Below are 261,386 nucleotides of genomic sequence, written 5' to 3' on the forward strand. Positions count from 1 at the left end.
GCTGAGGGGCTGTGCCTGCCGCCGCGCGTGAAATCCCTTTGCTTCACAGCCCTGGCAACGTGTCAGCAGCGCACTGAGAGAAACGCTTAAAAGATTAGTATTTCAGTCGCCCTTGCCCTTACCGAGATACGCCTGCAATTTCATGTCCAAGCTGCCTGTATGGAAAGAGCTCAGGTTCTTTAGAGATGCGAGCAGCTCGGGGACGATCCCCTATAGCCTGTGCTCCGACGTCCCCGCTTCCCGCCCCCGCCCCGCACGCCGCTCCCCCCGCAGCCCGCTCGCCGCGGGTGCTGCAGCCGGGCGCTCCCCGGCAACGCAGCGGCGGCTGAGGCGCGGGGCGGCTGCCGGCAGCGGCCCCTTCCCGCCGCCCCGGCCGCCCGGGGCCGGGGTGCCCCCTCCTCCGCCCCCGAACGGCGGGGGCTGCTGGCGGGGGCGGCGCCCCCCCCCCCCCGCCCGCCTTATTGCCGAGCGGGCGCCGTCGGCGGCGCGGTTTCTCAACGGAGAGGCGTCCTCCTGCGGCAGCCTCCCTGCGCAGCGCGGGCAGCCGGGAAGGCAGAACGAGTCCCCGCCGGGGGCGGGGGGCAGGCACGGAGCCCTGCCGCCACGGCGGCCCGGGGCCGGTGGCAGCGGGGGAGCTGCTGCCCAGCTCGCAACAGCGCAGGCACCGAGAGTGGGAGGCGAAATCCTTTGTTTGCCGCTTCCTAAGCAGTCTCCGGGCTGCGGGAGCCACAGCACCTGCACGGAGCCCCTCGTCACCCGGGACTGCTGCGGGAGACGCGGCGGCCCTTCGGTCACACACACGTAGCCCGCCCTCCGTCCCTCCTCCCCCCCGGCGGACACCCGCGCACCCGCCTGCACTATCGACACGCGTCCCCAAATCGCTCCCTCTCCGGCAGGCTGTGCCCGGACCCCCGCGCCGGGGGGGCTGCTGCAGGGACAGGGTCCCCGGCAGGTGGGGATCTCCTTTGGTTGAAGATTCGCCCGTGTGTTTCCCCAGCTACCCAAACTCCCATTCATGAATTTCTGAAGCCGCCTTCATTCAGTCTTTGGTGAGCGCATGAAAGACATTTTTCACGTGTTAAGATCCATGCCTCCGGTTTTTCAATCGCTTGTGCGTAGGCATCGATTTAGCAATGAAACGTGCTCCACGTGCGCATAAAAATAACCCCGGCCCGGCTGCCTCGGTGGATGCGGCCGCTTTCCTCTGCCAGCCGGCGCCGCAGCAGCGGGCACCGGGGCGCGCCGTGGGGCACCCCACGGGCGCCCGGCCCCGAGGGAGGGCGGCTTGCGGGCGGCTTGGCGGCGGGCGGCAGCCCGCTCTCTGCCCCTCTTGGGCAGCCCCGGGCGCGAAACGCCGCGCCAGCGTTGCGCGCCGGGCAGAGCCAGCTCCCCGCCCGGGAGAGGCTGCAGGCGTCTCAACTCGGGGACTGAAGAAACGCAATTCACTCGGTCTTTCTGAAAGGGCTCCGTTTTTCCGCCTGTCTTCTGAAGTACTGAAGTAGCGCAAATAACGCTGTAAATTGAACATCTTGAACGGGAGCGCTTGCGTTACCCCCCCCCCCCCCCCCCGCCTCCCCTTGCAGACCGCGGGCGGGAGCCGCGGCCGGGCTCGCCCCTTCCCCGCACAGGCACCGCAGACAAAAGGACCCTCCCTCTCCCCCGCTGCTCCCGAACGAGGCGCCCGCCAGCGCGGAGCTCCCCAGCGCGGCTCCCCGCTGCCGGGGGTCCTCCCGCCGGGCGACCCTGCGCGCCTCGCCCCGCACGCCCGCCCTCCGCCCCGCGGAGGCCGCCGAGGCGGCTGCCGCCGGGCGGGCGGCGGGGCCTCCCCCCGCGGCGGGGCTGGCCGGCCCTCCCCCCGCCCCGCCTGCCCCCCGCTCGGCTCACGCGTCCTCCCCCCGCCCTCCCCTCCCTCCTCAGTGGTCCGCCGCCTGGGTTACGCAGCAGCCGCCGCCGGCGCCGACAGCACTTGGCAGGAGGGGTTTGCCCGAGCGCTCCCGGAGCATCTCCAGAGGCGCGGCGGCAGCGCCTGCCCGCCTCACCGGGGGAGCCGGCCCGCAGCCGGGGCGCCGGGGCCAGAACCAGGAAGGGCCGAGAGCCGGGGAGCAGAAAAATACCTAGAATAATACGAATAATAATATTACTACTACTAATAATAAAGAGTGGTGGGCAGGAAAAGGAGGTCGCGGGGGGGAAGCAGGGGGCGAGGAGAAGGCGCGCCCCCGCGGAGGGGCCCGGCCAGGGGCGGGAGCAGCCCCTCTCCGGGGGTGCCGGCAGCCCCCCGCGCCCCGGGGCGGCCGTCGGGGCGGCGGCAGCACGTGGCGGCGCGGCGGGGCATGGCCGCCGCGGGGGCTCCCGCGGCCTGAGCCGCCCCCGCCGCCAGCACCATGGCCGCCGGCGCCGACGCCGGCCTCGACGTGGCGGCGGTGGAAAGTTTCCTAGAGAGGCACCCGGAGCTGGTGGAGAAGTGGCTGAAGAGGAAGAGCTCGCTGCCTAAAGCGCCCGCCGCCCCCGCCGCCGGCCCGTCGGAGGAGCGCCGGAGCAGCGGCGGCCCCGGCGGCGGCTGGGGCAGCGCGGGCGGCCCCGGCGGCCCCGGCGGCGGGGGGCTGCAGCGGCGAGCCTCCCAGAAGGAGCTGCGGAAGAGCTTCGCCCGCTCCAAGGCCATCCACGTCAACCTCACCTACGACGAGCATGTGCACGCCCGGGCGCAGGAGCCGCTGAGCAGCGTGCGGCGGCGGGCCCTGCTGCGGAAGGCCAGCTCCTTGCCCCCCACCACGGCCCACATCCTCAGCGCCCTGCTGGAGTCCCGCGTCAGCCTGCCCCAGTACCCCCCCACTGCCCTGGACTACAAGCGCTACCTCAAGGAGCACAACGAGCGCCAGTTCTTCCTGGAGCTGGTCAAGGACATCTCCAACGACCTGGACCTCACCAGCCTCAGCTACAAGATCCTCATCTTCGTCTGCCTCATGGTGGACGCCGACCGGGGCTCCCTCTTCCTCGTGGAGGGGGCCGCCGCCGGCAAGAAGAGCCTGGTCTCCAAGTTCTTCGACGTGCATGCCGGCACGCCGCTGCTGCCCTGCGGCTCCACCGAGAACAGCAACGAGGTGCAGGTGCCCTGGGGCAAGGGCATCATCGGCTACGTGGCGGAGCACGGAGAGACGGTCAACATCCCCGACGCCTACCAGGTAGGAGCCGGGCGGGCTCCCGGCACCCCGCTGCCCCCGGCTCCCCCTCTCCCCGGACCGCGGCGGCGGAGGCGCCTGCCGAGAAGCCCCCCCGCCGCCCGGCCCTGCCTCCCCCCGGGGCGTCCCTCCCCACCGCCCTGCCTCCCCCCGGGGCGTCCCTGCCGGGGCGGCGGCGCTGCCACCGTCGGGGCGCCGGGGGTTGCCCGTAGCGGCCGCGGGTGCGCCCGGGGCAACTGTTGACGGGGCGGGCGGGGACTCCGGTGAAGGCGGGCGGGAAAGCCTCTCCTGGGTGGCCGACGGGGCTAAAGTGGCCGTAAAATCGGTGCAGCAGTGCTTCTGGATGTCGCAGGAGCGGTGGGCGGCTTCGTGCCTTTTCAAAACGTATTTTGGAATCGGCTGGAGAAAAGTTTAAAAAAATGCTCGTGGCAGTCCCGGTGATAATATTCTGAAATCCCTGTCTCACTTAATGTTCCCTGTCTGCCCGCCGCTGAAATAATCTCATTGCTTTCAAAAGAGCATATATTTTCACCTTTGCATATGCCCACTCAGCCCACATAGCATGTGTTTTCAAACCTATTCCTAGGGGTGATATAACCAGTCCTGTTATTCTCCTACAAGGACTTTCCCCACCTTTTTTATAGAGGCTTCAGTGTGAATTGTGAAAATGTAGTCCTGGCTTCAAGGCAAAAATTCCCTTTGACTTCAGCAGGGACAGACGTGCCTTCGCCTGCGTGTGTTCATGCAAAACAGTGCGTTCAGTTTACCGGCTTGAAATTTACCGCGCTCTCTCTAGTCCCAGGGGCTGTTTCTAGTGTTTATTAGTGTGAGAGATGATCAGCACTTTGAGGTTCTTGAAAAAAGAACCACAGAGCGACAGGCTTTCTAAATTAGGACCTTGGAAAGCTTTAGAAAGGTGGGAGATGTATGTCTTTAGAATTTTAGTAATAACCATTGCCCAATGTTTAATTTTGCTCTACAATAATAACAAAAATAATAAACATTAAAAAACTGATGATGCTTTATAGCAAACCATGCAAGGAAGAAACGTGAAAAATAAGATTGGGTTATTTTTGTTTGAAATACAGAAGAGCCAAGGTAAATGTATTTTGGGTTGAATATTTACTTATTTGTCAAGCAGTGAAAAAATACTAGGGACTTCACAGATCCAGACTGACAGAGGTTCCCAACCCACAGAGTTCAAAGGCAAAGAACAGAACTTGCTAAAAATGCTGTAATAGTCAGATTAAAATGACTGACTGTTGGATCACCTTTGAAAAAATCTAAGCTTGCTTTCTTCCTTTATTTTTCCTTTTCTCCATTATATGCTTTCTCTTACCATCTGATTTTTTTTATTACTTCTAAAACTGTGCTCTTCCCAAAATATCTGCTGTTGGGGGTCAAGCAGAAGATGTTCTCAATAGTGTCAAGTGGCTAAACAGATAAAGGATATCTGAGTTTGGCTGGGAAAGAGCTCGATCTCTCCTTTTAACTCTGGGTAGCTCCAGCCACCTTTTTCTGGAGGGGAGAATGCCACTGGAAAGGCAGAGTGTTTTCTAGTTCTAGGGGGCTGTATTATTTTTTCTCCAGTGTTTGTTCACTTTGTGTTTACTCCCTTGTGAAAAAGCCCAGCTACTTTAAACAGTTTATTGTCTGTTTCATTTGCAGAGAAAAGTGAAAAACAATCCATCCAGTTGCTATTCCCGGTGCTATTTATATTCTACTTTTGTCCGACTCCTATTAAAAATCGATTAAAATATTATAAATAATACAATTCCTTGTATATTTAAGCCGTAAGTACATTAGTTGCAGTAGAAGGGAAAGTTCTAAGCAAAGTTCATCCTGTAATTATATCGATTGCAACTTCCCTGCTTTCAGTGGAGTTACTTCTGATTAACTCTAGTGCAAAAGAAACTTTAGACCTTGCAACTTTAATGAAAGTTTTGCTTGATAATAAAATGGGAGATCTGCTTTCTGTTATGTTGCTGAGTTAGCACAGTTTATTTTCTCTTATCTGGCACGTATATATCCATTGTACATCATGAAAAGGAGACCTTTCTAATTTAATAGCGTAAAGAGCCCTATGGAAGCCCAGGTACGTGTGCATGAAGAAGCGACAGCTGTTCCATTTCAGATCATTGTAGTGCTCACAATACAGCACTTTAAAAATTAATAAATATAATGATATAATTTTTGTCAGCATTGCCACTGATGATGGAAGTGTTTAATCAACCGCCAGGTAAAAAAAAGCACCACCAGGAAACTTTGTCAGGATGACAGATGGAGTTGGAGAAAAAAGGGTGACAGCACAGCACCATTTTGTCCATTGAAGAGAGTGTCTACACTGATGCTACCCATTTGGTAAGAAAAGGCCTTATATTAGGTCAGAGGAACACCTCTAGATGAATTTAAAGGTTTTTTGCTTGTTTTTTAAATTAACAAACCTGTTTAAAAAGAGGTGAAGATACTTCCATATCATCAGTTAGCTAGTTTACAGTATTGGGAAATTTGTTTTATCATTCAACCATCTATATTTTCTCAGAGCCTGATCAAATACCAGTTGGAATTCTGCCATCAAGTACAAATTGGGTTGCCTGCTTGTATCATCAGCTACTACTGACATTAATCGGACTTCAGTGCCATCAACACTACATTTAAATCCTGTCATGTCCTTCATGTGGGCAGTCCCTGTGCCCCTACACAGACTGATTCGTTTAGGAAATATTGGTAAATGACTTGCAGTGTCATTTGCAGATATTGTGTAAGATTTCAATTACACATTTCTTTTTCTAAAGAGAAAAAATACAAATAATAGGCTGGGGCTTTTCCGTGATCCAGGTTATTATTACTGTTGTTGAGTCTGACTTTCTGTTGTGGTTTAACCCCAGCCAGCAACTAAGCCCCACACAGCCGCTCGCTCACTCTCCCCTCAGTGGGATGGAGGAGAGAATCAGAAGAGTAAAAGTGAGAAAACTCATGGGTTGAGATAAAGACAGTTTAATAGGGAGAGCAAAAGCCGCGCACGCAAGCAAAGCAAAGGAAGGAATTCATTCACTGCTTCCCATCGGCAGGCAGGTGCTCAGCCATCCCCAGGAAAGCAGGGCTCCATCGTGCGTAATGGTTACTTGGGAAGACAAATGCCGTCACTGGGAACGTCCCCTCCTTCCTTCTTCTTCCCCCAGCTTTACATGCTAAGCACGATGTCCTATGGTATGGGATATCCCTTTGGTCAGCTGGGGTCAGCTGTCCCAGCTGCGTCCCCTCCCAGCTTCTTGGGCACCCCCAGCCTCCTCGCTGGTGGGGAGGTGTGAGAAGCAGAAAAGGCCTTGACTCTGTGTAAGCACTACTCAGCAGTAACTGAAACATCCCTGTATTATCAACACTGTTTCCAGCACAAATCCAAAACATAGCCCCATACTAGCTAGTCTGAAGAAAATTAACTCTACCCCAGCCAAAGCCAGCACATTCTCCACCCCTTATTCCATACCATTTACGTCATGCTCAGGCCTCACGCTATCCAATACATTCTCATTACCCACCACCCCCCTTCCCATTCTTTGATACAATACAGAGATATCATTCCCTTAGTCTATGGACCACCCCTATAAAATGTCTTTAAAATGTCCACAAATGGACCTGCTCATGTAAACAACCTTCCTTAATTCAATAAGCATACAAGGTTTGTAATAAATATGTATTGAGGACTGTATAATAATAATTTCTTTTAATAGTAAACAATAACTATATAACATCTCATGGTAATTTGATTTATGAAGTTCAGCAGTGACCGAACAAACTTTTTGGAGGTTCACAGCATCGGAGAATTTGCCAAATACTTCGTTTACGGAAAGGTTTAAGTGAATGCTGTATGACTGATTCAAAATTTGCATCATTTCATTCATGATATTAAAAGTTTTATTTATTACATTGCCAAGTCACATAATGAAAGTGAGTTTATAAGAGTTTGTAAAATATATGATCCAATCTGTAAGAATTATCAGTACAGAAGATTTGAGAACAGAAAAGCAGATAGAGACTTTTGTGACATTTCGGAGCCAGTCTAAAACTGTTTCTCCTGGAAGTAATCCAGTTGACTTGTAAATTGAACTCTTATTCAGTTTAAGTTTTAAAATAAGGCCTTGGGTCTTCCCCTATGTTAATTTTGGGAAGCATTTCTGACTCCTTATTCTTATGTGAATAATGTACTATGTCTTCAGCACACGTTGGAAGAATCCAGTCATACTGGCAAGGAAATTTGGGACCTAAATGTCCATTGAGCCTCCTTTTAACAGAGCATAGATGTAGCTTTTGCAGTCATATATGAGGACTATTAAGCATATTGTAAGTACACAGGCAGAGAGTCCATTAAAGCTTTATCTGCAGTTCTTATGAGTTGTTTAAAAATTTAAGTATTTTTCCTATTTAAAGCTATGGATTTTTTCATGTCATCCCTTCTTCTCACAGGTCTTCTATGTTTAGCTGAAATTACTGATCATTTCAATTTTGTTACATCTTTTAGAGCAGTATTTAAATAATAAAAATTTTAAATCACAAATAATGTTTGGTTATTGTTATACCTTTAGCTGTGCAAAAGTTGGGAGATAATTTAGTAGCATGCCAAATCCTTGTAACTAGTGAAAAAAAATCTTGCTCTTTAGAATAGTAAGCATACATCAGAAAGTGGTGAAAAACACATTCTGCCATTTGTCAGTGTCAGATGAATAAAGTTTCTGTACATCGTATGTTAAATTTCAAATGTAAAAAGTAGCTTTAAAAGACAGAAGAAAAAATGGCTTACCAGATGGATGTTTTAATGAAGTATGTAGCAAAGAGAGGAGAAATATTAAATGGAGTCATGCTAAGACATGCGTTTTTTTGTAAGTTGGAGAAAGTGCCATAAAAGATGATCAGAAATTCTTTTTCAGTACAGCTCAAATCTTGAAAAAGAAAATTTAACCACATTACTGGAACTAAAATCAAGCAAAACAGGAGACAAATTGAGCCCTCTTTGTCCCAGACTCTCCTGTTACCTCTTTCAAGCTTAGGCCAAGTGTAATGCAGCTAATGCACACACAACCCCTCGCAGTAAATTTTAAACATCCTTGAACACCTAGGTACAGGCATCGATTTTGTCTTTGTCAGGCCCTCCGGGTGAGCTGGGAGCATTCGTTGTCTCCTGCTGTGCCAGGACGGCATTACAAAGCTCTTGCTCGTGGGTGCACACCTTTCAGCCTGGGAGCGCCTGTGTGGGACCGGCTGTTGGTGTAGAAGGTCACGAACAGGCCACATTTCATTACACAAGGTAGCTGTTTGTTATCATCAATATTAACAGTGCGTCTCTTTCAATTTTAAAGAGCAGTTAAAGCATTAAAACCCTGGGTCCTGGGAGGTTCAGTTCTGCAAATGAGAAGCACTTAGGCACTGCTTCATTCAGCAGCACTTGAGCAGCAGACACCAACAGCCATATTCATTTCAGTGCTGGCTCTTAACAAGGACAGAGGTTGCTCTTCAGAGAGCAGAGAGCATGAAACCTGGCAAGCAGAATAAACAATAATTTTTTAAAATTCCATATAATACAGAAGAAATGAATTAAAACAATTCTTGCTGTGCATTAAACATGATTAGGAAGTACCACGGGGAATGCAGAAGATAATTGCAACAGTAAAGAACTAAACTGCTCTAACAGACTTTCCACAAAAGGATGCTCCAGCCCATCATGCAAAATTTAGGAAAACTTGACATTGTAAGTATAAGTCAGTAAATTGGCGAAGGGGTGTTGTAATTATCCCCAAATCTGCTGCCCAGCAGAGGCAAACACGTCCTTCGTATCACAGCGGTGCTGGCCTGGGAGAGAGGGATCTCCTGGCAGAAGGCAGCGCCCTCCTGCGTCTTCCACAGCGGAGAGCCCTCGGGGCAGCAGCTGAGGAGGTCTCCTCACCTCCTATCACCTCCCTCGCTCCGTAAGTCTTCTCAGGGAACAGTTTCTGACTGACACGTAAAACGTCCTAAGGCCTTCCTGGGTCATACCACCACCGCTCTCACCTTGGAGATGTCTACCAGGGGCAGGAACTCCTGGTAGATGCCAAGGCTGTGTAGAAGGGCATGTGTCCAAAGCCACCCAAGGGCTCAGACACCATTTTGTGTCTCCGTGCTACTGCTCAGGTGGATCACCAGGACAAACAGGGCTGCACAACACAACGTATGCTGCTGGTGACAGCCCACAGGTATCGTGAGGGAACACACCTTCCTCCCCACGCTTGTGTGGGGCGGATGAGGTTACCTCACCCAGCAGGCGGGCAGTGGCCTGTCCTCCAGGGTTGCCTGGCCGTTACCCCATAGATGCATAGCACCTGCTTGCTGCCCCAGGTGCGCCTGCTTCATCGGTTTGAAGCGAACAGCTGGTGGGCTGGGCGCAGGGTGCCCAGGTGGGGCTTGTTTGCTCCAAGTCCCTGCGCCGGGAGCAGGGGGGTGGCAAAGGGCTGGGGGGGGATGGAGTCTGCCCATACTCATGTGTAATGAGTTTTCTCTGCTTCCCAGGGGGGCTGTTGGGTAATTATCAGCCATTTTGTGGGGCTCGCATGCTTAAAATCAGTGCTGAAGGATATCATGCTGCCTTGTTTCAGTGCTAGTGTGAGGGGGTGCTCAGGGTGGGTGCAGGTTTCCAGGCAACCATAAGCATGGAGGACTTCAGGGCATTAACAGGTTAGTAACTTGGGGGGTTTTTTAATTAAAAAAAAAAAAAAATCTAGGAGGCTCACTTTCTCAGTTGTCTGACAGAGCAAGTACTGGGTGCCCTGGTGCCTTTGGCCTCTCAAAAGGAGTGGCTGTAAGGCCTGGCTCCCCGGCTGTTCTTCCTGCAGCAGGCCCCTGGGCTGCTGGTTGTGCAGAGCTCGAGCGGGAAAAGCCTTTTGGTGACCTGGGGTGGTTTTCCTGCCCCCTGTAAGACCATCTTTTGTTAAGCTGACAAACTTTAACTGGTTTATTGCTCAGCTAGTCCATCTGGTTGAAGAAGACAGGCTTTTTCAGGTTTTTCCCCTCAAACACCTGTTCCCTTGTGGAACAAGTGTGAAACTGGTGCCTCTGTGGCCTGTAACTTCCTTGTAAGAAAGAAATATGTGTATTTGGTTAAGGCAGGTCAGTGACTGTGACAAAAAATTGCAGGATTAGGCCCTTCAAATTTTAGCTGAAATCCTGTTACAAGCAAAAGACTAAATAAAGCTGTAGTTTTGCTTGGTAAAGGATTTTGCTGTTCTGCTTGATTGGTTTTCAATTTTTCAAAACAAATAGATGTTTCATTTTGGTTATTTACAGTTGTATGCTATTGTGTAGTTTTTCTATAGAATAACAAAGTTAATAAACAAGCATACATACATCATTATGCAAGTTAATTTGTTTTACTTTTCTAAAACAACCCTATTGACAAACTATGAAATATAAACAACTTGAGCTAATGGCTCAGTGGAGTTGTGTGTTAACAGGGTAACAGCAGCTGTATGAAGTCTGAGCTTAACGTCTCTACAGTACACACTTAAAAATGTGTGGCTTAGTTAATAACACTACTGCTTTGTTACAATAAGATATTTTGAATTTATTGCTCAAGAATCTTATTATACTGCTTCTGTAACACTTAAAGCTGTGTGTTGCTCACCTGAGTAATCACCTGCAGCTGCCAACCCATACACAGACTTCTGTTGAAACACACAGGAGTCTTGTTGGTTTCTTTGCTCAGAGGAGTATCAGGTTTTTAAAGCCACTCTGTGTATGTATGGTTTTTTTATATAAATAATCATTAATATTTAGGAGACCAGCACTAGGACCTGGCTCAAAGCGAGGCTGGAACGAGACGGGAACATGGATGTGGCTGGTTCTCAGCAGGGTGTCAGTCAGGTCCAGTAGAGAAGGGCACAGAGAGCCACTGTGATGGAGCAAACAGTACTGGGTGTGATCTCTAAATATTTAAAATTAGAGGGAAAAAATACTGTTTTGTAAACATTTTTTTTCTTTAATAATGATACAAGCAGAGCAGAAGTGCACAGAAGCTGCCCTGCCATACCTACATACTTGATTTACTGTTGTGCTGTTGGTGATCTAACAGGAGTTTGTTTCAAAAGAAGAAAACAAAAGCTTTATGTGGTGGATCTGGATAATGTCCTACAGAGGAATCTTTTCTGATCCCTGCTGTTGGTCAGTTCAAATTATGATGCGTGAAATGTAATTTTGCGTATTAGCTTGGCAGTTATGTCTGCAAACTTGCTGGTGCTTATGAAGTTATTTACTTCTGTCTAAGAAAGATTACCTATACTATTTTTTCCTATTAATTTTGTGCCAGTCATAAATAGACAACATGTATTGTTACTTATGTCCATTGTCTAACTAATAAATGAAACGGTGGTCAGAAAAGGACATAAATGGTATAACACACCCTACCAACCAAACTAAACAAAAAGCCCTGAACTACTGACATATTTACAAAAAAGCAAACAAACAAACAAAACCCAAACAACAAAAAACCTTCAGTATTGCATCATTGCAAATTGACACCTTTTTGGTTTTTTCAAAGGAAGCTATTTTTTTAGTTCAAACTGTATATGGACTTACTTCATTTTAAATCTGGAAACTAAGAATTTTTGAGGGTCATTGTTCCCTACTTTTTAAAAACTTGTTTTGGGAGTGAAGGAATAGAGTTGGCTGAACTGTTTTGCGCATTCTTATCTGTTTTATTCACTTTATCTTACAGGAAATATTGCTGTTGCTATATAAATAGTCACAATATAACTGGACTGTGTGCTTATTTACTTGGGAGAATTAGGTTTGAGATGCTGGTGAATGGCACTAGTTTGTTCTCCTGCTGCCTTTGCCTCTGGGGCTTTAGGGATTTTGGGGGAGATGATGGGAATAGCTGCAGCAGTGCTTATGTGGAAGCCTCTTCAGAGATTGCTTTATTGTGTTTTTTTGTGTGTGAGTTTCTTCTCTAAAAGGTTTTGCCCATATCTGCTGTAGTGGTTTATTACTTGGTTTCCGTTTCTTGTTTATGCACAATGTAATTTATACCATATGTGATTTTGAGAGAAGAGTATCTAGAACAGACTGGGTGCCTTCATTTTTTTTATTTGCTTTTTAAATGTTGTGCTTTGAATCTAGATAACTTGCTGTCTTTTGGATGGCTCTTTTTGTTTTCTATAGAAGTTTATATATTATATGCTTATAGGAAGCATGATTAAGAAATTGAATAGGTCTCTTCCAACTTCAATTTCTTTATTTCTGTAAATATAGAGACTCCTGCAGGATGACTTCCTATAAAGTCAATCAAAAGTACACTAAATCAAATTTGTCTATCCCATGCAGTTTGGTAGTACAATAATAACTAGGTTAATGATGCTGTCAAACATGTTACTCTTATTATCTGTTTTTGATACAACTTACCTAACTCCATCAGTAATTTAAATACAGCATATTAAAAGAAATTTTGCTGCAAGTCTCTTGTCTTTTTTTTCTTAAGCCCTTCCTAAGGAGGAAAAAAAAAAATGCTATGCAGTTAACTGTAAAATATAGTAGGCCAGGCCTGTTAATTGATCACCTCTTCTCTTCTGTGTGATTAAAAAGCAGTATTTTCAAATTAAAAAAAAAAAAATCAGAAGTGGTTTTTCCTTGTAGCTGTCAGCTTTGGCTAAGTCACTTAGTCCATTTCACTAGATTAAACGCTTTCTCTTTAGACTTTGGAGAAGGAAAACAGCATCTTTGTCATGAACACTTAATTCCTGGAAATGTATTCAGGCAGGTTTCATCCTCCATTATGTTATTTGACTCTTAGCTAACTTGGTTTAGGATTATACTTTTTCTGTTCTAAATCATGCTAATAATACTCACATAAATTGTATTAGCTTTGATAAGGATGTAAAAGGACATATTTTCTTTCCAATTTCAAGGAGCTATCCTATGTTTTAAAAAAAAAAAAAAAAAAAAAACTTAAACCAACAAAACCTGTACCTTTACTAACAATATGTGAACCACCTACTTAAACTGAAAATCAACACTGAAATGCAGTTGGTGAAACTTTGCTTGGAAATTAAAACTGTTTTCATTTTGAACATAACCTATTATATTACTTCAAATGTCTTGAGAAAGGAAGAAATGTAGATTTAAGTAAGATGAATCACGAACAAAATATTTGTATTGACTGTTTCATGGGAGTTTGAGACCTTCTACAGCCTTCTGTGGAATAGTGTGTGTCCTTAGATTTTTTTGAGAAGAGAGATTTTTTTTTTTTAGTTGGAAATTTGTAGATTCTTTTAGTAAATGATAGAAATAGTGACTTTTTAAGGAGATTTTACCTCTTCTTCCTGGTCAGCATGGGTTATTTTTTTGTAGGCCTCCTCTATGTGTAGCTGTTCAGGTTTAATCATGATCAGTGATTGTTATTTAGTGGCCTCAGATCCATGATCAAAGAAAAGAGGCTTGGGCCCTAATGGATTTTTCTCGTTTGCCACTTCTATCAATCATACAGCTGATTATGACTTTTTTCAGTCCTTGCCCACTATTTATATAGCTCTCTTAGATTTACAGACTAAATTTATGAACACAGAGGTCAATCTGGAGGACTTGACATACAGGACATAGGCATTGTTTGGTTAGGTCCTGATTCAAATTGCTTGAAGCTTCAGGCACATCAAGATAATGAGTATCTTATGGGATCAGAGCTTGTAACCATGGTTAGTATTTTGAATTTTCAGCTGATATGATGAAGGTAGGGGATCTAGAAAAATGAGTTTGGATATACCAGCTCACTGATAAGAATTTGTGCTGCTCACAACTGCTGCTCCGGGTTCTAGCATTTCTGATCCGTATGTTCTTGATTACTTTCAGATCATGCTTTTAATGTTATCCTTGCAGTTACAGGAACTAGAAACTTAATTTTTTTTTTTTTAAATGGAAGTTGAGATTCTGATAACATCATATGATTCCAGAACCCTAGGAAAAAACCTGTCTGTACCTTAATCTGGTCTTGTATGGAATAAAAGCATGAACATGTTTGTCTGCTCTCATTTATTGACAGTCTTTAAATATGTCCAAAAAGAACTGGGACTGCAGTGTCACTGTGCAGGCAGCTGAAATACCAGCACGTGGATTGATGAATCAAGCCTACTCTCTTCTGTGTCTTTACTTGACTGAGTATCACATTTTACAGGGTAATATTCCCCAAAGAAGAACTTACAATCAATAAATAACTTGAGACAAGGATAAGGTTTATCCTACAGAATAACTGCCTCAGTCTTCGCATTTTGAATGTCCCTGGCATCTAGAAATATCATTATAAAGAACCAAAGCATTAAAAAAACGGTTTGTTTTTAGTAATGTTTTAAACAGTCGGTAGAAGACTTTACTTGTAATTCTTAAGTGTTCTTGCATGAAAATATTGCCAGTACAACTACAATTCTGGTGAATTCTCTCTCTCAAAAGTATATCTTGTATCTGGTCTGTCCCTAATTTCTGAATGTAAGTCTTGATTGTAAAAGAAACTTAAAAGCAAATGCTGCATTGGTATCATCAACATTGACACTCATTACTCTCACATTGAGAGCCCAGTGCAGATGAGGACCCTGTTGTGCTGCAGGCTGTTTTAATGTGGGATAATACAGTTTGTATCACAAAATGTTTGCAGTCTGACAGAGGGCTTCTCTCTGATTTAGCAGCTTTGTTATCGGCTGCTAAACAGGCCTCCTTGCTCAAGGTTACTACCCTGTGAGGAGAGGTAGACATAAATTTTGTACAAGCTTCTTGGCCTTTACAGTTCACACTTGGGCACTGAGGTTTTTATTGATGCTGTTAAACCCAGTAAAACCTCTCAGCTAGATCCTGCCATGTACATCCTATTATGACAATAAGTGATGGAAGAAGGGGGGTGTGGGGATAAAAGGTTGGGGATGTAACGCAGGTCATCCAGTTATTTAGTTTTCTTATGTGCATATTGCATGATTCAACAATATTAATGTTGCTAGAAATAGTATTTTTTGTTCACTTATGTGTCTTTCCTCATTGCTTTCCCAAATGTCACCAAAATAAAATCCTTGCCTGCTTTTCCACAAAAGGTTAGGGATAGAGTTTCACTTCACATCTTGATTTTCAGTTTTTACCGAGTTCTTGTTGAAGTTCTCCTCAAAAATGTCTCATTTTTTTTTCCTAATTAAATGTATTAACTTCCCTATACTGTGCTTACTGTACCTTTAGTCTCTGCTCCAGAGATGTAAAAAGGTAAAAGGTAGTCCAGTTCTCTAGCTTATGTGGATAATCTGATATCAGATGGCAGGAAGACCATAATATGTTGTTGCATCTCTCTCTGTTGAATGGCATGCTTCTGGGACTCAGGCTGTCTGAATGCTCTAGGATCCCTGGACTTCCTTTCTCCTAGTGTAGAGGTGCAAGAGCGTAGGGTGTCTCCTAGTATAGAGTGCAAGAGATACAAACAGGAAACTTTCAAAATCTACTTGAAAGGAGAAGTAATACAGCAGAAATGAGTTGAACTTTAAAAAACACTTTCCAGATTGCTAATCCCTCCTGTGTCTCTGGTTCTCATAGTATCCATTAAGGAACGCGGGATTGATAGCTTATCCTTAAATCTGTTCCAAACATGGCAGCTGTACTGTATATGTTCAGTTCAGACAGGTTCACAAGCCCCTGTCCTGTGTGCCACCATCCACTGCAGGTCAAACAGCACTTTGTGTATTAATCTTGAGGCCTGTTGTAAAGGCAATGACTACATATGCCACAGGATTGGGAGTTACAATTGGATTAAAATACCCACTACAGTGAACCTTGTTACCTAAGCAAAAGAAACTCAGATAAACGTGAATGCATCTTCCTGATTTTTATTCCAGACCTCTGTTTTGTCTTACAGCAATGTGTCTCTTTTAATTGAGTATATTCAGATAAACAAATTGCAACTCACTTTTGGACTGTCCAACAGCTGTCCTTTTTCAATTAAACTCCCCCTTGAAGGTTTACTTTTTTTACAAGGCCCACAAGATGTAAATCAGTAACAATATTACTAGTCAAGGCGTGTTGTCATTTCAGTGTTTCCTCATGTACTCTGTTTTGCTTTGAACAAAATTAGTAGAGCAGAGACTCTCTTCAGTAACACAAAGCATGTTATCAATAGTTCAGCAACAATAGCTAATTCTAAATAGTAGTTCAGACACTATCAAGATGTAGTTGAAGAAATAATGTTTAATTTATTAATTGGTGAAGCCTGTGTGATTATTGCACTGCATTTCACTTCTGTTGTAGAAGAACCATCCCTTTCTAGGCAGGATTCTCTACAGTGCAGAAGAGTTCAGCTTCTATTGAAGTTGATATAAAAGTGTTCAGAAGCATGTGGAAAGATCACAAGATCAGGCAGGTCTGGGCCCTTGATGCCATTATTAAAAACCATTCATCATGGGGGTTCTGGTTCTCCTAAGGAAGTTGTTAGGCACAAATAATTCAAGGGAGCCTTATCAAAGACTGCATATTAGTAATCTAGTCTTTATGGAAGCAAAGACTGTTTAATACACTCCAGAGGCAGAAATAGGTCTGAGGAAGAACAACAACTCCTAATGAAGTTATCAAATTAAAACAGAATGAAAGGAAATAGTAGAATAAAAAGAGCTTGACATTCTGTGGCAGAAGAGCACTGTAAACTGTATATCAATACCATAGCTGATATTAATTCCTTATGGTTGAAAGGTACGTAAACTTGCAACAAGTAATAAAATAGCCAAATGTATATGTTAGTCTTTGATGAGTGAGTGTAGAGCGTTTCTAAATCATGTCTCTTTTTAGGTGACTAAAACAGTCTATTTCTATAGCATCTGCAATTCACAACAAGGAAATAAAAATAGAAATAAAATTGCCAGGAAAAAAATCTGTCAGTTTTTAGCATCAGTAAAGATTTAATGACTTATCTCTTCCTCATCACAATCAAATCTTATCTTAGATTAAGGACGGTATGGATTGTTTTCATCACCTGAGACAAATATGGACATTATTTCACAGCCCATATTGTCTAAACTTTTGAAAACAAAACTTATCCTTATTTTTGTATAACAGCTCAGTTCCCTCATGTTAGGGGAGTCAGAACTGGCTGTAACTATTGTCTGCAGCATAAATGCTAACTTCACCCTGGAGGAACGGGGCTGCTGCCAGTAAATAGCAGTAATTCCTTCCCTGGCTGATAGAAGAGCTGAAGAATAGTTGAAGACTATTCTCTACCAAGAAGAACAAAGATGCTGTTAGCACTACCTCTTCTGAACTTTGCAGTGTCCTTTGAGTCACTTTGTGATCTGCAGCATGAGTCGTTCTGTTGCAGAGAATGGATTTCTGCACGCTGCCGTGTAAACAAACAAGCCACGTTTAGTTCCGTTCTCTTTAGGTTTTGTCAATCTATATTGAAAGTCATTTTCTGCTAAATTTGAGTTTTGCTCTTAGCTGTTTGCTTACTACAAATGCTAATGTATTTCAGAAAAACTTCAGACTGTTTAACGATCAAAAGTACTAAAGCTCCTCTTACTATTCTGACAAGCATAGAAAGTCATATGAAAAGATACTTATTACATCTTTTAAACACTTCTGTTTGTATATATAGTAATCATTCTCCAGAGATAACTAGCTGCATGTATCCTGCAGAGGAAGGGTAAAGAAACTGCAAATCCAAACAATATATTCCTTGAGTCATGTCTCTAGCTAAGCTATATGCTGAGAATTATATTGGCATGTGGGGGAGCTTTTATTTAAATAGGGACACTCCTGTACTTGGTTTTCCAGAAAAAAGAGCTGAGGTTTTATTGTATTTCTTTGGAAAAAGTGGTTGTACCCCATTGGAATACTAGCCCACATAGCAAGTCTTATTTGATGTACTGAATTTAAAGTGCAACAGACAGAAGTGGGGCCAAAAAGCAACTCCATCTACTTGACAGAGAAATCGTGAGCATCTACAGACTATAGATGTGAAGTGGCCTAGCATAAGCGTGTATGTATGATCACGTCACCAGCACTAAATATCAGTTTTTTCTTGCTGTCATTCAGTCGAAGTGTTCTATAAAGTAATGGCATTGTTTTTTAAATGGTGATCAAATTTAATTTGATTTCAAGATGTAATATTGTCACCCTATGTGTATTTTCACTACTAATTATGTTTTTGAAGATGGTAGCTTATAATCTTTTACAATGTAGTACATTCTGAAATTCCTACAAGTATTAAAGCACCTGGGTTTTCACTAAGACATGAGACACTACTTCTAGTGCTTTAGTGTAAAATGTGTTATGTCAATTGCTTCTAAACCATGTTTCAAATCTGAAGTAAGAACTGTCTAAATACAACTTAAATAATTTTTTGATGCATTGGAATTAGCAGTACTACTACTAAGACTTCAATATCTGAAGAGCTTTGGAGATAGAAATATACTCTGTGTGTGGCACTGTGACCCTACATAGAATAGGAATGATGACAAGAAGTATGAAGCAATTGCAGTTTTAATAAAAGATTTGGATTTTGTCTTGAAAAGTGAAGTCCTCTTTGAATGTGATGCAAGCATTTATTTATGTACATCCCTCAATATGTGTAACCTTGGGCACGTTCATTGCCTAAAAAAATTTAAAATAACAAAATACTTGCTGCTGTTACTTCAAAGACCATCTTGTTATTAGTATCTTTACTCTTCAACATGATATGTTATAAACATTTTTAATATTTGGTTGTAAGAGATTGATTTCTGTCATTCTATTGTAAGAGAAGCCTTATGCTCACAGTATGTGTTCTGTATTTTTTTGAGAAAGTGCATGCTTTATGATCAATCGGATTACAGTGCATATTTATTCAATCATGATTTAGAGATTTTATATATGCATTAATCAAAACAGATAAGTCTTCATAGTTATTATGCATTAACATTGTTCAAAAAAACCTAACTGCAAGTGGATACAAAAGCATATGAAATAATCATGCTAAAAAAAAAATCTATGTACCAACAATTAAAAAAAACTTGTTGACGATGATATTAGATACAGTTCTTAGCCAGCAAAATTTGAAAATAAACAAAACCACAAGAAATTATACTTGCAAAATTCTTGGATAAATGATTGCTACTTGCCATGTAAAGCTTAAGGGTAAACTTTTATTGTGGAGATTCAGTTGCTCTGTTCTGTTAACACTAATGAGAGTTGTGTTGTTAAATTTGCCCCTTAGAGCACCACAGATTAATGAAAAAATACTCTGGTTGATGTATACTACATTTTAGGAACTCTCAGACTACGTGGATATTTGCCTATGCATTTTCAGCCTGCTGCACAATGATTTAGTTGGATATTAGTATTGTGAGGCAGTCTCCATGAAATCTTTCATTGTTTCATATTTTATGTAGTGTGAGTATAGCAACTTGACAAACAAATTTAAAGCATCACAACTTCATATAGCGTTTCTGTCAAACTCATTCTTCCTGGTATTTCTCATGTACTAGTTATAAGGTGGTATAACCTATAACTTACGATGCACAAGAAAATTCAGAAGCTCTCATTTGGTGCAGATATCAGGCACTGAAGAGTAAGTACAGATCAGTAGAGCAACTTGTATGTAAGCACACCTCAATCACTGATCAGATTGAACTGGCGTAAACTGAAAAACAGATAAAGACTTAGGATGAATATCTAGTGTCATGCTGGTATGCTCCCTATTTTACATTAAAGTCCTAATTCTGCAACTGTTCATGCTGTATACAGCTAATGGACACTTGCTCCACTCTGGGGTAAACATGGTGACTTTCCAGCTAGGAATAGTCTAGACATTAGTACATACCAGATCTGTGTGACTCCTTCTTCTTCTCTGCATTCTCAATTAAGGTGGCACAGCACTCCTTGCAGCTTGTTATCCTTTCATACAAACCCCAACATCTGCATGCTTCACACACACAGGCTATGGAAAGATATGTCTGGTGAACTGCAAACAGCCCTTTCGTTAGTGTGAGCATTGAAGGAGCTATGGTGCATGAACAGAGGAGCTCAGGGCCCTCACCAGTGCCTGCAAGGACCAAGTGGTTACCCACAGCTTCACTGGTAGGAACATATATCAGCAGCAACATAGAGGGATAGTGAAGCAAGCAGTATTGGTTAAGATTGAAGAAACTGAAAACTGCCTGTGAACATGTCAGCAGGAACCAGGCTACAGCCTTAGCCACTCATAGTTTCCTTACCTGTATTGAAACCTGTGAAAGCTATGGGCAAGGTGGATCTGACCATCTATGGCCAGTGCCAAGGCCTGCTGCTGTCACGGAGCTGTGGAGGACCCTCTGCTTACAGATGGCCCTGGAGCCGTCAAAGGCGGCACAGTCATGGTGCTGAGCTGTGGGTGTAAGGAGCTTGTGCTTTGTCAAGGCCCAAAGCGTGCTATGCAGTCTCCCTATCATGTTTTTTCTCTTCTCGTATTTATGTTCCCCATATGTTTAATTTGTCTTCATTTTCCATGTTCTCCTGGTAGCTGCTTTGGTAGTGATCCTTTAGATAGGTCATACTTTTTAACTGAGGTATAAATGTGGGACTTCAGTGAATAGAATTATGTAATGGTAAACCTTATACTGATCCTCCAAGAACTATTTTTCTTAGTATCTTAACTGAGGAAAAACAGCTAATAAAGAATGGGGTAATAACAGAGAAGCAACAATATAACACTACTGAAAATACTATACAAGACATTGAGAAAATAAAGTACTTTGCCTGAAGAAAGCTTAGATGTATGACATGCATGTTAATGCTTCCTTATTTTCTTTTGAAGGATCGCCGCTTTAATGATGAGATTGACAAACTGACTGGATACAAGACAAAGTCACTCATGTGCATGCCCATAAGAAACAGTGATGGAGAGATTATTGGTGTTGCCCAAGCAATAAATAAGACTCCTGGAGGTGCCCCTTTTTCTGATGATGATGAAAAAGTAAGATTACCTTTACTTTTGTATTTTTTTTAAATTTCTTTTGTAACTCAGTACACTCTTGTAAAGGTACTTAATCCAAATAAGTAAATGGCACCGCTCTTGTGTTAATGATGTTTTTTAGAAGTGCTTAACGTAAAATGTATATTTTTGTTGTTCCCAACATAAAACATGTATCTGTTCTGTAAATGTGGGAAATCTGGTGGCTGAAACTTCAACTTAATGGTCTCTAAATCTTATGTAGACTTTTTTCATGTAGTAGATCTTAACAGGAAGACTTTTTAGTTTTGAAAACTTATCTGTAAGAATAAGTTCATGGGGGAAAACTATCACAGAGACACTCCTAAGCTTGCTGACTTTAAAAATCACCACCTTCTCTTAATGCTTTCCGTGGGATAAATGCATATGCAAAAGAAACTTTCTATTAGAGAAGGTTATGCATATACAACTTTATGCTATTCTAAGTTATAGCAGACTTGCAAACACCCATGAAAGGAAAAGGAGGGCAGGAAGGGGACACTTCATGGGTATATAAAGTGAAATTTGGAGAGTAAAGTGAAGTCAAAAGGCAGGAGAGTAGAGGGAGCCACAATGAGGCAACTTGAATTAAAGAAAGTGGGGAAAATAGGAAATGGTGCTGTTGAAGGCAGATGCGTACAGTTGAGCGTGGAGGGAAAATGTGCATAAAGCCAAAAGATTACTTGGGGAAAAGAATGGTAGAAGGCAGGAAGCTGGGGAGGAACACAACAGCAACTCTCTCTGCCCAGGAGAGAGAAATGCAGTCTCCTTCAAGCATGTAATAGGCAAATACACTTCTGTGTATTAAAATAGTATTGAATCTCATTTTTGTGGAAGTGTAGAGGCAGACTTTGCCCCCAGAAGCTCTTTATGTTGATTCAAAAGCAGTTAATAGTTGATGCAGAGCCATTGTTGGTGTGTTACATACATGTTGATGTGTCTGTGCTATGACAAAAAGGTGTTAAGTAATGCCTGCTGGAAGGGGAAAATCCTGTCTTGTTGGTTCATCTAAATAGATGGAGATGATTTTTCCAATCAGGATATCTTGATATGAACGAAACACATTATAAAGCTAAACTAACAATGGTTTATAAAGGCTGGGAAATATTGGTTAAATCAAATTCATCTTCCATAGAAACCATAGTAATTGTATCTTTGAGTACTACTTGAAGTTGCTATTACATTATTATTTTTACTTGTTATATACTTACAGCAATACATTTAGAGCATTGTGTATAAACATTTCATAGTTTGAAACAATTGTTTGGTGAGAATATGAATCTTTATATGAATAATGTCTGTTAATAGCATCATACTCTCCTTTGCTGTGCAGTGGGAGTAATTCAAAATTGATTGCCTTTTTGAAATTTTAGTATGTGAAGGAACCTTTTGCAGTCCGGGTGGAAAAATCTTTGCCAAGTGAAATATTAATAAGTGGGTGCATTAAAGTTGAGAGAGAGTAAAAAGGAGTACTGATTATTTTTATACCCTGTATTAGTTATCAGATGTCTTCCAACAGAAACAGTTATGAGCAAATATTTCTTTAGAATTTTATTAGATTGTTTAGCATAGCACAACTTTGCTATTAAGTGGAGGTCTTCCAAGCAGTTATTCTTAGCAATACCTGCTTACACATGAAGAGCCAGCTTGCTTGCTGTGTGCCACCGTTTGCTTTTGGTGCTTTTACTAAATCTGTTTCAACATTATATTCTGACCTGGTGTGCTCTTGGGCTGCTTGTTAACTTGTTACGGTTCAAGCTTCAGATTCTCATTAAGACCTAGCCATTTGGATCCAAGTTGAAAGATTACACGTTTAGATTGTAATCTTCTTTAAAGTACATTCAACAAATAAAAGGAGTGGAGGATAAATTAGACTAACAGTAAGAAAGCTTATGGTTTGACAGAGTAACAATACAGACAGCTCAGTTGCCCAGTTATACATAATACCATAGAGAGAGCTTTTAAAATATTTTTATAAATGCCAACTAACTGTGGTTACTCTTCACATGATACTCATTGCAGTGTGTATGTATATCTGGCATCATCTCTTGGTTAGATGTTTACTTCTGAATGGTGTTGAGTAACAAGGAAGAGAGTGAGTCCTATCTTTGGCAGTATCCCCTATTCTAGCACTACATTAAAGACAACTTTTCTGTGAAAAGCTTATAAAAACTCTTTTCCATAAAAATAATTAGCTTTTAATTTCTGTTTCTGCAAGGTGTCTGTGTAACTGATTCTGCATAGTGATTTATTTGGAATTAAATAACTTTAAAAAGAACTCTCGATTTTCAGATGCTACTTTTTCAGACACCTGAAGTGACCCAGTACTACTTAAATTGTTTCTTTATAAGTTATCTAAATTTGTGTAACCATTAGTTTGCTTCTGAATTACTTTTGATTCTTGAAAATCTCAGATGTTGAATGTTGGTTTATTAGCATACAATACAAATCTGGCAGTGTATGCTACAATGAGTAGCCAAATGCAAATTAAACAAAATTAAACCTTCTCTGAATAGGCTTTTTTCTGCACTTCTTTTTGTTAGTACTCTATGTCCATGTAAAGGGGATTTTGTTTAAAATGCAGCCTTTATCATGGATACTACATCTAATTATCATACATTCAACTAGCAAAACAACCGTGTACATGTGAATTGTGTATTACATAAGCATATTAATGTAAATATTTGATGCCAGTACTGAGGCTGTGGTATTTTCTTCCATTCAGTGGCTGCTAAATATTATCTAAAATCAGCAAGTTGCCCATAATTTAATTGCCATCTTTAAATGACTAGTAAAAATAATCACTGTTTATAATTATAAGCCTGTATGTTAGAAGTCTTCAAGAATGTATTAAATAGGTTCTTACATGTAGAGTTTATGGAAAAATAAATGCGAACATAACCGTTATCATGCCCTGTAGTAGATCTTAGATTTAATGAGGCCTGGCAGTCTGTGTGCTGTTATTTCCAAATCTGTGCTTTTAAGTTTCTTCACTCACTGATAACCTAGAAAGCACGATATACTTCTGAGAAGCAAGAGAGATTGCACTTCCAGGGGAATGTCTTGCAAGATTAGAAAACAGTTTTTTTATTTGTAGTATCAGCAAAAGTGGTTGTGAGGAAAGGAGGCAAGAAAAAAACTGGGAAATCCTTTTCAAAATAAGAAAAGATCTACCTGGGTATTGAGGTGGTTTGTGCAGAAAAGCCTGATGAGCAGCTGGCAAAAACACACAAGTTCAACTTTATGTTGATGTTAAAATTTCCAACAATTAGCAGCTTCAGAATGGTTAGAAAATGAAAATGTAAATTACCTGTCCTTGTCTTCCCCCCAAGCCCTCTCAAAGAAATGTCAGTATCATTTAAGTCTGACTCTTGTTTGCAAGTGTCTATCCTCTCTTAGTATTGTGCGAAGCAATTAAAATAATCTGTTGGGTTTTTCTTACAAAGCTACATGACTATATTGTGTAATGAAATGTCACTTGGGGGCACTACTGTCCTGAGTCAATAGGAAACAAAGAATTATGTTTTCAATTAGAATTAAGTAGATGCTAGCATCATTTTTATGTACTCTTAGTTATTTTCAGGAAGTTAAGAGCAAATAAAATATTTAAGATTTGAGGAGTTTTTAATGCTCCCAAGCTGTAACCAAGTTTATATTTTGCAATATGTAAAATGGAGTATTGGATTTCAAAGTTTGTCTAATTTTTTTTTCAGGGCGGATTTTCAGGTAAAAGCCTTTTACATCTCTGACCATGGTGATAACACAGCACTAATAATGAGTCTAAGTGAATTTTCTACATGTAATGATTGTTTCCCACTGCCAAATTTCTTTACTCCTTTTGGTGAGGTGTTTCAGCCAATTCATTGTTTAAGTGCAGAGCTAGACTTGACAGCCACTGGCACAAGAGAAAATGTTCTGTCTCACAATGTTTTGTCTCCCAAACATCAGTAGCTCAGTTGAACAGACTGATTTCAGATACTTCCAGTTTGAGACAAACAATGGTAGAATACCTTATTACTTTTGTATAGCAGCCATCACTATTGCATTATGTCGTGTAATTGGTAACTTTTGGGAAAAATAGGCTGGTGGTATACTTTTACATGTATTTCACAAATGAAGACACCAGTTCATCTGCACAGACATAGAGTAGGAAGATTAAAAAAACAAACCCATGAAAAAAACTGAGCACCCTGCGTGCATTCCCAATACTGTCCTGAAGATTCATTTAAGTATTTGTGCTGTTTGCTGGTGAGTCATACTTGTTCCAGGACTGGTGAGAAACTCAGCCTAACAAGAGCTTGATGGTCTTTAGATTATTGTATGCCCTTTAGAGTCTTCTGAGATGCGGTGCCAAAACAAATCTAATCCTCCATCAGAGAGGCTCAACAAACAGCAGCAGCAGCTCCACTGTCACTTAAACTGGCATCCTGGTTCCCTCTGGCTCTGACGTCTTCCTAGTCTGAAAGAAGTGAATCGACTGCAGGGAGACTACCCAGGACAGCCAGCTTGAATTAAATCCTGCTTGACTTGCTGAAAAGCAGTGGATTGAATGCAGTGAGATCCCCCCTTGGGAGGGGGAAGGAAGAACTGCATTTGGTTGTCTGTGCTCTGTGGATAGTTTTATTAGGAAATATATATATATATCTCCAGATTCCAGGATTCAGCTGGTTTATGTTTGGTTTGTGGGGGCTTGAAGATACAGTTCTCTTGCTCCAACATTTCTATTTCTTACATTCCTAATAACAGCCCTGTGATTCTAAATGGCCCAATTTAATGTGCTCTTCTTTGTCCATATTAGTTAAGGCTTAAATATGTTCTATACTGTGTCTACTATAGTGGTGAATGATTTACATGGATTTTGCTATACCTGCTAATTTGTTTTCTGTGAGTTTTTGCGTGATGGGCTTAGAGTCGTGCTGGCAGGCAGAAATTTCAAAGTCAGTTAGGATGGTTTCTTTATCTTAGGGAAGTAATCAACTGTAAATAAAACTACTAGGGAAGGGAGCAATCCAGAACAGGCAAACATTTCTGACTGTTGTGAAAATGATGACCATACCTCTGTGAATGTGTGGAATTTACCAAAAAAGTCACCTGAAAATTGTTTTGATGTGTCCACTAGAAAGGAATATAAGAAACAGATTAAGTAAATAATTTTTTGTGTTTCATATATTGCAGTATGTGATGACCTTCTTCTAACATCTACCTTGGTTCTCTGAAAATCTGCATGGCAGTGAGACTCCAAAAGCTATTATTTAAAATTGGCATAATCCTCAAAGTTATCATGTGGCCCATATGTCACTTACATCCCAATGCAAGAGACAAATTTGCTGGAAGAAGGCAGAAAGTAACAAAGGCATTTGAAGGATGAAGTTGCTGAAGCGCTACAACTATCTGGGAAAACTCTAATGGTCTATTAGGCACAGTTCTCAAAGTACTTGCTACGCAAATCTAAATTAAAATAAATCACGGTAACTGAACTCTCTTGCTGGGGGAGTTTAAAACAATTTGTCACTAGAATATTGGCTTTATCAAGGCAGCTTCACACCACTGGTTTGCAACCAACAACACCAAATGACTGCAGTGACAAATATTTGCATGGACTTCTTTCTGTCTTGCATATTCAGCCATGCTTTCAAGTTAAGCTGAAAGTCTAGACTTTGTTTTTAATTACAGAACTCTAGAAATGTGCTTGAAACTAAACAAAAATATATCTGTATTAATATCTCTGTTTTGAGAATGGCAGTTAATATTTGAATTGGACATCTTCATCTCTGAGGTATGGAAACATGTCTAAGATGTGTCTTACAGTGATATTTTAGTGAACAATTTCTTTTTTCAAATATAAATGCGTATTTTCCTAGGCTCAGGGGCTACTTTGTTGCTGTGTGTTTATGGTTATGTATTACGCTAAATCCTTGGTACCTGTTTGAGGCCTCTAGGTGCTATAATAAAACAGATAAACACGTTGTCAGATTTGGCATTAGGAAGGGTTTCTCTATAGAACAGTTCAGTGAAGATTTTCATGTGTGGGTTTTTTGGTAGGGGTTTTTTTGTGGTTTTTTTGTTTTGGTTGGTGGGGTTGGTTTTTTTTTGTTTGTTTTTTTGTTTGTTTGTTTGTTTGTTTTTTGTGGGGACTGGGGTTTTGTTCTTGTCTCATACGATGGTGACAGTGGGGAAGGTATCTGGGTTCTTCCTGCAATTGCCAGCTGGAATCTGAACCTGTTGGCTCTTCCCATATTTCCTGTGCTTGTATCTTCTTAAATAATTAATGCAGAGAGACTTGAACAAGTAAGAGCTCTTGTCTGTAAACCTAGACTGTCATTTAGCTAATGTTTGTAGTATTTGACTCAAACCTTGATAAACTAAATGGAAGAATCTCTGCTGACTTCATGGACTTTTAAACATCAAACCTCTGTCCATTTCTAGCATAGGAGCACTTTGTTAAATGCAACCCCCCCCCCAAGTCTATTTTATGAAGCTTAAATTCATCTGGGTCCGAGCACTGAAGTAAATAATAATAATTATTATAATAATAATAAATAATTGAAGTAAAATAATAAATTAGAACAGTTAAATAGGCAAAGCAAAAACCGTGCACGCAAGCAAAACAAAACAAGGAATTCATTCACTACTTCCCATCGTCAGGCAGGTGTTCAGCCATCTCCAGGAAAGCAGGGCTTCATCACGCGTTAAGGATTGGTTTTGGCTTCTGTATCCTTCCACTGGATGCAACCAGGCTCCAATAGGCTGAACACAGATTGTGGTAGACGGCTGTTGATCAAACACCTGTCTAAGATATCTCGATTCACTAGACGTAAAGATGACTCCTTAATTCCTTTTGTGAACGTTCATGGAAAAGTCAAAAAACTGGAGTGGTTGTTATACCAAACCCTCCTCCCCCCACCCCCCAACACAACAAAGGCCAGAGTGTCCTTCAAGTGAAGTTTAATTTTTTTTTATTATTTTTCTAGGAGATTTATCTAGGAGATATTTTCTAGGAGATATTTTGTCAGCTGCCTAGAGCCTGAAGTTGCCTCTGAGCTTGAAAACGGTGATCAGATTTAGAAATGGTAGTCAGTCGTGGAAACTGAGCCATACAAAGAGCCATGAGACAGAAAAAACTTTCATAATAGTTATTGAATGCTTGTGGTCAAAACAATCTGGTTGGCGCATGGAAGAACCCTGTACATATTTCTTCCCATGTTGGGCCTCATGTCTATTCAGCTCTATGAGAACCGTGTTGAATCTAATCACGGTATGGGAGCTGCTGTTTTTATGTACCCAAAGCTATGCGCAGGTTATGTTAAATCCATCCAGTAGATACATTAGATGATCTTCGTGTCTCTTGGATCAACTATTTCAAGTGGATTAGAGAATCACCAAGGTAGCATTGTAGTGGTTATTGTAAGGCGGCCTCGGCAACTGTGTAATGACTTAAGATGTTTTCATTGCCTAAAATACAGACACACAGAGCCCTGAGCCTTGAACAGGCTGATGGTAATAAGCAGTGCTTTGCAGCCTGAGTTGTTAAGGGTTTTTTTACTGTTCTGTTTTGAAATTTGTGGAAGCGGCCTGATTGATTTCCTGGGAAATCGGAGCCCTTTTCTTCGGATGTGATGGCATTAAGTATTTGTATCTAACGCAGCATTTGAGAACACATATTGCTGCTTTCCTTCATGCTTAGTTCAGTCATGTTATCAAAAATTATACTTACAATTAATAAAAATCATTGTGTCCCTGTTTGACAAAACTCCAGAGGAGTTATGATGATAAGTGATCCATTAGAGATGTTAATTATGAAGCATTCAGTAGCACCTTGGGTCTAAGTCTTACTAAGAGACCTTTGGGTCTTCCTGCAAATTCTGAAGCATAAAAATAGCCCTGGAGCTTGTGCTCTGTTTTCCCCTTTCATTGGTATTCGCGAGGGGTTGCAGCAGGCCTGGAGCCAAGGAGTCCAGATCTCTACTGGTCAAACACATGAACAGACTTCACAGGAAGACTGGTAAGGCAACCAAATGCAGTGATCATGGGACTCCTTTGCCTTGCCTTTGTGCAGCCATACTACGTTCTTCAATGAGCAGAATAGTGTAAAGTTTCCAACAGTAAGCCCAGAAGCCAAGAATTTCTGCAGTTCTGATCATAATTTTCAGACACTTCAGTAACTGGAAACTGATGTTATATTACTTTTATCTTTTGTATTAATACTATATTAATAAATTTTCACTTAAATGCTTTCAATACCAAAACAACAATCATACAAGGGCTCAGGAGGATTAGAATTTTGTTTGGTTCATCTGTCAGCAGAATGAAAGCCTGCCACAAAATAGTCTGAGGGCTATGATGTGTATTTGTATTACAGTATAACTCTTAGGTACTGTCTAGATAAGGAATTGACCAGAAAAGCTTTTTTTTTTTTTCCCCCAGGAGAAAACTATGTTATTACATTACCTAAGGAGTAAATTTTTACCTTCAGCTGTCTTCCTTTTCTTGGCAATACTCCCTTAAACCAACTAAATTATTTTGATCAAATGGCTCATTAGAAAAATCTTGTTTGCTTCAAGTGAAACCTGCATTGGGGCCTCGTTATGGAAGCATGTAAAAGGAAACCTTTCTGGTGGGCAGCTGGTGAAGCCTTCATTTCTGACAGTTACTGGAGATGTGCCCTGTGGGCTGCATGGGAGGACTTTGTCCCTAGTGAAGTGTTTTCTGAACTTCTGTCAGTCTGTTCAGTTCTCCATAGCTGTTCTTCATAATAACTTCAAGGCTTGATATACTTCTAGAAAATAGCATTTCGCATCTCCTGCGAATTGCTTATATTTCCTGAAGCAGAATGAAATGTTCATATAGCAGTTCCTGCCATCAAAAGTATTTCCCACAGGAATACTGATGCTAAGCCTGTCTGTACCTATAGGTTACATGATGAGAAACTGCAAACTGCTTAGCAAATCACTTTGCTAAAAATTAAGTCAACCTCTGACCTTAAACATGTTATTATGGGCTTCATAAGAAACTGTAATTAAAACAGTATTCTGTCATTGTAGCACTGACTCACGGTATGCCCTTGGGCAAATCACTTTACAGTGGTCTCTCTTCTGAAACATAATTTTAAAAATGGCATTAGATGGTTCCATATGTACTATCAGACTTTCCATTTTAAGTATTCTTACTTTATAATAAGGAAATTATTTTCCCTCTTGAGCTCAGCCTGAGCTTTTGAAGCCTTGTTGAATGCTTTCTTTGCATGCAGCAGCTGTAATCTGGACAGATCTGGTTAGAAAACACCAAAGCAATTTCACAAAAATAATTTCAGCTGTTTGTTTAATAGTCCCAGCTTTACATATAATATCTCATCTCCATGAAAATTGTGCCACCCTGCTGTCCTTGATTGGTTTGCAAAAGTGTAACTGGTCTATAATTGGTGAACTCCTGATTGTACATTAGAAGGAACTCAGTCCTCCTCCGTGCTGTCTTTGCCATTGCCAGCCTGAGAGATTCACGGCTGCATCCCAGCAGTTGGAGTATGTAAGCAGCAATGTAGCTGTAATGCCTGCTAGGAGTGTATAGGAATGCATTTCCCCTATATCTGGGAAAATGACTGTTTAATTCAGTGGCCACAAATGAATAAAACTCTTGTCCTCTTCTTTCATAGGAACATAAGAAAAGATTGGCTACCTCAGATGAAAGGTCTGTCCAACCCAGTGACCTTTCTCTGTCAGCTGCTGAAAGCAAATGCCTGGGATGAGGCAGGCACAGGATGGTATTTCTCTCATGTGCTCCACCAGTTTCCCATGATTTGCGGCTCAGGGCCAGACATGGTATCTTTGTATTTAATACCACCCTGGAGATTTTCTACTTAGGAATTTATTCAGGCAATTCTCAAAGCAAGACAAGCTTCTAGATTTCACGACATCCTGCACATTGTGTGAAGAAATGCCACCTGTCTTTAATTAATTTCATGTTATTCCTCCTTGGTTTGCTTTTAGTGAACACAGTGAAGAGTCATTCGCAATTCATTTTTCATGGCAATTGTTTTGCCCTAAAAATCTTTAGCCTTTAAATTAAAAGCTGTGAAGTTCCCACCTGGAGCAGCAGTCTTCCCTGCAGTCAGCTGTTTGCTTTGGCAGAAGGGGTGCCTGTTCCCCAGAGCCCTGGGCAGCGCTTCTGGTCTGCTGTGGCAGTCAGTGCTTTCCATGTCTGGGGAAGTAGAAGTTACTTGAACCATTTTTCTGTACCTTCTAGCCTGAAAAAAAAAAAATGGGAACTGGACCTGGTGTTGCAAAACTAACTGTCAGGTATGCCCGGAACTGTTTTTGAAAGCCAGGGCAGACCTTCATTGCTTGTTGGCATCCTGATGCCACTGCATTACTGGAATATAAAAAAAAAAAAAGGGTTTTGTTCATCATCTAACCTAGTTAGTCTACTTTGCCAATTGTTAACTTTAGCAAAAATTGTTATTGTTCTTATGAAAGATTCCAGAGCTCCCTGAATAATTTTGGATGTTGCGAAGTGTTGTGTTTTTAATAAAAAAACCTTTACAACAAAGCATAAAAAACATGTCAGGTCACCAGTGAAAGTTAATCAACAAGATTAACTATCACTGTGCAGCAACATTACATGTTCAGAGTAGAGCTGACTAGAATTATGAAAGCTAAAGTAGTTTAACCAGCTAATGATAATGGGTTTGCATCTCTTGCCTAGCTGGCAAACACTAAACTAGAGTTAAAATGATCAATATTATGATGATTTTTTCAGTTGGAATGTTGGAGCTGTCAGAGATAATTGAGCCACGTTGTTCGTAATCATGAATGGTGGTCAGAGACTTCAGCAAGGAAATTATGCGGTACACTTCAGGTAACTCTTAACAGGGTAAGCAAACTGTGTTTAGAAAAATATTTCCCATGAACAGCATAGTGATACAGGCAGGGGCACCAGGAAGAACGCTTCATTTAACAGTGCTTTGTGAAAGCTGTAAGCAAGCACCTTAATTGTCAATTCAGTCTGTGGGGAACCCTTTTACTTAGAATATTTATCTGCGTATGTTTTTAGCAAAACAAATATTTATACTGGCAGCTATCAAGGCTACAGTCTTTGGATTGAACTTGACCTGAATGTAACCCGAGTATTAATTTGCTGGCAATTTGCTATCTATGTGGTAGAATGGATAAAAACAAATCTTGTTTTTTTTTCTTTTTTTTTTTCCTTTTTTTTTTTTTTTTTTTTAAAAGGCCTTTGCCGTATAAAAACAGACTGGAATTTTGTGATGCTGGTGTCATGGTTACAAGGCAAATTCAATGATAATAGCTCTCTGGCATGATAATAGCTCTCCAGTGTTGTGGCATGCTTTTAAACTGGGAGGTGAGCGGAAATGCCCTGGAGCTGTAGTGGACAGGGTCCAGTGTGTAGGGCTGTGTTGTGGGGTCCCAAGTATGGGGAGGCAAGTGCCGAGTGATGAAAGACTTGTGGAGGTCTGAGAGCTGAGAATGTCCTAGCTGCCATGTGGTGAGGTGTCAGTGGGATGTCTTGCACGATAGTGGAGCCACGTGTTGTGGTCTGAGCTGAAGCAGCCCTGCAGACTTGTCCTACAGAGCAGAATAGCTATGAATATGGTACTACTTCCTACTAAGGAGAGGAGGCTTTGAAAGAAGGAAGCTTGCCAAGACATGTTACCATAAACACAATCTGAATTTTCCTTTTCTGTCACACACAGTGGAAAACACGTTAAATGTTGTTAACAGGGGCTACATACTCACTTTTGTGCTTGAATCACAAAGGTTTATAATCTGCTTTAGCCTAGAGTTTCAGGGCTTCTCCTTCAACTCAAGGTGTAAAGTCATGAGCTTTTAATCCTGTATGTCCAGAAGTTTTGGTTCTCAGTGATGGCAAAGACTGTTGCTACCCTACTGGACGTGTGCAGCAGCTGAAATGTGGCCTCAATAATACTGCTGTTGCAAGGGCAAACTCCAATCTCTAGTCTCTTAAAGAATATAAAATAATTCTGAACTTCAAGAAGTTGGCAAAATTTGAAAGAGCAGTAGGGATGTGGATGATTTATAAAAGCTGAAGTCTGCCTGCAAAAATGTTAAACCAGCAGGTTGGTAAGAAGATTCTTACTAAAAAATTAGAGCAACAAAACACTGCATCTAATACAAGTTTTGGAAAAACATGCAATGTAGAGACTGTACTTTTCCTTATAAGTGGAGGGAATAATCTCTGGTTTTGTGTGATCTCACAAACATCTGACAAAATCTGACCACTGAGTGATAAACTCAATAGTTGCTGCCAGCCCAAGCAGTTCATACACAAATGAAAGTATTTTATTTTTCTGAAGTGGGTTTTGGGAAATCACCATATGCAAGAAGCAGAGGCCATTCCAGTGAGATGTGAGAAGGTGTAAGCTACCATAAGAGCCTGTAGGAATGAGCTTGAGCATTTCATGTGCTCAGCTATCAGTCTTATGAGGTTTGAGGGTGCTGCACTGATGTTTACATTTGGAAGAATAAAGATGGGTTTTTTCCTTTTTTTTTTTTCTCAACCTATTACAACTTTTCACATATTCTCTAAAAATTAGGTTCCATTTTCAGAGTAGAAATAGAGGAAAAGAATGGTGAGAAATTTATTTTATAAGCCTGTGATCTATGTATAAGGAGGATTTAATATATGTTAATCAATAAAATGAATTCTTCCACTAACTACTCAGTGATCATCTTCCTCACTGATGTAATACTAAACTAGTATGTCCTGAACATTAAAACAAAATACTTCAATTATTGTTTCATCATGTATTTAGACTTTTTCTTTTAATGAAAACGGAACTAGAGATGAATAACTTGGATTGATTCTAATTTAATTTATTCTAATTTGCATGGCCTTCTGTTTTGCTTCTGCTGTCATTTTGTGGATTTTATGAGAATAGATACGTCAAGTCAGATACTAAGATCTATTTTTGCTTATATAAAAAGATTAATTTAGATGTTAGATGCTTGTAGTAGAATGTGATGTTGAAGCTGGAAATATCTAACTGTTAAAAATATCCACAAGGTACTGTTTTAAACAGAACCTGCTTTTCTTGGATAGTTGCTGTAATTCTGATGTGAAGTTAATCAGGCAGTGTGTTTTTATGTGAGTATGATTACGAAAGTGACTACCAGGAACAATAACCAGAACATTGTGTATCCAGATGCATCTTCTACAAAGGCAGAGTTATAGCAGCAGAACTGTGTTGGTTTTCTTTTTTTAATGGAATTATTTTGCATTTACTTTCCTCTTAATATTTTAATTTTTTGAGTCAATCCTGTGTTCTGCTTTTCCTGGAGGACAGAGGTCTCTGCCTGACTGGCAGCAGCTGCTGCTGCTGGGAGTATCTGTTGCCATGCCTAATGGTATGGTTATCATATCCCTGCTAGTCTGGCATTGGGACTACTGAATTAATACTCAAATTTGTGGTCTTGTGATTGGTACTGTTGCGTTAATCAGAGCTGCATACTGATACCTTATCACTTTCATTTGCAGTTACTATCACACAAAAAACCCTGAGAATGGGCTGACTGTAAAATAGCATTCAGAAGCACATGTAGGAATGCAGAAGCTGTTGTCTCTGTAAGGCAGGTTTTTGCGGCAGGGAGAGGAGAAGCAGAGGCAGGAAAGGGCAGGGCTGGGGGAGTGAAAGGCTGGAGCAGAGCCAGGCTGAGGGCACAGCAACGAGTGATGGAGAAAGCATCCTGCACGCCTGCCTTTGAGTCCAGCGCTCATGTGCCACCAGGAAAGGGTCTCGCCCCCTCTAGTGGCTTGCATTCCTACTTGGTTGTGATGATGATATAAAATTAAATGAGCACGTATAACTAGAGTAGTGCCTCACAAAGGTAAGTTGTGACTCTCCTTTAGCGTAGTGTTTCTGGTATTTTTAGTACTTTTTTAGCACTAAAAGATGGCAGCATGTTTTGTTAAGTGTTAATTAAATCTAGTTACCCATCTTCATGCTTCTTCCACGTTTTCTGATAGACGTTTACTCCACATCAATGCAGCCCAACTTTAGACTAAGCATGCTACAAGCGTTTGCAGCTCTCCATGTCAAACCAGCGCTTTACAGTTCGAGGTGAGGATTGAAACCGTTCGGTGCTCGCCGTCAGATTGTGTTAAGTAGCAGCAGCCTGTTCACACTGCCATCAAGTGGATGCAAGGCGTTAGGCACCAGCGCAGTGTTTGAAGTTTCTCATCACCTTTGTATTACATCAAAATCTTAGACATGCAAGTAAGTCAAGTTAGTTTTATTGATTCTGGCAACACCTGCAGAGGCCTCTCCTTTCTGCCTGCAATACTGAAGAAGCAGCGTTAGTTCTCTAGAACCACGTGCTTACATAGGAAGATCAATCAAGATTTTTTGCTCCATAGTTTGTCTGCAACTGACTTACCATGCAAGGTTGATTTTAATATTGATGTCCTTATCACATGTGAATAATTGAGACTTCACTTAATGTAGACTGAAGTACTCAAACAGTAGTAACTGCCAGAATTGAAGATGTGTTCACAGCTGCATTCGGAGCTTTCCATGGGTCATGTTTGCTTTACGAGCAGTATTTTGCCATTTCTTCTCCTGTGACTTTGTTGTGTAGCCTCAGACCTTACTTGCCTTCCACCTTTCAATGTTTTCCTGAAGATAACAAGAGGAGATGACCAGATCCAAAAATGGACTCGGACATCTAAAGCAAGACTTCAAGTGTACTTCAGGCATCTTCACTCAAAAGTAGTTTTATGGTTACTGGATCCAAGAAATGCCTTGCACTCAATAGCTACCTCCCTGTTCATCCACAAAGTTATCTAGTGTGTCTGCATACATTGCTGCTTCAGTCTGGCAGCATCATCAATTATTAAAAATTGAACAACCTTTTCTTTTGTTGGATGTTGAAAGTAGCTGAACATTTTCCGACAAGATAATTTTTTGATTATTTATAGCTTTATCACATTTTTGATGTTTAAGGCGAATGTTTCCATGCTGACTTTTTTCCTTGAGCAGAAAGTCCTTTGTATTTTGCCTTTTTTCTTTTAATCTACTCAAAATATATTTTTTGCAAACTGTTTTTGAAAATATTTTCTTTGTCGAGCTCTTGCGCACCAAAGTTCTGGAAAAGAAGCCTTGACGTTTGGCTGTGAGCTGGGATACACGTAGCTGGATACACATCACAGGTGCTGTGAGGTCTTCAATGCTGTCCATGTGGTTTAAAAAAAAGTTTGCTTTTTTTTTTTTAAATTGCCTCCTCAGAACTTTGTCATTCTGCATTCTAGTTTATGGCTCATTTTACAGCTCACTCATTTTTCTCCTCCCACTTCAACAATTGTATCATCCTTTTTGCAACAGGCAGCGTACCCTGGTGCTGTACATGAAGCCTGTCTTCCCTCTGTGTTCCCTTTTTCTTACCCTGTTGATATCCTTTTGCTACTGTCTGTTGTCTCCCTATGCTTTGTGCAGATGAGTGCATTTCTGAAGGGGGTAAGAGTCTCAATAGATTTGCTGTTTGGTAGGACTCTGCATGTATCACTTCTCACTCAGACACTGAACATGGTGGTGGTAGAAAAGGTCATTCCACAAAATCTTTTGGTGTTATAAGAACTTCAGCATGTTCAAAGCACTACTAGATTTCAGACCAATGAAAGCTGCTACTGGAGGTTATCACAGTCTGGCACTGTCATAAAGTATTGTATGCCTCCACTTTCAGATATTACTAGAAATGAATACAAGGGTGTAGAATATCCTGTGTCCCCACTAAATTATTTGCAGAAAGGAACAACTAAGTTTACTAGATCTATATGCTGTACAATGCAGTATGTCCATTCTTTTTGAGCCTTTCTTATTTATTAAGCCTTTTTACCATATTATTTTAGTATTGTTTATAATTTTCCTTTGTTTTGCTATCCAATCTCTGTTTGAATTTAATTTTTATTAGTGGAATACTGTTTTATTTCTAACTTATTCTTCTGCAATACAAAGAGATTTTTCTCCTCCCTTTCTATTTTACTCATCCTTGTCATACAGGAACCTAAGGGAAGCAATGCAAGTGAAAGATACAGCATTAAAAAAGAAAAAAACACCACCACAACTGTAGGCACAATATCTAATAAAAAGTTAAAAAATAGAGTAAAATTGAGAGTATGTGGGAAGTATGGAAGTGGTGACTATTCCTTGCTAAGACAAAGTGGAGCACTTTCTAAGACAGATCAGCAGAAGGGCTGCTCATCTAATAAACAAAAGCAGAAACTAGAAAAGGGAAAGGATCCACCAGGTAGAAAAAGAAACAATTTTGGTCAGGATAGCAGTAGTGGAGAACATACATCACAGCATCTGTGGTGCAGATAGGTAACACAGGATGGCAGGTTGTCTTCTGCTTGCTAGTCTAAGTAATAGCATAGCTGAGGGGCTGGTTGTATACCTTAAATATGTAAAGAGGAATGTAATGTGGAAGAGAAAGGTGTGGGGGGGAACCCACAGAAAAACAAACCCAAAGAACCAACAAATCAGCCCTGATATAAATTGAGCTTTGTAGTTACCCTATAGGGTAACTATAGTTACCCTATAGGTAACCTATAGTTAACCTATAGTTATATATAGTATAGTTAACCTATAGTTACCCTATAGGGTAACTTTAATTGTTGAAAAATTGTTTTGAAATAATAGGCAAAGCCTCAGGAATTTTAGTAAGATAATGTTTGCTTTCACACCCCCCTTTTAAGAGGCAAAATTGGTGATAACTTCAATTCAGTGCAGTCTTCTTGGAAATTAAGTCAGGATACAAATGTATCTTAAATTTTCTTCTTGTCATGTTTTGGTCAGTACTAATACTTTCAGAAAGCATTTGTCAGGATGCTAAGTGCAAAAATATTTCAGGGTAGGTGGTTCTTTGAACTAGAGTTTTAACAAACTTACGTACTGTGGGTTTTGATCTCTCATCCCTCAGCCATAGTTCTCTGCAGCAGTGGTAACAAGCTTCGGACATGTGGTAAAAAGGTTTCATGCAAGCTTAGGGAATTCTGCAGGAAGTCACCTGTCTTCATTCTTGCTTTTCTTATGTAGCTGTCAGCTTTGATTACCAGAACATTAATGCCTTTTCCAAAGCCCCAAATTTTGTTGGGGTTTTTTGGGGTTTTTTTGTTGTTTTTTTCATTTTGTTATTTTGGGGGTTTCTTTTTTTTTTGGTTGTAAAAATGAGAAAATCTCCTGCCCTTGGTTAAATTGGGGGGTGAGGGGAAGTATATGAGAGGGACGGAGATTAAATAGCCAAAAAGAGGCCGTCCATAAAACAGAGGAATATTGGTCTATCTAACTGGGTTGTCTAAGTGCTCTGGGATATTATATCTGCTTAAAAGAGCAGAATAAAAGGTAATAGTTCCAATACAGAAGCTAATGTGTTTTTAAGACCCTTAAGTCTTTTTTGTTCAAACAATTTAAACTGTTTAGCAAATGCTACTGATACTGTACTTGGTTTTTCAGGTAGAAATGGAAATAATGCCATTTGTTTCTTGGGTAGAGCCCCCAGTTTATCCTGTGTTGTTTCTTAGCTCTCTGAACTATTGCTATTAGCCACCATCTCTTCTCCTGCAGAGGATTGCTGCAAGGAGATCCTGAAGTTAACTCTGTGCTTAGGTGTAATCACTATGTCTATGTGGGATTCTTAGCTGGCACTTGAATGCCAGAAAGTACTCCAGGTAAAATATACTCTAGATCAAACTCACCAGTCAACCAAAAATGTGGAATCCAGGGTTCGAGGCTTGGCGTTGGTTTAACCGTGGCAGCACTCAGATTAGAGTCTGGCATGGAGGGGCAAGGCTTCATTTCTGGGCAGTGTAGCTCCTACTCAGGTGCTCACTCACTGTGTGCAAGTTATAAGCCAAACCCATAAGTAAAGATAGTGTGTGTTTTGTGTCATCATTAATACATGCTGCTCTTGAGCAATCCTAAACTAAATTCTATAATATATTGTGATTTCTTTTTAGGAAATCCTATGTAATACATTGAATGACTTAGGTAATTATTTTTATTCTCTCAAGAGAATAACAGGAGTGGTAAATTTAAAGAGAAAATTTTCAGTACAAGTGTTATGGAGATGATGAATCCTCAGCTTTTTTAGGTACATCATAGGTTTATCTCTTTGGAAAGTGTGCCTTTATTTTATGTGTCCATACGTTATTTATTTTTTTGTTTGTTTATTTACCTAGAAGCCTCACTCATGGTCCCAAGACCCCAGTACAGTAGGTGCTGTACACGCAATGAGCAGGAGGCAAGCTTCTCCAAAGAGATGGTAGGAAGTATTACAAAAATGACAGATGGGATGTCATAAATACATGTCTGATGACCTTTTAGTAGGCTTCCATAGACCTTTTGGATGCTTTGAGGGAATTTAATTTTTGTGCTTTATAAATTTTTCAGCTGAAAGTAGGCCACAAAAAGGAATGTCAAGGGAAGAAGAAAAATCACATAATAGTAGTCATAGTTGAGAAACTGTAGAAGTGGCAAACTCTTCACTTCTAAGAACTGGACTGGGGTTGCAGATCAGGCTGGCTCAGGAAATCACAGGATGGTAGCATTAGGCCAAAAGTTGGATCTGGTCTTTCCAGGGACAGAATGATAAATAGATACCTCTGCCACATTTGCATCAATGCAGTTGTATGTTAGTGGTTACAATACAGTAGAAGGGTCCTGATGCAGTGTTCAAGATTCCTTTCTATCAAAAACATACTATGTGTTTTCCTTATGCATTATGGTTTAACACTTTAAAAAAAAAAAAAACAATCCTGTGTCGATGATTTTGCGGTATTAACATGGTTAATGTTTTCAGGAAGTAATCTTAAAGCCAGCTCTTTGAAATACTTTGGTTTTTCTGGAGCAGGTTCCATAAATGGTGTTTTGTTCCCAGTTCATATGTTTTGGATCATCATACTTTAATATACCATTCTTTCTTGTACTCTTTTTGACATACTATATAGTTATTCATCATTGGTACTATGTATCCCAGAGCACAGACACGTATTTATGCTAGGAAAGTTTTTCCTTCCTTTTCTGGAGGCATGTGGATTCTTTTGGGCAGGAAATTTTCCTTGACTCTGGACAAATACAATTGTATTCTTTCATAAAAGGAAAAAAAAGGCATTATTGATGAATTATGCCCTGTCAGCAGTATTACTAAAATGTAGTAACAAAATAATACTCAGTGCTGCACAGGCATAGCAATACAAACCCTACTGATGATAATAGGAACAGGGGGTTAAATCTATATACATTATTTCAAGAAGCTTTCACTATTATCTTCCACTGTCATTTGTTTTCCCTTACTGTGTGGTGTTTTGAAACAGATTTTTTGCATTTTTTACATTAGTGAAGGGAATAGGTATCCCTCTATTAGGTTGTTAGTAAAGCCGTAATAAATAACTAATATTTAAATTATGTTTACAGTGTCAGGCAGCTGAGAGATATACAACACACTAGACTTGTGGGGGACAAGGTGGTTGTAAGCCTTGATTATAAATGGCCTATTTACTTGAAACTTCTACTGAGTTGAGAGCATACCAAGCACAGAGTTTGGTTCAAATCTGCAGTCCTTAGCTGAGAGTCTGTTGTTGGCAGCAGCGTTAAAAGGAGAGCTCAGCCTGGAGGTAGAGGAATGGGGGGTTGTTTCAAATTTTCAAGATTATTTGGTACTCTGGAGGTCGCTGCAATATTTAGTAGACATTAGAACAGTTAAACTCAGTAAGTCTAATTTATTGAAGCTTCTCTGGGCTCTCTCTGCAGTCTGCAAGAGCTCCAAATGCTACCTTGTACTCTGTGCTACTGTCCGATCTGCTTATGCATACAGTTCTCACCTGTGTATGTCTGCTTTCCACCTATACGCATCTTCTCCTATGCCTTGGGGAGAAGAGGTGGCAGTGGTCTCCTCAGTTGGGACCGGGGAAGTAAAGGTCAGAATTTGTCCCCTTTAACTAAAAATCCATCTTTTAATTTGCAGGGAGCACTACATTACTCTCTGTTAGAAATGCAATTAGTTTTCCACATGAGGTTTTAATTCTCCCTGTGTCTTTTAATGCTATTGAATTAGGACCCCAATTGTATTTTGTATTATACAGGATAACACAAATAATTGGGTTCAATACCATTAGCCATTTGTATTAGCAACTGTATGAATGGGCAGCAGCTCACATCCAAAGAGCTCTCAGACACTCAGATTATAGACTTTGACGCAGCTGGAAGTAAATGAATGTGGTGTTCTGCAGTATAGTTGAAATCAAGGGACTTTTTATGCAAGGTGACTCACACTGTAAAACACAGGGAGACAATCACAATGCTATTTTTTTTAATGTCTAAAACAAGGAGAGTGCTTATCCTTTCATTGGTTAATGGAACAGTAAGTGCATTATAAATGTACATATTGGTATTGTCAAGTGTTGGGCTAAACCTTCTTAAAGTCAGTAGCTTTAATCACTGGGCTCTTCATTTGTTGATAGCCATGTGAAGCTATTAGGCTCCTTTATGGAACATAAGGCTTCGGTCAACAGATGTCCCCAAAGTGATGTGCACTTGTCACAGCCCAGAACAGAGGTGCTTACATGGTACATGCATGTGTAGGCAGAAATAACAGAGAGGTTTCTGGGCACATATTAGTGAGAAGTAGCAGAGGCCTGAGTAAGATGGGAAGAAAGTTTTTGTCTGAAGGCTAACTTAAAGAGAGTTAGCACTTAAAGCAAAAAAATCTTCTCCTGCTTATTTTCTGCTTGGTTCAATGGGATGAGACTTAATACACTCTTACATAAAATAACATCTCTTCAAAGAAATATTTACTTCCTTAATCTAGTTCTCCTTTTAATGAAACCAACTTGCAGTCACAGTTGGGCTAAATGGGCCTGAAAAGACTGTAAATCACACATCTGTGTATAAAATTCAGTACTTCTATCAAAATATAAATGTTAAATCTGTACCTGCAATCTGTGTTTAATATTTTTTGTGATCAGAAATTAACTCCTCCTCCTCAATGAAACAAGCCCTCTCTCAACTTATGTTTGAAGAGTTTGCCCAGACATTTCTAGAAATTGCAGAAGTGTTTGTGGTAGCTATTCATGACCTGACTTTTGCCTTCAGAAATCCAAAATGCATAAGATGACTGGTTGCTGCCCTTTCACATTTCTCTTGCACTTATGGGAACACACAAAATAAGCTGAAGTATCACTTTGCTACTGGTATTGTTAATGGAATACCATTCCCATTGTCTGCCTTCATACAGTGTGTGGGAAGGGAAAGATTTTTTTCATAAATAAGAATTACTTATAAATTCCAGTGCAGCTTGCTCTTTTTTTCAAGAATGTAAATGGATGCTGGGCGCATCAGCAGGAAATTGATTTTTATATTCAAAATGAAGCTTTATGGGTATTTATTTGTGTATTTATTGCAGATAGTCTCCTAGCTCTAGTGTAGCTGTTGGTAATAAGTCAAGCCTGTTTAGTTATGGTAGGAAGTGTAACATTTGTAATCACATAAATCACATGCTTGCAGGATAACTGTGAAAGTCTGTTTTCAGTATGCTTGTCCATACACTGGATGAAGTTCTGGCATGGAAGTCCATGGTTTGTTTACTTTGACTTTATGGCACTTAATTTACCAGCTGTTATCATCTGAACTTAGTATGTCTTTATGGAGACATCTCCTCCCAAGGAGACCTAAGAGCAGTGTTGCTGCTATTCAGAGTCCTAGAGAAGGGAAATGTTAATGCTCCTCAGCTGCAGAACAAGGAGAAGATCTGGCACTTCTGAAGCTAAAGGCTGTGATCCACAGTGGTAACTAATGCAGAAAACAAGCAATGCTTCTCCGGTGCCTTGGTTGTTCCTCAGTACAGAACAACTGTAGGAGAAAAGAAAGAGTTGCTTGGAGGAACACAAAAAAATGCATTGTTCTTACAGACAACTTTATCTCTGAAGAACTTAAACATTCATATTGATACGGAAGCAGAGGAAAAATCTGGTTTGTTGGGATTGTTTAGGAAATGAAAACGTTTTGTTCTCTGTACCCTTGTGGTACTTTCATAGTACCTTGAAATCTTCTAGTGATGTTTGCTTAGAAGCAATGGCTTGTAGTAACCCTCCAGGTCAGTGGTAGAGCTGAGAAAGTAATCACAGCTCTGTTTACTTCTTTGTGTCCTGGCTACTGGAACTAATCTTTTCCATTAATAAGAGAGAAAATAATTGTATGCTGATTATAGTCTGAGTGAGATGGTCACATTGAAGGCAGCATAAGTGCAGCTTGCATGAGGAAAAGTGAATTGTTGAATTCAGTTAAAGGAAATGCTCCATACTGATTTTGACTTCTTGAGGATCTGGCACAGAATCTTTATGAATTATGTTTGCCCTTATATATGGTTGTTTGGTTTTTTTTTAACAAAAATATATATGTATTAGCACAACTATGGTCTAGGTCAGCATTTCATCTTCTATGATTATGTACATATGAACAACCAGACTCTGAAATAAATATGTATCCAACCAGAGGTAGCACCTTCAAGAGCAGTGGTTTGATTAATCAATTCTTTGATCCTAGGAAGCTGAATGAGAATAACATTTGGAAAAATTAGTTAGCACCTGATGTGTTTGAGTTTGTTTTGCTTTAGAAGTCTTTTAGAATTTCACGAAATAAAGTGGAGGCACAGCGATCTGTAACTTCGTTTCAGAGAGCCAGAACACACATCAGACAGCATATCCCCTTTGATTCAGAACTCATTTTTCTTAGTAAGCTTTTTCAGTCTCTTGTTGCAATGAGACCTTGCTTCTGACAATAATTAGGTCTGACCTCGGGGAGCAAAGGAGTCAAGTTTGTCCTGAGCTTGGTAGTGATACTGTATTTCAACATTAATCAGGAAATGTGAAAAACACTATTTCTTTTTCTGTATTTTCTTCTTTTATCTGCCATATATTTCATTTCTATTTTATGTGCATGATGTACATATGGGTACCTGACTTGCTGTGATAAAGTTATCTTCTGTATCAATTTGTAAATACCATCTAAAGTTATGTTTGTAAAATAATCCTAACCATAATGTGTAGTGCTCGCCGTATTGCTCACTTACGGAAGGAGTAAGACTGAGCTTCTGTTCCTGTCTGCAGCCAAATGGTTTGGATGACTTAACACCAGAGTTAATGGTTTTATTTAGGTATTTTCTGGGAATACCATATAGCCAGGATAACAAATATTTTTGACCACAGCTTATGCAATGCTTTCTGCTGTTTAAGCATGGGTGCTAAAGGATTTAGGAAGATCCTCCAGTTCTGTGGGTTTCTTGATTTAACTTTCTGTTTGTGTATAGTGTAATATTTTATTTGATACTGTTGCCAGTCTCTACATTTTATTCTTCTTTCAGATAATCATTGTAAAATTAGTGTGACAACAGCTTACCCACATCTGAAACAGCACATGTGTAAACACAGCAGCTAGGCATTCTTTCCTACTCTATTGATGATTTTCTGGTAAACAGAGGAGTGCATTAAATGATGCACTTTTACTCTGTCCTCCTTGAGAAGCTACAAAATCTCATTCTTGGTTTGACCAGCATAGTTTTCTGAAACACAACAAGTTAGGGTTGCGGAATTTCTCTTGTATTCAGGTGTTCATAAAATTGATTTAGCAAAAGCCACTAGAAAGTAAAACCCCTTGTAAAATTAGGCAGACCTCAAGAACAATGTAGAGCAAAGATTCTTCAACAACAAAGGATGGGAAGTGGGACCGAGTCTGGGGTGACGTGGAATAACAAATGTTACATCTGTTCTCCTCATCTGTGAACTCCATAGGAAATATGCAGATAACCTGACATTGATCACTGTATAAATTACAAATTTTGATTTGGTTCCCTCCACCCCCCTTTTTTTTTACTGTTAGTGTAAAACTACTAAAATAATTGCTCTAACGTACTTTTGCTACATGATGTAGCTGTGAGCAACATAGTAATAGCATGGAAAAATGTATAATTTGCGCTCTTTATAATTATTTTGAGTTTAAACATGGTGCCCACTGTGTGCTAGGTTGAACACACAGCTTGTCTCTGACACAACTGCCCCACTACAGGTTTTGCAGAGGGAGCTGGATGTGAGGTAGTTTAGTCCCAGCAACTGTGTAAATTTCATTGCAAAGTCTTTTATTACTCATGAGCCAAAGTAGCATCTCAAGACCCCAAATTCATCCTGAGGTGCTATTTGTGAGATAAAAGACTCTCCGATTTAAATCTTGCATAAAACTTCAACTGGGGGTCCATTTTGAGAGGCTTTTAATGTAGAACTCAGTGTAATTGCACTTGCTTATTGGACAACTATCACAGTCGCATTTTGATGATTAGTGCATGTGCACACTGAGGAGACTACTGTGTAGTACATAGTTATATAATAAATATTATTACAATACATAATTATAATACAGTGCATAACATTTTATATGAATATGAAACTGTGAAATATAGTTTTGTTTTGGTGCTACTTTATATTCTCAAAGTACATATAGTGACCTGGTTTACTAGGGAGGCAGCTGAGTTAGCCTTGTTAGTATCAGCTTAATATACAGCTTGAAGTAAGCACCTATTTTAAATTATTTCAAACCAAAATGTAGCATCCGTATATTTGTGAATGCACTCAGCTAAGGTTCTCATTTATAGCACTTTTGAGAATAGGGGAGTTTAAATGATTATTTGAGTTCTTATAAAAATAAGTGCTTTTGCTTTAAAGGGGGTAGGCAGAATATATATAACTGAAACAGTAAAAATGAAAGCATGACTGCAGACTTTGGTGAAAGAACAAAATTTTGCATGCTTCATCCATGCAAGTCATACCATTGACTTATTGCAGGAATAAAATGAACAAATTTTAGAAGAGAGTTTTAAATAAATAAATGCAAAGAGAAAAACAATATTAAAGGCTATATTGTAATTGTTTTGCTTGTCTTGGAGGAGTTAAACTGTTCTTGTACTCGCATGGTCTGAGCAGAGCTGAGTCTGGTTTTTTCAGTAAGGTCTATTTTTTTCAGTATTTCTTTTTCTAAGCAAAGGTAAGGAAGGAGTAGAAAAGGACAGATTGCTCTGTTTTTCCACTTCTGTTCAGTAGACAGCTGGGTATTTGGCGTTAAGTAAGGCTGCTCTACACAGGTGACAAAGAACAGTTCCTTAGAGCAGTGAGGGATTGTGACCTGCCAGGTCAGTCTGTGGGGGTATAAAGGCATCCCCATGCATGCTCTCAAGGTGGGTTTGTTTGCAGGGCATGTTGCAGGCCAGCAGGAATGTGCCCTGTAGTGCATGTGGGGCCCTGCGTGCTGCCTGCACAACTGTGTCACTGCTCTGCTAACCAGTGAGGCCGTGCAAGACTGCTGGTGGTGCCGAGATTGCCTGCTAGCCACATGGATGAAAGCAGATAAAGTCAGAAATACTACCCCCATGCTCTGGAGCCTCCTTTCTCCTATCAGTATGGATGTAGTCCTTGACTTTCCATGAATCTGCACAGGGGTAAAGATGGATAGATGGGAAGGAAGGAGTGGCAATGCCAATGCAAAAAATTGCTAATTGTTTCCATGTTAGGCCAGCAGCAGTGAGAAATCAGAGATTGAAAAAGTGTGTGGGGTTCTGGGGAGGGGGGTGTTCCAGTGTATTTTTTTTCCCAGCATCTGAAATCAGATTTACAGTTGCTAATTAAAAATGAACTGTTTTCGGAATCAAGAATCTCTTTGCACAGAAAAAAGGAGCAGTAAGCTCTGTATTTAAATGCCTCAGGCAATTTGTATAAGGATATAGAGCTCTCTGGTACTTTGGATTTGATAGTACTGGCACCATCTATTGGTCTATTTTCAGTGAAATCAATTTATGCTTTGAGTTCAGTTTCTCAGAAATACCATAAAATTCATTGTAGGTACTGGTAAAAATTTTGTCATGAAAAAAGTACCAAGAATAAAGAGTACCAAGAATAAATCCTGTTTACCTGCTTATATAATATTTAAAGACAATTGACAGGCTAGCATGCAGAATTTATCCATTCTTTCTTGGGCTGTTCCAGTTCTGTGAATAAAAAGAATTATTCCTTTAAGGAGGTAGTGAATTTCTTACTATTAAAAAAATAATCACAACATCAAATTAATTAAAGCAAAGTAAGATAGAAGTTTCTTTGGAGAAGCAATAGCTAAATTAAAATTGGTCATTCTGTAAGCAGAGGTGGAGTTGGAAATAAGAATTTTGAGAAGAGAATAAACCAATATTAGAAAAAGGAAGCAGAAAAGATGGAAAAATGAGTGTGTGTAAGGACTGCAACAAGATTGAATGCCTATCAAAAGATAATTTAAGCTAAGACTGATGGTTTCTTAAGCAGATAAATTTAAGATAAAAATACTGGGCGTTTGGAAAATATTTAAACTCATGCACAAAAGGAATAAAAGCAGAAGGAGAGCAAATGTGGGCAGATGTGCAGTGAGCTGAATATGAATTTCTCTTTGCATCTCTTGTAGTTCTACTCAGCTGTAAGAAGCAAGGCTGCATGTCCCAGGGCACTTACCTGATCATTCAGCCTTGCCTTGGTTAGTATTCATTGCTTGTTTAATGACAACTTTTACAGTTCAAAATTATGGAGACAAAAAAAGAGCAAGCCTACTCAAATCCTAATCAAATCAAAGAATACTGTTCTTTTCCTGCATTTTTTAATAAAATATTTCTGAGGGGAGAATAGCCTGCATGATGACAGGACAGACCTTTGTATTACTATTTCTGTAGCTTAAAGACCAGATATTCTTACTCAGTTTGTAAAGTATTTTACTCCTTGGTACTTACAGAGTCAAGCTAAGGCTGAATGAACTATGATACTACTTAAAGGTTGTGACTGGAAGTGAAGCCTTGTTTTGCTGGGTGCTCTGTAAATGTTTAAAATAATTTGGCCCTAGATTGAACTGTTAATAATGTAGGCAGAGGGAAGCCCTTAACAGCAGTAAATTTCCACCAAAGAAGACAGTAGCATATTGATTTCTGAACACAGCTCAGCTACCTGAAATCAAATGCCCTCCAGTCTGCAGTTCAACATACAGATTAATATTAAATACCTTACTGTTTTTCTGAGGCACACAATGAAGTATACATAAGTATATGTTTGGAAGAACCTTGTGTTGCTGGAAGCAAAATGCACGTCTGTATAAATAACTGTTACGGACTTGCTTGTATACCTGATTTTCTATATAATGGCTTGGCTTTCTTCCATTTAAACAGAGCTTTGTTTATATACATAATGACTTTAATTCAAGATTCAAAACACTGTGTGATTTTCAGCATTAAGGGGCAGAATGCTGTGTGCTTACTAGGTGTAAGATTAACATCTGTGAAAATTCACACTGCGGTAGATCACTATTTCATATCTCTGAAGATGCAACTCGTATGGTTCATAATGCTGTTCTCACAGAGAGGTCATTTAGGCAGTTGTTCTGAACTGTTTTTTCTGTGCCCTTCACCAAATTACCCCAAAGAAAGAAAGGAAGACAAATGGCCTCATCTGAAGCTGTACTAAAAACACTTCATGGCCAGTTGCAGAGGAAGGAGGAAAAAGGTATGAAATTGCTACTAAATGCTGATGCTTCTGCAATCTTAACTAGCAAAAGACTCTGAGCACTGGGGAAGAGTGTCTGATAACGTGAAGGTTTGAATACTTCTCTGGACCAGTGAGTGAGACACTTCAGGCAAGGCTGTAATCATAAGATTGGGGCAACAGTATTTTTGCTTGAATAGAATATCTTTTTTTGTTTGCAGTGGCCTGTAACACGCAAGTCTTCAGGTATAAACAGCCTGCATGGCAAATAATTCCTGTCCCTGCTGTGAGAGAAGATAGGATGTTTTTCTGTGTCCAGGGGACCTCAGAGGTCGGTGATTGTGTTTATCTCACAGCCAGGTGAAAAGTAGTGCTTTACTACATCAAATCCATAGTAGTGGGCAAGATAAAATTGCAATGTGGGTTTTATTAGGGGACAAGATGAGTCCAGTTTTCATGGCACCTGAAAGGAGAGTGAATTCAGTGTCTGCAAATTGTCTGTGTTTCATAGACAAGTTCTTTAGGTAGATCATGATCTGTATAGTTATACCACCAGGATTTGGCCCTGCAGTTCCAGCTTATAAATAACTTTGCCTAGAAATCAGATAGCAGCATGTGCAGGTGTGAGTCATTAGTGCAGGAGACACAGTGATGTGTGGAAAAAGCATGGCTCACATCCAAACCAGCCCACACACTTTCATCAGCCCCTTGAAGTCTGCAGCACAGAAAAAATCAAATTTTTCAAGTCAGGCTGCTGTAGCTCACCCAGTCTCAAAACTCAAAGGTGCAGTAATACGGAACGCAGTGCTTCTCCTGGTGCTTTGTCGATCAGGTGTGCTCAAAAGGCAGTTTTGGAAGACACTAATTTACTGTCTGAGTTAATTACCACAGTTTCAACTGAATAGATTAACATCCCCCACATATACACACAAAAAAATGTGTGGCAAAGCTGCATTCTGTAAATCATTGTTTTAGAACATGTATTTGTAAGTTCTAAGGAATTGGGGAAATATCCAAATTATTAGTTGATTTTTATTTTTAAAATTTCATGAGCTGAAACTGGAAACAGTTAATACTGACCTCCCTGATTTCAGAGTTAATGGAGGCTGTAAGGAAGAAATCAACAAGTACCAAATGAGCACTTATGATAAGGTGCTGGTTTTGGAGAGAATTCCAGGGAAAGAAAAAAAGGAGCTTTTAGTTCAGTAATATGCCTGACTGACTTCTAACTGGTCTGGCAAAGTTTATCCTTCCAAGGCTTAACTTAAGCTGAGAGATACCTGACTCCTGAAGCTCATGGCTCTCATCCATACTCTGGTTCTTTCTTACTGATGTTTAGTGAAGGTTCTGGGCAAAACAATTGAATTCAAAAAGGCTTCAAGTTATTTTTTTTAAGCAAAGTTTAAAGACAGAAGTGGATTCTTTTTCATATGAAAACACATTTGCATTCTAGAACTGGTATATTTTCAATATTGCAGATTGTATCATTGTTTATCTTTGTAAGTGGCACATTTTACTATTTGCTGGACAATCTTTTTTCCCCATATGTGTTGTTTTCCTATTTTTGAGTGAAGATGGAAAATTAAAACACAAGTTTAGATTACTTTCTCTAAAATTGTGGCTTTAGATCTTACCAAAAGATACCATATGATTTTCTTACTTGCTGTCATTGAAATTATGGGTAGGATTCAAAGTTCTGTGCAGAGATGGTCACTTCCTTTCCTGTTTCTATTGGCATGTTCTTGTGCATGGATTAAACAGCAAAATGTGAGATTTGGACATCCTGGTAGACATAGAACAGAGATATAGAGAAAGCAGAGAATGTCAAACCAATCAGGCTGTATTACAAATTATGTGGTTCCAGAGAAATTCTCTGAATATTTATACTCAGCTTCTTCCGACTGGCATCCGCCTGGAAAGGGTAAAATAAACTTTAATGTCAGTCTGCCTTCTGTGAAATGATATGGGCAGACCTGATGAAAATGTCCTTGAGGCATCAAGCACCTTTCTACATTTTTAAAGACAACAAAATTCTGTAAATTACAACCATGTAAATCCAAGTTAAGATGTCAGAGGCATTACTGCAGGCTCACAGTGATGTAGATGAGAGCAATATTTGGTTCAGCTACCTTTTCTGCTGTTCTTTTAAACTGTGCTCATAATGAAGAAGCAGAGAGGTAATATAATTGCTCAACACACTTTTCTGTAAGTAGTTTATTGAGAAAACAGTTAAGGAATTTTTCTGTACTTTGTGATGGTCTTTCAAAAGCTCCTTTCATTTGAAACTAATAAAAATTAGCATTTTTGTTCTTGTGGTTAAGAAATTATTCTATTGCCTTGGTATTACATTAGTTTTCATCTGTCCCTAATTTAGTAGTTACTAACCTTAGACTGCTAAGAACACTGTCTAGATTTATAGATAAGTTTCCCTCCAGCAAATTATCTGTCACTTTGGATGGAAACTGTTCTAAAGATGACATTACTGCTATACACTTTTTTTCATATATAAGCTCAACATGATGGTTTGTGAGCCCTTTTCTTAAAGACAAAGGTTTGTAGGGTTTATTCACCTGCTTCCTCATGTGAAACATTAACACTCACAATATGACAGGTAGAAATTACACTATGTGTTGTAAATGTTAGAATTGCTTTTAATCAGGTCTGAAAATGCTATAATAGAAGCTAATTCAGATTACCTAATTGGTATAATCAGATTCAAATCAGTCTTGTCATGTGTGTCCAGTTGTATAATCAATTCTGCTAGAATAAGATTCTGCACTTTTGCAGAAACATTGCGTTTCAAAGGAAAAAAAAAAATGAGCAAAAATGATACACTGAGAATACACTGTATTCCTTACAATTATCTTTCATCTTAAAAAATGGAAAGGAGAATAAGAACAACTTTCTCAGGAGGAATGTATGAAAAGTAGGCAAGTGTCAGCAGCATAAAGTGTCATGACATTCAGTAACAATGATATTAGTCACTAAATATACATAAACTCAACATAGGCCAATGTAGAACACCACTGGCAAATTTCCCATTGTCAAGGAGAAACTCAATAGAATAACATAAGGATGTATGTCAAAAATATGATGTAGTTGTGTTGTGATGCTTCTATGTCTTATGGAAGAAAGGGTCAAGTTACAGGTGCATCCTGGTTGGAAAAGAGACATAAAATAATGTGGTGAAAGGAAGGGTCAGTTATACTATACGTTGTTCTTTGTGGGATATTTCCACTCCACTGAAGATTTTTTCCATTTGGAGGTAAAGTTTTTCTGTAGCCTAAGAAACACTAGAAATGCTTTGCTTGACAAGCAGTAATGTAAGGGAATACAGTTGGTGTCCTGAGTCCCTGGCTTTAAGCTGTCACCCAAATTCTGGATGTCACTTGCATAACAAAACTTCTTTTTTTTTTTTTTTTTCTTCCCTAGTTGAACAGAAGCAACCCTTTTTATCCCCTTTGGACTAATGCTGCAGAGTGAGCAGTCAGGGGAGCTAAACTTATTCGTACCAGCCACAATTTAACCTGGGAAATCTGGTTGGCTTATGTGCTAGAGTCAGGCTCTTGTATTCCAGTTGGGGTTTCCGTTAGAAGGAAGGACTTTTACTGGCATTGGCTTTAGTCAGGCAAGAACTCCCATCTTGCTGAAAGAGGAGCTCAACATGGCAAAGGATTGGGCCTCTGCAGTAAGCTCTTCCAGAAACATTCTCTCTCTGTTAAACAAAGTCCAATATGAAAAAAGGTTACTGTTCAAGTCATTTTTTTTTTTCTTCAAAAATCACAAAACACCTTTTGAAGTATAATGAGAGAAGAATCTTAACAGAAACTTAGTAATATCACTGTGATCTCAATGCAAACTGTTATATATAGATGATCTACATTCTTTTTTTGGTTAAACTGTACACAGTATTTATGTAACAGCAGGATTAAGTTTCACTCGTGACTCATAGTAACATGTCCAGTTCTGGGCTTCCCAGTACAAGAGAGACATGGACATACTGGACAGAGTCTAACAAAGTTACACAATGATTAAGGGACTGGAGCATCTCTCCTATGAGGAAAAGCTGAGGGAGCTGGGACTGTTTAGCAGAGAGAAGGCTCGTGGGGGGCGTCTCCTCAGTGTGTATAAATAGCTGATGGGAGGATGGAGCCAGGCTTTTTTCAGTGGTGCCCAGTGATGGGACAAGAGGCAATGGGCATAAACTTAAACACAGGAAACTGAACATCAGGAAACACTTTTTTACTGTGAGAGTGACTGAGCAGTAGCACAGATTGCGCAGAGAGGTTGTGGAGTCTTCATGCTTGGAGATATTCAAAGGCTGTCTAGACACAGTCCTGGGCAACCGATGGTGGTCCTGCTTGAGCAGGAGGTTGGACCAGATGACCTCCAGAAGTCCCTGCCAACCTCAACCGGTCTCTGATTCTGTGCCTGTACTCTGGCTCTAAAGACAAAATCTAATTTGTACATAAAATGAAAGAAGACATCTTCATTCAGTCTTGGCTAAGCCAAGGATTAGTAGAAATAGTTTTCAGTTTGTGTACTCTAATACTTAAAGACTGCAGGAAGAAGTAGTATATTACTAAATCTAGTTCTCATTGTTGACAAGAATTGGGAGTTGGCAACTGAGTTGCAAGTAGAATTGTGACTTGAACATGATATTCTCAATGTATGGATGCATATGGAATTTATTCTTGGTTGCAGTACTATTCAATTGCTATGGTCAGATATTATGGGTCGTATTTGTCAGAGATCAGACGTGTGGTGCAATCTGAAATGGTAAAACTGAAGTCTGCAATTGTGTTGGAGGAAAAATCAACTTTGAAGTGATACTTATTAATTCTCCCGTGCCAATTTAAAGCTCTGATCTGCAACTCTTTTTTTAGCATTGATGGTATCGGTCTCCACTGCTCTCACTGTGCAGAGCCAATACCAAGATCTTCCCGTCTCATGCAGTGATATTTCTAAAGCTTTTTATAATCACTGTCTTTGGGCAGGCTGGGTCCACCGATTCAGGCATAGTGGGAAACAGGAGCTTTTCCAAAATTTTGACAAAATCTTTTTTCGTGACCTTCTTTGTCCCATCAGATAAATCATTTAATCTTTCTTTGGCTCAGTTTTGCTGTCTCTAGAAAAAAATTACCACATGATATTGGTGCTGTAAAACTTCGCTCATGGACTGCCAAAGTGCTTTGATATAGTGAGATTTAAGGCACTGCAGAACTGCCTGCCTTGCGCAACAGCTGGGGGCTCCTGTGCCTGGGGACTGGCCTCTGGTGGCTCATCTTCAAACAGGAGAGAGCAGCCAGGCAGTAACAGCTCCTATTGATCTCTCTGACAAATGTTATGCAAGTAAAATGTTCTTCGTGAACCCTGTCAGCTTGACTTTTATTAAGGTGATGATATAATTTGGATGCATCAAAAATGACCAATGTTCAGCCTTTGAAGGAGAGAGAGTTAATTGGTGGGTAGGAGTTGTGGTTTTGAGGACATTCATGACCTTTCGTGATGCTGCTTATTCATGTTATTTCAGGTGAACTAGTAAAAGCTGCCTAGCACTTCTCTAAGACTGCTACAAAGGATGGTGCCCTGTCAACTTTCAAAACCAGTGGATGGAAACTAGACTTGATAAAGAAACATCACCTATAATTGTTGGCTTGATTTAATGGCCTTCTAACTGCAGGTGGTCACACAGACATGGTGCATACCTCCACCATCCAGATTTGAGAGTCCTCAGTAACCCTTGCAATGAGGATTCTCTGGGGCTTTCAACTTATAATATGGAAGTATGTTGGTTTACTGGTTTAATCATATTACTTTAACTTTGGAGCCCTCGCTCGGGCTGCCTGCAAGGTGACATGTCCTTGCTGTCAAGCTTGATGTGCATTTGCTGAACCCTCAGGACTAAGGGCTGAATGCCAGGCATTGGGCTTACAGGCGCTTACACTAGCGTGAGGCTCCTTGTGGCACTGCTTTTTTGTCTTTGACTGCTACCCCTCCTCTTCCTCAGTTCATACAGTTCTCATTTTAATTGAGCCACTGGTGTTCCTTGTGTAACTTTTCTCTTCCTTTTGGCCCTGCTTTTCCTGCTGAAAAGCCTGGCTTAGTATCACATGTTGAATAACTCAGTGGTAGCTTGAAGTGTTTGCTGGGACAGGGCTTATTACTGGGCATTGCTGATTCAGGTGTGTGTAAAATAAGGAGAAATTTCCAATGAAAATAGCTGGATTTTTGCATGTATGAGATCAGAAGATTGGATCCTAGAATAGTAACTATTTTACATATATTTATTTTTGGCTTTCTAGTCTTTAGCAGAAAAGTTTTCATATTTCAGATTTATTTGGAGCAACAGCATTTAAAATGAGGTGCTCTGTGGAAATTTACAGTACAATTTATTGTCCTTCCCACTTTATACTGAGTGCTGAATTCAATGCAATGTTAAAATGTTTAAATATGTCTTATAGAATATTGCTAAAAATGGGTTTAATAGCCACTGCCAATGTTTTTGTGTGTGTGACAGAATAATTCAGTGTGGCTTGTTTAGATTTTTTGGAGCTTCACCTCCTGCCTAGTGATGGCAGATATGAATAATGTTTAGCTGTAAAGTGACTGAGGCAAGAAACCTCCAAATATCTGCCAGAAAAATGAAATAGGATTAGTGTATAGTTCTGACTGTATAAACAGTTTTACAAGTGTATTATTCTAAATCAAATTCAATGTGTTCATTTGTTTTCCCAGTTTAAAGATGTTAGGAGCATAGCAGAAAAGGGAGAAGATGGGTTTTGTGCTGTAGCAACTGGAGGGCAGTGATGGGGACCTGGAAAAAGGTCAGAGGCTGAGGCTGTAGCAGTTTTAAGTTACACGCCTGCCCTTTCCTGCCCCTTGGTCCCGCATGTGATAGTCTCCCAGTGCCGTGGCTTGTGAGAACAGTGACCTACATAGGATTCAGGTTTTAAAACTGTAATAAGCCTGCTCTACAGGAGACCTGTGTTGTAATCTGTCTGGTGACGCAGTTATCTAGTTTGAATGTGTGCCAGTAATTATATGATGCAGTCAAGCACAGAGTCAGTGCTGAAGAAATGTTCCCGTGGTCCTTTTCAGGCTGTTTACAGCCACCAAAAGCTTCCATAGTTAGACAGTCAACTTTATAGGACAGAGATGCTGCTGTACGTTTGCAGGCATTAGGGCATTTTTATGGTACTGCATAAATAACCACATGCAAATGGAAATTAAAAAAAAAAGGGGGGGAATCAGAGGCAATAGAAAATTTCAGAACTGATGCTGGAAAAAAAAAAAAAAAAAAATTAAACAAGCACAGGTTGCAGCTTTCTTGTCCTAGCAGTTAATATTGCAGAATTTGGGAATGCTTTGTACTTCCAAATATCAAGCTACTGCTTCAGTTCTTATTGTGGATTTAAAGGTCTAACTTTGGATGAACGTTTGTGCTTAACCGTTTTGCAATTGATTTTGCTTTATTGTTTTCAGAATTCAGTAGAATATTTCATTCTCTGAACCTATTTTTAAGACTTTAGGAAGTGTTTCAAAGGGCAGCTGGCTTCCCTGACTTGATTTTAAGTATGTCCACAAAACATAACTTTAATGTATAGCAAAATATTTACTTTAAAAGGACATTTTTGTCTTTCTAGGAAGCCTGTACTACCTCCCTTCCCCCACAGGCTTGCCAAGCAAGCTGTAGAAAGAGAAGTGGCTCCTGTGGCTGCTAAAGAAAACAGTTGAACCAGACAAGCATTTGCTAAGAGTTTAACCTGGAGTTTGTGCCAGATTGAGTACACAAGCCTTACTGAGAGACTTCTTTCTTTCATCAGGCATCAAAATTGTTTTCTTTTGTGACCACAGGCAGAGGGATGCTTCGAGTATGTCAGAAGCCATGAGTTAGACTACATCTATCAGATAGTTATGGCAGCGGGTGCTCTCTGAGGGCGCTTAGTGCGGGTGAAACCGCATGCGGGGGAGGCAGGGTAAATGTCATTGCATTTAGCTGAAGCTGAACTCAGGGCTGCTTTCCAGCCAGCAAGCGTGAAGCTAGCATTTTACCTCTGCAGTGTGCTGCCATTGCAGCACTGGCTGTTTTTCACTATTAGCTAATAACTTTCTGCATTGCAGGTCTGCATGCATGCAGCTTTGTTGTCTATATCATTATCTGTCATTAAAAAAAAAAAAGGGCAAAAGATGTGTTGAGATCTGCAGATATGAACACCTATATTCCTAAATAGGGTAAGAAAAGTAATATTTCATACTGTTTTGTGGTTGATGTGGAGTTTTTGCTATTTGTGAGAGTAAAACAACACCAAGGACCATTGTCCTCAGGCCATGCGATGAAGGGAAAGGTGGTATCTCTTGAGGACAGGCGTTGTCGGAAAGAGCTTAGGCAGAGGTCTTCTGCCTCTTTCTGATGGTAAAAAAAAAAAAAAATCTATATCATGTATGCAGTTATTATGAAACCCAAGCCCACATCATGAGAAACCCTTAATTTATTTTCAGCAGTTCAGAAGAACGTTCATAAACATCTTTTTAGCTTATGTATTCTGACTATGTCTCAGCACCTGTGAAAAGCCAGATGAAAGGAAAATGAGTGTTGCATCTTAAGACATCGTGAAGCTGTAGTGTAGGTATCCAAATGCTGATGTGCCCAGACAACTATGGAACCAGCTATGGAACTTTTGGCCTATAAAACTGTGGTTATGAAGAGGAAACTTATGGAAGACTGTCCTCTGAAATTCTGAGGGAGAACTGGTGTGCTTCATCTGGATTTCAGAACTGATGCGGGAAAAAGAAAAAAAAATAAAAAATTAAACAAGCACAGGTTGCAGCTTTCTTGTCCTAGCAGTTAATATTGCAGAATTTGGGAATGCTTTGTACTTCCAAATATCAAGCTACTGCTTCAATTCTTACTGTGGATTTAAAGGTCTAACTTTGGATGTACAAGTGTGGAGGTGTGTGGAGATACTAAAGCAATGGGAATATATCCTTCTGTGGGAAGGAAAAAGTAACTATGGTCAGGGCAGTCATTTGATCTTACTGGGGTAGTTTTGCAGAAAAGATAAGTCATCTTCAGGACCTAGCTGAAAATGTAAGTGATTGCATAATTGAATATTAAAGCTTCTAGTACTTATCCTGTTCATTCTCTTGGTAGTTGTGTTTTAATACTTCTGACATAAAATAACGCCGCCCATAATGAAATAATAGAATTTAGAAATGAAGAGGATGAGGTATTGAACTGGTGCCCGTTACTTCATCATCTTTTCATAGAAGGGTTCCTGCCCTGATAAAATATTGAATAGTTTGTAAGTGAGCACGGCTTTTTAGCCTTTGTATGCCGCTGTGAATTTGTGAGGTGAGTGTAGTTGTTACCCAAGGATGCCGTGCTTGTTGGAGGCTTAGGTACGAGCAACTGGGTCAGGTTACTCGGACCCTGAATGCTCAAGTAATTCACAATATAATTGTGTTAACTTGCAGTTATTGTATCTGCATGCCTTATAGTTGGCACCAAAAAAAATGGTGGTCTCTTCCAACATCTCAGCAGGTTCATCATATTAACTTATTATTCAGACTGAACATAATTTTTATAATATATACTATTACATACTTACTGATTTGTTTTTTAATATGCCACAAAGTACTGTGATGAATCATTACAACTAATCTTACTTGCCAAAATTAATGAGGTATATCTGTTAAAGCTATACTTCTTGTTTTTATATACTATTTTCTTTCTTAGGAAATTGCTTTGTTTAATAAACCTGCAGGCTCTTTTCCTGTCATTAATTCAAAATAGATGTGGAAGGAAATTTTCTTTAGGATATAGTCCGTTCTGCTTCAAAATTATGTTCTTTAAATGGCCTTCAGTATAGCAAAGGGAAATTAATTTATATCCTTTAGAAAGGTATGTTAGGTGTTTTTCCATGAGTTTCACACCAATACTTTGTGCATTGGTGTAATGGAAACATGTTGCATCCTCAACCTTTGGACCAGGTGTCAGTGGTTCCTTCACAAGTGCCAGCATCAGGCTGGCTTTGCTGTGTAATACAACTGTTTGGTAAGACCTCTACAGATGTTGGCTGGTAGAGGCAAGCTGTCCCAGCCTGTGCAGTGCTGCAGGAAGAACAGAAGACGGGGAAAAAGAGAACAGCTCCTTCTTAACAAGATCTTGTATCACCAAGGCAAATTAAAATAACTGCATCATTTACCTGCGTCATTTCCTGTCGTGTGCTGCTTAACAGTCTATCTATGACCAACCTTTCAATACTCTGTCCTTTCAATACAATTTAGTCTTCTGCCCAATTTATTTGCTGTTACCAAAAGTCAGTATTATATTACTGAAGCATATCCATGCTGGAGAATTAAGATAGTAAAATATGGACTGTGCTTTATGCTTATTATAAGTTGCATCCTTCTATTTAAGGAGAAATAGTAATAATCGGCAGGAATGGAAATAGAATTACAGTGCATTATGGTTCAGTGATGCAATATGTTTTTACCTTGGAGCACCAGAGGATTACTAATTATATACCTGTCACTTAAAAGGAGGAAAAAAGGATGTGTCCAGCTTATGGTGGTATGTGCTGGTTCCTCAACTCTTTGTGTTCTCTTTGGAGGGAAAATCCCTGAAGTGAATCTGGCATAACAATACCAACTTCTTACAGTATGTGGCTCAGACAGGTAAGAGTTGAATATTATGTTACTCCATATTTATATGGAGTGTCAACAGTCATAGCATCAACATGTTGGAGGTGCTTGTAAAGCAGTCTTGAGTACTGCAGATTTAAATTTGTAATTCGAAGTCAGAATGTGATAATTGCTTTCTACGCCATTGTGCAATTTTGGTTAAAAAAAAAAAAATCTCATTTAAAATTCAGTTACCATTAGAAACGTCTTTGTTATTTGTTCTTTTTTTATTTGGTACTGTATTACAATTTGCCAAAAGTGGTTTAGGCAGCAGTCACCCTTACTGTTCAGAGAGTACAAAAGAGGAATGACAGTGGGCTTTTGTTTTGTCAATTGTTCTTTTGTAAACAGGGATAATTGATTTATCTGTTATCACAGGGTGGTTCCTCTCAACCTGATGGTTGGTTTGTTGGGTTGGGTTTTTTTCTTCATAGCTGTGGACATTTATTAATTTCTTCTACTGATTATCTTAAACAGCTTGGTGTCTCTTGGTTGCACAGCACCTTACACAATTAGTTTGAGTTGTGGAAAAAATGATGTAAGCAGCTTTCCAGACTCTTGACATTTCATAAACCAGTGTTTTATGGATGTTAATTTTTATATAGAGAATAGAATCTTGGAATTTGTGTTCTGGAGAGCAGTGTTTTTCAATATTGGAAAATCATATTTTCTTCTTGCTAAAAAAGACATCTTTCCTAGCTGTTTTTGTGATGCCTGAAGGTTCATACACTTCTTGTATGCTTTCCATTGCCGCGGGGTCACATTACTTTTGGGAGCAGAGGTTCCAATGTAGGGGCAATTAATACTAGTATTTACTTATTTTTATTAAGTAAAAACGTATCTAGTCTTTCTATGATATTCATAATTACACTAAAGGTCAGACTTTTTCTCAGGTTAAAGTTTTTCTGCTCTGCATCTCTTACTTGGCTGTGGCATTTAGTACTATTACAAGAAAATATAAATAAGTTTTTTTGTTTCATTTTGGAAATAAAATCTAAACTGAAATATGCAAAAGCCTCTCAGAGAAGTACTTATCATAAAAAATGAACCCCTCGTGGTGATTTGTTACAGTCTTACTTTATTTTACATTTCGTGTACTCTTTCCTGAAGATCTGGTGTGATAGTTGGCTAGTTGAATTACTGTCTGTCTGAAAAGATAAGTGCTTGTAGAGTCTAAGGTGTGCCATTTTCATTTAGAGGGGACCATGATGGGAAGAGGACAAAAGTAAATTGTTTGCAAATTAGCAGTATAGGTGTATTTGTGTGCACCCTTAAAATCTGCAGGTATTCTGACAGAATGGCAGGTACAAAAGGTACAAAATTCAGAGGATCTGAAGATCCTTCTAGAAGACTCATCATTACTCAAACACAAACTAAGTAGACATGTAGCCAATGGAGTGTTTAAGGAAGATAAAGTAGAACAGCAGTTGCTGCTGTTTTGTTTCTTCTGGATGCTTACAATTCTTGGGTTTTTTTCCCTCCAATAGTCTCAGTAGCCCACTTCCCTGGGTTAGCAGTAATTTTCTAATTAAATGGAATTTCAAAGACAAATGCCAGTTTCTCAGTGCCAAACCTTGTCACAGAAAGGATTGCTTACAGTGGATCTCCGAGTTGACAGACCAGGGAGAAGAAAGGTTAGCTGCTGCAGCATTCTTTTGGCTCTGTAAACAACAGAGTGCCCCAAATCTCACTGGCTTTGCAAATGTTAAAGCTATTCAGCACCTGTAAAATTTACTTAGTGTCTCAGGCCTAAGCTTGGGAACCACTCAGCAGTGGCAGTAAGTTGCAAGCTTGTTATCAGTATGTGGCTTAAAAATGCTAATATTATTGGACTTCAATCCATTGTCATCCTTGTGAAAGTGCCAGTCCTACAGGCATTCAAGTATTTGACTAGTCTAGTTTATTCATTTCACACAGAGCCAGCCTAAAGTATGCCTAAAGCCATAGCCAGCCTAAAGTCACCTTGTGCACCTCAAAATATTTTCCCAGTCCCTCTTGTCCAATCTTTCTTAATGTATGGTGATGCATGAAGACTCAGTTTCTCAAGCATGTTCTTTAACCTTTTTTTTTTTTTTCCTTCATTAAGAAGACAATCGGCTTTCTGACTAATAGTTTTGGATAAATGTGCTGTGTTCCACTGTGCTGGTATTCTCCAAAATCTACGTCCTCTAGAAATCAGCAGGAATGTGACTCAAGCTTGCTTCTTGAGCTTAGAACAAAAAAGCAGTCCAGAAAAATAAAGAATACTTTTTCTAGGGAAGCTGTAGTGTCTACAGTAATTTAATGTACTTTTCAGCAGACATGTGATAGACTTGAGAATCTGCGGTTTTCCAGACAAGTTATAGAGGGCCCTCACTGCTGGGACCTGTGAACTCAAATGCATTTGTCCTTTTCTACACATTCTATCTCTGTTCCTCCCATTTTGTTTGCCTTGCCCATCATGATTCTGTTTTGTGTTTAGTGTTCTGCTGACGAGTGAGTGAGCTGAGACCCTCCTGGGACACATCACCTAAGTTTAGGTCTCTTTGCTAGTAACATGAATGTCTAACTGCAGTTGTTTTTAATGACTGGGAGTTTCTTTTGATACTAGGTGATGCAGATGTATCTCCCATTCTGTGGGATTGCCATATCCAATGCCCAGCTATTTGCAGCTTCAAGGAAGGAATATGACAGAAGCAGGGTAAGTAAAAAATGTGTATTGCACCAATATCAAACCTTCATCTTTTGTTCCTTCAGATTCCAGCTATGCATACGTGTTTGCTAAGCAGACAGTTTTAACTATGTTTTATTTAAAAAAATGCATTTTCAACAGATCACTAGCTTGACTAAGGCAGCAAGCAGAGAGCGTGGGAGGGAAATACGCTCGTGGCAGTGGCTGTTGTTTCCTGATGTCAGTTCCATGTTTCGTAGTGCTGAAACAATTGCGTTTGTGACACAGACGGTGCAGGAGAAAGTGTTGCTTTGGCAGAGACTCAAACTCTCATAAAATTCCAGTAATATCAAACCTTTGCCATCCTGAATTTGTAATATTCAATTCATGTGCAAATAATGTGGATATATCTTTATAAAAGTAAGCAAGAAAAAAAACCTGTATGTGAAGGGTTTTGACAGCATGTGTCTGCATAGATATATTACTCACATTACTCATGATTGCTGATGCCATGCATGAGTTGGGACAGGAGTCTCTAAAGAAGTGAAAATAATGCTAGGCTCACATGCCATTTCCTTCTCAGAGGGGTCTTTATTTTTTTATGAAATAAAATGTTAATTTTGAGGGATTTTGATAATTGTTGGTTTGGGTTTTGTTTTTTGTTTTTGTTTTTTTAAATCACCTTTGCTGCAATGATGGGAAATGACACTTTTGTTATCACAGATCACAGCTCCAAAGCTTCAGTAGAAATACCACTGGTAGTGCTGAACCTACTCTTGCTTCACAAAGCAGGGGAAACTACAGTGGGGTGGGTCTGTGTAGTGAGCAGTGACATTTGTATATTCAGTATTTTGGTGCTTTCCCTGTATGGAAACTAATGCGTTCCACTACTTTGAAAACTAACAATAACCCTTTCTAATGGTGTGTATTTAAGGATCATGAAGCATCTGAACTTGTCTTCTGTCCAGGTCTGACTACAGACCACTATATTTTGGGGTGGAGATGTGGAGAAGACTTGGGGGGGGGGCGGGGGGAACAGAAACAAAAATGAAAAAAACCAACTTTCTGCCAAAGACTTTTTTTCTTTGTTTGATGCTCAAACAAAATAATTGTTTGACTACATAGAGACTTAAAATTTGCTGCAGATTCTCAGCCTGCAGGGAACAATGACAGACTTTTGAGGAGTTGGCGTTTAATCTTCTGAGGGAGGCATTCAGCCGAAAAGTATTAGGGACATTCTCATTCTTCATTAGAAAATGGTAAATTCTGGTGATTGGACACATCAGGAAATCGGATTAGAGATAGAGATTCATTGTTTCTTGTTGCCACTTCAGCCGTGTGAAACATAACAAATAACATTGGCATTTGACAGCTTCATGGTGGCCTGTACTTAATTGCATTCCTGACCTGTTGGTGGTCTTTAGCTTTGCCTAGTCTGTGGTTGAAATTAGTTGGCAAGTAACACATGATGGACAAGCCCATACCTTGCTTTCCCTATCAAACTGGACACCAATGGTGGCAACTTCCAGTGACTGTGACCAACATTTTGCTGATGACCACTGCGTAAGGAGACCAAAGACCACTAACATTTATATGCTTACCTATATGGATGTTCTTTAGTGTCAGTGCCCTAAACCAGAATAAAGGTTCTGGAAAAAGCACAGTTCTTTGGACCCGTGGTAAGAAAGAACATGGCCTATTATTTTTAAAGTTGTTGAAATGAGAGGGGAAGGCCTTAATTTTAAAACATTGAATTTTTACAGATGTGTTGTTAGTAGTAAACACTGGATCAGAGTGCTATTGGAATATGGAATTATTGATGTGTTTGTTCTTTCCAGCTTTGAACATGTAAAAGGGGTAATAAATGAATAAAGTGGAGTTGAAATGCACCAGCAAATTCAGTATAGCAAATCAAGTAACTCAATCCATACTGCGTACTTGGAGAGTTGCATTACAGCCATTGTTTCATTTTTGGACTACAGTGAAATTGAGATTCCCATTGTTTGCTAGGAGTTGGATTGTGCCCAGTTGTGAGCTAAGAAATACTTGACTTCTTTCTTTCTTTCTTCAGATACCCCCACCCCAGTTCTGTTGCTGTAATCATTAATAACTTTATTTGAATGAAGATTTCAATGGATCACTCATATTACAATCAATCCCAGAGATTATGTCTCCTTTGCAATGCTCGATGTATTTATTAATTCTACAACCAATGCAAGAGTTTCCTGTCCTTGTATGCAGGCTTTACTGGAAGTAGTGAATGACCTCTTTGAGGAACAGACTGACTTAGAGAAAATTGTCAAGAAAATTATGCATCGGGCCCAGACTCTGCTAAAGTGTGAACGGTGCTCAGTATTACTTCTAGAAGATATTGAATCACCAGTAAGTATGGCTGCACATTCTGTAGAAATGCTAATATTTGAGTGGTGGAGCTGCTGCTTTTATTGTGGTGAAGCTGTTTCACATCATATATACTGAACAGCAAGTATTCTTCCAGTACGTCATTCTTAAATGTATGTTAGGTACAGGTTGAATCTTTATTAACACCACTGTTGTGGTTTAACCCCAGTAGGCAGCTAAGGCCCACACAGCTGCTCACTCAGTTCCCTACCCAGTGTGATGGGTAAAGGAATTGGAAGGGTACAAGTGTGAAAACTCGTGGGTTGAGATAAAGACAGTTCAGTGGGTAAAGCAAAAGCTGTGTGCACAAGCAAAGCAAAATAAGGAATTCATATGCTACTTCCAATTGGCAGGTAGGTATTCTGTCATTTCTGGTAAATCAAGGCTTCATCACATGTAACAGTTACTTGGAAAGACAAAGCCATGACTCTGAAAGTGCCTCGCTTCCTCCTCCTTCCCCCAGCTTTATATGCTGAGCATGACGTCATATGGTATGGGATATCCCTTTGGTCAGTTGGGGTCAGCTGTCCCGGCTGTGTCCCCTCCCACTCTATTGTGCCCCCCTGATCTATTCACTGGGTGGCAGAGTGAAAAACAGAGAAAGCTTTGACACTGTCTAAGTACTCTTCAGCAATAATGAAAAACGTCCCTGTGTTATCAGTGCTGTTTTCATCACAAATCTAAACCATGTCACCATACAAGCTACTATGAAGAAAATTAATTCTATGCCAGCTAAAACCAGTATAACCACTTTTTCAAATGGAAACTGAAAGGTACACTTATGATTCCTTCTGGTCATTTGAAGGCATTTAATGGGATGTCCGTAAGTTGCTGATGGATCTAACTATCAGTGGTGTGATCCAGTTGATATGCTGTGATTCTCAGTTGTCTGTGTGATGGAATTAGTGCTTAATACAGAGTAGCTAGGACAGCTGAACTGAGAAGCAAGGTGTTCCTGTGGGCTGCTTAAAAAAGAAAAATGACATGCTTTGTTACCGAATATTTATTTGCTTAGTTCCTTCCTTTCATGGTATAGCCATGAGAAGGAAAGAAAAATCTTGTTTGTATCTTCATTTACATTTACCTGGAATTTATGACCTTGCTAACATTTTTAGGGTAATGATTTATCAAATGGGTGGTGCTTGAAAGTTTCAGAACCGGAAACAGTTGCATTATGTTGACAGCTGCCTGAACATGAGCCAGCAGTGTGCTCAGGTGGCCAAGAGGGCCAATGGCATCCTGGCTTGTATCAGGAATAGTGTGGCCAGCAGGACCAGGGAGGTGGTAGTGCCCCTGTACTTGGCACTGGTGAGGCCGCACCTCGAGCACTGTGTTCAGTTTTGGGCCCCTCACTACAAGAAAGACATTGAGGTGCTGGAGCGTGGCCAAAGAAGGGCAACAAAGTTGGTGAGGGGTCTAGATAACAAGTCTTACGAGGAGCGGCTGAGGGAGCTGGGGTTGTTTAGTCTGGAGGAGGCTGAGGGGAGACCTTATCGCTCTCTACAACTACCAGAAAGGAGGTTGTAGCAAGGTGGGGGTTGGCCTCTTTTCCCAAGTAACAAGTGATAGGACGAGAGGAAACAGCCTCAAGCTGCGCCAGGGGAAGTTTAGGTTGGATATTAGAAAAAACTTCTTCACTGAAAGGATAGTCAGGCATTGGAACAGGCTGCCCAGAGAAGTGGTTGAGTCCCCATCCCCAGAGGTATTTAAAAGAAGGGTAGACGTGGTGCTTAAGGACATGGTTTAGTGGTGGACTTGGCAGTGATAGGTTAACGGTTGGACTTGATGATCTTAAGGGTCTCTTCCAACCTAAACAATTCTATGATTCTATGATCAACCAAATCTTTAATGCTCATTTTTAGAACTAACCTTTTCTGCATACATTCCAATAAATAATTATTAGACATCTTTGCTGATATTTCTACAGCGTTCATACTTTTGCATCTGTTATTGTTGTTTAACTGTAGCAAACTGAAATAGTTATGTAGTTTCTATTCTAGTATGTAACATGTAATCAGACTGCTGGTGCCTCAGAAATAGCAGATAAAAATAAACTCATCAAGAGTTTGTTAACTGACCATCCTGTGTATTCAGCAACTCAGTGGGCTTTACAGCTATCTAATCAGTGTCTTCACAGTAGTCAGCTTCTGAACTTGTCTCATGAATGTTTTTTTGTGAAATCCAGTATTTGAATGTGGAAGAACAGCAAGACAGTAAGCGCTGAACCTGCAACACAGGGAGTTTTCTCAGCTACTTTTGGTGGCCACTACTCCATGGGATTTGTTCCTTCCTGAAAGTTTTCCACTCACTTTAGCTGTTGGCAGGTGTATGTTTGGGAGTAGTTATGTTTGCACGTTTTAACAAGTTTCTTTAATACTTTGCAAAATAAATAATGAGAACCAGTCTCAGTTCCCAAATGATGAAAATGCTGTGAAAAGATAAGTCCTTTTGTTATTTTGACCTAGTAATTTTTCCCTGAGGTAACAGAAAATCCATTGGAAAAGACGCATTTGCATACAAATGTCTAGATAGTCGTGTACTTGTTCTTGTGATAGGAAGAAGCTTTTGCATTGAGCAGGTGAAGTGAAAATATGACTTTCAGCATTACTGAAGTATGTTTGGTTTTTGCAATTGCTCTGTCCACTTGACCAAGGAATAATTATTTCATTGCAGAGCTCTGCTAAGTTGAACAAATGGACATAAGCTATATGAAAGTATTTGTCAGGAGCTGGATTTCATGCACAATTTTGACAGGGGCTTTCACTGGGACTTTGTGGTACTGCCATTCATAGGGTATGAGAGCCTCTTTAAAAATGTTTAACATTTTTATGACTATTGTTATTCGTAGTAAAATAAGTGACTGCCTTTATATTGGTAGCTCCCCTCAGTGCTTTCAGAATATTCAACACAAGCTCTCCTACTTTCTACTGATTTGAGAAGTAGTTGAAGGATAAAAATGTTGCTTGTGATCTCATTCTTTTTTTTTTTTTTTTTTTTTTAATCCAAGTATATTTGGATTCACTGACTCTGTAATTGATTATTTGTTGCTGGGCTGTGACAAGTCTAAATGATTATCAGAGACAGAATCATAAGTTCGTGTGTATGGCAGAAAAAAACATTATTTTCTTTCCTGGAGGAAAGATATGATTCTCATTTCATTTAAACTCATAGAAATTAAGTACTTTCAGTGGAGTATGCCCTAAATTACACTAGCTTTCATAAAAGCAAGATGGAGGTTTGTATTTTGTTTATATATTCTCTGTTATAGAATTTTTATGTTTCTAGTTTATTTTCTCTTTCTAGACCCCCCACACTGATTTTATAATTACAAGATACAGTTCTACTACATTCTTATGAAATGCCACTATGTTTGCAAGTATAATATGATTTTTAGTTTTCACAGAACAGTACATTATGTTAGTAGCAGGCTGTGGGTGGCATTGTTCACTTCATTTTTCTGCTCTTGGTACTATTTCTACCTTTGAGCATGGAGGGTTTTCTTCCAAACCATAGGCAATGAGTTCTCAATCCTCTAGACCGAATTCTGAAATGTGGACAGCCAAGGTATTCAGTTAAGCCTAAACTTTTTCTAAACAGTCATAAATCTTAGGTTAATTTGGATTAGGAGAATAGCATCTTGCCACCCACTTGGTCATTTTTACAAGTGGCAAAACAGTTATTTTCCTGATTTCCCCCTATTTTGGAGGGTTAACCTATATATCAAAATAGATTTCCATAGAGATCTTAATGTTAAACCATGTCTAGAATATCGTCATTTGTACATCACATGAAAAGCTTTTACAATACAGAACCAAAGGGGAAGATGGAGACTCATACTAGCATCCAAAAACATTACCTGTGTTTTATGTCACATTAGCCACTCTTAAAATGTTTTACTTATGTGCTGTTGGCACACATGTTCAAGGAAAATTGGTTGCAATTAGTAGCGCAAATGGGTCTTTGTGTTTATTTTCCTGTATTAAAAAAAAGTGAAGTTTGGGTAAAGCTCCATAATTCATGTTCCAAAGCCCTTTCCGGGGAAGCGTATACTGTTGCAGAAAATAGTTTCATGAAGGAATCTAAAGATATCCTTTGATTTGATATTGTTTGTTAGTGAACTGTGCACAGTGTGTATTTTGAACATGAATTCTCCATTGGGGGAGTACAGATTGGATTTTTATTTTAAGACCATTGGATAAAAATATGGTTTAAATATAGGAACTTTACATTACTGTTTTCTTACATATTTATTCATCTCAATAACAATTTTAAGTTACTTTTTTTTTGTGACAGGTGGTGAAATTTACAAAATCCTTTGAGTTGTTATCTCCAAAATGCAGTGCTGATACCGACAACAGGTTAGTGCTCATGTCTTCTGTGGTAATGGATTACTTTATTTTTCGCATAGTTTTAAATGTGCTTGATGATAGTTTTATTTTTTTATGGAGCTTTGGGTAGACTTGATTGAAGAGTGTGAGCCTACAGTTTTTACTCAGACAAGACTCCTGCTTGCTTCAAATGGAGACTTGCTTGAATAAATATACGTGCCTATATTTTTATGTATGTGTGTGTGTATATATGCACTAACATTGTATCAGTGTCTCGGAGAAGAAACCAGGAAATAACTGATGACTTTTTTTATGGTTGAACTCATGGAGAACACACAAATGTTGTTTTGCATAGTTAATACTGAAGTAAAAATTACAAAATTATTTTAGATTGATTGTTGATCTCTTACAAAACGCCTCCTTACAGTTGCGTTGAAAGGTTTCCAGTAAAATTGTGTTTCTGCTTTTGTCATCAAGTTGGAAAGCCTGAAAACCTCAGTGTTAAGGGAGCAGCAGCTGCCCAAGCATTCGCACACCATTCAGGGAGTCGCGCACACACCACCCGAGACTTGAACTGCTAGGACGGCAGTCCCTTCGCAGCAGGCAGCTCCACTGAGCTGACGGGCGCCCCTTTTCGACTCCTCGCTCACACACACACTCGCCCTCGGCCGCTTTCTCTCCCCTCAGACTTGACCCTAGGTTTCCCTGAGTCAGTCTCCAACATGACATACGCCAGGCGAATTTATTGAGCGGTACGGCGGTGAAGAGCAGCTTGAGCTGGGTGTCTCCAGGGAGGGACCCTGAACAAAGAAATCCCTGGGCAATTATACCCTTGCAGTTTAAGTTCCCCTCCCCTCATGCGACTGTTTGGTCCAATAGTAATATTTGGGTCTGGGGTCTTCTTGCTCCTTATTGGATCCTTTCCCTGTCTCCAGGCAGGACATTCCTTTTCTTATCTTAAATAGTTGCAGCTTCTGCCGATCATTTTTTGAGCTAAAAAGTGATTTCTACAACATTCAGAGAATATGTATTTCCTAGAAATTGTGTTCCTGTGACTAAATCTTGTTTGGGAGCCCAGTCAAAATAGAAGTATATGTTTTGCTTAGTAGGACCTGTATTTAAACATTGATATAGGGCTAATTGTAAGTAGTAATAGAAAGAGCTTTTTGTCCATTTGGGGTTACTGTATTAATTCCTACAAGATAACACAACTGGTAACAGTTCACATAAAATATCCTACATACCAAATGAGTGGAGGAAGATTCAGGGCTATTGCGAGAAGGTTTCTCCCATCTTTCAGTGCTCAAACTCAGTGATTATCATACACATTTTATGCAAATCAACTCATACTGGTTCTGAATTAGAATTTTCCATGTCAAATGGCTGCCATAATGATAAACCTAGCCTTCTGTCCAACTTGCTATACATAGCTTAGCAAATTTGAAGATTACTTTGTACTTTGCCATATTTAAGCCCTTTAAGCAGCTTTTAAAAATATGTTTGGGTAATTTGCCGTATTTTGTGCTTTATTTCTTCACCTCCAGTGTGGTAAGAAGCTACTATTTCATTAAGGTGAATGTGCACATTGTACTCCAGATTACGACAGGTCGTAATTCTTAATGCTTTTCATGGATTGATCTCACAGCATTACAAAAATGGGTAGTGTTATTTTTAAGATGTGCAAGCTGACAGCAGAGTCCAGGGCCACACAGAAAGATAGGTAGAAGCTAGATCTCTTCCATGCCCTATCCACTAATTGAGAGATGGGAATGGTGAGACAAATGGAAAAGGAAAACAAGTGATAAAAAATAGGAAGATTTAAATATGAATAAATAATCTGCTGATTCATCTGGGAATCACAAGTTACTGCTTTTGACAAAGAGCTTCGGAGTAGCAGTTGGTCTTTCCTAGGTCAATTAAATTGGTGAAAATACATTCCTTTTGTTCAGGGACAGGCATATGAATCAAGGGATGTGGTTGTTATTCCTGTTTTTCTCAAATTTGATCTGTAGCCAGATTAGTCAAAACAATGTAGAGTGGTGTCAAGATAACCAAGCTGGCTCATTTCTTGTTACCATAGTTATATTAGCATGTTACCAAAAAGCAATTTGTAGTAGCCTGCTCTGCATGTAGTCAAGTCAAGATTATTTTAACTTTAGTCTGAGACTTGAATAAACACATGCAACCTGGTAGCTAGTCTGTATAAGATTTATAAAGGTATGTTTCTGAGCATCTTAATATAAAGATTTATTGCTTTTTCTTTCATTTTTCATCCAGTAGAGAGTGAAGTTGGTTTTACAAAGACCAAGGTTAGACTGGCAGATATGATGTCACATTTGGATCTAGCACAGGCACAGCTTGAGTTATTGGCACTATAGAGGGAAAATAAAGGTCATTTAGGATACAGAACAATGCCGCGAGCCCTTGACATTTGAGCATTTTTCTAGTGAGTTTTGCCCTTTTCATTCTACATTCTGCAGCCCTAACTGATGTAAAGTCATGAGACATTTCATGTGGAAAAAAATGGCAAGATGAGTTTCTTCATCATCACACCAGTGAAGACAAATATTATTTCTTTGAAATTTTAGTGGAAATCCAAAGAGATTATAGGCTGAGAACAGTTCTAGTTATAAGTTTTATCTGAAAGAGGGAGAAGCTCCAAGGACAATATAACTTTTCATGTCCTAACATACTTTCTCACATAGTTTTAGAAGAAATTGGCTTTTCTTTTGCCCTTCTTACATCTGGCTAGTAGCAGTTCACCTGTTTAGTCTCTAAATATTATAATGAATACTCCTATCTTTTTTCTTTGCTGTTGGTTGTAAAGAAATACCTTGCAAGACCACACTTGCATTTATCTGTTCAGTTTGCAGTTTTCCAGCACACACCATGATCAAGTTTGTTTATTATCCATAATGGCACACTGATGCTCTCCTTCTTGCCGTTTTGTTCTTGAAGTAAAGGTTTGCCAAGTCTCCTAAATTTTCTTTCCCTTTGAAAAAAGATTACAAAAATCTCAGAAGCCTTGAGCGTTCAGTTCTGATGTATTCTGGATGAAGATGAGCCTGAGGGAAGGTGCTGTGGGCTATGTCTTTCCTGCACAGAAGAAGTCATCTTGGCAGATGATGTAGCTGAGATTACAGCTCTCTAACCTGAGTACCACTGGTAGCGGAAAGGTCAGCTGCCTGAGCCAGAGTGTGGGTTGTGTGGGAAAAAATATCTGTGCTCCCTCCCAGTTGGGCTGGCACAGAGAAAGTGCTTGAATGCCTGCTACTGCTGTTTCACCACCACTGTGCCTGGGATGATGTGCACTCAGGTATCACCCCATTCCCTGCAGTATTTTTATGCTGCTTAAGGCATCTTTCTGCTCCACTAGTCCTAGGAGCTGGAAGGGTTCATGTCACTGTTTAGAGAGGATTGAAGGTACCTGGGATTTTGGCTGTACCACTTCCCTACTGTACTTTCTGCCATCTTTGGGGAAGATAGCAAGGCAAGCAGCTGCATAAGGGGAGTCTGCAACACTGCTCGGTGCCCTTGAGCTGCATTTACTCTCCTGCCTGGCATGCAGAGCTCCTGCTTGTGCGTGGGCAAGACAGGGAGATGGTGGCATGCAGCTGCCTGCATCAGTCCAGCAGGACTCACTCACAGCTTTCCACAATTTGGAGAAAATTGTTGCTTGTGATTTTTAGAGTAGCTTCTTAGTGTTCTTTGCTGCTGAGGATGGAGAGAGAGCCAGCTGGTTGTGATTTGCATCAGAATTAAGCACTGATATTTCCTCCTAGTGAAAGTTGAGTGCCTCTGTTCCAGAGTGTAGTTGTAAAGCACTTGCTAGCAATGGAGACAACATAGTAGAACATACTTTTAAGACTTCTTCCTGAATTATATCTTGTTTCTTTTACTTGAATTCATTTGCTGCTTAAAATCCTTGACACCCATAATCCAGTCCCAATTTAAAGTGTCTTACATTAAAATGATAATATCATCCAGATTTTTAAGGTATGAACTGAGAACTATGCATTTGAAATTAGATTCTTATCCTTAAAGATTTTTTGGCTTCTCAAGTATTGATGTCCTGAAATAAATTTTTAATTATAAACATGAATTTTTTACTTGGCTCAAAACCCATTATATTTCTGTAAAGGTTGCTGTCAAAGTATACACATAACATTTATTACAGTCACCCAAAACTCTTATCCCAAATGAAAGTTGATACACTTAGATTTATTTGTGTAAATCATTATTATTATCTTTATTTATAGTCTTTTAAGAATATTGAGTTTTCTTTCAAATGAGTGACTTAGTTGAATTAGTCTTCAGAAAAATCAATGCAGCCAACAAAAATCAATCCTTTCACTTTGATTGAGTCTTCCTAGCGTTTTACTGTGCATCCTTCTTTCATTCATGTGCATTACTTTGAAGCTTCAAGCTACTGTAGTCTTCTCCATGGTTGCTCAGAGTCACTTTTTTCTAAGTGATGTTTCTCAGGTGTTGAAAATTGATCAGTTTTCTTCTCAAAACTAAGACAACATGCATTAGTTTATTCACACATGAATAGCTACTCCTTGCCAATGTCAAAAACCTGCCTGCAATAAGTCAATGAGAACTTTCCTGCTGATTAGATGAGGCATAAGGCGAGGACTCTAAGGTCCTCTTGAATTCTCTGGAGAAGCTGTGGTGGTGTGGTTAGTTGAGCCCATAATTCTCGTGTCTTATGCTTGTTTACTGACAGCTCTCTAGCCCCTCACTAGTTCTGGCAGAAGCTCAACCAGGAAAAAAAGAAAGGAAACATTCATGTGTTATATGTCTACTTGGATCTACCTGCTGCAACACACGTTATTGATTTTAAGAGTTATTTCATGATCCCTTCTTCAGCCACTCAGGTCTGGCACTTCAGACCGAAATTTAAAAAAATGGCATTTCCCTTGACAGAAAAATTATTGGAATTATGAATTTAAAATACCTCAAATTGTTATACTAATTTGAAAAATTAAAATCTTAAAATTATATACTTTCAGGTAGCTTTACAGAAAATATTATTTAGAATTCATTGCTTTTGATGAGCAGGCCTGTATCCCACAGAAACTTGGAACGTAATCCTACTCTTGACTCATATGTAAATGAATTTCATTATTAAATGCTGTATTTCTTCACTTGGGAGACCAATGCTATTTTCAATAGAAAGAATTGTGTAAAGGAGAGAATTTTTTATATACTATTTCAATAAATACAAAAATATTGTTCTGTAGATAACGCTTAGTAACGATTAATAACTGTGAATGGTTCTGCTGTTCCTATAAGTATGCCTGTAAGTCATGCTGGACTTTCAAGCAACATTGACTGTATTCTTCTCTTCCCTTGTTATGCCTTTTGATAGTTTCAAAGACAGCATGGAAAAGTCCCCGTCTTATTCCGACTGGCTAATAAATAATAGCATTGCTGAACTCGTAGCTTCCACGGGTCTCCCAGTGAACATCAGTGATGCCTATCAGGATCCTCGCTTTGATGCTGAAGTAAGAGATTTTTAGAAATGTAAATATACATCACATTTTTGGCATTGCAACTAATATAACACAATTTTATCATTATATCCAAGTGGCTGTAAAATGTGAATATTTACTTTGAATTATTTTTTCTATCTAGTATGTCGTCCTTCTGATCTGCTGGTGTTGACATGGCTTTATACACTAAACACAAGTCACTGAATTAGTGTATGATTTTAGGCAGTTACTTAGTCTGTCCATGATTCTTTTTTTTTTTTTTTCTATTTATAAGTGATACCTTCCTCTATCAAGTGCTTTGATACTTATGCAAACTGATTTTTACTGCTAAAAATTCCGCTGTTGGTGTTCAGTGTTAGCAGCACCATCATTGTTAGCTGTTGGGGTGACTGGGACTGTACACACACAGAGTATAAACAAATCCAGTATCTAGAGAGACAAATGTTGTTTGTGATCTAACTTAGCCAACTAACCTTTTAATTTGCACAAATAAAATATACACACTGGATTAGTTATTTCTCCAAGATACAAATCACACCTAATAAAAGTTGTTTGTGTATCCTAAGGTATTCATTCCAGCCTCAGTTAGGAACACGTAGATACAAATAAAAACGTATACATATACTTAACACCTAAGTAAATGTTAGAGGCATATGGAAGGACAAAATCTTCACTGAATTCTATCCAGTGAAACAGTATTACTATGGGGGACTTGGCCAGCAGTTCGGCATCACATTAATCAGCGGACAGTCTTGGTCAGCAAGCTTGCCAAACTATATCACTACACTAAGTGTGCTTGGAAGTGTTTCATGTTGTGAGTTTGCTTTGTTCCAGTTTTATTCCATGTGTCATTAAAGGGATAATATCTCAAACCAGCAGAATTTGTCAAAACAAGAAAAATAAAAGGGGTCTGCTGTAAAAGTGTACAGGAAAAATGTGTTGATGCTAATTTGTTCAGAATTTCAAAAAGTACAATTAATGCCTGCGGTCTATTTCTTGCCAAAGAGATATGCTAAAATAAAGCATGCCAATCTTTGATATGTTTGCAGTAGTACTTTTAATATATCATGTCCTGAATAATTCAGCTCTCTTATTTGTTTCACAGTTAGTCCTTTCCAAGTTAGAGGCCCTGCCCAATTTATATAGAGAAAAAGTAAACACTTAATACAAAGGGCAGTAATTATTTTCTGTTGGTGGGTTCCTATGAAAATTTAATTCTTAAATTCAGTTGTTACAATCAATTAGTTCTACAGACAGTCAAGTGTAGTAAGAGGAACATATCCCTTATGACTTAGATAGAATCAAACATACATTTGTAGTTACAAAACGGATATTCTGTTCTCTGCTTGTATTAAAAACACTCTCTTTTTTTTCTCCCAGGACACTAACTGTCATTTTCAAATGTTGATGCTCAATTTTCAACTCATTCACCGAGAATTTAATGCCAAAGTATTTTCACTGAGTTCATTTTAAGATATACATCTGAGGCAATTGTTCTTCCACTCCCATCCATTGTAGGTGGCACTCCACGCTGATTTCAGTGATGAGTTCTGAGTATGTACAAATAAGCAGTACTCTAGTAAAACCTGAGTTATATCTTTTGCTAGCTAGGAGATCGCAGTGATCCCATCCTGCTTCCAGTTTATGAATTATTGCTGGTCTTTTCTTCTGTTGCAGGTTGCCTGTAGCACTGGCAGTTTTAGTAAGAGAACATCTCCTGATCTCCTCTGAGTGGGTTCATCCCACTTTAATCTCTTTTGAAAGAATTACTTTCTTTTCATCAGATTTTTCAGCAATGACCCTAAAGAATAAAGCTTACTAACCATAGAAAAGAGACAATCAGTGACACTTAAAATAAATTGCAGATTTATACTATATTAGATAGAAAACAATAAATGAGGCAGAAAATTCTCTTCAGAAATACAGGACCAATTAAACCTACATAGAAAATCTCAGATCTTGGTTTTGACTTCATCCTTCCATTTCTTCCTGGCTTGCACTTCTGTACAATTCCCTACTTACACTTGCCTTTCTTCTGAAAGTGCGTATTTCCTGTAAGCCCCCTTTTTTAGCTGCATTGCTAAATCCAATTTCAGTTTGACAACTGGGAAGATTATTTCTAAGGCACACTTATTCAGTGGAGGTTGTCTCTACTAATCCACCAGTGTGTAAATAATCTAGGAATTGTCTGGACCTTGCCTCAATTGCAGTTTGTCTTTAATTCCAAATCAAATAGTGTAAGCTTTCTGTGGCAAAGATGGTGATGTTCGTATTTTCTTTGGCAATTTTTAGAATAATCCTTGTGACTTTTGGTTAATCTTACTGTGAATGAGGTTTCAGCAGAAATTTTTTCTGAGTGAGAGCTGATCCGTATGGAATGACATTTGTAAATGTAAACTTACTCCTTGACATTTCTATTACTAGAATGTAAAAGGCTGCAAATGGTACCTACCGCTAATAGAAGCTCTCATTTCTATGTTTTAGGCTGACCAGATTTCTGGCTTTCACATAAGGTCTGTTCTGTGTGTTCCTATATGGAATAGCAACCACCAAATAATTGGTAAGACCTTCCTTATAGCTGCGTCCTTTTTATGCTAACGTAAATTTAATTCTGTCTTTTTAATTCTGTTCCTTTTTCTTCTTTTTCCCAGCTGAATATTGTTAAGAAGTTACGGTACCTAGGATGCATGCTAAGTATCCAAGAAGGGATGTTTTGACTTGGATACTGTATGGACTTTTTCAGCTTTCCCATTGTGTCATTGTTAAGTTGTATATTGTATTGAAACTTGAAGACTAATGAGATGAAAAAAAAAATTCTAACAATATTAGTCAAAAATGTTTGATATGCTTTGATACTTTTCTTGGGTCTCCCTTTTTTGTACACAACTCAGGCAACTGTTTCTGCAGTCCAGCAAAAAGTGGTCATTTTCCTCTTTAATGATAAACTGCACAGTCAGGGAAGACTTAGGGGAGAGGCTGTGGCAGCTGCCAGAGTTGCCTGGGGTAGTGGTGTGCGCTGGATCGGGACGTGACTGGGTTTTGTTGCTTGTTTGATAGGATGCTTCTTAGCTATGATACACCTGCAATTGGCCCTGCATTATTACCTGCTTTTGGCACAAAAAGGAGCACCATTTGAAAATAACAGTGCCAGATTTCTCTAACTTTCCACAGAAGAATTCAAGTCAAAGCAATAGCAATTTAAGCCAGTAGGGCAAGACTTACATCCCTGTGTGTTGTGGCTGTCAGTGAGAGTTGTGATCAGTAGTGCATTGCTGAAGGCGCTCAGTGCCATGCAGGATCAGGATCTTTGAGTTTATTCAGCAGAGATGATGTGGGAATTGTCTTTTAAAAATATGTCTCATTGTTTGTTGTGAAGTGCATATTACCTTAAAGTAGTAGAAAGAAACGGAACTGTTGACTGCTGATAACTTACAATATTTTTCTAAGGGTATATTGTAGCTAAATGAAATGGTTTGTTGCAGTAGCACTCAGTATTAGTTCAGCTAGAGCCAAGAGCTTTGAATGCTTTTTCTTTTTCAAGTGGTTTGAGGAAATTACTTTTTTTTTTTTTCATTGGTTCAATAAATTTATGGACCAGTCATGAGAAAAAAAAAGGACTTATGTATCCAGGTGATGCTAAGCCAACTAAGATTTTTAGGAATGAAGGTACTGATTGAGCAAATTATATTAGTAACTCTGAATTGCTAGGACAACTTACATGATTGCTGTTAGCAAGGTGCTTCTTTCCCAAAGAGATCTTTAAGCTGTTATGAAAAGCATTGTGAGTAACTTTTAGATTTGCAATATTATACTTGGAGAGTAAAGAATAACAGTTGAAAGTAATAAACTGAGTCCTGGTATCACTACAATCAGACTTTCACATGTTTATGTCAGTTTAGTGATTTTCAGGATAAATATTTGCAGTTTTGCTTTTCAGTTTGAAAGATGTATTTTAAATGTTACCAATGAATAAAATATTCTGCATTGTGAATTAATGAATGAAGATTATAATTGATATTAACTCTTTCTAAAGGGGTAGCTCAAGTGTTGAACAGGCTTGATGGGAAACCCTTTGATGATGCTGACCAGCGACTGTTTGAAGTAAGAGGCATTCAATTTTGTAGCAATAACTTACTTCTTGAGCACGATTTGGTATTTCTGGCTAATGCTGCTTCAGCCTGCCCTAGGGAGGGGGGAAGAATATGTCTGTATTTGCGGTTTGACGTTAATTCTCGGAACTCCTCACTTAATAAGGTTGCATCCTAATTAAAACAAGTTTCTTGCATCTGGTCTTTCTCATCTTGATGAGGCCAGTGACTTACCTGCATTCTCAAGATTAACCTTTCTAAGCCTGATTATTCTTAGTAGCTTCCATGCAATTCCTTTTCATGATTAAGCCAACATTGATCTTTGTATTAATTGACTTTCTTCTCTTTTTTTCTCTTTTTAATTTTAGGCTTTTGTTATTTTTTGTGGCCTGGGCATCAACAACACAATTATGTATGACCAAGTGAAGAAATCCTGGGCAAAACAGTCTGTGGCTCTTGACGTATGTGTACATCTTCAATGAAACCTTTTCTTGCTCATAAGTGTTACATGTAAAGGAACCTACTGCTTCTGAATTTATTGTAGTTAGCATCATTTTCTATATCTACCTTTCTGCACCTTAGAGCGTTGTCTTATTAAGGTAATGCTGAAGGGAAACTTTCTCAGGGTATGCTTAGCTGTGGAGCTCATGCACAGCTTAAGTAATTTTGAACCTGGATATCTCATTTGATGCCTGTGTTTTTTACATTAGAAGGGGGAACAGTGATGATGGAGAATCTAATTTCTTACAGGTGTAAGTGTAGGAATTAATCTAGGTGTTATGTATTTTCTTGTCCATCAGTAACTGAAAATTCCTTAGCATTTGATATTTTAGATAGCTTGTTTTTTTTTCTAGTGTTGTAAAGTATAAGTAAAGCATACTGCAAACAGGACAAAATTTGAAAAAAGTGATCATCATCATAGGGTTTTTTAGTATCAAAAGCAACATCTGCTGAACCCTTATCAGATATGTCTTGCTAGAATAAAGTCAAAGCAGGATGGCTGGCAGCTCAGTAAGAGCTCTGCTGTGGGTCAAGGCCAATACATAATGCAAGGTCTTGGCATTCCAGCACATCACATCTTTATAAAATACATACAGAGTAGCTAAATGGATGGAAAGCTTTCTCTTTTGCCCATTGCCTTTGTAGGAATTTCTTTTTGTTTCCACCCTCCCCCTGCCCCAAGGAAGAATGAAATCTACTAGCTCCTGTAAAACTCTAAAATGCAGAACATTTTAAAAAATTATGATTATTTAAACTTCTATAAGCTGATTCAACAATAAAGCACTATTCTCTATTATATGCTGGAGATTTTAAACATTATCATATTAAGAATAATCTTGGTGAGAACAAAGCTTGGAGTTTTGAGGATAGCTTTACAAATTTACGTTTTTCCTACTAAAACAATAATTAAGAATGGTCTGAATGAAATTTAAGATATTTTAAAAGCATTATGCAAGACTGATTAAGCTTAAAACATTCCTCCGATGAAAGGGTAATGTGGCTAAGATTTCAGTATTGTTTTAAATTTCATATGTGATAAGAGAAGAAAATGATCTAGCTGTCCCTGATGTGTGCACCCTTTAACTGTGTAACTTGAGTTTATACAGTACCCACTATGACAATGAGAACTACAAAAATAGTGTTGGCCTGATTGAGATATGAATTTCTCTCTATTAAAACAAAAATCAAACCAAACTGGATTGCTATGAAGATGGCATAATTTTTTTTTCTTTGCTTTAGGGTTGGAGATATTTATCTGTGTATTGGTGGTCTATCCTGTAAAGCACGTAGGCATGTTAAGGCTTTTTAAAGTCAATAAGACTGTTTGTGTTAGAAAGCATTCTAAGCATAAGTGGCTTTTTTATTACTCCTGTATATGTATTCACTTAGGAGGAAAAGTTTAAAACTTTGCTTTTCAGGCCTCCTGCAAGATTCCTTATTCTTTACATATCCTAGTCATTAATTACTATAAGTCCTCATATGCCCCAGATATTTGTGCAATATTACACCTTAGAATGAATACTCCTCCTGGCAAGAAAAACAAGCAAAGCCAAATATCACACTCGGATACGTAGGGATGAAAGTTAACATAGAAGTTTTTTATTTAGTACTGAAATCAAGGAAATTTAGATTTCTTGGTTTAAAATAACAGCTTCTTTCTTTGACCTAAAAAAGACTAATAGCCATATAGCTTGAATGTAGATTATAAGTTTGATAAATGGCCACTATGCTTCAGTGAAGAGTAATTCTTTCTATAAATGAGCTACAACTCATGATAATATTTGTGTAAAGTGATTGAAGATACAGCAGGAAAGTACTGAACAAAAGAATGGTATATGCTGGAGGACTGTGAATCCATTTTTCAGTAATGGAATGCTTTATTAGTATTTATGTATTTAGCTAGGATGGCAATGAGTGGCATTTGAAAATAACATTGATATCAGATGTAAAATAAATTGATTTGGTATATATGGATACTGTTTTTCATATAGAATTCTCATAAGATTGACTAATAAACAGAAGACCAATATGCAAATAAATGATGGGGAAAGGTTGACAGTAGGATGTCATATGGTTCAAAACCAGGCTAAATACTATTTTATATATTAAGGATGCAAAATTTGCAAATGATTAAAAGATTAGAATAATCAATATTAAGGAAGACTGTAAAAATCTAGAGGAATATAATGAATGTAGATAAAGGAGAAGCTTGACAACAATTTTGCTATTAAGTGTAATCTGTCATAGCAGAAGACATAATTTTACTAATCTTACAGATTTCTGAGAGAAGCTACGATATGGTTGGACAGAAATATTTGAGAAAGGACATGATATATAGATATAGAAAGTAAAATGTGGGACAGAACAAATAAATTGGTATTTGTTATTTATTCTTTTATAGTGCAGGAATGATTTCTTATTACTGTAAAAGATGACACCTCTAAAATTGATATGAGTAAATACATCTTGGGTCTTATTGCCACAAGGTATTGCAAGCCAAGGGCATTTGAGATGGAGTTTAGGTATTTGTATGAGTAACAGAGACATTCATAGATGAAAACAATTTCAAAATGAGAAATATATATCAAAGCTTTAGCACATAAGCAGATTGTGCAGTAAGGAGGACCTGTCCTTGCTAGGAGCGCTCTGGCTCTGTGAGCTCCCTCATGGACCAGCACCTCGTCCCATGCACAGTCAGACCTTGGTGGGTCTGGTACACAGGGTGGCTCTTGCACCTTCTGGAGTGCTTGTTCAACATTAGTGTCACATATAATGTATTCCATGTAAATGTATGCATACTTACAGGTACTAAGAGGAGGTGTGCAGTACCTTGTGCATTGTATTTGATGCTTTCATCTCCAGAATGGTATTGAAGAGAATGTCAGGCATAGCATAGAGGTGCTAATTTGCATGCAATGATGTGCCACTAGCAAAGGCATTAAAGCTTTACAGTATAGTAAAAGGCATTATTTAAAGTCTGTAAATCTACTGTTATTTTTACATTAAATTCTTTCTCTTTTAATTGTAGAACTCCAGGAGAACAATGTAGGAATGCTTATAATATTAAATTACTTACTGTCCATGATTCCCTATAAAATTCCCCGCAACATAAATGCCAAATGTATATCTGATAACCTGCAATTAGTTATTATATGCTGACATTCAGAACTGAATTACCATGCATAAATATTAATTAAATTTGTTTTAAACATCATTGATTAGACTGCAGTACAAAGCCCTATTATTTCTACTTGTCAAGTCTACAAAAATGGTTTTTTATCTTTTGTTCTGGGGCAGGTGTTATCTTATCATGCAACATGTTCGAAGGCAGAAGTTGATAAATTTAAGGTAAGATTTAAGTTTTTAGTTATTTCTGAAAACATAACAGTAAATTAAAATGGATGTAGATTATCTGAGAGTTTTACATCAAAAGCAGAAATCATAATTAACAATGATTTACAAAGGATGTATTACATGTTAGGGAAGGCGGAAAAAAAATCTTTCAAAGGACAAAGAGCTGCAGTGATGAGTGCACAGCAGCAAAATTCTATTGTCCCAGCACCAGCTGCTGGAATTGCACATCATCGTGGGCTTGCTGGCCTCCTCAGCAAAAACCACCATAGTGAAGTCATACCACAGTGGGAGGTGAGGAAGAAACTAGAGAAAATGAGAACAACTTGAGACATTACATGCTTATAGTGTGGAAGCTGTCCTGTGTTTACTAAAAAAAGCAGAGCATTCAGTATCAAGATTGTGCATAGACTCAGAAGGCTGGATGTGAAGGTGAGAAATCATCTTCTAACTTCTGTAAGTGCTCTGGGCAGAACTGTAAAGTGATGTGTGCTGAACATAGCATTGCTAGGGACCAATCATTATGTATTCTCACCAAATCCTGCCCTTCCAAGGGGTAGAGAGTAGGGGGAACGGTGACCTCACTCTTTCATTGCTGCCAGCACTCCAGAGCTGCTTTTCTGATAGGCTTCGTTTGTCCTTTTCTGCTTGAGGAAACACTAGGGAAACTTGGTGGCACTTTCCTTGGCTATGAGGAGTCAGTGTTGTAGAGGGCTACTCAGAGCTGTTTGGGAGGCTCTCGTGGTGGGTATCAGTGTTCGTCTCCTGTACGCAAAGTGCATCGGAGACTGTGGTGAGGTCTGCGAAGATCTGGACTGCTGTGACCCTGTGCTGCTGGCTCTCCCTGCTGTGGCTCCCTGGCACCTATGTGGCTGAAAAATAGCTGTTTGATGGTTGTTTTGACCCTTGGCTGGCTGGCTGCAACCCAATCTCTGCACCATGGGGGATGGTCGTAGTATAAGGGGGAAGCCATAGGTGACTTAACAGAGCTGATACTGATGAGTTACCTGGGTTGAGGAAGGGCAGCTATTGCTAGTTAGTTAATTAGTTTGTAGATTATTGCCCAAATGATGGCCATGCCTTAGAACTCTGTATCAATACCTGGTGATAAGGGTGTAATATTCTTCCTCCATTGTAGTTATTGGTGCAGTTACCCACCCTTTTGTAAGCTGAAGTTGAGATTACTGAATTATTTCTGGAATCAAACATGCTTGAAGATCATTCCAACACTGCAGCCAGCAGAAAATACTTTTGTGTGCTTAATAAGTTGTATCTTATGTTTGGCAAAAAGAACACTGAAAGCTGGGTGAGAGAGAGAGGAAAGAAAGGGATAAAGGACCATACTTTTTTTTTTTAATTATTTTATTTTACCTTAGAATAAGCACCTCTAATACAGCTTCCATGTATCTTCTATATCTTTCTACATACCAGATGTCCATACTTCTTGGTTGCTGTCAGCCATTGAAAGACAATTCTCCATCATGGTCTGTGTAGTTGAAATAAAAACCTGCTATGTTACTCTTTGGACTTAGATACTAGTGTGATGAGGAGCTATTCTACTTCTTTTCCCAAGTGTCTTCATTAATAGATTTGTCAGTCTCCAAGTAAGGAATGTCTTGTTATTATCCACTTACCTTGAAGGCATGTTACTATCCATTTAATGGTTAATGATAAGTTAAAGGGAAATGAAAAGCATTTATTCATAAATAACCCCGATAAATACATTTTTATAGAGAACATAGATGAGAAAATGAGGAATATAACCAAGCTATGCTTAAACTAAGATGAGATATTTTTTCAGAAAAATATTCCCTTTCCTATATCCGGTTGTTTCACTTTCAATTCCTGACACACAGAGTGCCAGGTAGTCTTTGTTAATGCTTTACACCTGTAAACAAGACAAAACAACAAAAACCCAGAGAGGACCCGCATGTCTTGTGGGCCTTCAACAGAGAGCTCATCCCCAGAGAGGGGCCATTCATCCATGGGATGAAATTGCTCCTGTCTCCCCCCTTGCAGAGCCCTGGCAGCCGGTCTCCCTGTTGAGGTCTCCTGGGGCATCCTACCCTGAAATCACTACTTTTTTTCTCTGTTCATTATATTGTTATATTTTGTATAAGCCCTTTGTTATATTAGGGTCATCTTCTAGACTTGACTGGCTAATAAACAATTCCTCCCTCTGGGGGCGTTTGGGACTAAAACTGTCCCTTCTTCCTTTGGTGATTTATTGGCAGATGTCAGAGGAAATGTGTGTTACGATTTACCCAATGTTCTGGTTCAGTCAGAACAGGAACAAACACACGATAGCAACATCTAAATGAGAGTAATGCCAGTAGTCCACTACTGGCTCTTGACTGACATGGGACCTAACAGTAATTAATGACTTTGGAGTGACAATACATTTGAGTTGACAACTTTTCAACATATTACCCCAAACATACTGTAACTGGACCCCAGCAGCTTGGAAATAATTACATATTCTTCCTCCTTGTTCAAGTTGTTTATTTCCATCTTTGTCATCTTTATGTCTTTATAGTCTTAAAATGCTTTTCCATTAATTTTTATTTGCCTAAGATCTTGAGAATATTCTGATACAAAGTGAAAAATTGCAAGTGTACTTGAAGTTTATTTTTCCTCTGGCTTTTACCAGTGAATTAATTTTATTGCATTACAGAAAACCTAGCAAGACTAGTTAAAGTTGATTTTTTACTTGAAATTTTGTCAATAATTTCCTACTGTTATTGGATGAATTAAAAAATACACAAATTCACAAATATACCTGGTATCTTTTTAAGAATTAGTTGTAATCACTGTGAGCAGGTTCTGTAAAATAAATAACATTTATTTCTGTTGCTACTAATCCTGGCTAAGAATTAATGAAATGACAAAAAAAAAAAAAACACCACCTTAATAAGAAACCCTTAAGAAATGAAATACCTTTCTCCAGACGCTAGGATGGGAAAAAGTGCAGAGCACCATTGGTTGTGGAGCTGGAAAATACAGAGGAAAGTTCACAGTATGGAACATTGAAACATGAGTGTGTGATAATGGACCATGTCATGCAATTGGCCTATTCCATATCTGATGGCTACAATTGTCTAAAAACAAAGCAGCAACATAGATTCACATTGAACATTTTTTTGCTCATTTTTTAAGGGATTCCACTTCTGGTGTTACTAGAATATAGCTTTCACTAATAAAAATCTGAAAGCCAAGTTTAAAAATGCTTATACGATTAGAAATTGTTCTATTAATGAATGGATGTTTTCTTTTTCTCGGAAGGTAACCCAATTACGTGAATCATTACTGTAAAAACACATCTCACCAGTCCTTTTCATTATTTGCATTAAAGCTTTTGGGATTCATTAGCACTTAGGCTAGCAGGCACACGTTTCTCAGGAGGCCAGTGCAAGCAGGACCGGTGCAAGGCTCGGACGCAGCATAGGGCAGGCGCAGGTCTGCTGACCTGGATGGAGCCACCCAGTCAGCCTGCTGCCCACGCCCAGGGGAAGTGGGAATGGAAAATTCACACCCTTAACCCAGCGAGCTTGTTTTAGGGATAAGAGAGGAGGCTTAGCCCTCCAGGTAGACACAAGTGAAACTGCAGAGATCTGGATTCAGAGCCTGAGCAAACCCCTCAGTCTCTGTAGGTGATAATCTGGCCCTGGGGAAGGTTAATGGGATGTTTGCCATTGAGTTCAGCAGGATGTTGCTGTCTTTGGCTTTGTTTAGCATTTGTAAAATTGCATAGTAATGTTCCCTCTGTCATCTTCCATCTATTTATTCATGGCAGTCAGTATTTTGTATTGTGTTTTCTGATAGACCAAGATCTCTGAAACAAGTTAAAATTTAAGATCCAGTCCTCTTTTTATACCAGTTTAAAATGTACGTTAAGTGAAAACTTGAGTTGGCATGCAGTGTAAAATGCGTCCTTCTTCCTGAAAATGAGTAAGTTTTTAAAATGGGGAAAAACACATGGAAGCTTAATTGATAGAGTTTCAATAACAGGCAATTGAATCCGAATTAATTATTAATCAGACTTAATCATCGTGTATCTACCATTATTCCTGTATTTGGGATATGCACTGTAATTCCAGGTTCTAAGAAAGAGGATGTGGGTTTTGTGAATGATTTATAGGATTAAAACAAGAGCAAGGAAAACATACAATTTATAGTAAATATTGTACATAGACTCTTCATTGCCAGATTACCTTACATTTATTTACTAGTCAATATTTTTCAAATTTGATTTTTTAGATTTAAATTATGATGGCTTCAAAAAAAAATTAAATCAGATATACTGCTAGGTTCATATAAACTGCATAATATTTTTTAGGTTTTCTGATACATGCTGCATTACAGTCATAGGTAGATTTCTGATACCATTGCTCTAGATATAGGGAGAAAAATTAAACTTTACTTTTCATGGGCATTTGCAAGTAAAACAAAAAAATCCACCTTGAGAGCAAACATTTCTTGCATATCTGAGAATGTCTGTCTGAAGTCTTGAGCCTGACTTATCACAATGCTTCTCCTCACTTACATCTATGTAACTAGACTAAATTCAAACTGAATTTTGGCAGGATAAGCTAAAGTAATGCACAAATGAATCATACCCATATCAATATTAATTTTATTTTTTTAAGTTAGGAATAGGTATGACTTTAAAAACTGTGGCAACTCAGTTCTCTCTTGTATTTTAGACTTAAAAGACAATTCCATTATTTCCATTATGTACTAGCCCTAGTGTTTAGCTATAAGCATTTTTATTGTTGGAGTAGAAAAATGTAAGACTTGTAAAGTCTGATTAATCTAAGATTGATGCTATCCTATAGCATTGTCCTGTAGTGCCAGGTTTCTTCTCATTGAAATGCAGGCTCTCCAAGCCTAAAAATAGTTGGTTTTTAGACAAATATAGAAAGCCAAGATACATGAGTAAAGAATGTAGAATTGTGTCCAGGGCAGGATATTTATAGCAAGAGTTACTGACTTCTGAGGCAGTAATGAACAAGTCCCGTGACTTAGCAAGCAGTCCCACAAACACACATCACCTTTAAATTTAACTAATATCGTTTCCAAAGAGAATATGTAAACGCTGTCCTATTATGGGTAATGTACAAGAAGTTATTTTTAAAAAGCTAACCTAATTGTGCAGCTGTGAATGGTATAAGGCAGATCAATATTTAATGACTATGATGCATTATTTATAGCCCTGTGAGAGATTCCCTTTTTTAGGTCAAACAGCACACAGGAGAGCTACACAACGGAAAATAACGTATCACCTGCTTTACAGAATCTTCGATTCAAAATGTAGCATGAATAACAATTGCTGTATTTCTCAATTCTGTAGCCTGAGGTATGGCTAGTGAAGACCTACCTCCACATAGGGAGGCTTTTGTGTCTCTCTTAAAGCCATGGACATTTAACTAAATAATGATGAAAGCAGTTGAACCAAGAAAGGAAACAACTTTTAGGACTGCTACTGTATATGACAATGTAAACAGTTGAATCCATGAAAGATGATGGATTTAAGTGAATTTGATACTTGGAGTGCATTACATGTATGATATCAAAGGAATCTGTTATTCATGTCTTATGCTGTTACACTTTTATACCCACCCTTAAATGCGTAACAGCGGCAGCACAATGAAAAATTGAATTTTATGTATTAATTTTATCCCCGATCTCTGTAAGGATTGGGAAAGCATTCCTAGGCTATGTTATTCTCTGCTGTGATGTCATCTTTCAATTTAGAACTATTTTACTTACTTTTATGTTCTGTAATTAAATCATTTGTAGTGGTTTATAATAATTACATTATAGTCTTCCTCAGTAATTAAATTTCAGAAAGGCAAGCTGGCCTTTGTGTTTTGGACCACTTATGAAATATTGCTATTTAAATATGCATAGCTAGAAGATGAGGTTTTTACACATTGACGCTGCCGGTTCAATCTGTTTGGTAACATGGGTTTACCAAGGACCGAAGGCACTGCAAAGTCAGTATTGCAAGCCACGGTCCCAGCCATGCATGTGGTGAAACACGTACAGTCGCTTAAAGACCTACAATTCTATTTAAGTGCGTGAAGTTATTCACGTGCTTAAGTATTTTTCAGATTGTCCCCCAAGACTAGTCATACAGACTCTTGGACTCCTTTTTGGCTGTCACAGGAGGGTCTGTGCTGGCACCAAGCTTTTCCCCAATGCTATTCCAGCTGCTCAAGTTCCGCTGAGAGTAGCGACAATGGCAAAAAAAATGAGGAGAAACCTTGAGGGTAAGCAGGGCTTAAGTGTGAATATTGAGCTGTGTTCCCTTTTTCCCTTTTGAGAAATGCACGTGTTCACAAGATGTAAAACACAGTTTATTTTCTCTGCTTTTCCACATGCACTGCCCACATAAGACAAGACCTAAAGCACAGTGTTAAGAGTTTCATAATTCATGAAACTGAGGTCTTTATTGTATTACATTATTTCATACACTTTTACATGTGCCTATGTCTTCAGTTGTCATGGAAACAAGAAGTCAGGAACACATTGCATACACTGAAAATTATTAAAAATAATAAATAATGATTAAAAATAAAAAACTGGGGTTTTTATACTGGTTTCTGAAATGTGAGGCTGTTATCTGTTGACATCAGGCTAGTGCTCTGTAGTTCAAAGATTTTTTTTTTTTTTTTAATTTCAGTGAAGAGAGGGAATGGCATGGAGACAAGGAGCAGGGAAAGATTTTTTTCATGGTATTTTCTCATACAATGTTTAGGTTTAGGGGCATCAAATGAAATTATCAGGGCACAGATTTTAATCTGACTAAAGATTTCTCTTCAGCAAACATGTAGTTATACTATATGACCTATCAGCATAGATGTTAATGAGTTAAAAATGATGAATTAACAGAAGGAAAAGGCAAATGAGGACTGCTGTTCAATGACAGTCATCTCTGACTCGGGAAATCTCTGAAGTGCAGCTCGCCGAAGCTGAGAGGAGTGCACCAAGGAAGTGTGTTTTCTCAGTTCAAATAGTCTTCCCAGCTCTCGGTCACTCTCAAAGCTAAGGTACAGGACTTAGAAGGACCCTTGGTCTGACACAATACAACTATTCTTCTTATTAATCAGTGCCTTCCAACAGCAGTGCCTGGAAAAAAAATAGGAAACTACATTCTTTGCATCACTTTCTAGCACCCAGAAAAGAGACCATGCCTTCTATGTTTAAAATGAAGAGAAATGTGCTTTGACTTGATCATTATTGTCACAAATCTCAGGAATTGCAGATACCAGGGTTTGATGAAAACTCCCAAGTTTGCTGAATTGTTTATTTTAGCACGAGCTGTTTCTTTTCCTTTCTCAACCACCTGCCCCTGGAAGCATTTCTGGATTGTCCTGCTAAGCTGTTCTTCAGCTCCTTGTCTCAGTGCCGGGACCTGTGATTCTCAGGTGCACTTCTCCCAATACAACAGCCCTTCTCATACAGCTATAGTTACCATCATGAAACCTGTTCCAGTGTGATAGGTTTTATTGAGAATAAGGCATATAAAAGAGCAATGTGACAGTTTGTGGAAAAAAAAACCTGAGGTTTTTTGCTTTAATTTCTTCTATGAGGCATTTTATTAGAAGTAAAGAACGTGGGAGTACTTCAGTGTGTCAGAGGCATGAGAGGCACCTGTTTATGAATTACTTTTGGAGCTGTCCTACTAGACTAGCGTCATACTACAGTGTCTACCCTAATTCTAGGCATAGTTAATAGAAAAAGCTAATGGGAATTCTGAATTTGCTTTCAAAAACTTAGACATTCAGGTTTTCTGAAATTTTAGCATTTGAATTTACTGGCTTTGTAGTTGATTAAGATGAGATTAAATTGTTGTAAAAGGTCACTGAAAGGATTCCTCTTGTATTTCTAAAATGACCATGTTTATTATTTCCAGGTGAAAACATGGAAGCTCCCAGAGTAAAATGTTCCCTTCTCTCCAGGGCAGATGAAATATTAATTTTCCAGGATGTTATGCAGAGAGGGTTTACAAGGAGTAATTTAACCTGGTGAGGCTCAGGCACTGAGCTGCCCTCTGAAGGGGCCAGCCCTCTTCGTTGGCTATAGAGGGGTAAAGGGAGGTGTTAGCAGTCATGAGGAGCACATCCACCCTGTCTGCCCACCTCTGAGTATTTGTAGTCTAACTGGGCAGGTTTGTTGCCCTCGTGTTGTCATATCATCTGGGCAGGGCAGGGCACTTCATGTTTAGCTTCCCGTCTGCAAAGAGGGGACAGAAATATTAAAACATCTCTGTGAAAGATTTTAACGTTTCTGCCTTCTGACTGCAAAAGATTTGTATGCTGCAACTGTGTTGCATTTGTGTGATAAGCCCACACAAAACCAGTTTATTTTGTAGTGTAGGAGACAAGTAAATCCTGTTTTTTTAAAAAACAAAACAAAACAAAAAAAAAACCAAAACAAAAAAAACCCCACAACTTTCTCTTGAGGAAAAGCTGTATATGATTGGAGAGAGTTAAGGCTAAAGAAAGAAACTTGCGGCCTGGAAGCTGGATAAAGCCCACAATTTAATCATATATCCAGGCTCAGACATTTTTTTCTGTTCATTTATGAGTTTAGCATGGGTCATTAAATGAATTTTTAAAAGGGATAGGCTTCTTTCAGCAAGGAATAGATTCTGGTCTGCAGATTACATCAGTGCAAGGGCATAATGCAGATGTCAATAAGGAACTTCCTGTGGAATTTCTTTAATATGCAAAGGCAAAATGTATTTATTCTTAAGTGTTTATGCTATACAGTATAATTTCTGAATACATTTACACTGTAAGTTAAAAAGAAGGGAGCTTAAGGGTTAGGATTAAAAAAAATGTGAAAAATCAACATTGATATTCTGACTGCAGAGTAAAAACACACACTAACTGGAAATATTAAATAATAAAACTACTACTAAGTTCAGCTACTTCATAGCTAGACCAGAGGTTAAATCTCCTTGTTAAATACCTTAACAAGTAATAAACTTCAGTCACTGGAAATAACAGAAAATTAGAATTACATGCATGGTCAAAAACAGTCTTTGGTACTACTTTTTTTAAAAAGCCTCCTGTAAAGCTGAAATAGATTTCAACTGATTTAGATAATAATTCTAAGAATTTCTGCTATACTCTAATATTCTTTTACAGTACTAAAAAAAACCATTCTAAGTAGTTTAAAAATATTACTGCCTTATTGCCTTTAATAGTGGCTGTTTTTCAGTTTCTTAGTAATTATGCACGCTAATACAGTGGTACTTCAACAATAGAAATTTTCAGCAGAGGAGTAATAAAACACTTAGGGTTATTAATTTACCCATACTAAAAAAAGTGTGCTGCTACTTTGCTGCTCTTAAATACTGCATTTTGTTATTTACACAGAAAGTTTTGTATTTCTTGCATCTGTTTTTTATATCCAAACCCACAATTGGTCCAGGACTTGAGAATGCTTAGAAAAAGAAATTAGAAATAGCAATTGTTGGGGACATAGTATTGCTCAGAAGTGAAATGATTTATTATCCAACAGACCTGTTGTCTGTCCTTCAATCTGATCGGTCATCATACTGCACAAGAATCTCTTGTCAGCTGGAAAGCATCAAGGAATAAATAAAGTTCAACATTGCTACACCATTTAGTCAACGACCATGCAAAAAGTGATAAGGCATAGAATATGTTTAAAATGTCATGCAAGCCTGAGGAATATCTAATGAATGATAAAAAAAAAAAAATCAACACTTGTCAAATGATAAAGTAGTATGCTTCAGTCAGTAACAGACTTGGGAATTTATATTTGGAAAGGTCTTCAAACAGGAAGAAAAATCTGTCTAGCAAAGACCTGTGCACTTAAATTGGACCAGAATAATTTAAAAAAATTGGGGTACTTCAGCAAATGATGGTACTTGGAGTTCTTAACTGTGGGTTTATCATGGTTCTTTCACCATTAGTAAGGAGCAAATTACTCCCCATGCAGTTGACAGACATCCCTGGGGCTAGCCCTGTTATGTGACAGCTCGCTGTTCTGAGACCTGCATTCCCAGACTGGCCCAGTAAGACCATTGTACTGTTTGTTTTAACTCATGGAAGAAAGAATTCTTCAAAGAAATCCAGAAAAATGGCATAATATTTCACATTATAAATTATTCTTTATTTATCTGTGCTTGGATTCCTTTTGTAGCCTCAGCAGACTGACAGTTATAACTGGGAATTTTCAGGTTAAAAAATCAAGCTGCTTTTCACCAAACTTTAGTTGGATAGAAATTTTCTAATTGGCATTAATATTGTTAATGTTAATTTTAAAATTAAACAAGTTCCTTAGGAGTCATACTGATTTTAAAACCAGGATAAAAATCTTTTGTTTTCCTTAGCATATACCCTACAAAAGGAAAAATACTTTTCTTCGTTTATTTCTGCCTCTATACGGTGTTCTGGCTGCAAGCAGTTGTTTGTCATAAATGTTTACTGGTATTGATTTTAAATTATTAATGGCAATATTTCTACAGGCGGGTTTTTTTACAAAATATTTTACAAAAGGAAACATAAATATCCCTGTACGGAAGAAGGCAGTGTCCTTTAAAGGCTTGTGACGTTGCCAATGAGTTCATAGTAGAGCTAGAACCTTTTTATAGTTAAAACTGCCGAAAACAAAGCATGGGAAATAGAGAAATGTTTTTCTGAGATGAATCTGTTTGGCCACTGGGTGCCATCCTTGCTCCACTTTAAGGCTGATTGCCTAGCAGCATTTCTGTCAAGCTGTAAAATCCTGAAAAAGGTAATACCAGTGCAATTTCACGCCATCGTAATGTTTGTGTGTGTGCATGTAGTAGAATATGTTAGCAGCACAGGCAGCGTGTCCTTCTTGCGTGAGTCACCGGAGGCTTGGGAGAAATATCCTCATGGGTTCAGCCATGTTTCATCCACAGTCTCATATCCAGCAATTTTTTTTTTTTTTTTTTTTGCATTCCTCCATCAGCTGGTAAGAGTGAGGCTGTGCCGAAAGACCTGTTCCCACGCACGAGTGTGTGAGTGACCATTCTCCGGTGCAGTATTAACTTAGGCTCTGGGATTATTTGAAGGAAAAAATTATATGGATGCACACTTGTTTTCTAGATCAATTCATATTTGGGGTGTACAGGCCTGTGTCATCCAAGCAAAACTATATGTAGCATATATTATGTAAAAGAAGTTCGCGATTACAACCTTCTACAGGTTATTTATTACACTGTTTCACTGTCTGCCTGGCAGGAATTCCTCTATTGTTTTAGTCTCAAAAGTCTCTTGTTTTAGCCTGGGCAAAATCCCAGGCAGAGTAAATGTACTTTCTAACAGAGAAATTACATCAGTAGTTCTGCATTTTTAGTCTTTCAAATTTAAAATGTAAACACTTTAAATGTATGAGAAATAGACTCTAGCACTTCTCTTTCTTGCTGCAACTGTATGGAAAATGTGTAGATTGTACCCCAGGCAAAAACAGGAAACTGAATATTTTATGAGGCCATTTCTGTGAAGTGTTCTGTCATCTTGTGCTTTGCAACAAGCTACACCTATCTCCTAACACACAAAAAAGCTGAGAACATCAAATATCCGTGTTTTCCAGCACCTTTGTGATCCCCCTGTGCGTACAGCATCCTGTTCGGTGCACTGAAATGTAACTGGGCTAATCCTGCTTTCTGTGCTGCCATGCAGCGGTGTGTGTTTTGTCCCAGGCATACAACAAGCTTGTGGGCACACAAAAAACCCACCCCAAAACAATGAAAAAGATTTCTATTTGTTGCCTTCATAAACTCTGCTGTTAAAACTGGTTCTAGGTTATCCGTGTTAGTGATCAGTTATCTGCTAGTGTTATCTGTACTTTCCCTGAAGGAGCACAGTTGCTGTGGGTGGTGGTAAGGAAAGGTTGTAAGTGGTGTAATCACAACCCCACCGTGGCGAGCTGTGGCAAGACCTGCTCTGTGGGTAGTGCCTGCCCCAGGGTCCCGTGGCAGTGACCTGGGGAAGACCTTGGTGAGCTTGGGTGCTGTGTGGCACAGCAATGCAGCCCTGGTAGGGTCCCACATCCAGCTCCTTGCCTGGCTCATTTCTCACTTGTCTGCACGTTAAATGCCTCTCTGTTTGACTTAGTGGCGGCTGAGGTATTTGTGCACCCCACAGCTTTGTGCCAGGCATGGGCAATCCTCAGCATCCCTAAAATGGAGTCACATAGACAGACCTCTTCACTGAGATTCATACCTCCTTGGCTGATGCCTTGGACCCTCTGTAGCACCATCTAAGTATAGGGTAAAATGTTATATTCAGAACATTAATTTGGTAGATGCAAGGTGTCTAGGAGAAAAGGAACGGTTATATCAGTCAAATATCATAAGGGTATTTTCATAGGGGTCAGTTAACATGTATTATAAGATCTTCATTAAGAACCTCATGAATGACAAGAAACAAGTATTTATGGCTGTGTTGCAGCCTTTCACCTCAAAGTAGTGATAGATGAAAGCAGCTTTTGTTTAAAGAAAATTTATAAAGCTAGTAATATATATGTAGTAAGTAAAGAGCTAAATACAAGATTTAAGTGCCTGTTTGTTTTTGTTGAAAAAGCAGGATCTATAATTTTTTCTCAGAAAACGTGGTGATTAGGCTATGAGTTGTCTGTGAACTAGACCTCTGTGCTGCTGTGCGGGTTGGGTGCTCAGGCGTTCTCTGCTGGTGTGCTGTGTAGGGTGACGGGTGCTGCGGAGGATGGACGCTCTGCTGCGCGGGGAGGAGTTGGGCTCTGTCTTCAGAGTCTGGCCTGCAGAAGCCTCCCACAGGATAACGCTCCTGGCTTGTTAGACTGTAGCAAGATGAAGCTCTGTTTTTTTGGAGAATACTCTTTTGGGCAGTCCTGAGTGCTCCTAGGGGAGTGATTTATGGATTCAGAACAGGATGGGTGGATTTCTTTTAAGCCTGTAATCAGAACTTGACGAAAACGAAGGAGAAAAAGACAAAGATAAAACATATTTTAAGGATAATCACTGCAGTGTTCTCTGTAGCTTTTCTGTAAATGTATGTGGTAAGTTTGAAGATGTTTCCAGTATTATTTATTGTCTACCTGACAATATTCTGCTATAGCTGTCATTCTAGCAGATCTGAAATAGGACTTTCTCCCCAGTGGAGCAGTAGCCCATTCATGTATTTGCATAACTTTCAACGCCAGTCACAGTACTGCCAGCCTGATTTGTCGCAGGTGCTCAGAAAGAAAATTTCAGTGGCCAGCAGGAACATGGTCCAGTGCCATTGCCACGCACTCCTGCAGCACCGTCACGGCCCCACGGTGGCATGTGGCCAGTGGTCCTGCAGATTGGCTTGGGTGCAGAGTGCTGCTGGAGTACACTGGGACAGAAAATAGTGTAATACCAGTGTATACGCTGTTGTGGCACTGGTGGGGTTTTTGAGGTTTTATTGTTTCTTTTTTTATTTTTTTTTTATTTTTAGTGTCTAAGAACAGACAAGGCAATGCCTTCACTTCTTTCTCTCTCACACGCTCTCTGGCACCATGTGTCTAACTGTGAATTGCAGGGCACAATTTGGGCTGTTTGCCACCAAAAGAGCCAGTTCCTCCCTGTGCCTTCACATCCTGTCCTCTGTGAGGAGAATCCTGACTCTGTTCCTTCCACCCTTAATCAGGTTCTTCTTCTTCCGAGTCTTCAAGGAAGCAGCTAGAGCCATCCTTCCCCTTCCTAGGTAGTCTTGTGGAGGAGAAGTCTACCTTGTATCCCTCTTCCCTCACCGTTCCAAATTTATAGGTATGAGGGGGTCAGTCTGCATTACCTATTCTGCTCTTCATGGGAGCAACAAAGCTGACTCTCTGCCTACCAAAAGCAAGTAAGGCTGTTGTGGGAAATGGCAGCCTGCATGCCTGACGCTTTCGTATCACTGAGAAATACTTGCCCTAGGTTTGCTGCTTGTGTTTGTTTCAAATTCTGGGACGGAGACTGAATAGGCCCTTTTGTATGAGCTTCTCATCTGCACCAATGGTCATAAAAAGTCGACAGTTGCTAGCCTGTAGTATGTGACACACTGGTTATTTCCTAATCACCATAAGCCAAAAGGACGTGAACGCTCCCCTGTGCGCCTCAGGAGATCATTGTGTCAAATGTGCATGCCCTGTAAAACTCCGGTCCTAGGCTGCTGTGGTTATGGACTTTGGCCTTAAGAATAATAGATGCTCAGGCCATTAATTGCTTTTATTTTATGTCTCTGTTCTTCTAAAATAGAAATTTCTTGTTCTTTTTATAGGCTGCCATATATTTTGTTTCTGTGTACTAGGAAACAACTTTAATGTCAAGGATTGATTTTTAGCAACATAAATAATGTATTTTGTGTCTTTTCTATTATAGTTTGTAACAAAACTTTAATATTTTTATCTCTGAAATTTATTATTCCTTTTGATGGGTCCCAATTTTAGAAAGTGGCATGTTCAGACAGGATTGATTGACTGATCAGAAACATTCAAAATAGTTTAAGCTTTTTAGCTATAATTCTGGGCTTACCTTTGGAAATAGCATGTGTAATGCTGTAATGACATATCTTCCCTTGCCTGTTTAAAAATAAAATTATAAGAAGCCAAATCCTTTTCTCAGGCACATATAGCTTGATACTAAAAGCAGAAAGTAAATACCATATTTTTGTCCTAAGCCCACAGTGCATGATAATAAAAAAATTTCCGAAATGCTATATTTGATAGTGATATATTGCTTAATGGCTACTTTTCTTGTTCTAATAGAAGGAGCAGAATAAATAGCTTTCTTAACCCCATGAAGTTTCTCTTTTAATTAAAGCAAATACCAGTATTCATACTAAGCAGTAGTTATATTTGGTTTGACCATTTACTAAACATAACTTTTTGAAACAAGACTAAATGCAGCTTTCGTTGTGCCACATCTCATGTCTAAATTACATGTTATGCTGTTGATTTGCCAGTTGAGGATGAAGGAGTATGCACTACATATACGTGCTTCAGCTGCAGATTTTGAAGCTGGGTGCAAGAGCAGCATTATTCTTTGTTTACAGATGTGAAACTTTGACTGAAGCAATGAATGACCTTTTCCAGCACAGGGCTCAGACACCTACTGTGGGACTTTGGGTAGAGCTGGGCATTTGATTTCACAATTGCAACCCTCTGCTTATCTGCTGGGTTACTCTGAAGGGGTTTAAAATATATAAATCCTGTTCCAGGGACTGTTGACATCTTTTATATCTGAACAGTTGTTGGATAAAACATTCACAGAGTCTGGCACACAGAAAAGGAAGTCTGGTAGATCTGATGGTGGCAAAAGATGTTTATATGGTAGCGTGACGTCTCCTTATCTCATGGTTTCATCCAACTGCCTTCAGATGAGTCCAAAGCCCCACTCCTATCTCATTCCAGTCTCCAGTTGTGGTTATTTGAGTATGCCTTCCTCCAGTGACCTCATTCAGAGAATCGGAATTTGGTGAAAGTTGTTGAAGGGCAAATAAAGTTAGGGGTTTTTTGACCCTGCTTGAGCAGGGGTGTTGGACTGGCTGCTCTCAAGAGCTCCTTTCCAACCTAAATGATTCTGTGATTCTGGGCAATTTTACTCCCAAAGGGTGCAGTAATGCTACTGTGATAATCATGTTAAAAAATCATTACAATCAAAATCTAGAGGATAATACACATGCACACTTAAAGTCTCTTCCACACCCACTCCCCTTTACTGTAAATATTATAAAATTCCGTTTAAATGCCGCTGTCCTGCTTCTGCTGCGGTTGGTCATTGGAAAAGAGGTGCTAACTCAGCATTGTGAAGGGCAGAGAGATGGCATCCGCAGTCTGCAGTAACAGATGGAGGCATTTAAAAGCTGGGTTGCTCTGGGCATTAAAACATCCCTGAGCTGAAATATTTGATTCCTTCCCCTTTGGAGAGAGTAAGAAATGTGTCAGACTGGAACATAACAGGCTTTGGTCTTCCATGGCTATGAAGAACTGCAAAATTTGTCCACTACTGCTAATAACTGACTATAAAGATACATTTTAAAAGATGCCTGCAGCTATAAATATGAGCAAGTATTTTAGAGGCCTTTATACATGAAAAGAACCCTTTGCAAATAAAAATCTTTGCCATCAGAAAATACTGTCTCCAATATGGCTTGATAGAAGATTAAGTGAGAGATAAAGGTGGCATCACATTTAAATATTCTCTGCTTTGATGCTTTCTCTGCTGGTTTTGATGATCAGCCTTTAAGGTTTTTCAGTTCCTAATCTTCTGAGAGAGCTTCTGGGTGAAGAGATACTTGAAAGGGTAGTCTCATTTTTTTGGTGTATGTCACGTTGTCTGAAGCTCCAGTTTCACTATAGAGTATAAATGAGATCAGATCCTGACCCGCTATTGAAATCATAGTACATGGACTCCTGACTCAAACAGTGCCCCTGGGAGTTAAGAGGCATACCGTATTGGTTTGCCATTCTTTTGCTACATTGGGACATATATTTCATGGGATATCTTTATACACGTTCTATATATTTAAGTTTCTTGTTACTTTTTTCCTCACCAGTCTAGCAGTATTTTCTGATAAGAAAACCTTGCTAATCATTCCACATGTCATTGTCTATAGGGCTACATAAAAAGTGACTGTATTCAGTAGTGGAAGTTATTGTTACAGAATAGTTCTGATACCACACGGGAAAGAAGCTGAGCATACCAAATGGCAGAATGCACTATTTTTTAATAAAGCCATATTAATATACTTATCAGTAGGTTTCAAAATGCTTTCCTTGCATAAAAAGCACTGATGTCTTATCCACACAGGTAGTAAAACTGAAGTACAGAGAGTTTAACCTGACACAGCAAAGTAGGATTTTAGTCCAGTGTTTTCTGTGTTTAGCTGGACTGCTTCCATGGTAGTGAACGTTTTACAAGGAGAAAGAATGCTTTCCAATGAACTTCTCTATTTCCTTACACCTGATTTTATCACATTATCAAATATGGATATATAAGATCACAAAGAATATGCTATTAGAAGAGTTAGTGCAAAATCATTTAGTAAACCTTCCCTGTCAATCTGTGAAATGATAGTTTGTCCTGTGTTCTTAGTATCAAATGAGACCAAAACCTGTGTTTTCATGCAACGTGTAATGCTGAATCAAGTTAATACAATCAGACCCTTGAGCTGTAGGTATTTTCTGTTTAAGAAACTCCTTAAGCTGCCTATCAGTGTGTGCCAACTTGTAGGAAGTAAGGATGGAATAAGAGGATTATTGCAAGATGAGACAAAATGTAATCACCACCTTGAAATTGCCCTCTCTCTGCCACTGACCCAGGCTGTCTCATTAACCAAATTCTGCTATAGGAGGTTATTAAATATCCACATTGCTATTTCATATTTGTTCCTGCATGATACAGTTTTTCCCTACGTAAGGAGTTATCTCCCTCTGACCATTTTTTTTTTTTTAATGCTGGCAGCATGTGACCTGTCTGCTGGTCTCCACTTTAGCTTACTATAGCTTTCACATGCTGAAAACTAGACCTCCAGCTCACACGGGAAGTTTGGTCTGTAAAACTGTGTGGTTCATTAGGGAAATCCATAGAGTTTCTTCCCTGTTTGGAAAAACTGGTAATGTGTTTCCAGATCCTAAAATAGCAAGACACACCTATCATGAGCTTATAGCAGCAATCACACCTACGAGTTATTCAGGACAGGAAGGTTGCCCCCTTTCCTTTCACCCATCTCCAAGGGATCATTCTTGTACTATTTATAACTATAAACTGATTTAAAGTTGATTTGTAAGAGAGCATTTAATGGTACGCTTTGCATATGTTTTCTCAATAGCAGTATTGGTCATTATGAAGGTACTAGTGTGGTATATGACAGAAACTGAAAGCAGGACTAAAAGAAAAGCAATTTGCAGTAACATTAACCCAGCTGACTGTAAAACCTCTCTCTCATTCAGGAAATATGTTCAGTAAGAGCAGCCGAAGTCTCCCCTTTGGCTTGTGTTGATTGATTGCGATCACTTCATTCAGCCCTTACAGCGAGAACGTAAAATGCTCTGTGTATATGTATGTGCATATTATACAGTATTTTTCTGACATACATTTACGCATGAACACTTACTGCCTAGAATAAAAAACAAGTACAAATGCTTATCTTATTCTTATCTAGTTGCATGCTAACAATATGAAGAAACCATTTTATACAGCGTATGTTTTATACTTACTTCTAAAACTGAAATAGTTGTTTTCAGCAGCACTAAGGTGTAAGCATCAAATAGTAGCTTTTATTTCAAGTATTTAGTATTTAGTTTCCCTAAAACTTTGACTCTTCAGTTTCCTAAAGTTTTCCTTCTTAGGTTTTGTTCATCCACAGCAGCCCAAATGCTTATTGGTACTGAACCAGAAACAGTATTTTTCTGTTCCTATCGGCTGTCTTTTATAGTGGTCAGTATTGGGACTTTATTGTTGGTAGGAGCCACTTCGGTGTTCCATGTATTTGGAAGTATGATGGTCATTAATGACATATGGCCCTGTGGCGATGGCTGATGTAAGGTAAGGCTTAGCCAGTCACTCGTCTCCTAGCTGTTCACATATACCAAGCAGGCTGTGAAGCAATTTACATGATAGTAAAGAGCAATGAGGAAAGGAGAATCTGTCTCCAACCCTGAACTGAGTACAAAGATGGCTTTTCCTCTTTCCTGTATCCATCCCACCCCATCCCATGCACATCTGGATATGGGGCAGCCACAGACCTTGTCTTTATGCTCTCATTCGGGGGCATGACGTCCTCTTTTTCAAGCTGGCTACAAGCAGTGGTAGTTTCCCAGTCCGGTAACTGCTGAGTTTGTAGTTTATTAGGCAAGACCGGTTGCCTTCCATGTGTTAAGCCCAACTTGTGTTCGTGCTTCCTTTCAAGAGAAATTTCTGCTTCAGTACCAAGGGGTATGGAGATGTGATCAGAGGAGGCGTGTCCAGCTTTAATTTACCATAAGCTCACAGAAGAGTCACATGAATTTTTCTCAAGGATGAGAGCATTGAAATTGCTTGGTCTGCAGGGTAAAAAGACTTCAGAGTATAATGTTCTTAATTGTTTTTAGAAAGGGGAAATTGAACTTCAAAACATTCCAAAGGAAGCAAGCCTTTTAAGTGATTCTAAATCACTGGGGTGCTTTAAAAAATAATTTCACTGCAACCTGAATTTTAATTGCCTGTCCCTTTCTCTTATTGTCATGGTACTTTCATCCCCTCTGTTTTCCTGGAAGAGAGTGTTGTTATTGCTGTTTATTTTAAGAAATCCACTGGAATGTGTCCTGCAGTGCAGCAGAATTTCAGGGGTGGATATGTTTTAATATTCTGTATTATGAATATTTTTTATATATTTGTAATTAAAAAAAATTAAGTTTTAATGACTGCTCTCCTATAAACCCTGGACTGCTGGATTTCCAACATAGGAAGCTGAGGACAGACAATGCCAGGTGCAGCTGGAAAATTGCTGAAGCCCCACAACATGTAATTTTTTAACATTGTTCAAATTAGTCTCAACACTCATAATTCTGTTGTTTCCTTTATTGCTGTTGTAAAGCAAATGGTTCTTTTATACAAATGTTATCTTCTGGCTATTAATTCAGCAGTTATTTTGGATTATGGCACTCCTGTTAAATTTAGGAATGTAAAACCTCATAAATATTTAAAAGTTTCAGACTGACGTGGGAAGAAATTGTTTTTGACTTGCTTTGTTAATATCCTGTTGTTCAGTTTGCAATAGATTTGGAATATATTGTTATTTTTCCACTGTTTGACAAAGGGAAAAACAATTGTAGTTGAGCAACTGCTTCAAGTGTTCTCCCTTGAATTGTAACAGGCTGGTAAAAGTGTTTGTTTCCAGTAAAAAATAGCAAGAAAAATATCTGTTTTCTTTTAAGAGGACAAAAAATGTCAAAATTTTAATCAGAGCCTACTTCAAAGTTAATGAAAATGCAGTAGTAGGTTTGTAAAGATAGTTTCGATAAAACAATTTCAAGGAGGTCTACTTGCAATCAAGTGCTTCTGTTTCAGCATCTTTGTTATTTAAACTTCTTTCTAAGGAACAAATGAGTAAGATGGACAAATACGTTTCTTTTCTCAGTGATATTTTAGAGAGTGTATTTACTATGCAATGAGTGTATTCATAAAATAAATATTAGTATGCATCTTGAGTATCCCCCAAAGCTCTTGAAGAATAACTGAATGATAAAAAAGTCACAGTTTTTGTAAGACCACTGGGGGTCTGGACAGCACAATCTCTGGGCCAGCGCTCCTGTTTCACACTTAACCATATTTTCTTTCTTTCTTTACCTCAGAAATAAATACATAGCTTTTCAGCTAGATCTTAAAGAGTGTTAAGGTGTAACTCCTGTTGGGATCATCTAGAAGTATTTCAAATATTTCAGTAATTATTCAAAAAAAGATGCTAAATTGATTCAACCTGGATAAGTATGTTAGCAGACTAAATATGCAGTTAACAGAGCTTACATCTCTGCCTGCATGCTCCAGAGGTTCTTCAGCTGCCTCCTGGGATGACACCTGACTTGATGGTTTTGTTGCATTTCCAATGTCAGTTAACCTTACTGGTTGTAACGCCATGACTTTTTGTGGTCTTGGCATGCTTTACTGGGTACTGAACTGGAAAGACTTTTCTTCTAGCTAGCAAGTAAGTTAATGCTGCAATGTTAATGCTATTTTATGGTAGGTTTATGCTATCTTCTCTTATGTGGTATAGCTAAACCAGCTTAATGTCTGCATAAAGTAATTATTGAGGTGGCACTTTCCCTTTGGCTAGAGAAAGCTTTTTACATCTCAATAACTTGTTGTAGTTAGGGCGCAATATTTCAAAACACAAGTTTTCAAAAAGGAAACCATAAGGTGGTCACATAGAAGCTGTAACTGTGAAGGTGAACTTACAGTTGCGTGAACAAATTGTTATTTTATGCAAGTGAGTAGCTGGATGTGCCGCACCAGCTGAGTCCATGTGATTTTAACTAATTCAGCATGGTCCAGCTTGTGGCCTGTGGGCTGGATCCAGCCCCTTTGTGAGGTTTCTACCTGACCCATCACCTTCTCATTGCAGGAGGCAGGGAACAGATGCTCCTTTAGCAAACGCAGCCTCCTCCACCTGCCCTCTCTAGGGAGATGAGTGGCAAGTCCAAAGGGGCGTAAGGAAGGGCAGATAAGCCCGTGAGGGTTGTCAGCACCTCTGCCTGGCTCCTGCAGGTGCTGCCACTGGGCCAGCCACCACACATCTGTGTGCACAACTGTATGCATTAGCCAGCCCTGCACACTCATTCGTATGTTTTTGTGTGCACGAAAAGCTCATTCCTCTCTTACAAACAGAACAAAAGTCTGCTGTTACATGGACAAAGCAAAACATAAGGCTTTTGCTATTGTTTATTGACCTACTACGTAATCAGCATGTTGAAAATTATTTTTAGTTTACTTTGAAAAGTACTTCTGCTAGACCCTTCTTGTATGACTCTTTTTTTGGTTCTACGAATGTGTAGTAAACAGTGCAAAGCAAAGGGCGCTTGTATACTTACAAATGTAAAGACATTTTGGATGAAGAAATTCTGTAGAGCAGTATGTTTACTTTGCATTTCTGAATGGTAGCAATTAAAATTCACAGCTGCTGGCTGTCCAGATGTTTCTTGCATTACAGCATTGTAATTTGCATTAGAATATATTGTGTTACTGCAGTAGCTGTAAAGTGGTCAGCTCTCACAGTCTAAATGCTGTATACAGGCTCCAGTTGGGATGGTGAGCATATTTCCTGCTCATATCAGGTTCCTCTCCTTCCCACTGTTTCCCCGCTCTGTTAGCTTGACATGTTTGTATTTCTCAGATTAAGACTTTTATTGCTCGGCATTCAAATCAAGTAGGGGACGTATTGGCAGGTCAGAACTGATGTATGGATGGTTTCTTGGAAGAGTGACACAGAAAAAAAGACCCAAGTTTTGAATCAGAAGTTTCCCTTTGGCATTTTCAGGCAGCAAACATCCCTCTGGTGTCAGAGCTTGGCATTGATGATATCCATTTTGATGACTTCTCACTTGATGTGGATGCCATGATTACTGCAGCCCTGCGGATGTTCATGGAGCTTGGAATGGTGCAGAAATTTAAAATTGACTACGAGGTAACCATCTGCGCTGCAGAGATATCTGCTGCTTTTGTCTTGGCACTGCTCTGTCCATTTGTACACTTTTAGTAGCACTGATACAATTTGTACTTTTCAGACTCTGTGTAGGTGGCTTTTGACGGTTAGGAAGAATTATCGAATGGTTTTGTATCACAACTGGAGGCATGCTTTCAACGTCTGCCAGCTAATGTTTGCCATGTTAACTGTAAGTATCCAGCTACAGACACAATCCTGTAAGAGCTTTTATTGCCCCATTGCCTTACCTGTCTAAACATTTTCCAACGTTTGATTTCTTTTCTGGTTATGATGATACTCGTTCATTTCCAATGGCAATGCACACAGAATTAGGTTATTCAACTTAAGGCGGCACATATTTGGCAAAACCTCATAGTGTTTTAGCGACAGTGATATCACAGGCACATAAAAGTGACTGAAAACAGATGGCTGTCTTGGAGTGAGCTTGTTATTATAGATCTTGATCTTACAGAGATGTTTTTCTTTTGGAACTCTTTGATTTGACATTTATTTCAAACTCTTAAATTGGGAGGTACAAAACCAAGGAAGATTAGAATCCCAGAAGAAATATTTATTATGTTGATGTTTATTACCTTCTTATCCAGGTTCATCTAAATAGTTGTAGAAGGTATTGCCTTAAAACATTTTAAAATTATCTTCCAACATAGTGATCTAAGTGAATCTTGTGTCTACATTGGACACTGCAACACTTATTAACTATTAACTATTACATGTTCTATTAACATGTATCTCCATCAGTACCTGTAACTCCTCTCAGCATACAAGTAAATCCTGTTGAAAGTACCACTGCTCTTACTTGCTCTCTCTCCCTACCCTACAGCAACCTCACTGCACGGAATAATCCATGTTTGGCTAGTTAATTCTTGTAAATGTATCAACAAAAAGCTTTGTGGTCCTGGATGTTTAATATTCTGGTTAATATGGCAAAAGAGAAGCAACATGTCTGTGTGCACACAACACTTTCCGGTGTACTTTACATTTTGGGTTTGCCTTATCTCCAGATAAAAATAAGAGTTCAAGTTTTTACATTTTTTCATGTTCAGTTTTAATGGCTGGAGTAATCTATTGTGAACCTTAAAGCAGTCGTATTAATAGCGTTTGTGCAAGTATCTATTTATCTGGGTTATCGTGTGCTTGTTCCCTAATTTTTAATCCCTGAACGTTTATGTTCTCGTTGCTGGCCGGTCTCTGCGGCGTGGTTAGCATCCGGACCCTGTCCGTAGAGGTGGAGGCTCTGCAGCCTGCGCCGTTCGCAGCACAGGTCAGCGCTGTGTTAACAGGGACTTGGGACAGGCCGCGGCCTGTTACCTGCTCACAGGGCACAGCTGTCTTGCGCCTGGGTTCCCAGCTGTCCTACTTCGTTTGACGTTGTCTCTGTGGCACAACTGCGTGTGTCGGGCGAGAAAAAAACAGGGTATGACATCCCCTAGCAGGTAGATGTTGGTATAATGCTAGGTCTGTCCCAGCTACGTGGGTTTGCTTCTGTGAGCGTTTACGGAGGCGTAGCGAAGTTGCGCTGTACGCCGTGAGACAAAGGAAACGGAGACGTTCAACAAGAGAGAAAGGTCACCTCTTCTTCTGGGCGTGAGGCTGTTCAGCCAAGCAGAATTAACGGCGTTTCAGCGGGCACTTTCTGATGGTCGCTAATGAAATCTCATGGTTAGGCATGGACATCGGTCGTTTTTAAGGTTTTGTAAACGTGACATGCTTTTTTTTTTTTTTTTTTTAAGTTATAGAAAAATGGAAAGCGTTTTACTCTGAGCAGTGAGGGCAAAGTCAGGCCGCTGGGAATTCCGTTAATTTCTGCCGAAGGCTGCCGGGGGCGAGGCGCCCTCGCACCGCGCCGGTGACGGCCTCTAGGTGGCGCTCCGAGGCCGGGCTGTCGGCGCGCTGCCCTCCCGGTGGGAAGCGCGCTCCCGCGGGCGCCCCCGTCCCGGCCGGCGGTGACTCCCTCGGCAGCCAGCCGGCAGAAAGCCGACCCCTGCTGCTTCATCAGCCACCAGCAAGCCTGCGAGGCCTCAACCATAAACTGCTGTGACTGTGGTTCTCAAACCATAATTTCAAGATCCTTTAGTAGTCAGCACACGGATGCAACAAGGATTTTCAAGCCAAGCTCATTTCATCGCCCGCGCTCCCGGTAATAAACCGAATGAGCAATTCCACACGCAGGGCTGGATGCTTGTGCCCACAGCATTGGACTCGCCACGCATCCCACCCCGCTTCCCTGTGGCTCTCGCTGAGAACAGACTGAGTTCAGGTGTGTGATCCGCTTCGGCTCTCCCTTACAGAGACAGAAAGACTGATCTTGTGAAAAAAGACACAAAAGAGAGTCAAGAAACTAGTAACAGCACAAGCCTTGCTCTTACTGCATTTGTCTTGGGGGAACCATCCGAGTTAGTACGCGCCTTGTTTTTTCACCTGCAAAAAGGGGAAAATTCTTTCACCATCAGAGAGGGGCTCTGATGGTTAAGAAGGCACTGCTTTGTGCAGTTGTTGCACCTTAGTCCTGATTTCTCCATGACAGTCAGCAATATTGACTGCACCACAAATATAAATCGATAGGTCTCTTTTAGGGTATTTTCAGGTAGGGCTTACTATAGCATAGTAATGTCTAATCTGTAATGCAGTAACCTTTAATGGCCCAACCATGCTCCCACTGAACGCAGAAGGAAAATTCAGCTGGGTTGAACAAGCCAAACAACAGAAAACCAACAAAGGTTAAACCAGTTGTTTCACTCCTGGGTCAGCCTTCTGCACATCTAAGGTATGTTCTTGTATATCTAAGTATGTATTTTCTGTCTCTGGTTAGACACTGAACAATTATAAGCCCAGTCCTGCAAGCTATACTTCTGTATTTCAGACTTGCCCAAATATTCTGAAGACAAGCGCTGAAGCAAGACTGCTCCTACAAGTTAAGGACGTCACATGAGCATAAACCGCAGGATCAAGCCCAGGCTTCATTATCAATGCCTTTGCCTAAGACAGTTCACATTAATACTTATTTCAAAAAGTAAAAATGAACAAGGAAGCAATACAAAATTAAAATCTCATCTGGTGTGCTAATAACAAAACATACAAATGTGGGGCAAGGAATAATAAATGCAATTCATTTCCTCACATGAAAGAATGACCTCCATAACTCACTGGAGACGCTGCCACTCATGAGTTATGGGTCATTCCTTTTCTGGTGAAAATAAATTTTACTGCACCGTCATCTATAGCCATGTATTTTTTTTTCTCTGTGTAAATTAAAAAAATAGGGAAATGTAATCCTCTATTTTTTTGCATTATGTTCAAAGCAGATATCCCCTTACTGTAACATTGTTTTAAATTAAATGTTTTTTTTAAGTGAAATATGCTATATTTCTGTCATACATTTGATGACAAGACTTTTGATTAAATAAAATGTTGCATTTATTTTTGGGATATTGTTACTGTTAATAAATTCCTTAATTGGCTTTCCTGCATTTGCAATACAGGTTGAATCCTTGAGTTTAATCAAAGCTTGTGTTATGTTAAAGAATATTTCTTACAGCATCAATTTTATATTATAAAACTTCTATTTTAAGTTGTTTTAACTTAGCCATGAACGTTTTCTCTAGATTGAAACTTGACACGTGGCATGGTGTCAGTTACAAACCTATTTTTTAATCTCTTTTTAAAAAACAGACTGTGATTATTATTTGTTTTATAAGAGCAATGTTTAAAAAATAAAAAGAGAAAACACTATTTTTTAGATAATTTCCTCTTCCTGGGTAGCTGTTACTGAAACTAAAAAAAGCAATGCCACTAGAAACCAGGAGAATCTTTCATAATATTCGAGTTACTCTGTACGCCAGTGGATTCTACACAAAAGGAATCTATTCCTCATATTTGATCATCTTTTCTGATATGTAAACTTTGAGCACAATTATAAAGCTTTTGTAGCAAGTCCTGCACTCCCTCAGTCCCCACTGAAATGCATTCCTGAGCACCTGGGGGAGCTTGGCTCCCTGTCCTGCCTAAATATTAACTGCGGCCACATTTCAGCCTATGAAAACAGAGACCATTTGGATTTGAACGTGCATTTATTTAAGTAGAATTTGTGGTCTTCAGGGTGAATGGCAGAGTTTTCACATGGTATTGCAGCAATTCACTGGCATTTCTGAGTGGGTTGTAAGTTCCTGCCAGGTAAGGACATCAAATCCCACTGATAGTCACTGTCTTTGTATCACTTAACCCTCCTCTTGCCAGTGGGTGAAATTATGCCCCATTGAAAATCAATGGAATCCAGGATTTCCTACACACTGTTAGTGTTCAGCCTTGGTTTGGTCCTCCAATACTTTATATTCCTTTTATATAATTTCCTTTCATGCTAATTAGATTGTGTGGCTAATTGAGGAGTGTCATTGGAGACTGGCACTGTGGAAACACAAGTGTTATGGTTTTCCAGCTCAGCCAGTCATTTTTGCAGGCAATACGCCCTTATGCTTCTAAAGAGTTGAAGAACCAGGTTGTTTCTGCCATGGGTAAGATGCACGGCACCAGAGAGGTCGTGTCCCACGCAGGCTCCAGCACCTTCTCCAGACAGGATCTGTGCAGGATGCTTGAGGGTAGCAGTAACAGCAGTATTTCTTTTCTGACATGAGGCAGTCCAGGCAGGAAAACTGCTATGGCAAGTATCCACGAGAAGTACAGTGGCAAAGAAATGTTTCTAGGATCAGCTCCCCCATTCACATGGGTTTATCTGGTCTGAGCTGCTTATGGGGAATTTCAATACGTCAGTTTTCAAAATTCTCTCCTAAATTCAAGTGAGTATCTGCAGCAGAAACATGCCATTTGAGACTTTTCCTGTTTAAATCATGCCGCTTCATTTCATGTGTCCTAGATAACAAATCTCTTAATAGTTTGTAACACTTCCATAGAGTATATTTTAGCTGGCTTCTTTTATAGGTCTTTTGATTTAACATCTCAGCTATCTCTGACAGTAGGGATTGACTAAGATGGTCACCTTAGGATTGGAGAAATCTGTCTAAGTACTTCTCTGAACAATAATTTCAAAATGGAATTAATTTTGTTGTGTATTTCTCTGATATGAAATTTCAGTTTCTGTCTTAGTGTGTAGTTATTGGTGTTTGTTTTAAGCTCTTTTTGCCTTCAGTGCCTTCTGGGTAGTGGAGAAATGGCATGCTGGAAATGCAACAGAGAGATAATAACAGATCACTCCAAGGATGTTATCTATTCTGCTAACCATCTAACATACAGCAGGGAATATAATATGACAATAAAGCATTTATCTTCTCCTTACTGAAACATTCATGGTATCAAAACAAAGTTGACTGTTGCTCGATGGACTAACATTACTTATCCCTTCTGCTACTGATAGTTACAGCTGCTATTTTTTTTCTGCTCTCAGACTGCAGGATTTCAGGAGATTCTGACTGAAATTGAAATTTTAGCTTTGATTGTGGGATGCTTATGTCATGACCTTGACCACAGGGGAACCAACAATGCCTTCCAAGCCAAGTAAGTTTTCTAATTCTTATTACTTTAATTTGTTTTTCTTCCACAGAAGAGCAAAAGGTGACCAGGATAAAGAATGAAACATTAATTTCAGGCCTCCTAGGCCAAGGCCAAGTATTCTTATTCTTGTATGTAGTGAGGGACAATCCATCTTTATCGTTCTCTGTTCTTTTGGGTAATTGCTGGCTTGTCCTTTGTATCGGGCTGGTGATCGGGTTACCCCTTGTGAACTGACACCGCATATTGAAATGTGGTGCCAAAACTCGATGTTCTTTTCAGGCTGAGGTATTATTGATTCTGGTATTCAACCCAGGAAACCCTGAAACTGTCTATCCGGGTTGTTCTTGCTGGCTGGAATGCATGATGTTAAGCAAAACCTTGTTCAACTATTAAGAAGAAAAGAAAATATGTAAAACTGAAATCATGCTTTCACAAAAACTTTCACAAACGTATCAGCAAGTATACATAAAGTAATTCCTAGCTTACGAAGTATGAAACCGTTGCCATCATGCTGGAGCTCAGATGCATCTTGTCTGCAGCAGGTGGCTGGAGTAGCTGCCTCACCACATACCCATCAGCTGTGGAGCACGCAGGGTCCCTGGTCGGTAGAAATGGTTCCTCCCTGGCCTGCCCCACAGGCCAAAGCCCACAGAGCCTGTTCGGAGGCATGCTGCGGTGGGCAGGCGTGGGCTGGCCAGCCCCTGAAATGGCCAGTACCCACCAGAACGTGAAGCTGGATCTTGAAGGCAGATTCTTACATCGCCTGTGTGAAATCTTGGTCTGCAGACCATTTTCAATTCTAAAAATGAATTTTATTCTATCCAAAGTGCTTAGAACCTGATTCAGCAGCCCTGACTTGCATATTTTTACTGTCCAGGCTGCTGCCCTCAGACACATTAGTGAGGTAGAAGCAGGTTTGTGGAAGGTTTGACGGTACTACTTCTTACTGTGGTGGTAAGGGAACTCCCCTAACCAAGGTCAAATTGTTTCCAAAACCTGTGTTCCCTGACAACGGGGGGACAACAGGAAACGTCCCCTGACAACATCCTGGCCAAGCTGTGAAATAAAGCTGTCAGACACAGAGACTCCTCCAAATCCCGTGTTGTTTTCTCAACTTCCCGGGTCCTCTACAGTCAGAATATGAGACCTTGAGTCTCTCTTGTCCTGCAGATCCCCGCATGCATTTGCAACTTTGTTCTGCATTACTGCTAATCCTCCAGCGTGGCGGGGAAGTGGTCAGATGGTTGTCCAAAGATATTTGAAAGACAGGGTGATGTTGAATTAGCGTATTTTGTCTTACCTTTTGCAAAAATACTCTGCTGCAATCTGTGCATGCACGGGCTGCTGCATTTCTGGGGGTGAGTTGCCTCAGTGAACATCACTCAAACTGATGTTTCTGATATTCGCTAAGCTGCCATTTCCTGAGCTATTGGTGTTGCTGTACAGTCTCAATGAAACAACGACACTGTCTGGATCTTCAATCACCATAGCAAGGAAAATCAATTGCAGTGCTCAAAAGACAGAGCTCACGGTGCAAAGGTTACCAAGCACTGCTAGATGCCTTTTTGCAGCTGAATCTTGAAGAGAATCAAAAAAGACGAGACAAATGGGAAGGAATCTCAGCTGATTGATGTTTATGTTCCTAATTTACAAAAACGAGACCTACGATTTACATCCTGACCGTTTTAGGCTCTGATTAAGTTAACCACTTCTCCACTGTAACATTCCACAGCAATATCTCTTGCGCAGAGGGATGGCTGAGTTAAAGGTAGAGGTTTCAGCATTAGACTGCTATCGCTTATGCTTGTTGTTTGACAACAGAGTACAAAGAAGAGGCTACCATTTTATGACTCCATAAAGAAATTGCTGAAGACATTCAACAAAAGACAAACATTACCACGCATGTATAAAACACCCCTGAAAACAGCTGTAGTTTTCATAACAGTAGCTATGATTTATTCCTCTAACCTGACTTATAAATTTAAGCATCGCATTTTCCTATTTTATCTTCAGTGCTCAATGCCGCTGTTCTGTGTAATGAAAGTTCAAGAGGTCTATGATGGAGACAATATCACAGTTGTCTGAAATGGCTCCATTATATATGTCAACACTACGTCCTCTAGGGATGATGTTTCCTGGACATCCTTCTCTCTAATATAGCTGCTTCTGATAATTAAATATCAGTATGGTGCAATTTTATAGTATATGCTCCTAGGAGACTCTTTCTGTTTGTCTCTAGCATAATCTCTTATTTCTTTGGAAAGAAAACCCATCTTGTCGCTTTAGGCTGGGTCCCAGAAGTGAAGTAATGGTGATCAGTAACTATCCTGACAATCCAGTCCTGTTCTCTGCACCTCCCAACAGTTCACAATTTTATAATTGTGTTCTGTAGATTTTTGTTCTTTAAACTTAGAAAACCCACCTTCCCTGTGCATTTTGAAGCTAATTTTGTTTTAGACAATCAACGTGATGAGAAAATACATTCTGAAGAGATGCTAAACTTTACTTTTATATTCACTGCTCTCACTTGTGGTTTTTTTGTTTACCTTAGTATTTTTTTAAGTGCATGGTTTTACATACAGACAGAACCTCACTGCATTTGCAGTTGTTTTTTTGTTGTTGTGTTTTGGGGTTTTTTTTGAAGAGTTTGCAAATGCCTATTGTAAGCCATTCTGGTTATAGCTATTAAGAACGAAAAATAAAAACTAGTAGCAGAACAGCCCATCCTAGCTGAAGGACGTTACCGTTTGTCTTTACTGCACAGTGGTGCACCCGTGCTGTTGCATCGCTGAGGCACTTTGAAAGTTGCATTACAAAATTTCATGTAGTTCCAAGAAAGTCTTTAGTCAGCTGATTATGTTTAGCAAGGTCTGGAACATAAATGACTTGTATCTGGCGTTAAATTAGTATTTTGATCTTGTCAACTGTCTCTCAAGTGTGGTTGCTGAAATGGAGAGTGTGGCTACATGCTTTCCTTACTAAATTGTCTCTGAAACTTGCTTCGTAAGCAGACGAGCAGTATTTGTTGACTACCCGTGTTCTGTTTCAGGAGCGGATCAGCCTTAGCTCAGCTCTACGGCACCTCTGCTACCTTGGAGCACCACCATTTCAATCATGCTGTCATGATTCTCCAAAGTGAGGTACAAAAGCATTACTATTAATCTCACTGTAAGCTGTTGGGCAGTTTCAGCCAGAGAAAGGAAATACCACACACAGTACCTTTTCAATGCCCTCTCCTTGAGGAATTATTTATTGGTTACCACAAAGGTCACAACTAGCACAAAATTAAACAACTACAAATGCTGATCACAGAGCCCAGAGATTATATTTGTCTCAATCAGCTAGGGGCAAAGAGAACATATCCTAATCATATTGTCAGCTTTTCTCAGTCTTCTTACATATATCCTTCTTGGTGGTTTATAGGTAGGTGAAACAAGCTCTTACCTTTCCCCACAGGTGTTGTATTCAGAGTACCACAGTCATCCTTTACTGGACCAATTTAATTTCTTTTGACAGTCTTTCTATAATCAGTATTTTTATGATAGTTTTGCATAATTTTACTAAATGATTTTTTTAAAAAAATTAATATCAGTAATATCATGCTGTCCAAAGTACACTAGCTGCTTTGCAAATACATATAAAGACATAATTTTTGCCTAGAATATCTTATGCACAACAGTATGCAGCATGCACTACCCCAGAGATGCAGTAAGTGAGAAAAGCAGAAGGATGGACACGCAATCCTTACAAAACAATGGATGTATTTTGTTAATTTACACAGATAGGTTTTTACAAAATGCATTCAGTATATATAAAAACAAAAATGTTTTTCTTGTGGCACTATTGGAGACTATATGCTGATCTGCAGTAACTTTTGAAGAGCATCTGGGAATGTCCCGTGATCACAGACAAATGGGAACAGGGTGATGGCTTTACCTCTATGTACAGCGCCACAGAGATTAGTCATGGGACTGTGGCTTTAGTGTTCCGTTTCTTGACATATTAAAAAAAGTAGATATAAGAAAGGAGAGCACCAGCACGAGACTTAAGCAGCTCAATCTGTTTAGCTTAGTCTAGTTTAGCTAAAAGGTGTTACTAGGAATTGAATGGCTCCTTAGACTACCAGGGAAAGGCATAAGAAAAAACAGCATTTGAAAGTTCAAACAGACTGGCTCAGAATAGGAAAAAAGGAAGGGGGTTTTGTTCTTTGTTTTTCTCCCTAAACCAATGGGACTGTTCAGCCCCTGCAACAAGCTCTCCTGGGAAATAATCATTTCTCTAGTTCCTGAAATCTTCATCATGACTGAATGGCCCTCTGAAGACAGGCTCAAGACGTGGACAGCTCTGTGAAAGTTTATAGCTCATGTCAGTCTAGATACCTTTCTTTATCTTTTCCAGCTTAAAAATCAAGAAATTTATGAAAAAAATACTTTTTTCCTTGGAATCCACTCCAGCTTCTTTCAGAGATGTAAAATATTACTTAAAATGCAAGTCCTCCCCTTTGATCATTCAGGCAGCTGCTTCTCCAAGTCCTCATTTCTAGACCAGAAAATTAATCCTATAGGATTTTTAGCCAATAAATACTATTTGCTAATGGAACACAACACCCCTTAGTTTGGAATAGATGCAGATTTGGATCCTCCAGTCTACTTAAAGATACACCAACTTTCACCAGCTGAGCAGTTGGTCCTTTCTCTAAAATAAGCTGAAATTAGATTATATCCTGTCCACTAATGTTGATATTCTAGTCTGTCTTTGCTATCTAGAAGGAAGCATAGTATATCATATTATTTCTTTAAATTTTTATCATGTTGTACAAAGGAGCTATTTATCCTTTACTCTTGACATGCTAACCTTAGTATAAGTGATCTTGAGCTTTGTAGTGACGTGGTTTAATACACCATGAAACAGGTCAGAAAGTCAACAGATATTATAGAATAACAGACAACTTGGTAAATTACCCCTGTTGTAAGAGCTGCTATTTTCCTGATATATTTTGCTTTATTTCTTTCCGAGTACTTTGGTTTCAAAATTGTTTTTCATAAATAAGCTTTAGATTCTCGAATCCTTCTCAATATTTAGCTGAAAAGAAATAAGCATTTCATTGTCACAGAGAAGACCATCTTTTATGCACGGTAAATTATTTTTTTAGTCCAACAATTAAAAATACTATCTCTAAATAAAAAATACTATCTCTACATCCAGACCTTATCTTGTCTATGTCCTCAGACCATCATGGTTATAGTAATCCTGTTGCTGGAGAATTCTTGTTTTTAAGGGCATTTTAATCTTCCTAAGCAGTAGATGGCAGTGCATACTGAATGTGTGCATTACAGTGCTAAATACCACCAAAATAAGACTCTTTAGCAAGAACCTCATTATTTCTATAGGTGATTAGGAAAAAAAAGAACTTTAGTACTTTTATTTGTGTTAATTTAGTTATATGTTACTAATGTCACAAAGACTACTTTTTAAGCTTACATTTAGAATTTTTCATTAATTATGTTTGTTCCAGCTTATTTTCTCTAGGATTTCATAGAGAAATTATAGGATCTCTGTCCCTCTTAGTTTTCAGAAATTTAGTTACAAAAGGACCTTCCTGCTCTCAAATAGCAATATTAAATAATTTGTTTCCTTCCATTCTGGCCATGGAGCACCTTTCAAATTCTTAATCCATGATCCCTTAAAAAGTAGCTTATTGGGCCTACAAAGGGCATTTAAACTGCATAAAGTTGCAGTTCTTTAGCCTGCATAGGCAATGCTTCTCTACGCCGTAAGACAACGCAGTAATGGGCAGAGTGAGCAAATGGGCTGTTTTGGATGAAAAACTGATTTAGTGTCTTTGACTGCTCTAACAGCAGTTTGTGTGCTTGCAAGCAGCAGCACAGATAAATCTATTACAAGCACAACTCAAAAGCTGCAATACACAGCTCCCCAAAACGTTTAATAAGAGGAAAGATTGAGATGTATCCGTAGTTTTTCCCTATAAACTGAGTCTGTGCAGGGTCAGAGCAAAGAGTAAACCTTTTCTCAAGAGGTTATAATTTCAGCAGAGTTTAGAAAAACATCCCAGGTGTTTGATTACAATCGTCAACTCTTCCACCCCAATGTAATCTCAGCAGTATTAACATTATTATTTTGTCATAGTTTTGCTACGAATCAGAACAAGCCTCTGTTACACGGAAACAGTAGACTAAAGAGTTAGAAAACCTTTTAAAAACCTATATTGATTGCTAGCCCTTTACCTCTTTTATCTCTTTCATTATAGGGTCACAACATCTTTGCTAACTTGTCCTCTAAGGACTACAGTGACCTTATGCAGCTTCTAAAGCAATCGATATTGGCAACAGACCTCACTCTGTATTTTGAGTAAGTATTGGCATTCCTTGTATTTGACAAATGAAAATTCGAAGAACTTACTCTAATGACCTATTAAATACCAATAAGGATATATAATATGAGAAATTAGTGTTTAGCTGTGGTTGAAGAGATTTAGTCCAATACTTAGTATATCTTAGGCTAATAAAAATATCTCAAGTGTCCAAGTAAGTTTTGCTTTAATGTGTAACATGTCTGTATCAACAAAAAGCAAGTGAAATCCCAGGCTTATACTTCAAAGCAATCCCAGGAATCAGTTACAGCTCGGTCCTGTAATTCTTCTGTCCCTTCTGTGATTAGTTCTTCAGGCATGTAGAAAATCAATTTTAGAATTCTTTTCCACCATTTCAGAATTTCTAAACGTGTATGCTAAGGAATATTATATGTAGTTACAAACCCAGTTGCAGAGGTAATGAAAGCATACACATTGCTTCTTTGAAGACACATTATGCCAATTTGCATCACATGAGAACAGGTCTTAAAAAGCTTAACGCGAGAGAAGTGTAAGAGGATCTCTCTCATCCAGTTTTCTTCCTTTTCCTTGTTTGCAAATCAAATCTCTAAGCAGACTTCAAGTTGGTGCTATCTGGTGTTTTTCAAATACTGTTAATTATTACCAATGTCTTCCCAGTAAGAATGTGTGGGAGCATGCGTGTAGTCGGGGGAGTCATGGTGTCACCGTCACATTGCACTTTTGACATCCCCCTCTCTGGCACACGCCTGTGGCTGACTGACAGGGAGAAGCGCTGTCAGATGTGCAGTTTCAGCATACTACCTTCCCAGCCATGACAATAATTCATCTTTAGGAATGTTTGTTTGATGTCCGTTAGCATCCTATTGCAAAGCGTGCTGGGTAGCATTTAGTAAGGTTTTTCTCAACTTTTAGGGGGATATACGTGGATTCCCCCGCTTCTTTGTGCTGATGGTTGATACCAAACCAAGTTTCCAGAAAACTTCAGGCAAAGTCTTTGCCCTGAAATTGTTCAACTATCTACATCAACATTGTATCTTTAACTGTTAATTGCAAAAATACTAGCTGGGATGCTGCAAAGTTTGCTTTGTCTTTTTTTCTCAGTATTGGGCTACTGTGCCGAGGGCTGTTTCTAAACAGTACTGGCAGTAGACACCCTGATACTCTTTTGTTTCCTGCAAGTCTGTTCTCAGAGAAGTTGTATTAAGAAAGGGTTTTACTTAATAATTTTAATAGAAATAACTTCTAAATATTAGTCCATGAAGAAATTTCTGCTTGCCAACATGAAAATCCTGAGCAGGACAAATAAACGCTTTTAAGCATACTCTTTTTGAAGCTGTCTGTCAGGATCGCTTGTTATCTGGGGGGCTGGTATGACAGGGGAATTTGCTGACAGCTTTAAGTGAGATACAAGGACCACAGGGATGTGTCAGTACGGGTTGTCCTGTCTCACCACAAATAACAAGTGCTGCAGAAATGTTTTGTGTTGTCAAGGAAGAGATGAGTGGCAGGGGCTGAGAGGGCAGCTGCCCTGGCTGGGATCCTGCTGCAGCCCCTGCGAGGGCCAGAGGCTCTGCCCTGGAGAGGGCCCGCGGCAGTGCCTTGGGAGGGAACGCAGTCCAGACCCAGATGTGATGGAGCTCTCTTCCCTGCCTGCCTTAGGTTGAAAACTACATGGACAAGTTGTCTTTCTAGTTTTAATACAGAGAAATAATGTCCAAAAAGGGACAACAGCTGAATTTCAAGATTATTCTTCCTTGCTTGCATAATTGATTTTTATGTGCTACATGAATCAGAAAACTTTTAGCAAATGAGGCCTCTTTACTCAGAAGTCTGCAAATAAGTTATCATTTTCTCTTGTGTTATTATGATTCATTAATCAGGTAGTTGTTACGCTACTTTACTACCAAAAGTGCCTGAAAATCACTCCCTGGAAACGCTGATGATTCACACTTCTTAAAGCCACCCTATGTGAACAGATGTTTCCGCACAAGTACCTAACTTGTTTTTTCAGTTTGCTACATGTTCAATATTTTTGTAGAGAAGGAAATGCTCATATCAGTATTATTAGAATGCCTAAACCTAATGATCACAAAGTCCAGCTAGCAAAACAGCAACAAGACTCCAGGCAGAGCAAGGCTTTATGACCTTCTCAAGGCACTACTTTTCTACAAACAAAAAGATGACTTTCAACGAAAGATCAGATGGAAAATATGCTTGATTTTAAAGATAATTCTAAATAATGATGCTTGTAGAAAGTACAAGAAGCAAAAGCATGGAACCAAAATGAAGTTTATGGAAATTCACTCAAATGATGTCTTGAGCCACTGGCCTGTAGAGCAACTGGATTTGCAAGACAACTTTCCCTTCCAGGCAAAATACAACCAGAGTCAATGTTACTCAAAGACATTGCAGAATTGCTATCATTTTGTTTATTTCTGAAATCCTGGCATATTATGTTTGCTTAATAATAGCAAACTTCTTCATTTTGGATACCATGCGTAAGCAACCAGTAGGAAACACTAAATTGTTTCCTTATATGTGGCTGCTTTCCTCAGGTTGACTCTTTCCTACACTAGAAATTCTTTGTGGAGTTGGGCTACTACTTCTGCATCCATTTAAATGGATTTCAATGAAAATTCTTATTTTAAAGTTTTCAGCTTAACATAAGGCCCTCACACTCACATTTTCAGTTACTGTTTATGGATCTCTATATTTTAAATGTGAATGTTTGGGGTTTCTGCAATGTCATCTTCCTGAGCTTTCAGCTTTAAACATTCTTGCCTGTTTTTTGTCCAGTAACATATGAATTGCCCAGAATATCCAATACTTCAAAATGAAATCATTACCAAATTTTACATTGTTAGACTGGGCACTGAAATACAGGGTGCAAAAATCCTCGCTCTCTTAATAGAGTATGTAGTTGTTGAGGATCTGCTCAGGATTAGGCTGGTTTAAGGTTTATGTGCCAGCTACTCTTGGCCATTAAAATTTTCATCATTGCAATATTTATTTCCAGTGGGGCCATGATGCTATGACTTTGTGTGAGAGAACTGAATTTTGTTTTCTGCATGTGTGACTTTGCATTGTCCCAGCAAATTTTGCAACGTGAAACTCTTTTATATCTTATTTCACAAAACATAAGGGATTAGATATTATGATATAGTCCTTATATCTCCCTGTTTTAGTTGCTGTCATAAAATCTGTTATAGAAAGACCCTATAGTAGGAGTGACTGGTCATATAACACATGACAGTCAGGGACCAGAATAATGCAACATGCCCCACATAAAACTCTGTCCATTGGTCAAGGGCAGTGTTCCTGGAAGTGTGCATCTCTTCATGTCTAAAACCTGTACTGGCTGTTGTCAGACTGTGCTTTCAATACTGACTGTTCAAAATTTCAGTCTAGCTGAAGTAAACGTAGAAAATACAAGACTTCGCAAACTCTCTCCTATTGGGGAATCTAACTACATTTCCACTTCACAAAGAGATAGTCTTCTATGAGATGGGGCACTGGACTGTCACTCAGAACTTTAGGTATTTGCTTTCCAGCTTTGATGCTAATATGTTGTGTCACTCTGGGCAAGTTGCTCCATCTTTTTGTACCTCAGCTTCCAGGATCCGTTTCATATTGTAGTCGCACTGTGTGCAGTAAGAGCCGCTTGGAGTCTCTGTGCCATAAAAAATTGCAGACTATGATGAGTCAGAATTTTGGTACTTAAAGGCACCAAACAAGCATTAACATGTTCTGGCTCATGTGCTGTCCATCTTTGAGGACATAGGTAAGATATTCCAGAATACAAAGCATGGGACCAAGCAGGGAAACCTAGCTTCTAGAAGATAAGAACTACTAACTCAAGACATCTGCAGCTCTTGTATCTCACTGTTCTGTTCTGTGTGCTGGAAATAACAGAAATTGCATGTCTCTGAAAAACCCTTCAGGATCCAGAAATAAAAATCATTTTGCAAGGACGAGTAAAAAGAAGTGTGCGTATATATTTCAGAGGTGTTTCTATTGTCTGTCTGTCCGCTGCTGCAGTTGAACATTTCATGCTTCCATGGAAGACTGAACATTTTGGTACCATTTATTTCCTTATCTGCGGAGACCATAAATACAATATTGCTTTTACAAGGCAACTCTGACATTGATAACAGACATTTATAGAACATGTTTGGAAATTAGTATGTTTCGCTTAAATGGACTGTCAGTGTAACGACTTTAACAATAATACATGAGGTGCAATGATTTCGTATCATCCAGAGAACTGTGTTTCTACTGCAGTGCTGCCCTGGAAGTGTCTTGTTTCTTTCTCTGATAATCTGTTTTGTTGCAGGAGAAGGACCGAGTTTTTTGAACTTGTCAGTAAAGGTGGTTATGATTGGAATATAAAAAACCACCGAGAAATATTTCGGTGAGCGCTACTGTTCTTGCTTTCTGTTTATTTCAAAGTGTAGCCATATTTGTTTAAGGAATTTCATGTATCATGGAGTGAAGACTTAGAGTAACAAAAGAAGGAAACTTGTTTTAAAAATAGGATCCATGATATGAAATATATGGTATGATTTCTAAACATTACCAAATAGCAGGGATGTAATCAGTGTGACCTCACCTTCTCCATTCCTATTTCTGCCTTCACAGTCTGTCATGTTTTCTTCCCTTTCTCCCAGCCTCACCAGTTACTGCTCAGCCCTGCTGCTCTTTCCCCAGAAAGCAGCACTATTCGGCCTCAGGACACAAAGATCTTTCTTGTCTGTTTCCCCATTCCCTCCTCCTCGCAGCTGATTTCTTTCAGTGGCCATGCTTCTCTCTGCTTTTCTAGTCTGTACCTGGGAATTTGCAGACACACGGTACTCTTCTAGCCCTCACAAATGATCTGAGCTTGCATCCTATTGAAAACCTCAGACATTGTGGGCGATTTGAGTACACCATGCTTTTGAGACAATAAAATGTGTGCATTTGCATATGCATGCCTGATTATGTCTCATTTTATCTGAAATTTCATTAAAATTCTGTTTCCTTTTGGTCTTTTGACCAAAATATTGGCCATTTTCTATTTTCCATATCATTTCACCCATTCCTAATTTTAGATTCAGGCAATATATTTGATTCTTCATTTTCAGTGCCCTTGTTCTTCATTTAAACTTTCTTAGACTTTTATCTGCATCATGTACTGTACATAAACGCTTTCTACAGCTGAACAGTTTCTTTCTCCTAATGCATATAAAACATGGTTGTAGCTAGATATTAAACTACTGTGGAACAGTATAGCTCATAATAAATCTTAAATTTTTATTGTAGATGAGCAGTAGAAACTGCTTAAACAGTGTCTGGGATGCCTCCTGTGATTACAGGTTCTCTTGCTACAGCAGTCACTTACAAATAGGCATATAAATTAATCCAGTTTGCAGGTGTTATTATGTAATAATACCCTTACTTATATCATGTGAAGCACATGCTTTCTGATATATTATAGGTATTAATGTAAGTAGTGTTAGAAGTATTGCAAAATTAGCAGTTACTCCCTTGCAATATCATTTCTTTTCTAGTGTACAATGCACAATGCCAAAATTCATCGTGTGATGACCTGCAACACATTAGGCTTCTTAGGCACAATTGTGATGTAAAAGCCATGCTGATGGCTGAGATTTCAAACATGTCATTCTTTTCTGGAGGAAAAGGTGCCAGGGCTGACATTTTATATATGTATTATTTATTTATGCATCCAGAGCAGAGTTGTTTAGAAATCCAACAAAGGTTGATTCAGCTTGTATTGTTCATTTCTGTTTTTCAGATCAATGCTAATGACAGCCTGTGACCTTGGAGCTGTGACCAAACCGTGGGAGATTTCAAGACAGGCAAGTCATGATTAATAGCAGGGCTGGGAGGAGGCGGGACTGGCGGGACAATATTCCCAGGGCCCTGGCTTACAAGGGACCAAAACTGGAATCAATTTACAGCGGTATTAATGCTATAAAAAAATAGCAGGGGGTTTCTGCAAGAAATGGTTTATTGCATAATCTTTCCATGTACACATGCTGGTGAGCAGCATGTAGGTACTTGAAGAGATCTGGCTTTACAACCTCTGCTCTTATTAACCTTTTAAATCCATATCAAAAATGCATGGATTAAACAAAAAAAAGTGTTAGCCACACATAGCTGTGCTTACTTGTTTTGTCCCAAAGTTTTCCTTGGCAGTGGCCAAATCTTCCCTAAGTCAAAAATACCAGCAGATGATCTGCAAACTTTGATTAACATAAAATCTTCAATATATATGATAAGAGAAATGCGTTCATTTTCTCAACACTGATGGAAAAAACTGCAAGTGTAGTATAGAGCCTTTTTAGCATCCTGTACTTAGAAACAAGCAAATAAAAATTCAGGCTTCTGCTACTGAGTAGGCTCTTTAGAAATATACATAAAACTTGGGTCCAGCATTGGCGAACAATTACAATGGAAGAAAGCAACCTGCCCCAAAGTCTTGTCCTTTACCTCATGATTTTCCATTATTGCCTCTTCTAGGCATCTTTCCTTACTCAGCATCCATCCTTAATGTTTCCTGTATGCATGCTAATAATTCTCTGTCCTTTACTGAGGTCCAGAAGGAGCCAGTAGAAGGCAGGCTGTGTAGGGTTTTGGAGGAACGTACAGCATCTAGAAGCGAATAGGAAATATACCAGTGCAGCTGAGTGTGGCTAAGCACCTGGAAGGAGTTTGACTGGCTTAACAGCAAACTGATGGTTAAAAACATGGGGTGAATAAGAGAAGCTAGACCAGATAACTAGTGAGGCGCGAGCAGCCAGATTTCTTGGAGAAGGGCGAGGAAGTAACAGAAGCTGAAAGGGAGTTGCCCTCCTTTGTGGTAGTGTGAAAGTTACACGCACATTAACTCAGTAAAAAAGCATTTATGTGGTGAGGGCTTCAGCTCAGCTTGCAGTTTTGTCAGATGAGTCTTTTTTGCCTTTATAAGCAGACTATGATAATAGTCCTTCTAAGGCTGTTAGAATATGGTCACGTCTCATGGAAATCAGGGAATTTGCTCGTATCCTGCAGTGGGGAAACGAGTCACAAGATTTTTCAGTGCCACCTAGCCACAGCTACAGTGTGTGCAATCCCTCCTCATTTTTCCTCTTTAACCCAGTTAGCTTCTCCATTTTCTTTGACAGCCAAAGTGTCAGGCAGGGTCAGTTTTCCATGTTGTCAGTCTTTGTGCTATGGTGCTGAATTAGTGCTGAAGTCTCTGGCAAACTGTTTTTTTATCCTTACCGCGTTTGAGGTCTGCAGGTGAAAATTCCCCTGCAGCCTAGTGTACAGGTTTACTTTAGGTTGAAAAATCCAGTCTGGGATTGATTGAAACATTACCTGGTTGAGCAGAGAGACTAGTAAGTCCACAGAGGAAAAATAGGAAATAGTTGGACCTCAACTGTCCAAAAGGAAAAAAAAAACACGACAACTGAGGAAGAAAGAGATTAAACTCTATGAATCAAAGGGAACAAAAGCGATACGTAAGAAGGCAAAATTCAGGAAGAGAGGATAGAAACAGACAAAAGAAGAGGGAAAGGGACACAAGTAGAACAGGATCAGAATAGCAGTGAGACACAGGGGTGAGACTGTGTCTTGATTATTTTTATACAATATACTTGGCAAACCTTTAATTGCTGCTAAGTTGTTAAATTATTCCTCTATCTGGAGTATTGATCCAGAATTTTATTAGTGTGCTGGGATTACATACATTATAAAGTTCCAAACTGTGTGATAGCCTGGCTCAAGATTTAAGAGTAGTTTATAACATCACTTTACCTACTTCCAATTTATTTTGGTACTCCTTATTTCAACTGTAACAAGCTTAGGATTTGTGAATGTTAGCTACCATGCAGTTGCTAGACCAGGAAATTTTATTTTATGAAGTGCAGGTCCTCTTAGTTCACTCTCTTGTGCCTTGGCGTTATGAAATAATTTCCTAGCTTGAAAACAATAAGGAGGCATGCCAGGAGCTTTAGGAACTGAATGACATCTTCAGTAGATCAGTTTCCTTTTTTTGCATCTCAAATGTCAGACATGCCTACCTTCTAAGCCTCACAGGAGAAGAGTACAGCACGTAAAGGCTACTATATCAGGATTGCTCACTGTTTGACTTCCTAACATTCCTGTTGTTTCCATAACTAATTTTGGTTTTAGATCTTGTGTTCTTCTGCAAAGCACAAACTTCTGCTGAATAGAGCATCTTCATTCACAAAAATCAGAAAGATGTATTCCAACTTCCAACCCACCAGTTCTTGATTTTGATTCAATATGATAATCACAATCTGAGTTCATATTTAGATATTCAGATCCTATAGTGATGACATTCATGGGGAAAAAAGTAAAACCTAGTGGGGGAAAAAAACCTTTATGATTTCACATTAAAGTAAGACAACAGAGGTTATTGGTTAATTAAGTTTCTTTGACAAGTGAAGTTGTTTATATAGGGCAACAGCCTGTAAATACCCAGAGAGCTCTTGCACGTTTTACAAAGCATTTTTACAGACATAATGGTGCATGCCAACAAGAACCTATAATTTTCTATTCTGTTCTCAATACTTGAGTAAGTTGCATATAACTGCATTGAGTGCTACCTCGACATTGCAATGTAACTCCCCCAATCAATTCCCTATCAAAAAGGGATAACTGTCAGTGGTTATGGCCTATATATATATATATATCCCCTAAAGGGATAACCTATCAGTGGTTATGGCTATTTATACTCCCTGTATGCCTAGTGCTGAAAACTATACAAACATGTGCCCAACATCAGTCATGTAAGTGGGGCTATTCACTTCTTTACAGTTAAGCAAAGGCTGAAGTCATGGTTTCAACAAGAACTCATTACCCTAAAAATTATGTGGCAAGAACTCTAATCTTTATCATGATTTATGTTTTAGGCAGCTGAGCTGGTAACCAGTGAGTTCTTTGAACAAGGAGACAGAGAAAGATCTGAACTCAAACTCACCCCTTCAGTAAGTTTTTATCACTTCTGAAATAGTTACTAACTTGAATAGGGTAAGAAAATATCATTGGGTTCATTCAGGAAAACTGTATTTTGTATGTAAAGAAAAATCTTGGAATAAATAAGAGCTCTGTCCAATAAGGACATGCATTTAGAGCCCTATATAAAAGCTCTTCAGTCAACTCAGTCACTTTTGCACGGAGGCCTTCCCCCCATTTTCTGTACCTATTCCCAAGGTTATTCTGTCAGTTAATTTTCTAAGCAACAGGTATTGTTTTTAATACACAGTATTCAAATACAAAATCACCAGCTACTAATGGATATCAAAATTGTCAGATTTACTTTATGCTGCAGCTGTGTTATTTGATGTATCAAATGCTGAAAAGCATTTTGGTAGGTATGCAACTAAATATAACACTGTGATTGAAAGAATAAATTGGTATGGAGTGGAATATAGGCAGATGGGTATAAAGTGTCAAACAAGAACTAAGAAAAAAAAGTTTCATAAATATTTTCAGTGAACAATTTGAAGAGAAAGCCTTATCCAGGTTAAATACCTCAACATGTTGACAAGACATTATCTGGAGGCAACAGGAGAAGGATAAAAGAAAGTATTCTAAAGAATATAACTTACAAGCCAATCACAAATATGTTTATGCTTCCAAAAATAAAAAGACCACGCCAGTGGCTCAGACTTGTTCTCACTTTGATAATACTTGCACATGAGCCTGTAGTGATGTAATGAAGTTAATGAAGTTAAAAAGTTTGTAGTAAACAAGGCTCAGATACAAAACGGCTTTTCGGTTTGTATACTGTCAGAGGCTGGGACATTAATGGATTTCTTCCCTATAGTAGATCTGTGTGTACATCTCAGAAAAAAATGGTAGCTATAGTCCAGTAGAAGAGTAATCAGTCAGTCGCGGTATTCACAATTCTGAGACCAGTTCTAGGCCTGAATAGCTGCAAGTACCATTCCATATAATATGGATATATGTGCCTCTCCTGCCTTGTATATAAAATTTGCAAAATGTCTTTCTCATGCTAATGAAGCATAATAGGAAGTAATTTTATTTCAACACATACATTAATGCTACTGTCTTCAAGTAGCAATGAATTCCAGTGCAAATGGCCCAGGTCCAGCAACCTTATGAATTATTTTAAGGTGTGTTAGTTATGTCTACATTTTGGGAATGCTGTAGACTTGGTAGAAGTGCAGAGAAAGACAAAAGCCAGAGCTTTCTTCTGGACTCGTGTCTTCTGAAAATGGGCATCCAACAGCCTAGACAGGTGGGAAAGAGTGTATTGCTATAAGTACCTTCAGTATTTCCTTCATCATAGGAGCCCACTCACTCTTCCTTTGGACTCTGCAGTCTGCATCAAGGAATACAGTAATTTGTGGGCCACCTGTAGGATGCTTTGAAGCCATACAACGTGAAGGAAGGTTTTCCTTTCTGTTTGGCCCTTCACAATTTCAAAGAATCCAGTAAACTGATGTATTAAGTGTTTTATGTTGGGAAATAAGTCCAGTAAATAATCACAAAGTTCATCAGTTCTAACAGTTGATGGCTAAGACTCAAAATCATGTAGAGCTTTACCACATTAATGAGGAACTTTTAAACAAGATCAAATGCTGATGTATTTCATGACATATCACTATGACAAGCCACCTAGATACATAGGAGAGTTGTTAGTTAGCAAGATAATGTGATATTCTCTTATCTTACAACTCAAGAATTTTTTTTTCTTGCATTGTGCTTATAACAATCTGAAAATGACAGGATTTTTCAAAATTATTTGAATAGGAAATACAAAATTCTCCAAAATCAACCACAAGATTCTCATTTAAGATCAGAAAGTCCTTGAATATTATGTCCTGGTCTTATTTACATACACTGTGTGATACCTGTTTATGTCAGGAAGAGCAGGCTACAACTAGAAGAATTCAACCAGGCATTTAATGTAGTATAATATGTATAGTCTGGAGTTTCTAGAAGGTACAGAAGGAAAGTAAGTTTTCTCAGGAGACATCAACTCTGAGGAGATGGGCCCAGAACAAGAACAGACTTTCCACAGAAAAAGAGAAAGATTTAAAACTTGGCATATTCAGAGAGTAAAAAAAGGCATTTGGTAAATGGTATGGACGGGCCATTAGGAGGAGGATTAAAATCCTGTAGACAGAAAGTTGATGGACCTAAGTAATCTTGGGCAGGGTATGGGGGAAACTCAACTCATGTTCACACTCTTCAGAACTCAGTTTCTTCCATCTCCTTTCAGCCAGTAATTGAGCCTCTTAAACATCAGCTTCGCCCTCTACAATTTCCTCTCTGGGGGAGTGCCGCGAGCAGTGAATTAGGCTGTTTCCAGAGGAACAAATTGATAACTGCTCCCAAAACGGATCTGTTGATCCCCCACCCTTTGGATTCATAGACATGGCTGGTTCTGCAGAAAGGGTCTGTAACTGGGAGGGAGGGAGCCAGCCCAGGTCCATCACTGTTCATTTTGCTGAGCTGGAAAACCCTATGTGAGAAAAGGGAAATTTCTACTCAAAGGTATCTACTTTACATTTCTACAGGAGGTTTTTTACTAGCTCAGCTCCAACTGTGGAGCATTTATTTTACATCACAGAATTATAAAATTCAAATACATTCAGCCTACAAATTTCAAAACAGAATTGAAAATAAACAGTTTATTTTTCATGCCAGACAAAGCAGTAGGGAGACTGCTGCAAAGATTGATTACAGTTTACAAAGTGTTCTGGTTGTGAGAATTTGATCATAGCTCCAAACTGCTCGATGATGTGTCTGTAAAATACTCCAGTGTAATAAAGCATGACAGTTTTGTTCCCTTCTCAATTCAGGCCATTTTTGATCGGAACAGGAAAGATGAACTACCCAGGTTGCAGCTCGAGTGGATTGATAGCATCTGCATGCCATTATATGAGGTAATTTTTACTTACTGCTCCTGTAGAGTCCAGAGAAGATTGTTCTTGCCTCTCTAGGGAAAAAGACTTAGCTTACAGTGCAGCCGTGAAGGCTATTTGAACTCTTATCTTTCTTTGACTTTACCAAAAGTCTGAATTCCATGCAGAAATCTTCAGATTCCCTGAAGGTGGTAATATCTGTAAACATAACTCCTCTTTAAGTTATAAAAGCTGGTAGGGCAACTGTTTATTTTATTATATTTGAGACAAACTGATTCTCATCAGGGCAAGGCATGGTGTGCTCTGCAGAGAGGTGCCAGAGGAATGGCGTCATTAAGTGCTGCTGTCAGACCTGTCCAAATATGTGTGACCCAAAGGGAAGCTCACGGATGAGCCTTTGCGCTCCCTTCTGGCTCCTTTCCAAACTGTTAAGGGGCACTCTAGGCCAAGCCTTTGAGGTCAGTGACGAATGATTTGTGGTTTAACCTGTCTTCTGTTTAACTTGGAGTTTACTCTTTTAATCATCCTTCTACGCAGACTGCATGGGTGCTTGGTATAAGGTGTATAAGCTCTCAAGTATTACTTCATTAGGGCTATGGACGACCAGAATAATGCTCCTCTCTTTTTGGTTTAAACCAGCTTCAGAATTTGACTTGTGTAACATAAGCTTCACCATTTTAACTTTTTCTCTCTTCTATGCATAGAAAGCAGAGCTACACAAGCAGGATGATAAATGGAAAGTAACACTGTAGAAACTTAACCATCAATAACTGTGTCAGCCAGTCTTCCTCCTACTCACTGGAAGCACACAGACTGCCTTATGCCGCTAAAGGCTGCCAGTTTGGCCACTGATATCTGAGAAATCATGGGGATGTTCTCTCTAGGCATTTTTGGGGAACTGCAACACATGCTCCCTGTTACCACTGCACCCCAAACTGCCTCGCATCTCTGAGCAATGAATGAGTCGGTGATGACACAAAGCCAAGAGCTGGGAAGCTGCCGTGTTAACATTAAACTGTTGAACTTCTGCCTGAATGTAGCTCCCCTACACACACACAATAATGGATTAGCCGTTCCTTTTCATTTTACAGACCAGATGTGTCACCAATAGCAAACAAGGTAAGAAGGATGATGTGCTTCCCCTGCCCTCTATACCTTGTGGCATCTGAGGCTGCCACTATGGCAATAATGAAGTGACTGCCCAGCAGCAAAGGCACCTCCTGTTGTGCGACATGGACAACATGCGCTTGTGTAAACAGTGAGGTGGGCTACGGCTTTGCCAGTAGATCCTGTCCCTTTCTTAGCTCAGTCTTTGTCACGATGAAATAAATTAAATCTATGGCTTTCAAACAATTAAGGCAAATCAAGCACAGAAGAAGAAAATAAACCTATATTTTTTAAAATACCAAGATAATTTTGGACAATATGGAGCGGGGGGGAACTCGCCTCGGACAAAAACTCTTTGAAAATAATGTTCCTTTCAATGTAATAGTTCATATTACACTAGAATGCATATTATACCAGAATTCATGATTTGTAATAGCATCTGTAATCCAAAAATGTACAATAAAGCAGGAAGAGCTGATAATCATACCATCCTCTGCATGAGAAGGCTACATCTGAGCACTAAAGCTCTGGTTAGTTAGCTCCATCTTAGCAGGAGATCTCTGGGGAATATATTCACATCTGATTTCCCTGCTTTCTGCTGTCTTTGCATCATGCTGTGCAGCTATTAGCCTGCTGCTCAACAACTTAAAAAAGAGACACCATCAAACCTGGAAGTCATTGCAGCACCAGCCTTAGGGGTAAACAGAAAACTTGATGTCATAGTATCACACTGCGGGAGATTCTCTCTTCAATGTGAAGCCAAGTTTTAATTTTCATATCCAGCTTAATCAAACCTCAATACACATATCACATCAGCAGTGTATTCACGCATTGTAAATCCTCCATTTAGGGCTGGCTGAACACTGCAACTACGGCCGAGTCCTAGATTTCTTTCTTTTTTCTTTCCAAATACATTCTTTAAAATTCTAGCTGTTGTAATACGTTGTAGGGACTGCATGTGGGGATAGAATGGGTTACATCATTACAAATGCAGCATAAAGAGGCAGAGTGGCAGCTGACAAATTAGTAAAATCTTAGTGGTACTTATATAGCTCACTAGCATAGTGCTTATAAAAACCATATGTTTGACATAAACATTTGACACTCATTGTGATACCAAACTTACAACATTAAACCATAGAGAACAAAATCAAGGCTTTTGCATGTAATTTTTTCCATGATAGTGATTAGAAGTCCTGAATCCATGTGGGCAGATCCGAGCATCCAGAGCCCTGAAGGGAACTCTGTGGGGAATGCGTGCGACCATACCAATGCAGTTGCTACAGCAGGACCTAATGCTGTGCTCAGTTTTATTTGCCACCCACACAGCAGAGATGGTCCCAGCAACCAGTGAATGTCGGCAACTCCCGTTAAAGTCAGACAGGAGATCTGAAATTTTCTTTGCTTAAAGTAGTTCCCAAGAGTAGGCTATTCTTGGCAGCTGCGGATGTCTGAAGTATGCAATGCAGAAGGAGCTTCACAGCCCAAACTTCTAGGAGTGGTCTGACACCACCCCAGTGCCACTGGCAATACTATAACAAATGGTATCTTCTCCACAGTCAAAGCTTATGAGCTAGGCTACGTACCAGAGTAGCCACGAGGAATGTTTCATACTTAAAACTGCATGTAAACTTTGCAGAGCGTTTTAGAGAGTTATGGCCTTCCTAGCTTTATTTTTTTTCTCTGTTCTGAAACATTCTTTGGGACTTCATCAGTCTTCTGGGGAGATTTGGCTCTACCTCCTCCTTATGCATCTGCTCTGCTCTCTGCATTTCCTTAAGGTACCTCGAGACGACCCACTCTGAGGTGCAGTTCTTCTCCCAGGTAAAGGATAATGAAGTCTCCTTTATCAGGGGATGTGTATCACATCCCTCTGCTTACCTGGCTAGAACTGTTTTCTGAGTTTGGCCCCTTTTGGTGAGAAGGTTTACAAGTGACTAGCAAATCCTCAAGACTTGTGCACCTTCCATTAGTAATCCTGTTTGCCCCTTGGAGTGCCCATCCGACCCAGAAGAAAGGAGGTCAGAGATATACAAAACATGCTACATTATAAACTAGCATGGAGCTTGAAACTAAATATATATATATATATATATATAAAATGATAGCTGGGGATATAAAAAAAAAAAAAAATCAGGAATTATACACAGCTAGATTTCCCATATCCAAGTGTCTAAATCTAAAACCTTTTTGTGTTTGCTTTGTAAGCCTGGCTCTGCTCCCTTGCTCTCTTCCACATCTGCTGCTCAATGTGGGAATCAAGCCACCTCCAATTTCAAAATACCTTAGTAATCAAATCTGTTTCCTTCACACCGTGGATCAAAGGTTTGTGAAGATAAAACCTTCTCAATTTTTTGTTCATTGCTTTTTATTACACTTGGGACATTATAATTTTATTGAATTTACTTTTTTGTTACTGTAGTGATCACTGATCAGAGTATTTTTATGTGGCAGTGGAGTTTTTGCCTTGAGTAGCAGAACAGTCATCCATTTACTCTGAAGCTCTGATTTTAGGGGCTTTAGTTACGCTTTACTGCATCACATTCATTCTTCATTCAAAAATGCCAGCAAGAAAAGGTTTCATCAGTAGAGATGAGAAACAAGCTTATTAGAATAATCATTTATAAGGAAAAATGCATTTTTTAGAACTGTAGAGCATTTCAAATCTACTAATGTAGCTTCAGTATGAAGTAATCATCCTCTTTTTTGGTAGAATATTCTATAAAAGGGAAGCACATGCAACTAAAGCAGAAAATCTAAGACATGCCACTGAAAATAAAGCACTATGGCTACACTGAAAGCTGTGTTCACCACACAGAGAAAGTATTCTGTACCTATCTGGACATACATGTTCATGTAACAGGGAACAGAATTTTGATCGTTAAGACAAATTACCTCTCTGACCCTCCAGTAAAGAGATGCTAAGAGTTTCAACACTAACAGATTTCTCTCCTGGACCGTGTGGTTTCTGTGCACCTAAGGCAGGATCAGTCACAGATTTTTCCCAACTCAGATTAGATTTCTCTGTGGGGAGCAGACAGAGTGGGAGAGTGAAGATCTTATTCTTTTTAATCATTATTTTTCTCACAAACAACATCAAAGCTTCAGCGATTCACATCAAACAAAAGATGCTAACAGAAGCCCAGCTCTGTTCACAGCATTGTTAGGCAGAGACAGTAATGCTATGAATAGCAGGGCCAAAGGCCATGCACTCTGCTTCTGGGCAGATAAATACATAGTCAGGTAGTCAGTGACAATGACAGCAGCTATTTAAATTTAAGGGAGATGTCTTTGTGGAAGATAAAGAAGCTCACAGCTTTTACAACTTATGCGTGCCTGAGATTGCCCTGCTCACCTCTACCTTGGTGCTCCATTGACCTGCTCCATTTTAGTGCTATTTTTAGTGCTATTCAAGATTTTCTTGGGTATTGAGAGCTTTAAACATATAATAGTATCTACAGAAGTGAATTTGCATTACCCCATCCAAGATTCTAGGGAGAATCTGGAAAGAGTAAAAACATTTATGTTTACCCTAGCAAGTACTTTGTATGTTTTGAATGGAATGTGGAGGGACAGAGTCCTTCTTTATCACATTGTTTGACATAGAAAGAAATCTAATCACTCTGTCTACAACTGCAAGAGCTACAGATATTATCTTCCTACAGAAGATGATAATGTCTGGCCTTGTAATTAAATCTATCTTTAGAGTATGATGATGTAGCTGCAAAAGCATCTGTTCTGCTTGTAAGCATACATTAAATGCACAGGGTATCATAAATGGTAGAGCCTCTACCAAGCATAGAAAATACACACAGCAATCTCCAACAATCATGGCTACCTCTGTGCTTTAACTTCTCCGGTTCAAGAGTTGACTTTGACATCTGAATTGGAAGTGCTTATGCACACACAGTGATTTTTTTTTTTTCTTCCAAAAGTGTATACTCTAGTTACAGTTACAAGGCAGGAGATTAAGCTTTTGATATTCTGTTGCAGAGAAGGAGGAAAAGGTATTTTTAAAGAATCATGCTTACACCGCTATGTCCTGATGCAGCACTTCCTCATTCCTTCAATTACAATTTTGCGTAAGGAAATATTGATAAGAAATTCAGGGTTTGGACCACTCCTCTAGAAGTCCTGCTTGTCCAGAAAGGACTGTATGGGCTGGCTTAGGCCTTACTCAGGTAACAGTCACTGGATGCACCCAAAACAATGACTTTTTCCTTCAGATGTTTCTGTCCTCTCTATACAGTCAGAACTGAAAAACTTTTAAAATTATTTAATAAGCAAGAGTTTATCTGTATGAACATTTTGGAAATGGCTTGCTGTACCCACCATTCACCCGTAGCTGGGGTTGTTGGTACAAACGTCAGAGCACTGCTGTTTTAAGTTTGCAACTAGTCAGGGGGTAGGGAGAGCACTAGGTAGTGAGCTGTTCACCACGAGCAATATATAGACATTCCCTGAAATATGTTCACAAGTTGTTGAGAATTGTTTTAACAAAAAAAAAAAAGGGGGGGTATCAGGGCTAAGCTATTAAAAAAAATGTGTTCACAGGAAGCAGTTTGATCAGCTCTGTGTGATTCTCATTAAAATCAGCTTTTCCTATGTAGCGTGTTGAGGTAAGAGGAGGATAACTTTCAGTAGATCCTAAAGAATACCATAAAGATGCACACTTTTGGGAGGGCTTATTTCTGACATTTGATTTGGACACAGAGAGTGAGCGATAATGCATGTATGCTTCCTGGGACTGCCTTTCTGACAAGGATTAGTCAGCAGATAGGCTTAGGATGCAGTATGTGATACACCATGGACTGAGGCTGTACAGACTTTGGCAGATCAAATTAGTCTCACTTTGTGTTGAAATCCGGGGGGTAATATTATCCAAGGAAGAGCAGGTGCAACATACTCTGCTGTGTTTGTAAGAAATTTGCTTCAGAGGAAACTTAATCAGGCCAAATGCCAGTGCCGGGGGGAGTTGGTAGCTAAGGATTACGTTAGGAATAAGTGTTTGTCCCAGAGAAAGGAGATTTTGGCACTGCAGAAGGATCTTTCTGTAGCCTTGAAACAGGGACTCAACTAGGTTCAGCACTTTTGTTGCCTTGTTGCTTGTCTACTAATGATGAACCTAAACGAGGCCACCCAGAATGAATTCTCTTGAACTTTCAGAAAACTCAGATACTATGACTGTATTACAACTTCCAGTAATGGAATAAGTGTCAGCAAACTGTTTTTCTGACTTCCTGCCCTTAACCTAAGTGTCTGGCTTTTTCTGCTACTTTTGTACTAATAGAGAGAAAAAAAAAGAAGAGCTATATAGGAAAGAAAAACCAGGAAAAGAATGCTTTTATTTGTAATTCCCTTTTCAGTCAGTCAATATTTCACAGTGTAATATGGAAAGGCATAGTTTTGGTGGTTTCAGAGCAACAATTTTTGTGTCTATGAGTATCATGAACACCTTTTTACAATGGGCACAAAGATCCTGATCCTCTTTTTTTGTTTCCTGAGAGTAGGGAGGGATTCGTTTTGCTTTTGGAAATTAACAGAACATTATTTTTGCTAGGATTTTTGTAATTTGCTGAGATTATTGATGAAACATTGTATTACTATCAACAATTTTAGGAATTTACAAGTTTTCCGAAATTGGTTAGAAGAAGACACAGCAAAACCGAGTACTTTTTCCCTTCAAACAAGAGTTTTTCAACTTACTTCTCAGATAGATAGTCATCTTATGCCAAAAAGGTCTCAACTGAAAGGGCAGGTCATCAACAAAGATATTTGGGAGAAGATAGAAAAACCAACATTTGCCATCGACTTTAGTGAAGCTAAGCTAAGCTTCACTAAAGGCTTTCAGCCTGATCTGTGAGAAAAAGTGAATAATTCATAATACTACAATTTCTGTTGCTGTCTTATTTAGAATTATCTGCTCAATGTGTTGCGAAGGACATGCAGTCATGTATGGAAATGTATATAAAGATCTGAGGATGTAGACTGAAAAGTTGGCAGATAAGGTAGAAGAGACAGCCAATAGAGGGAACTCAAATTGTACAGCAAATCTGAAAGAAGATAAATGGATAATTTAACAGCCATTCAGTTTTCAAGAAAGACAAAGCACAAACTACATTGCATCAGAAAAGGACTAGAAATGATGATGGATGAAACGCTTCAAGTAAGTGTTTAACACAACAGAATCACAGTTGCCTGCAGAATTCCCAGCTGAGGGCAAATTCAAAGAACTAAATAAGGATATGAGACTGATACGGTTTGAAGAGTTTTTCAAAATCCATTTAATAGCAAGGCAGAAGACATTGATCAGCTGCTTGGTTAAAATGTTGAAAGGAAGAGAGTTAGAAACATTCTGTCTCTTGCATGCTTCAGACGCAGAATCAAAACCATAAACAGCAGAGCAAAATAAGAAGTTGTTTATGAAATAATAACTCTTCCTCTTCTGAGCAAACTCTTAGTTTCATGAAATTATTATGAACAGATGAATCATTTGCAACTATAGCAACACATCAGTTGAGCTACTTCAGTAGGTACTCTGTCCTTCAGTATTACTCTCTCTCTTTGATAGCATAGCATGCTTGATACTGGTCAGAACACATTTGGGTACCAGGAGATCTGTATATATTCTCCTCCCTGAAGTACCTGGCACATTTTACCAGTGGAGAATCTTACTTTATTCTCATCCCTCTATAGTATGCATGCTTACTTACAAAGGAAGGCAGCATTATTCTTGCTAGTGTACCATCACCAGAAACAAAATGCTAATTCATAGCAGAAGAGCTGAACACTTGTGCATGTATTATATCCCTTCCCAGTCACAATTAGATTCCTTCCACACTGCTAACAATTTCTATAGAGAAGAAAAAAAGAAGCCTCCGTCTTCTATCAGGGAAGTTTGTAGTATGTTCATTTCATCTAATTACATTTTTAGGTATCAGAAAAAAATTCCCTGGCAGAAATGCAAAAGTAATGCACTGATGCATTATGTACTTGACCATCTGGACCCCTCCTCAGTAAGCCCTAGAAGGAATAAATAAAGTCTCCTTCAACTATGAGGAGATTGCAGTAATTTTTTTTTTTTTCATGAACTCAGCCTCCTCCCAAATACAATATTTTTTTTCTGGAACATAATGATTAAATATGGCCCTGAATCAGTAGGGCAAATAATTAATTCATATACACACACAGTCAAAAGTTTATAGAAGTTAATCCCTATATCTTCTCTGTATTGCTTTATCTTCTGTATTCTACTTACAGAAGGTAGAATTTAGGAGTCTTTTTGGTTTTAGTACATGGGCATATATACAGAAATACTTTCGGTTTTTCAAAACAACTTCCATCAAGTATTTGTATTATGAAGATCAGATCTGTGGATGACTGCAGTACAGGTTCCCTTTTATCTGAACTAATCTGAAGTTCAAGGACTTTCAGATAGATAGCTCACCTTTGGCCTATGTATTCTCACGTGAAAGCCACTTCAGCAAAACTCAGGAGTCCAATTCAGCTGTGCTGTAACTGGTCACGACTCTCTTGACTTCAGCAATGCTTCATATGCTTACACCAGGTCTGAATTTATCCCTATGGCTTCTCGGTCACTAATCCTCCCTTCCAACTCAGAAACTGCCTACATAATAAAAGTGATTCATTAGAAACCACTGGGTTCCAAAGTAGAGTGAACACTGAGACCTATAACTTTTTGATATGTGCTCAGTCATAAAAATGAATTTATATGGTCTCATTCCATAAACTCACTTTACAAATATTAGACCCGCAACCACACTTCCGTGAGCTTGTCAAAGCTCATAAGTTAAGCAAGGTCACAATTGGTCAATATTTGGATAAGAATCTCGGGGGGGGGGAGAAAGAAAGGAAAAAAAAAAAAAAAAAAGATAAAAAAGAGAAGTATATACTCTGGAGGTCCTGCAGTGTTTTTAAGTTAGAGCATACTGTGCTCCTCTTTAAAAGGATTTGGTATTAGTCTTAGATTACAACAAAATGTTGTATTTGCTTTAGCAATAGTTTAGACTCTGGCTACACCTGTGCTGCATCTTGGCTGCTTCAGATAACATCCTTTCCCAGAGATGACAGTGATGTAGCAGATGAAGTCCTCTCCCCCACCACCACCCTTCAACCCAGGAGGTAGATCTACCAACAAATGCCTCCACTGCTACCCATCACCCTCTCCCCAAAGGGGTTTGTTGCTACTTCTTCTGTTTCTGCATTTTCTATCCTTATCCAGCAAAATACACCTAAGGAGAAATACATCTCTATACCCAAGAAAAAACACTCTCCCCTCCCTACCTTCTCCCATAAATAGCTTCCTCTGAATATCTCACACTCGCTCCCTTTTGACCTCTTCCCTCAGGCAGCTCTGCCCCTCTGCCTGGTGCACACAAGGTATTGCTGAAGTGCCTTTAACCTTTTCTTGTGCTGGAGGAGCTTATATGTAAGAGGAGGTATACCTTCTTAAAGTATGCTGTGGGCAGAGCAGTACATAGTCACAAAAGATGATACCTAAATTATTGAAGGTGGTAAGGAAAAGTCCGTGCTATACAGTAACTTTCTGAGAAACAGCTTAGTCACGCATCTGAGGTAATACGTGGATGCAGAAGGGAACTGCAAACCTATCTGGATTTCCTAACGCCGGAGCGCACAGCCGCCAGCATGACCGCTCCTCCAGCACGCTTTATCACTCTGCGATTAAGAACAGCTTTTACAGCAAAGGAGATAAAATGGGAAGGGTCACCAATCCTGTACTTACTGCTGTGTAGCAAGGCAGCTGCATTGCAGTGGCAGAACTGCGAGTGGGCATCGAGGTCCCAGGCGGAGAGACGGGACCCCCCCCCGGCAGGGGTTCCCTCAGCCCCCCGCCCCATCCCCAGCTGGCTGCCCGCTGGCTCACAGCCCGCCGGCTGCCCCAAGGAGGGACGAGGAAAAAGGGCCTTTCTGGAGCTAGGAGTTTCTGCGGTGGTGTCCCATGTCAGACAGCTGTTGAAGACCAAGCCTCTTCCTACTAAAGCAAATAATAAACCGAGTGTTAAGAAGCTGGATACCAAATTAGACAGATGACCAGCAAAGCTGTTCGTAAGAGGCATGCATCAAAAATAGTGGCATGGAGGAGCAGTACATCAAGGGGTTTTCATGCAATAAAACAGAAAGTAAAAAGTGCAGCCAGGAGGTAGAAAACCCTGACTAGGCTACAGCCAAATAACCTTAAATAGCTCTGGGAATAAATTGGTGGTTTAATCCGGATCAGGAACAGGTGCTATGAATGTAATTCAGTAAATGGTCGAGAGCCTGCCAGAAGGGCGAGAAATGTGTTGCTTTTGAGATAATTTCCCAGAAGCTTCATAAAAGAAAATAGATTACTGGAGTTTAATAATTAAAACAGGGCCAGATATATAGTAATCAAATGAGGTTTTAATTACATCTCAAGCAGAAATAAAATCCAATTTGTGTACTTTGTATCAGAAAAGTCCCACTGAAATGCCTTGGTAGCTGGAAAAAAATAAAATAAAAGCTAATTTCCATAGGAATTATAGTATTTGGTTTAATTAAAAGGCTAGATCAGAATGAGAGAGTCCCAAAGTGAAAGGACACTAAATACAGAAGCAGTGGTTTAAACATCAAATCAATGTCTGAATAAAGACGTTTTATAGACCAAGTGCAAAATCTGCACTGTCGAGTATCCCTAATCTAAATTAATGTGTAACAAAATAAAGTTTCTTAAAATTGCACTATATTTTTTGTAAGTATTCCATAGAATTAATTGCTTGTTCTATGGTAAAACTGAATATTAAAGACATGGTTTATTCTGTCTTAAATATTCCTTTTAATTTATTTCATCAAAGTTAATGTTATCAGTTAACCGTTCTTGTTATTTACTTGGTAACCTCTGTTGCACCTGGGTTATTGGACTCTGTAATATGCACTTAGGTATATATTTCTAAGAAATATATGTATTTACTCTTGGATTTAAAATGCGTTTACATCTCATAAGATACAGTGATTTCTGTAGAACTGTGGGGGTGCTTCTTGAATCCATTCCAAATCTACTTGGGCTTCTGGTCTATGCTGTAGTCGATGCAAAGCTAATTGAACTAAGCAGCTCGAGCACTCATAATCCTCCTGGCACTGTACGTGAGAGGGCTGTCTCCTACCATAAAAGCGTGGCATCTGCCTAGGCCTGGAGGGATGAGCACAGCAGTAGGTCATGCCCAGACCTCTGCATTTGCTCCCTGGCGCTAGGATTGAAAACATCATGGTCTTGTGGTCAGTCTTGGCAAAAAAAAAACAGTACAGAAAGGACACAGACACAGCCTAGAGCTGCATAGCCAAAGTCCACTGTCCCAATGAGCTCCTTCTCCTCTATGTTGCCTGTAGCAGGTATAGGTTGCTGGTACAGCATTTATGAGAGGAACAGACGGTACTGCATTTTGTGCTTACAGATACTGGCGCCAACCGGGTGTCAGCACAGAATGCCATCCTTGTGCTTAGAGATGTTTGAAACACACTGATTTTTAAAGACTGATTTAAACACTGATTATTTTTGGTTTTTTAAATCTAAATTGTATACTGGAAAAAATACTTCACGAAAACTTTTTCAAGATTTAAGAAACACCAGCAAGCTTAACTGCCAGTGGATGGATACTGGCTTTGCACAGAAAGGATCTGATAAGTTGCTGTCAAGAGTTGAATATCTAATGTGCTACCTCTAGACACTGAGTTGGCAGTGGTAATGCAGGTGCTGACAGTAACAGCAGTGCGCTTTTCAGGATTTTCAGGCGTTTATGATGTATTACTGCCCCTCTGTTTTGGACTCTGCCAAATCAGGTTTGAAGAACACACAATGGTCTGAAATAAAGAGCTAAAAATGGGGAGTTCTGAGGCACAGTGGTGAAAATGTTATAAATCCACGTCTGTTCTATCAAATGAATGACTGTCACCAGCGAGCAATACGTGGTAGAGACTGCAGTAAACTCTCCCTCTTACCCCAGGCCCAAGGTTGCAAAATTATCTGCCCCATCTGTGCCATATTCTAAGGAAATAACTTCAAGTGGATTTGCTTCAAGTTCCACACAAATCAGCTACTTACTTATGGTGTGATTTTTCAGAAGTGCTGAGCATTCATATTTCCTACTGAAGTCAACTAAAATTGCAAGTTTTCAGCACATCTTAAAATCAGGCCATTAACCCTTAATTATCATATAATAGCTCAATTAAAATCTACCAAGACTTACTTCAGTAGCTAACCAAGCTCCCATGGCTTGCAGACTAGCTATAAAAAAAATCCAGTTCTTTAGTGGAGTCTGGGCTCTGGGGACCATTTAAAGGGGTTGCTGTTAACCCTGCTATTTAAAGCAAATAATGAAAATGATCAAGTGCAAAGGCACCTGCTTCCCCTTTCTTTTCCTTAATAATTTTCTGCACTTTTAGAAAAACAACTTTTGCTGTCTTCTCTGTCATTATTTTTTTCCTTGCACCAACCCTTTATTTCCACTGACAAATACGTAGTTTCTATGCTATCAGAGAAAGCATGATAACCAGCTTGCAGCAAAAACCACTTCTTGCTAATAAAAAAAGCTGCAAAAGAATAATACTCCTTTGTCCTGAAAGAGCACATTACATGACTGCTTTGGAGGTAACTGGGTAACCCTTTCTTCATGTCTGGGTGCTGCTGTTAATGAGGTTCTGTCTCTCTTTAATGTAGGGACAAAACCAAGTGAAGCACTTGTCGTCTTTCCACATAAGTATTTAATACTAAAGGGGAAGGTAAAATAAACGTGTAGCAAAGGTGTGCAGGGATTATGTAATTTTGGGGCTGATTCAAAGCCAGCTGAAACTAGATAAAAGATTCTTCCTGGCTTCTGTGAGCTTTGGACTGGGTATGTAGAAAAGAGGTGATTTCAGTGCAATCTAAAAAGAAAACTTGGAGCATATAGAAATGGATTTTTTTGCCAGCTTTAGAAAGCACCGTACTGTTGTGGTTTATTCATCTATAGGAAATAAGAATCTAGCACTAGGGAGAATCTGAAAGTTATTTCAGCTCTGTCCAACTTGTCATCCAACCAGTGGACCTCCTGCTCATAGACATCAGCAGCCAGATAGCCTCAGGCACCTGGGGAATGCCTCAAGAGGACTATCTTTTAGGATTACAAAGCTAAACTAGTTGAGCAGCAATTCTGCCACCTTAAATGCTTTTTTGAGATTTTTGGTGGCCTACTTAAAGCCTCAGGTAAAACAAGTAAGATAAAGAGATCTCAATGGGAACAACAAGCTTTACCTACTGAGGAATTTACAGCTGGGGTGAAGAGGGTGGGCCATGGTGCATATTAAACTCTTTTTACCCTGCTACTCCCTGGACTGTCCATCAGAGGAGTCAGTATTTTTTCTCTCACCCTCTTTTTTTTTTAATCTTCTTCCAGTGTCTAGTGAAGCTGAATGCGAAACTGAAGCCTATGCTGGACTCCGTGGCAGTAAATAGAGGTAAATGGGAGGAGCTGCACCAGAAAAGACTTCCTTCTCAGGCAGCATCCTCGTCCTCCTTTTCCTCTAGCTTTACCATGTCTCTCAAAGACATAAATTAAGCCTGCAAATGTCAGTGTCGCTTTACGATAAGAGCTGTCTGAAAGGCTTTCATAAGCTTAGGCCCACCATTTTTTTAAGAAATGCTTTCACAGACATGCTTAATTGATTGGATATTATCTTGATGGCAGCATGGTTTGCTTTTACTGGGAGGCTTAGTGGGACTTAAAGGAAGGCCTGCGGTGAGATTGCGCTGGTATCTGGAGTGACACAGAAGACTTAGCACAAGAAGCATTCATTCAGCTCCACTACATTTCAACTGCTGCTGTAAAAATCTGTAAAGCTGACAACAGACTGAAATATAAGAACTTACAGCTTAATAAAATTAATAATACAGAGCAGAACTGGGATGCAAGCTGGTCAATTCATATGCAAGGAGCTGCAGGAAAACAGAATAGTATGTAATTTCATTGTTGTTTTGCATCTCTTCAGTACATGTTATGAATCAATTATGCCTGCTTTTGTGATGTTCCTCTCTCACTCTTCCCTCCTCTTTTATGCCTGAATGTTCTGAAAAGCCTGCTTTGTATTCTAAAGAAGTATTTTTTTACAACAAAGCTTCTTAGTGATTGATCAGGGCCTTTAGAATTGCCTACCTTTGCTACATTTAAAAACAAACTTTATTATCTTTAAAAACACCAACCTGTCCCTTCTTCCCTGAGAAATTCATATTAACAATGCAGTAAATTTCTCAGCAAGGGGAAGTTTGCATAAAGGCAAAATATTGCATGGTAATTTTAGAGGCGTTTTTTCTTTTCTTTTAAAAAATGCTCTTTTAACACATTCCCTTTTTTTTTAAATCCCCTAAGGAAAAGATTAATGGGCTTTAATGAAAATAGAGCACAAATAAAAAAGCAAATCTGTTGCCTTGTGCTTCAGGTTTATATTACACTGAAAAGTGGACCCTGGATAAGCCTTTCTAGTATAATTTCCAGTTGAAATTAATATTTTGAAATGGTGGAGAAGAAGAATATCATCATAGTGGACTGACTACCTCTTACTTCTCTTGCAGTTCGTTCAGTACAATTTGAGATGCTGTTATTACAGCTAGCACAGCACTAGTCAAGGCTCACATGTAGATGTCTATGGCAGAGGTGTTCATAAAAATCTAATCAAACATGACAGGTCACAAAACCAATCATGTCTAGTTCTGTGTGGTGACGCTAGTATTACCTGAAAGTTGGCCTCTTTCCATTAGTGCAAAGATCACTAGTGTAGCAAAACTGTGATCCATGATTTGAGGGTGCTTTCTCTGCTGCATGACCGGACACAAGAGGAGTCATGTTGCAGTGCTTATGAGTTCCCATTCATGTGGGGAAAAAACCTTTGTACTCCATGAAAAATGGGATTCTAAATATAGGATTGTCTGGCAGCAGAAAATACAGCTGAATTTTTAGTTTTACACCTGTGCCAAGCTCCATTTACTTCAGTGGAATTACTTTGAACTGGCACCAACTTCATGGAAATCAGAACCTGGACCAGCTGACCAGATGCTAAAAAGAGCTTTCCTCCTTTCTAAGGAAAGTGAGTCATTAGCGCCTTTGAAAAGCTCACTACATCTGTCTGACAATCAAACAGAAACAACAAATCTGCTGATCACTTCTTTAAAAAAAACACAAAACAAAAACCCTCTGTGCTACTAATCATGTGTATAGGAGAATAGGTGGAAATTTCAGTACTGTTGCAAGCCAATCTGTTAGCACGTGACTGAACCACATCACTTTCTCTAGCAGAAAGAAGCAGGGAAGGAGCAGAGATGTAGACTGCACAGCAGTGAATACATGCCCCAAGTGGAAACGTTTCTGCTATTATTTTACCACTTCTTTCTTCCCTGAATAAAGACAGACGCAGCATAGTAAGCAGCAAGCCATACAAAACTTACTTACAACGCGTACTTTATGGGAGAAACGGATAGTAGGAACTGACACAGTACTGCTGGCAGGTACACACACAGCTTTTCTGAATTTTGATATTGCGTATTGCTAAGTATAACATAATTTATAGCACATACCCTACAGCTCCCCCCAAGGTTGAGTCTCCCCTCATTTCCTCTCCTTTTTATTGGCTTCAGTGCGCTGTTGCCCATGGCAACACCCACCGGCAGGGATGGGGATTCGGCACCACCACAACCTGACATACAGCTGAAGTGCTAACAATGTCAACCATCAATCAAGTGACTGTTTGTAATTGCCTCCATCTATTTCTCCTGTCTTTTGCTATCTTTGCTATTGTGGGTCAAAATTCAGAAACTGCTGACTAATGTTATGGTTCTGTTCCTCCATCACAAGAAAGAAAATGAGAGAGCACAGCTAGATCTTTATCAAATTGTTCTCAGGCAAAACGAAACAACCCTACGGAAAGCAGGGGGGCACAGTAGTGCATCTCAGAACAGCATTTGGTCTCTGAAAGCGGTATAGCTCAATCTTAAAAAATAATTTAAAATCTTATAATTTTTTTTTAACACTCAGCTTAGAAACCCACCAAAGATTTGCATTTTTGAGAGAAAAAGAAGATTCTTTGTGGAAGCATACAGTACGGTAAAGAAACATTCCAAGTTTCTTGTGTTTTAAGATGGTGGAAAACACTTTTTAGCTAGTGCTGACAAGCTTGCTAAACAGAAATTGTATCTGCTTTTCATTGTTTCTGATAGGGAAACATTTTCCCAGTACTTCAGTCAGTTTTGCCAAAGTCTTCCGAGATGTGCACAGGAGAGATGACTGTGTAGGTTATTAAATCGGAATTCTCCATCTTTCCCTTGTTTCCCTGCCCACTGCACAAGCAGAGCTCAAAACCCATTGAAATCAGCTTAGTTCTGCGATTGCGTATAAAATGCAGGTCCACAAGAGGCGAGGACAAATTGGAGGGCATGTGGAGAAGAGGGCGGAGACCCCACCGTTACCCAGGACAGGGGTAGTAAAGCACTGCTTGGCCTTGCCGTGGAGATGCCCTGATGCGCACCGGTCTGTCTCAGCAGTAGGAGAGTCCTCGCTTATTTGCCCTGGCTGTTAGTGGAAACGTTGCCTTGAACGAGGGCTCTAGCATTTACAATTCCAGTGCTAAAATGTGGTGAGCACGTGGCCCACCCATAGGGTCAGAGGGGCTTCGTTCTCCCCCGAAGGTGCTTCGAGCTGGTTCAACTGCCATGCCTTTTTTCTGGGTGTCCTCCCAAATAATGCTAACCGCAGCCTGAATTCAGTCAGGTTTCCTGTCTCATGGGTTACAGGCCATGAGGTCTCACAGGGGCCAGCCAGCAGCCCTCACTTCATCAGCAGAAAAAGCTAAGGAGAAAACCTGGGTCTTCATGCCCATCCTCAAAGACAGTTCAGGCCACGCAGTAATTCCAGTCAGGATTCTCACCTGTGAGACCCCTTACCATAATTGCGTAGGGTAATCAGGAAGGAGCCTGGCATTCAACTCCTACTTGATTTGGAGCAGGCTTTCAAGCTGAGGGTGCACCTTCCCCACCAGCCTGTCGGGAATCACAAGGGTGGGCTCGTCTCCTGCCCTCCTGCCAAAGCCCTTTACATGTGCCCAGCAGGGGGAAGGGACGCCTGTGGGGTACAGCCCCAATTTCTGCTTCACGCCTAGGAGATGCACAGACCAGACAGGCTTCGGTGGAAGAGCTCAGGAGGGGTTCATATGTGCATCCTCCTAGATTAAAGTGCTCCCCTGCAACACAACACTGTGACCCCACCAGAAAACCAAACGCTGTTCAAGGCGAGGAGCACCCGGGGTAGAGGCTCTCCTGCGGCTCAGACAGAAGAAGGGTTTCCAGCCTCCTGAGAATGAGACATCCAAGAGGTGTCTTTGGGCATAGTTCGAGTAGGCAACTCAGACAATTTCCCCTAAAAGTGCCCCATCGGTTTGCATTTCTCCCAGCCTGGGACCCACAGGCAAAACAGAGCAGCTTCAACAGAACATGACTGGGATGTAGACATCTGCGTCTGTCAGGACACAGTTTTGCTCCTGCTCCAAAGCAGAATCACACTTACAGGGGTAGGCAGCAGTAGCTCACAGAAGTTTAAACCAGATGCCGCCTGTGGCAATGAGACACTGAACTCCCCCTGCAGCTCTGCCACAGCCAGCCCCTGCTATCTGCAGGGCCAGGGATCTTGCTGAGAAGGTCATGAGTATGTTTTGTGCCCTGCAAAAGAGAGCCGTGGAATAGACGAATATGGTTCATTTTAGCTCAGGTATTCCTTCAGATGGTGTCCTTGGTACAGCAGCTGCATTTTTCTGGACTAGTGACCTTGCTAATTGCTCCTTCCTAGACTGCACTGCAATCTCATGATGTGCCTGTAGTTATCAACAAAGCCAATACTAGTACTCACAAACTATTGTTGAAAACTGCAACCAGCAGTGCCTAACGTCATTTGTAATATTTAGCTGAATTTATCCTAGTGGAAAAATAGGAGTGTTTCAGTCTACAGGCCAAATATTTCTTTTCCCTTCATAAAACTAAAACGATTTTAGTTACTGATAGATCATTTATGCCTTGAGTGAAATTTTAGAACAGGTTTATTTCAAGGTTATGTAAAACATATTAACAGACACTTCCAATGCTTAGAGTGTTCTGGGCAAGAAAACGTAGAGCAAGAAGTTTTTTTACTGGCTTTGTCAAAGAAATGGAAGATTTTTAAGAGTAAAATCATGTGAATGGTTTCTAACATAACAATGAAGTGGGAGGTCTAAATCAGCTGAAATGAGAGAGAAAATCCAGAGATTTCCATCACTTGAATGTGCCAGGATTGGAATACATACTGCATATTGCTCATTACCTTTTCTGTCTTGGATTACTTTGTATTTAATTACCAATTTATAAGCATGTTGGCCACTGCATCTTACGGTTGTGTGGGTGATAGCATTATAAACTTTGAACCTTTGCCTATGGGAAACAACTAACACATGCACAGAAATACCGTGTGTATTTTCTAGTGCAGGCGAGTCCTACGTACATTCAAAATGTGTAACTTAAGACTTCTGCATCCTTTTCCTTTTTGCATTTTAAGACCATTATTGCCCTCCTTGTTTTGCTTTAGTAGATCAAATGATGCTGATTCAGCTTTTTAAAGCATGTTTTTGAAATTAACAACTTGATTTTATTGGTCTCTCTAAAAAAAATAATAAATCATTTTAATGGTTTGCTGTGATTTTTTTTTTATTTTTCTTTGAAAATACCTTGTCAGGATGAATCAGAGCTCTATCTATTGATTACTGAATCATGCAAGTTAGAAAAGCATGAAAACAGGTGCAACTGAGCAGCCCAGATATGATTTTTGAAACACGACCTTTCTTCCGTTCCTGGGAGCAAACCTAACTTCGCTGAAAAGACGAGAAACCAAATCTGGCTGGTGCCTTTAACAAAGCTATTCACATGTACAGAAACGACACAGATTATACAGTCTGCGATACTGGATGTATCGTTGTTCAGTAGAAATACTGTGGGGAGAAAAAAAAATATCCTGCTGATCTCCAAAGAACAATTACATTGTTGAAATAGTTACAGGCAAGTGGGATATAATTTCTTCTACTTTTTTAAAGCTGCAGGAAAGCTGGCAGATTGTGCTAAGGTACAAACATCCTCCCTTCCATCAGCCGTGGCAAGCTTTGGATCTTGACAGGCTGTGAAGGGGATGTTTCATGTTCAAAAAGCCCAAGACACCAGTAAAATACTGGCCTGTGTTCCAAGACTGTGTGTTTAGCTTAGGGCCTGTTTTTACACTACCACTTACTGCTTAAGAGAACTTAAAGTCTATTATGCAAGTTTTAGAAATAAAGAAGTTGAAAAATGAGCAAACTCATTTTGATTTTACTCTTTATTCTTTCCAGCTGCCCGAGTTTTTGAAACTGGGCAAACATTCAGGTCTAGGCACTTTTTAGGAGGAGATGCCTGTTTGAGCCAGTTTGGAATCACAGAATAGCTTAGGTTAAAAGGGACCTTAAAGATCATCTGGTTCCAACCCCCCTGCCATGGGCAGGGACACCTTCCGCTACACCCGATTGCTCAAAGCCCCATCCAGCCTGGCCTTGAACACCTCCAGGGCTGGGGCATCCACAAGTCCTCTGGGCAACCTGTTCCAGTGCCTCACCATCCTCGTGGTGAAGAATTTCTTCCTTGTATCTCATCGAGATCTACCCTCGTTCAGTTTAAAAATCGTTACCCCTTGTTCTATCACTACACTCCCTGATAAAGAGCCCTCCCCATCTTTCCTGCAGGCCCCCTTCGGGTCCTGGAAAGCTGTAATAAGGTCTCCCCGGAGCCACCTCTTATCCAGGGTGAACAACCCCAGCTCTCTCAGCCTGTCTTCACAGGAGAGGTGCTCCAGCCCTCTCATCATCTTCGTGGCCCTCCTCTGGACTCGCTCCTACAGGTCCATGTCCTTCTTATGTCAGGGGCCCCAGAGCTGGATGCAGTGCTCCAGGTGGGGTCTCACCAGAGCAGAGCAGAGCAGAGCAGAGCAGAGCAGAGCAGAGGGGCAGAACCACCTCCCTCGACCTGCCGGTCACGCTTCTTTGGATGCAGCCCTAGTGAATCGTCACTGAACAGCCCGTTTCACTGCTCGGGAGATAAAGGCACGAAAGGGAACAGAAGATGGCAGGCAAGCACAGAGGTCCCTTCTCAGGCACCAGCTGCCATTTGCACCACCGGCGGACGGAGAAAGCAGGACGCAGCGGCCGCCGCCATCCCCTCCCTCGGCACCCGCCCGGCTCTTCAGCGCCCGGCTGGCCGGCTGAGGGGCGGGCGGCGGGGGAGCTCAGCGCCGAGGCCGCTGCCGCCGGCCCTCGCACCGCCGCCCCAGCCCCGGCACGGCAGCCCCCGGCGTGCCCCGCGACCCGCCGCGTCCCGCCCCGCCGCTTCCGCTTCCGGGGGAGCGGCGCCCGCGGGGGGGGGCGAAGAGCGGGGGAGTACTTCCGCTCGGGCGGCGGGCGTTGCCATGGCAGCGAGGGGCCCGGCTTCCGCTTCCGCGGCGGCGGGGCCGTTGCCGTGGCAGCGGCGATGGAGGCCGCGCCGGTGCCCGACGGGCAGTACACGGCCGTCGTCTACGGGCTGATCGGCGGCGGGCGGTGCGGGGAGGCGGTGTCGCTGCTGAGCCGCGAGCTGCAGAAGAGCTGCCGCTCCCGGGGCGGCCTCTCCCTGCTGGGCTACTGCCACTACCAGCTGCAGGACTTCGCGGCGGCGGCCGAGTGCTACGAGCAGCTGGTGGCGCTGCACCCCGAGCTGGACGCCTACCGCCTCTACCAGGCGCAGGCCCTCTACAAGGCCGGGCTCTACGCCGAGGCCCTGCGGGCCGCCAGCCCGCTGCTGGACCTCCCCGCCTACCAGGGCCGGGCCCTGCGCCTGCAGGCGGCCATCCACTACGCCCAGGGCGACCTCCCGGCGGCCAAGAGCCTGGTGGAGGAGGCGCTCGCCGCCGCTGCGGACGGCGGGCCCGGAGCAGCCGAGGACCCCTCAGAGCGGGCTGACGCCGAGACGATCCTGGGCTGCCTGCTGTACCGGCAGGGGCGGCACGAAGAGGCCAGCGGCAAGTTTGCCGGCGCCATGCAAGTGCTGGGTTACTGCCCTGAGCTGTCCTACAACATGGCGCTGTGCTGCTACGCGGCCAAGCAGTATGCCCCTGCCCTCAAACACATCTCCGATATCATAGAGCGTGGCATCCACCAGCACCCAGAGCTCAGCGTGGGCATGACCACTGAGGGCATCGACGTCCGCAGCGTAGGCAACACCCTGCTCCTGCACCGCACGGCCCTGGTGGAGGCCTTCAACCTCAAGGCCGCCATCGAGTACCAGCTGCGCAACCTGAAAGCAGCCCAGGAGGCGCTCACAGATATGCCGCCGAGGGCTGAAGAGGAGTTGGATCCAGTCACGCTGCACAACCAAGCACTAATGAACATGGACAGCCAGCCCACTGAAGGGTTTGAGAAACTGCAGTTTCTTCTGCTGCAGAACCCCTGTCCGCCAGAAACTTTTGGAAACTTGCTACTCCTCTATTGCAAGCATCAGTACTACGACCTGGCAGCTGACGTGCTGGCAGAGAACGCCCATCTGACCTACAAACTGCTCACACCTTACTTGTACAACTTCTTGGATGCCATTATCACGTGTCAGACTGCCCCTGAGGAGGCTTTCCACAAGCTAGATGATTCAGCAGGGACACTGACTGAGCAGCTGAGAAAGCTCACGAAGCAGGTACAGGAAGCTAGGCAAAATTGGGATGATGAAGCTGTGAAAAAGGCAGTTAATGAGTATGATGAGACTCTGGATAAATATGTACCTGTCTTGATGGCCCAGGCAAAGATCTACTGGGACATGAAGAACTACACAATGGTAGAGAAGATTTTCCGCAAATCAGCGGAGTTCTGTAACGACCATGAGGTGTGGAAGCTCAATGTGGCTCATGTGCTCTTCATGCAAGAGAACAAGTATAAAGAGGCTATTAGCTTCTATGAGCCAATAGTTAAAAAGCACTACGACAACATTCTCCATGTCAGTGCCATTGTGTTAGCTAACCTCTGCGTTTCCTACATCCTGACAAGCCAGAACGAAGACGCAGAGGAACTGATGAGGAAGATCGAGAAGGGAGAAGAGCAGCTGTCCTATAACAATCCTGATCAAAATATCTACCATCTTTGCATTGTCAATCTAGTCATTGGTACCCTCTACTGTGTGAAGGGAAACTATGACTTTGGTATTTCAAGGGTCATTAAAAGCCTGGAGCCATACAACAAAAAACTGAGCACTGATACATGGTATTACGCCAAACGGTGTTTCCTGTCCTTGCTGGAGAACATGTCCAAGCACATGATCATGCTACGTGACAGTGTTATTCAAGAGTGCATTCAGTTTCTGAAGCAATGTGAGCTGTACGGAAGAAACATCCCAGCTGTCATTGAGCAACCCCTTGAAGAGAAGAGGATGCACAGTGGGAAAAATACAGTTACCTACGAAGCCAGGCTTTTGAGGGCACTGATGTATAAGATCATTGGGTGGACTGGGTAAATGGTGTTCTTGTACAGTGGAAATGAGAACTTCGTGTCTGTTCTTTTTTACCTGGTGGTCCATGGTGGTATGGGTTTTTCTAGATTGCTTACCTTTAAAGATTTTGTCCTGTATTTTAACAACATTCAGTGGAAAACAGAATATTTGCATGAAATTAACATGCACCAAATAACTAGGGGCATTCTCAGTAATCCGTCATGTTAAATACACCTTAAGATGTGTTGCCCAAGAACGTCATTAAAGAAATATCATAGAGTTTTTCACCTATAAAATATTTTATCCTTCTGAAATTTTGACCAAGTTTCTTTTCATTGGTTGACAGTTGAAAATAATTTGTTATCCATCTCTTCTAGCACAGAAATTGAAGAAACAGAGCTGTTTTAATTCTCTGATTTGTTCCTGTGTGTGAAATGTTTCTTTCTTCTGCTTTTTCCAAGGTATTTTTAATATGTTACAGACCATGTTGATAGTATATTTGAACACAAAAAATGGCTTTATAATAAAAAATCAGCCCTACAAACATTAACATTGCCTTTTGCTAGCTCAGGTATAACGCACGAGTATTCTGGCAAATTGTGTGCCTAATTCCCGGACCAGGAATATATGCCAAGAAGGATACATTAGGATGGCACCTCAGTTTAGGTCTACCCTTGCAGTAAAGCTCGTTACGACTGGACGTAGCTGGCTTCAGCGCCACTGCCCAGTGCTGCCCCTCGGCTTCTGCGACCCCCAGAGCCCCCGCGCCTGCGCCGTCCGAGCGGCAGCTGCTGCCCTGCAGACCTGTTTGGCAGCGAGTGCCTACTTAATAACGCAGTCCTCCATTTGCAGCCCGGCCTGTCCCTTTAATCCAAATACCATTCTTAGAATATACCAGTCTCTGGTGAGAGACTTTGTGAACGTGAAATTATACTATTTTCCATATTTCTCAAAAAGCACCTAACTTCCATTTCATGCAAAACTTCCAACTTCAACCCTTAAATGAAAGAAATCCGCTTCTCAATTTCCTCCTTGTGTTACTGTTCCTGCATTTCTTAGCACCTCTCTGAAACCCTGTTTATTTGCTTAATTCCTTTACTTAGCATCTCCCATCGCACTGGCATCAGACAGTGTATTTTCTCAATAGTCTTCCCATACCTTTTCAACCATATTACATGTTCCACAGTGAAGTGAGACCAAAATACCTTTCAGTGTTTTTACGCGGTCTGGTTCTGTGCCCCGTGGCTGCTCTCCTTTTTGTGTACTCTGCCTTCTGAAGCCATGTGTGACCTGAAGTTTTTTAAATAAGGATCAAAGGTCCGTGGCTTTAACTCATTTGCTTACCTTTGATACTGGCTCCCTGAAGAGCTGGCACAGGGGAATTTGGAATCAGGCTGCATGTCCCTCAAAATCCAGTTTCTATGCTGTGGTTTACCTGGAAAGAAAGAGGGCAGCATTTTTGAAAGTTGGTCTATTATAAAGCAATAGAATACTTAGTTCTTAATCCTTAATCCTTCCAGATTGCAACCATTTCAACATACAGAAAGTCAACTCTGCTTATCTGCTGGGCAAGAAACCTGTCAGGAGCGTATCCTCTGTAGCTAAAGGAAATGGCTGTGGGTTAAGTAATGTTACAGTTTACCCAAAACTTCCTACAACAGTAAAGTAAAATCAAGTTTAACAGTGTCAAGAATGGGAAAATGCTCTAGACAGGCTAGAGAGCAGGCAGGAGATGTGGCAAGGTGTCCTAGAAAGGCCTCCATAGCTCATTACTAGTCCATAAAGCCCCCGATTACGGTGTTATTAAATATTTCCCACAAGTGCTTCCCCGTGAGGAGGAGACCCGTGATTTCAAATCTTGTTCCTCTCCATGAAGCACAGCAGCAGGCTGTAAAGTATGTTTCTAATTTACAGTGGAATTGTATTATATATTATGCGGCATAAACAGCATGACCTTTAAAAAAAAAGTTTTTAAAAGTCACGCCACATAATGGCGTCTGAAGTGCAGTAATGGGCAATGACTTAGGGAACATCAGCCCTTTATTTAATATTCATTGTGCGGATTCTGTAAAAGTCAGTGGACATTTAAAAAAAAATCACTTTGCAAATTTGCGCCTGTGCAAACGTTGAATGACCTCTAATAAAGAGCAATTTAGAGACCTTTCCATGGCTGACCGTTCGGTGATGTTCACATGCTCTAGCGGTTTCCGTACAACCGGTGCGTGACTTCCATTAGGGCTGCAGCCAGGATTAGCCGCACTAAGCGCTTCACCTCTTTCTCGCCTTCCGTGGCCACACAGGGGTCCACCGCGAATAAGCGGAGGTGATGGGGTCGGCCAGCTCTGGCACATGCTCGCCGATCCTGCCAGCTCCCAAGGAAGGCACAGGGCCCTTGGCCGCAAGGTGGGAAGGGAGAACAGCCACGCTCCCCTCAAAAGAAAAATCCCCATAAATGGACATGGAGTTGTGCAAGATGTGGCTGGTTTAGAAAATATGCCTAGAGGGCAGTCAGCATGTCTGGAATTTGCTTCATCCTGTTGCAACAGATCAGACATACCAAAAAAAAACCACCAGAAAACCCCAGGGAAAATGTCAATAGCAGCATTTTCCCTGTACTTCCCTTTTCCTTCTCTGTTTCTATCCGCTTTTCCTCCCAGAGCACACTGACAGATAACCCAAGGTTTCTGAGCAGGTTGGGTGATGCTGAACGCCGTGACCCCGATGTGGAGAGGCCTCTGCTGCTGAAAGGAGAGGGGGAAACGGCAGAGCTGAGGCACAACAGGAGGAGACCTGGGACAGGCGCTTCCTCCTCTGCTGCATCCATGGATGCTTCTGCGTGGGGTCTCCTCCCCGTCCCAGCAGTATTTTCCACCCTGTCCACCCCAGCCTCTTCCTCAGCAACAGGCACCCAACACCCCAGCCCCCGTTTTGTCCTAGAGAGCTGCCTGCCCCTCCTGTGCCCAGAGGGATCGGGTCCTGGGGTGGCGCGGCTGTCATCTTTTGCAGCGTGTGTCGCTGCCTCCAGTGGCAAGCAGGCATTTATAGCATCTCCAACTGCAAAGCACTTTGGCCATGAAAAATATATAAATGTTACAACCAGTTTTATTACCATCTTTATACCGCATTTAATGTTATCACTATGTGACTTACACACAAAATACATTTTTAAAGGAAAGCACATACATTTTTATTTGCAGAAAAGGGAGGACACCAAATAATGGTTTATGCTCCTTAGAAATATAGTAAAATCCACCTAAATTAATGCCCTAAGCCAGCACAGTTCTTTTGTCCACAACCAAAAATCACTGTTTTCATTTAAAAGAATGCAAACAGAAAACACTACCACAAAACAGCTGACCATATTCCTGGGGAGCTGTGGAGGGCACACAGCTGCAGACAAGCACGGATTCCTAAGCAAGAGCCTCTGCTTTTTTTGGTGGGAGCAAGGAGAAAGAAACCCTCTGTCACTGCATCAGTGTCCGAAAGACGAGCAGCACAAGGTGCCTCCCGCGCACACCGCCGCCGTACCGAGGCCAGTCTCCAGTATTTTATTTGAACTAATAGCCTCTTTTGCACCTTGTCCTTACAGTGCATCTTGTGAGATGTTCTCGTCCTCAAACCTTACAAGGGCTTGCCACCCGTGTTGCAGGTGACAAGCTGTATTGGACTGCAGTGGGCAGATCTTTTCCCGATTGCCCTCGCGGTAATTACAGCGCACATTGCACGAGCAAAGGCCTTGAACTGCCATTCTGCCAGCAGCCTGCCTGCGCTGGCGGGTGGAGCAGGGGAGACATGCGTGGCCTGAGAGGTGATCTACTTCATGCCCCACCTTGAATCCCCTTGCTGCTCAACTCTCTGTAGTTAATCAAACGTCTGCTGACACCACCAGCAGAGCAGAGGTGGTAGATGCCAGGGACACTTGTGATCAGCTCCCCAGTCAGAACCGATCACAAAACTTCAGTAATCAAGGGGTGGCTGACTTCATGGTAAGACAGATATAAAAGATGAGACAAAAGAGTCTTCTTGTTGTACAGTTCTGGGAGGAGCATGATTAGAGCTTCCTTGGGGAAGCTGGGGGAGTTTCTATGGGTAAGCAAGCCCCATTAGAAAATGGACAAGGAGAGGAATGTTATTTCTCTAAAAATGGTGAAGTTACATACAATAATAAAAGCTGACTTGGGCAGCCATTCCACAATATCGTACTTACAACATCCTATTTTAGATGTCTGAGTTCAAAACTTCCACACATCCACATTGGCTTCAGCCTCCAGCAAAGGCAGCAGAGTCTGGCCCTGACTGATGGTTTGCAGATTCGGGACACTGATGTGATAATGTGTCTGTGTGGGCTGAAAGATAAGCACCAAAAGATCCATCTTCTCCTCCCCCCCAGGCTTCTCTTCCTTTATCTCCCTTTGGTCTTTCAGCAAATAAAACCGTCTCTAAATTTTGGGCCTCTGCTAAATCCTGCTGCCTTCTTAAGGAAGGAGTATGCCTGGGGCAATGCACATCTTCACATCGTGATGTGTAGTTCGTACAGAAAAAAAGATAAACACATGCATACCATCTGGTTTACCAAGAACTAGTCCACAAAACGAATTTCCTGCAAAAACATCTTTTAGCACGAAGAGCTGAGAGAGGATGATAAAACACCACCTTCTTTCACAAGCACAGCAAAGGGGCGTCTCTAGGCTTTCCTTGCACATCCACCACATGTAAATGGCAGCCTCCAGTGCCCGCTGAAGCTCTAATGCACCGAGCCAGGGCACGCAGCGCTGATGCTCGCGTGGTGCGTGCCTTTGTCAGTGCCTGCACGAGGTGCCGCGTCAGCTTTCGCCAGCCGCGGGCTGGCCTTTCTGAGCAGGCACGCTTGGCTTTGTCGCTCTGCGCTGGTGTGGGGGCATAGATGATGAAAGCCAGTAGCAGCAGCAATGAACCTGGCTGGTGTCCTAGGGGGTGGCAGGGAGGATTTACGCAAGTGTGGAAATGGTGAAAAGCGAGTTAGTGTTAACATCCTCCCAGCTTCAATCCATTTGCTGCTAATCAGTAGCATAGGGACATCCAAGCGTGCACACAGTCTGGGAGACGCTGCAGAGAAATACTGAGACATAACTGATGAAACAAACAGCTGTTTCGCAGTCCTCCGCACCTCATTTGGACAGTGCGACCTACCCACGACTCACAAAGAAACATTTTCTAAATAAAGTAAAAGAGGCTTTCAGTCCTGACAAACTTTTAGGCTTTACTTTCAGCAAAACAACTCTTTTTTGGCTGACGCTTTTCCATTAAGTAGAAAATTTGAGACATTTGGACTCATTTTCCAAAGAACCTCTTGATTAGCATCATTTTCCTAGACCTTGCCTGAATTCAAACTAATAAAGCCCGCTCATACAGCAGACCTTGCCAAATCCAACAACTTCAGTCCAGAATGTTTCTATTTTGGGGGTTCTACCCTAAATTCAGTATAGTTTATAGCCCAAACTGAAGCCCAGGAGAGCCAATAAAAAAGTTCCCATTGACTTCAATGAGCTTTAAATTGGCACCTTAGAAAATATCCATTTTCACAGACTGCTATTTCAAGCCATCCAAGAGCAGCTTCTTGAAAGTACTGAAGTGCTGCAACCCCAGTCAAATTCAGCAACAAAAAAACTTGTTTCCACTCACTTAAAATGCTGCTTAGAAAACAGCTAACCCCACGTTTCCCGTGGTGCAACCGCTGCACGTTAGGAAAACATCGCTGTTGCACAACGCGAGGTAAAAGTCGGCAGGGGATCCTGATCCTCCACCTGGACCCAGTCGGGCACAGCCTTCGCTGGCAGCCCACGCAGCCCGCCGTGGCTCCGAGCACAGGGCTGAGGACTCCCGTCCGCGTAGCGTAGGGGGTTACCCCTGCAGCGCGGCCCCAGCCCTGGGAGGCACCCGCATCCCGATGGCCACCCCACCGGGAACTGCTTGGAGAGGGAAACTGAAAACCAGATTTTCTTGTGGAACACGGGAATGTTCACTTTTAAGCTTCCTGGGGTGAATTTACACACTGGCTCTGAACGGTCTGAGCTTCTCCGTGGTGCTTTTGTCCTCTGCTGCACACAGTCATCCCCTTCTCTGAATTCCTGCTGCTTACCTTCTCCTTCCCCCCAACTCTGCCTCTAGGACCCTTGCCATCCTGTGTCACAAGCAGGGAACAGGTTGACTAACAGCTTTTTATGAGTCGGTTTTATTTTATAGCCCTCTTTCCCGTGGGAGAGGGCGGAAGGAGTTGGCTAACACTCAGATCCTGTTGGGCTGAACTCTTTTCTAACAGCCGTCTTCCAAAATAAAATTAACACAGCTCAGATTTTTCTAGACTGCATTTCTCTGGTGCCTCACAGAGCTCTTTGTGTCCTCCTCCACTGATTCACGGCCGCCCAAACAGCCGGCAAACAGAAACGCAAGAGCTCTGACATGGCGTATCTGATTTTCTTGCTCTGTCAATAGTATTTATCACTGCAGCTCCCATGTGGAGCGCAAGGGTCTGCTTCTCCATCAGAGCTGAGGGACGGGGGTTTCAGAGCGCACATAAATCCTTCGCTCTTCCCCTGCAGAGCAGGTCAACGCACATCACATTTTTAAAACAAAAAAGCGCCACGTCTTCGGATGGCTGTCATCCGACCGCTACGTCAGCCATCTCGATAGCCCAGAGATAGCCGCCGCACTAATATAATGCACACAACTGTCCGTAGGTGCGAGGCAGGTGTGGAGACAGCTCCATTAGGAAATCCCGCCTGATTTATCAGAGCGGCATTACTCTTCCCCTGGCAGCACATGCCTTTGTGTCACCTTCAGGGAGCGGGCCGGGCGGCTGCTGCCGTGCCCCCGCCGTGCGGCAGAGGGCGCTGCTGCGCCAGGTTTGGGCCGGCGGCCGCGGGCCCGCGCCCCCGCCCCGCGGCAGCCGCAGCGCTGGCAACCAGACCCAGCTAACGCCGGCAGCTAATATTCGCTCCAGACGCAGAAGGGTAACGTAATCCCTTCCTTTCTAGCCCGTGCTAGCGTTCGCGGCGCCTCCTGGTTGGAGAGAAGGAAGGAAAAAAGGGAAGCAAAAAAGGAACGGCGAAAGGCAGTAGCCTGGGGCAGTCTCTGCCCCACGGAGATCCCCGCTCCCTCAGGTCCAGGCATTGGCCTGTGGCTCTCCAGGGGCTCCCTGCTGCTGCTTTCCCCGTATTTAGGGGCAGAAGGGCCAGGCACGGGCAGGCAGCGAGGTTTTTACGCTGCCTCTCAGCATCATGGCCAGCCGTGGCGAGGGGGGGGGCGGGTGGAGCAGTTTCGGGTACCAGTGCCATCACCCCCAGAGATGCAGGTGATGCTGTGCACCCCTCTGGTCTCTTGCTCCCCTTGCACCCCTCTGCAGCACCCTCACATGGATTGCACCTTAGAGGATAACGTGCCCATAAGTAGGCATAGGTCTGACCTATACATACTTGTACAGAGGTCTGACCCATACGTATTTGTGCCGTCCAGGGCACGACTCTGACTGCACCGCAGCTTCTCTAGACTCGCACCGGTTTTACCATAGGGAGCGTTTGTTTACACGCATGAGAGCACCTCCCCAGCAGTCTCTATCGAACCCTTACAATCGTGTGCAAGATAGGGACCTTCCTGCAGAGATGGGGAGCAGCCACACCTTCTCCCGGCGTAACGAGCAGCACCTTCTTTTCTGCCGCACTTAAAAGCCTCTTGGCCCGCTCCTGCCCAAGAATCGCATCAGGGCTTAGGAAGACATGAGATGCCAGTAACAAGAGCTAATAGCAATGAAACAGTCAACAAAATATAAAGCTGTTAGAGCGGGACTGGTGTCTCGGGAAGGGAGATGCGGGAGCCCTGCCCTCAGCCTTTGTGCTCAGTCCAGGGCAGAAAACGCAGAGATGCCTCCCCGATCTTGTGAAATGCCTGCGAGTGAGCATGTGTAATGTACTGTGAAATTTTTGTGACTTGCTAGGTTATAAAGCTGGTTATAGGAGAATTTAATAAAAAAGGAAACCAGTTTATCTCTTTCTGATAATTTCTCTATGGCTTTAGGGTCTCATTCTGGCTTCCTCTCCATGCCTGGAGAGGTGATCCTAATATTCAGTGTAAAATGTACAGATTCCCTAAAGGGAACTTGAAAGAAATTCTCTGCTTCAAATTCAAACCTGACAGTACATATCACATCAGGGGATCCCTTTTATCAGCAGGATATTCAGAAGGGATGAATGATTTACTCACATAATCTCTTAAACCTTTCACTTGCAGAGTCTAAGATAGAATTTATAGCATTTTTATCACTTGGACCTAAAAAAAAAAAACAACCACACAGTTTCCTCTATGAAATCCGAAACCCTACTCATTGATTTTCTAGCTGATGAAATTTCAAAAGAACATGTTCTTCCGTGATGGAGTAACAGCAGGCCTCTGCCTTGGCTTTGGTGTTTTCTCATGTTAGAAGTCAGATAATTCCTCCCAAGGGAGACACGTCAAATAGATACCTCCTGTCTTTTGCATTTGACAACACTAAGGATGTGTATTAACCTCCCATAAGTTCAGGCTGTACCACGTTCTGTGGAATTTATTTCTCTAATTTCTGTTTGCTAAATAGATGTACATTTACACAAGAAACCTAAACAATTAATGCTTTCATTTTGAGTAATCGGCTTTGTCTTCAGGATGATGGGGAAGGTAACCTACATGACAACACTTGCTTAATATTTCTGCCATGTACCTACTATAAAAAAGCAAACCAAAAGTGGGCTGCAACGTTTTATTTCCCTTCCTAAAATATTTTTGCCTTTCTGCTATGTTCTCCCATTATCTGATGAAAATATAAGCTGGTCTGAGTCCAGGTTTTGCTTATCCTGTTGTACCAATAGAGTGGTATCACTTTTTTTTATTCTTCTGAAGTTATTCTGGAATTAAACTGGGGGAAATGAGCCCAGAATGAGAATGCAAAGCAGATTCTCATCTCATTTCCTGGCACTGTCACTTTGTTTGCTGTTTGAACCCAGAACCATCACGTGTTAATCTGGGGTGAGAAGTAGTACAAAGAAATACGTAATAATGCTAATAACTTTCTTCATTTGAACTTAAGGAGGTATCAGAGGCAGGAGGCAAACGAGCGCAACCAGGTCAGTAATCAACACATTGGAAACATCCAGAAGTACAAACCAGAGCTATGAAAACTGAGATTTCATTTTAGCCGCTGGTGAATGTGTGCTCAGCCCTTCAGAAAGGCGTCTCTGTCTGTCAGTTCATCTCCAGTCCGCAAACAGTGATGCGACTCCGGTGAGGACTCTGTCAGGCCCAATGGTCACCTCGGACCACGTTTCTATCAAGCCCCGTCCAGTGTTCCCGGGGGGGCACGGGGATAACTTCATGCCTCGCCACTGCTTTCCTGTTTTACTGTGCTCCTGTGAGAGCTCCACGCGAGCTGGCGATTTGCTCCGCCAGGATACTGCTGACCTCCACAAGGCAGCAGTCCTCACCAAGTGCTAAATTATGCTTGTGCTTACCCAGTGCAAGCCCCAGTACTTCCATCCAGTTCAGCAAAACACAGTCTGATTTACACCAGCGTAAGTGACAGCAGGATTTGGCCCTATGGAGCAGGCTCTGTAGGGCCAGATCCTCCACGGGTATAAGTTACTGTGGCTCAGTTTGCATTGGTGATGCCAAATTTACTTCTTTCCATTTAGTATGTGGCCCAAGGTCAAGTTAAGAAAATATTTCACTGTCGTAATTATTCCCATGAAATCCAGAGCACTTTGTATTTGGCAGCCAATGTCATTTCCCATGCCTTAAGAAGCTGGCATTAATTTCCTGACACTGAACAAAGACAGATTCCCTTACACATTTTCCTGACTGCCATTTTCTTCGCCTCCTGCGTTTGAATCCCTGCAATCTGATGCAGTGCTGAAGGAGCCTTACTAGGTGCTACTGTAACACTAACAGTAACCACATCTCCATTTAATGAGGATTTGTGCCAGATTTCATCCAGTGGGAGTTTTACCTTCAACCTGGGGAGTAAGCCTGGCGACGCTGCCTCCTGAGAGCTCTTTGCTCCTGCATTTTCTCCCTGAGAGCCTGCCCGTCCTCATTAGAGAGCAGAGGTGGGGATCTCACAGGTGGCTCATCTCACAGCTGTTACCGTGTGGGTCAGTAGCCCTGCAGCTGGACAATTCCGTGTGGTTGTGCAGCCCCGAGGACTAGCTTAGTGCTTCTGATAGGGACCCTCCAGCACCTTCCCTCTCCGAGCATCCTGCTTATACAGTAGAGCCCAGTGCAGAGCTCCCCAAGCAGAAACGCTGCACTATTTCTCCCATCCAAAATGAAACGCAGGCTGGGAGCAGCCGGGCAGGAACTCCGGCAGCAGGGAGGGTGTTGGCATGGCATAAAGGCCCTCGGTGGGCAAATATGGCGCAGGACAGGACATCCACAAGAGGCACTGGAGGAAGGCCGGGCTCCCCGGGGCGGGAGCTGCAGGGGGGTCAGGCTGGGGCTCAGGAGCGCTGCAGAGGAGCCAGGGTGTGCTCCCATGCCTCTGAGGAACCCGGCCTCAGCTCTGCCCGCAAATGCAGTTGCTAACAGCCACCTCCTTTCTTCTTCGCACGGAAAGAAATATTTCAGTCCATGACATGTAGCTAATATCCTCAGCTGATGTCGGCTTGCCTGGCTCCCCTGAAGCAATGAATATTTATACTAGCTAAGAACCGGCGTGCATTTCATATCCTCTTGATTATTTCTCACAGCTATTTCTGTTTGTTTTCCCATAGCACTCAGTGGACTGAGTGCCTTTTTCATGCAACATGGTCAGTTTTCACCGTAATTTTTTCCCCTATAGGTTTGTTCATATTTACACATCTTGAATTCCCATCAAAACTTCACACTAATTTAAACTGGGCAGTGGGAAAATTACCTAAAGTGCATTTGCCCCACCCTGATAAACAAAAAACCCCAACCGCTCCCCCCAAAAAAAAACCCCAAAAGGGATATATTCAAATCAGATAATTCTGCACATCCATGGCAACAACACAGTCATGGAAATGGCAGTGTGGACCCTCCCACACCCTGGCCAGCACTGCAGGATTTCAGTAAAATTTCCCATTTCTCAGGATATTAAGTTTGACTGCAAGGAAATCCAGACATCATGTAATCTCGCTCCAGCATTGGAGCGAAGCTAATAAAGATGCATAAAACATGCCACGGCCTGGAAGCTTGCTCAGAGGCGCGTGTTTACGTTCCGAAATGAAGACAAGTACAGCGCAGGCGCGACCAGGACAGAAAGAGCAAGGACGGAAGATTGAACTATAGCATAAGGAGGCATAGCCTATTGGAAAAATACAAACTTTCATGAGTGGGGAAGGCCAAATGCAACTCAGGTTTTGATCACACCCTTGCTGTACTGATGCTCGGCTGCTGCTGCGCACCGTGCTCCCCTCCACTCCCTCGGCCCCGAGCGGGGCCTGCCCATGGCTGGGGAAGCCCGCGGGGGCTGCCCTGGCTGGGGGGACAGCCCCTGGCACAGCAGGCAGCAGCTCTTCTCCCATCCCCTGGAGACGGGGAAGTGGGACTTGAACCATGCAGGCGTTGAGGCCAGGCCCTGAGTGTGGAAGTGGCTTATAATGATCTTTACACCCTCTCTGCCCTTTCCCTCTCTGGCCCAAGGACAGGGGTGAAGTAACTGCAGATGAAGCAACGGAGCCCTTGGGCCAAGATCTGCGTGGCATGTAGGCACCTGAGCCTTGCCATTTCAGCAAGAGGTTCCCAGATATCTTTGGGAATCCGTGCCTTAGGATATGGCATGCTGAGACACCACCTGAAAGCGCACACCTACGCCAGGAGCACATCGCAACCCCCACCGAGCAGGCAGACCTTCACCTCCTGCTTCGGGCCTCGGAAACGGGATGCTGAGCTCGGTGGACTGTTAGCAACACTTTTTAAGTGGCTTGGTTTATTGTCTGTCTGAAACCCTCTCTTTTCTTCCATGCTTGGGTTGTGGGTTTAAAACTATGTGCTATCATGAAACATGAATTGGTGGTTGTTTATTCCTACACCAGTTCTGCTGTTATACACAACGCTAGGGTCGAGCTCACCAAATCCACAACCATCAGTTGTGGCAGCAAAGCACTGAGGCAAAACGCACAGGGGTGAGGAGGGGAGACGCGGTTTCCATTAAACAGCCTAAGCTTACGGCACACAAGGAGAGCACTTCATTACATGCTGAGGAGGCATAAGAAGGTCTCATCACACAGTTTGGGTGGACATCTGGATCTGAGATGGGACTGTACGTGAGAGCCAACACCCCCCAGGTGCAGGCCAGCAGGACAGACAGAGGGATGAGAGGAGAGCAAGCCTTGCAAGCCCGCGGGACAAAGTCCAGAGCATGGTACAGCAACTCCTGCTGGACACAGGAGTGCTGGGATTTCCCTCAACTTTAGCAATGCTTGCACAACCTGCCACGTCAGAGCATCCTCTGATACATATCTGGCCTCAGCAACACTTTAGCTGCTTTGGAGGGCTTATCTCTTTAATTGGGATAACTTTCATCATGCAGCAATGATGCCCGCCTCAGTTTTTATAGGGGTGTTACAGCAGAAGTTGACAGAGGTGTTGGGAAACCTGATGATTTTAACAGAGTTTTGCAAGTTTTGTACCCCAGGGCAGGTTTTATATATTCTGTGCTCATTTACAGTAAATAAAATTGTTTTCCCCTGCCTACCCCTTTTTTGTGCCATTCCCTTTGAAGCTGCACCCCTGTACTCAGTCACCAATATGAGCCGCCTGTGTCCTCCCGCTCCAGGAGGAAATTCCCAGCCGGACACAGGCAATGATTTGCTGGTTTAGATGGGAAAAACGGGTGTAGAGTGTATAATTCAGCTCTGAATCATGATGTCCTAAAGATTTAGCGAGGAAATCTATCGACACATGTGAGCGTTCAGGAGTTAAAACCACGTTGTGGGGGCTGTCTGGCGATTTTGCAGAGCTGCTGGCGGGAGCCAGGGTGAGGGGAATCCCCCTGGTGATTTGTAGTTTTGGAGGAGAAGGACCGGAGCTGCTGAACTGCCAGGAATTTGATTTCTGGCCACAGCTGTTTATTCCATCTCATACTGTTCTCCCTCGCAAGGCAAACCCACGCCTCCTGAAGAGGCTACAACACACTGCTTATTTTTTACCACATCACAGAAACGTCTGACTTGGCTCCCTCGCTGTGTTTTTAATACTTGCCAATTCTAACACCTCAGATATAAAACTTTCAGACCATCCTATGCCTGGCTTTTGCTTTTCAATTTGATTTTTCCCTAGCAACAGGACGTGCCCCGAAGTATTTCTGACGAGAGCAACTCTCCTCTTAACAAACGAGAAGACCTTGGCTCTGTATGATATATGCCCTAGTTAAAGTAAACAATAACATTCATATTTTCCTGTAGGCTGCACCAGGGCACTGGTCAACCATTCACTAAGTAGCCCATATTTCTTATTGCAATTTATGGCCTTGAGATGGACAGGAGCTAATGTAAATGTCCTGAGCTTTTGTGAGGGATGGTGCAGGGCACATAATGGCTCTGTAGCTACCTATGCTGAACAGATACACAGTTCACTGATCTGTTAAGCACTTTTGAGATCATGCAGTGCGTAAAAAAATACTATGCACTTGTAAATGTCAAGAGGAGTTACTGGTATTTATAGAAAAGAAACTGTTTTACTATTTCCAGTTCTGTGGAGCAAATATGCTGTATACTTTAGGGTTCAGCTCCAGCAGCTCAGTCGTTTCCATGTGGATCAGATTTTTAAGGTCATAAATTGATTGAGATGACCCTGGCAATTCAGCACCATGCCTGGGTCTTTTAAAGCCCAAAGAAAGGCAAGTGACATTTAACGGTGGGAAAGAAAGCAAAGCAAAGGGAATGCGGGGGGTTGTAATATGATAATAAAACCAAGGCATGTGCATTTCATCAGCTGGATTTCATAAAGAGCTCGATCTTGCAAGCTCTCTTTTGCAAAATATGCCTGGGTGTATGAATTTGTATGTTAGCCCTAAACGCCAAACAACTTGCTAACAGGACTTGCCAAATGCAGAATCAAGTCAACCAAGCAAAGGAAGGATCAAGTCTGACAATAAACACGCCTTCTGGAAATCCTGACTCCCTAATTTAATGCACCACATGGAAGGTTTTGCATTTTAATTTATCAGTTTCTTTTTAATTGACCAGATTAATTATTTCCACCTTGCCATTTGGCAGGTAGGTCACTGTTCCTTTTCACAGCATTAATGAACTAATTCCATTTTTCCCCTTGTAATTAAAAGTGCAAGCTACAGAGATCACGTTTATAAATTGGCTTGGTGCACAATAAAATTTACTCTTTATCAAGTAAAATATAACATCATTTCCCATGCCAAAAAGGATTTCTTTTCTTTGCATTTCTCCACCAGCAAAAACACGACAAGAAAAAAAATCCCCTCAACTCTGCACTTTTCAATCAGTAATAGAAACAGGTAAAATAAGATTACCAGCTAACTCCTGAACACCCACAAGTCTGCCATGGGCACACCAAGCTCAACTGCAAAAGTGAAAGCAATTGAAAGTTTCACATTATCAAAGTTTTATGCTCTAATCAAGGTCTCTCGTGATCAGGTCAAAAGGCAAGACTTGCCGTGGTATCCTGCTATGTTAGCTGAGGAGGATGCACCGCAGCTGGCCCGTTAGCTTTAGCTGCTTGCTTTAAGAGAGACTGAAGGAACATCAAGACTTCCTCGCTGCAAGCAACACAAGTCAAACTCACCGGGGTGGGCTGATGTGGGGTCTGCTGCACTTTCAAAAGCTCATCTTAATTCTTAACTTGCCCTCTGAAATCACTGTGCTTAAATGCAAGCTTTTCCTGCCATTAAATGCTGTTATCCAGTGAATTTATGTAATGGCACCTGATTCAGGTAGAGGCTGGATCTCCCTGGTTGTACTGGCTAGATACACACAGGATAAGATGTGAAAACTGGAATTCTGATGTTAGGCACCTAACTTCAGAACATGATATTATGACTAGTGAATTTAGCTGTCTAAAAGACATCTAGAAATTGCATTTCAGAGTCAAATCCACAGGTATACATCGTATCAACACCCCACCACCAATTTAAAATCCTCTCATGTATGTGCTGGCACTGAACATATCTGTATTTGTTCAGTCAGAGACTGGACGAAAAACAACTGGTTTTCACCATTCCCAGCCAAGTAATGTATCTGGTTGGTTTTTTTGTGGTTTTTTGTTTTGTTTTGGTTTGGTTTGGTTTTGTTTTGGTTTTTTTTTAGATGTACATGATCTAGCTGCAAGGCAAAAAAAAAATATTTTGAATACATTCATATGTTTCAGGAATGAGCAATAATGTTATGTCTATCTGTGCGTTCTTGTGCATGTGAGAAAAAGGCAGAGTCTTTTAAACGTGTTTTCTTACCGAATCCCTTGCCTTTCTCTAGTGGTCAGGGTAGCTGTCACAGTGCTTGGATAGGAGGTGCAGGGTGAAGGAGAATCGTAAGGATGGCAGATAATAAAGGAGGGAAACTGAAGGGATAGGAGAAGGTCAGGGGCTGCTGGAGAGAGTCAGAAACAAGGGTGCTAGTGCTGGCCTGGGAAAATAAGTATCCCAGAATTACAGCTGCCTGAGTACAAATGCGGCCGACAGCCCTCATCTCTTTCTGCTCCACCATGTGCATCTGAAGCCCAGCTGTTACAAAACATTGGTTTTCTCTCCACAGATTACATTTTTCCCCCCCACAAAGAAATAGGCAAATACTTAAACATATAAAACAGCCTTAGGACTCGTTCTCTTTGCATCTGTGCGACTGAGATGAATTCAACAAGATTGTGAATAAAAATACAGCAACTGGCATTTCTAATTCCATTTCTCAGTGGAAAGCTTCTAGTAACAGCTAATAACTAAGTCATACTAATCAACTCAGTGACAAAACCTCTAAAGTATGTAATATAACATAGTTTCTTATTTTTTTTAATGGAACCTACATGTTGCAATCTCCTACTCTACAGTCATAAAACTTTATAGTCTTCTCTTTTGTCTACTGAGATTTCAGGTGTTTAACCACTAACTTCCACCCAAACAAAGTCTGAAGCAACAATAATGCTATCCATGTGCTGCAGTAAATGAGCGTTTCAGCTTGGCCAGCAGTGACGGCATTTACACACGCAGGCAGGCATAGGAGTCCAACTTCTGCCCTCAGCCAGTGTAATTTCACTGCGACGTTCACAGTTGTCAGTGGAATTACTTCTGATTTACTTCAGTGCAACTGAGGAAGGAGTTTGGCCCGGTTTGTATACGTTTATGGAGAGAAACCTAGAGGACGGTGTCTGTTCTTGTTTAAAGTATAGCAGGCATTACAGTGTTGGTGAAGAAAAGCATGCAAGCTGTGACTGCAGCCAGCAGCAACTTTGCTCTGGCATGCCGTCCTCAGGCTGTTCTTAAAATGCCTGGAAGTTTGGTACCTTGCCCACTGCCTGTGGGACTAAGGCATGTTAAAGTATTTACATTAAACAACTTTTCAATTCAACTTCGACCCAGAGGCACCTCTGGAGAGACAGCGGTGGTGGAGGAGGAGGGATAGCGTATGGGAATCTGAAACAATTAAAGATGTTTTGTGCTCTCCTAGCACACCTCTGCCGGTGCACTGCCTCCTATTATGTTGAAGCCTGGAAAGTTTGGTAATAAAAACGCAGCAGTTCAATTAAATAAACTCTCCAAGCATAGGAATGTAACAAAACTAGGGAGTTACCTAAACTCATTACCAGTCCTGACTGGCCATAGCTTTGCTGCAATGATAAAGAGTCATTACAAATAACTGTAATTTATTTTCCGTGTCTTATCGTGTAAGAATGGTCAAGGGACCCCTCTAGCACGCACAGTCCCACTGGCCATGGGGAAATCTTCACTTGCTAAAGTTCTCCTCCTACACTCTGGATTTCCTTTGGGTAGTAATAGAGAGCAGCCACAGCGCTCATAGTGCCATTGTGTATTATTGCAGCCCCTGCTAGCACAGCCCCAGTCAAAGGCCTAACAGTACATTCAATAAAATAACTTGTTTAAGGGTTTTGGAACCTGATTATAAAAATCTGTTTGAGCCTGAAAATTTGTGCTCTGGCACTGGAGAATGGCAAAAAAAGAAGTTAATAACTAAAAATAGAGCTTGGTAGTTTCAAGGTAACAATACAGAGAGAAGGAAAACAGAGCCGAGCTGGCACTGCACAATTTGGATTCAGTTCTGCAAAGTTCAGATTTCTGTTTTCGTCATTCAGCCCTCGACAGGAAAGACTTGAACTCTAGAAAAGAACTGCCTTAAAACCTGAGGAATTTGTACCTTGAAATCTTTGTTTAGATTTTACCACCACCCTCCCAAGTTTACAAGTTTCCCAAATTTCCTGGAGTTATGCCACTAGACTTAAAGAATGGCTTCTCCTTTTCCACCAAAGGTCTCCAGGTGTTTTGGGTAGGAGAAGCTTGTGTCCTCCTTCCACCACATTATGTTCACATGTTCTACCTTCAAGTATCAGTTCCTGCTATTCACTAAACACCAGCAACACGCAAAATGAAGGCATCCTACCTTGAAAGGAACAGCTTTATACTCTTCCATATGGACACACATACTCCAAAGTGGCCTTTCATGGTCTGTTAGTCCCCACTGACCTCTTTGACACCAGTGAAGATCAGCCAAAGCCTGCAGCACACCAGCACCACACCAGACCTTGGTAACTCCACCTGATTTCTTACTCACCCACCCACATGACAGAGCTAATTTTCAACAACTACAAAATCCACCCACAGCTTTTCCCTCCAAAATAGTTGCTCCTGACTATCCACTCTTCAGGTGTCACTACTTTCATTTCATTCCTGAGTTGGGCCCAGGTGGACTCACCAAGCCTGGTGACAAAACAGAAATGCTTACTCCAAAGCAATAAGGCAGGTTTCCCTGTTTGCAGGGAATAGCAACAAGTGAGTCTTCACGCTGCTAGTTAGGTGACTGGAAACAGCCTCTGCTGTGTTCAGCTCACCCAAGGGATGCACATGAAGGGAGAAGAGACAGTGCATGAGGCACCTGCTGAGAAAATTTGTCTCTCTTGCACCCAGCAGCCTAGGTACCATGGGCAGCCTGGACCCAGAGAGGCAGCTGCCCGACGGGCACACAGGGTCAGCACGGGCAGAGTACGGTGCTAGTGTAGCACATTTGTATGGTATAAACAAACCCTGTAAAATCAGGTTTCAAGGTTATTGGTGCAAACTGCCAGGTACCCAGATCTAGAGGTGATTTATTTCAGCCTAATGGGAGCATATCCCGATCCAGAGAAAAAGCAAGTTGGGGTGTAAGAGTAATACAAAAGGAGATTTAAAATACACACTTGGCTTTTCCCTGGAGGGTAATCACTTACAGTGTAGTAGTACGAAAAATAAGATAACACCGATGAAAAGAGAAAATTAAAAAAAAAAAAAAAAAAAAGCCAGTGCATGTCACTGATGCCTGTTGTTTCCAGATCTTCTGATCCCAATTAGTCTGCCTGCAAATCTATAGAGAGCTCCTATTATTTTATTAGTTGGAGCTATCCTCACAACTGGCTTGCTGTGCCCCTATAAAAACACATTATGGTCTGGGTACAGTGCAGGTAATTAGCAGTGGGATCCCTGCAGACAGGCTTGAAGTCGCTTCTGCCAGCTCAGAGCTTCTCACAGAATTCCCTATCCCAAGGCCTTCCAGTTCTCCTCAAACCAACAGGCAAACCACCATTCCTACAGAGGAATAAAGATTTGGGGTAAACAGATTTCATCCTGCTCCCAGTTACATCGGATGATCGCCCACCTTTTCATTCATCTTCTAGTACCACGTGAGCACAGCAGGACCTGAAACGAGTCCAGCCCTAGCCAAGGAGTCAGGCAAGAAACACTGAGCTACTTCAAGTCCTGCACCAGGTACTGGAGCTCAGGAGCTGTTTGTGCCTTCCACCAAGACTGGCCAAAAACTCTGTGTTTTTTTTCCTTCCCAGGGCAGATTTCCACCAGGTTCATTAATCTGAGTGCTGGGCCAGGCTGGAGCAGAGGGCAGACGTGACAGAGGTGACCAGGAGGTGGTCAGGGAGGACCTGGCCCTCGCAGCTGCAGCCACGCTGTAACTCGGCATCCCGGGGACGAGCTCATCTTGTCAAAGGGCAACACGGAAGGGAAACTTTTGTTTAAGTGCAGTAGCTATTAAAAAGACTTTAAATTCAAAAGTAAGGAAATTAAAATCTTTAGACTCAGCATGGAAGCTATTTAAGAAACTTGAACATAATCATGGAGAGCACAGAAAAGACATGTGCATGGGGGGAAGGAGGCAGGAAAGTATGGGGGACAGCAATAAAATGGTTAAATAGCAAGATATTGTTCAAGCCAAACAGGTGCCTTTCAAAAAATGAAAACCCAGCCCAACTGAAGCCAATAGAAAGGGAATATGAACTAGAACAAATAAAATGTCAGGGCATGAAAGTTAGGAAGACTGAGAGTGATTATGAGTAGCCAATAATGAAAGACATAAAAATAAATAACTAGAAATTCTTTTAGCAAATCAGCTGGTTTACTAGGGATTAGAACCACCATTTCCTAGTAAGGAGACGGCAGAGGAGCTACATGCTTTCTTCGCATCAGGGAGAATTTAAGAGACACCTACTGCAGCTGTGGCCTTCCCCATTATTAAGCTGAGAAGCTGTCAGAAGAGTGGTTAATGAAACAGTCCGAAACACTAAACCACACGGGTGCAGGCGGAGAGGCACGTTGCTTATAAAGCTATGCTCTGGCACAAAAGGCTGTTTTTCCCCTATGGTTGTTAGTGTTGCCATAGTAAGTATGAGTATGTTTATTGCTGTGAACTGGAAAAGTTTGAGTGATAACACGGGGTGAGATGATTCATATTAGCACTCTCTCAATAGCACTTCTATCCAGGAGAGAATAACTGCCATCCAGTATTCCTTTGGTGGTCCAGAAGCACACGAGTCTCCTTTCCAGAGTAAAGCACAGGGTCCTTCAATGGGCAACCCACTGCCCAATAAAAATCCACTAAAAAAGTGTCCAGAATGGCATTGTAAGTAATGCACCTTAACACCACTCACCTTACTTCTCACCTACTTTAGATAACAAATAAATATCTCATCTCAACATCCAGTCTCGAGAACAAACCTGGTTACAAGGCATCTTAAATTTTGGCTTTTCCTAATTCTCTGCATACATCTGGCAACATTAGTTTATTGGTAAATTCATATGAATGTGAGCTTGGCCACTGCATTGATTATACTGTGTAAGGCTTAATGCATCTTCTTTATCCCCTAGATGGTCTAGAAATAAAGCTATCACTTATCAACAATATTAAAAAAGCAATATGAATTCATAGATGAACAAAATCCTGCCAGACGTAGGCAGACAGGCATGCTCTATATCCATTGTCACTCTAATTTCAAATAAGGTGAAATGAAGAAAAGGTGAAACAGACACAGAACATTTGGTCTGCATATTTGAAGAAAATAAGGGTTTCTGCATAATAACTTAAGGTCCTCCTGCTTGCAGCATTTGGATCGAGTTGTGGTGGCCACGAGGTGTGATTCAATTTGTTTTTAAATTCCGTTTTGCCACGCTGTAAATGCAGTCACGGCTACAGGTCTCCGTAAAAATCAAAAGGTGGGGTGGGGAGGCAGACATGTGGGTAAAATATTCCCCTGGGATCTATAAATGCAGGGACTGGATCCAAAAAGCACTGAACGAGAAAGCCATCAAAAAAGAACGGTGGGGGTGGGGGGGGAGAGAGAGAGAAAACTGCCCCTTAAAACTACATAAATATTTAAGGCAGCTTGTAACTTCTATTTAGTTTCACAGAAACTGATGGTCCAAAATCTCTCTTGGTGGAGAGCATAGTCAGACCCACACATATTCAACTCTGAAAAGGAGCTGAAGAGGGTTGAGCTGTGGACCAACAGCTTCCTTCCAAGCTACGCAGTCCGGTGATAAGACCAAGCACAAGGGTGATTTTTTTTTTTTTTTTTTTTTTTTAATAACTCTATTCATCTATTCAGGTGTTTCAGGCTTTTGGGGATAGGCCAGACAGAAGAGGGGCCATGAGAAGGGTGCCACGAGTCGCAGTAACCGTGGCCAGCTTTAAGGTCGTGGCTGAAATCAGAGTGGACAGGAGAAGACTATGCGGGATTTTCTTATTTGGATCATTTGTCTGAGAAGAAGAGCTGAAAGAGAAATACATCCCTCTGGGCTTGGAACTAACCCAAACACTAAAGGATTTTACCTTATGTTGAAGATTAATGAGAACATTATCTTTAGCAAGAGGATTTTTTTTTTTAGTGGTCAAGGTCTCCCCATATTCTTTGGACTTGCCCCTTAGCTTAAAGTGCCACTTAGAAACTCAAAAGTTCATTTTAAAGATAAAGCATTGCCAAGAAGAATCCCGCCCAGTTTCTGAAGCATCAGTGTTAACGGGAACTTAGTTTTCCTCTGTTTTCCGTCTGTGATATGCATCCATCAGCTTTCACAGAATAAATTAAATATTTGCCATCATTTAAAAGTTCACGGTATCTTGAAGTAAGGGGAGAGCAGAACTTCATCACTTATCTGTCAAAGCATAGTCCTATACCGAGACCGTATACCCTATATAGCCATGTATATATACCCTATATAGCCATATACAAAGTTTTCAGTGCTGATATTGTGCAAGAGGAAAAAGCACCCATCCTGTAAAAGGAACACATGCTTCAGAGAAACAATCTGCTGCAAAAATATGAAGTCTAATCATAAAAGCATGTTCTGATGCAGTGCACATGCTTTATGTGCAGGGCACACTGAATAAGGTGTAAATCCAGCACTCAGGCTGTAAATCGCCTCAAATTGATTGCTCTGGGAAGTCAAACTACAGAACCAGGTATGGGGCCAAAGGTGACACGAGTCCTCACCTTTACTGTCATCCTGTGTAAAGTACAGTTCAGCAGCAAATCCCACACAGTCTGCGCTCTGAAATCATTCATAATCTGGTTGCATAAACAATATGAGAAAAATAGGTTTAACTTGTGCTAATAGCCCATTCTAAAGTTATTTTAGCTCTTTTATTTCATATGGGACTTCAGAATCAAATTAAAACCAGCCAGAGGAAGGTTACTGGTGCAGCCTTTGAGCTCAGAGTAAATCTGGTTGTTTAATCTGAGAAGGAGCATTTGTACAATACATCCACACAAACTAGAAAATTCCTGAGGGCAGCGTGTGAGATTTTAGCACATTGCTACTTCTGAAACACCTATGCATCAAAAATTGAAGTCAGCTCATGTTGGCTTTTGAAGGAGTGTTTGTAGATAGCATGAGATGATGTTCATGGAAGATCAGTCCTTCTGATCTGCAAGGTAGTTGGCCAGAATTACTACCACAGAAAAGAGGAACAAAAGGGTGATGGAAAATTCATTTACTTAATTGATGGGTCACTCCAAATCATAGTGCCCTGTCATTGCGACTCTCACTTCAAGACATACAAAGCTGACATTTCTGGTACATCCAACTCCACACTGCTGTTCCCAACCCTGGCATTCTCAGCAGAAATCGCTGCTACTCATGACAGACATATTACTGAGGAGAAAAATAACTGCCTTACATAGAGACTTCATGAAAAATGTTAACTATGAATCCTGCTGATTTGTTGAGCAATGCTGTATTTTCATCAGCTAATCTAATTGTGCAAAGCCTTCTGTATTAGAATCAGCCACATCACAACAATCACATTTCAAACCCACACAATGTGTTTATAACTCTCGTGAGACACGCTGTCCACTCCATTAAAAATAACAACCTTTGTAGTTATGCATGCTAAAGTATCGGTAATCAAATCTCATGCTTCATGGTGTAAGATGATCACTAGAAGTGTCAGGAAGAAATTATCCCCTTAAGAGATGGCACAGCAAAATATGTTTGTTGCCTTTGAATCATCACGCGTTGTCAGTAACAGCATACTTGTGCATTAGATCATCGATCCAACAATTTGTTATAGCAAATTATATCATCTGATGTTCAGCAAATCAGTCACTTCAAGACCAGCAAAATATAAATCTGCTCTCCCCACAAAGTAACCAGCACTAAATTTTGAGATGGTGAGGAATGCAAGCTTGGCTCCAGCGCAAGTTTTGAAGAAAGGATTTTACTTCTAGGACTGGCTAAATCAAAACTCCCATCTAAAATCTCCTCAAGTTTTTGGGCATTAAGATTTGGCTCTGAAATTGCTGCTTGAGGCTGATCTCTCTCAGTGTACTCTAAGTTTTCTGTAACCCTTTAAAGCTGCCCAAGTTAAGCAGAAAACCTGCAAGGGCAACTGTGTTGGAGCGATTTCTACTGCTGAATTCATTTCCCTTTTCCCCCTGGTTTTATGATGATTTCTAGGGAAATTAAATGTAGCAGAACTGCCACTCCCAAAACGGACTAACACCATGTAACAGCTGGAATTAGGCAGGGGAAGGATTGCTGACGCAATGGAGCGTTTCAAGCCTCACGTTAGCCTTGTTTGCCACTGATGGGCTTTCGGTAACTACAGGAGTCAAGAGATAATCTGTAGTTGATGGGATCCTTCCCAATAGATGAAGATAGCAACAACAAAGATGCACGATTTTTGTCGCTGTAATACAGATGTTAGTTTCTGGTGCCATCTGTGCATTAATCCTACAGTAAGTCTGGTACTTAAAATTCCTCAAATAAAATTTCTGGGAGAAGAGAATCAGAGCATTTGCTCTTTGGTAGATCTATCCCAGACCTTTAGAAATTACCCTCACAAAACTGTCAGATTTCTTAAAATTAAAATAGATTGCTAATTCCTGGAAGTGCCTTCAGAAGAAGCATTTTGTTATCATCCTGGCACTTCTTGCTCACACTGGCTGCTATCCAAAATCACCTTGGCACCAGAGTCCTGGCCTGGCTGCAGCTTCACATCACCTGGCATCAGTAGCCTGGAAACAGTCCTTTGAGATAAATGACCACCATGCCAAATAGCAGCATAAAACAGGACAATAAAATGTTTTCCTTTCAAGAAATAACTCTGATGCCATGAAGTTTTGCTGTCCTCTCCTGCCGGCTCACCAGAAGCTGTCCAAGCACCATCTGCTCACAGCAGGCACCTTTGCAGATCCCGAAAGCTTCCTGCCCTCCAAAAAAAGGTGCTCGAGCATCTGTGCTTTCCACACAAGGTGGAAAGGACCTAAGGCTTGGTTTTCAAAAGATCCACAAAAGGGTTTCCAGCCCAGCACTTCCTTCCCGGCTCACTGCCAGCAGGCACCCCACTGCCCAAACACCGCACCCACCTCCACACCCAGCCCTCAGCCCCCTGCACCAAGGGAAAGTCCTCTTACTATTTCTAGTTTCCAGCTGTATTTTGGGTTGTGGGCAAGAAGTCACCTGCTAATGTGGACTAAGCTGTCCTGTCTGCAGTTTTTGCATTCTTTGGCCTCAACGAAGAAAAGAAAAATCACAGGTTTGGTATCACAACAAAACGAGCAGACATAAGCCAGGCTATAACGCATGAAGACAAAAAACACAGACAGATGCAAGAGGGTTTGTCTCTGCTACTGAAACGCTAATGTTCTCCATCCTGGCAGCATTAGGCTGGTCTAGCAGAAAACGCAGCTTTGCCCACCCCTGCCAGCGTTGAGGCTGGAGCCCGGTCTGCAACCCCGCACACCCACCCATGCTGGCGTATGGTCCTTACAGCTGCTGCTGGCTACCAGGGCTAGTGTCTGGCGAAGCTTATCTGTGCTGTAGAGAACTGCAAAGCCTTTCTGTCAGCCCACCCATGCTGGCCAGAGCTGGCAATTACGTTGTTTATACAAAATACCTTTTGATTAATGGTTAGAGAAATAAAAACTGTAGCATATGTTGCTCTCTGTATAAAATCATAAGTCTGTCAGGCTTACGATGCATCTGGCCGGGAAGGGGGAACAAAGATTTATTCCTTCTGTTATACCCTGTACCCCCCACATTTAAGTCTGAGCTCCCTCCATCATTTCACCTATTACACTCTCAGCCAATTCGGAGAAGACAGCTAAGCATGGTCTCTACAGCAAACATTGCCAGGGTGTCAGAAAGCACGAAGAAGAAGGTGGGATGCGTTCATGCTGACAGACCAAGCGGTAAATCTTCAGTAGAGCCGGGCCCTGGCCCAGGCACGGCTGGGACACCTGCCGGCAGTGGCCGATGAGGATCCCAGGCAAGGCATTGGTTTCTCTTGCTCTTAGGGGAACTGAGGAAATGGTTTCCTTGCTCAAGGAGGTTTATGAAAGTCCTGCTTTATACGTGGGACTCTGAACACCTGGTGCATGCAAGCGTTGAAAGGCAGTGTTGCCATCTCTGCGTCGTGGGGGTCTGTCACACCAGTTGTACTTGCAGCCAAAACCACACCCCTGCACCTGGTGTTCACACACGCTGACCTGGCAGTTCTGCCTGTCTGGAGAAAATGGACAGCAGTCCTCACCTCACCGTGCCCTCAGGGAAAGCTCTGTGGGGTGCCACCACTGCTGAACCCAGGCCCATGGAGGGGGGCCCAGCACGGCCCACTCACTCAAACAGCCTTGGTCATCTTCTTCTCAAGTCCCATTTGAAGAGGTCATAAATTAATAGTTCTGAGAGTATATCCAAATTCACAATTTCTAATTGCATCCCATTACTTGTAAGGTGCGAACAGCCGTGCTGGACGTGTGACAGCACAACAAACCAAGACTCGTTCTGGGACCTGATGGAGATGGTGAAGTCCCAGGTCCCAGCCCACTTATGTAAACCTAGCGAGATGTTTTTGTGTGCTCCCTTCATTCAAGGGAAGAGAGAAGCAGCACTCCCAGGGAGACACGGCCAGGTCCCACACCAACCTTAAACAGATCAGCTCTAGGAAGAACCAGGGCCAGCTGCACGGCACACTGTCAGATCTGGGGAGAGATGACCACAAGTCTTCTTTTCCCCAGGTGAGACAGCTAAGACAAAAAGGGAGGGCTCAGTGTGGGAAAGAGTGCAGGACCCAGGAGAGAAGGCTCAGTGCTTCATCATTATTCACACTTCTTTTCATGCATGTCTTTTCTGAAAGTCTTTTTTGCTACGGATAGACTGCAATAACAATTTCTGTGGCATCCTCACAAAGATACTTCTCCCTGAAAAGGGACTTGCATGCCCAAAGACTTCTCTGGTTTTTTCCCCCTCAAATAAATCAAGGGGATCTAATAAAGGATATTACCTCTCTCTGCAAATTTTATCTCAGTTATAAATAAGACATTGGGCCAGATTCTCAGCTGGCATAAATTTTGGGTCACTGAATCAAAGCCCGAAGGAGTTGCACCAATCTGGCCTATTGTCTGTAATGCAGATTAATAGAGGGATGGGACTCTAAACCAGGTGTCTGTAGCCAAACCACTATTTCAGGCACTTCCTTGCCAGTTCCTTGTCCCCAGGGCCATAGATCACGGAAAGTTTCAATACAGATCAGAACAAAGCGCGAATGTATGGACAGCCCAAGCACGTTAATTTTTGAGCAAATCCTTATAATGAACAGAAACAAAAGAAGCCCAAGAAGGAACAAAGAGACAGTAAAATCTATTGGCGTTAACAAATTTAAATACATAACAAAGTCAGGACCAGAGCGATTCTGCCCATTCCCTGGTGAAACACAACTACCGAACTACCGGCCACGCTGCTTCAGGACTCCACACGGCTGTATTTCTGCACAGTAGAAAGCCCACTAAACTTCTCAGCCTAGCAGAACAGAAACAAAAGCCAGTGAAAGTGATGGGACAGACGTAAAGCCAAAAAGCAAATGAACACATATTAAAGCTGTAGCATAGAGAGAATGAAATAAAGGCTCACAGCAAACCCTAACTTGCTCCAGGATGCATGATTGCTCTGCCAGGGCCCATTAACACCTCATAACTGTAACCCAGCACCCACAGAAAGAATTATATTTTCATATAAAACAACACAAAAACCAAGCTGAGCTCAACAAGCCACCAAAAGGTAAATCAGAGTAGCTAATAGAAGTCAGACTCAATTATTTAAAAAAAAAAAAAAAATGTATGGGATGTAACATGAAGCAAGGAAGGCATCCCAAAACTTTGGAAGGGTCAGTCTGGAAAAACCAACGGATAGTCCTTGTTTCAGAGCCAATTATTAGCATAGCTGCTCAACTTGGACCTGTGCTTTTGTATGGGAAGGGCAATTTCCCATGAGAGGAAATCTCTTCTTGGGGGCTGCGTGCTTTGTTGGCAGTGGGACTGCAGTATGGGGAGAGACCAAGAGAACAAACCTAGAAATGACTGCGGTGAAACTGAAGGACTCCTCAATAGAGGTGACATCCTCTGCCACCTGGGACAGGGAGAGGGGGCAACCCAACAGCTAGTTCTTCTTTTCAACTGAAGCTTTTTCCCAAGTGTTTTCTAAGAGAATGATCCTTTCTGATGTTGCAGCCTTGCATCTCGTGCTTGCATCTCTAATTCTTGCCTAGGTCAGCGGTGATTAAGAGATGGCCTTGAACTGCAGTGTTTGTACGGAGACTTTGAATATCTTAGAGTTTGGGATCTTTGGAGCAGATCCTTTGGCTCAATCCATGAGAGAAATAAAGATAACTGTCAAAAGGGAAGCCAGTGAATTCATGTTTATAGCGAACTGCCCTGTTCGGGCTGAATTCACATCAGAGTTTGTCAAAGACAGTTCATTACTCATGGCTGGGCTAGGGGCCCACCAAACATTTGAGGAGTTATTGGCCTTTAGTAAGGCCATTAAATACAAACAGCAGTAATAAATACTCCTGTTGTTATGCCTCCAGAAAGCACAAAGGTTAAACGAACTGGGAATCTTCCTCCTCCTTCTCTGACCAAGGTTCCTCCAGATCATGACGGACACTGTAAAAGAACTGATGGAAGAAGCTTGTCAGCCACAGCTGCTACTTTTCTGGGGTACACTGACATAAGTAGTGATCAGGTTGCTCAGTTTTTCCTATTGCTGTGTAGTATGCAAGCAATGGGAAAATGAAGACAAGGACTTTGAAAGGCATTTTCTCAAATTAAAAAAAAAAAAAAAAGCAGCTTGCTAATTGTGATTAAAAGTTTTGGGTTAATCTTAAACACATTAAACTCATTTCAGAAAACTGAAATAATGACATCAAACTGATCTTTGGCTGCTGCGCCGTGGTAATAGCAAATGGTTTTTAAGAACAGAGAAGTCCAGCAACTCTAAGGAGATACTCCATCATCCATTTGTTTCTCAACATCTTTCTTCTTAGCATTCCAACCTGCACCACCTGGCTTTAAAGTGAGAGTTAACTTTCTTTGCAGTCATAAAGTGATCTTTGATCTAGAGTTAAATGAAGATTTACTATATTTACAGACTGCTTTTGGCCAGCACTGGAGAAGACAGAGGAGAGAGAGACTCCCTTGTCCAGTGTGTCATTCCAGCATGGCTGGTAGGAGACAGTGGCAGCTTTATTGGTCAGTGAGTGCTTAGCTCAAGTGCTAGGAAATGGGGTTGCTCACTCTGCCAGTGAGCATGTAGACAGTTTTTACTGTAGCTCCGAATGATAAAATGGTTGGAGTCTTTCTGGAAGCAGCTCAGGAAGGAAAGAGATCAAACTGCACAGTCACGTAGCGCTTACAGTAATGGGCATGCCTGGAAAAGGGGCCAGAAACATCCACTTTGGTCCAGGGTGGCCAATTAGAAAATAATGATACATGCATGTGATGGAGGGGAGGGACCAAGAGGCTCATATGCCACGCTGAACACCCATTGTACTGATTTATAGGCCTGACCTAGAGCCCACCAGGCAGGCCTCTGCTCCAGTCACTGCTTACCGCATTGATTTGACACATGCCAGTGTATCTTGTTGTGCTTCTGGTTTACATCTTTTTTTTTTTTTTTTTTTCCTTTCCTTGGGGGGTGGTGGTGTTGGTTTGGTTTTGTTTTGTTTTTAAGGGAAGGAAAGAGGAAAAAAAAAATAGAGGTAAGATAATAAGCATTGCCAGTCTTTTCACAATAGATTTGTATCACCTAACAGAGCTGACACCATTTGTTATTCTTGCTGAGCTCTGGGCAGCCCTCTTCTCTGAAAGCAGTCATTTTGCATAGCAGTTAATCTTGATCACACTCATGGCTGCTCAGATATTTTTAATCCAATTTAAAAAAATAAAAGCCAACTACAGATCTCCCATGGGCAGGAATATGTTAGGCAATTTTTGCACATTGTTTTTACAAGCTAGTTTGCAGATCTGAATTAAAATAAAGTTAAAAAAAATTATGTTTCTCAGAAGTGTGTTAACTTATGAAAAACTCATCCCAGATATAAATCAGATATAGGGGTCTTTCCCAGCCAGAATTAAGATCCAGAGAAGATCTGGAGAGCCGAGATATGCTTGCCTCCGAGTACACTGCTAAGAGAAGCTTAGCTCATTCAAAGTTCAAGTTCAGCTCCAGGTCAGTGTCATATGTTTCTTAGTGGTATTAAGATCACCAGTGTCTTATCGTGAATCCCAGCCCCTCCCAAGGCAGTTGTCTGGGCTCGTTCATGATGCCCAGACCACATTCTCTCCCATTTTTGATTTGTACATTTTTGATATTTGCAGATCATGTGTTCACTTCTATGGGAGGCCAAGTTCAATGAAAAAAGTAAACATTTTTAAACAGTCTCTTAATTCACCATCAATTTGCCACCCAGGAAAAAAAAGAGGAAAGTCAGCACTACACAACTGCAGGACTTTGCAAGTCCTCAGCAAGGATATGGAGAAGTGTCAGGGGTCCTTTCTCAGAGCCATTGAGAATTGTTGCCATATGGAAATTCATTAGCTATTTGGCGTAGTCTATGGGAGAGAGGCTAATAATGCTGATACGCTGTGAGGCAAGGTACGTGCTTGTGTGGTAGTCAGTACCACAAATGTGTTGAATTGGTCATTTTTAGCTCCATCTTTCTTGTGAACTGTTCCATCCTCAAAACAGAACTTCCCCTCCTTGGTGCCACCTACCAAATGCTCCATGTTATGCTCACATGTATATGCTTGCACACATGCCTGAACTCTGTCCTGCTTAGCCACCCTGAGCCCTCACCAACCTCGTCACTGCGTTCACTGGGGCTGTGTTGGCAGCTGCTGTATAGACAGAACTTGGGTGTTTTCATTATGGAGCTATCCATGTGGTAAATTTTGATTCCGAAGTTTCCTAATGTTAGAGCTACCAATCTGTCTTTTTTTTAGCAGGGGATACAAATCACAGCAGAAGTGCAGCTCCGTGCCAAAAGTAATTCCCGTCTAAGAAACACATATACAAGCAAAACTAGTTGTTTCTGGCTTGCAGCGTGGACTTTGTGAATGCTGTGCTAGGCAGAGGTTTTGTTCGTGTCCCCCAATTTTCCTAGGCATTTATACTTCCTGGGCAAACACTTAAAACACTTAAGTGTACCTGCACTCACCATAGCATTCGGCTCCATTCAGCTGGGTTCACATGCTGACTTTGCAAGTGCCCCGTCTTTTTGGTGAACAAAACCTTACCCTAATGGTGTATAAGTAGTATATCAGATGTATCTTTAGAAACATAACTGCACAGGCTGAAATAGCCTAATTTCAAGCTTAGTTGCTTATTCTGATCCAAAATCTTACCCAATATACATTTGTACCATTTTTCTTCAACTATCTCAAGGGGCTTGCCAAATCTATAGCAAAACTTGCTTGGTCTTAGAAGAGAAACAAGTACATGTTGCACCAGACATTAATGCATTTAAATCAGATTTGGTGAGCTTAAATTTGGGATAATTGTGTTTCCTTCTTTGTTTTTTTCATATGCAGAGTGATTGGTATGAACATTGGCATCTGTCTTCGCTTTTAATCTGTTTAAAACTTTATTGGCACAGGCATATGAGGTAAGTAAATATTTTTTTCATGAGCCTGTAAAACATCATTAGTTTATTTTTTCATCATGTCAGGTTGGATAAGTATCTCACAGTGCCTGTACATCTTCATGAGGATTTTATTATTTATTTTGATTTAGACTAAACTAAAACGAAGACCTGTCCCAAAGCCCTGGGCTTCTCTGACAGTCTGTAAAATACACAGTAATAAAATTGAATTAACAGGCTCCCTCAGTGATTTCCAGATGGCAATACGCTGGTAACAGCAGAGAAACCACAAGAGCTTTAGCTCCCTCTCTTCTGCCCCGGCATTGCAACAGACACATCCTTTGCATCTCTCCCATCCCAAAGCAGAAGGGCCAGAGGGCAAAAGTAACGGGGCAGGCAAGAATGGGATCCTGTTGTCAAAATAATAGCCTTGCCCATTCCCAAGTGCCAGAGGGGAACATCAGCTTTGCAGGCTAGTGCTCGACAGCGCAGTTTTTGAGAAACAATAGCTCCAGGATAGATAATTTAGCATTTTATCCACATAGAGACATTAACTGTGTCTAGTAAACTAGAGAATGAATTAGTAACACAATAGTTGCATTACTGTAGCTGATCTGTATTAATTCTCCATGTAGACTACCTTGATGTGAATTAAGACCACCACTAAGTATGCAGTTTACCCCAGATTTGAGGAGAGAAGGGTCTACGCTGGGTGCATCAGGAAGCACGAGCACAGATCTGCCATAGGTCCATTTTCCAGCTGATGAATCTTGATTGCTCCAGAGTGGACAGCTCTGACTCAGGATACTCGATTATAAATCTCATCTTTTGTCCAGCTGAAGTGATGTAAAGCATTTCCCTCCAGCTTTATAAACCAGACGAAACACATAAATTGTTTTCTTTGAATTTATCAGATGCCTGGAAAACCAATGATAGAGGAGAATGTTGTCCTGCATGAAAACGTCTGCACAACTTTGCCTGTGTAGATCCAGTTAATGTCCCTATCATCCAAAAAAGAAGGCTACCACCAGAAGCATAGAATTTTTTTCTGCTGATGTAACTTGCACAAGAAACTCAGAAGAATGCAGTATTGTATCCACACTGAGCAAACCTGTCCTGATGCCTTAAAATATATATATTGCCCCTGCAGTCTTTGCTAGCCAACACTTCACAGAAATAGGGCAACATTCAGTTGCAAACAGATGAAAAATGGATTTTTGTGCTTGAAAGCAACTATAGTGCCTATGAAAGAGGTGACTAACCTTGCCAGCCACCTGTGGATGGTACCGCTATAGATGCGGTGCAGCATTTTGGACTGATCAGGGGATGCAGGCTTGATCTATTGCAATTAGTGCATCTTCAAAGACAATGGTAATTGGAGGGGCTTGGTAGTTGCAGGACTGAGACCACAGTTCTGCAAACAAATGGGATGGAGATAGAGAATGAGCAAACTACACAAGCAGAGCTAAATACTTTTTCTAAAGTCATTTTTCTGTTCCACTCCTTTTGCATCCAAGGCAAACACAACATCCCTTTTGGGTATAAGATGCACCTCGCCCACTTACACACCTGCTCCTCCCTGTCCTTCTCCAGCCTTCCTCACAGAGCACACTGGAAAATGCTTTTTTACAGGAATTACATTTTCTTCAATGCAAAGATAATTCATTCAGGAGAATCCAGAAAGGAAGCAAGTGTTCTCGCTCCTTACTCCAGCAGATCCTGAAGCAAGGGGGAAGACCCTCTCTTTCACCTTCAGTGAAGTCAAGCAATACACATCGCTGATATCGACAGGTAATGTAATTCAATATAATCCAAATGTTTTACTCCTGCTACCATTTCTGTTGAAGTACAGAGAAATGATGCTCTGGACACTGAGCCTCACTAGTTAAAGAGTTAAATAATAATAGCTAATTAATAGTTAAACAGCCCCGATGCCCACAGACAGCATGCTTGCCTGTGCAGTCGTCCCTTCTCCCTCTTGCCCCTGTGCCACGTGCAGAGCACCTGGAGGGGGCCCGGGTCTCCCCGACGTGCAGGACGGCAGCGGGGGCTCTGCAGCTCAGGCAGCTGCCTGCCCGTGAGGGCTGGGAAGCCCTGGGAGCTGCAGGACACCCCGCAGGGGGCAGAGACCCGAGGCTTCCTCCCCTGCGGTGAAATAAGGAGACCTCTGGGCAGCCCTATGTTGCGCTGGTGCCAGATGGCGGCGAACCGGGGAGCTGTAACGAGCTCTCTGCGGTTTCCTTTTTCCACTATATTCCCCCTGTTTTCTCCATGGCTTCCCGAAAGTGAAGGGCATCAAACACACAAGCCACCGTCGCAGTTGGAAAAACACAGGTATGCAACTTAAGTAAATATAATTCAGTTGTACCAATGAAATTGAAAACAGAGAAATGACATAAAAAGAATGTACATTATTTTAAATTGCAATTTTTTATATGTTCACTTTTATTGCCTCACTCTTTTAAAATAAATCCAGGACCTGATTTACTTTAATAAAAGTTTAATTTTACATCTTGGTTTCTGTTCTGCACTCTTAATTTATTCTATGGCTAGCCTTCCGACAGGAAAAGAGCTAGAGCAGCTGGGGAGTTTTACAGGCAGGTTATACCCAAGTCACTGTAGTACAGTGGTTAAGAGCAAATTCAGTTGAAGCTTCCACTATATAGGAATGTTTTATTCTCTTTTTTTTTTTTTTTCAAATGTATTGTTTTGAAAAAGCAGGAAAGATTGAAATGGAGCCATTCTTCACATCCAAAAATGTAAGCACATGCATTGACATTTCCCAGTCACATGTTTCAAAATCAACAGAAATGGCATACAAAAGAGGGACGTTTTAAAGGCCAAATCCAAAGTACACAATACACAAGTGACCTGCAGCGGCACCACAGAGGCCTCCTGCTTTAAGAAGCCTCAGCATACCAAGCAAAATTTGGATTATACTTCTTTTTACTTCTTTCTTCTAAAAACGGCCAGGTGATTTCAGAGCAGAAAGGCAAATAATAATTACTGTCCTTGCTCCACAGCTGAGCAGTTGCTAACCTCAAGCTCATTCAACAAACAAAAAATTGGATCCCTTAGCAAAGTCAGGTTGGGTACACATGGGTCGGCTGCTTATAAACAAGGGCAGAACATGATTTGCAGAATGGTTATCATAAGCAACTAATATAACTGCACAGAAATAAAACAGCCTCTTTAAGTCATTCGGGACTCACAGGTCTCACATACAAACCCTGCCTCAACACGCCTGAAACATAAGCAAAAGCCAAGAGGTAGCCACGGATGCACAGGTGCACCTCGAGGGAAGCTGGACTCCACACAGCTACGCTCAGGTTTTCTCCTGAGCCCGCCATTTCCCTGGGGCAGACCTGGCTCTCCCAGCCCTGGGGCAAGGCCTCCCCCCAGCCCCTCTCCAAGGGCCTGTCTCTGAGGGGGCACCTCATGCAGCTTCATTTTGGCCCAGGGAGGGGAGCCTTTGCTGCTCTGCTGTCACCTCCAAGCCCCTTTGACCACAGGGCCTCCTCAGGGCACCCTGTCCAGCCCAGGGTGGCCCCACAGCAGATTTCTCCCTCCCTGACCCATACCGGCCATCGGCTCCAAGCCCTCACCTTATTGTCAGCAAGCAGCCAGGGAAGCAATAAAGTCACCAGCGTCCTCACAAGCATATCACCTTACCTCAACAGGGAGCATCCTGCCAGCCTCTGCCTGCTGCGGTCGGCCGCGCTGCTCTGTGGAGAGCGCCCGCTCCAGGGGCTGCAGCCCCGCCTCACCACGCACCCCGGGCAGGGGCAGCCCCGCCGTAAGCAGACAAAAGCTGTGGCTGGGGAAGAGGGGAGCCGGGTGAGGGCTGACCCCTGCCTCCCACCAGGTGCACCAATCTCCTCCTCACCTGGCACAAAAACACAGCTGAGACCTATTGTTATCGTTGGGGAGGAGGGAGGGGGGAGAAATAGGTTGAGTCATTTGCAGTGGGGAAATGGCTGACCATCGTCTTTCAAATGGGCAGCCCTCAGATAGTGGTTTCTGACTTCTTTCTCCTTTGCTTAAATATTCCCTCCCCAGAGGCACGAGCTTTCCCTCTGTGGCTGCTAGGACAGGTGGGGTGTGCGTGCCCACGTGTGACGTGGCAATGGTAGGTGAGATTTGCTCGGGCAGGGCTGGAAACCATGTGAAGGACAAAGCTGCCTCTCTCTGGACCAGAATATCCACAGCCAGAACAAGGAACGTCTATCTGGAATAAAATGGCAGGCATTTTCAAATGCAGAGAATGAAACCAGCCCTTGTGAGGTGGCTACGCTCTCCGCGTGTTAAACACCCAGGCAGTCCAGCCTGGCGGCTGAGCAGCAAACCTCTGCTGTCTTGGCATGCGACTCCCCAGCCAGCTTCCCGGGAAGCCAGTGCATGCAAGCATTTTGTTTCTAAAGAGCTTATTTGCAAGACTCACAGTAGAAGCGTAACACCACAGTTACGACTCAAGATGCTAAGTGTCAGCACTGAACACACAGCTCTGCACGCAGAGGTTAATGGATGCAAGCACAATTACTCCTAGACACTAGTCCCTGTGTTTATAAACCTGCTCAGCTTGCTGTTAAGGGAATTTGTGTTTAACTTAAGCGGTAAGTACTTGCACTCTGGCTGCTGAAGGTCTTGCTGATTGCTATAGCGTCTCTGCAATTGTGTAACTCGTTACAAATGCATCATTCATCACAAGGTTCCCTACCCTACCACTCACAGCTGTTTTAACTTTGCTGTGTGCTGACTGGTCTGCAGCTGTAGCATATCAGCATGTGGTTTTAAAACAAACAAAAGAAAAGAAAACTAAAACAACACTTTTGGTCTTCTACCATTTCTTTCAAAGGAGCAGATAATAATCAGTCTATCCTTTCTGCAACTGCAACAAGGATAATTTTGGTTTTAGTAATGTAAATCATGCTGTGATAGAGGTCAGGTGGAAGAACCCAAAGCACTGTAGCATAGCTGAGCAGGCCAGCCCACAAATGCTCAGCTGTAAACACCTGAATGCTGACTACTCAAGCCCAGATACGTAGGGGAGTCTTACATGAGCTACTGAAAAGAACAGGAAATAATGTCATGTTTTATTCATGTCCGCAGAGCAGCACACAGCTCTACAAATGAAGAGGCAGTGATTTCCTCTCATCAGCCTTAAAAAAGTACTAAATTGTAACCAAGGCAGCAGATTTGTTACCGTCCTAAATTTATCATTTCTCTATAGTAACCAGGTCCCTTCTGCTCGGCTGTTGCTGCCAGATGTTCATTTCAGTGTAATTTAGCCATACATGCAAGACACTGGCTTGCACTGCCCTTGCTCTGTTTTCCCCGTTAGCAATTCTCTTTGCTTCCTGGTCACTATTTCATTAGCAATAAGTCATGCAACAGACAGGTGAAGTTGTACAAAGAAGTTTTTATTAAGCGTGCTGATGGGCTGTACTGCCTGCTGAAGCTTTGCAGATGGACAGCCCCTGTGTTCCAGTCTGTGATGCTAACCTTCGCGCTGCACAGGAGTAAAAGCCTTCTTGAAAGCCTTTCTCCGCTGCCCCTTGGGCAGCAGTCACTCATCTCCTCCATCTAAGACAGTAAACCCTGCTTCCTCAACCATATGCTGGGTAACGACGTGGAAGGAGTCCATGACTGTAAAGCTAAAGCAACTCTTCATCAGGAGAACGGTGAGGACTTTGTTAACACACATACAGACCCAGCTTATTGCTGTCTTCTTCCAGTATCTTTTCTCTTTCCCCTTCTCTCTCCCCAACCCTTTTTCACACCTTGTTCTTGTTCCCTGCAGACTGTTTTTAATGCTATGCTTTAAAGGGATCTCACCTCTTAAGGAGAAGGCTACCAACTATAATCCATCTGAAGCACTTCTGCTCATATAAACTGAGCTCCAACACCATCTCAAGGAAGCCAGCAGCTTCTATTCTTCATGCTCCTGCACTAGAATACACTAACCTGTAAAGCCAAGCACAGCTGAGAATTTGGGCATGGCATAGTTACAAGCACGAACAGAGAAAGACAAAACCTTCATTTATTAAGAAAATCTTAATTAAAAAAAAACCTGACTGGAAGAACAGTGTTGCCCTGTAGTTCCAGAAGCAGCAGTACTAAAAAGGCAGGTTTGCCTTGTGGCTGACCCACTCATCAAAGTATTTTAAGGGTCCAAGAAGAACTGCAAAGCAGAGCACACTGACCATGGAAGTGGATGTACGCCAGCTAACATTTGGGGTTTTACCACGTGGATTCTCTGGTATTAACAAGGTTTGAGCTGACATTTCAGCTTTTATCTTTCTTGCCAGCCCAAATTAGGGTTGGTATTTTCCACAAAACCTGCAAGAACTTAATACATTGAGGGTTTTATCTTATTCGAGTTTGGCTGAAGCTGTCTACAAAGCTCAAAAGCTTTGGTGGGGACAAAGGGAGAAGAAAGAGGAGCAAACTAAGCAGCAGAGGGATTGCATTTGCTTTGTTTTCCTAGCGTTAGGCTAAACCCAGAATTCTGTTCTAAGCAAGTCAAGGAGCAAACTTCAAATACACCTGGGACTATGCTCTAAGCCCATAGTGTGGTCAGCATCATACCTAGGTCTTGTCAACAAGTGTCATTCTAAACCTGAGATTTTCATGCAGCATTCAGCTCACCCACGTCTTCCTTACATTTGCTTTCTAACATTAGCCAGATTTACTTTCCTTAACAACCAGCTTTTATGGCCTCATCTCTACACGTATTTACCCAGCTGCTATGTATTTGCTGGGTGAGCACGTGTGTCACATCATGTTTCAGGAGGGCTTTTAACCCTGGCCTCTGGGCAGCCAGGGTTTCCTGCGCCGCAGCAGCAGGAACGGGGCGAGACAGGAAGGGCGGCTGGCCGCTGCCACGGGCTGGCAGGGAGAAAGGTCAGGGGCTGTGTTTGGACCTTCTCGTTACTCCCACATCCTCGGGCTTGTGTCTAGTCAGGACTGCATTTATCAATGCCACTATCGATAACCAATTTATGAATAATTGAACTTATCAAATTGCTCTTTTATGTTTTCAGTATTTGCTGAACTTCGAGTACATAACATCAGTGCCATTCATTGTCTTCAAGCTGCTTTGAATATTACGTTGCTGAGCTAGCACTGACTGGTGCAATAGCAACGCCAGATATCCGCATGCTCAGAGCGTCCGTGTTACCCGCGGGAATAGAGCCAAGCCCTTCCAGCAGCCTGAAATGGGAGTAGCTTTATCAGGGCCCTGTCCTGAGACCATCCACTTCATATTTTGCTTTCTAGAAGCATTTTGGGAGGTCAGCCACACTAGGACAAGCCACATGATATTGAACTGCAAAGTTGTGACAATCATTTGACATTCTTCATCATTAGAAAACATAGTTTAATTTTATAATGTGTTTTTTAAACAAAAACGTTTTTCACTTATTTCCTACTTTGATCTGAAGTCCTAGAAGCATCAGCTTAAACTTTACACGATTACAGTCACATCATAGGGTTTTATCCATCATCCATTTGTATACCTACAACTTCATTGCTATGATCAACACTTCCATTTTACCCTTTGGAAGGATGCTATGATACTTTATAACACTACAATAAATAAATTAAAAGCTGTTACGTCACCATACTTGGGGACTACTGCATGCTACCGTGAAGGTAGAAATAGGCTGAATGCTTCTCAAATAGGAACGTTATAGTGGAGTTTCTGAACAGTCAATTGAAACATTTAGCTTTATTCTGAATCAAAATGAAACATTCATAAAGTTTCCCATAAAAAGTCCAATGCTTTGTTTTTCCAAAGTGCAAAAACAAATTCATAAATGAAACATTTCACAGCATTTCAGTAGAGGTACCTATTATTGCAACTTGTATTGGTAAATATTGAAAGTAACAATACGATATAAAGTATTATATCCCACATTTTTGAAACTGAATTTGTAATTTCAAAATGACAGCACTAGTAGTTTTAAAAGACAGTATAGCAAACATTTTTGAAAAATATCTTTGACCACCTCTGTTCTTGAGCACTACAGCAGACCTTAAAGCTGAACACAAACAAAGCAACCACCTGCCAATTCTGGTCTCCATAAAGAGCCTAGGGAAAGACATCAATTTATGTTAAAGGTAATGTGGAATTCAGAGTCAGTGTTAGGACTACAAAACCATAAACAGTGAGCCTACAGTATTTACACAGCTGCAAGTTCAGGTCCAACTTTTTATAAAACTTAGGTATTTTAAACAAAGGTAACACTGATGGGATCTGGTTGTCATCCTGAGACAAGTATATTGTCATCTAAGATCTCCTTCAAATTGAGACTATCTAGATCTAAGTAAAAATACTGCATTTTTATGCTGTTAATAGAAGGGAAACACAAATAAAATGCTTGACTGTCAGGTAGTTTTCTCCTTCCTGTGGGCAAGCGCACAAAAAAAATTGGATAGTATTGAAAAGTGATTATAGTTCTACAAATTAAACCATGTCATTACTTCTCCTGTCCCCTGCATACTATGACATTTGGAGTTTTTCAGTAATACTCGTTGAAGAAACTGGATCGACGTAAGACAATTCAACAGCTCTTTCAAGCAAGACGTAATTTTAGCCAGTTTAGCTTATGGTGCATACAGGCTTTATAGCAATAATGCAGGTAACTGAGAAATACCTCTTCTGCTCACATGCAGTGCATTCTTGCACACAGAACTTTCAAGCAAGTTGCAGGACCCATAACAAGGAGGTGTTAAATGAGACATGCGTGCAACAGCAGGAAACTACATACCTGTTGCAATAGTTTAATACAACAGGTCTTTGAAATATGGGGAAGCTAAGACAAGGTGTGCTCCCGCTCTTTCCAAGAGCAGTTGAACACGGTCCCCCTTGCTGCCCAAACAGGGAATACCGAGGAGGCAAAATTTCTGAACCAAGTAGACTGGTGTTCAGGTGTTGCTTTGCCCTTCCTTTGCTGATAGTCTCTCATTTTCCTATTTTGCTTTACCTGGGACACAGAAGCAGAGCTTCTATTAGCACACATTTACAAATTCAATCTCGTTTCTCTCTGTAAGTGCCAAAGCCTTCCTAACAGTTTTCCTTCAGTAAGAGTTCACTGCCAAACTAAAAGGAACCAAAGATGACAAGTTAGTAGAATTTATTTGTTTAGTTTCAGCACAAAAACACGTAATTGTTTAGGCCCATTTTCTTTTTATTAATAATATAAGGTTCTATAATCTCTTAACATTACAGCTGAAGTTTTACAGTTAATCTCACACTAAAATGACAAACACTGTTTGGCTTTATTTGCAGAAAGTTAAATTACAACCTTGATAAACATACATTTCCAAGATTGAGAAGCAATTTGTGTTTTCTGGATTTCAGTGCTAATGTATCCCTGCCTTTGAAAATTGGCTTCAGTTAATTAACATTGCTACGGAAGAACTATTTGGCCTGGCCTCTGTTCACAGTTGTAAGGCAAAGATGATATCTCTAACTCAAGGAATACATTGTAAGTCAAGTCGAGAAGAGACATGTTTTTCCTTGACTGTAAGATTTAGACCCTGGATCAATTTCTATCACGTTTTCTCCTTTCCCTCAGAATTTTTTAATAAAAGTCTCTCTAATGTAAATACATTTCACAGTCAAGCCATACTCACTCTGCACCTTTCCTCCCTCAAAGAGAGCAGAAGATGTGTAACTGGAAGTCACAACAAGCTTAATTAAAACTGTTTCTAACTTACATATGGCCAAAATAGTCAGGCAAGTGAAAAAGTAATGTGTTATGCCAAGATACACTTCTGATCTGCATGGATCAAACTCCATCTCTGAACAGGCTGCAGCTATGGGAAGTGAAGTCTTTCAAAAGAAAGTAGAGAATACAGAAGGAAGAGTGGTGGAAGACTTTAGTATTAGAGAAGGGAAGATTTCTTTTAAATGGGTAATGATCTGTGCGTATCTAGGTCTCCTGAACTTGCATTAGACTTCTCTATTTTCATTAGGAATTTAAATGTGAAATTAAAGACAGTCATACATGTGTTTGAACAGCAGTTTCACTAAGCTCTGACCAGTTCATAACATAGGAAAGTATTTAGGAAGACAGCAATAGGATGGCCATTAGAAAAAAATATCCATTACAGGTGTAGTTAATCTTTTTCTCAGAGCTATCCCATGACATTGCTTTGGGACCCTTACAGCCTGTTATTTCACCTTCCCATAGGACAATTGCCATGCAGTAAAAATCTTTACTGTATTTTAAATCACTTCAGAAGCCAGTGGCTATTTAAAGGTTAGAAAGAGAGAGTCTAAGGAGTTTTTGCCTGTGTAATTTCAATACAAAAAAAAAAAGAGATGCAGAAACCATAGTCAGAAAATAAAGAATTGGGAAGGATGTTGTAGAGCTGTGTAGTACTTTAAGTCCAAATCTTACGAGACCAGTATTACTGAGCTATGACTACTTGTTTTAGTTCATTTGTGCTGTCATTCTGCAAAAAGGCTTCACATACTTTCCTTCAAAACCGATTCTCCATAGTTAGACATATACTTTCATTGAGGCACATAAACACACTTTTATTCACCCTTCATATTTACCAGCTCCTAGAAAGGTCTCTCTGTTTCAGAGTGATACAAGTCATCAGCAAGACGCCAGCTATGGCCACATAGTCACCATCATGCAGCATGCGAAAAGAAGTCCCCTGCATAAACATGTACAGATTCACTTTGCTGAGACACCATTGTGTACCTAAGGAACACTTAACCACAGTGCAAAGAGTAACTTCCCTAAAAGAGACTATACCTATTGTTTTGGTTCCTGCTGAAATATGAACTCTGGGGGCCAAAACCAAAAATATAAGAGAGTAGATTTTTTATGTTGAAATGTTGTGAAACAAAGACCATTTGAAATGAGTCTAGCTGCATTGCAAATATCACATTATTCTGTTTTATGACCTGCAAATCATAAAAAGTTTTCCTTAAGTACCTTGACAGCATGCATTTTAAAGTGGTTTTGAGTGTTCATGTTTTTTGATAATTTTAATTATAGAATTGAAATTAATCTTTAAACAACTTCAAAGTTGTCTGATATGCAGTATTTTTCAAGCATTTTATACTCTTTTTGGTATATTACCAAAATTGAGAGTTAATTAGACAGTATTCTAAAATAGTTTAAAAACAAAAATGCAATTTTATCTTTGTCTCCTCATTAAGGGCACTACCAATACAAAAGGTGTCCAAACTGACACTACAGAGCTGTGAAGCAGTTGGCTAGAGAGACAATGTCCTCAAAGGATAGTCTGTATTTTTTCTATCCTATGCAATCATATGCATTAATTATCAAAAAGTTGGATAATTTGCTTTAAGAAAAGAACCCACCTTAAAAATGGATCATGAGTATTGACAAATACTTTTAGTTTGTTTTACTGATTAATATTCAAGTTTCAATGTAAAAATGCTTACTCTCATACGATAGTGATCAAGAAAATATTTCATTTTCTTAAAGTTAAATGGACAATTAAAATTGTGGCTACTAGTGAAGTAAATAAATGATTCACAAAGGCCATAGGAAACTGTACAAAACTAAAATGGGATCACTTCAGGATGACAGTATGTTGTCCACTTAACTGTTTTATTAAACTGTTGAGACTGTTTCAAAAGACAGTGCTGGGCAGTTTCATTTGAATAGCCAAAATTCTTTTTTTTTTTTTTAACTGAAAAAGATATTTTGCATCTCTGCAAAACAAACAAAACAGGAGCAAAACCCATACACACTAGGACTGAAGTACAGATGAAGGCAAAGTTTTGTTACAAACCTGTTTTCAACATACAGTGAGAAATGTCCATTGTACAAAACTTATAGTGACCGACCTACAATTAATTTAAGATTATCCCAGCAATGCAAATACAACTCAGAACAGCTCAGTTGTGTAAGATTTTCCAATAGTACTATGGTGGGAGACTACTGAGTTTTCAGAATTAGTTTGACTTACATTGTCTCTTTTGATCAACGCCTACATTTGTACTTTAAGTATTTGCTGGTTACAAGTCTGTTACATACTTAATCCTTCAGCACAGTGAAGTACTCCTTGGTGTTCTCTCATCTGTCTCCTAGCAGCTTTCCTTTAGCAAGAGGCTGGGTTGAGCAGCTGCTTCTGTAGAAAACACTGTTGTCAGTCTTTGTTCTCCTTGCAGGGGATGCTTTAGTAAGAAACATCTGGCAGTATCCAGCATTGAAAATACTGTCAGCTGTGTTGCCTAACCAAACTTCGAAAACCAAATTTGCATTTCCTGGTTGGTAATACACTTTGTGCCCAGTGGATTGTTTAAGAGTTTAAGAGCATTGTAAGTAAAAATCCATAAACATTAACAGTGATGTTTACACTTTATTGGGGGGAGGGGGCAGCAAAAATCAATGTAAGTTACTAGTTTTTAAAGTTTAGTCTATGTTATATTTGATTACTGGGATATCAATACAATGAAAGTGGAGGAATTTCAACAGTAATTTTGAAGAAGTTTTAGTACATCATATTGTGCAGGGCTTTATAAAAGATTTTTGTTTCCAAAGATGTTATTGGGGTCCACATATTCTTTAACGGATCTCAGCATTCCCAGGCCAACATCAGAGATGCTCTCCTTCATCCAGTGCTTCCGCAATTTGCCTACTGGAAAAACAAAAACAAAGCGTTTCAATATATGGCAGGATTCTAGGAGCCAATCAATCTTGTGACCATGAATGAATAAACACTGTGTGATAAATGCTTTTATTCAAAAATGAGAAATGTTTTGCTTTATTTGATTTATTGAGCCCACCAGACTATCAAGCTCATTAAGCTCAGCATACTCCCAGAGGAAGACTGTGTTCCACACTGTGTACTTTCTTTAGAAAGTATGAAATTTAGATGAAGCTTAGGCTGAAATCGCATGTTCTGAAATCACATGTTCTGTTAAAATAGGGAATTGGTACCAAGTTTTAAAAAGCCACCAAACTCATTTTAAGTAGGAAACTGAAGAGGAAATTACTAAAAAGCAGAACCCCACACCTCTTGATTGCTTTAAAGTGAAAACATAACTCAATAATCAAGCAAACTTAAAACAGTATTGGTTTAATTAGCAAAAAATTGTTTTCTAAGAAGGCTTAAAGCCTAGTTTTAAAGCAACAAAATACCTTATTTCATCCAAAAACTTTTACACGGGCTGGTAATTGCTCATACCATTACACAAGAGCTTAGTTTCCCATGTAAAAATGGATATTCACAACATATACCAAATACAAAGCAAAGCTGAGACATTTCACTTGTCTCACAATAGTCCTGTTAAATGGCCGAGTGTTCACATACTAATTAACCAAGTCATCAACTCTAATTTAACAGATCATTCAAAATAAAGGACATTTTTTCATTAAACACACTATAGCATTTAACTTGTCAGCCTGAAACACAACCCATTTGTCAGTATGATGCGATATAGTAAAGGTTTGAGAGACAGATGCTTTAAGAGTATCTGAAGCTAAATTCAAGCCATCTTTTGTGCCCTGTTCTCAGGGTAACCATCAAACTGTCATCAGAATAATAAATTACGGGGACACCTCTGGAGAACAGAGTATATTTGTTTATACCTTAAGGAATATGAGCTAGTTACAATGCCAACTGAAAAAGCAAATAATGTGAGAAAGAATGAAATTTGCAGTTCGCTAGAACACAACAACAAGCATGCATGTCAAGAGCAAATATCATAACTGAAGGACAAAAGAATTTGTCATGTGGTAGGAACTGTGGTTGTAATTTGCAGGCCAGCTCAAGAAAAAATCCCCATCTGTAAATATACCATCACTACAATTTGACCATCTGAACAAGCTGATGTAGTTGAATTTTACCTGGGGATACTTTAATACTACTACTACAAAAAAGAATCATGGACGTGGCTTGACCATCACCTCAGGTCACTCACACTGGCTCTTACACAAGCAGCTGAAGAACAGTCATTACCATTCTCAACTGTTATCTGTAATATAGTTTCAGTGAATGTGTCCTGTGGTTATGGATGTAATCGTCCTGAAAAGACTGCAAACAACTGCTCCAACAAGATGGAGCACATTAGAATCACAGCAGGATGCCCAACAGCTAGCATGCCTGCCTCTTTTACACCTCCAGTAATAATGCAATTCCACAAGGAACTGAACTACTGTCTGAGCAGCACCAAACAGTCGTTGCATATTTAATGAAGTCGCTCACCAAGTGCTGGAAAACAGAAGGTGCTTGGAGTGCATCATTAGTTCTGTCAAAGTGATAATTTACACATCTATCTTGTCAAATTTTCTATGGTTTATACTTTTGCAATAATAAATCTAACATACATTTGATTAGTGAACTGGAAAGATAAAAAGCTGTACTACAGTTACCAGCAGTCCTTCACAAACATGTTCAATGAAAAGATTTTAACCCCTTGATAACAGTAGGTTGAGCCCCTGCTCCTACTGTTCATGTCAATAAGATATACATGGATTTTTCAGCTACTCAAGTTTTCATATTAGAGTTAAAAAGCATTGAAGCAATCTTGCTCTTAGAATTCTAAGCTGGTCCATCTGATTAAATGGAAAATAGACCAAGTGAAGGAAAGGCTCTGTGCAGATGAGAGCACCGCTTAGAAAAGCGGTGTTTGTGTTTGTTTTCACTTCAGGTTAGTGCTGCCCTATAAGTATGCTGTTCCTCCTCCATAGGATGATCCAATTAGCTTCAAGGATGAGAAGGGAAAAGGAAGAAAAAATGTCATAACAGTAAAAGATGTTACCATGAATGTAAAAATAATTCCAAGTGGCAAAGTTACTTAACTGCACTCTAAGCGTAGCCAAAAGAACAGCTTTGGGCTCAAGGAAGCCTTAACTTCCCCAACAATAAAAGGTCTCAGTTAAGCCTGATCTCACCATGGACTAGAGAAAAAACACCTTTCTGTTTCTAGCCTGGAGAACGTACACCTTTTAGTTTTAGGCCTAGATCATGCCATTTATATAGAACTGACACCAGACAGTGCACAGAGCCAGATTTTATCCAAACATCTACCACTTATAAGCTCTCAGCCCCGTATACTTTTCTCAATTAAAAACCGAGATCAAATTCACCTGATTCTATATGCTACACCATAACATTATTAATAAGATTCTCAAATCAGCATAACATTGTTAAGCTACTACAAATTGATTGTACAAGTCACTACTTGCCAACTCGGCTATACACACCATTACACACACAGTCCTTGTTGCCCCAACTGGAAACAAATACAGCCCTTCCTTCTTGCATCTTTGTCCTCTGAAGACACCTAATCTTGCATCTTAATTATCCAAGATGAAGTGTGACAGAATTAGTTTTCAGGTTTTACAAGTGGCACGTGCCCTGTTCCTGAGGTGTGCTGAGCAGTCTAATGCCTTAAAACATTCACTGCTAGGAAGCCAGAAGTCTTCAATCTGAAGCCCAACATACTACACATAGTACTAACACCCTAGCATGACAAAGTCTGCTTCACACAAAGTACTTCAAACCAGAAAGTCAAGAAGCTTGTTCAGTAGCAACTCTCAAAGATAGTCCAACACCAATTTTATTTTGGCAGTATTTTCAAGTTTTATCATAATTATAGTCCATGTATGAAAGAAAAACATGTGAGCTGGATAAATAACTTTTTCCCAGTTCTGATACATGCTGGTCCAGACCTTAGCTGGTTTCATTAGAAAAGTTGTTCATTCTTCCAGTGCCCTTTTAATCTGTCGGGGAATAAAATACACTTGGGTGAAGTGCAACCATACTCTATTGCTGCTCCTGTAGAGCCCACCCTTTGAAAAAACCAATGAAGCAAAACACACCGACATTACATTCACTGCCAAAAGTGACAACGGTTTCCCATGTGCTTGGTTTTTCAAAGGGCAGTGCATTAGACAGGCAGCACATACCTGCTGGCCACAAAGAAGATAAAATGGGAGTACAGCTCTCCTGGCTCATAAAAGCTACACTTGCTCATCTTTGAAAATTCATCTGGATGGCTGCAAAAAGTCTGGCTGCTAAGGATGGAGCTAGCAAACAGCAGGCAGCAATTGGTTTTCCTTTTGGAATATGAAGTACTTTGGCACACGTGAACAGTCTTGTAAGGAAAGTTTTAGTGTTGCTGATGGATCCCAGGAATAACTCTACACCCATGCAGAACAGATTTATAGCAGTGTGTGGTCCCAGTGGAAATAGGCTCTCGTGGCACTGCACATGGCCCTAGGCTTCCTCTGGTCCAGCCCTTTCAACTTAAAGAGGCAGTTATTGGAGAACAATAGCTCTGCAAAAGGAGAAGCGGTAACGGGTGGTAAGAAGAATGGGGCTCTTCTGGCTATTGCATGCTCTTCCTGAAGCTGGCTGTCTCTATGGAAAGCATCTCTCTGCTCTTAGAAATTGCTTAACAGGTTAATACTCTTGCAGAGAGAACTCTGCACTACTGAGAAAGGTCAGTGCATTAATCTAATACTGTGGTAGTGCTGGAGTATATTGGACCAGTGTACCTGAAGTCTACTACATAATTAACACCATCACCACAACATCTTGCACATTTTCACTCAATATCTAAACAATTTGAAAGCACTTAAGCTCTTTGTTGATGAATCAAAGTCCTTTGTATTTATTTGGTAGAAAAGGCACTGAAGATGACTATTCTATTAAGACTTTCAACGGACCAACGAGGAAAATACAACCGCGTTATACTGTTTCGCATAAGGTTACTCTGTGTTTGACAAATGTCACAGTTTAAACTCATTCTGAGTAGAGCAAGCTCTAGTTTTAAGATGAAAGTATGATCAGTTTCCAGTGCTAACTTAAAGGTAAGAAGATACACTTTTCCTGTGTAGAGGAGAAAATGTGTTCAACTCCCCCCATAAGGAAATTTTATAATATCAGATTTTGTAGTTTGTGTGGGTTAATTACTGCAGTGTATAGCTTAAGCCATAGTCTCTTAATGGTACCAATGAATTGCAATGTCAAACATGCAACTGAATGCAAATAAAGTGTGTGGGGTTTTGTGGTTTGTTTGGTTTGGTGGGTTTTTTTGTTTGTTTAGTTTGGTTTTTTGTTTGGGTTGGGTTTTTTTGTTTTTTAGTTTTCCTACATAAACTGCCAGGAAATTGATACTATACCTAAACCTGTGGAGCCTGGGCTATGTTAACCTTTCTTCTAGTCAATCTGTCTAGAAAGTAGAAGAAAATCAGTTAAGTGGCTAAATAGGGCTATTTTCGTCAAATCCACAAGCTGATAATTGTTTCCTTAAGTAACCAGCTTTAGTTAGAACATTCCCTGCAAGGGAAACAATCTACCATTAATTTTTACACTGTTTCTTAGTTTTACATGGGTGCCTAGCTTGGTAATACAAAAGGGATCAAGCCCAAATCCAGCCAGCTCCCTTCCAATGCTGTACCCCAAAGGGATTATAGTTCTATTTACACACCAGTCATACTTACCGATACTTCCTCAGCACATGTTATTTTATGTATACAAAAAAAGCATGTATTTTGTGAAACAGGAATTCAAGAATGCAAGGTGTGACACGTGAGTGGTTTCAGGGCTTGCCCTAAATGATTAGAAGAATCATTTACTTAAACTTGTATCTCCATGAAATTGTCATTCCTAATGCTTCTTTTTAAATGCTAAGTTTCTAGAAGCTAACTGGAGCTCCAGCAACCCTTACTTACATGACTTTGAAATCTAAAGATACTCACTGGCCAGAAAAGCAGGATCAAAGGATCAAAGCTGTGTTCGAAGATGTACACTATCCCTTTCTAAGTGTAGGACATAGTCAAGGCAAGGTGAAAACTATAATCAAGACTGTAAAATCTCACGTAGGACATGAAGTAATGCTACAACTCGGATATCTAATTCCTGAATACCTTTCAAAAACTTTTACTAAGCCACAAATTATGTCATAGCATCAGTTAAAAGGGACAAAGAAGGCATAAGAAAGCAAAGTCACACATTAAAAACTACTTTATAACCACTAAGAAGCTTCTCAGCAGTTTGTTCACAACAAGTTTAGTGAGAAACAGACCTACCACATTTAGACAAGACTGTCAGGATCAAAAAAAAAAAAAAAATCCGATGATCTGCTGTATAAGGATCAATTTCTGATGCACCAGAGAATGGCTGAATTCCCCCTGCATAAGAAGTGCTTATCTGATCAGCTATGTATTTGGGGCCTATTTTTATAGCAACACATATGCCTCAGATTCTTCCTAAATGTAAATTCTGTAATAATACAGAAATGTTAAAGTGTTAAATGCTAACATTAAAGTAGAGAAAACTGTTCCTGACACTTACTAATTATATTTAAATATTTGAAAGTCAAGAATGAGAAAGACTTCGAAAAACAATTTGATTAAAAGGACAAAGTCATTTAAGTTGCAGTACCATAGAAATGATATCCAGATTTATAAAAAACAAAAAAATTCAGATATTCTACCCCAAAATATAAGTGATTGTTACACTGAAAGGATAAATTCATTACACAGATGTATGTGCCTGGCTTTGCTACAACTTCTTGTGTCCATGAGATGCTCGCTGTACAAGGCTGGTATTGATACACTTCTGCAATTTCTTTGTTGGAATGTTGGTGTTCTTATATATTGCAAGGTGTGATCTTTAATGTAATCCATTAACAAATAAGAGTTATGCTTCTTACAAGTTTTAAGTCTCAAAAGTCATCGGGATGGGGATCTTCTCACTGTATTGCTAACTTTAGTGAGTCTTGCCTAAAAGTTACAGTATTTTTTGTTAGCCTGAAGGGAAGGGAGGAGAGAAGAGATATTGAGATGAAAATAGAATCCAAAGTAAAGTTTTTCTGACGTTACTCTTCATAAAATTAGAAGTATCATGATTTACTTCTCACTGTAGATTGTAGCTATGTATCTACCTGCAGTTAGTACTTCCCCAGATGTAAAGTAATTTAGAGCTTTATACATCTCAAACTGTCATATGTGACCACTTCTTCACTCAGGGAGTGTATGAAGATTGACTTAAGCAGGCTTTGTGTTTCCTATAGCCTCAAGTCCCAGACTACATCTGTTTTCTTTGATACACAAAACCAGAGTTAAAATAGCTCCATTTATCACAGTGTGATTGTAGGCAGACAAACCAGCCTGTCTGTTTCCAGATAGTGAAAACAACTGTTATTAATCACAATTACAAGACAAATACTAGAAGAAATTGCACCAGTATTTTCTTTTACCCCACACAATAGACCAGTCTTAACAGTGCTAAGAGTGACGAGGCCTGAAGGTCAGTAAATAGAACTGATACTATCAGGCTAATTCTCAGCAGCACATCTACTAAGCACTGGAAAAAATGGATCTTGAGTATCATACACAATGAACTGCCAGACAAAAATACTCAAAGCAGAAAATATTTATCAGTACAAGAGGCAGTCACGCATACAACAGGAGCATAAGTAGTCTGACAGAAACCAACTTTTCTGTATCTGTGGAGTAAGAAAGTTCAATTGTGCAAGGGTTTGAAAATGCCACGTAACATTTTTTTTTTCTTGTTCAACATATGCTGTAAGCAAGGTTTCATATGGTGAGGGCAAATACATCCAAACATGTGACAAGCTCCAGCTGCATGCGAGTTAATGGATGAAATGCCAGTCACAGTAAAATACAGCTGCCACAGCAGGGGAGAGCACAATAGTACATCAAGGGAGTAATTCCACATCCCATGTGCGAGAACTGACTGGTCCACTATACCACCGTATTAAAGGAAGGGGACATAAATCAGGGGACAATAAGAACATATTAAACAAAAAATACTGAAACTGTTTTCACTCATGTTATCATTGCCTACACATCTTTCAATATCCTGATCTTGCTAAAGCAGAATCCATTTCAGTTTCTGTCACAAAGCTAGATACCTGAAAACAGCCCTACCTAAAAGTTTCAAGTCCAGGAAATCACCAACATGTTTTAAAGCACAGTTTCTGCCCTTCGGTTTTCCCCACACAGAGCTTTCTTGGAATTACAAAATTTGTATCTAGTTTTAAACCATTAGACTTCTTGCTCTTTGCTCTTACTTCTGTGGCCAGACAATACCCCAAGAGAGTAGAGAGAAGAAATGCGTTAAGTTAACCAGTTTAAAGAAGTTAGCTACACAAATCAAACCGACTTCACAACAAGTCTTCCTGACATCCAAGTTTACAGCATTATATAGGACACATGCAATCAAATTAGGCTATCTTAATATGTGGGAAAAACATATGTAAACCATCAGGTATATGAAGTATCCCTTACACATGACATTGGTTCTTAAGCTTAATATTAAAGCACAAAATAGCTTGCAGAGATGCTAGTAACTCAGGACAAGTAATTCCCAAACTCCAAGAGAGGAAACTGAATAATCAGAAGTTAGCAGACAGCAAGCCAGTAATATCAATACCTAGATAGCATCAATCATGCAACAAATGGTAGGTTGCAACATAGCCTAGCGTAAAGTCACTAGCTCTTTTATGCAGATACTTTCACTAAGTGCTTTGGAATTAGGGCTAACAGCATTCACCTAGCCACAAGGGACACTAAACTGTCTTAAAGCTGTGAAACTCATTTGAGGTCTTTGTAACTGAATATACCTCTGCACAAGGTTCAGTAGAAGTTGCTTAAGACAAACTGATCAATTACATTCTCAGGTTCTCAGACAGCCTGTAGACTTCCTATCAAAGGTTTGAAGCTGGTGCTCATAAATATAGCACACCATGTGACTTAACATCAAGCAAACCAGGTCTAAGGACACTTCCCCTGAAAGTCTGGCAAACAGGTGAGAAGTTTCTAGAAAGAATGCCAGGAGATTCCCCCACTGCCAGTAATTTCAGTTAATGCCTGTGAAATATTTTTCAAAGTTTTATTAAAAGCTATTTTATGTACTCATGAATATTTAGCAGCACCAAAGAGACTAATATTAGACTGAGACCATTACCTCCATGGTGATGTGACAGACTTCCTCCATTGGCAAGTATTTCTTCTCTAGCAGCCCTCTAAATTGGAAAGACAAAGTATTTATTCAACAGCAAATGCACAAGATGTTTGTTTTTAGTGAAATGCTTGCCATCGTACTCATTTACACAGATGTATGAAAAGTTTCATAAGTAATTAGGGTACATAATACAGGTAAACATATTTGTTCAAGTCTGCAGATAAATGTAAGTGGGGATTCCTAAACATTATCAAAGCCAAGACATTTAAAATGGCATCTGTTATAACAAATCTGTTATTCCAGAATGGAATATTCTGGATCACTTCCCCCGTGCCGAAACCAAAATAGTCTAGTGGCTGGGATGCTCATCTGGAAGATGGTTAAGTGCCTACTGAAAAGGAAATTACAATGAAGTAGTTTGAAAACAGTGACTCAAGATCCTTATTCAGACCACAGTTTAGACCCAGATCTCCAAGATTCTAGTCAAGGAAGTGAGGTACTTTACAACTGACACCTCTCTCATGGATGAATTTTGTGGCAGAAAATAAAATTTAGAATTTTATGTTAATAAATATTTGAACACTTTCAAGCTCTAGCATCTTCTTTCCCATACAGCTCTGATTATGAACAGTTAGACAGCTTACAAGGTTATAACAAAGAAAGCTTTCCTAAGCACAAGCACTAAATGTTTGTTTTGTTTTTTGTTTTCAAAAAAAAGTGTGCTTTTTTAGGAATAACGTATCTAGCCATACCTATGCAGTTAGAGATTTTTTTCAGTGTGCCACAGAGCACATATACTTGGTTGGCAAACTGAGTTAGGTTAAATTTAGTCACCTACAATGGAACACATGCATCCAGGTGATCACACTGCTAACTAATTCCAATAAACAGTACTAAGTATTAACAAAGTTTCATTAAACAGGCACACGTATTACATTCTCCAATGCCCTAGATTCAACAGCACAGAAGCCTCAGAACTTGTAGATAAAACTTTACATCCACTTCCCAGGTTCAAGAAAAATTTCTAAAGAATAAGCATGAGAAGAATGATATCCTAGTTATAAATATAGATTATTTCTCCACAGTCCTATTAGCAGTTTTCTGGTGCTGAAGCTTTAGCACATGAACCAAAAAGTAGGATAAAAAGCAGTTTGGCCATAGTCCTTCTATGTCTAAGTGTTACATCTTCAAGGTAACAAGGATATTAGTTTCCCCTAATTAGGTAAGTATAGTGTTGCACCAGCCAAAGTGTTAAAGCAGAGAGTTATTCCAGAGCTTTTTGGTAAACGTCAAAGCAGCTTACAACTGGCCTAACACAGCAGACTTAGACCAGCACTTACCTAGGCCTAAAGAAAAATAACCACAGCAGTTAATTCTCTGAAATAGCATGAGACACCCTCATATTCATTATACTCTACATACAGCACTATTAATAAAGTATGGTCTCAATAGTTTTATCATGTATTTTAAAGACTAATGGAGTATTAAGTGAAAGTAGCTTTGTAAATAATGGAACTAAGGAAGTCTTGTTTCCCATGGATTTGGGTTTTGTAGTTGATAGTTTCTGCCATCTAAGAACAAACTCCAGTTCAAGCTTTCCTGTACTTTAGTCATAAGTGTTCATTTACTGATGTCTAAAATAGTCACCTTGCAGTCTTTCTTCTACTTGGTGCACTACCAGTGTGCACCTCTTTCCCTAGCTGCTACTGATCACAGCTTTATGAACAGACTTTTGAGATCTTTCCTGCAAAATTCAGTTAGCTTGGCCAATGGGTTCACTATATATTATTACAGGACATCAGGTTCTCCCCCTCCCCCTTAATTACTGTTCTTATAGACATTACCTCAATTTGTTCATAGACATGAATAGGATCACTAATTCCTCTGTAGTTAAAGGCAAAGTAGAAGTAGACACATGCACCTGCATCATAAGTCTGTGTCACCCTGTTGAAGAGAACTACATTACAAACAAAGCTTTATGGTATTTAGCCAGCCACTATGTGACATTACACAATTCATAACATTACTTATCTTCTTTAAAAGGGTAGCATCTTTTTAAAATAGTTTTGTATCCTTTTTGCTCATACTTCATGAGTGACTCAGTGCTATGACAGAGTTGAAGCTCTTAAAGAAGTCATTACACTTGACTCTTGTACATATAAGCAAGAGTAAGTGTCAAGACTAACCAAGTGCTACTAATCCCTTGAATTACTCACTCCCACATGTAATCCACTTGCAGGTTAAAAGAGGAAGGTGAAGATTACAAGTGTTTGTAATATCATTAACAGATGCACTTCACCTACTAGCTAGCAAGTTTAATGACCTCTTCCTTAGGTCTCTTACTAATCAAAAGATTCAAGAGAGATTATTTAAGTTGTTGCATAGCTTACCTGCAGGTGGAAAGAGGAGCAAACTGAACGCCCCTTTCTTTGCATTCTCTTACTATCCTTTCCTTGACATTCCTACAAAGGTCCAAAACCCTGTAACAGAAAACACATTAAAATATAAAATCTTAGTATATGATTTTATACAACTTCCTAAAAAACACAGCTGCAGCTTTGATAATTTTTTAAAAAGTATAATCTAATAAAACAGAAGATTGCCTTCTAAAACCAGTTTTAAGTAGCTTAGATTTTGTTCTAAGACTAAAATAATCCTCATCATCAACACTTCACTAGTATTGCTTTTTCTGCACTTCTCCTGAATAGCAAGTTTACTCTGAAGCACAGTACGTAATGAAAGCTCTTCCCATAAGGACTAGGAGTCAAAAGTGTTCAATAGAAAATGGAGGTTACCCACTTCTGTATGTCTTTACTTACTTTCTCAGCAAAACAGCCCCAAATTTTTGGCAAAGTAGTTGACAAATACAGCTCACAATAGAAAGCTTGAGAACTCTAAGGCCTTGTATACTCCTAAGGCCTGTATACTCTGCTAATACCATACCTTTGGTACGTTGCAAGGCCAAAACTGGAGGTACTCCAGCTATGTACTAGTTTGCCAGCTTGAAATGTTATAATTCTAATATAGCAATGAGCTATTAAATCTTGTCATAAGCCATACTTGTTTTGCTTTTATTATTTTTTTTTATTCCAGGGCAGACCCAGGTGCATCCAAAGTGCTAGAAAAATTGAAAGAAATCACTGTTTTTCAAATGACCATTTCTTTAGTTTTAAGTTCTCCCACGAAGGTCTGTAGTGGTATACTATATAATTCAGATTTTTAAGACATTTTACACAGATTTAAAATGACTTTGCAGATTGACGGAAGTAATACACAAGAGAAATTTATCCATTTAGTGAATAAGCAAGGTAAATATTTTATTCAACTATCATTAACCAGTCAGGAACAAGGTAACTGATTGATTTATGGAAAATTACATAGTTCTTATGAGTCAAAGTAGAAAAAGTTTTTGAAAGCATTTGCTTTGGTGAGAACAATTGCAAATATTTTCTTAAATTCCCAGATAAAGAGTCATTCTCTCCTGAAATGAAGGAGAGGCAAAACAAATTGGTGACTAAGCAGTTAGCATACTTCAAGATCTATAAAGCTAAAGTAAAATAAAGAACAATTTTGCTTTAAAATTGTCCTCAAACTTCTGCCGCCCATTTAAGATACTATGCCAGTCTTCGAAACAGAGGCTGGAACTTACCACTGCCACTAAATTCAATAGCAAGAATACAGGCTTGCCAGCTTAAGTCATCACACTTTGCACACTTTCCACTTTAAATACTGTAAAGCTTTGATTCAAATCACTTTAGATCCTGTGTAACAGGTTTACTAAAGGGACAGAAACATTGAAAGAATTTCATACATTAAACTCTGTTGTGGTCAAGTGTTTCTCAACCATAGTTAACAGATAAGATAAAATCTTTTTCCTAAGCTTATCTTGGGAAAAAGTTACCTTTTCAGTTCTTTCATTTCCCTGCATTACTGGGGAAAGGAAAAGTCTATTTTAAATATTTTTTATTTTCACTACAAACTTTTCTGTTTGAAATACACTGCTGATCCCACACATGTGGCTGCTCATCACACAATACAGTTATTGTCACCATTGTCCAGCTTCCTAAACTGGGTAATTTCAAGTTCTGAATTTGTTACAGTAAGCTAACCCAAGTAGAAATATTACTGAATGCTTGCCTACATTGCATTTACAAAATCCTGATATGCAATTTGCTAGCAACTTTAGCAAAAACACACAGGTGCAAGACTTGAGGCACATCAGGGAGCCTCCAATACACATAAGGCCTAAATTAAGTTAACTTTCCCCATGAGCAAGCATGAGTTAGAAATAATTTGAATGAAATCAAGTACAAGTTTTAAGCAATTCTAAAGAATAATCACAGTTTACCTATCCCAAGGAACAGATGTCTCAAATGATTCTCCTATTACATAGTAATCCAGACCCAGGTCCTAATAAATAGAGAGAGGAAATTATCAGTAACATTCAGCATCAACATCTGGGATTGCAGTGTATGCTACACAGCCAACAGTGGAGCAACTTTTAGTTAGTTTGTATGAGAAAACCAGAAAGTCTATGTAGCAAAAACATCCATCTGTCCCAGTGACATTAGTTTATAATTATAGAAATAGAGCAACTCTTCGAAGACACAGATAACAAACCTTTTGATGTCATGGCTATAGTGAGACAACTTGTCAGACTGTCATATGCCTACACTAATCAAATACTTGTATCACTATAACATCCAGCCAAGAGTTGCACTGTGTTAACCAATATAATACCTACTAGAAATACATATTTGGAATGTAATCCCTATCTAGGTAGAATAAAGACCCATTTTACATATAGCCTGCTGAAATAAAGGGAAATTCAGTGATTTGTCCCTGACTATAAAAGCCAAATAAAATTTAGCACTCAGGATGTGAATACTATTCTGAAAAAAAAAATCTCTTAAACAGGAAGACTAAAATTCATAAGAACAGCTGCCGCAGTTCAGACTAAAGGTCCATTTGTCCTAGAATTCCAATTCAAACCACAGCCATAAGCAGATGTCCAAAGAAGAGCAAGAGCTGAGTGAGCACATGAGTATTTCAAGTATTTTTCCAGCCTCTGATTATATTTAACCTGTAGATTTATAAGTCTGATCAGGTTTATTTAGCAACTGCTAGTGGATTCTTCAATCTAGTTTTCTATACTCTTTATTAGAAACTATTTTCTTAACAAGTGCATAAATTAATGTTTTTATGGTGTTTTGCAGATGAAGTTCCATGAGTAAACGCTAGTCAGAAATGGAAGAGATACAACCTCTGCGAGAAATTTGAGATATCACCCAAGGCAACCTGGATTTAGATTTCAGAGGAAGCATCTTCAAAAAGAACATCTCTGTTTTATTATATTAATTAACAGAAGTTTCAGCAGGCAGACAAAAGGTGACATACCCGAATGTAAGCGATGACAAATGTCAGCATATATCCTCTCTGCCCATTATCTTCTCCAGCTGCCAAGCCACTGCAATTAACAAGAATTTCATTAACTTTCCAGCAAAGTAGTCACTGGTTTCTAAAAAGAATTAAAAAATACTTTGATTATCAAATGTATGTGCAAGTTTAGCTGTCTCTAAGCTGTGTTACACTAGTTGCAAATAGTAGGGTCTTTTCTTCACTAGAAATGAGAAGTTACTTCAGACCACACCTTTAACTCTTTGCATTTCTCTTTTCATTCCATAATCTGAAAAGAGATGAACAATAACAAAACATTTGATGTGATCTTAAAGTAACAATCTTCAAACATCACAAAAGAGCAGGGCAAAGAGAACTAGACATAGTATGTCCTTGATGTTAATTTACAGGAGTATGTGCAACTACATTTCTAAGCATGTTGGATTTGTGCACTTGTATGCTCATGGGTCGTGACAGCAAGTTCCCAAAAGTGTAAGTGACATGAATGGATAAAAAAAACACAGCACTGAAAAGAAAAAGGAAGCGTTGCTTTCACTAATCTATCAGGTTACGACCATTATGAAAGTCTTTGTTTTTAACTATTGGTTTCTGAGAACAAGAAAGTGCTAGGCATCTGTAATCAGTCTTTCTAGAAACTCCTATAAATCCGAGAGAAGTGTACGTGTGGAGAAAAAAAGTCAGACATCCTGAAGGACAGAATTAAAGCATTTTAGACCATTAAAACGGTTTAGCATTTTAAACCAGGTTAAACTATTAAACGCTTAACTAATAGCCTGAATTGAGCACCACAGACAGCACCATCTTCTAACAGACCTAACACAGGCAGGTTTCACCCCTCCTTATCAATCATCTTGAAATACCAAAATACAAAAGGATTCACAGTTGAAGCTTTTTCTGGCATACAACATTAAAATAACTAAAATGCTCTTTAAGATCAAGAGCAATGTTTTTCTTATCACTGAATGTTAGCAAATTGCTCACGTGAGATCCCACTTTTGTAAGTTATTTTAAGTGGTAGAATGAAAGCACAATGAAAACACAAATTTCAGAAAGGATAGCCTTGAAATGGAGAAAACAATACTTATGTATTGTATTATGTATTGAATAGTGAGACTAATACTAGCAATAACTTTCTTAAAAAGAAAAAAGTATATTCTTGACAAATCACACTTCTAATGATGGTTTTCATCAATTACACTTAATCAAAGCAAAAGGACAGAAACTACCTGATCATTACTCAGCCTGCCACTCCAATGAATGTTTTCTGCTCCTTTGTAAGGATAGAAAACAGTCTGTGGGACAGAAATTCACTGCATTCCTTTAACTAAATACAAACTCCTCTTTTAAATAAGCTTCTTGTATTCATATGCTCACATCAATTCTGCAAAGATTTAATATTACCCTTATGATTTTGCCTTCCCCTTCTGTAGTTAAAATATAGAGTCTAGTATTGCAAAACAAGAAGCTTCCATGCCTATAAGCAATTACAAGGGCTAGTCTCCATTTTAATAACACCAAGTCTATATTTAGTCAAATACTTATTCTTCTGCAATACACAGACAGTTGAAGTTTTTCAGTAGTTACCTATTAAGAGTTAGCACAAGCCATATTTATCAAAGGGAACATTCAGTAGCTAATTGACTATTGCCACTTCAAACTAGTAAACCGAGAACATCTCCATACAGTAATCACTATAGAAATATGGCAATCCTGTTTTTTCCTGGACAGTTAACTCCCAGCTTCATATGAAAAAGTTCTTTGAAAAGCATACCCAAACTTGGTGGCAATATCATAGACTTGCTTTTCATGCTGAAGAACCTTCTCTCTGTCACCCTCAAAGAGCAAGGTAGCGACACACAGTATGTTGGGATCAAATCCTTTAAACTGCAAAGAGAGAAAACTTTGCATTATATCACAGCTTATGTGGTAGAATACAAGCAATGAGTTTTTACTTGTCAAATACACAGCATGTGCTCTGGTTAGTAAGTGTTGTTGCAACTAAGAGGAGAGATTAGGAAAAAAAGACATCTTGCAAAAATTTACTCCCAAAACAACCAAGGTTTTTCCTTGACAGGACAAACATTCACAAGCCCACTGAAATAACAGATTATCTGTGTCACCTTTTTTCTCCTGTTAAAAAGCAGGATAGACATAACAGCTGTCTACCTATGCTGAAGAGAGAACAGGTCTTAAATGCTTTGAGCAACAGGGAGACATTTATATTATGTCAACTATTCCTGTATTAAAGCAGGAAGATCACTATGATGACCATAAATGTCACTGCTCTCAAAATGGTTTATCAGCAGTGTGCCACAGAAAATCTCTATGCTGGGAAAAGCACTATGGAAGGAAAATAACTTCTAGCAGGGAACATATTCCAGTGGAAATGGGGAGAAAACTATTGTCGTGGCTTAACCCCAGTCGGCAACGAAGCACGACACAGCCGCTCGCTCACCCTCCCGTCCTGGTGGGATGGGAGAGAGAATCTGAAGGGCAAAAGTGAGAAGACTCATGGATTGAGATAAGAACAATTTAATAATTGAAATAAAATATAATAATAATAAAAATAAACTGTAATGAAAAGGAAAACAACAAGAGAGAGGAACAAACCCCAGGAAAAAAAAAAAGTGATGCAACCGCTCACCACCCACCGACTGATGCCCAGCCCATCCCCAAGCAGCGATTGCTGCCCCCCCAGCCAACTCCCACCAGCTTATATACTGCGCATGATATCTGGTATGGAACAGCCCTTTGGCCAGTCTGGGTCAGCTGTCCTGGCTGTGCCCCCTCCCAGCTTCTTGTGCACCTGGCAGAGCATGGGAAGCTGAAAAGTCCTTGACCAGTGTGAGCACTGCTTAGCAATGACTAAAACATCAGTGTGTTATCAACATTATTCTCATCCTAAATCCAAAACACAACACTCTACCAGCTACTAGGAAGAAAATTAACTCTATCGCAGCTGAAACCAGGACAACTATTAAAGGTTTAATAGTAATACAGTGAGGCTGCCCACATGGCTTTGTTTCAGGAGTAACAGTCAAGAGCCATATCTTTGCAACTGGTCCAAAAAGCAAGAGCCTTACTTGTTTTCTACATACCTTTTTTATTATTAATTAGCTCCAGTGAACTACTACTACTAAGCAGGTTTCAGAAGGAATGGAGATGTATATAAAGTTGCAATAAAGTTTAATACTTTTTCTGCAGTTAAAAAGGGTAAAACTTTATTATTTAGAACAATGTATTCTTATTATGTATATTGACTGCAATTATTTTTTTAAAGCCTTTCCCTTTCCAGCGGCATTCATCTCTTCCAGTCTCTGCTCTGCTTGTGGTAACTTGTTACTTAAGCACCAAGCAAAGTTATATGAAGTTACATTAATAGTCAAGAGATTCAAATTAATCCTTTATGCACAACAGCTATGCTGAGAAAAATCCCAGTTAGTTGCTATTCCTTTTATTATTCCCTTAACTGAACAGATTAACTGTACTGGAACTTAACTGAAGGTACCAGGAGGGTCCAAAAAAAAAAAAAAAAGCAGCAAGGAGGCAAGGTATCTTGGGGTGGCTCAGTCCTCCAGCCAATGAGCTCAAATCTGTATGGTGAGCCCCAATCAGAGAAATCCAAATTAGTATTTCTGAAAAGGATATTGCATCCTACCACCCCGACAAAACACCACCATGAAAACCACTGCAAAACAGAATATACCTCCCCAGTCAAAGGATCTGTCTTATCCATTAGTGCTACAAACACAGCATAGCTAACAAATAGAAAGAATATTGTTACTACAGTAATAAACTCTAAGGACATGAATAAAGGTCTATTAAGATATTATTTATGGTCCCTTCCTGTTCTAGAACCACTTGTATTTCATCTAGTACAAATCCTTTTGTCTATTCTGCCATCTTTGAGCTGTAATGCTCAGGTTAACACCTTACAGTTGTCTTTAAGAGGCACTGGAAGAACTAGCTACAGTGTGAACTAGTAGACAAAAAGTACTTAGAGCATTCATGTGTCAGTCAACAGTCCCAAACAACATGGAGGAGTTAACCAGAAAGACTTTGTCCCTATTCTCTTAAGTGGTATCAGTTAAATGACTACCCCGTTCAATAAAAGAATGAAGTGTTAGCCTGATCTGTTCTGGGTTTTTTTGGTGTGTTTTTTTGTGTGTGGTTTGGGTTTTTTTGTTTTTGGTTTTGGTTTTTTTTGACAGGGAGCAATTCACAGATGAATTAAGTATAAGATGAACTTGAGTATCTTGTCCCAGTAACACCTGCAATATCAGTCTCAGGGTCATTGAACTTGCTCCTTTCTCTACTCCTGCCTCCCATCCCAGCTGGGAGTTTCTCTGAAGTAGCAGTTGCTCATATACACCAGGGGACTGAGCCCTGACATAAGAGCTCCAGATTGGTCAGCAACCTGGAATCTCTGCATCAGTATTGCATAGCATTCCTCTCATTTCTCCACATGTTCTCTCCTGCAGAGCTGGAAGAATTGGAATTGGCATACAACATTCCTTGGTGATACAACATCCCAATAAGCAGTGATGCTTGTTGCTGACTACAGAAGCAGTAGATATTGCCAGCTAGGATTGTTTCAAACTGACAGCAATCTTGTTGCCAAAATCTTTACTACTGTAGATATTCCTGCACTACAGCAAATCAGAGAGGGAAAGCAAAACAATTTCGGGGCTATCTCTAAACCTAATGGGACTTCTTTTGCTAGGGAATACCTAAGACACATGGCATTTTCTACTTCAGTAGCACAAGAAAAAGCAGCAGAATCAACACTGGCCACTGTCTCTCAAGTAAGCCCACTCCTTGGAGACACTCAATATTACCAGATCAGAATGGAATGTTTACCTCCTCCTATTTAACTGTTATCTAAAGCAAGGACGATGCAATTTTCTACATCTGAATACCTATATTTGCATGAACTCTCTAGTTCGCTAATTTGGAGGAAAAAATCAGTAACAGGACAAATTATTTCATATAAAAGCTTAGTTGAAATCATTTTAGCACCAGATAATTCTGGATTAAAAAGGGTATTCATTGGGATGAATTCCAGGGAAAAAAAAAAAAAAAATCAATTTACACAGGCAATTCAAGACAAAAATCTTGAGGTTCTCCCAAAATTCTACTTTACTGTAGTAACAAGGTAGATTATGCCTTGAGAAAATCTGGGAAGAGGAAAAGACAGTGAAGTGTTAGCCTTGCTCCATCAGTATTAACTGATGATCAGTGGTTTGTAAGCTAGATAAATTGGTTACAGTCTTGCTCTGTCACTGAGTCACTGTTAGACAAGGTACATTAATCTCATCTACAGATATGATCAGTGATAACAGCTCTCATGGAATAACTCCTCAAACAGATAATCTCATTTTGGATTAGACCATCCGGAGAATCTCTAGTTAACTGATACTATAATGTAGGATCTGTTATACTCAAACTGAGCTGCATTAGAGACAGTATACCAAAAAATCTTGAATTTTATGAATAGCATGCAACTTCCACACAGTATTAAACCCCCAAAATTACCTTTGTGATGTAGAATTTTTTCAGTCCATCCAAAAATGACGTAAAAATGGAAGCAACTTGTGGTTTAAGAGCATGACCTTTGGCAAAAAGTGGAAAAAGGTGTGTTAAGGCAAACAGCGCTCTTAAAATTTCTACTTCAAAGGGCAAATAAAAAAAATAGCTTGGTAGTCAAAGTTGCAAGAATCACTTGGAGCACTTTGATTATCATCATTAAAGAGATGTCTCTCTAATCATTTAGAAGATGATTCAGGAATGGGTTTTTATGAAATGTTTTTAAAAGGCATACATACAACTGTGCACAAATATTTCATTTGACACTAATTAAGGCTGCCCTAGTTTATATCTTCACAAGTATATGGTACCTGGAAAATTTTAAAAGAGCACTTCATTAGTTTTTACACTACAAGATCAGTAAACTTTTTTAAAGTTATGCCAAAACCACTGAAACCAATAGCCAAAAATGGTGCAAGTTAGGAGTTAAGCAATTTTTTCCTTAACGGTTATGTCATTTGTGCAAAATTTTCTACATAAAGCTAGTAATTGCTTCCTTAATCACATACAGGGAACCAAGATTACCAGGATATATAAATGGTGTCTTGGAGTCTGTTAAATTAACATCTCTGCCTCAGGACTGGGTTTAATTGAGATGAAAGTCTTTTACTGTTTGTTCCATTGTTTTCAGTCACAAGCAACTTCTAAAATCCCATTACTGCTTCACTTTAACAGTCTTGCATCTGGCCTACGTGCTGTGAGCCCAATTCATAAAAAAAGTTATGCACCATTTACATGATACTTCCTTCTAAAATACTTCACAAAGTATTTCCTCCTGAATAAAGCATGAACTTCAGCAATTGGTTAGTCTTCTTCCCTCTTCATTAAGAGGAACTCTCCCTGCAGGTATGAACAAACCAAGGAGTACACCTCCAAGCACACTTAAGTAAGCACACAAAAAAGCACCAGATAACAAAAGGACATGAATTTATTAAACCACTTTCATTATTTAATAATTTATTTTTATTAATAAATTATAATTTATTTACTAAATAAATATTTATCTGTAAAAACTATTGGATTTAAGCCTACTTAATTATGACTACAAGAAAAAAAATCTATATTGACACACCTGAAACTATGTTTTGCAGGTGACCATATAAGCTGCAACCTCAGAACAAAGCTAAAAAGTAAAAGAATGATTTATTCACTGTTGGGTTTAAAAATTGTAATTGATCTAACTTCTTCCCAATTAAAAAGAAAAAGGCATCTGCCTTCTGTTGTACATGTCTGAGAGAAATAGCATAATAAAAAGAGTGACCAAAGCAAGCAGCAAGGCTTGCTGGGCTCTCAGGTCTTAAAGATCCTGATTTCCTTGGTTTGAAAAAGTTCAACTTCCTCAACACCAGCATATTAATGTCATTTGAAGTCAGGATTCATCACTGAGGCTTCTGTCCACAAGAAGTTTCAGAAATTCTGACTTGTTCAAGTGGTATTAAAATAGAGGTTTTCAAGGTCAGTCACACTTCACATTTTCATCTTCTGGGTACAATTAAAATAGCATAGTCTCAGCAAGACCTTCAAGTTCTGTAAACTATTAGCTTTTGGGTAGTGGAACTTTAGGTTCTCCTCAAGAGTGTCTTAAACCAGAATGCATCTTTTGCCAAATCTCTTACAGTTTAAAATGACAGCTTTCCCTAAGAAGTGCTCAAAAATGATTCCTCTGCATGTCTGACATTATCTTATTTAGGTGTTTGAACTAGTGGAAATTTCACAAAACCTTTGTGTTCAGTAATCTTCTAGTAGCTTCATTGACTTTCTATACTTAAACCCTACAGCTTAGTTCTATTTGCATACAGTTATAGCATTTACTACATCTGAGCTTCTTTTAAAAATAGACAGCTCACTTTGGACAAGTATGTATGTATGTCATTGCCTCTCTGCCACCCAAATAATCATTGCCACATCAGAGTATTTTTCAAAAAACCTGCTACTTCTAGGGAATCTATATACCACTTGTGATGCTTTTATGAAATTTAAAGGAATCAACCAACTTACCTTCAAAGTAAGGTGCCTGTATTTTTTTTTTTTCATACACAGCTTCTCATTAGTACTCTTAGCAAGAAAATGTTTCAAGTACTATATTGCAAAACTATCATGTCTGCTCCTTTACAGTAAAATAGAGGAAGTGCCTCCAGAATTTCAAACTCTCCAGTAGGCTATATGCCAAGAATGGAAAGGTAGCAAAAAAGTCTTGTGTACTTATATGCAGAGCATGGCTCTTTACTGACTGTTGTAGTTGATACTGCTTTCCCAGAGACAAAGACAACCTTGTGTTTCTGAAAGTACACATGATGGCACTATCTGGAGTTTGAACTTTGGGTTCATTGCCTTCTTTGTCTAGTTTTGAGCAAAAGAATTACTGCCTAAAACAGGCTTAAGCTACTAAAAATCAAAACACTTGGAAACAGATATTCGTCCAAAAGAATCTACATACTTACCAAACTGAAACTGTGCATTGTCGACAAGGCGAATTGATGCCGGAGCACATCTCTTCGGGGCAAAGTTAAGGGAACGAAAGGGAGGAAGGGAGGAAGAATAAAAAGATTATGTACACAGTTTTGCTGAAATTCATGACAATCAAATTTTCATTTGAAAATAGCATACAAGAAAGCACCCTGATATCGTCATCATCATTGAGAAGGGGTGACTATAATCTCGTTTTCACTTGAATAGCAACATCTATTAGGTATGTCTAGGTATAATCCATTGAGAATTTTCAGTTTAACCTCAAGCCAACACAGGAATAGTCCAAAGGTCTTTGGCCTTCAAGTATTGAGTGTTTTTATAAATTGCCATATGCACTAAAGACATCATACTTGATTAGAACATCAAGCTTCTGTTGCTATGTAATCAAAAGATACACATACATTACAAATCCAATGAAAACACTAATTGCTGTGGGTTAACCCTGGCAGGCAGCTAAGCACTACACAGCTGCTCACTCACTCCCCCTCCTCAGTGGGACAGAGGAGAAAATCAGAAGGGTAAATGTGGGAAAACTCATGGGTTGAGATGAAGACAGCTTGATAAGCAAAATGGGAAAAACACCACCAAAAAGTGATGCAAAAGCAATCAATTACCACCAGCTGACCAATATCCAGCCAGTCCTCAAGCAACGGCAACCCTTAGAAAACTCCCCCCTCCACTTTTATTTCTGACCATGATGTTATATGGCATGGAATATCCCTTTGGTCAATTTGGGTCAGCTGTCCCAACTGCATTCCCTCCCAGCCTCTTGTCCATTCCCAATCTACTTGCTGGTGGGAGGAGAGCGAGCAACAGAGAAGGCCTTGACACCGTGTACACACTCTTCAGCAACAGCTATAACATTGGTGTTAACATTGTTTTGGTCACAAGTACAAAACACCACCACACTGGTTGCTATGAAGAAAATTAACTCCATCACAGCCAAACCCAGGACACTAATGCTCTACCATCAGACTGCAATTAAAATCTGTACCTGGGTCCAATCTAGATTCTGCACTGTACAGAAATCTGAAGACCAGTAATAGCTGCCTTCAATTAGGCAAGCTTCTGATCATATATATGCCTACATCATGTAATCTGTGATGGCCATGTCCAGTCATACTAAAATGTATGGCCAGAGGAATATGACAAAGCCTGAACTTCAGGCTAGTCTTCATCTAATCATATGGATATGGAAGCACTCCTCCTCTATCACTTGATTTGACATGTTCACCCTCCATCATATCATTAATACATATTTGGTCACACGATAGGAAGAAAGAACATAAAGAAGATAAGATAGCTCACCAAGCAGGCTGACAGAAGAAGGCTGGATGAGTGGTTTTGAATGAGACCAACCCACCCACAACCTGCAGGTTGGTTATTCTTACATTAAAGTAGACAAATACAGACAAGAAACAGCTTTTCAGATAGCAATCATTGTAATTACTACCAAGATTGATGCAAGGGGCAACAGAAGACAGGAATAAGTAGAGTTCAGGCTCAAGTAAGCAGTGAAACAGCAGCAGCAGAAGCTTGGAAATGGAGCAACACTAAGTGGCTAATAGTGCCTTTTTTCCCCTCTTCTAACTAAGCCCACAGCTAGGGAAAAGACTAGTTCCCTAATTGACTTAAAATGTTGATCAGTCATATGATTAAGCATTCCCAAACAGTCTGCTTAGGTACCTTTAACAGGAAGAACAAGCACTAGCAGTAGAAGCATGACAGAAGAACTGGCAAGTGCTGCTGACTAGCATATACATGTCATTCACATACCAGTTTGAACATCTGGCTTGGAACATTAAGTCATTAATTTAGACCAATCACTGGAAAAAATGTAAAGCTGTGTTTAGTTCGGCATTAAAACATTTGTGAAATTACTTCCCCAATTCAGGGTATATTCCACCATTCATAGAAGTTATTTGATACGTTTTGCACAGAGCAAAGAAAAGTTAGTCTAAGATGATAAAGAAAGAGGCTAGCCAATGTAAGATTTGCTTGGAAGCATAGCCGTGAGGAAAAGCATTACACAATTTGGATACCCACGTCTGAGTTTTGCTACCTGAAACCATCTGACCACACTATTCAGAAGGCTCTGTTTAAACACTACAGTGTAAGCACAATTCCACCTCAAAATATCCAGCTCACCTGAACATGTCACTGTGCTTCAGGAATTGTATTCTAAACACACGCCATATCCTTCCATTGCATGACTTTTGTTCCTTTGTCACTTCAGAGCCATAAATTCAACTGCCTTCTACTTGTATGTCGCAACTTAATTCCTTTAAATACTGGTCCCTTTTACATAGTCCTGAATTATTCCAAGGATAAAGCTCTCCGGTGAAGGAGATGCAAAGCCAAATTTTCTGTGCTGAGATATGCAAATAACTCCAACTGAAAAAAGCCATCAAAAGGCACATCCACAATTTGGCTCAGAATATCAAATTCAGAACATGCTCAATCCTCAATTACATAATTTCCAAAAGCCTCATGGACCATATACACTTATAAGGTTCATATTATCTCAAATCCTTGGTTATCAATTGCCCGAAATACTAGAGCATCAGCACACCACTACTGCTAGAATCTGTTCCTGAGTGAAGTCAATATCCAGCTTTTCTTTACCTGCTTTGCCACTTCCCTTAAGCAGGCCACCCCTCGTTCAAAGTTGGGAAAGACCACAGAGCCATACTTCTGGTATTCAGGGACTGGGCGAATCTTTATTGTAACTTCAGTAACCACTCCAAGAGTCCCTTCAGGAAAAAAGAAAAACCTAAGTAAAATGTTGCAAGACGTACTTCTTGCAAGTTATCCAACTTAACAACTGTTTACCAAGATGTTTTAAGTTGACATAAATCAGAAATCCCAAAAATTCAGTATTGCAGTAGTAGGCGATTTATTCCTGACTATTTATGTGGTGAATTCTTACAAGATATCCTCTAAATCATTGTTTGTTACTAGACTTATAGGCTAACTCCACAGATCTGTTTTAAGCACTGTTCAGAGTTGCTTAACTTCACAGTCCTAATTAAGGTCTCAGTGTATTATTACACAAGAAATTCATGCCTGTATAATGCCACCCATAGGCACACTGGGAGCCACAGCATTAAAGATGCTCAAATCATCAAGCCATTACAGAAGCTGAATTAAGATGCAGTTATGTGAAATTACTGTGTTTATACCTTCAGATCCCATAATGAAGTGATGGATATCAGGTCCTGTTGACATGCGAGGTACTTGACAGTTTTTTTCTACTATTCCTCTAGGAGTTACCATTTTTATATGAATCACCTGTTTAAACAATATGCAATAAATATAAATACTAGCGTTAAGAACAGATTTTTTTTTAATGATATTTATTTTCTACAAAATGTATATTAAGCTTGATACAGTTCAGCTTTGCAGACTTTAGACATTCTGTAGGCAGCCCCAAGAACTTTTGGGATAACCTGAAGACTGTTACCAACAATTATTTCTAACACAGCATGGTTTGCCCACACAACAGATTGTTTCCAGTTCTATGCCAAATCAAATCAGCTGCTGGCTACATGCAGACAGCACCAGTTAAAACAGTTTTGTTTCTCAGTGTAGACAGTACTTTATGAGTACTAGGATTTTAATCCAGAATATACATAGTACTTCAGAGGAAAAAAGTGAGGGTTTAAATTTTGCTTACATTTTTTGCTTTAGAACTGCTACTTGATAAAGCTAATATAATTCAGTCATCAGTTGCTACAAAAATATTTCTATTAGGAAGAAAGAGAAGCAAGCTCTGTGAAAAAGATTATCAATATTAAATCTGCCATAAGACTGATACATATGTCAGGCTAGAAGGTTGGTTTTTTAAAGTATTTTTCAATGTTATTGTTTCCAGCTCTATTAATGCACATGCAGTACAGAGCCCAGATTTTTTTTTTCATCCTTTATTCAATTATTTTATACCAAGGAAGGGTGGGGGTTGGGGTTTTTAGTGAAGCGTTTAAATTAAGCAAGATTACTGAATTTCAACTAATGGCTTTAAAACTTTCAAGCACGGGTAGCTAAGTAATTTTCATCCTGCTCTGAGTTGTGCAAGAATTTCATTATATGCATTTTACAAACTGTTGATTCTGCAATAAGTGGATTTTAGGCAGCTTATATAACACACTGTTTCTAGGTATAAAGTTTCCTCAGAAGGTAAACACTTCCTTGAAAGTTTTTCACTGTGGCATTTTGAAACTCATGAACTGCTCTGAATCAATTTTCAATCCTATTTCCTCCTAATGAAAATTTCAGAAGCTATTTTAGCCTGAAGTTATGCTTCCATGATAGAAAAGCCTTCTGCTTCACATCTCCCAGTACAAGCTAAACTATACCATTCAGTAATACTTCAGGCAGTTGATGACACTTTAAGTGCTAGTAGTTTTAGTTCAGCCAGGCCTACTGAATAAAAATTGTGTAGTTCCTGCCAAGCTCTGTCACTGATAGTAAAGTGTCACATCTGTGCATAGAACAAACATGTCTGGGAACTATGAGCTGATGAAAAAGCCTGAGGTGATGGGGATACATTACCTAGCATGTGCTGCAGGAAAGAAGGAGAAAACCCACATGTGTGGAAAGGCTATTGTAAAATCTACAAGAGAAACCTGGAAGTTTGAAGCAAAAAGGCAGGCAAAGTCTAAACAGTAACGATTTAACTTCAATATATTAAATATATTTGCTATAACAGAAAAAGATTTTTTTTTTAAACCAAAAAGTATGCTTTAAAAAACAAAATTACGTGGGTAATATAAAGATGAACTACTTTCATGCTTAAAACAGATTCAAGAGTAGAATACTGCCATTCCCAGTCCATTGCTTCCTTCCTCAGCGTTCTTACAGACCATGTGGTAGCATTAGATTTTACCATTGTGCATCCACATGATCAATTAGATCAGCTTACTGATTTGAAAAACCTACTAGCCTAAGGGGAGGTAGGAAGGTGGAAAGAGCTAGCTTGCTGTCAGAGTTAGATGATCCAATTAGACAATGTCAGGAACACACAACAGGTAGGAGAAAACACGGGCCTTTTGGAATCACCCTATAAGGTCGACAGGATTATTACACTGGATTAATAGAGGAGCACAAAACAGTGAAAGAAGGCACCAGAGTCAGGACAGGGTAACAATTCCTTAAACTAGCCAGTGAGTACCAAAATGAAATTGACTTTTAAATCATTGATAAGGATTATTAGTACTAATACCAAAAGTAAGCTAACAAACATTTCAGTCAGTATTTGATGCCAAAAATGTATCACTTAATAGAGCCACAATTTACTATCTCTTTTCCCTCTCATTGGAGATTTAACTTTTATAATGACTCACAAACAGAAAAATTAATTAGAAAAAGCATTAGAACTATTTACCAGATCTTCAATGTTTCCGTAGATGTTTTTCTTCATGCCTGATGCTCGTGTTGCTACCCATCCTCCTAGGGAACTGAACTCCATGGAGTCTGGTTCGTGGCCTGTACAGAAGCCACTTTCAGCAAGCTAAAGAAAGAAAAAAAATACATTCTACAGAGCCTGCATTTGCTTAGTACTCCAAATTTCAATATTCTAGATGTTGGGGGTTTTTTATTATTTGCTTTAAAATATCCTGATCACACACCCATTTATTCAGGCACAAGTTTTGTCTTTGATATGTAAATGAAATGCAAATTGATTCTGCTTCTACTGTGCATATACTGTGCTACATATCAACATATAATACTCCTCCCCCATAGCTTTAAAACTAAGACCTCTATTGTTCAGAAGAAGGTGCAAATTCAAATACATATGGAAAAAAATTGCAACTAAGTAACTGCCAACTTTGCACAAATGCTGCCAATAAGGCACTAAATCTCTTGTTCTTTCTATCCTAATGTGATATGCAGCAGGTCTGCAGAAAATGTGAGCAAATTGCCTGTACTTAATTCTCTCAAGGAGTGATGTGTTTTAATATACAGCCATCTGGTTGGGCTTCCTGTACGCAACGCTGTCTACTCTTTGTGATGCAGATCACGCATTCCTGTACCTTAAGTAGTCACTTGTTTCTCATTTTTCTGTATTAGCTTGGCTTTACCATCTGCACAGCACCTGAGGTTGATTGGATGCCATCAGAATCACAACACCAAAGATGTCAGACAGGAAGAATTAAAGACCCAACAGTCTCACATTAAGTGATAACTGTGTTAGTGCATTTGAGATGATCAATTTGCACTGATCAACTGATAACAATCCAGTTGGACATAGGTATTTAAATATACCACATAATGTGGATCATTAACTATGTTCTGTTGTACAAAGTGGTTCTGACTTAATGATTGAAAGTCACTTCTATGTAATGTCTATGGTGATTCATCTAGCTCATGGTCCTCTCATACCAGAGGAGCTTGTGGCCATGTATTAGGGAAGAGTTGGAGCCTGTACCCTCCTCATTCCCCAGGATGACAAGAAATTTGCTTCAGTCACAACTTACTGATTTCTACAAGTTGTATAAACACAAGTACAGCAGAAGACCATGCTTTTGAAAACTTGTAACTGACCATGCATATATGAAGCACTTGGTCTAAACTCCTTGAATCCTGTTGTGTGTCCAGCATGTGCTAAGAGCACTTACAGGATAGGGGAGAAATTATGCTATGTACTTTGCAGATGCAAGAGACAGACTCATCCAGAAAATATGAGCATGTACTAGCTTCTCCTACAGAATCACAATAGGATTGATAATGCTTATTACAAAAACCAATATCAAATATTGTTTTACCTTCATTATCCTTTTGTCACCTTTAGTTCTCATCTATCAGCTATTATTCCATATTTTGTTCTGACTAGTAACTTGAGGCTTCTCTACAGAGCCCACTAATATCTGAAGCTCTCATCCCACAGAAAATAGTGTCTTAATCACACTATAGTCACTAGCTAAGACAAATGTATGAAGTGTACATTGATTTTGAATGCCCCATTATAACACTTACAGTCTAACTTTTGTAAAATATCAGGTTTTCCAAATCTGTTATTTGTTTAGAATTCAGCTCTTGATTTCAGTTACTGTTATAAGGTTCATATCTGTAAATGAGATAGCCTACTAAGTAATTTCAGCACCCAGAAAATGAGCAACACAGCAAGAGGCACCAAATCTCTTCACTGCAACATAATTCCTAGATAATCCTGGTAAAGTCTCTTAAGGCAACAGAAGCTGGATTAGCCTCCAATCCAAAGCTTACTTAATACTAGCAAGCTGCAAACCAAACCATAAAAGCCTTTCAAACAGTTTCTTCTTTGCACAGTCCAAATGTATATCTGCATTCTACCTGTACTTCAGTGGAAGTCTGCATTGGCATTCACTATAACATTATATCAGTTATGCTCAGATTATACCACACAAAACAAGCACAACTTGGAGTCCTAGCTTTAATCACATCCCATTTGCTAGTAATACTGGAATTCCAGTATATGTAATATGAGTTTTTAAAATATATATACAGACACACTTTAAGTAGATTATCTGATTTTGTATTCTTTGCACACTGAAGGAATTGCACAGAAGTCCTCACGTGCTCAGAGTCACTCCATATATTAAAATCTTTGTATGAATACTAGTTTATATTAAATATTGAACAAATAGACAAGTACTCCTTTCATAGTCAAAAAACTGATTGAAAAAAGTTTTTTGATCAAAAATATTCAAAAATAACAACTGCAACAGTAGTATTTCAGCTCATAAGAACTATAAGTAGCAAGGGAATATTGTCCCTTACTTTAGGTGAAAAGTAGTGGCATTTAAAGGATAGATAGTTGTGAAATATCAAGCCACTACCCTAGAAAAATGTCATTTAAATGCAGAGAATATTCTCTTTGCATTTTAATTCCAAGCTTGAAAGAAACAGATCTGGACAGGTTAAAATATTGCATCAAATAATAAAAGGGAAAATAAGAGGCAGGGGAGGCTATCTTTCTCATCAAACAGCTCTGTTAGTCAAGCATGACAAGTCTTCTTCTAAAAAGTGGTCTGAAAAAAAGGTTCAAAAAAACCTTCAAATCTCTGCATATTTGTAAAGCGCATTTAGGCACCAAGAAAAGTTTAAACAGCATTTATCTATCAAACAAGTCAAGTCCTAGAATATTTTTTTTTAAATAAGCAGAACTGCACATCCTGAAGAATAGTAACAAACACCCACAACTTGCTTGATTATATATAGAGGAGCACCAAGAAAGACCCTAAGAAGGGTCTGATAAACTGGAATTAAAAGCCACTAGGAGTCACTTAGAAATGAAGGTGATCTAATGTTCCACTGGACTCTTGTTTTGGGCAACTGTCCATCCTTTCTGCTACTCTCCTCTAGCTGGCCTTAAGCAGCAGCAACAGCAGCAAATCTGTTATATGCTCTAACCTTTGAGGAAACTACCTCTGGCTAAAATGACTAAAACATGCATCGCAAAATGACAATTTGAAGTTTTCTTGGTAATTGGTAGCAAGTGTCATGCCTTGCAACCACAAGGGTGTACCTAAGGTCTGAAACAGAAAGTATACCATTACATCCTATGAATTGTTAACTTATTACTGTAATCATGTTTTGTGGCTAGAGCTAAAAACAAAAAAAATTCAAGTGTTCACCAAATACAGCATTCAATGTGATATGGTTCATAACCATGCATATAATGCTTACCACACCAGTCTGCATGAAAATACACAAGAATTAAGCTAGAATTCAACTACTTAGACAAGACATGAGGAACAGTCAAGAAAAATATGGAGAAATACTAGATGCTTGACAAGTTAAAAGTACCTGTTTTTCCAGATCTTGTCCAACAATGCCAGCTTCCACACAAGCTGTTAAGTTTTTCTCATCTATCCAGAGAATCCGATTCTGTTGAAAAGCCAGTCAAAACTAAGAATCAGTGTTAAAGATTTTTGTCTATTTCCTTCCCTAATGCTATAGGATCAACATGCTTGGTCATACAGTTTACTATTAATACAACTCCAGTTATTACAGCAGTAGAAGCTGAGCCCCCTCACTCCCTCAAACAGCTACATAACAGGTTACCATTTATGAAGTCGCCACTATGAGAGTGTAACATACTTATTAGCCTATTTATGCTAGGAATGTTTACAGAAACAATGCAGAAAAGCCAGAAAGAATTGTCAAAACTCTTACAGAAGTTAAAAAATACAGTGATTTTCACAATTAACATGATTGAAGGTGCCTGAATCTGACTATCAGGACATTAAGTATACACCAAGAAAAGTATTCTTAAACCTACTCCATGGGTTAAATAGACTGCACCCAGCTATTTCAGTTCAGCTCTTGATTTTGACACAGTAAGCTAGAAGCAAGATATACTACAGGATGTCAGAGTATGTACATACTTTAGAAATTTAAGATACTTGGAAGGATTATATAATTTTATCTGATGAGACACCGTCCCATCAGTATATTCTGCTAAACAGGAAAAGTAGTCAACACTACAAGTTACATGCTGCACTAAGCACGATTGTCAATGAGGACAATCCACATGAAGGAGAAACTTAACAAATAGGGTTTTAGCTTTGTTTATAGTACGGACACCACAGAAGCTTCAGCTTCCACTCTTCATTCTTAAGTACACTTCTGGTGTACTTTATAATTGTGTGTATTAATATTGTATAGAAGGAGAACTGCTCTAACTTCCCCTTGCCTTGATTTTTTTCAAATGACAGAAATGTGGACATCTTGTAGTCCAACTTAAACTATGCTTTAAAGCAACTGTCTCCCCTCACAACATCTGGGCTAACTAAGTACTCAAAGTCAGCTATTTCAGCTCCTTTCAGACACCTTCAGTTTCAACATAAACTGCTTAACTGATCTAAGATGCTTATGTAAATCAGTTTTTATGCAATATAGACACTACATATAAGATGAAGATACCCATTAAGTGTCTATTAAAACAGTAAAGCTTAGCCAATCATCTCAACTGCTCTGACAGCAGGTTTTAACTCTGACAATGCTTCTTTTCACCTTAATTTCTTTATTTTTCCCTCCTTATTAGTGATTAGAAGAATGGGCTGGCAGAGTCATTCAAGACACGTGAAAGTGGTCTATTTTCTGGCTTGGTGTATACTTACATATCTAGCTGACACAAAGCGTGATAATAAGAGTTAACCACATTCCTTTCCCACCCCCAAACTAGAAAGAAGTCAAAGCTGTGGGCTATGAATCAATGAGTTCAAATGAAGACCTCGGTCAGTATGGTACTCTTTGTATTTCTCTCCGTATAGACACCCAAAGAGCTTACTTCAATACACAACTACCACCTTTGCAGAAAAGATCATTTTGGAACCAGACACACTGAGAAAAAACAAGTTTAACTGAAGCACCACTGACTGAGTAGAGAAAATGGAGCCAAGACCCAAATCATGCCTTCAAGGCTGAAGGAGTTAATAAGCTCAGTAGGTGCTCAGAGGCAGTAGAGCCTTACATGAAAGATACAGTGCTGTTTCTGAAGCATCTCATTACCATGTAGTCATAAAACTGTCATTTTACAAGTGTAAAGCTCCTTCATAAAGACAAAAATTAGCACTAAATTTTACAGAACTTCATTTCTGGACTGCCATAAAGCCATGAACTTCACATTCTCAAGATGCCATCTACACAAAAATCTAGGTTTTCTTCTTTAAAGTTGATCCTTCAAGTTGATTTATAGATATTAGGACACCTTACCAACCTTTGCTTTAAGTATTTTTTAAGTCTGCAAAAACTAGTCAAATTTGCAGTGACAAATAACTTCCTCCTACCCTTTCGTTTAACCTCAGATATAAGTTCCAGTATAGAAGAATAGTACCTTCCTCTGATTTTCACTTAAAGCTGCTATAAGAAGGCTTAACAGTGATTTTTTTCTTATTAAATACATACAGGTCATATGAAGTAGTACAAGACTAACATCAGCAAAATATCACTTAAACTGAATAAATACCAATTTAATCATGCATGGTACAGATTAATACTTCCATCCCTACTTTATTCTTGCAAAGAAAGAAATGCCATTCTCTAGTGATCACCATTCAAAGTAACCATAGGATAATTAAAAAAAAAAATAAAAAATTGAGAGACACACCATTTGTGATGTATCCAGTGAGACAATTGTTCTTTTCTCTTCTTCAGGACATTCAAGGGCACTAGATACACTCGTCCCTCCTGCAAATATGGGAGTGACATTGTGATCATAAAATTCTCAGGTAGCTTTTCTTCACATACCATCCCTCTCTCCCTCCTTTCTGATAGTGAACTTAATAAAGTAAGATCACTGAAGTTAACTGTTTGAGGCTAGTGATTAGCCTTTTAAGGGTGTCTCTTCTTCCAAACTGGGTTTCACAAAATTAAAGGCAGCATTGGAGCTCACAATGCTTTAACAGCACTCGATAACAAACAATGAAATTCTGTGACCATCTCAGCTGCTTCTGTTAAGTCCAGAATAGAGTTTTAAAACAAGAAAGGGTAAGAATAACAAACCCATCCAAGAAGCAGAGATAGCTACAGTTTCTATAAATTGTTTTGAGATCACTATGTAAGCCACTACACTTCTACCTCAAAAGCTGGCTTAAGAAGTCTACCTAATACAGGAATGTAATACTTATCTAAAAGCAAGAAAGAAATTGAAAAGGTGTAACTATTAAAAAATGGATAAAACCAAATGTCAAACTTTTGTGGCAGTTTCTAATGTATATCTTTATAGGATGTCACAGAACAGCCTCCAAGAAGCCTTTGGCTTCTCAAAGACTACAAAAGCCATAGGAAAAGAGCTACTAGGATGCTAAAGAGACCCACAGCAAGCTACCAGAAGAACAACCAATGGCAAGTACAGAGGCCAACTAATAAAACACTTTCCAAGAGCAGTAAAGCCCACCACCTTTGTCTCCAACTATAGGAAAGGCAGCATTTTCCTCAAATGTCAACCCCTATAGTAATAATTCCAGAAGTTGACCGTAGTTCAGTATAAACAGACTTAGAAGACAATCTGAAGATCTTTCTGTATCCTGGTCAGTGAACAAGAGATAGTCAACATTGCTGCTTTCAGCTATACCAATTTACTAGTACCAAAGGTGACTTGTAGCAGTTTTACAGCTCTCCAGATGTATCTGGGAAGGGTGAGAGCATTTTAGGGAGAAATCAGCTCCATTAGTTTGGTATTGTGTTTAAGTGACATGCTCATCTTCTCAAACAGTAAATGTCCTTCCTACAGGGGCTATACTCCTACAGCATAAATAAGTACCAAGTAAAACACACATTTATCCCACAGAATTAAGAGTTCTTGACAAAAATCTTCTCACAGAATGAGCTCATGAAAGCCAACATCCAGCGCTCACCAAGCTCCAAGTCAAAACAAGGTAGCTCATCACTCTACTTCAGCAGGCTTAGAGGAAAAAGCATCCACAATTGAAAACCTGAAGTCCTTTAGAAATTCTTTAGGCTGAGAAGGACACATAAGGATACAGGCCTTTAACTGTACTCTGTACCTGGAACATTTCCTGAAATACCCTTGCCACAGGAGTCTCTACTATAACTTTCAAACTGAACAATGTCTAGAAGGAAATTTAGAGTTATGGTTAACGATTTTGCAGTAGGGTGTCTGACCACAATCCTCCCTGGACCTATGAGCTTCAACAATACAACAAAAAAACCTAATTTATACATGTTCATGGGAACAGAGCACAAGTAATGCATCCAAAAACATGATACCTCTAACACAGATATTTGCATCTCTTATTTCCTAGAAGACTTCCAAGGCACAGAGGTAGATTTCAGCTTCATATAATCACTCCTCTCGCATATTCAATATTCAAGGTGTTGATATACTTTTAATGACTTCCACTAAATTGAACACAGCAGCTTTTAAAACTTCAAGATCATAAAAAAAATTAAGACCACACTTAAAATACTACTAAAAAACCTAACTATTGAATTATTGGTACAATATATTACTAAGATCTCATATTTAAATGGAATTCAAGCAGAATACATTTTCACTAGTAATGTAAAATAGATTTGAGATTTCGTAACACTTACCACCAAATGGTATTATGCAGATATTGTGTTTGCAGGCTAATTCCACAATTTTAACTACATCTTCATGGCAAACTAAAAAAGTCCAAACAGTTAAAAAAAAACGGGATTTATGCTTAGTACTTTTATTTGTGCTGAGTACTAAATATTGCAGTCTGAATAAGCAGCAGCTCCTTTTCTGACAGCAGCAAGGAAGATATTTCAAAGAGTTAGGCGCTAAATAAGAGCTGGGCTCTGAAGTATCAGAGTTCCAGAGTAAAGTTTAGACCTGAAACAATTCTACATTTGAAGAACTAACTACGGCCTTAGTCTCCTGCTCTACTCATGGATTGAGACCTCCTGCAAATTCTCAGGGCAAGATGGACAATCAAACAGTTAACAATTAATCTAGGTAGCTTCGAACTTGATTTGTTCTCCAAGATTTTATTGAAAATAGGCTGTCCAATTTATTTTAAGTGAGAAATAAGTCTCTTCTGAGAGCTGAACAACACATCTTTTTCTTCCTGGCTCACGTTCATTTTCAGAATTAGAGTTGCTGGAGGAATTTACTTTTTCAGAATGCATTCTGTATCTGGTCAAAGAGGGAAGCAGAAATGCTTGTGCACAGGCAAGGAAAAGGATAAAAAAAAAGAGGTCAAATACAGTGCACACATGAGTTTGTGCAAACAGCAGAGAATGAGCAGGACTGAATAAAGAGGCTTACAAAGTGGCTACTTTGCTCTTGCCATACAGTACAGCTTTAAACAAAGATAGTCAATCATTTTATTTCAGTTGCTTTTGGAGCTGCACAAAATAAAGCTGTGGCAAGTGTTGTTCATAGTCACCAGTGCTGTCATGTCAATACCTGTCCTCAAGTAATGAGATGCATCTTACAGTGCTTCTTTCTATGCTTCCCATATGTGATTTTTTTCCTCTAAATAAAGGAAGCAAAACTGAGCTAAGACTAAGTTCTTATCAGAAATTTTGGGGTTTCTAATGCAGTGCAGCTATCAAAGTATCAAAAAGTTATAAAAGGTCAGGAAAGAGTTGGATTCATACAGCTGAACAGAAATTGACAGGTACTTATATCAAATCACTTTTTGGTTAGCTACTGAAGGATGGCATATGGAAAGTAGTTCCTAAGTCATATCAGTTTAAGTATTTGTATCCTTCTACTACATAGAAGCAAGCATATTTTCTACTACATATTATCTACAACACTAGTTATTACTCTATTTAAAATGAGCCTAGCGTGTACTCAAATTGCACTGCTCTTTCTTCAAGTCAGTGATCCTTTGTAAAGTGTTCTGATAGGAGTTGCAGGTGTTTTACTTTTTTAATTAAGTACAGCATGTCATAAAACAAAGTTCTTTAATACAAACATTTCACTACTCTTTTACCATCATGTACTCCTTCAAAAAACAAGATTTAGACTGCCATTTAGACAACTACTCTCAGGGAATATACCAGTTCAAATTACACTGTGGTTACTTAAGTTATGAACTCAGCTGTCAACAGAAACTTCAGCTATAGTTAATAATAAATTTTACTTCCCCACAAAGTGATGGGATTTCACAGGCACAACCTGCAATCCAGATGTTAAACAGCCACAATTACCATTCATGAGAAAATCCCTTCAGTTTCTGTAAAGACAAGTGAAGTCAATGAACCAAGACACAGCTTGCCCATGACAAAAAAGCATGAGTTTAGTAAACAATGGCCTCCCCGATCAGAAAGGAGAATAAGACAATTAAAGCTTACCAGGCCATACAACTATATCAGGAATTCGCTTAAACATTCCTTCCCTGAGTACAAATATCTCATGTAGGCAGTGACCTGAAACACAAACAATAAGTTAACAAGTTCAAACAAGGAAGCATTGAAAGCAGCACAGTTACATAAATGAAGCTCTCTTACCATGAGCTCTGAATACCCTATCTTCTGCATCCTGTGAATATGAGATTTTAGTGGCTCTAAGATCCTGAAGAAATTCTTCATTTACAATGGATGGAGGTACATCATTAACATTTAAGGATGCCTGCAATACAAGAAAATAAGTTCATTAAAGGTAGGTTCACTCTTACAGCATTTCTGTATAACAGAAATAATAAAAACATGTTAACACTAGCTGATACCCAAACACAACTATTTAAGATCAGAAATACAGAAGTTCTCTTCCTCATCTTCAATCACTGATCCCACTTGTCCTACCTGGTACTCAGCTGACTAGATGCACACAGGAAGCTTTACTTCAGTAGCACATTCTTACCCTTTGTCCTCCTGAGAAATCTGGAGAAATGCACTAGCTTATGAGTGCATACTGAACAAAATACCTTTTTAAAGACTTCCCAAGATCTAAGAAAGACAGCTGCCTGAACAGAACTAGAGACTCTCCTGTTGACAAAGGGGTAGAGACTGAAGGTCAAAATTCCTTTTTGAATATAAGTTCCTCCTCCAATACAGAGAAATACCTACTAAAGCAACTACCCACTCTGCAAATTCCTCTATTTACAGTTCTGTTTCTACCAACCCATTTCCCCTCCTCCTATCATGTACTGGAAGTTAAATCCATCTCAGATCAAAGCCTAATCAAAAGTCCAAAGCAAAGCAAAACAAAGTTCGACTGGTCTAACATAACCAGCATACTTTAAGCAGACCTCACACATCAGAAAGACTTTATAAAATCCATGTTCAGTCACTAACACGCAGGTGTTTCTAGAAAGCCTCTAGCTAGAAGTCCTGATCAACACCTTGGAAAAAAAGTTTTTCTTTCAAAGAAGCTACACCGGACATTTTGGCTTACCAACAGGTCTTGAATCGAGGCAAATCCAGAGGGAGAACCCCTGCTTAAGATTTTCTAACAACACATTCTTCCAGGTCCTCGTGACAGATGTCTCACATAATATTCTTATGGCTTCTCAAAGTGCAGGCTTAGCCACTTAATTCTCTTTTCTGAAGTCCACTTTAGATGTCAGGCACATGAAAACATAGTTCATGTGTTGACTTTTTAAACCTACTTAAGAGAATGAGGATTCTTTACAGGACCCAGTTCCAAAAAAATACAATCTTTGTAGACATTAACTGTAATGCTTTTAAGTGCTTTGAAGGTTCAAAAAAGACAATGTGCTTTTTTCCCCTCCTTAAAAATGGAGCCAATAAATTCATTTATACTTTTCTATGGGCAACCTCCCTAAAGCAATATGTCTTCTATTACAAATGGCCTGTAATTAAGGAGTTCTTTAATTAGATATAAAGCTTGTCTTATGACTAAAAGTTAACTTCTGGACTTCAACTCCTATTTTGAAAGAAAACGTTGGTCAAGAATCTTATTTCTAGTTATCAAAGTCCCTCAAGTTCAAGAACAGGAGAACTGAAAATTTTTCACTACTTCATCTTTTATTTTAAATACACTCTTAAAAACTAGGAGTTGCATAAGTATTAGTTAAAAAATATTGCAGTGCTTTCAAACTTCTGTCATGAAAACCTTGCTGGCAAATTAACTGACTTCACCTTCAACTCAAATAAATAGAAGAAGATTCTTGCAATTTTGTTATAAAGCCATCAGAAAAGACTATGGGCTGCCTAATGGTGCCAGGAAGAGCTTGCTTACAGCCCTACCACCAAAAAGGTATTTTGTACAAAATGTTCCACATACTCAAAGAAACTTGGACATTTCTTTGACAAGCCTAGCCTACACTTCTTGACAAGAACAAAGAGAAAAAAGCAAAACAATTCACTTTTCTTTCACCTTCTGAAGTTTCAGTCTTCTGAAAAAAAGTATATCTACCCATCCAAGTTTTCTTTCCTGAAATGGAATTTTGCCTATCTTTGCTTTACATAACCTCCAGAACAGCTGATCCTTCTTGCCAACGTGTATCTTAAGATAAAAAGCTTAGAGGACAGCACCAGTTACCAAACTAACCACAAGGAAAATAGAGATGAATAGTCTCCCATCTGCCACCACAGCAGCAGTCTATTCTGAATGGATTGAGTCTCAAAGTAATGAGAGCTGAAGAAGAGAAGACTTAACTACCTGAAAACTTCCCTGTTGAAGGTTAAAAGATCCATTGTGATGGAACTTGCCTACCAGTGTCTACCCTACAAGAAACTATGTAAGGTTATGTGGAAATTAAGAGTACTTACAGGGATAATTCAGAAAGCAATATCTGCATGAGATACATTCATGACTGATAGCTAACAACATTTAGAAGTTCAAAAGGATAGCGAAGTGTTTTAGAGTTTTCATATGGGACACATGACCTATGACATATGACACACATCCTTTTAGAAGAGGATATGTGATGTTCTGATTTGCTTTAAGGATAATATTATACTTCTTGAAATAAGGTGTCAGACATCTGAGAAAAAGGCTTTTCCCTCCAACATATTCACTTTGTCGCCTACAATCACAGAAGTTGAGATTAAGTGGTGCTTAGATGAGAAGCACACTGCTAATGAGAGATCATGATCTCAGGGGCCAGTCACAATAAGCACAGAGGAAGTCACGTCTTGGATTGCTGCTCTTAGCTCCTACTGTTCTGCTATTAATGCACATTCACACAGTGCTGTTTGCTAACCCGAAGAGCAGAGCTCTGACAGAAACTTGGGAAACATGAGAAACAAACAAGTAGGTATCAAATAAAGATCTTTAAACCACTTTAAAAATCCCTGCTAGCTGTGCTTACATTTTCTATTTTAAACTTTGGTTTCTTCATGGATTTCCATAGACAGAACTATTTCAAATCATTTCAAGTTGAACACCAAGTACTTGAAGATCTTCATTCTCCATAAGAGGGGCACAAACCACTGAAAGCTATAACAATTCCTTGCAGATGGTTTTAGGTGTCTCTATTTTTATCTCTCTTCTACAAGTAGTTTAATCCTTTAGTTCTCATCTTCAAGACTGAAAAGTTAATATTCATCCATATAAATCTTACAACACCAAACAAAAATGTACCTTTATTTGTTCATATGGGACTGAAATATTTTAAGATTTGTGCACTGAAAGGCTAGACAGGAAGCCTACGTGAACTAGGTCTAAACTGCTGTCTGTGGTAAGTCTAGTCTTAAAAAGGAAAAAAATGTCATCAGGCCTTGAGCATCACAGAAGCAAGTATATTTACTGTTGTTAATTAGAAAAATTGCATGTAACAGGGAACCCTCCAGTCTTGTAGACTAGAGGCAGGAAGATATGAGATAGAAAGACAAATGGACCAAGAGATTCTTCTCCTACCACTGTTCCTATATTCAAGTTTCTTCACGCTCTGATGATAGAAGGTAAAAAACCAATACAGCATGACAACTTGAAATATAAACTAGGAACTATGACAGAGATGTGAAAGTGTACTGTACTGCAGTAGTAGTTGGAATAGTTATGAGAAGTCCAGATACATACTGGAGACTCTAAAGAGTCCTATTCTGTGTCAAGGGTAGTCAACCTGTTTCAGACTGCAACAAGAACATCAGAACGAGAGGGACACAACACAATGGGAAAGCATTCAACATTGCTGGCAGATATCCTGAAGAGCTGTTTTGCAAGACTTGCTGTGGAATCAAGGTACTATTCAAGAATCTGCCCTTGTCCTCCAACTCTACTTTGTTTGTATTTTCTCTACATGTAGAAAGGGAACAACATCTCTCAGGACCTCTGGTCACAGCAAATTAAAGCAGTTGCCAGTTAAGACCGATCCTGGTCAAGGAAAACATCAAGATGATTTTTTTCAAAATGTATTGGCAGATAGAGATCCTGCAAGTCATAGCAGATGAAAGAATGTCTTGATTAACAGAAGATTGAAGTAATGTTCAAGTTTTCAGGCTGTTTGAGGTTACCTACTTCAGAGAAAACGCAATCATGAACTCATTCAAGAAATAGGTAAAACTGTTACCCAAAGCAGGGTTGCTATAGTCACTGTACAAACACAGCCTGCTTCCAACACTGCTTAAGCAGCTATTAGTCAGGAACCTGCAGCCTCAAAGGAATTCTTAGAAGAAAGTCAGGTGTCCTGACTCTGACATGAGTTACTCTTCTTGAAAAGCAAAATATGGATGCTTCACAAAACCCAGAACATTCTAAATGTGTTGTTTTTCTGAAAACATTCAGTTCAATCTTGAGTATTCTGGTAGCCAGTTTTCAGCATCCAGACATATAAAAAAATACTGTCAAATAAGAACTTGGATCTCATTAAATACACGGAAAACAGCACAATTTAACTTCACTGTATCTTCTGTCTTTGTTATCATGAACAACATTGAAGTTGCATAAACAATTCCCCCTAGGCTAACAGTTTCTACAATCCTGAAAAGCAACCTACAAACAAGGACAAAAACACCTCCCTGTGTTGGAGACTTTCATTCCAATAGAAGTACTACCAGTTAACCTGGAACCACAAGTCATGCTAAGTCATTGAATGTTTCATGTAGAACACTTTTCAAAAACTGAGGTATTAATACACTATATTTAGATCATGTGCAAGGCGACTTTCCAGACAACAGCTGAATCATCTTTAACAATGTGGTCTTGATTATCATCAAGACTAATGTTCAAAGGAACTGGTTCAGCTATTTACTTACTCTAGAGGTAGTTTTGTGCTCCAGACTTGCTCCAAAGGTTTTTTCTATCCATTCCTTAAAAGTTGGTAATACCATACCACCTAATCTGTACCTGAAAAGTCAATATTACATAGGGTCATTTTAAATTAAAAGACTGTATGTCAGATACACTTCTTCCAATTCTACGTATGCACAAATAGTTAAGTTTTAAATCAAATTCTTTACCTACAAGCCTGCAAAGCTTCTGCACATTTAGTTTTCATGCAACGACACATTTCATTATATTTAACTGTTCTGTACAAAAATCAAATCAATTGTCAACCTCTAAGGTATTATTTTCTTGCATGATCTTTGGGAATTGTGACATTAGGCTTTCCAGATATCCCACCCTCCCCATCTTTAGTTTTAAGAAAGGTCTTTCCCTTTCAGTAGTGCAGAAAGTAGTGTCACAGTTTACATGCCAGTTACAGGTAGAGGCCATGTGTGTATGGACACACTGAAATGTAAATAACAGCAGTCTCAGACAGACAAACCCCACTCAGTACGCCTTAAATGTTTTGAAGAAAAACAACGTTAAAGATTCTTCCCTCATCATCACAATGCATCAGAATCCATCAAGCAATTTGAATTTATTCCTATCGCAATCTCTTCAGCAAGAGCTTAGCCATGTGACAGATGGAAGACTTACAGACAAGGGACAGAGGAGCTATTTGTGAACATGTGTACTACATGTGAAAACAAATAAGGCTGGAGACACACTTAAACAGGTAGAAACTATTTCTATTATATACATATACACACACCTTGTGCATGTTTATGTTTGCACAAACATTCTTTGAGGAGAAGAGAAAAAGGACCTTTCTTTAGTATTCAGAGCTTTCAGCAGCTGAGAATCCTTACTATAGTTTGTACCTGGGTCACTGCATTATGCCTCATGGGTCTTCCTTTAAGATTATTCAATCACTGTTAATCCAGTTATGATTCTGTCCTTCACAGCTGTTGCAACCAACTCTACAACTAAATCACCTATTATACAGGCAGATCAATTCCTTTTGTTTCTTCATGTCAACCACCTCCCAGTTCTTCTATTGCAAAAAAACCCTACTCTATTACTAGAGATAAAAGGCTACAATCATATCTCAACTCAAGCTACATTCTTCAGCTTGGAAGGCAGTATTCAGTCATTATTCCTGTGACAGCTATGATTGCATCATTGTACCCATATGAAACAGTTACATGAATTCTATGAAAAGGAAAGTGCAATAAGCAATGGAAGTTTAATACATTTGCATCAGGAGTTTGCAACAAAGGTACAGACAGACTCAAGTCAGCTTGGTGTGTTTTCTTCTCTAGACATACTTTTTGGTATTGCCAACCTATTGCTATAGCTAGCTTGCAAGGGTAACCTTAATTGCTTATTCAGAGGACAAACTAAAGCTATTGGAAAACCAACAATTTTTAAGTCAAGACACAGACAGAAGTCACAATACAGAGGGAGTTAGGAGTTTACGGCACAGAATGCAATGCATGATTGCTCAGGAAGAAAGCTTTGTATGTACATTGATGGTGCAAGAAGCCCCCCAAAAGACCTGCTGCCCCCACACACCCCCCAAAAAAACAGGTTTAGTTGCTCAGACTAGCAAGTATCATCTATCCATGGTGAGACGATAGTCGAGTCTATAATAAAAGGATCATTTGACACATGGAAAAGCATGGTTTGTTGGGAAAGTCAACATGGCTTTCATAAAGGGAAATCCTGTTTCACTAAACCTTGGAGTTCTACCAGGGTGTACAAACGGGAAGTGAACAAAGGGAATATAGAGAACATTAAATTCCACACTCCTTTATACTTCCACAGGTTTTGACCCCAAGAGCTATTTAAAGAAAATACATTGCTACAGTACTTAAGGAAAGGTTCTTCTACAGGCTGAAAGATAAGATAAGGTTAAGATAAGAAGCGAAGGACAGAGTTTATTGGTCACTAAGACTCAGGAGTGCAGCTTGCCACACACTGGTACTGGGACCAGTTTTACATAATGTCTACATACATATGTTTACATACATCAGTGATCTGGATTCATCAGTGGACTGTCCAACCAGGTGAACAATAGTAAGCTCTTTTGGGTAGACGGATAACTACACTGATAGGAAGGAACTCAGGACCTTAAAAACCTGAGCAGACAAATGAGGATGGAAGATAAGATGCAGATAACTGCAAGAGCGAAAAAAACCACATTACTTGTACATTTTGCAGAATCAGACTGGTAGTCAGTACAGGAAAAAAATCAGCATCTTCACTGACAACATATAACAGCAGCCAACAGCATTATGCATCCATCAGGCAGGTATAAGAAGAAAGGTAATTAATCTCTTCTTGGTGCTCTGTTGAACCCTGGTGTATCCACACCTTGAGTGCTGAGTGCTGCACGCCGTTTTTGTCCCTGTATCTCCAAAAATATGTAGCAGAGCTAGAGAGGGTTCAGAGAACAGCAGCTGTAAAGACCAAGGGGCCTTACAAGCAGAGACTAAAGTGCCCAGGACTCAGCATAAAGAGAAAGTGGAAGAGGATGCAACTGAGTCTTATATAATCCACAAAGCATTAGATAGGCTGAAGAACTATCATTCACCTAACCCTGCATTACAGTAAGGGATACTTGGTTTAAAACAGAAGTGCTTCACACAACGACAACCTGGAACTTGCTGCCACGGAATGTTGTGGAGGCAGACACAATCAGTAGACTTGAAAGCTATTAGACAAATTTATGGACAACAGATCTGTAAGTGGATACTAAAAGGATGAGGTATCTACAACATCTTTGCAGATCCCTGTTCTCCTATTTTCACTTCAAAAACTCTCCTTTTGCCACTGTGACAAACTATTCCATAGAAACTACATTGGTGTGACCCAGCAGGGCATTTCTAATATTATTATCAGTTAGAGAGAGAATGCAGATGGGGAAAAAAAACACCATTCTCCCCCCATTCTAGAACAGTGACTGGTATCATCAGTCAAAGAGCAGCCTCGATGCTTCCTCCTGAAAAAAAAAAAAAAATCCAAGTCCAGCTTTTTACCTTTTTTTCCTTCAAAGCACACTGCGTAAGTTTTCTGTGCAGCAAAACCTACCCTAGATAAACTAAAGATATCAGATGAAAGAATGACTGACAAAGTGACAAGAGTCAGAATCCTGGCAAGAGAAGAGAGAACACCAAGATCTCCCTAAATATTATACAGTGAACGCAAGTGCTTAAGACAAGGCTTTGCATTTTAATCTGGGCCTGAAAAATAAGAAATTAAGGTTTAAAGTGCTCAGCATCCCAGTTAGGTTTTTGCAGCTTTGACTCAAACTAGCTCATGCTAGTTTACACAAACTCAAAGATCAGGAGGGAATTTTTCTGAAGGACAGTACTTATTTCAGATTTCTGTTCCCCGTTTTTCTTTACTCTTACAGAAAGTGTATTTTTTAAACCACAGAAGAGACCGCAAGAGTACTTTCCACTGAGGCAGAAAAAAAAAAGTTAGAATGTCAAGTAGCAGGCTTAAATCCCACTGGAAGAAAGTTAAGAGATCCCCAGGTAGACAATTTTAATGTCATTTCCTCAAAAAAAAAAAACCACACCAACTATTTGTACAGCAAGCTTGTTTTTCTAAGAAAGGGGTAGTAGATAATACATCAGAAGCATTGCTACTACAGAACATACAACTGAAGAGCAGATTTTAATTTTAAGCTCAGAGGATAAAGTAGCTCCACGCACAATGGTTAAGAAACCTAAACCACAGATTGGAAGTTTAATAAAGCGACTTGTTGATGCTCAAGAGATTCTTAAAATTGGCAAAACTGCACTGACCTGCTGCATGTTATCTAAAGCTTTAGAACATGGTGCAGATTCTCAGTCTGATTCCATTCTCCAAGGGAAGTTTAATGCACAGAGTATATCAAGTTACAGAGAAGACTCACATTAATTTGTCCTTATAATACTTTCAATAAACCTTCCAAGAAGCCACACAGTCTATTTTATTACATATTAGACTACAGTGTACAGAATTTAGTAAACCTGTTAAAGGCAGAACTAATAACCTATTCTATGAAATAAAACAAGTTTTTTGCCTTCTTTGGATTAACTGAACAGTGCAGTTTTTATACACTTAAAAAAATCACCAAATAAGATACTTCAGTTATATAAGTTTTCAACTTACCTTTTTCCTGTGAATTCTGCTTGACCCTTCTTATTGAAGATGAATTTGGAGTCGTTATATCCCCATCCATTCCACTTCAGAAGTTCTTGCCTTAAAGGGAGAAAAATACATAAGTGAGAATGTTAGCATATTGTAAGCCCCAAATTTGCAGTTATATGGCTTTGGAAAAAACTTATCAGATAGCAATTCAAGAAATCAAGTATACATCAAAATTGCATAGCTTAATAGGGCAAAAAGTAATTTTGCAGCCACAACCATTATTCCTTCAGATTGCATCTTAAGACTTGAAAGACAAAATGCTTTATAAAAACAACCAGCTTAAGTCAATGCACACTGTATGGTGATATTCTCAAATTGGCAAGAGCAATGTTTGAAAGACACTTGTTTTTAAATCTATACATAAATACTAACACACAAATAGGTAACAGCTAAATATTTTCAGAATGATAAAGGCATTTAGCATTATTATTCTCTGTCGAGAATAATTTTAAATTGTAGTTAACATCACTACTGTAATCCCACTACATTCTTAATAACATTCACTTGATGAGGCACTCAGACACATTTGGATTGAAAATATATTTTGGAAAGTCAAAAAAAACCCCAAGAACTGCAGGAATAACACAGCAAATACAACCTGAATGTGACCTCAAAGCATGCCGCCAAAAGAAAGGTAATATAAAAGGAAAAAAAACCCAACAAAGCCACAACTGCCAAAAAGCAACCACAAAATTGAAATATCTTAAGCACAACCATACCAAAACAGAGGATCTCTTAATTATGATAAAGTCATCAGAAGTATATCAATGTAAACATATTTAACTCAGATATACAAAGAGTAATTACACATTAATCTAACTTTGCTTTAAAAGTTTGCCATTTATTTACATTAGAAATGAAGCACTAACCTAAAAACTGAATTTTCATTAATAAAAAGGCACCTTAAAGTAGTCAGAAAACAGATTACCTCACTCCACTATATACAGTGAAGATAGCTCTTACTCTTTGACTGTATAATGTAAGAGTAAGATGATGATCAGGGGGTGACCATTTCAAAAACACATTGTGATTCAGAGAAAGCACTGCCTCAAGTCAGTTATAACTCCACCATTACACACAAAATAACTGGGTGATGATTGATTACTAACGGCCTTCATTATAAAGATAATATTAACACAGGCTGCTGACATACTGTCAGTGTTGTCATTAAATAGACTTAGCTTAATCAAAATTCATTTTCTTCAAACTGCCTGTACACAAAGTTTTAATTAATCAAATGGAAAAAACCCATGGACATGTATTTCAATTGTTTGAATCAGACATTTCAACGAGCCTTTAACAAATTTAGCACTTTAAGCAAACTTTATAGAGCAGTTTCAGTACTCAGTAACTATTACAGTTTTGTGAAATAGTCAGCCTGTTCTTCCACATCAAGGAACTGATTTAAAATTTCAGCCAAAACTAAACTGTTTGAGCAGACAGCTGTCCAGATACAGAAGCCTCTGTTTGGCTGCCTCCTCTCTCAATAGACTCAATCTTTACACATGTAGTGTTCACTCAGAAAAGGGCAAGGATACACTCATGTTCAATAGCACAGGAATGCCTTGTACTATTGCACTGACACAAAAGATTGCATAACATGCATTAAGAACACTTTTGTGTAGTCTTGCCTATTTTTACATGTATTCCTATATTCTATATATGTATACTTATAAGTGTTGTCTTATAAATATTGTATATATTTTTAAGAAATTCCACAAAGACACTAAGTCATACACAGTTGAGCCGCTCCCAGCTGCAAACAGGCTCACGCAGAATTGGCCAACTCAAGTGGAATTTATTTTATTTTTTTTAAACTAAGCATTCCCTTCAAATCCTCATCATCGCAGTCCTCCTCAAGGCAAGATTTCTCCCTCTGCTGACTACATGTAGTATGTCTATATACCTGACATCTGTAGTTTGTTAAATCCTGTGAAGTCAGAACACACTTGATATTATTAAGCAAAATTTGGGGAAGGCTCAAGCAGCTTCCCCCCTAATTTAGAGAGCTAAGTCCTTTTGCAAGGCAGTGCCAACATAAGTATGCAAAGTACAAGGCAGAAACTAGCTGCAGAGCTGGAGACAATCAGACAGACCAAGGCACAAGAGACCAGGCTCTAAAGGAACTGGTGACATGCGACACACTGATAAAGTACAGCTTTGAAACTATCATTAGTCATGATGTCAGTACAGATAGATACTTCCCATAAAATCTAGGTGAGATACTATTAAGGCACTGAACGAAAACCCAGATATGAGGTCTTTCTGCTAAGCAGACTGCATTCCCAGTTGTTTGCCTTTTCTAAAGGCCTACTTTCCTAGGCCTTTAAGGAGTGTTAAACTCTGGTGCTTTCATCAGGCTTTAAAATACAAAACAGAGGCTAAGAGTTTTAACTTTTTAGAAGTTTATTTTCAAGTTGAACTATTCCTGAACAAAATAAGTACAAAGGCTTACTCTGCCAGACAACATAGCTCTTGTTATTGGTGTAACGGATACAATTAAATTAAAATCTAATATAAGAGTTTGCATGTTTGTACAAGAACAGCTGGTTCTAAGACCTCTCAGCTACTTCATAACACAAAGTCAGGAGATTCCCCCTACCACCCCCACATAATGGGCAGTATTATATCTTGTGACAGGTAAACACCACAACAAAAAGTTAAGCATTTGATTTTTATATTCAAAACTATACTGAGCAAGGTTTTTGTTTGGAGATAGGAAGGGCTGTTTTTTGTAACAAGTCATCTTACATTTATTCTTTCTTTTGTTCCACCATACCAGAGTACTGCCAGTTTAAGAACTGCTGTTTGATTTACTTATTGTAGTTCCTAGCACATCATGCCTACACACTAAGAACAAGTTAGAGGAAATAGTGCATGTGGCTCCCTAAAACAGAAGCCTAAAAAGACCAGATTTTAAGAGAAAGACTGATTAGTCAGCTCTGATTTCTAATTGACATGGCCTGCAGTGAAGACCAAGCTGATCATCTCACATACCATTTGAAAGGTATGCTCTTCATGAACAAGAGCTGGTGAACCTCAAGGCTCCAGAGAATTGTCTTCAGCACAGAGGAAAGCAGGAGATATCCAGAGTAGAGCCACAAGCCTCCGTGACTACTGAGGCAATGGCAATGTCATACGGATATAATTCAAAGACTGCAGCAGAACTTTTTGGAAGAGCATTACATATTAGTTGACATTATTCAGAAGTCACTAGCAGGTCTGCAAGATAGAGGCCAGGGCAGCATGCTGTGCTGTTCTTCCCCAGGTCTGCCTCCCTACCCCAGCTCCCTCATGTAAGGGAAATACACTATAACATACACCTGCTCTGCATTTCCTTATCTTTCCAGCTTACATTTGGAAATTAAAACTGTAATTTGACAGCATAGTAAGAAACAGAGGGCAAACAAGGAAAAAAGGCTTTTTCTGATCACAAGTGTTGTAACAGCATTCCTCCTCCTTCTTCATTTTCATACTGCCCTTTTGCAGCATTATTTATACAGTCAAAAAGCTTTTCCCACCCCAGCTCCACTGCAGAACTCCCACTGCCCTCCATAATGCCCTGGTGTAGCAATTAGAGCTGCCTGCCAGATTATCATCATGCATCATGTTCATCTTGGCTCTCAAAAATAATCCAAGCTGTGATGAGCAATCGATGTAGCCTTCTACATTTCCCAAGGTTTTCACTCCCAAAATCTCATATTCCAGAAGAGTATAAAGGGCAGAAAGAATTGCTCAGCATCTGCAGACCTAAGCACACATTATAAGCTCCCTCCATGTATGAGTACCCAATGTATCCAATACTGGCTCTGAGACCAAGGGACTCAAGCTACATATCGATCTGCAACTAATAGGTACCACCATTATACCTACACAGACTTTTACAAATTATGTCTCCTCTAACACTTCAATATTTTGTACCACCTGAAACAAAATTTCCCTTGCAGTAACAGTTTCTATCCTCATTCTTCAAAAATTCAAGAATTTGATTGCTAAATGGTAAAACAACAAAAAACTGAATACCCTGTATAATATCTGAATAATATCTGAACATCTCAAAACATGTTAAAAAGCATCACGCCCCAGCCTGAAAAAAGAAAGATGCTCCGTTTGGCTTAGTCAACTGCATGTTAATGCTACACATGTTCTATGTGTAGCAAAACATAATTTACATACCCTTCTATTTTTCTTCCCAGCTCCCTTTCCAAGAATATATATATAGTAAAGACAGACTCATCACTATTTGATATTATTCTTGCTTTAAACTCCATGTTACTCAGCTCTGTATTGTACCAGAACTGTCTCATTTAAAGACACCTTTCCTATTCAGTACATTGGCTTCAACAAAATATCAAGCTCATTAACCCTACTTTCATCTTCAACAGAAATACAGAATATTTTAATCCGAAACAGTAGGAAGTGACCAGTTCTTTCTTGCCTTCTAACTTAAAAGCCAGAAAGTCAGTACTGAAATGTATGAAGTACTATAAAGCAAAGCTCACTTAACTTTAAATGTATGTTGTGTGTGTATATACACACACACAAAATTATATTGCCCGAAAGGGAAAAAAAAACAAAGAAAACAATTTACCATGAAAACAGTAACAATATGAGCTGAAAACAGTGTGACTAGGTTAAGTGTATTTAAATATTTTACTTTCATTACAGTGCCCAACACTGAAATACTAGATTGACTCGATGCAATAAGGATTTTCACAGCAAAATATTTGTTCAACAAGTCAAGCGTTTTCTGCATTCTTCTGGAAAACTGGCTACAGAATAATCAAGGAGACACTGTGTAGGACACTGTTCAGGTCACAGTATAAGGCACTATATTAAGCCCCCAAACGACCATTATGGTGCCTACAAACTGGGCAGAAACTCAGGAGGTGGCAGCATGCCCAGTCTCGGGGGGCAGGAGAGTGGTCCCTGCTCCCAAGGCATCCCATCACTCAGCTGGGCAGGCAGAAGCCTCCGGACTTATGCTATTTCAATAAAACTGTACCTGTCAGCACTCTCCAAATCTCATGTTTTAGAGAGGCACGGTGACTGGCTGAAAGAGTTCTCGTCTCTCCCTAGGAAACTGAAGAACAAGCACAGGGTCTCCCACAGGTATCCAAGCTCAGCATCCAAAGTTCAACCCATGTGGAAATTATACTATGGATATCATCTTTCAGTAGTTTCAAATTCATATCACAAGTGCATATCAGACATCTGCGTACCCAATACATACAGCTGCCAGTCAAGAAGAGTTTTATACTGCAAAAGAAAAGTATCACCAACAGTTATGGAGCCTTTTGTTTTCCAAGGTCTAAAGCACATTGATGATATAACACCAGAAAAGTGGAAAAAGCTTTTTCCACTTATGATGAAGTCATGAGATTGTTCAATGAAACATCAGAACCAAGATAAAGTAATGAATGAACTCCAAACATTAGCATCATGTGATTTAACAAAGAATGAAATTGCCTTATTACACAGACATACCATCTAAGCACATAAATACCAACAAAACTTCCTCCTTCTCCAAAATAATCTGAGGATCTGGTACATTATACACAACACTTAAACAAACAGGCTAATTTACTCAAAGGACGAGTGACAGTTTCATATATTTTCTTCAGAGAAGCAGGATGAAAGTGCAGTTCAACCCAGCTGAACCAATGTGACTCAGGTGGAGCAAAGCCAAGATGCTCACATCAGCTTCCTCACAATAACCATCAGCATTTTCAATTCAATCACCAGCTGATGCTCAGCATTAAAACAACATATACAGAAAATACTCACAGACATTCTTCTTCCATGACCCAAGAACCAGCACACTCTTGGAAATGAGTTTAAAGTGGCAGTTTTAAGGGCTACCACATGTGCTAAAGCACCAGTATTTGCCTAATGTAACAATGTAAAAAGTCTTGCAGGTTGTAGAGTTCTTGCAAGACTCAGCACATGGGTGCAGTAAGACTGAGGTAGTATTATGGTGCTAAGTAGTTACAACAACAAGACATTACCCAGACAGTAACTCCTCAAAGCTCACCTCAGCTGGATTTTTGGTTACCAACTCAGACCACCAGCTGGAAATTCAGAACCCTTTCCACAGGTGATACCAGAAGGTCACTCTCCCTCTCCTCTGGAGTAGTCTCTCTGGGTTATATAGTCACACTTCTCACCTGAGTAAGCAAGCCACTCCACAGTGGTTTTGGAGCCAGTAGTAAATTAGTATCAGGTGCCTGGAAATTAGGAAAGGGAACATAGACAAGGAATCCCTTCCAGAAGTGCTTTGTGAAAGCATCATTTATCTGGAGAAGAATGCCATGCTGCAGGCAGGGAGTATCTACTGTGTTTGTCATTCTTATACTTCTTTCCTCTTGGACAATCTTCCCTGCAGCAAACCAAATGTAAATCGCTCTCTAGTCTGAAGTCACACAACATCTGTTTTATAACCTTAGACACATTCAGGTTCTGTAGCCCACACTTTCGGCTAAACCCCTGCAGCTGCACATACACCTGATTCAGTTGCTATTCTGTTTGCTGAATATCTGATAGGGCAACACAAACCTGCATTTAAATTTGCAGTTTACATCTACAGTAAGTGGCTCATGCAGACATAAGATTTTAGGCATAAAAGAAGACTTCAAGGGTTTAGGTACTCCAAAGCACAGTGTGGGTTTTTTTTTTTTTTAAAAAACTGTTCTGATAAAACAAATGTTAACTCACCTTAAACATGTTCCTAGCCTTGACTATTTCATTACTCTTCATTTGACCACACTGTAATAAACAAAGTCCCAAGGAATAAGGAAACTGGTGTTTCTCTAGTGTCCTTTCATAGAAAGCTTAAGTCAATTAGGGTAAATTAAAGATTCAGTAAAGCCAAGACATTATATCTATCCTTCTCAGTATACACTTAGCCAAATGATGATTCTTATGCAACAGAATATTTACTAGAAGCTATCTCTATTCCACCTACTACTTCAGCTGACACCAGTTTCATTTTAACCTGGAGAAAAGGAGGCTCAGGGGAGACCATATCACATTCCACAACTGCCTGAAAGGAGGTTGTAGTGAGATGGGGGTCATCTCTTCTCCCAAGTAACAAGTGATAGGAGAAGAGGAAATGGCCTCAAGTTGCACCAGGTGGGGGTTTAGACTGGGTATTAGGAAAAACTTCTTCACTGAAAGGGTAGTCGGGCACTGGAACAGGCTGCCCAGGGAAGTGGTTGAGTCCCCATCCCCAGAGGTATTTAAAAGACGGGTAGACGTGGTGCTTAAGGACATGGTTTAGTAGTGGACTTGGCAGTGATAGGTTAACGGTTGGACTTCATGATCTGAAAGGTCTTTTCTAACCTAAACAATTCTATGATTTATGATTTTTATCTTTGAAGAGACTGCTCTACTACAAAAATGCATGCACACGGCTACTTCCAGGCAGTAAATGAACACGCACTTAAAGATGTTTTCAAACACTAGAGATCAGTCCTTTGAGGAGTATTTTTTGAAAGCTTGCAAAACCAGGGAATCTGCTTCACTATCTAAAAAAACAAGTTAATGAAGGAATCAATTGTCTGCTGTTTATTTGCTCAAGCAAAATAAGCTCAGTTCCTGGACAACACTGTTTTACCTATTGCATAGAGAATTTTTGTCATGCTCTGTAGCAAATACATCAGGTAACTGCTGAAGAAAACTTTTTGGCCTGTATCATCAATGCTGAAGACTTGCACACAACAGCCCAATTTTGGATATAACAAGACTACAGAGGCATTATGCTTGTCCATCACATTCAGCCTACAATTGATTTTTAATACTTTGCATTATTCATTCTCTCTGAAGAGGTACAGTAATATTTCAGGAAAGTCTAGTTGGCTGCAACCTGTTACACTACAGATGTCCTTACTTTACTCCAGCTCAAAGTAGCTTCTAGGAAGTCCAAGTAATTAGTCTATTCAATTAACAGACCATTCTATTCAGTTTAAACACATAAAGTTTAAACAAATAGCTATATATATACACATTCATTTTCTTGTACATAACAGGTTAGATCAGCCCTCCAAGTCATGGGGGTTGGGCAGGAGGCCAATTACCTCCTCCCAGAAAAAAAAAAAGTTGCAGAAGCAACGAGCATCAGAAATGGCGGGGATGGAGAAAATCGGTAACGAAGTGAGGAGGAGGAGATGGAGCTGGATCGGTCATGTCCTGAGAGGGAAACCGACGGAAGACTGCGCTGTGGCCCTTGACTCCAGAGCACGCAGCCGTGGACCGATCGAAGTGGAAGAACGATGTTCATGCCTTGTGTGCCTCCTGGCACTGAGAGAATTCAGATTCAGAGACAGGTTAGATCTCAGTAGATATCAAGAAGTCAATCTACAAATTTCTTTCAGTTTTTGCTATAAATTGCTACTTGCTTTCATATAATAATCCGTACTGTACTTTATATATTAAACATACTTTACACTTCTGTCTTGTATCTAGGGGTTTTTTTAAATAGCATTTAACCAGTGAATATATCCAGTTTGGTTTACCTGGTATCAAATGATCTAACAATACATATATTACATTACTTGAATTCTTACAGGTCATTTGCCTGACATTCAACTACTTGGAGCCTGATGACAGACAGGAATTGCTGTTGCGTATGAAGTCACATTTGCCTTCAGATGACATTTTCTTTTATCAGGCTAATGTTTCCAGATGAGAATCTTCTCACTTTATCTGCTCTTCTATTTCAAGCATTAACCTTGACTAGCAATTAACTGCTTTGTTGCAATCACAGAGCTTCCTGTGAACTGCCACACCTTCCTCATTGCAACAGGCTCTTACTTTTCTGATTTGTTAAGACCTTCTAGCAGCACAATCTCTTTCCTTCTTTGCCCTAAGTTCCCACCACCTTAAGCTTAGAAGTCAGCTATATGAGGATTTGGTTTAGTGACAAGTGTTGCTTAAACACTGTTGTCTAAAGAGTTAAATGTTTATAATAAAATAAAGATTGCTCTGAGTATTGGTGGTAAGATATGAAGCCTTTGAAGTTACTTGTTAAATTCAAATAGTATCAACTCTTTTTAAGAGAGTTAATTCATGTTGCTGCTTGATATAGTCATAATCATTACCAGCAACTACAGCAAGAATTACAAGTGTCTATATAAAGGTATGGTGATATTAACACATTACCCTGAGCAACCTGGGCATGAACTTCATACAGAGCAGGCAGCTGGCTATACAGTCATCCTTTAGTTTACTCTGGATAGCAGTATGCCCGTAATAATTAAGAGAGATCCACAAGCCTCTCCATCCCATAGGGAAGAAGCTTCTCCATGAAGAGACAGGAAAATCAGGAAATTCTGCCCTGCTTTCTCTTGCTCCAGGACAGAAAAATTTTAAGCCTATGAGCTACTGAGTCAACATTTAGTTACACTCAATAAAGGTCCTTTTAACAAAGACCAAATTGTTTAGAGTTTGATTTGAATAAGTTACAATACAAGCAAGATTAACATCAGTGTACGCTCCACCTCTGAGGCACTCTTACTTTCTAGCATACATAACAGCTACTCTGGTACAACTGCGTTCTAGGGAATTGTAGCACCTTACTGTTTTCATAGAATCATTTAGGTTGGAAAAGACCTTTGAGATCATCAAGTCCAACTGTAAACCTAACACTGCCAAGTCCACCACTAAACCATGTCCCTAAGCACCACATCTACACATCTTCTAAATACCTCCAGGGCTGGGGACTCAACCACTTCCCTGGGCAGCCTGTTCCAACACTTGATAGCCCTTTCAGTGAAGAAATTTTTCCTAATATCAAATCTAAACCTCCCCTGGCACAACTTGAGGCCATTTCCTCTTCTCCTATCACTTGTTACTTGGGAGAAGAGACGACCCCCATCTCACTACAACCTCCTTTCAGGTAGTTGTGGAATGTGATATGGTCTCCCCTGAGCCTCCTCTTCTCCAGGCTAAACAACCCCAGTTCCCTCAGCCGCTCCTCACAGGACTTGTGCTATAGACCCTTCACCACCTTCATTGTTCTTCGGACACGCAGTGTCCAAAGCAGTACAAGTTGAACACTTCATGTACTTAATCTTCAAAATAACTGTACGTAAGTTTTTAACTCAAGTCTCACCAGCAAAGGGAACTTACTGATAACCAGTCAACAAAATTCAACAGCATAACATAAAAGTTCAGAAAAAGTAATTTCAAGGAAGAGGTTTTTTCCAACTCTATTTTTTTTTTTGGTAAGTTTTTCAACATGCCCATCATCCTGCTAAGGCTTCAACACACATTGTATAACTATGATCCCCATCTTCCTTCATCTGAATTAAAATAGGAAATTCAAGCCAGGAATGCCACCAAGAAATAACATCTCTCCCCTCTTACAGTACCTGAGATCTCCCTCAAGAGGATACTCATCTAAGAATAGATTTACTTGTCTTTGTTGAGGAATTTTCCCATCTCAATAACCCTCATTTTAAAAAGTAGGAAGCATACTGCAATCTTTAAACACATCAATTTGCAAACACATTGTTTAGCTTCAGAAGCGTTTTTATTTCGAAACAGGGACAGTTAGATGAGCACCCACAGACTCTCGGTCAATTCCACATACTCTCCTTCCTCCCCTCACTGATGATAAAAAATGTCTGGGTAAGATCCTTAACAGTTTGGTCTTTGAACTATGTGCTGGTTTTGGCTGGGATAGAGTTAATTTTCTTCATAGTAGCCGGTATGCGGCTATGTTTTGGATTTGTGCTGGAAACAGTGTTGATAATAAAGGGATGTTTCAGTTACTGCTGAGTAGTGCTTACACAGAGTCAAGGCCTTTTCTGCTTCTCACAGCACCCCACCAGCGAGGAGGCTGGGGGTGCCCAAGAAGCTGGGAGGGGACGCAGCTGGGACAGCTGACCCCAGCTGACCAAAGGGATATCCCATACCATATGGCATCATGCTCAGCATGTAAAGCTGGGGGAAGAAGAAGGAAGGAGGGGACATTTGGAGTGATGGCGTTTTGTCTTCCCAAATAACCATTACTCATGATGGAGCCTTGCTTTCAATACCTGCCTGCCAATGGGAAGTAGCGAATTAATTCCTTGCTTTACTTGCGTGCACAGCTTTTGCTTTACCTATTAAACTGTCTTTATCTCAAGCCGTGAGTTTTCTCACTTTTACTCTTCTGATTCTGATCCCACCAGGGGGGAGTGAGTGAGTGGCTGTGTGGTGCTTAGTCACCAGCTGGGGTTAAGCCACAAACTATCAAGAAGAAAGCCATGTTTCTGCAGGTCACTGTCTAGTGACTATTGGATAAGCAGCCAGAGAAAAATTTCTGTGATAGAGACATTCACCTAAAGTACTACAAAGGTTTTTTTTCATCATAGGAAGTCATCTACTTTGCAGAATAAATGCAACATGAGGAGAGTGCACCCAAATCTGGTACAATAGTGTCTGTAGCTTTAACACCATTTCAAACACTACAGGAAGGATGCAACAGGCATAACAAAAATTTTGCTTAAGGTACTTTTGGCTGCAGCTTTCCTAGGAAAAATTAAAGTAATAGTTCAAAAGAGGCAGAAAAGCTGAATCATCATACAGAAGACTGCAAGAAAAAAGCATCTGGGTTTGCATTGTCCTAATATTGCTGATAAAAGCCATACAGTATCACTGTACCCATCTATAGGTCACTTATTTTTACCAGCTTTTTCAATCAACCTTCTAGGTCTCACAGATAGATCAACCAGCTCCAGATTAGCTGGAAATCACTAGAACAGGACTCAGGTGTTCATCACTTGTCACCTCCAAATCAGTATAGGCAACAATTGTCTTTCTCCCCCATCACTCACTTCAAAACCTGGGTATTATCCTCAAATACAAACTCTACCTAGATTCTCATATCCAAACTATATTTATGTATCAGAATTTTCACATGCAACATCTCAAACATGTTTCAACCACATCTCAGATGTTCAGAGGGAACCTTAAGACAGAGATGCAGCTCCCTTGAAGGTTCTTTTGTTTCCGTACATACAAAAAGGCTGGGCTCTAGCTACATCAAGACATTTGTACCTATGGTGTGGACCAAGCATTCCAGCAGCTCCCTTCTACTCTGACAGCAAAGTATCTGGCAGTTGTATCACTTTGATCATAAGCTCCTTGAAGCAACATAATTTTTATTCTTAATCCAGAACAAGTTATTTAGAGTAAAAATAGCAATCCATTATTATCCCATAGCAAATCCTAATATGGGAGAGCACTGCCAACAACTTGTAAAAGTACAGATGTTAAGTTCACTATGCCTGCGTTTCCACAGAGAAAGAAGCTATCCTTCGGGTCACACGCATCTTCACAAAAGCCTGTTTCTCCTGCTCTTCAAGGATGCATTAACTGGCTGTAGAAATTACACAATAATCTGTTTAAGATAAATCCCTGAAAACTAGCTATACTGATTTTTTTCAGAAACAGTGACTTCTTCCTAAATTCAAACCAAAGAAAAACTCAATATGGAAGGCAACAATTTTTGAATGACCCATTTCTCCCAGCAAGCAGTACTGTTTGACACACCTCCTGCAAGAGCATCAAATCCCCCTCAGTGAGAACAAAAGGCTTTCAAAGTTCATAGAATCATTAAGATTGGAAAAGACCCTTAAGATCATTTGAGTCCAACCGTTAACCTAGCACTGCCACGTCCACCATTAAAACATGTCCTCAAGCACCATGTCTACCCGTCTTTTAAATATCTCCAGCGATGGAGACTCAACCACTTCCCTGGGCAGCCTGTTCCAATGCCTGACTGCCCTTTCAGTGAAGAAAGTTGTTAACATTTCAAATTTGTTAACGTTTGACTACATGCCCATGATATCCCAGTCCTCCCAAAGCAGGCAAGCTCAGCTTGTGGCCCTGGGCCACAAATAGCCTGTTAGAATAATTCAGACTGTGCCTTGCTCTCTTCTTGAAAGAAGTTGAGAACAAACCATGAGATGAATGGATTTTTCTCAAAGGAGCAACAACTCTCTTAACCACTTACTTGCCCTATCTGCCTCTTTACCACCTCCATACACTAACGTACCAGTCCCTGTACACAGCTCGATAGAAAACAGTAGGTTGTTAATAACCTAAATCTTAAAATGATCTTACAGGATAGCAAGCCAACACACATATAGAAAATCCACATCTGAGAAAGGGGAAAACACAAAACAAATACAAGTCCGCCCCAGCAGAAAGGTGGGCTTCATGATAAGTTACATGAAACTATATCATGGTATTATAATTGTAGCACTTAAAAGAATCTACTAGAAAAATAAATCCAAGAGCCAGTGAAACAATTTTGAACTAGACAATTTGACTATTTGTCTTCCCTTGGGCTCACGTGAGCTGAGATTCTTCACTACTAAATACTGTAAGAAAAGCGTAGTTAACTATTCATTTCTAAGAAACTTGAGCTAGATCCTAATATACGAGTGCATTTTTGGCAGCATTCACATAAGGTGAAGGTTTCACATGCCTGTGAACAGAGGAGGACTGAAAGCCCATACAAAACCTTGCTTTTCACACGTGCTGCATTCTTCATTAAAGCAGCCTCAAAGTATTTGCAAATGTTGAACCCCTGCTCCAGTTACTACAGTGACTGTGAATGACTTTCCATTTTAATACAATTCCACTTACTACAGAAACAAGTAAGAGGCTGCAGACCACCTTCCTTCGGTTTCGTCCAGTCCCTAGAGCGGGGAATCGCTTCAGCACTTTACCCGCGTTTGGGCTTAGCCGCCTCCGCCTCCTCCCCGCCGCCGCCTTCCTTCCCGCCACCTCCCAGCGCTGCTACCCCGCAGCTCCCCGCCCAGCCCACGCGGGGCCTCCCCCGGCCCCCTCAGCCCACGCCCGTGCCCAGCGGGAGCGGGACCGCTCTCGGCGGCACACGCTGGCCTGGCCCCGACCCGCACCGGCAGCCGGCCGCTGCGGGTGCCCGCCCGGCCCAGCAGGGACTCCCCGGCACGGCCCGGGGCCCGCTGCCCCGCGGGGACCCCCGCCCGCACCCACCGCTTCTTCGGGATGGAGCCGGAGGCCGGCCCGGCGGAGCCCCCCTGCGCCTTGCAGGGGCTCGGGGAGAGCGCTTCCCGCTCCGGAGCCCGCGGCGAGCCCCGCAGGTGCCCGGAGATGATGCGCAGCCGCCGCCGGGCGGAGGACGGGGAGCCGCCGCCTCTTCCCGCTGCCTCCTCCGCCTTGGCCGCCATCGCACTTCCGTGTTGTGCCGCCGATCACCGCCGGGTGAGAGGTCGGCCCAGCGGAAGGCGCCTCCCGGCGCTCCCCTCATATGGGCCGTCCCGGCATGCACCGCCGCCCGCGCGCCTCACGCCACGCCACGCCACGCCACGCCACGCCCCGCCCCGCCCGGGGGGAGCGGTTGCGCGCGCGGCCCGGTGAGGCGCGGGCCTGCCGCCCCCCCGCGGGAGCTGAGCTGAGGCGGGGCGGGCGGCGGCTCGGCCTCCCCTCCCCTTCCTCAGGCGGCGATGGAGGGCGCGCGTATTGGTAGCGCTTCGAAGCCGAGGCCTGCTTCCGTAAGCAGTCGCGCAGCCCGCCAGAATAGCTGCCTGCCTCAGCAGTTCAGGGCTTACGTGACGAAACAAGGGAGAAAAAAGGTTTTACTGGAGATTTCTCACGTCTTGTGCCATAATTATCGCCCTTTTAGATCTCTAAACGGATTTGAGAGAACATGAAGGTGCTTGTTCTTTAAAGAGGAGGATCGCCTGAGTGAATGATGAAATGTTAATTAATGGCGATAACAGACGTGGTTTACCTAAGACGTAGGTTGGTGAGGTGACAAATAATCCCAGATTTTATCATTATAGTTGACAGGGACACAAAGCCCTGGTGAGTGCAGAGGTGCTGAGCCAGGTGCCTCTGTCCGTGTCATTTGGCTGTTCTTCCCACGCCGTACGTTGCCGAAAGGCTCCAGCTCCAGGCTCCCGATGGTCTGCTCCCCCGCCGTAAACCCACACCGCAGAACGAACCCTTCGGTAGCCAGGACAGCCATCGCTGCGTACAGAACTGTCAGTCCTGACCATGTTTGAGCCCTGTGGGAACAGCTGGGATTCACCCTGTAGCATCACTTTGAAGAGGGAGAAGAACTGGGATTTAAGGACAGCTACAGATGTGATGCCAACCCCTGGTGCTGTCTGCTACTAGGAATTTACTATCGTGCACCAGAGTGCTTTGGTCAGCTTTGAATTTCCGCTCAGGAGGAGATGTGGAAACTGGAAAGATTTTAAAGGAGAACAGGGGAGAAGAGGGTTTTTTTCATCAGAGAGTGAAAAAAGGCTGAACAAGCTGTGTCCAGACTGCTGTGAAGTGAAAGGGAGCAATCAATCTGCCCTCCATGTCCCGGCTATGTTGGTGAGAGGTAACGAGCTCAAACTGCAAGATACGACTTCAGTATTAGCACTAGACTACTTTCTAATGGCAGTGAAAATGAAAAACTGCTGTAGTCTGCCTAAGTAGAGAACGAAGTCACCTTCATTAGACAGCATTAAGAACAGACAACATACCTCTATCAGAGATGGTATCGCTATAAGCAGTTCTGCTCAGGTCAAGGTGATGGGCTAGATGACCTGATCAGATTAGTTCCAACTTTTTCCCTCTGATGTGAAATACCTCATACTGTTGAAGCCTATTCAGTTGTCACACAGGACCTACTGTCCTGATCAGCTTTTGCAGTTGGATGGCACTGACCAGCTTTTTGGAAGTCTTGAAGTGGAATGCTAATATCTATGCGATTACTAATACTTCCGTAAGGACATTTTGCCTATCATTGTTGATTTAGTTGTTCATTCCTTCCTCATACACCCCTATGCTTGTTATGTCATGTATATGAAATATAATCACATGAAAATTCATAGAACTCTTATGTTACCCTCTTTTGAATCTTTTTCAGGGACCTGTTTCTCTGATGATGCTTCAACATGATACCTTTCCATTAGCTAAGCAACTAGCAGAAAGTTCTCCAGGGAGCAGCATTTAGCCGCAAGTTCTCCAGGGAGCAGTACGTAGTGCACAAGCAGTGAGACTTTGATTCAGTTCCCTACTTCACATGCAATATTGGTGCCTCTTTGAGTCATAGCTCCCCATATATAAACCAGGGATAACAGTATCTCCCTAGAGAGACTGATTTGAAGATAAATACGCTAAGGACTGTGTGACAGTATAGGATCAACCCCTATAAGACCTACTGATGAAAAGCAGTACCTAAAAGCCACACAGGTATTATTACTATTTGTTTTGCTTTTATTCTCACCGTTGTTAATTGATTTTATGCCCTTTGTGTACTGTGACTAGAAAATAGTCTGTAATTTTCCTGGGGCAGGAATTGCACTAGTTGCAGTGGGGTCTCAGCTTTAGGTTAGGCTTCTGGTATTACTGCAACATAAACAGCTGTTCCGGCAGTTTGATAGTTTGGTTATGGAGTTAAATTTCCCCCCTGTGAATAATTTGTATACTACTTTCTGGATTAACTCATGCATATCCACATTTAACTGTCTGCTGCTGTGGAGGCAGTCTGTAGGGAACAAACACGGGTCTCCCGACTGAGTTTCCATTCGCATTGTGTACTGAAGTTGTGGATATAGCTGGGGGGACTTTAAGTCACAGTTATCTAAATCTTTCCACATTGCTGAATGCTGGCAAAGAGCTACTAGATTCATTGTAGAAGGCTTCAGATTTTTCTAGAATGTTTCTTTGTATCACAGTCACTTGTAAGTAACAATAATGAGCCCATTGCTCATTTGTTTGATCCTAATCATAGAGGTCCCCAGTAAAAAATTGAATTCAGCTAGTATCTGATAAGCAGTATTTATCACAACCTCAGAACTTAATTCTCCAAAAAGTTCCCAATTAATTTTCAAGTGTGTGTCTGGCTGGAGATTTAACTGCAGGTGGTAGAGACATGGTGGTATGGTTTGGAAACCAGTGAGAGCCCTTGTCTTACACAGAGCAAAAGTATAGCTAAGCAACACCTCGGTTTTGTGCAAGAGGGGTCTTTGCTTACAGTAGGAATGCTGAATTCCTGCCAGTGCTCTGCATGCAATCCTCAGGTGCCTTGGAAGGATGGCAGTCTTAAAAAGAAGCAGTGACATAATGTACGGGCAAATCATGAGGCTGCTGTTTCTTGTCATTTGCTTGAAGTGAGCCACTGGCATATTTTCAAAAAATGTGTCTAATTGATTCATATAAAGTCTATCTGGTAAGTAGAAGTGCTGAAAAGAAAACTTAGGAAACACAACAGTTTTGAAAGTAATATGGTTGTGACACCAAAGACAACTGATTTCAGTGAAAATACCAGCAGATCTACAATGTGGTAGTTTGAAGTATGCTAATCGTTGCCGAGCCAAAGCATTCGCCATTCCATGAGCTGTCCTTCCCACATACCTGAGTGCATCTGCAAGCATGAGTGAGATGCTAGCTCAACGTGACACTCTTTATGTCATCAAAGACCTGCATTTCCAGAATTCTGCACGTTGGCATCTTCAAGAAACGTAGTTTTAGAGGGAGTTTACAATGTAATACAAAATAAAGTAGCCAAAATACTTTAAACTTTCAGAGAGGTCTTCATAACAAGGTGTCTCAGAGCTCTATTACACAGTAGACCCATGGGAGAGCACAGAGGGAACACACTGCTCAGGACAAACACTACACTCTTGGGTAACCCATACACAGGCTGTGAAAAGAAAAGATTCTTCTGATAAATTTTGTTGCCTCGAATGAAGGTCTTCAACAGATTGTTGAAAATCACCTTATGTAGCATGGGAGCCCTTGAGATGTACATATCACATGTGGAAAATTAATCGATGGGATACACATCCAGCCTTAGCAGCTTCAGCAACTTACAAGTTGCTGAAATAGCAACTGTATGCACATCTAGAAGAGAAGGTAGAGTACTATATTCAACTTAAACTGTAAAAAGAATTTTGAAAAATTTCAAAGGAGTTTTATTGAAACCTGAGAAAGTTCCTGGACCCGGCTGAAACCAGCAGGAATTGCCAGTGCTGTAGTACACACCTGTGCTGTTCCTTTACTGACTAAATAGCAGAAAAAGGTTGTGGGCTCTTTTATTTATTTTTCACTTTTAAAGTAGCACAGCTTCACCTCACTGCTTCTGAGGGCAACAGAAGAACATTATCGTAATAGTAGCCAATGAGAAAATGAACGTAAAGAATCCTTTGCTTTCTAGAAGACGGGAAATCAGAAACTAATTTTTTAAAGAGTCTTCATTTCATGACACCATGTGCAAGGTAAACACCTACTTGAATAAGATGTGTTTTAGATGTTCTTGCTTTCTCCAGTTCAACTACTATTCAGATGTGATTGACACTAATATATTAGAACACCTTTTTGTTCTATACCCCTGTACAAAAAGCCACCACCTAAATAAGAGGTGGGGTTTTGGCTGCCCTAGGTACAGGATGGGTGTGGGACATCCACAGCTGAATCATGGGCTCAGAAGAAGCTGATGGGGCAATAAAAGGGGGAAAAGGGCATAAGCCCTTGAGATTACCTCTGGATTAGTAATTTTTTCACCAGAGAAAAAAAAGAAGAAATCTTACACCCATTCATGAACATGTCATTCAACACCAAGTAATTTGTGCTCTGGGAGGAGTTTTGTTGATATTTGAATGGGCCAAGAAGTTTTCCTGAAAGGAGCCAATTTGTCTAAGACCTACCTGGGCTTTGTGCCATTTTTATAGAGACCCTGGGGGAAAGGCACCACATCCATCCGTCCACTGCCAGCTTGTGGCAATATGAGGCTCAGCTTGCAGGCCTCAGTGCCACAGAACGAGAAAGGCCCAGGTCTCGGAGCTTACAGCTAGGGAGAAACCTGCAGGACATCAAACCATTGGCAAGGATCAGCGTGGATTTGGAAAGGTTACACAAGGGTAGGAGGAACTGAAACTAGGAAAAAGGTGATAAAAGCCTGCAGAGTGTGGGCCATGAATTAAACCTCCCATCTAGGGATCTCCAACTAGAAGCTGACCTTTTTTATATGGAAAAGGTTAGTGGGCAGCATGTTCTCTCTTTAAACATAAAAAAATAAGACTTTTTTGTACATGGTGATCAACTCTCTCCTGGTAAAGAGAGAAAGTATCAAAGGTAACTATTTCAGCTTTCAGTCAACAAGAGGATCTGGACAGCTTAGAAATGCTGGAGTTTAGAAGTAAGTCTGTATCTGAACAAGAACTGATCACAGAGAAGCAAGTGCTAAATCCTTGTCCATAATATATTAAAAAATGCATATCAACTCCTCTGTGAAACTGCTGTGACTTCACTAAGGCTTCCACTGGTGCCCCAAGGCAGAGTTATTAGTAATATATTATTATCTGTGTACTAGTAATAACTCCAGATCTGACTTTTCTGTATATCACATTTTGCATAAAAGAAAAATACTTGCTAAATTGTTAGCTGTATGCATGGATGAGTTTGTGCATCAATCAATTCAAGGTTGGCCTTTGCAAACCGAATAAGACACATTTCTGTTTGTTTCTTCTGATTACTTCTGGTAGTAAAACCAGTTAAATTCTATCACCGGTAGCAATAGTGGCAGATATGTTTATCAATGTACATGCTTTGCAGGTTCCCAGTGAACTCATTTCACCTTCTTCATCCTACCGTTATGACAGTCCTGCTGCATCCAAATAACTGAAGGGAAGAAAGGCAAGCTTCCTAGAAAATTCTGAGTAGAGATGTATAGCCCTGCCCAGTTTCAGCTCTTCCACAACGTATGTCAAAAGCCTGTCTAGAGAAAAAGCTTTCATATTTATTTATTGAAGCAATTCAGTAAAGCCAAACATAGGTACCACATATGGCTTCCCACAGCTTTGTCGGTGAAAGTAAGCATAATTTGACATTTACAGACAGTTAGCTTTCAAGCTCCATATCCCAAAGGAGCTCAAATGTGGTTTGCACACTTTTTTTATTGCCCCAAGACTTTCTCTCCTTCCCCTTTTTTAAGAGAGCTGTCAATTAAACTGAGATGTAACTGCCCAGCATGACAAGGGAGCTTCTGTAGAAACTATTTGCCTCTACACTTACCTGACTGTTGCAACTCCTGTACACGTCCATTTTGTCTCGGTGACTTCATCTCATAACTATTCTCAGTTCTCTTCATTTACTTTCAGAACGTCCATTTTTCATTCCAGCTTTAAGCCCTCCTGCGGAAGAGTCTGGCAGGAAGTGTTGCAACTCCGCAAATCCCCTTTTGAGAAGGAGCATTGCCTTTCTCGGCCCAGTTTATTAATTTCTCCTGAGTAGAGTTGGTAGTTTCCTTTTGAGACATTTAATTCATATAAATATGATACTCTTCCTCATTTGGATAGTTACGTATGTTTGGAAAGGAAAGATGCCCTTCTATATTTTCCCAAAATATATTGCTTCGATAGCCAGCAGACAGTAGAGAAACGTTCTGTGGGGAATTGAGGCAGGAGAAGCTGGATGTAGTAAACGCTAATCAAGTTCAACAATTTGTCCTGATAATCCTGTATCCTGGCACCCCCCTGTCCCCTGTGCTCTAATGTGCATGAAGTGTGAGATCAACTCAGGCTACTGCTAGGATCTCTATGTACATCCGATCCTCCGGGGAGATACTGGAAGCTAGATCGTATTATAGCATTTTGTTAAATAATCCATTCTGAGTATGCAGGTTGATGCACTAAAGTTCTTGCACTAAAATTCCCCCAATCTGCCGCAATTTCTCAGAATTTACAGGAGGAAGAAGAAATGACCTAATAACAGCATTTGCTTAATTCTGTATTTCCCTTGCTTATGTCCCTAGACATATTGTTGGTTCTAATAGCCACTGTTTTACTCCTAAGGGTATATAACATATCAGCTATATTGTGGAAGAGAACATTGCTTGGGTTTTAATTAGAAACTCAATCTCTGTGTATCCTTTTTAGAAGATTATAGGTATGACAAGAGCTCTACAACTTCTGGGTGAGAAATAGCATCTCAAGAGGAGGAGAAATATAAGTGTATGGAGAGGGCTGAGTGTGCTTGAATGCAGTTTAAGTCTGTTGGATTTTTACTTGCTGAATTAAAATACAAAAAAGGTGCTGATGAAAAGCCTAGCGTATTTGTGCAGTTCTTGACTGAATCTTATTACAGAATTCTTTACTGCTGGAAAATGGACATTTATCAGATAACTTAGCAGAAAGGTTTGACATATCTCAGTTAAAGCTGTAACACTTAACTGTTGTGACTAACTCAGAAAAACCTTTTCCTAGATCAGATAGCAAGGCAGCTTAACAAATCAGCTATTGCAAATCCTTCCGCGGAGTTTAATGAGAAGGAACAATTTATTTGAGTGTCTGTTACATTTTAAGACAATTACCTGAGTATGCTCTAGGGAATACAAGGTATGCAACATCAGACACACAATTAAGCAATGTAATTGCGTGAACACCGTATTTGGGACAGGCAAAGTGTTTGAATAGACCATGCTAAA

The 261,386-nt window shown here is 40.2% G+C and overlaps 3 protein-coding genes across 6 annotated transcripts; 2 read left to right on the forward strand and 1 right to left on the reverse strand.

Annotated features, from left to right (window-relative positions):
* Window positions 1-2,384: 2,384 nt before the first annotated feature.
* PDE11A (phosphodiesterase 11A) lies at window positions 2,385-141,848 on the forward strand (the record flags this gene model as incomplete). The annotated part of the gene is made up of 20 exons (XM_082312211.1): window positions 2,385-3,182; window positions 20,974-21,132; window positions 61,976-62,065; window positions 64,277-64,417; window positions 68,729-68,793; window positions 74,138-74,273; window positions 76,746-76,821; window positions 78,295-78,362; window positions 78,718-78,810; window positions 82,148-82,198; window positions 104,209-104,355; window positions 104,456-104,563; window positions 109,790-109,899; window positions 112,946-113,036; window positions 116,165-116,265; window positions 120,582-120,659; window positions 122,040-122,107; window positions 125,171-125,241; window positions 128,089-128,172; window positions 141,687-141,848. The coding sequence occupies 20 exons, from the start codon at window positions 2,385-2,387 to the stop codon at window positions 141,846-141,848; spliced, it is 2,697 nt and encodes an 898-aa protein (XP_082168337.1).
* A 6,995-nt stretch (window positions 141,849-148,843) lies between these two features.
* On the forward strand, window positions 148,844-150,895 carry IFT70B (intraflagellar transport 70B; the record flags this gene model as incomplete). Its single annotated transcript, XM_082314732.1, has 1 exon — window positions 148,844-150,895. The coding sequence occupies one exon, from the start codon at window positions 148,844-148,846 to the stop codon at window positions 150,842-150,844; it is 2,001 nt and encodes a 666-aa protein (XP_082170858.1). The 3' UTR covers window positions 150,845-150,895.
* Window positions 150,896-189,632: 38,737 nt separating this feature from the next.
* Window positions 189,633-254,211, reverse strand: AGPS (alkylglycerone phosphate synthase). 4 transcript variants are annotated; one of them, XM_082314006.1, is made up of 20 exons: window positions 253,937-254,211; window positions 239,888-239,977; window positions 235,714-235,804; window positions 231,061-231,181; window positions 230,905-230,979; window positions 229,168-229,239; window positions 227,219-227,298; window positions 224,914-224,994; window positions 221,510-221,635; window positions 219,309-219,417; window positions 218,752-218,879; window positions 216,099-216,150; window positions 213,607-213,683; window positions 209,843-209,955; window positions 208,051-208,120; window positions 207,002-207,063; window positions 205,044-205,133; window positions 204,498-204,597; window positions 202,657-202,714; window positions 189,634-194,349 (listed from the first exon to the last, which is right to left on the reverse strand). In XM_082314006.1, exons 1-20 carry the CDS (start codon window positions 254,128-254,130, stop codon window positions 194,228-194,230), a joined length of 1,911 nt encoding a protein of 636 aa, XP_082170132.1. In that variant the 5' UTR covers window positions 254,131-254,211; the 3' UTR covers window positions 189,634-194,227. The 4 variants fall into 4 exon arrangements, with proteins under 4 accessions (XP_082170134.1, XP_082170135.1, XP_082170132.1 ...); XM_082314008.1 differs by lacking the exons at window positions 239,888-239,977; window positions 253,937-254,211 and adding an exon at window positions 237,932-238,624 and having other exon boundaries at window positions 189,633-194,349; XM_082314009.1 differs by lacking the exons at window positions 239,888-239,977; window positions 253,937-254,211 and adding an exon at window positions 236,496-236,699 and having other exon boundaries at window positions 189,633-194,349.
* Window positions 254,212-261,386: the final 7,175 nt, after the last annotated feature.

This window comes from Platalea leucorodia (genome assembly GCF_965183815.1).
Source record: "Platalea leucorodia genome assembly, chromosome: 5".
Lineage (NCBI taxonomy): Eukaryota > Metazoa > Chordata > Aves > Pelecaniformes > Threskiornithidae > Platalea > Platalea leucorodia.

What these genes read in the sequence shown, in the direction of transcription:
- AGPS (XM_082314006.1), bottom strand. Translation starts at nt 254,130, where the DNA reads ATGGCGGCCAAGGCGGAGGAGGCAGCGGGAAGAGGCGGCGGCTCCCCG. An exon ending in TAAGGGAAGTGGCAAAGCAG is followed by an intron (nt 216,151 to 218,751) that starts GTAAAGAAAAGC and finishes TTTGCCCCGAAG; the next exon opens with AGATGTGCTCCGGCATCAAT. An exon ending in ATGTCTATGAACAAATTGAG is followed by an intron (nt 202,715 to 204,497) that starts GTAATGTCTATA and finishes TTTCCAATTTAG; the next exon opens with AGGGCTGCTAGAGAAGAAAT.